This window comes from Mercenaria mercenaria, chromosome 19 (assembly GCF_021730395.1).
Source record: "Mercenaria mercenaria strain notata chromosome 19, MADL_Memer_1, whole genome shotgun sequence".
NCBI lineage: Eukaryota > Metazoa > Mollusca > Bivalvia > Venerida > Veneridae > Mercenaria > Mercenaria mercenaria.
Window position 1 is genome coordinate 11,857,436 of NC_069379.1, and position 288,358 is coordinate 12,145,793.

The 288,358-nt window shown below is 33.5% G+C and overlaps 7 protein-coding genes and 3 long non-coding RNA genes across 15 annotated transcripts; 6 read left to right on the top strand and 4 right to left on the bottom strand.

Annotated features, from left to right (window-relative positions):
* Positions 1 to 2,621: 2,621 nt before the first annotated feature.
* LOC123543084 (solute carrier family 22 member 21-like) lies at positions 2,622 to 25,857 on the top strand. 3 transcript variants are annotated; one of them, XM_053531581.1, is made up of 9 exons: positions 2,622 to 2,850; positions 6,103 to 6,405; positions 7,646 to 8,070; positions 10,076 to 10,294; positions 12,656 to 12,790; positions 13,175 to 13,257; positions 15,328 to 15,445; positions 17,163 to 17,235; positions 18,257 to 19,048. In XM_053531581.1, exons 2-9 carry the CDS (start codon positions 6,112 to 6,114, stop codon positions 18,347 to 18,349), a joined length of 1,440 nt encoding a protein of 479 aa, XP_053387556.1. In that variant the 5' UTR covers positions 2,622 to 2,850; positions 6,103 to 6,111; the 3' UTR covers positions 18,350 to 19,048. The 3 variants fall into 3 exon arrangements, with proteins under 3 accessions (XP_053387556.1, XP_053387557.1, XP_053387555.1); XM_053531582.1 differs by lacking the exon at positions 18,257 to 19,048 and adding an exon at positions 25,305 to 25,857 and having other exon boundaries at positions 2,627 to 2,850; XM_053531580.1 differs by having other exon boundaries at positions 2,631 to 2,850; positions 18,140 to 19,048.
* Positions 25,392 to 66,619, top strand: LOC123543173 (solute carrier family 22 member 6-like). The gene is made up of 5 exons (XM_053531583.1): positions 25,392 to 25,439; positions 28,491 to 28,573; positions 61,249 to 61,366; positions 62,226 to 62,298; positions 65,700 to 66,619. Exons 1-5 carry the CDS (start codon positions 25,399 to 25,401, stop codon positions 65,907 to 65,909), a joined length of 525 nt encoding a protein of 174 aa, XP_053387558.1. The 5' UTR covers positions 25,392 to 25,398; the 3' UTR covers positions 65,910 to 66,619.
* LOC128551132 (uncharacterized) lies at positions 41,443 to 49,540 on the bottom strand. Its single transcript, XR_008368642.1, has 3 exons — positions 49,403 to 49,540; positions 48,401 to 48,518; positions 41,443 to 41,658 (listed from the first exon to the last, which is right to left on the bottom strand). It is a non-coding gene; the product is annotated as an uncharacterized LOC128551132 (long non-coding RNA).
* LOC123524242 (uncharacterized) lies at positions 49,272 to 56,295 on the top strand. Its single transcript, XR_008368641.1, has 6 exons — positions 49,272 to 49,701; positions 52,410 to 52,502; positions 53,294 to 53,919; positions 54,269 to 54,347; positions 54,952 to 55,050; positions 55,914 to 56,295. It is a non-coding gene; the product is annotated as an uncharacterized LOC123524242 (long non-coding RNA).
* A 4,433-nt stretch (positions 66,620 to 71,052) lies between the features above and the next one.
* On the bottom strand, positions 71,053 to 72,126 carry LOC123541844 (uncharacterized). The gene has a single exon (XM_045327468.2). It carries the CDS (start codon positions 72,124 to 72,126, stop codon positions 71,053 to 71,055), a length of 1,074 nt encoding a protein of 357 aa, XP_045183403.2.
* A 3,516-nt stretch (positions 72,127 to 75,642) lies between these two features.
* Positions 75,643 to 125,497, bottom strand: LOC123541752 (uncharacterized). Of its 4 annotated transcripts, none has more exons than XM_053532007.1 (5): positions 124,813 to 125,497; positions 85,718 to 85,750; positions 84,775 to 84,794; positions 84,148 to 84,234; positions 75,643 to 81,250 (listed from the first exon to the last, which is right to left on the bottom strand). In XM_053532007.1, the coding sequence occupies exons 1-5, from the start codon at positions 125,150 to 125,152 to the stop codon at positions 81,188 to 81,190; spliced, it is 543 nt and encodes a 180-aa protein (XP_053387982.1). In that variant the 5' UTR covers positions 125,153 to 125,497; the 3' UTR covers positions 75,643 to 81,187. The 4 variants fall into 4 exon arrangements, with proteins under 4 accessions (XP_053387982.1, XP_053387984.1, XP_053387983.1 ...); XM_053532009.1 differs by lacking the exon at positions 124,813 to 125,497 and adding an exon at positions 117,253 to 117,583; XM_053532008.1 differs by lacking the exon at positions 124,813 to 125,497 and adding an exon at positions 112,727 to 114,203.
* Positions 125,498 to 181,698: 56,201 nt separating this feature from the next.
* On the top strand, positions 181,699 to 183,605 carry LOC123546448 (uncharacterized). The gene has a single exon (XM_045332717.2). It carries the CDS (start codon positions 181,972 to 181,974, stop codon positions 183,061 to 183,063), a length of 1,092 nt encoding a protein of 363 aa, XP_045188652.2. The 5' UTR covers positions 181,699 to 181,971; the 3' UTR covers positions 183,064 to 183,605.
* Positions 183,606 to 192,477: 8,872 nt separating this feature from the next.
* Positions 192,478 to 194,370, top strand: LOC128551258 (uncharacterized). The gene is made up of 3 exons (XR_008368744.1): positions 192,478 to 192,790; positions 193,583 to 193,639; positions 194,245 to 194,370. It is a non-coding gene; the product is annotated as an uncharacterized LOC128551258 (long non-coding RNA).
* A 615-nt stretch (positions 194,371 to 194,985) lies between these two features.
* Positions 194,986 to 201,922, top strand: LOC128550965 (uncharacterized). The gene is made up of 8 exons (XM_053531166.1): positions 194,986 to 195,092; positions 195,803 to 195,892; positions 198,007 to 198,316; positions 198,950 to 199,232; positions 200,143 to 200,379; positions 200,745 to 200,821; positions 201,019 to 201,125; positions 201,919 to 201,922. Exons 2-8 carry the CDS (start codon positions 195,840 to 195,842, stop codon positions 201,920 to 201,922), a joined length of 1,071 nt encoding a protein of 356 aa, XP_053387141.1. The 5' UTR covers positions 194,986 to 195,092; positions 195,803 to 195,839.
* Positions 201,923 to 257,795: 55,873 nt separating this feature from the next.
* LOC123541546 (uncharacterized) lies at positions 257,796 to 259,132 on the bottom strand. Its single transcript, XM_045327102.2, has 3 exons — positions 259,117 to 259,132; positions 258,563 to 258,821; positions 257,796 to 258,201 (listed from the first exon to the last, which is right to left on the bottom strand). Exons 1-3 carry the CDS (start codon positions 259,130 to 259,132, stop codon positions 257,796 to 257,798), a joined length of 681 nt encoding a protein of 226 aa, XP_045183037.2.
* Between the last annotated feature and the right edge of the window lie 29,226 nt (positions 259,133 to 288,358).

Sequence of the window (288,358 nt, forward strand, 5' to 3'; positions counted from 1 at the left end):
TGATTGACTAGGTAAAAAGAGATTGGTGTTTGTATAAAATTATTATTCATATGTAAGTAATTATAAAAGTCTTGAACATCACTCTTTCCATAACTTTTCCAAAACAACTAATAAGGGACACAGGCCTGTAATTTGAAGGAACGGACCTATCACCCTTTTTTGAAAAGTGGCATTACATTTCACTTTTTGGGTATATATTCTCGCGAAAGGATCGGTTAAATAGCATTTTTGCGGTCTACAGACATAATTACTTGTACATTTCAGCATTCGGTGACTAATTTCATCTGGTCCACTTGCTTTATTAGTAACTAAATTATTTAAAATATCGACAACGTCTTGGTGTGATACATTAATATCGCCAAATGTCTCGTTTGTTTTTAATGTAAAGTTAGGTAACTCTGAATGAGAATCGTCAATAGTTGATATAGACGCGAAGTAATCATTTAGTGTGTTGGCATTTTCTAAATCCGAAGTCGCATACAATCCATAGTTTGATGAGAGTGAGTTTTCCTTTACTAACAGCTTAACTAGTTTCCAGTATTGACGAGGATTCGAAGAGTTTACGTCATTTGTTGTAAATTCAATATTGTTAAAAAGATTTCTTTAGCACGTTTTTCATGTTGTTAACTTTATTCCTAAATATTTTGTAATAATTCCAATCAGAGATTTTCTTCGCAGTAAGAGATATACGTTTTCCCTATCGCGTCTAACGGGAGAGTGTTCTTATTTCTGAATTGTAACACGGTATATTGTTTGGTCTACTTGTTTCAAACCTGTTTGGAATACACGAGTTAGCAAGTTCTAAAAATTATCAGTGAACTCAATTGTTGCGGTATTAACATTATTTGATAACAACAAGGACCAGTCTGTTTCACAAATTTTCTCGTTAAATGCTTCAAAATCTGCTCGTTTGTATTATTATTATTATTATTATACCAGATTTATAGAGCGCCCTTTTCATGATCAATTTCACGTTCAAATGCGCTTTACATAGTTCAAATGCAGCCACACAGGGCGCATAATTCATCCTTTACTAGTACAGACGCAGCGATCTGACCAGAGGGACAGAGTGAGACAAAGCTCCTACGAAAGAGAGATCTGAAATCAGATACAGGCTTGTCCAGCTAACTTAGCCTAGCTCGTTGCGAATAGACAGCCTGGTTCATTAACGTGCCTAGTGTATAGCACTGATACACGCAAGGATTATAGGATATAGTACCATACTCGGCGCTTGAAAGAACTATTAAGATTCATGTTTACTTAAATGTATGAAAAATTACGAAATGATCGCTAATGTTTCTGTGTGTCCTCTATGTACCAGACTGATGACATGTAATATTATTCGTTTTTATAACAGCTATAGAATCTATTAATGTTTGATAGTTGTCAGTTACTCGTGTTGGTTCGGTTGTTACATTTGTCATATTATTCAAGAGCAGTAATTCTCGAAAATTATTATTAGTTATATTTATTGGATCTTCGTTAATATCTCCAACTTCGGCTATTTATTAGTAACTTCATGTACTTTATCAAGACAAATGTTAATCCTGTCCCAGAACTCAACGGTCGAAGGGGGTGCAACAAGATTCTGCTTGTTTATTTACTGCGTTGTCACATGAAAGGAAGAGAACTTTCTGCGTTTTAGATGCCAAGGAGGAGGTAATTCCCCGCGTGATCGGGCGTCGTGAGAATGATGTGATTTGAAAACAATAAACTAAATTACCGGTAACTGCTGTAAAGTAACTTTGCTTTTGATGAATACATTGTAAGATAAAATAAGATTTGAAATGAAAAAATATATAAGTCTAACAACAATTGTACAAACTACAACTCATTACTGCAAACTACGATATATTGTTATAACAGTTACACATGTATAAAGGTTACTGAGGTATAGTTCGGAAGATCTTCACAATGGATAAATAAGAACAACTCAGGTGAAATTAACTCAGGTTTTTATTCACAAAAAAAAACAACAACAAAAAACAACAACAACAAAAATATAAAAAAAACCTTCTCTGAGGGATTAACAGTTAGGACTTTGATTGACTATCACACCTAATTATAGCATTATCGGTTATTGTTAGATGACGACGATAATTTCCAATTATTGGACAATGCCATTGTGAACTTCGGATTACCTCAGCTCCATAGCGTGAAACGTTCCTAAACAAATGCAGATGTTTGTGTTTTAAATATTTGCTTGATGAATATTCTGCTGGAAATATTTTGTCGATTCTACCGAGAGACCGCAGAAACGCAGAAATATTTCCCCCGTAGAAATAACCTGCTATACGGTATAATAATTATCAGTCATTCAGATTTCTACGGATAACAATGAAATCAATAACACTCGTCTGGAAAGTGTTAAACTCCATATTTCCTTTTTTCAATATAAAATACTTTTGGAGAGTCACGAACTTTTAATCTTAAAAAGATACTTGAAGGACAAGGGATAAATGAAATTGAGACTTTTGCAGTAAAAACATTAAATTACATTAAATACCAAAACGAGCTACTAATCTGGTGACAAGGTGACCTTCCTTCTTAATATGGTATACGTGCTTAAGTGTAAGCAGTAAAGTTTCGTGTATTACTGAAAACACATGCAAGATCAGACTTAATGAGATAATAATGATTTTTTTAACGTAAGTTGCAAGATTAAAATGATTTCTACATATGAATGAGATGTTTTAAAATCTTTCAGTTCATATTTTGGTGTCCTTTCGTTAGGTCTAAAAAGATAAAAGATAAATGGCTAATTTCAAATAGTTGAGAATAACAGCGGCCAGGGGCGACATGATTGCATCTGGTGTCATATTTATCGTATGGATTTGAAACAAATATAATGTAAGTACTCAATATTTCAAATTCTAGCAGCTTAATGAAAAATAAAACAGAAAATAGAAAGTCAGACAGATGTGAAAAAATTCTTTGCGTTGAAGCTATTGAAAATTGAATATCCATATTGATAGACAGTCAACATATATCATTATTTTTAAAAGGAACATGAGCTTTCAATGAGGATCTTTGCAAGAAAATAATGACCCCTAAAATGTTATTCTCTGTGTTTTGATGACATGTGTTATATTCTACAAGTCTAGAGAAAATCATGTACTGAATGATACCATGTAACATTGAACAAGACTTTTCATTGTCAAAGATGTGTAAACTCTGCAAACGGGTTTATAATCTTAGCTTCGATAGAGACAAAACAATTCATCCCCTATATTTTCAATTGTTAGAATTAGGGGTCTACTTTTCAATCCTCCCGGATTTTTTTTTAGTGAAATTGGGTTTATTGTTCTATAAACCTTCTACTTCAAGTATCCTTCTCAAGTTTTCATGTCAATAATTTGGCGGCCACCATGAATTCAAAATGACGGCTATGTAATTCAATGATACAACTAATAATAACTATTTATTTTGGTCAAATCTTGGTAAATTTAAGAACTAAAATTGTATCCAAATGTTCCTAAAGCGTTGCCCTTTCCAATTCAGTTACTTTATGAAGTTAACTAATTTGCATATCTATGAATATCAATGAGTCTGTAAAAATCATCACAGAATTTTGCATATAAATGGACATACATTTAAGTTAAACAAATTATTTCTTGGCAAGTTTAAGTCAGTGAAGTAGTCAAATGGTACCAAATAAAAGGTAAGACACTAAGTACCAGTCTTGAGTTGAATAATTGGTGGGGTATGAAAGTGACTCCTGCACACAAAATCGCGGACCAAATAGAGTTTATCGATAAACAGTTTTACTATAGATTTGTATAGGAAAATATATTTCAAACATTAAAAACGTATTTTTATCGTTATTTAACAAATTTTATAACCTCGTGAAGTAATCTTCATTTTTTTGGCCCTTTATTTCAATATATTTTGTATCGATATGATTTTACAAAAACATATTAATTCCATTTTTGTTTGAAGTTGATGACAGTCACTATGGTTTCTATGTATTTCTATATAGAAATTTTGAAAACATTGATTAGGTCAGGTTTTAAAGGGCTATAAAAATATTTTCTATCAAAATTACATTACTTTATAACCTCGTGAAGTATTCTCCATTATCTAAAAATTGTCTGGGTATGTTTTATTTTAAAATTGAATAATAACAAATTGCTTCCATTTTAATTTGAAAATTAAGTAATCGCAATCTTGAGCACGCTTTTCACAAATATTTACTTGACGGTACGACGGCACAAGGCAATGCTTATCAATGTACTGCATATCTGTTCGAGTGTTTTATTTTATTTTTATTTATTTATTTAAATATATATTCTGATTAAAGGTAAAACCTTTTTTTTTATATTTTTGGTCCATGCATTCAGCGAAACATAACTTCACCCAGCATATACTCGTACATGACAGAAAACACACATTGTATACGCATGATGAACAAGTATTTTTACTGTAAAATCGTACATTTTACTTATTGTTTAATATATAATTATTTATAACTCATGGAACAATGTCGGTATCTAGCAAAGTCCATAAAATACAATTAATTACAGTAGCTTAAAGATGTGTTATATTTTGCTTTAATTTGCATACTTCAATAATTCTATCTAACCAAGATGCGTTGCTCAAAAATGTAGAGCCGAGTTTTCCTATATATGTCAAACAGAAGGTATATCGATATAAAAATGTCTGAAATGACATTTGTGTAGTTGAGGAATAACAACTTGAAGTTTGAATCAAATCCATTTAGAAGTAACTGAGATAGAGTCAAAATTCATAAAAATCAACACAAATGTGTAAGTAAAAAAAAAAGGGGGGGGGGGGGGGGGGGGCAAAATTCATGAAATATTTGTACAAGATTTATGATCCTTTTGTAATACGATGTGGGCGATAAGATGGAACAGCTATTTTAAGTTTAAATCAAATCCATTTTGAAATTATAACTGATATAGCGTGAAAGTGCATTCATGAAATATATTGATGCAAGAGTTATGCCCCTTGTGTCATATAATGTGAGTGATAATGTTGAATAACTATTTAGAGTTTGCATCAAATCTATTCAGTAATAAATTGAGATACGAAAAAGCATGAAAACCTTTAACCTTAAATTTTAAGTTAAAGGTGGATAATTCAAGAAATACTGGAGTGAGTGTTATGACCCTTGTACCATATGAGGTGGTTGATGGAAAGGAATAACGATTTTAAGTTTGAAACAAATTCATCGAGTAATTACAGAGATAAAGTGAAAGTGCATCCAGATTTTAACCAAAGTGCGGACCAGAAGGACGCCGACGCCGAGGCCGGGTCGAGTAGGACAACTCTCCATACTTCGTACGGTCGTTCTAAAAATAAAAGAAAAAGTAATCAGACAAGCTTTATCAAGTCTCTGACCTTATAAATCAAAATTCATCACATCCCTTGTATGTCTTTATTTTGCATAAAGGTAGAATAAATGCATGTAAGAGTATCAAGATGGTGCTGCATCTCTGCTATATGAGTTGTGACTAGCTCTCGTGAAACCCTTATTGGCATAAACTTGGTATGTACTACAAATATTTGGCAGTTGATAATTAACGATATATAGCTAATTAACGATATATAGCTGTAAAAGGAACTTTAAAATGTATCTGTTAAGGGGCCGAGTTGTAAAACATTTTGACTTCGAATTGCCTGTCTTTCACCGCTGCCGAGATTTCTGTCCGTGGTAGAATACTTTCTGTCTTCCTCCGCCGCAAAAAAAGCTGGAAAGTGGCCATATGACCTACGACCATCGGGTTTGTTTTTACATTTCCAGAAACTTTTCATTAACATTACTATGCTTTTAAATGTTGTTTTGAAACACGTTTTGATTGAATGTAGCTGTAACACATGGCTAAGAATACGTTAACAGAAGAACGTCAAAGCTGAAACGAACTGCCCATTACCTACAAACATACAACTGAAAACTGAAAAAAGAACACGAAGCCTTGATTCAGGCTTCATCTATTTTTTTTAGATTATATGAGTATGCTGAAACAGACTTGTTATTCTATAGTTAAGACCCAAGAAACAAAACTGTTGTGCAAGAAATGTTTCAGTTCTTTCTGTTTTGGTATAAAAGCTGCTGTTCACTTCTAAATAATATATTAACAGGAAACCGTAATGTCAACTGCTGTAGACAAAACAACGCCTGATGAAGTTATAAAAGACTTGGGAGGTTGTGGAAGGTACCAGGTGCGGCTGTGTGTCATTATCCACCTGGTGAAAACAGTGATCAGTTTCAGCTCCGCAAACCTGGTAATAATAACTTCAGTGCCAGAATGGAGGTGCAATGACAACGTTTATAACAATGGTACTTTTCTGGAACCATCCTGGAACCAAACTTGTTTAACAATGAATGGTACAGAATGCGATTCATTTTCATTTGAAGAAGAGACCAACACACTAGTAAGCGAGGTGAGAAGTTGTCTAATTATATACTAGTAATAAAAATAACGGAACTAAACTGTCGGATAATGGTGAAACACAACGCAATCTAGCTACCTAAGGGAAACTGCATTGATATTCAGATCGAGGAATATAACTGCTTGATAACTGGATATACCTATATAATTTCTGTAGAAATAAATTGGCTTGTATTTTACAAGTAAATATGAACACGCATAAAAATGTCCGTATGGTACATTTGGTATACGTTCATTAATATGCATGTCCTGACACAGTCCTGTAAATAGTACACAAAAATAATTCAGAGAGTGCCACGTTAACATTGAAACACATGGAAAATTTCATTCAATAGCAAAAAGGTTGAAGTATATAATTTATCACGGCAGTCTCCGATAACCAATAAAACGGCTACATTTTAGGTGTTACTCCAACGATATCTAAGAATGTTTTGACTCAAAAGCAAAAGTACAGTTGTTTAGACCTTTAATGCATAAATCAATCTTTTTTCTAGTGTTCATGATAGATATCAGCCAAACTCGGGTTATAATAATAGATAATTAGTTTTAAAACTAATTGTAAACGGCCTACCTTTTGACGGCACCATTATAACATCACTGCCGATTGAATATTTTATGAGAGACGAATATAGAATCTTGCATTCGTTAGTTTAATACATGCCGTATTTTGGAAATAAAATTTGTAGGTACATAGAATAAATGCATGTGATTTAAAGTTAAAGCTTTGCTACAGGTAAAAAGTACCAAGTCATACACAGTGGTAAAAGTTGCGGTCTATAAAAGCGCGTTAAAGTTATATATTAGTCTCGAACTTATGGCAAGCAGTTCAGCGCAATAAATAGTACATATTAATACCAAAAGTAAAAATATGCCCTTAAAAATACTTAATATTTATGTCATAGAGCGATATAAAACAAACATACGCATGCATACACACATATACGCCTACACGCACGACTGTACGTACGTATTCAGTATTTATTAATACGATAATAAAACAAGTGAATGAAACATGTAAATATTTTTGATATATAAACTATTTAGAAAATTTCAACTCAGAGATCGCTTAAAAAAGACGATCATTAACATTACAGATCAGTTTAGTTCGATCTCTAAAATTTGATTCATTAGTGCCCATACGCAGACCATAGGCCACATACCTTGCATACCAGAATCAGTTTTTCTTAACAGAATAAGTTATTGTGTAAAATCAAATTTCCTTGTTCTTTCAGTTCAAACTGATTTGCCGAAACGACTTTATTCCAAGTACAGTAAATTCCATTCAACTGGCAGGAGCTATGGCCAGCAATATCATTTTGGGACACATAGCAGACCGGTTAGGTCGGAAACCCATATTTCTGATATCAATACTATTTGTGTTATCATCCTGTTTAGTCGGATTTTTCTCAGTCTCTTTGGAAATGTTCGCAGTGTCAGCTTTCTTTACTGGATTTGGATATGGTGGCTTCTTTACTACACACTATAATTTAATGTCTGAATATACTCCAGCAAGGTGGAGAGGCTTCGTAATTGGATTCCCGTCATATCCGTTACATCAATGTTTGCTATCACTAATTGCTTGGCGGATTCGAGAATGGCGTTACCTCTTATTAATGACATCAATACTAGGAATGCCGTGTTTCCTTGCGGCTTACCTGTAAGTAGATATCTTATTTTTCTTCTCTATTAACAATCCATACACTCTTATAGTTAATTGTAGATTGCAAAGAAAGTTAATCGAAAATTGCCAGATGCTTCGATTACCTCTGGACTGACTCAATACAACCAGGTCTGTTATTACTATTCTAGGTTTCGGTAAGTGCTTCCAAATGATCTTCTCATAGATTGTATTGACTGTTAAAATTTCAATCTTTCACTGCAATTTGGTGGACGTAAAACACTTTTGTTGTTATATCGTATTGTTTTTTATATTGTCATCAGGAAATGTTGAGAAGTATCAGTATAAAATAGTTGCGCTAGTGCTAGGAAAGCGGGTTGCTCGAGGCTAGATAGTGCGAAAATATTTGTATCTCGCTTAAGGTTTAGGAGTATATCACCAAAACACAGAAATATTTTATAAATGAATAACATCGTTACCAATATTTTACTTAACCATTACATGTTCTGACGTACTGTCCCGTACTGAAAATATTCTGAAAAAGTTGTCCCCCTTTGAAAATGAATGCCATTTGTAAAGAAATAAAAATAAACAATTGCTGAAAACTGTGTTCCACTTAATTATGTAAAATTTCAACACTCGCATGCGATTGCAAATGAATCAAAACTAACATGTGTAACAGTTCTTTGAAAATGGTGAGTTTTTGAAGGCGTTTGACTGCCCGGAAGTGGGTCCCATTTAGGAAGTCTTTTTTTCGGAATTCAATGTTTATTTTAGTATACTGACACTTGTTGTGTTGTTTTTTGTAATGATAGCGTGTATATTACTTATATTACTCTACAAAACAAGTGTCAGTATACTGATATAAGCATTGAATTCCGAAAAAAGAACTGTTTAAACAGGCTCCACTTCTAGACAGTCAAGCGCTTTTAAAACGTCACCATTTTCAAGGAACTGTTACACATGTTTGTTTTGATGCATTTGTAATATCGTGCGAGTGTTGAAATTTCACATAACTAGGTGGAACACAGTTTTCAGCGATTGTTTATTTTTATTTCTTTACAAATGGCATTCATTTTCAAAGGGGGACAACTTTTTCAGAATATTTTCAGTACGGGACAGTACGGCAGAACATGAAATGGTCAGGTAAAATATTGGTAACGATGTTGTTCGTTTATAAAATATTTCTATGTTTTGGTGATACACTCCTAAACCTTAAAAAAACCTTTTTAAGGAGATTGACATCTCAAAATTGGCTTCCTTTAACAAGTAATCCGAAAACATTTGTAACTGCACATCTTGTGTTACATTTTTTTTTCATTTTAGAAATACGCAAATACGCAAAAAAAAGATACAGCAAGAATGTTGATTAAAATATTTTCCCGAACGACTTTGTATGTATTCTATGAAATATATCAAACATCTATCCATCACCTCTCATGCCCTCTAGGACTGGCGTCAGGTTAGGTCCCTTACATCGTAATGGAATAGGTTCAATGATCCGAAATGGCCAGAAAATTTAAATACACTGAATCCAAGTACAAGAAAGACATTTGAGCCGCGCCATAAGAAAACCGACATAGTGGCTTTGCACCCAGCATGGATACAGAACAGCCTGCGCATCCGCGCAGTCTGGTCAGGATCCATGCTGTTCGCTAACGGTTTTTATAAATGCAATAGGCTTTGAAAGCGAACAGCATGGTTACTGTGGTAGTGAACAGAATCTATCGAAACGGTCTTTGAAAGTATAAAATGAACCAAGCTACTTTGTATCAGACTAGGTTTGACTAAAAGTTCATTCTGCAAGAGAAACACCTGTATCTTAATCCCTTATCATACCTTTTAGGTAATTTCCTTTTGACAAGCGCATGATGGGCTGAGAAAATATTGTTGATTTAAGGCCAATGACGAACAGAGAGATGAAACATTACGTACATAGAATGTTATTTGACTTCAACATAATTTTACCTTTGAATTATGATGATAATGATAATAATAATAATAATAATAATAATATCTTATATAATGTTATTTGTTATTTAAGTATAGTTCCTGAAAGTTTCCGCTGGTATATAGCACATGAGAAATTTGACAAAGCAAAAGAGATCGTCAAATCAATTGCCAAGTTTAACCGCAATTATGATTTCAACACTGCAGTTGACCTGAGAAGGCTCGATAATCAAACCAAATTGCGATATTCGTTACTTAATCTGTTTCAAACACGGACACTGGTGAAAGTAACACTGTTTTCAGCCCTTAATTGGTAAGTTGTTACTTCTATTATTATATAATTTGTTTACTTTTTTACCTTTTAAACAAGTATTAGAAACACAACTCGTTGCATTGAATAACGTAATCGACAACACATTTCATACAGCAATCCTAAAGATACTTGATAGCCTCCTCTAAAGTCGCCAATTTCTACTTTTGAAATTGTGTTTCAGATGTACAAAAATAAATAGTCCTTCAACGACTGAACTTTTAAATGAACTTTGTTTTAAAACGAAATACAACAGAGAACACTGCAGGTCTGTAACAACAAGTTTCCCCCTAAATAGGTTAATAGGTCGAAAAATGAAGGTATCGTTTTTCAATGGAACTCGTTGAAAAATGAAGACAACAGGTGATTTGAAAACTTTATCTTAGTCTTACCCCCTATCAGAAATGATGAACAACAGTAAAATAAACATTAAAACATTTCCATGCAGAATATTTAACGACAGCTAAAAGCTCAGTCAAAACAAAAATTATTCGAAAGAAAGTTTCATATTTTTACGTACTGCTGCATTTTAACTTTCAATATGGTGTATATACAAGTATAAACAAACTCAACAACACAGTCATTTTTAGCGATTACTTCACAACAAAAACAATTGTTTAGAGCCTAATCAGTAACTGTTTATAAAGGATCAGACGATTTAAGAGCAAACAACGATTTAATTCGACTTGGTGATTATGGTATCATTTACATTGGATAAAGAACACCAGCTTTCAATTGAAAATGTTCATATCCTTTAAGTACATCAGATGTATATTTGGAATTTCGAAAAAAAACACGCACTTGGTGTAATACATGTGTTGTATCCATTATTAATGATGATGTTTAAATTTCATATACTTTTCTGGTGTTGTATAGTTTTTAACCATATTCCAAAAGGTATCATCCTAACTCAGTTACACATCCAGAAGCAGCACCTCACAACTGTGACATACATGTATCATGCTAAACTGTAATGCGTTATAAACCCATAAAAAAGACCCGCTGTACTTTTTCTACATCGAATTATAAGTGAATGCCAGACGGGGTTTTTTATCGATGCAAATTAGCATAAAACATAGTTGAAATATTTTTAAACCAATTTCTTTTTGATACCTTAATATCAAAACTTCGAATTCTGTCATTAAACGCTAGATAGACTTTAACATCTTTCGCATGTTTAGCCATATCTCAAATGACGTACATAACATTGATCTAGAAATATAATTTATATTTTTGCAAAAAAAAGAGGTAAATGTTTACAATTTATTTTGCAAACAAACCACCGTCAGCGATTATGATCTTTCAAATGCAGCTGTTACATTACTCTGGAAAACTGTATCATGATATCCTCAATAACAGAGTCTCGTGTAACATTTCCTCACCCGTAAAGATGGGCTATATATTTCGAAAGACTGTGACTCAATGCAGACTTGGAGCGCCGGTATAAATTACAGACTCCGGTACATACCGGATAAACTAAATTTGAACGAAAATATCTTAAATGTATATATTTTGTAACCATGGTGATACTAACCCTAACCTTTAGTTAGTATTTTGTGCATATTGTACACTAAATGCATGCGAACATGCAAAAGTATGCATATTTTTGCCGTGCGCTACAATTGATAATCACTTTCGGGCATGCGCAGAAGACCGCTCCAAGTCTGCAATGAGTTACATCGATTTCGGAATATTACGATGGGGCCTATTTTTTAAGTTAATACAGCTGCATTTTGTTCTGAGGCATATGAATAATAATATGTACCAAAAATTAAAGAGTACAACTGAATTTGGCCAGGCACTATATAGCAGCGTTAGCGAACAGTCTGTTCAACGCGAAGAATGTAAACAACGTGAAAGTATATAAGTCTGTAAGACATGGAAGTACATGAAAAATGTTTTGCAAAGTGTAATTGTTTAATATATGTGAACTTTGTTCGTAAGCAGTAATATCTTACAAATTCTCGAATCGTAAATGATAATGTTTTCGAAGTAATATTTGCTAATACGAATGCACACCTGTTATACAATCACAAGTCACGCTGTTCGTGGATATTTGCAAAACAACAATTTCAGATAACCAAAACGAGACTATAAAATTTAATTGTATTTTTATCTCGTAGACATTATTAATACAGTAAACAATTTTCCTACAATTTAAAACTTCTTGATTTTATTACAAGAATAACTATTCACACAAGAACTTTACTTCTTTGAAAATCGTTGGTTATTTATTAAATAAGTGAAAGTGTGCAATTCTATTCGTGTTAGTTGACTTTGTGTAATCATGTCATGAATGAAAATAATCAATTTTTGACATATATGTTTTCAAAAACATCAACTTATACATACATTGTATTTCAGGATAACACTGGGAGTCGTAGTATTCGGCTTACTATTTGGGATACAGAATCTCTCAGGAAACTTGTACTTGAATATTTTTTTATTTAGTTTAACCACGATTCCTTCGAAAGCAATTGCCACGTGGCTAAGTAACAGGTAAACGTTAAGATGTTGTGGTAGCGAAGAGATTTGGTGTTTATCTCTGATCAATACAGTTCAACTGTTGTCTTGTCATTATACAGTTTCAATTTAGTTTTCCTTTCTTTGAGATGATTGATCGTCCTTGAAAGTGATAACTGAAATCTCAAATTTATATTGATGTGACTATAGCAATCGCTCTATTGTAACTGAAGACACTTAAATTTCTGGAAATTGGTAGTTGCAATTTAAATGTTAATTTGCTGTAATATAAATTGCGTTACTGCTTCTTTAAGTTTGCAATAACAAATGAATATGTTTGTTATTTAATATGAGTATTTTATAAGCATGTACGTTTGATAAAGAATTAACATTCTGAAATGCAAAATTTACAATTTACAGAATTGGTCGAAAAAAGGCAACACACATTTGCTTCACCGTTGTTGGAATTGCAGGTCTTACAGGTGGCGTTTTGCAAACATTAGGTAATTCAACCTGGACATTGACCCTTTACTTTTGAGTAAAAGAATATGACGTAAATTTCAGTTTTTTTAAATCACCGTGATTACAGCTTCACTTGAAAACTGTCCTGGCAGAATTTTTCACGCACTTTTACCAAGAAAAAATTATTCTTCCGAAAAGCCTTTTCTTCCATCAGAAGTTCGTCAAAATCTTGAGACGAACCTCTGCATTATTCTACCGTTTATAACCGAGTAGTATTAGCAAATCATTGTTCGCCGCTATTTGGAATGCCGAATTGAAACTTCAAACAACACGAACGCGATGTTCTTGTTAACGACAGAAAAGCGATATTCTCGGATTGCGATTAATGACGAGTTAACGACAGAAAACCGATATTCTCTGATTGCGATTAATGACGATTTATTCCTGTAATAGAAATTTACCTTGAGAAATAATGATATTACTCGTAAGCCGCCATCGATATTGGAGATGAATCGGTCATGCTTTTCACGAAAGATTTTGATGGGCGTGCTACGATTTGTCACGAAACGATGCTGGTTGGCAGAAACGTTTTACCTGTAATGTAACAAGGCAAAGCATATCAGCAAAATGTGCCGGAGGATCCTCCGGTGAATTATGGTAGATCTATGGTATGCTAGAATGCCTTAAAATGTCTCTGCTCCACAATCTCAATGGATAATGCCAGAAGATGGTATTTTTGAGCTGTCACTTTTGATTAATTACTATTCCATGCAGATCTGTCACATCTGCATATGCCATGTTTATTTCCAACAATCTAAGCATCTTAGCCAAAATTTACATTATGTTCTTATATTGTATTTTCAGCAAAAACGTTCAAGTTTAAAAGTATTTCCAGTCTAAATATTACTATGTTTAAGGTATATAATTTATTGCTAAAATGCAGGAACTGATTTAATCCATGTGAAAGCAGCATTATTTGAGAAAAAACCTGAATACACTGTGTCAGACCGTAACTGTTCTTACACGACATGAAAATGTATGATTTGATGTTTACAGTGTTTTGGTTTTCATTCAGAGACAAATTGTATTTTATTTAACACAAGATTTTACATGCGTGTCCTTTCATATTGAAATCAGTAATTGAGCTGAATAAAATAATAAAATGCTAGTCGTGCATTTTGTCCTTTTTATTCAAAGTGTTCAATAAGTTAAATGTTGAAAGACAAAAATGTAATATTTTGTTTATCATATGTTTATTTTTTATAGCCGAAACTTCAAAACGTCTTGTTTATTTTCCCATTAAAGACTAAATCAATCTGATTAACGCCTTATACACTTAAAGAAACTGGCCTCCAGATCCTTTGAAAACCAAAAGAAAAATTTTGTTTTAGATACCTGGAAATTAATGCTGCATTTCTTTAGAATGCTTTGAAACTTAATTACTGACAGACTATATGTTAGTTTAAACATATTTTATTAGCGAAATGGTTTACAAAATACATATACAATCAACAAAATTCGCAAAAACGCTAAGGATAGGATCAAAAGCCTATCCTAAGCGTTTTTGCGAATTTTGTTGATCGTATATGTATTTTGTAAACCATTTCGCTAATAGACTATATTTTACGGAAACACACGAGAATTAGTTGCTTTTAATACCTTTTACGATAAAAATCGAAAAGCGTTTATAACGCTTTACGCAAGGTAAATAACCTCAGTTATAAATCTCTATATTTAACGCGCATTGAACACTAAATCCTGTAAAGCGTTACTGATAGGACAGCGGACAAAACTTCTTTATTGCCGCGACAGTCCGGGTTCGATTTCCGACGTGGTCATCTTTTTACTTGATTTGGCATTTTCAAAATAGTTTAGAAACAAAAACTCGTTTTCTAATGTTCATAATTTAACCAAACTTCAGTTGAAAGAAAGAACATTTTCAGCCAAACTCTGGAGGTCAGTGCCTTTAAGAAAGAATTTACATTCAGTGATAGAATATATCATGCATAATGCTATTACGTAATAATATAACTTAAAACTATAGGTTTGCTTCGATATAACGGTCATTATTTTCAGGCGTAAGACAAATTAATTGTTTTGTTTTTAAACAGATGTAAAATTCAAGGATCAACTTACCACCGTGCTAGCCATTATAGCAAACTCAAGTACATCAGCAGCGTGGGGAACAGTACAGACAATGACAGTAGAACTCTATCCAACTGTCATAAGGTAGTCAATTTGTGGGACGTGGTATGTAATGGAACATTTGCCATGTCGATCTTGGGTCTATTCCTAGATCCTGCTAAAAGGATTCAATTAATACGTAATTTATGCTATGTGGCGACCGAAAGAATTACCCCCGAGCTAAAACTTGTATGTGTAACATACATCGGTACGAATGCAATTTTGCCTCTCCTAAATTTTGCCCACTTGCAAAAGATATTCTGTGTACGTACATTAACATTTTGATTTAATTTTGGTCTCGCAAAACGGTGATATTTGAAATTTCATTTATGGGGAGGTACCACAGTGCGTAAGAGTAACAATTTAATTTCACTGAAAGATCCTCCGGCAACGTGTCTATCAACATACAATTTCATACATGCCGTCGTTTCCGTTGTAATTAACTATGTTGTTTAACGTCGCACCGACACATTTATAGGTCATTTGGCGACTTTCCAGCTTTGATTGCGGAAGAAGACCCAAGGTGCCCCTCTGTGCATTATTTCACCACTAGCGAGTACCTTGGTAGAGCGAACTTGATGGCTTCCTCACATGTGGAATTCAACGCCCTGTATGAGGCTTGGACTCGCATCTTGCGGGACAAGTAATTTCAGTGACCTTAACTTGAATTTACCAAACTCTTCAAAAGATAAATTGGTCGATTAAGAAGTGCCTATCAACCTACAAGTTAACACAAAATATACAATCACAGAGCAGTCAGATTTAAAATGAACAGTCGTCAATCTCGGTTTACATCATTAAACGTATAGTTGCATAATAAGTCACAATCATTATTTTCGAACGACGCGATATTTTGGTCGGATATATGTATATAACTTTTTCTGTTAAATAATTAAATATGGTAAAACTTATTATAAAAAAGTAGATTTGATTCTTACTATAAAATACACGAATACATCAGACATGTAAAATCGCAAATTCAAGAGTACAGTGAAACTGTAACGAATGGACAAAGTAGGAATGCTTATCTAGCTATTTCTGCGGAGGTGAAAAGTGTAATAGCAAATAGTCAACATATTTTGGTATATTTTGGTATATTTTTCTATATAATTCAGTCTAAGATCTACAAAAATCTTCTATTCTAACAGAAACGGAATTCGAATTTTGAGTTACATAAATTTATAATATTTACTATCATTTCTAGGATTTTACTTCGTTTGTGCCATGTATAAATTATAAAAGATACATAAGTATATATGTTTATATAGATTCTTTTGTTGAATATTTGTATATATTTTTTACATTGCAAACTAACATTGCTGCTGACGTTTTTGGTGTAAATATTCATGTAAGTTCATTTAGACGAGCTATATCGGCATACATATTCCAGCGTTCAGCTTTTAATCAGTTAACGAATTTGAACTGTTTTACATGGTGGATGATTTAGGACATTTTGTTATGACGAATTGACGTGCGCGCAGAGTTTGTAACACTTTTTGTTGTGTCCTCTTTGCGCGCGTCAAAGCGTCATAGCAAAATGTTGTAAGTTTTGTATTGAGTTTTGGCACGCGACAAGACGAAACTAACAACACGCGATAACGAAACACAGAACACGATTATTAAAACGAAAGTTTATATCCCGTTCTGGCGCGATCGCCATCGACACAAATTTCGTGTTGGTGTGTTAGTGTGCGCAACAAGACGAAATGAATTGTTTCATTGCTTCGTTGGATATCCGAATTGTTCTTCTTAACTTTTCTAGGAACATTGGATTTGGGATGCTAAGTTTCATCGGAGGAATCGGTTCAGTGATCGGGCCACAATTTGTATATCTTGTAAGTTGTTAAAATATTTCATTTAAGAACAAAGTCTACAAGTAACAAATAAAGCAAGATGTTTTAACAACGTATTATGCGACGGGTAATACATGTACATATGCATCTCTAATTTTAATATTAGACAACTTTTACTTGAAAATTAAAATAATCAAAAGTCATTCTGTCACTAAATTATTCCATACATGTATGTTGATATTGAGTGCAAATGTAGAAAAATCCCATTAAATGCATAAAGCTTCACTTTCTAGATAAACTTTGTAAATGTAAAGCTGAATTTATCAAATGTCGTACAATAACAGTTGTTTGTTACAAAAACTTTAATATCTTTAGCGAAAATTTCTGTTATACTACTTTGCACCGTGTAAAATCTAACGCATTTCAGAAACTTTTTTTTTTAATGTCGAACATTTTCTCTCTATTTATATACATTTTTTCTAAAAAGTATGTGCCTTCATGTATACATTGATATGTGGTTAATGTACTCTCTCTCTCACACACACACACGCACACGCACACACGCACACACATGAAATTAAAACAAACCAATTGTTGTAACCAAAAAGTAAAAAAGAGCTAATAAAATAAAGTACGACAAAAGAGGTGAGGTTAAGCAACCCAAGTCTTATGGAAAGATTGGTAAAGGCAAACATATTCTACTCCCTTTATTTACCTATATAATGTAATGGTCGAAAGCTCTGATGATCAGATTTGCCTTTTCTCTTTAGAAATTTAAAGAATTTTTCCTAATATGTACATTCTCAATAAATAGATTTACTTTCTAAATGTGATTCAAATAAAACAAACCTTTCGGCGCATACAATGATTTTAAGTTTTACGCCTCATCTTCGTACTGATGGAATGATTAATGTTTTAAAAAGTCCTTACAACTTTTTCGTTTTAGGATACATATATGCCAGGAATTCTGCTATATCTTTGTGGTGGACTTTCTGTTCTGTGTGTGATAGGTACATCGCTGCTCCCAGAAACTAAAGATAAATACCTTCTGGATATAATACAGGTTGATGCACCAGTAACTACAGCCTTAAATGAGGTTTCAGAGCTACCAGAAGGTATAGAAGAAGAGATAGCTGGTGTGAATGGCCACATCTAAATAAATTGACTTTTAATTCAACAATAATAGTTGTATCACAATGTGTTTTATCATACATCACATCTTAACAATATAAATGTGCGAATTTTAATAAGTTTCATGAATCTTATATCATTGTTACATATTTATATTTATTAAAACTTCCTTCCAGTTGTTTGAAGATTGCTACATATTCATTTAAACTTCCCTTTACTTGTTGGAAGATTGTTACATATTCATTAAAACGTCCATCAGTTGTTGTAAGATTTTTGAAAATATCTCAACTATGTCATCTTTGTGAAATATTAGTGCACTGGCTCTCAAATCATTTGATACATAAAAATGTCGAACTGATTCAGAGTCATTCACTGGCAAGTACTTCCTAAGAAATTCATTTTACGAAGTACACGAGTTATGTCTTCGCTATGTGTACTAATACACGGCAGTTGTTCTTTTATTTTAAGTATCTTGTAATATTTGGATCATTTGTTATGGAATTTGTATGAGGACGTCGGAAAGTGTTTTATATAATATAGAAAGAAATACATGTACAAAAATATTTAACACAAAAATATGTTTGACATACCTTAAAAAGTAACATTGACTTCCAGTTGAACTAATTTTAACCACTGCAGTGAGTTCATGATACTTTGAAATTACGAGACCAATTAGCACACCTTTTCGTTACATTTGAATGAAATAATGAAAGTTGAAAATTGGCATAGTTTGTTCAGTTGATTAAAATACCAAGCAGCATCAGCAAGTGACGGCTTAGTATCGAAATCAGTTTGTATTCGGCAAGCATTTACAAACATCTATAAGTATCCGCAATATGGCTTATCCCTTTTGGTACCACATTTACAAATCTCAGAGCGTCAGGAAGTGACGGCTTAATAAAGAAACCATTTTATGCTCGGCAAACATTTACAAACTTCTGTAAGCATTAGCAATATAGCTTCTCCCATATGGTACCACATTTACAGTTGTACAGCTCCAAGAAGTGATGCATAATAGAGAAAACATTTTATACTCAGCAATCATTAACAAGCTTCTGTAAGCATATGCAATATGTCTTATCCCATTTGGTACCACATTTATAAAGTCTCACAGCGCCAAGAAGTGACGGCTTCATAAAGAAATCATTTTATACACAACAAGCATTTACGAACTTCTGTAAGTATTCGCAATACGGCTTACCCCATTTTGTACCACATTTACAACAAATCTCTCAGCGTCAGGAAGAGACAGCTTAATAAAGAAATCATTTTATGCTCGGCAAGCATTTACAAACTTCTGTAAGCGTTCGTTATATCGCATATCCTTGCTTTATTTCACATTTCTCCTAGACCCGACCCATTCATCTACCCTTCACCCATTTGTTTCTACATTATAATCAAAATGTACTTGCTGTTGGATTTTTGAAGCAACCTTTTCACGAGAATTTTCTTCTTTTCGTTGTGGGCCTAATTCGTGATGCATTGCTCTACGGCTGTGTTTGGTGTGTTCTATGCTTTTGGGAAATCTGCGCTTTCATTTTATATTTTATCTAATTTGATACTTTAATTAAATGTACAAATCTCTCAGTATTGTACCTTGACATTTAAAAACATTACTCTGTATTTGCTCTCTTGTATCTATTTAGGTCAATGTATATATTTTTCTCACTATTCCTCATCTTTCGCATTTTTATTACAGTACTTTTCGAGATATGTACTGATTTATTTCAGAAGCGAATGTAGACTATACAATTAATCTTTATTATATTTTTGAAAGTCCATTTTTCAACAGTTATGACACTTTCCTGATTTTCGCCTTTATTTTAAACATGTCGGCTATTATCCATTAAAAATTATGTCAAAGTATGACAATTTGCACTCTGATACTGACTTTGTTTCGGAGATTCTGGAGTTTCATCTATAGCTTGCACTGATGACACTGATTGTATCATAATAATTTTATCAGACATGATATCACTGTTTTGAGGACCAAATGTACATAGTTTACAATTGAGCCGTGCCGTGAGAAAACCAACATAGTAGGTTTGCGAGCAGCATGGATCCAGACCAGCCTGCGCATTCGCGCAGTCTGGTCATGATCCATACTGTCCATAAACAGTTTCTCCAATTCCAGTAGGCTTTAAAAGCGAACAGCGGCGGATGCGCAGGCTGGTCTGGATCCTTGCTGGTCGCAAACCCACCCACTATGTTGGTTTTCTCATGGCACGGCTCAATTAATGAATGATTTGCCAATCAAAAGCCGTTTCGTAAGTGTTCTATTAGTTAAATAGCATCAGAAAACAATCTCAACATTCTGTTCAATGTTTGACTCTGTACTGAACTATAGGCGGCCGTTTAATGTCTCATTTCAAAACATCTTAGTGCTGGGCTGAAAAGTTGCAACAAGATACTATGCATTCGTATTTCTACCAATCGCTAGGCTGATGATTGCCACATGTGGCTAAATCAGTAATAATGACCACTTGTTGCTAGAGGGTATTTGGATGCTATTATTCTGTAATATCGCAAAGTAAGTGCTCACTCAACAAGAGTCATTCTGACGTTGATAACGTTGTGATACATTTCGTGTATATTTGTACAAATCAGATGGCCAGACATAGACAAATGCGAGAATAGTAAAACACAAACTGGGATAAAATTTAACCAATGTAAAATGACTGGAAGGGGTAAATTCGTCTGCTTGTCTTTTTTATCAAATCTTAAAGTAAGCAAGTGCGTTGTCATCTTGGCCAATCCGAATAAAACCATTATTTTCTACGAATGAATATATCTATTTAATACTTTTGAAATGTTCAGTTTCTTTTAAAACTATTTATATTCAATCTGTTAATCCGTTCTGTATCAAATTTCAAAGGCGGAGCTTTTTTTTGCAAATTGAACACTGTTAGGTACGATATGATACTGTACCAATCGAAAGGCATAATGATATTTCTTTACCTAGTAATCTTACTTAGGGTTTTTGTGGTTGGTGCCGAGTTTCAAAATGAAAACTATAGGTCCGAACCGTCACTAAGGAAGAAGAATATACTTCATTTAAAGATTCTTGCTCGTTGAGGTTCGTTAACTTTTGACTTCCTTACCTCGAATGTGAAAGCTATCAGCTTATTTGAACCACTCTCGAGTCCGCTTCCTGGAAAACGTTACTTGTGTCATATGAATAGTCATGGTCGTGACAATAGTTATTAGAACTCAATGTTCTTACAGCACTTTGCCATAAAGCTTTGATGGTGCGACTTAAATACAATGACTGGTAATATTTCAATAACTACGTTTGTCAACGAATTCAGAGGACATTAGGAAAAATATGTCTCTGGTGTTCGTCTGTTGTATGACTTTAGTTGCCAGCATATTAAATTTAATTTTAATTAAATTTAATATTGATTTCGTACAGTCCTACTCTCGACCGCGACACTATGACATCACGATGCTATAGTACGATACCAATGTGCATCATCGAACGCGACATCACGATAAGGTTATGTGACAGCACGGTAATACGATGCAAGAGCACAGCAACACAATCTGGCAACACGACAATACGATGCGATAACGTGATATTAACATTCTGGTGTCATACTGTTTAACCTCAATGTCACATCGTGTTCTCGTACTGAAACATCATGTTATTGCAGTTTCGTCCTTACCTCTGCAGGGGTCGACTGTACGACAGTTTATTGACCCTATCGGAATACCGTATATTAATGAATGCAAATTGGTAAGTACTATATTAATGATATAATTATAAAATGACGCCGCAAATGCTTTTTCGGCATTTCATGCAATTTAAGTTTAGCGCTAATGATAACAGCACCTGATCTTCTTCTTCTTGTCGTTCGCAATAACAGCACCTGGTGATTTATATTACAATTTCTATTTCAACAGGAAAAAAGTTCGTTTTTAGAAAGAATATTACGTTTATAGATTATGTATTTATGTAACATATATGTCTTTAACTCTAAGAATCAATATAATTTACAACATTGTAGTTAAAGAAAGGGAATAATAACTTTTCAGTATTTGCGTCTAACTACAGCATAATATTAAGCTTCTTGCAATTTCCGTATTTATAGAAATGGCAATACTATATTCTAACATTTGCCATTTAAACATTAGTAGAAAGCTACCATATACCGCGCAAGAAATACAAATATATCGTTTTGTTTTTACATGAAAATGGCCAAAATGTTATAACGAAACTGGTTGCAGAAGCTGTGCTATTACGTACGTAAATTAAATGATAAAAGAAATAAACGCTATGTACAAACATGCATCTTCATTCAAAATAACATTTACATATACGTTATGCTTCTCTCTCACTCAAAGAAAGAGGATTTCACCCAGTGATATGTTAAAATAGAAAAAGTGGAAACTCCACAGGTCGCTCAACACAACAAAAACGAAAATGTTGCAGGCTCGGTTTGATTGAACCTGTTCGTGGACGGTAGTGGAAATGCATGCTACCGTCCACGCCCTCTAGCCCCGGGTTGAGCAGAACTCAACATTTACACATGCTAAAAGTACAAAAAACAATTTAGAGACATCCGCAGACGTGTTCATACGGCGGTGCCCATGGAACCTTCAATGGTACACTAGTGTGTAAGTCCATGATGACTTAAATGTTATGTTATAAATAGACAAAGCTGCTGTATCAATCTCCCAATCTTCTATACAGATACACGATGAACTAGTGAGCATCTAGTTAGCATATCATAGAAACATGAAAAAAAATTCCAATACTAAAAAAGTTGTGTAAACGTGTTAAGGGTATCGGTGCCTAGTTGATAATGTGCCGGCCGCTCAATCCAGTGTTCGTGGATTCGAACCTACTGGGGTCCCGACCATGACTTCTCATTTGACACCAGTTCTGGCATTTAAAGGAAGTGAACATAAGAGTTCATGCATACATCATAATCAAAATGAACAGATTAGCATAAACTAAACTCGTGTAAGATGGAATCCCATCAGCATGCAATATATAGCTATCTACAACAAGGGGTAAATGAATTGATCATTTCAAAGTGGAGCAAGGAACTAACAGCTGTGTTGACAATACGTTTAAACCTGTTTCAAATTTCAAAGTATAGGTAAAAGGTAAAAGATTTGTTTATTATTTTGTCACCTCTATTGAAAGGGTCGGCCAATTTGGCTTATGAGACACCTTTATTGTGCGTACTAATTACCTCCAATCTCGTACTACTTTACCAGGCGCCAGGCGGATAGAAGTCAGTAATAATTCATTTAACTACCTCGCGGCTCACGAACAGGCCTTTTCGGAACTAGTCCCATGACAAACATCCCCCGGACGAACGCTCGCCATGGGGCTCGAAACTTTTATCTCCCGAACCTAGGCGGAGGCCTTAACTACTTTACCCCTTCCCCAATATTTGGAGTGAAACTAAGATTTGCTCTTGTCCTTACATCTGTTCCTCCGATTTTGTATCATGCATATCTCAGAAAGCATTTGCCCTGGAGGATTTAAGGTTATCTAGTACACTTATATCAAAACGTTTGACATATCCAATATCTTCTATAAACAAGATTGATCATTTACTTTAATACATTTAGTCAAACCAACAGAAATGCATTATGCTACGAAACTTAGTTCTAGTCTTTTCTGTTGCATTATTTACGATTGTAACTTTAATAGCAACACAGAATGCTTGCTACGAACTGTTGTTTCTGTGGTGTTATTTTACTGAATGGAGGTGTTTTGGTTATATGAGAAATAAAACTGTTCAATTTGTTCAGATCTTAAACAAGGTAGATGCGTACGTTCGTAGCCGCAATTGAACTGAAAAAGCATACCATAGTCACAGCGCCACCACTACTGTATTGCGCCATCACTGATGCGATAGCGCCACCACTTTTAAAAAATATTGGCATGTTTCTTTTAAGGGAAATTTCATTACTGCTAATGTTTGCCTGTGTAAGTATCGTACATATTTAGACCGTTTGCATGCGCGATAACGTTCTTATGATGTGTCTATGCATCAAATTACAGCTCAAATACAGACAGATATCAAAAGATCAGGAGAAAAGTTTTTGACACCACAATTTGTATAATAATTTAATGAAATTACAGTCATCCTGTAGTAAAAGTGTTCTTACACGGAACTACATTCTCCGATTTTTAAAATAAATTTCATCAATTAAAATATAGGACAGAATGTAAACATTTACAGTTTGAAACGGGTGATAGCTGCACCACGGAAATGTCGATAGCTCGTAGATGAATAATACATTTGAAACATTTACTTCTTGTCGCTGTGCTTCACTCTTTGAAAAGTGCGAAGATGTGCTATTTATTTCGAAATATTACGAGGGGCATATTAATAAGTTACCACAGCTGCATTTGTTTTAAGGCATATTAATAATAATATAAACAAAAGTGTAAAGAATGCAATTGAACTGGGCTAGGAGTTATAGCAGCGTTAGCGAACAACCCGTTCCACTCGAAGAATGTAAACAAAGTGAAAGTATATAAGTCTATGAATATATAATTATAATCATGAACTGAAGTTTATGAAAAATGTCTTGCAATGTGCAACGACTGTTTTAAATATGTGAACTTTATCGAGATTTACTTGTAAGCAGTAATATCTTACGAATTCGCGACTCGTATGTGATAATGTTTTCGGAAGTAATATTTGCTAATATGCACTCCTGTTTTAGTATCACGAGTCACGCAGTTGGTGGATATTCGCGAAAAAAATAGCAATTTCAGATAACCCAAATGAGATTATAAATTGTATTTTTACCTCGTAGACAATATTTTGTGGATCAGAAATCACAAGAACTTTGCTTCTTTGAAAATCTTTGGCTATTTTTGTGAAAGGGTGTAATTCCATTCGTTTTAATTAGTTTTGTGTAATTATGTCATGAATGCAAATAATTATTTTTTTGACACATATCATTTTACTAATTGTTGTTTTCGAAAAATCCACTTTTATATATTTCAGGATGACACTGGGCGTCGTGGGATTCGGCTTACTATTTGGGATACAGAATCTCTCAGGAAACTTATACTTAAATATTTGTTTGTTTAGTTTAACCATGATTCCTTCGAAAGCAATCGCCACGTGGCTAACTAACAGGTAAACGTTAAGATGTTGTCTTTGTGAAAAGATTTGGTATTTATCTCTGATCAAAACAGTTGAACTGTTGTCTATGGAGGGTATTATCCGCCACAATACAAACTGCTACATTACATATTTCAAATTAATAAATGCAAATTCCATGAACCTAGATGACACCTTCTAACTTCCTGTGAATGTAAACTGTTTTTTTGGTATTATCCGCCACAATACAAACTGCTACATTACATATTTCAAATTAGTAAATGCAAATTCCATGCACCTAGATGACAACTTCTAACGTCCTGTGAATGTAAATTGTTTTTTTTTTTTTTTTTGGTATTATCCGCCACAATACATACTGCTACATTACATATTTCAAATTAGTAAATGCAAAGTCCATGCACCTAGATGACAACTTCTAACGTCCTGTGAATCTAAATTGTTTTTTTTTTTGGTATTATCCGCCACAATACAAACTGCTACATTACATATTTCAAATTAGTAAATGCAAAGTCCATGCACCTAGATGACAACTTCTAACGTCCTGTGAATCTAAATTGTTTCTTGGTATTATCCACCACAATACATACTGCTACATTACATATTTCAAATTAGTAAATGCAAATTCCATGCATGACAACTTCTAACGTCCTGTGAATGTAAATTGTTTTTTTTTTTTTTGGTATTATCCGCCACAATACATACTGCTACATTACATATTTCAAATTAGTAAATGCAAACTCCATGCACCTAGATGACACCTTCTAACTTCCTGTGAATGTAAATTGTTTTTTTTTTTTGGTATTATCCGCCACAATACAAACTGCTACATTACATATTTCAAATTAGTAAATGCAAAGTCCATGCACCTAGATGACAACTTCTAACGTCCTGTGAATCTAAATTGTTTTTTGGTATTATCCACCACAATACATACTGCTACATTACATATTTCAAATTAGTAAATGCAAATTCCATGCATGACAACTTCTAACGTCCTGTGAATGTAAATTGTTTTTGGTATTATCCGCCACAATACATACTGCTACATTACATATTTCAAATTAGTAAATGCAAATTCTATGCACCTAGATGACAACTTCTAACGTCCTGTGAATGTAAATTGTTTTTTGGTATTATCCACCACAATACAAACTGCTATATTGCATTTTGCAAATTAGTAAATACAAATTCCATGCACCTAGATGACAACTTTTAACTTCCTGTGAATGTAAATTGTTTTTTTTTTTTTTGGTATAATCCATCACAATACAAACTGCTATATTGCATATTTCAAATTAGTAAATACAAATTCCATGCACCTAGATGGCAACTTCTGACTTCCTGTGAATGTAAATTGTTTTTTTTTTTGGTATTATCCGCCACAATACAAACTGCTACATTACATATTTCAAATTAGTAAATGCAAAGTCCATGCACCTAGATGACAACTTCTAACGTCCTGTGAATCTAAATTGTTTTTTGGTATTATCCACCACAATACATACTGCTACATTACATATTTCAAATTAGTAAATGCAAATTCCATGCATGACAACTTCTAACGTCCTGTGAATGTAAATTGTTTTTGGTATTATCCGCCACAATACATACTGCTACATTACATATTTCAAATTAGTAAATGCAAATTCTATGCACCTAGATGACAACTTCTAACGTCCTGTGAATGTAAATTGTTTTTTGGTATTATCCACCACAATACAAACTGCTATATTGCATTTTGCAAATTAGTAAATACAAATTCCATGCACCTAGATGACAACTTTTAACTTCCTGTGAATGTAAATTGTTTTTTTTTTTTTTTGGTATAATCCATCACAATACAAACTGCTATATTGCATATTTCAAATTAGTAAATACAAATTCCATGCACCTAGATGACAACTTCTAACTTCCTGTGAACATGGTGAATGTAAATGTTTTCTTGTTTTTTTTTTGCACCTTTCAAATTGATAATTACAAAATACATGCTCCAAGATGACAAAGTCTTACTTCCTTGTGCGTAGACTAAATGTTGCAAATGAGAAATCTGAGTTTACACTAATCCCAAATTCTTATTCCCATGTATGTACATTTAATGTTGCAACTTGGTAATTACCAAATTGTATTTCATTCAAGTGCGATTTTTTTTCTGCCACTAGACAACTGTTAATTTGTATGTTTGAAACTTCTAGATATAACGGTTCATCCTAAAAACAAATTTTGGTTCAATGATGATAATATTAGATCGTTACCCACTGTATTACTTTTCGTCATAATCTACAGAGCCACCTAGCGTAAATTTTTTGTAGTTTTCAACATTATGACGTTAAGCGGCGCTGTTCGTTTATTCCCAAATAATACTAACGACTGCTCCTTGGAAGGCGAAGTTGAAGGTCGCCGATGGTGTTGTTATTTTAGCTGTTCAAAGTGATAAACTTACTGAAACAAGTTTATAGTCAGTCCTACAGTTATTTTGTCTTTTAGCGTCGACACAAGCCGTAATGTAAGTTCAGACTTTATTAAATGGTGATAATGCAGTTTTTATACACTTCATAAACTTCTGTAAATTTCATCCACAGGCGCCTGAATTTTTTATCAATTACACACTGAATCAATCGGCATATATAGTTCCTATATGTACACAATAAGACTGGTATTTTTTTTAATATCTTAAATAAACATTAACATTGTCCTTAATAGACATTTCTATCGTAAACACAAGTGTAAAAGTAAATCGTAAATAGAGATATTTAAGATATTCAGACAAAAAAATACCAATCTTATTTTTGCGGTGATTGATCGCCCACGTGATAACTGAAATAAGTCTCACAAGTTTATATTAATGCAGACTAGCAACAGCTCTATTGTAAATGAAGGCACTTAATTGTCTTGAAATTAACAGTTATAATTATAATGTTTATTTGCTGTTATATAAATTACGTTACTGCTTCTTTAAATTTGCAATAACAAATGAGTATTTTTGGGTTTTTTTAATATAAGTATTTTATTAGCATGTACGTTTGATAAAGAATTAACATTCTGAAATGCAAAATTTACAATTTACAGAATTGGTCGAAGAAAGGCAACAAACATTTGCTTCACCGTTGTTGGAATTGCAGGTCTTACAGGTGGCGCTTTGCAAACATTAGGTAATTCAACCTGGACATTGACCCTTTACTTTTGAGTAAATGAATATCACGTACATTTCAGTTCTTTTAAAAATCGTGACGGTCGTGTTTACAGCTCCACTTTAATACTGTCCTGGCAGATTTTTTCCACGCACATTTACCCAGAAAAATGTTTTCGTCATAAAAGTGTCTCTGCTTCGCAATCGCAATAGTTAATTTCAGAAAATTAGTATTTTTTAAACTGGCAATTCTGATTAATTACTATTCCATGCAAATCTATCAAATCAATCTAAGTTTCTTAGCCAAAATTACCCTTATGTTCAAATATTTTATCTTTGGCAAAAACGTCAAATCTGAAAATGATTCCGGTCCAAATATTACCATGTTAAAGTGTAAAACTTTGAGGTTAAAAAGATCAAATATATCCAATAGTGCTAGTAAAGTCACGCGATTCAGTCACTTGACTGATTAGGTTTGAGGTTCGGTTCATTTATGTGATGCGAGCCAATAACGATTCCTTTTACATCATAACGCTGACTATTATCTTATAATTTCCACGTTTGAGTATATATTCAAATGCACGATTTTTTTGTAATCCATACGAAAGCAGAAATGTCTGAGTGAAGACCTGAAGACACAGTGAGTACTTAGTATTAGTTTGTTTCTGTGTCAGACTGAAATTGTCTACAGTGTTTTGTACACGCTATGAAAGTGTAAGATTTGGTTTTCATTCAGAGTCAAATTTTCTTTTATTTAACAGAATATATTACATGCGTGTCCTTTCATATTGAAATCAGTAATTGAGCTGAATAAAATAATAAAATGCTAGTCGTGCATTTTGACATTTTTGTTCGAAGTGTTTAATAAGTTAAATGTTGAAAGACTAAAATGTAATATTTTGTATATCATATGTTTATTTTTTACTGCCGAAACTTCAAAACGTCTTCTTTATTTTCCCATTAAAGAATAAATCAATCTGATTAATGCCTTCTACACTTAAAGAAACTTGCCTCCAGATCGTTCGAAAACCAAAAGAAAATTTTTGTTTCAGATACCTGGAAATTAATGCTGCATTTCTTAAGAATGCTTTGAAACTTAATTACTGACAGACTATATGTTACAGAAACACATGAGAATTAGTTGCTTTTAATACCTTTTACGATAAAAATCGAAAAGCGTTTATAACGCTTTACGCGAAGTAAATAGCCTCAATTATAAATATCTATATTTAACGCGCACTGAACACTAAATCGTCTAAAGCGTTATTGATAACGACAGTGGACAAATCTTCTTTATTGCCGCGGCAGTCCGGGTTCGATTTCCGACGTGGTCATCTTTTTACTTGATTTGGCATTTTTAAAATAGAATAGAAACAAAAACTCGTTTTCTAATAACTGGTTGTATTTTAAAAGAGGATTTTATATCGAGATTCCTCTTTTTCAACCAAAACCTTAAAAAAAAGCGCGCTTTTTTCCCAAATTCTGTTTGTCTTTCTTCGTAAATTTTTTAGCGAAGAAAAAATCAACACGCTTTTCTTCACACATTTAACCTCATCACCTAAAAATTTACGTGCTTTTTTCCCAATTTACAACATACTTTCTTCGTAAATTTTTCAACGGAAGTAAAAATCAACATAAAATGACATGTCATGATACATTTATTTCATATATATATAATACATATAATACATAATAAAAATGTTATTTGGAATTTTCAAATATAATAATTTCGTAAATTTACGAACAACCGTTTAATGGCATTTCATAAGAAACAAAACATACTTAAGTTTTAGCGCTAAGATATTATTAATTAATAACAAGTTCGTAAATTTACGAATGGAATAAGTCGTAAAAATTTCATAATACATAAATCGGATTTTAAAAGTCTTCAAAAGAAGTAGTTCGTAATTTACGAAGTTTGCCAAAGCGATGTTATTTGGAAATTTTCAAATATAATAAGTTCGTAAATTTACAACAAACCGTTAAACGGCATTTCATAAGAAATAAAAACATACTTAAGTTTTAGCACTAAGATATTATTAATTAAGACATGTTCGTAAATTTACGAATGGAATAAGTCGTAAAAAATTTCATATAACTAATACATAATTGGATTTTAAAAGTGTTCAAAAGAAGTAGTTCGTAAATTTACGAAGTTTGCCAAGGTTGGCACGAAATAAGGTAACAAATAAAAATGGAACAATCAGTTTGTATAAAAAAAAAATGTGCATTTGTCACTGTTCGTAAATTTACGAAGTAGCTTAAATGATTAAAATTTCTCTTTTTTTTGCAAACATTTGAGAAAGTTAAGCAGCTGGACTTGTAAATTACAAACAAGCCAAAAAAGTGAAAGATATAAGGAATGTAAATTTTGAAAAAATCGGAAAAACTTCAAAAGTTCAACTTCGTAAATTTACGAACAAGATGAAAAAGTGTGAAAAACTTAAAAATGCAAAGAAATGTAATTTACGCAGTAGCTTGAAGTGACTACAATTTCTATTTTGCAAAATATATGAGAAACTTCAAAGTTCCACTTCGTAAATTTACGACAAGATGAAAATTGTGGAAAATTTACAAATGTGAAGAATGTAAATCTGACATAATTTGTTATTTATGTACAATAACAGCTTCGTAAATTTACGAAGTAGCTTGAAGTGATTAAAAATTTTTTTTTTTTTCAAAAACCGAGAAACTTCAGAAGTTCCACTTCGTAAATTACTAAATAGATGAAAAAAAACAAAACACAGTTGCTTAAATGGGAAACTTTTACAGTAAAAATGCAAAGTAGAGTTATGGGACCTTCACAGTGCATGTTAGAGCATGACAGTGAACAAGTGTGTGAAGTTTCAATCCTTCCATTAGTGGATACTGGATTACATACAAGATTTAACAAAAAACTGCTAAGTTGAAAAGGGGCATAATTTTGAAAAAAAAAAAGAGTAGAGTTATGGGACTTGCTTTGAGTGCATGTCAGATCATGACAGTGAACAAGTATGTGAAGTTTCAATCCATTCCATTAGTAAGTACTGAGATAACAGCTTACAAACAAAACTTAACCAAAATTAAGTCGAAAAAGGGGTATAATTTTGTAAAAAAGCAAATAGAGTTATGGAACCTGTGCAATGCAAGTCAGTTTATCACAGTGAATAGTGTGTGAAGTTTCAATCCATTCCCACAAGTGGTTACTGAAATACCAGCTTACATACAAACCTTAACCAAATCGGGACGTGGACGCCATTGCGGACGCATGGGCGAGTCGACTATTCATAGAATAGTAGAGCTAAAAACACAGTGACTTGAATTGAAACAATGAAAAAACAGAAAATAAATCTACCAAAAAACCCGCAACCATCAGACATTTCAAGGCTTTGATTGAATAAAGTCAGGGGAGGTTACTTATATGAAATAAGAACATATACCTTTATGTCAGGAATTAAGTTTTAAAGCAATCACATTGGTAGACAAATAAAATCTGCTTATTACATAAAATTATCAGCAACTGTCAGTTACACAATCTTGATGCGAAACGAAATATCAAGAATGTGATATGAAGTTATTCAGGTGCTGAATAGATTAATGATTTCAGATTTAAAATACATTTTTAATTTACAAATAAAATGAACTTCATACATTTACAAACAACACTTATTTTCTATTAATGTATAAAAAAAATAATAAAATAGTGATTTGTATATATACAGGTACCATCCATGTTGTATCACAGAATAAGTGGTCTCAGTTTTTCCCTATGGCTATTAATTATAAAAGTTACTAAAATAAGCTATTTATAGCAACGTAAAAGGGAAGTAATTAAAAGAAAGTATTGTAAGTGAACAAAAGAAGGATCTGCCAAATAAATCTGTTGACATAAATGAAATTTCAGATCAGTATCTTCATTAGTTGTGGAGATATACCCATTTTAATTTGAAATAAGGGAGGTAATTTGACATAAAATAATCCATAGTTATCTACCCTAATTGGCTCAGTCCAACTAATGACAATAATGAAATTTCAAATAAGTCCTATAAGTACCTACTGATATAAATCCATTTTGATTACAATCAGGAGTAGGTATCAGATATAAATAACTCTGAACCTACGCTTGGATCTGATTTGTCATGGAATCCAAGAATTTTTGTTGTTGTGAAGTTATTTGCAGTTTGTATCAATTAAACCATAAATGAAGTCTCTACATGGCTGCAAAAGCCAAAATAGACCTTTAAGGGGCCATAACTCTGGAACCCATGATGAAATCTGGCCAGTTCAAGAAAGGAACCAAGATCTTGTGGTGATACAAGTTTTGAGCAAGTTTGATTAAATTCAAATCATAAATGAAGCTGCTATTGTGCAGACAAGGTCAAAATAGCTAATTTTGGCCCTTTTAGGGGCCATAACTCTGGAACCCATAACGGGATCTGGCCGGTTCAACTAAGGAATCAAGTTCTTATGGTGACACAAGTTTTGTGCAAGTTTGATTAAATTCAAATCATAATGAAGCTGCTATTGTGCAGACAAGGTCAAAATAGCTAATTCTGGCCCTTTCAGGGCCATAACTCTGGAACCCAAAATGGAATCTCGCCTGTTCAAGAAAGGAACCAAGATCTTTATAGTGATACAAGTTGTGTGCAAGTTTGGTTAAAATCAAATCATAAATGAAGCTGCTACTGTGCAGACAAGGTCAAAATAGCTAATTCTGGTCCTTTCAGGGGCCATAACTCTGGAACCCATAAAGGAATCTGGCCAGTTCAAGAAAGGATCCAAGATCTTATGGTGATACAAGTGTGTGCCAGTTTGGTTAAAATCAAATCATAAATAAAGCTGCTATTGTGCAGACAAGGTCAAAATAGCTAATATTGGCCCTTTCAGGGGCCATAACTCTGGAACCCATAATGGGATCTGGCCAGTTCAAGAAAGGAACTGAGATCTTATGGTGATACAAGTTGTGTGCAAGTTTGGTTAAAATAAAATTATAAATGAAACCACTATCGTGCAGACAAGAAATTGTTGACGGATGCACACACGGACGGACGGTCTGAGACGGACGAAGGGTGATCACAAAAGTTTAAAAAAAGGGTGGGGGATGTTGATGCATTATCGGGGTGCTGGACAAGACCTAGAGTTGAGGTTGGCGAACAGTACAACTTTGCATGCTAATAAATATTCATGGAACGTTTGAAAATAAAATAATAAAAAAAAATAATTTGAGGGTGGATGGGAGGGGCAGGGGGAGGGGATGTGATCAAGGTAAGGTGGTGGCCAGGTGTGGGTACAAAACTTCAGATGTTTATACTAAATGTTCATGGAAAGAATGAAGAAGTTTAATGAAATTCTACCAATGGGTTGGTTTGTTATGTACAAATCTGTAGATTTTTTAACATTCAATTAAAGGGCAATAACTCTATGGAAAATTGACCAATGAAAAAAAAAGACAGGCATCATCGAAGTATGTTTTATATTTATTTTAGTTTTATGAAATTCTACCAGCTTGTTACGAGAATGGCTTGCAGACGTGGATTTTTCATTAAATCAAGGGCAAAAACTCTAAGGGAAATTGACCAATCCGATAAAACCTTGATGGGCATCATCGCAGTATGTTGGTTCATGTTTAATTTAAGTTTCCTGAAATTCTACCTTCTAGTTTACTGAGAAATGGCTGCGGACGGACGGGACGACTGACTGACGGACAAACAATGCCATTTCAATACCCCTCTCCCAATTTCATCGGCGGGGATATTAAAACTTTCAGGGGCCACACGACTTAAACTGATCAGTTCAATAATTAAACAAGAGCATAATACCAATTATATCATATTTTTAATAAAATGACAATACATGACAGGATAATGCATACAATTTAAATCCTGTTCATCTTTATATTAAAAACCAAATCAAATGGATGAATTTCATGAACTGGATAAGTCATAAATGGTATTACAAAGTAGTTATGAAGCTAGGTCAGTAAACAAGAGGGCCATGCAATATATGCAATATAAAAATAAAGGGAGGTAATTTGTCAACGTTATCTTTCCTGATTGTCTGAGCCCATCTTTCATCATTAATGATTTCCACATCGTATCTTCATTAGCTACTGAGATATATCCATTTTAATTTGAAACAAAGGGAGGTAATCTGACAAAATTAGTCCATAGTTATGTACCCTGATTGTCCGAGTCCATCCCAGGGTATAAATCAAATTTCAAAACATCTTTTATTACTTACTGAAATAAACCTAATATTTTAATTTGAAACACAAAGGGAGGTAATGGACGCGACAGACTGCCCCGTCAATCTACCCAAAGTCACAACCAGTTCAAAATCAAATAAACTATGCCTCACAAAACTGGATGAAATTACAAAATGGTATTACAAAGTATAAAGATGCTAGCACAGAAAAAAACAAGATGGTCATGCATGCAAATATATATAAAACATATAAAAATAAAGTGAGGTTATTTGTAATTAGTTAATTTTCTCCCTGATAGTTTTCAATTCAGCATCTTCATTAGTTACTGGACATACCTATTTTAATTTGAAACAGGGAGTTAATTTGACATAAAATCAGTTCATAGGATTTTGTAATATGGAATCTGACTGGTTCTCGTAAGGATTGATACAAGTGCAAGTTTGATTAAGATCTAACATCTCTATTGGTTCATAAGATGAAAATTTCTGGTAATTCAGGTAATTCAACCATAAGTAACGAGTCCTTCACCATCCACATCATGGGACCACTCCATCTTGAATATACTTCACTTGTAGGCTGCAATGGAACATATTGATAACTATTAATATACTGCAAACAATTACTGGCAAAAAGTAACTTTTAATGCTATTGACATAATGATATATGTTAATTGATTGTTGGTGAATGATAAAATTAGGTCCCAAGTAACTGCATACTGGGAGGAATGTTTTAATTACTATTACCTTGCTTTTTATACTAAGTATCTTGAGCATGACTTCAGAAGTTTTAGTGGTATATGTTTGATACTTCACACAATGATAGCTGCAATTGCGAAGTAGGTCAGCCTATTACGTTTCTTTTTTAATTCTTACTTTTTTCATATAAAACAATAAAATGCTTGTCCAGAGAATAACTTGAAAAGTATTCAAGACCTTTAATGATAGAAGGTGAAAGTGTTGGGAATCATGACTCAGTTGTATTGATTTCTTTCTAAAAATTCTTCGCTTTAGTAATTGCAAGGGAGTTAGTGAGATGTTATGTAATTGTAAGTGTAGTCAACCTTGATCACAGTTTACTCTCAGTTACTTATTAAGTCAGTGCCACTAAAAATACATGTATAAACTAAATATACTTACAATTTTTGTTAATCCTTATAATCCTGGCCTTGTAGGAATGTCCATCCTTATACAATGCCCGAACTTTTTCACCAACAGAGAACTGAAAAGACAAACAAATATTCTCATTTATATCTATAGGAACTTGCACAATGTCAAAAGGTAACAGAAAAAGAAAATTTTGATAAACATGAAAATATTTGTTGTTTTTGTAAAGAGGGCTTTGAAATTATTACTTGACACATTAAATGCATTAAAACACTATTTTTTGTCTTTTCTCAATCAAATTTCTATTGTGTTTGTACTGAGACAGATATAACTAGAAGATGCTTTTGCAAAAAAACGCATGTCTCCCCCAATGCAAAGTGGTATAGGCAAGAAGTCAATAGGAGTCATGAGCGAAAGTCAAAGAGACACTGATGGTTGGCTGCAATAGGGATCATCTACTTGGCATGTCCAGTCATCCTGCTAAGTTTCACACTCTTGGCCTAGTGGTTCTCAAGTCACTGTTCAGGCTCCTGTGACCTTGACCTTTGATCAAGTGACCCCAAATAAATAGGGGTCATCTACTCTGCATGTCCAATCATCCTATTAAGTTTCAACATTCTAGGTCAAGTGGGTTATCAAGTTATTTCTGGAAATGATTTCACATGACCAGGCCCTGTGACCTTGACCTTTTTAAGACTGACCCAAAATCAATAGGGGTCATCTACTTTGCATGTTCAATTATCCTATGAAGTTTCAACATTCTGGATCAAGAGGTTCTCAGTTATTGATCAGAAATGGTTATCAATGTTCAGGCCCCTGTGACCTTGACCTTTAACGGAGTGACCCCAAAATCGTAGGGGTCATCTACTCTGCATGAGCAATCATCCTATGAAGTTTCAACTTCTGGGTTCAGTGGTTCTCAAGTTACTGACCGGAAATTGTTTTCCATGTTCAGGCCTGTGACCTTGACCTTTAATAGAGTGACCCAAATTATTGGGGTCATTTACTCTGTATGTCCAATTATCCTATAAAGTTTTACATTCTGGGTCAAGAGGTCTCAAGTTATTGATCAGAACGGTTTTTCCATGTTCAGGCCCCTGTGACCTTGACCTTTAACAGAGTGACCCCAAAAGCGATAGGGGTCCATCTACTCTGCATGACCAATCATCCTATTAAGTTTCAACATTCTGGGTCAAGTTGTTCTCAAGTTACTGACCGGAATGTTTTTCAATGTTCAGGCCCCTGTGACCTTGACTTTTAACAGAATGACCCCAAAATCGATAGGGGTCATCTACTTTGCACGTACAATCATCCTATGAAGTTTCAACATTCTGGGTCAAGTGGTACTCAAGTTATTGATTGGAAATGGTTTTCAATGTTTCAGGCCCTGTGACCTTAACCTTTAACAGAGTGACCCCAAAAACAATAGGGGTCTCTACCCATTTTTATGGGATTGCTGAAAATTATATTTTCACTACTCACTCAAAAGCTTTTTGTCTCACACAGATCATACTTTAATTTACACTGAAATTCTGAAAGTCTAATACACAAGAGCATGAATTACATGCAAAAACTTGTCAATGTAAATTATTATATCTATTACCTTTACTTTCTTGCTTGGTTGCTCATTTCATCACCAAGGGCTCCCTTTCATTCTCAAAGTGTCGCTGCAAAGGAAAACATACAAGTAAGAGTTTAATGTCAAATTTTGACTTTACATCTATGTGTGACCTTGAACCTGCATCTCTCCAGAGCACATCTACTCATCATAGACAAGAAACCACTACTGACCTTTGACCTTAAATTGTTACCTTGACCTTTAAGGTAGGGGACTGAGTTTTGCGCATGACAATGTCGTCTTATAATTGGAAACATTTGTTCCAAGTAATATTAAAATCCCTTCATGGATGACCGAGTTATGGACTAGACACAAAATTGCGGTACGGCCAGCTGGACAGAATGATGGGCGGACAAGTGCTTTCCTCTAGTTTCCCGGAACAGTAGGGGACTAATAAAGATCTACCTTATACGTCATCTTTGTTTGCATAGTTCTTTAATCCTTTTCAAATTTCTTAAACATTAAATTTTTTCTGCAAAATCTATATTTTATCATTGTGTGCAGGTAATTTTCTTCCTACATATCTGAAACTTGTTACCTCCTGAAATTCCTTGTATTTTACAAATTACTTCATAGTAATTTAATAAGTTGTTGAATAAATCTGATGAATTACCATGATTTTATTTAGTTATATCATCAGAAACCTATGTTCTGCCACTTGTGATTATAATTTCAGAAAACTACAATTAAACTCATTTTCTGGAAAGTTTAGACCTACAATTCCAATTCAAAATGTTTAGTGATTTGCCAATTTGACACTTTATTAATATTCTTTTTCACATTGAGAAGACACATTTTTGCATGGGAAGGCTTGATTCATAAGCAAACAGTTTTATAAATAATTTACTCTTAGCAGTCCTACTGGATTTTTTCTGCTGACTTTCGTTCTCACCAGAGTGAGCCTTATGATTAGCGGCCATTACTGCATACTGAAAAGTAATTGTACATGTTAACATGTGACAAATGTCATAAATTCATTATAACAACAATTAAGTCTTTCTTTCACAATACAATCATCAATCAAACATTCTGCAAATAATCTCTTTGAATTCATCAAACTCATATATAGTTGTCAAATTAGACAATATCATCTTTCAAATCGGAAAATGGATTTTACTTTTGAGTGAAATACTAGGTAATATCATGTCAGATGTGTAGTACAGTTAAACCAGTATTAAGCAGCCAACCCAGTGGAAAAAGGTGGCTTTATAATGCAGGTAATTTATACAATGAGTTTTGGGAAATGAGGCAACTACTTTAGATATGTTGGCTGATTAATAAAGATGACTGCTAAAGCAGGTTTTACAGTAAAGTAATCACAAAGGCCCAAGTGATTAATTACAATGCATTATTTGTAAATTGACTGGTACAACTATAAAAAAGATCTATTTCCATTCTAACGCGATCATTTAGATTAAATCTAACAAATGTGCTAAAATATTTGCTGTGCAATCCTAATCAATTGCTTTTTCAACATCTCATGCAAGCATGATATACTGGTTTTAGATCATGCTAAAATTCTTGTATCTGTATGAAAGGACAAGCAAACCATGTTCTTTGTGCCGTTACCTTGTTTCACTTTCTACAGGTATACTTTCAATGATACTGTTGCATGCAAAAATAACGTGGAAACAAAATGCTTATCATCAAAGATTAACAACGTTTTACATACCTTTTTTACTTCATCTCTTAGTTTTTCTATTGTTTTAAGGTGTCCTTATTGTCAATCTGCAAAAGAAATATTGTAAATCATTAAAACAATGAATCAGTAAAACCATAAGTACTTGCGGTTGTCAGAATGTGGACTAAATCAACAAGACCTTGGTAAAGGGAGATAATTAAATTAAATTGGCATTCAACGTTATGGTTCTTAAAATGAACTTGCTGAATTTGCATGCAGTTTGAAATAATAATTGTGATATTTTAGTTATGCCCAGAACAAACATTGAGTAAAGGGAATAATACAAGAGCTGTCACAGGAGACAGCGCGTTCGACTATTTCGATGGTGGATAGTGAAACTCGGCACATCTGAGGAAACTAGAGCTGTCACTGGAGTGTTTAATGACTCCAATTGTGGGATGAAGATATTACACAATAGCCTGAGTCTATGTCAAAAATGTCAACTTAAAGTAATAAGACAGGAAAAATAAAATCTATCAAAACACTATATAAGTATATCCTAAGCAAAAAGGGGCATAATTCATTAAATATTGGTGCCAGAGTTATGCACCTTGTGTGGGTGATGTTGTTGAACAAACTATTTTAAGTTTGAATCAAATCCATTCAGTAATAACAGAGACAGAGTGAAAGTGCATTAAAACTTTAACCTAAAATTCTAAGTACAAAGAGGGAGTAATTAATGAAAAATTGGTGCCAGAGTTATGCACCTTGCATCATATGGTGTGGGTGATGATGTTGAACAACTAATTTTAGTCTGAATCAAATCCATTCAGTAATAACAGATGTAGAGTAAAAGTGCACCAAACTTTAACCTAAAATTCTAAGTAAAAAGGGAAAATAATTCATGAAAGATTGGTCCCAGAGTTATGCAACTTGTGTCATATGATAAGGGTAATGATGTTGACAGTTGTTTAAGTTCGAATCAGATCCACTCGTAATAACAGAGATAGAGTGAAAGTGCATAAAACTTTAACCTGAAATTCTAAGTAAAAAGGGGAATAATTCATGAAAAATTGTGCCAGTGTTATGCATCTTGTGTCATATGATGTGGGTGATGATACTGACAAACTATTTTAAGTTTGAATCAAATCCATTCAGTAATAACAGAGATAGAGTGAAAGTGCATCAAAACTTTAACTTAAAATCTAAGTGCAAAGGGGGGATAATTCATAAAATATTGGTGCCAGAGTTATTGCCCTTACATCAGATGATGTGGATAATGATAAGGAATAGTATTTTAAGTTTGAATCAAATCCATCAGTAATTACAGAGATAAGTTGAAAAAAGAGGAAGTGCACCAAAACTTTACCAAGGTTGGGATGCGGAAAGACGCTGACCCCGGGGCGAGTAGGATAGCTCTTCGTATACTCGAACTAATAAAAAGTAGGCCATGTAGAGTTGTACTTCTTTGATATTGCATTTTCTATCGGTGGCTTCTTTCATACTGTGATTTTTCAATCAAAGCCTTTTACACTTCAAGTCATGTTCCGGACAAGCATTATTAAATACAGGGGGATACTTCAAAACTTAGTAAAGTAGACTAATGGTTCTTTAAAACTTCATTTCCTCTCATGGCCTAATGATAACAATTTAGACTAGCCAGATTTATTAGACCAGCATGTAAGACTATAAACTACAATATCTACACATTTATTACCTTTAATTGCTGATTTTCTTCTTGCAACTTTCTCACCATGATATCTTTATTCTTGTTTCTCTTCCTACATAGAAACAAATAGTTACATTATGTCTATGATAATGAGTAACATTCCAAACTTGTGTTAATGGCTACCTATGGTAGCCAGGTCACCTGTGAACAAAGGCCATACTCCAAGATACCTATATTGACACAAAGAATCTTATGACCCTCCATCAGGGACAGCTTTACAGACAACTGAATTCCCTTCCCCACAGACTCTTAGACACTCTGGGATGACCATTTGTCACCCCTTGGTTCACAAGGGTGACTATATACCTATATGTATGACATTTGTGTGCTTCTTTTACATAAAGGTTTTGTAGTGTACCCTTACATTTTTACAAAACTAGACTGGATCTTATAGCTTTCATTCTCGTGATTATATACATGTATATATAATATTGTCAGAGTGCACCATGTATGTTTGAGTCATACTGTATAGCAATGCAAAGCACTCTGGTAATGCTGCCCCTAAAATAACATAAATCATTTAAAGCTGCTACAGATGTCAGTGCTATGAACTATTTTTAATTTGTCCCAATTGTTATCATTTAATATAAGAGATAATCATCAAATTGCAAAACAAATTTGACAGTTGTTTGAAATTACAAGCTGCAAAAAGTAAACCATTCTTTTTGTGGATTACTTAATTTGATGATACAAAGATTTTTGCAATGGAATCTGTAGCCAAGTAGCTTTAAGCTGGCAAATTCTAATTATTCAAATTCCATCAAAAACGTAGAACCAAACCTTCAATCTGTCAAACTCCTCTTGAGTTAAGCTGTGGGTACGTTCATCTGAACCATTTGTAGCTGTATTGCACTAGAAATAAAAGAAATTAATTTATCAAAACCAGCAGTAACAATCTTACAGAATGTAGAAGTATATATAGATCTTTTAATGCTGATGCTGAAAAGCCTTAAGGATTTAATGGTTTTTTTTGAAGAATTTACGAACAAGATGAAAATTGTGGAAAATTTACAAATGTGAAGAAATGTAAATCTGACATAATTTGTTAATTTATGATGGAATCTATCGCCACGAGGGTATGAGAAGTGGCCAGTTTCCATTTTAATGCTGAGCGCCAAGCATGGGAGTTACTGGTACCATTTTTCACGTCTTTGGTATGACACGGCAGGGGATCGAACCCACGACCTCCCACACTCAAAGCGGACGCTCTACCACTAGGCTATCGAGGTGTATTACATTTGTGAAAGCATGTTCATTTATAAATACTACTTTAGCTTAATTCTATGTTTTTATCAGTAAATCTTTAAAATTCTGCTTCCTGGGAATAACCAGTACTGGTACATGAAAGCATGTTCGAACACATTGTAAGAAAATAAAAACTGGCTCCAATGTCATAGGAAAAGTAATAATAATGAAAGTAACTAAGGAATGTTTGATTATGACAGACTTAGTAAACACTAAATGCAGTCTTTGTAGGGTCTCGTTATATGATAAACATGTACAGAGAATGTTCATGACCCGCTTTTCCTGTTTACATAATTCAGTTTCTCATACACTGATAGACTGTGAAAAATTATCATCAACAATAAAAGCTATGTATTTACATCATCATTCTCATTGTCAGTATTGCCCGTTTTCTCATTTGTGTGTTTGGTGTTACTGCAGCTTTCATCTTTCTTGCCGTGAGTCTGTTCCTGCAATAATAATTTATGTACATATACCCAAATTATTTGACTTTCATCTGGTTCATATAGTTTACCAAATGGTCTATGAAAGAAATAAACCTGAAAATGAAACAACTATCTCTTTTTACAATTTCACAAAACTATGTTATCAGATCTAATGTATGATAGAATGTCTACAATATAAAAAAATAATTTGCACTACTTTTGGTTCGTTTACACTCTTTCTTTGTAATGCTACTGATGTCCTTGGTAGGACAGTCCCTGTCAGATGTAGGTGACTACATGAAGTTGAATTTTAAAACAGAGACACATCATGGGTTGTTGTGTCTCAGGTAGGGCTGGAATGAAACCTATAAGGCCCCTTTTTCCATTAGCATCCTCCATATGATAACCTTGGACCAGACACCATCGGGATAGGGAATTAATAACTGATACAATGTCATGGTGGATTTCAACCAGCAATAACCCATGTTATAAGGTTAACTGATAAATTCCCAATCTAAATCATGCTGGATTTAAAGTGTCATAATCTTCCGTCAAAACTACTTTGAGCTTCGTTTAGTTTAAAAGAGTTCCTAAACCAAACAATCATTCAAAACATTTCTAAAGAACAAACCATAACTTACAGCTCTTTCTGATAACTTTTGACTCCTAATTCCTCCATACTGTCAGCAACCTCCCTTATTGTTGTCATCCAAGGTAACGAAGTGTGTGAAGGCAGTCTGCTTCATCGGCTTCACGTCTGTCCACTGGCTGGCAAGTGCCTCTATTCATGCCCACATTACCTCATCGAGGTCAGCCACGACAGCCATAGTCCTTAGTTTAGCTCTTGCATCAGCATTTGACTGAAATATTAATTAGCATTCTAAACACTAAAAACCTCCATTCTGGAAGTAAATATAACACAAAAAATATACATATATAAACACATGTATAAAAAAAAAGTTAAATAGATATGTTGAGACCCAACTTTTCATTTCAAGGTTTAAACATGTAAATTGATTTATTCAGTCCTAAAAATGATGCATTTTTAGATGATGTATTTTTGAAAATTTTGATATATAGTTTGCCTTACAGTGTATGGAAAAAATCTTTGATCATTTCAATGAAATAGGAAAAACTGATTCTTGCGATAACAATTTTCTCATGATTTTTTTTTAAATATAGAAGGTTTACTCAGGAACACGGACATATATGTATTGAGAATTGGAATAAAGTCAAAGGGACTAATTAACTCTCAATTCAACTACAAATCTGACATGTGAATCAGAAAATTGATATTAAACAATTAAAAGAAATTTAAAAACAGTTTTAAGCACAGTGAATATTAAAAGAAATTCAAACATGACATATTCCTAAGCACTGTGGAGTTATTAGCTCTCTAGTGCTAAAGGTCACAGCGACCTTGACCTTTGACATAATTTCAACTATCTTAATAGAGGACCACTAGGCAATGCAACATACCAAATATCAAAGGCCTATTCTTTGTGGTTTCAGACGGAAAAAAGATTTTTTATTGTAAGTCTTTGTTAAACTTTCACCCCAGGAGTATAATTTGAAAAATCTTGGTACAGGACCAATAGGCAATTCTATACACCAATATCAGAAGCCTAGTGCTTGTGGTTTCAGCCAAAAGATTTTTGAATTTCTCAGCTAAAACATCTATTTTTAGCTTCCGTGACCTAGTTGTGCAATGGACCTGAACCATTCAAACACCTTTGAAAGAGGACTCCCGAAGGATTATTCCTGTGAAGTTTTATCAAAATCAATCCGTGGTTTAGGAGGAAATGTCCAGAGATGGTTGACAAATCACACACGGATGTACTGACAAATGCATCCACTTATAACAGACATTGACCGATCACAATAGCTAACCCTTATAAAAAAGTGCTCAGATGAGCTAAAGAGGAAAGTTTTTGACCTTGGAGGTCACCTTGAGGTAAAGGTCATATATCTATTATCAATGTGAAGGTACTGTGTCAATGAGTAATGTTTGTGAGCTTAAAAAAATCCTTATATTTAAAGCAATTATGTCCAAAATATGATGTTTGACCTTACATTGCTCACACTGAAGTACCAGTTTTTGTGTACGTATGTACGTACATAAGGATGGACAGACTGACATAAAATATGCCACCAATCCAAAGGATACAGGGGAATATACATAAAACAAACACCCTTTTTACAAATTATTACACGGCTACTAAACGCTAGCGCCACCACCAAATTGTGGTGATAAGGAAAAGAGCTATCAACATTTCCGTGGTGCAGCTATCGCCCGTTTCTATTTGTAAACATGTGAGTAAAATTTATATTTTATCTTATATTTTTATTGATAAAATTTTTTTCGAAAATCGGAGAATGTAGTTCCGTGTAACAACACTTTTACTACAGGTTGGCTGTTATTTCATTAAAATATTATGCAAATTGTGGTGCCAGGAGCTTTTCTCCCGAATCTGACAGTGGCATATTTTCATATCGGCCAGTAGTCGAACACCATTCCGATGAATAGACACACTATAAGAACATACCTGCGCATGCAAATGGTGTAGAAATGAATTACACGTATTCCCATACATCAAAGAATTACGAAAAACACAGTAAAAATGTTAAAACACGACTATTTTCGAAAGTGGTGGCGTTATCACTCAAGTGGTGGTGCTATACTGTAGTGGTGGCGCTTTTGTATATGATTAGTGGCCAATATATTCAATTTTAATATATGAAAATGTCTGTCTGCAAGCTGCGGAAATTTCTACAATAATCGATGATATCAACCTATCCCACACTATACTAAAATTACGTTACTCAACAAAATACATACATAAAATAATCTACATATATATGGATTCAGATTGTACAACTAAGCTCTATTGATTAATCATATTTAATCGATTGGAATTGAAAATGTACTGTATTCACTTTTCAGAAAGAATTGTGAAAGTAAGGTCTTTTGTTTACAAGGACATGCAAACGACGTATTAAAAACAAAGGGAAGTAACTTTCAGAATATTAATATAAAAATAAATTCTACACTATCTTCAAATTATTGCCTGGACACAAATCTTCGTTTGAAATAAAGGTATTGCTACTATTTTTCTTGACCCGAAATTAAAGTACACTTACGTTTGTATTTAAGTATAATATTTAAAGGTTTGAAATAATTCTACATTAACATTTTAAACAAAGGAAAATATTTACTTTGACTACACGAGTCCCAAGGGTCTGTGAGTATTTTGTTCTTTTTTGTTTTATGTTTCATAAAGGTAAATAAACTATGATCGTGTTTTTCTTTCTTTAATAACATAATTAATTGCTGGAAAATTATCAGTTAGAAAAAATATTGTATTTGTTTTGTTCCGGACGCGCCACCACTACTGTATAGCGCCATCACTAGAGTTATAGCGCCACCACTTTTAAAAATCCTGGTATATTTCTTCTAACCCAAGATTCTATTATTCATGGTGTGTGCGTATATAATTATTTATCATTTCTGCACCATTTGCATGCGCAGGTATGTTCTTATAGTGTGTATATTCATCGGAATGGTGTTCGAATACTGGCCGATATGAAAATGTGCCACAGTCAGATTCGGGAGAAAAGCTCCTGACACCACAATTTGCATAATATTTTAATGAAATAACAGCCAACCTGTAGTAAAAGTGTTGTTACACGGAACTACATTCTCCGATTTTCGAAAAAAGTTTTATCAATAAAAACATAAGATAAAATATAAATTTTACTCACGTGTTTACAAATAGAAACGGGCAATAGCTGCACCACGGAAATGTCGATAGCTCATTTCCTTATCACCACAATTTGGTGGTGGCGCTAGCGTTTAGTAGCCGTGTATTAAGTAAATCATAAAACCCTACCTTATATTATTAAGTAACTTTATTATTATTTGCCTTAGGGAAAAACCGAGATCATTACGTGACAGGTGAGCTAAAAAGAATATTACATTTGTGACTTTTCACATTGAATTTATTAAACCTGATGAATAAAATTGATAAAATGCTCGGCATAGCCTCGCATTTTATTATTATATTCAACTTGTTTGATAAATTCAATATGAAAAGACACATATGCAATATCCTCTATGTAAATAAGAAGTGCCTATGGTTTTGTTAGGGTGTATACTGTTTGGGTGTACACTGCTGTTTGTGAAAAGACTAAATGAAAGCAAGACAGCTATTTTCGGCAGAGCCTCGCATTTTATTATTATATTCAACTTGTTTGATAAATTCAATATGAAAAGACACATAAGCAATATCCTCTATGTAAATAAGAAGTGCCTATGGTTTTGTTAGGGTGTATACTGTTTGGGTGTACACTGCTGTTTGTGAACAGACTAAATGAAAGCAAGACAGCTATTTTCCTGTTGGCCGTCTGACTGACAAAATTTTAAAGCATGCCCTGTGCCTAATTATGATGAACACTTCAGTGGTTTGAAAAAAAAAACGCAGCACAAACTGTACAAGTAGTGTGCTCCAAAAGGAAACTAAAAACAAGAGGGCCATGATGGCCCTATATCGCTCACCTGTTATCATTGCACTTGAGGACAAGAAAGTCCTCAGAAAAAATATCTAAGGACAGGAACAACAAAGGGAAAAAATTTAACCAAAAAGAAAAAAAAATTGGAGGTACCATCCATACCAACCACAGAAAACTAGTCTCGTGTTTTCCCTACGGCCAATAATAAAAAGTTACTAAAATAAGCTATATATATAGTAACGTAAAAGGGAAGTAATTAAAAAAATAAATATTGTAATGGACAAAAGGATCTGCCAAATAAATCTGTTGACATAAATGAAATTTCAGATCAGTATCTTCATTAGTTATGGAGATATACCCATTTTAATTTGAAATAAAGGGAGGTAATTTGACATAAAATCAGTCCATAGTTATCTGTGACCCGGATTGTCTCAGTCCAACTAATAACAATAATGAAATTTCAAATAAGTCCTGTAAGTATATATGAGGGTACCCAGGCAGCTGACTTCAGTTTACTTGCATTTCACTGCATACTATTTAACATAAAATATCATACACATAAAATAATGATATTACATTCCTTTCATGAAGAAAAATGTGTACCTTCAAAACAATTAAACTCTGAAGACATTTGCTTGTTATATAATATTAATGATAGCTGAGATTAGCTAGTACATTCCAAACCCACTAGCTATTTTAAAAAATCAGGGTTTTTTCTAGCTAATTTGGGAACATAGCCTATACCCCCAGAATTGGGAATATTGACATGTAAATGTTCCAAATTGAGAAATATTTAGTCCCAGTCTTTAACATACTTCCATAACTTGGTCATTTTTTATGCAATTTTGATGAATTTTTTTTTCAGAAACTAGATCTAGATTGGAAATTTTTGCATTAATTTTTGGAAAAATACATACTTTTTGGCATTGGGAATATGCCGAATAACAGCTATATAAATGGCTAAAAAAAAAAACAACCTGAAAATCCACTAGCATTAGCTTGAATGCTTGTTTAAATTTGAACCCTTGCGATTTTAACCATTTTGTTGCCATTTTTACTTGATGATATTTTCACCAAATTGCATCACATCTCCAGTTTTCAGAAGCATGTATCTCAAAAACTAATGGGAATATTTTTAAGATCTATACCTCATTTCTTACCCGAGGATCTATGTACTTTCAAACTTATAAAATAAAATCAATTTGTGAAAGTTAAAAAACAGAATCCCCTAATATATATCCAAAGATCTATATTATGTTTTTGACAGTTTGAACTTTGTTTAAAAAAGGCAGAAGGCCTAGATCTACCTGCAAGATAAATAGATCTACACTTTTAACAATCTGCAGTACCCGAGATCGATATAAATATATAAATTCTAACATTTAAAGATCTGAAAAAGTGAAAACATGTCTTACCGTAAGCAAATGTTTGGCCGGTCCCTTCTTTAAACCAGTTACTATCATGGATTTCTCCCTGGACCCAAGATCAAACACTCGCAGGAAAGAATCTTCTTCACTGAAGCACCAAGCCATCCTTCTCGATATTAAATAATTAATAGCGAGCTCGAAGAGCAGGCCCGAAGGGCCTGCTCGAGAATCGAGCTTTACGGTAACGCAAGTATACTTGCACACTTGGTGATGGATTTGAAAAGTTTCGTCGGAAGTTTTTAAAAAGCGCACCCTAGCGGATAGGTGCTCACAGGAAGTACTTCTTTCCGGAGTGAATACAGAACTTCATTCAATTGCTAAAAAATATTCATCACTCAACAATAATGAAAGAATGATTTCAAGTTGTTTGAAAAAAATATTATTTTCATTTAAAAGATCAAGCATCGGCCAGAAAATGGAAAAAATGTCATTAATAAGCAAAAAGAAAAGGGAACGCGATAATGACGTCACCGTGACACCGGCTCCCCATTAATTTTGCAACGTATGACATTCACTGTTATAGGTATGGTGACACTAAATGTAGACTTTTTCAAGTGAATAGGTTCTCCTGAATTCTTGTGAGTAGTGAATAGTTTCTTTGTGACAATGATGCATATATTTTTTAGCTTAATCCGATTTCTTTGAGCTCGCTTTGAGGCTTTGCCTTATTTCATATTATTTAATGTTGTTGAAAATAATTTATAACGTAAGTTTGAAATATCTTAGATATAGACAATTCGCACTGCTGAAACAGATGGATCTCGAATGTTCAATGGCTGCCTTATTTACACTTAAGGCGAGTCCATTTTAAATTACTGCAAATCTGTTAATATTTGTTTGATTTAATTTTTATTTTAATAGATCTATAATCAATGTTAATGGTAACTGCATAATTAGTTTTACATCATTTTAATAATTTCATAATAAATATCATAAACTTTTTTGTATAAAAACGTTAGTAAATAAAATAAGTATTTAAACTTGATTTACCTATTTTTAAAATGGAATGAAACCGTCCATGATGCTGAATTTGCACGTCACAGCGGGTGGCACGCGCTGCTTATCGGCACGCGCTTGATGACAGGAAGTATCGCTGAAACATCAAAGGTGACCTTGATATTGTCCACCGACACGGGTGACGAATAGTATATCGAAGGACCAATTATTGGCAATTAGGCGCCGCTAATGAATTATTATCATTTAACTTAGAAATCATCATGGAGATCAGACGTGTGCTTGTTTTGCTGATTTGTTCGACCTTCTGTCTTGCTTATTTTCCACAGGAAGAGGTAAGTAAATTAATATATTTACGGCTACTTTTAAAGTTCTATAGATCTACAATCAATAATTGTAATTTTATTCAAAAATATTCATTTTTCATCATACTAGAGTATGAGAGTATAACTGTTTCATTACAGAACTACATTCAATTATTCAAAATATATATGAATTATAGATTCTTAAATGCATATGATACATGTTGGCAGCCTACTTCAAATACTTGATTACCTAGTAGAAAAAAGGAGTACCAGAGTGTTTTTGCTCTTATGCAATACTTGTCTTTTTTCTAATAATTTTCAGGTAGAAATTTGTTTCTGTTATTTCATGTAATCATATAATTACTACATGTCCTGGTTCATTATATTTTTGGATTATGGAGGCTGTACTTGTATACATAAGATTTCAGATTTTCACAAAACAAGCTGTTTAAAGTCATCTCTTGCTAAAAAAGAATTAAATTATCAGAAGTAAACTAACTTTTACGTCTAATTTGCAACATGTCAGTTTTAATAAGTATATACCCCTCACAGGAATTGGTATTATAAGTAACTTTCTCAGAAAATATCTTTGACCTGAGGGCATTTTAGCAACTTGAAAGCTACTATTTAATTCATACTTAAAATCCGGTTTGTCTGCAGAATAATGGTTTGCATGATAAGTATCATTTTTATGCCCCCACTTTGGGGGGTGGGGGAGCATATAGATTTGCTCTTGTCCGTCCGTCCGTCCGTCCTTCCGAAAATGTTGTGTCGCGCGTAGCTCTGAAAGTATTTGACGTAGAGTCACAAAACTTTACAGGAATGTTGGTCAGCATGTGTAGTTGTGCACCTGGGGTTTCGCGTCCGGATTCATTCAGTCATGTAGAAGTTATGGCCCCTGACTTTGTAAAAATTGGTCATTTTAATGTTGTGTCGTGCCTAGCTCCAAATGTATATGACCTAGAGTCACAAAACTTTACAGGCATGTTGGTCAGCATGTGTAGTTGTGCACCTGGGGTTTCGTGTCCGGATTCATCCAGACATGTAGGAGTTATGGCCCCTGACTTAGTAAAAATTGGTTATTTTAATGTTGTGTCGCGCATAGCTCCAAAAGTATTTGACCTAGAATCACCAAAGTTTACAGGAATGTTGGTCAGCATGTGTAGTTGTGCACCTGGGGTTTCGCGTCCGGATTCATGCAGTCATGTAGAAGTTATGGCCCCTGACTTTGTAAAAATTGGTCATTTTAATGTTGTGTCGTGCCTAGCTCCAAAAGTATATGACCTAGAGTCACAAAACTTTACAGGCATGTTGGTCAGCATGTGTAGTTGTGCACCTGGGGTTTCGCGTCCAGATTCATCCAGTCATGTAGGAGTTATGGCCCCTGACTTAAAGTAAAAAATTGGTCATTTTAATGTTGTGTCGCGCATAGCCCCAAAAGTTATAATTTGACCTAGAATCACCAAAGTTTACAGGAATGTTGGTCAGCATGTGTAGTTGTGCACTGGGGTTTCGCATCCGGATTCATTCAGTATTGTAGGAGTTCTGGCCCTGACTAATGTCATGTAGTGGGGGCTCTGTGTCCCATGGACACATTTCTAGTTTTCCATGTTTTCTATTGAAATATAGTGTTATACTTTCATGGGATGGAAAATTAAGAGATTTTGTATATTTTCTCATGATTTGCAGAGAAAAATCACATACAGCTGAAAATTGTCATTTATTGATAAAAACTGGGGGAAAAAACTGTGTTTTAATTTTTTTAGATTTCAGTAACTTAATTTAACCCTTAGCCTGCTGGCGGCAGATGATTCTGCCTTTGTGACCAGTGCAGACCAAGATCAGCCTGCACATCCGTGCAGTCTGATCATGGTCTGCACTGTTTGCTATTCAGTCAGTAAATTTTCAGTGCAAACCCCTTTGAATAATAAATGGTATGGTCCAAATTGAAAGATGGACCAGTCCATTATAGAAATACAGCAGGGTAAGGGTTATGCTGTGAATTTATATGTAACAACTGAAAGAATACACTGTACTATTTGGGAAACTCTTGCCGTTGTAATTGCCCTAACAAATATCATTGTACAAATTTTGAATTAATTTAATTTAATTTAACTGAATACCTTAAACAATTTCTGACAAATTCCCTCCCCATTTCAGAATAACATAATTCTAAATTTAATGTTTGAAATGTTCTCAAAGATGTTGAATACCTAAACATATCATTAGGCCTAAAAAAAATCTTTGTTTCCGGTAATATACTAAAAAAAATTAGGGTGGGTAGGTCGGAATTTTTTTTTTTTTTTTTTTTGATTTTTTTTAAGGGAGACTTTTTGGAAATTATTTTTTTTTTGTCAAAAAATGATTACAAATAAGGGGATTATGCCTTTAGAGCATGACAGTAAGTTGATTTCTAACAACACTGGGCATGTTTAAAGCATAAAAAGTATAGATTTGCATCTTTTTGTTAAAAAGTTGAAAAAAAATATTATCCTAGGCCATAAAAACATTTAGGGTCGGGCCAAAAATTTAGGGTAGGCCGGGATACCAGAAACAAACAATTTTTCTTTACGCCTTATTGAGCATTTATAATATAGATGACTCCAATTTTAGGATTTAATTATTTTGGCAAACTTCTGGAAGTGCAACAAGTACTAAAAGTCTTGTCTTATTTGGAGACAGATGCCCCCTCTCCACCCAACACATATTAGGCTAATACTTCTATTTACTTATTTCAGCATCCAAATGGTGATACTCTGTTGAGCTGTTTTCTTTCTGCAGAAGTTGTTACAACAGACCCTGTTGAAAGTTCTTTCACTGATTCAGATATGGTATGAAATGTACTTTAAATTTTTAAATGCCCACTGTAGTAAGGTAATAGCAATTGCTGGTCAGTTATCAATTAGAAACTTGGCCACCCATTCTTATAAAATGGATAGATAATTAGATTGAATTTATTTTTTGATACACAGGTATGTATTCATTAGTGCAGGTCAAGATTGAGTAGGCAGACTGGAGTATCCAGACAGAAGTCATTGGGGATGGAGTCCATGGAGCAAAGTCATTGGAGCTTGGGTCTCTGGATTGGGGTCTCCAGACTGGAGCCTTCATACTGGGGTCTTCTGACAGGTGCCTTCAGACTGGGGTCTCAAACGGGAGTCTTCAGACTGTGGTCTTCTGACAGGAGTCTCTGTACTGGGGTCTCCTGACTGGAAACTCTGGATTATGGCCCTATGTTTTCTTTTCCTCTAAATGATTATATAGAAATGCTTGTGATCTGAAGTCTTCATTCATTATTTTTATGATCTGGAATGAAGGCGTCTTATTTTTCATTTATCCATCCATCACTTCCCACCATTCATTTCTTGTCAGGTCTTTCAAACACTTTTCATCCAGTTGTCACCAAACTTAATAAAATATTTATGGGCATGTTATCTCAGACAAGTCCAGTGACAAGCTAAATCTCCTCCGGAGTACATACTTTACGTACATAGTACATTAAGTAGGTGGGTATTCTATAAGGATATTGGTAACAACCGGTCTAAATAGCATTCGTTCCAAAAATAACATCAAATATAGAAATAAATAGCTTTTTAAAGTAGAAACTGAAATTCTTTTTCAGGTCCACATGTCGTTTCTATATGTAGGACATACGCACGAAGACATTGATGCCTCATTCAGTAAGATCTCAGAAAAACTTAGAACGACAGATGCAGAAACAGTTCCCCAATTACTGAATCTAGTAAGAAACATTGAAGATTTAAGTACACTGAAACTATGGGATGTTAAGTCATGGCTAGAATCTTCTCTAACAAAAGTAAAAGGCGTCAGTGAACCGTTACATTTTAAAATTACGAAAACATCTGGAAAAATAAAGGTTGTTTATAAAGGGCAACAGCATCAGTTATGGACTGTGTTAGATGGCTGAGGTACTTTTCTCAGAAATCTACCAACTTCAAAAATAAAACAGTTAAAACCAAACTATAAAAACATTCTAGAAAAAATTGAGACAATTAAAAAACAAATCAGTGCAATTAGTTACATGTTTGAAAGCAGTGAAAATCATCTTTGGTGGAAAGCTTTTTTGGAGAAAATAAATACAGTGATGCCAATGAGAACAAAAGAGGACATTATATGGATTATCCAACTACCAAAACAGCAAAAAAAACAACAAAGAAACATTAAAGACAACCTGGATCCAATACTTAGAAAGATGTTGGAAAAGGAAACACTAAAAGTAGACCTGTGGTAATTATATAAATACTATGTATTATTTATAATTTATTATGTACCGGTATTTGTAATGTGTTAATTGGTGAGTTACGAGTGAAATATAATATATATTTTTATGCATCTGACTGACCAATGTAAGAGCCAATTTTACCAAATAATTTCACCTTGTTTAGAGCATATTGAATGGTTTGGACATATACATGGAAGGTCAAGGTCACATTTGAAGATCAAAGGTCCAGTCATGTATGAAATAGCTACAGTACTGTTAAAATTTAAGATTAAGACATCATATCAGAACATTTTATTAACATGATAAATGATATTTTCCAAACATTAATTTTAATTTCTCTGAACACATTTACAGTTATCCTGTGAAAAAAGACGAAATTTAAAAACTAGCCGAGGGAAGCAGAAGTCGAAAAAAACAGAGCGTATCCACAGAGGTATTTGTTCGGCTTTACATTTATTTTCAAAAATAATTCAGTTATATACCGTAGTTATATCGAACAGTTCACCTAACTATCCTTCCATGGCACCCCATAGTCTGTAAGCAACTGCCTACTTTTTCATGCAAAGAATCATTGTATATTATAAGTACTAGAAATAATATACTAGTACACTTGGGTTTGGAGTAACTCAAAAGAATCTTTTAACAATGATGGACTGGCAACAACCTAAAAATTAGTTTGTCATGTTTGTAGGAGGTGTTAAAATGTGAGTGTTTCTTCAGCCAAACTGTTTTAGCCTTAATTTAGTGCAGATAAAGAATTAAAGCTGACTTTCATGATGAGAAAATGGCTACTGCCATAGAATAGGCAATAACACAGATCTATATCATGAAAAAAAATCTGAAAAAATATTTGGTTCTGAAAAATAACACCAAGTTTACAAGGATATTTATAATGTACTGTGGTTGTGTTGTTTCAAGCATTTTAGAGCATAGTGCCAATTTAAAAATAATTTCCTTTCCTTTTCAATTGAATCTTAAAAAAATATAAATATATTTGTTGCTTCGTTTTGTTTATGTTCCTGTATTGTGTATTTCAGGAAGAAGTGGTGTTAACCGTCAAAGCACTGTAGTACAGGTCAATAGAAAAAAAACTAAATCAACAACACCAGCAGTGCCAAAGAGAAACAGACAAACAGGTAAAGGAAAAACAGTGTGCATTTTATATCAATGTTTTTAGAATAATAAAGGTATTAATTTGTTTCTGTTTAAATGATTAATTGGGTGAACCAAAAGTGTGAGCCTTTAATTGCGACCATTTAATAACATCAAAACTGACCAAAAAGCAAACATTATTCAGAGTTAGCCATAACATTCAGTGATCAATAACTTACTAGAAGAATGTCTCTATAACTTGGCACACATGTATATTAATATAAATGAGCGGCGCCATGAGAAAACCAACATAGTGGGTTTGCAACCAGCACGGATTTAGACCAGCCTGCGCCTCCGTACAGTCAGGTCAGGATCCATGCTGTTCGCTAACAGTTTCTCTAATTCCAATAGGCTTTAAAAGCGAACAGCATGAATCCTGACCAGACTGCGGATGCGCAGGCTGGTCTGGATTGATGCTGTTTGAAAACCCACTATGTTGGTTTTCTCATGGCATGGCTCAAATGTCTTCCAAAATACTGGACCTGTAACATTAGTTTAATTGTTTATTCATAATGATAATTAACTCTTCCTGATTTAATCTGCCTCCCTGTTCTGTTAAAATTCAAAACTGTACTGCTCCATCTTTCAGACAGTACCATGTATAAGTTTGTAGAGGAGTTAATAGAAAAAATACTTACATAAAAGTGAACAGTGCAGATTGTGATAAGACTGCACAGATGTGCAGGCTGATCTTGATAAGACTGCACAGATGTGCAGGCTGATCTTGATCTGCTCTGGTGGCAAAGGCATAAACCTTTGCCACCAGTAGCCACAAAGTTGAGACATTCAGGGGTTGTTACTTAATTTTTCTTTTAATTATAACATGGTAACTGTTATTTGTCTTCAGGAAGGCGAATCATGAGATGGAATAGCTCAAGATGGATCACCATACTCACCGATGATGAGAGGAAAAGACACATATGGTTGATAATCATCTTCGAACTTCTGGGACATTTACTACTGTACATTATCTATGTTTTAATAATGACCAGATGTATCAAAGAACTTTTTGTTATGATGGACAGAGTTTGGAAAGCTATTTTGTTAGCACACTTGGGTCAATTTCTGTGTGTTCTTACAGTAAACACATACTTGGAACACTTTTGTTTTGTGTTTTGTAATGTTAAAAAGTCATTTCCGTGCAGTTTATTGGTTTCGTATCCTTCCAGGCATTCACTTAGTATTACGCAATAAACAGATCAGCACATTTTTAATATCACTGGAAGACAAAGCACTCAAAGGTATCATTGTGATCTCCTTTTTGTTCGTTGTCAATCTGTACGTCTGTTCACATTTAGTTATATAAGGCTTGGTCAGACTGTTTGTCTTCATAAAATCTCGGCCAAGTTCGACAGTGGATCATGTAGGTTTAAAAAGTAGTTCACTAGATCAAATTACAGATAAACCTTGTGAACACTCTAGAAATTTTTAAATGTTATGGTATTGGATCACTAGTAGAGAACCTCCTTTTTTGAAGAAAATTCCTAGTACCATCAACCTACTTTTACAGCAATTTTTAGGGGGGTGTAGGTTCAAGCCCTACTGGGACCATTTTTTTTTTTCATTTTTTACTAGTAAGTTTTTATTTCTTTCAATACTTATTATTGATGTTTTGTACAAAATGCTGATGTCCGTACATCCGATAGAATTTTCGTGTCTGCTGTGTAACTCTTGAAGCCTTGAAGGATTTCAACGACACTTGGCACAAATGTTCACCACATTAAGATGATGTGCAGAGTGCATGTTTCGAATGGCTCCCTTCAGTGTCACACAGGGGTCAAACGCCATATGTCTTTGTTTCATGTATATATTGCTCTGCATTGCGGTGCTTTTGTTTTTATTTGGCAGATACCATATTTGTTCGCTTACTATAATTTTCATAGAATTACTTCCCTTTGATGTTGCTAAAAATAGTTTATTTTGTAATTATGTTATTTGCCTTGGGTAAAAGCCAAGTATATTTTTCTGCGGTACAACATTAATGATACATTCAATTTTTTGGTGAATTTTGACATATCTGATTTTGTACACTTATTTTTTCTGTTGACTTAGATTTTTTTTAGTTATTTCTTCGCTTTGTCTTCCTGTTGGGCTTCAACAGTCAGGTTCTTTGATAGGAATTGATATGCCAAAGAACTAAACTCTGACTTGCCTAATTTTCGAGTAATCTCCCTTTATCATATGTTGCTTGTCTGGTGTATAACTGGAAAAGTATTAGAGAATTTGATTGAATATTAATTTAGTGAGAGGCCATTGAAAGTAGGTGCAGTGTCAAAGAACAATAACTCTTCCTTGCCTAGTTTTTCAATCACCCCTTATACAAAATAATGCTTGTCAAGAGTACAAACAGCATTTGACTGAAACATAATATAATGATAGAAGTTATTGAGCAGAAGTGCAGTCAGGAATAACCATATTTCAACCATATTTTAGTCAAGCCCGCTCAAGGAATCGAAGACATAGTTGTCCAAATGGCTGTTCGGTACCGTCCAAGTTGGTTTGTCCGGACCATAACTTTGACTTGCATGGAGCAATCACATTTATATTTGGATTGCCATGAATGTTAACCTCAGTTAGACAGAGTGTCATGCCCAAACCGCAGGTTCCTATCTCAAAGGTCAAGGTCACTCTTGGAAGTCAAAGGTTAAATTCAATAATGACTTTGCCTTGAGCATTTTGTCTTCGTGCATAGAGGGATTTTGATGAAACTTGGCACAACTGTTCACAACCATGTGATGAAGTGTTATGCGGAAGAATAAGGATCCTAGATCTAAGGTCAAGGTCACACTTGGAGGTCAGAGGACAGATACAAGAATGACTTTGTCCGTAGCATTTCTTTTTCATACATGGAGGGATTTTGATGTAACTTGGCACAATTGTTCACCATCATACAACAGTAGTGTCATGTGCAAGAAACAAGGATTACTTCCCTTTGTTGTTACTATAAATAGCTTATATTATATTTTATAACTGGTTGTAGGGAAAAATCAAGACCACTTTTCTGAGGTACAATATGCATGACACATCCAGTTTTGAGGTGTATTTCAACCTGTCTCTACTGCTAAGGATTTTTGTGTGGACTTAGAATTTTTTTAAAAATTTACTTCCCTATGTTGTCACCATAAGTAACTTATTTTGTAACTTGCAATGATTTTTATTTGGCATACATGTTTGCCTCAATTAGACATGGTGTCATGTGCAACTCCTAGTCCTTTTGACAGCTGGCGTGCGAGACATGTTGCCTGTGGGCATCTAATTTATTATCTCCCTTTATTACACAAAATAATGCTTGTCTGGAGTATAACTTGAAATGTATTAATGGCATTTGATTGAAACTTGACATAATGATAAATAATTTAAGGGTGGAAGTGAAATGTCCAAGAACTATAACTCTACCTTACCTAAATTTATAATAATCTCCCTTTATAATTCTTCTTCAGAGCATACTATGAAAATGTTAAAGGTACCTAATTGAAACTTCACAGAATGATTAAAGCAATTGAGTGGAAGTGCAGTGTCAAGCACTTGCTGCAGAGAGTATCATTCAGTTTAACTGATTCCTTGTTTGTATTTGAATTAGAAATATATGTTATATATACACATACATATGAATGTATGAATTCTATTCATTAATTAATTTTTCAAAAGATAATTTTACTTCTTATTAGACTGACGTATTGATCTATTCAGCACCTGAGTAATTTCATGTAACATTCTTGATATTTCGTTTCGCATCAAGATTGTGTAACTGATTATTGATGGAGCTAAATTGCTTGGTCAGTATGTACATGTCTCAGTATTTCAAACTTTTTGTTCTTAAGTTTGATTCAGTTTTCACTAACATACAAATGGTTGTAGTATACCTTCATTAAATTTCTTGTTTCATACCATTACTTTTTTGTACATTAATAAGGTTGTCAATAATGAATCTCTTTGTCAGTGGAAGAACATGTATAAGTAGATATACTTGTATTTTGTCTACCAATGTGATTGGTTTAAAACTTAATTTCTGATATCAGGGTATATTTTTATAATTGAAATATTAAGTGTTGTACATTGTAACAGTTCGTAAATTTAGAAAATTCATAAACAAATACACAAAGCCTATTTTTTCATTTTAATTGTAATCAGTTTAAGCTACTTTGTAAATTCATGTTGTTACTTAAATTGTTTGTAAATTTACATTTCTTAAAATTTGAAAGTTAGAAGTTGACATTTAAGTTCTTCAGAGTTATGCAATAATGGCCAATTTTATGATCAGTTTAAGCTACGTCATAATTTAATAACCAAGTTATTACTTGTTCGTAAATTTACGAACTGTGCCAAAATACATTTCTTCCATTTGTTAATTTTCACAGTTTTCATCTTGTATATGAATTTACAGACAAGTAACAACTTTTTGCTTTGTTAGATTTACATTTCTTACAATTTGTTAATTTTTCACCTTTTCATCTTGTTTGTAAATTTATTAAGTTTCTCAAATTTTTAAGAACGATAAACAAGTAAAATCACTTTCAGCTACTTCGTAAATTTACGAATTATGTCAGATTTACAATTCTTCGCATTTGTAAATTTTTCACAGTTTTCATCTCTCTCGTAAATTTTCAAAGTGGAACTTTTAAGTTTCTCAGTATTTGCAAAATAGAAATTTTAATCACTTCAAGCAACTACGTAAATTTACGAAGCTGTTACTTGTACATAAATTAAGAAATTATGTCAGATTTACATTTTTTCACTTTTATAATTTTTTCACAATTTTCCTCTTGTTCGTAAATTTACGAAGTGGAACTTTTGAAAGTTTCTCAGACATTGGCGAAATAGAAATTTTAGTAACTTCCAGCTACTTCGTAAATTTACGAAGCTGTTACTTGTACATAAAATAATGAATTATGTCAGATTTACATTTCTTCGCATTTGTAAATTTTTCACAGTTTTCATCTTGTTCGTAAATTTACGAAGTGGAAGTGTCTCAGGTTTTTGCAAAAAAAGAAATTAATATTACTTTAAGCTACTTCCTAAATTTACGAAGCTGATACTTGTACATAAATTAACAAATTATGTCAGATTTACATTTCTTCGCATTTGTATTTTTTTTTTCAATGCACATTTCTTTTTTATACATATGCAAAGCTGATTGTTCCATTTTTATTTGTTACCTTATTTTCATGCCAAGCCTTGGCAAACTTCGTAAATTTACGAACTACTTCTTTTGAAGACTTTTAAAATCCAATTAATGTATTAGTTTATATGAAATTTTTTACGACTTATTCCATTCGTAAATTTCGAACATGTCTTAATTAATAATATCTTAGTGCTAAAACTTAAGTATGTTTTTATTTCTTATGAAATGCCATTTAATGGTTGTTTGTAAATTTACGAACTATTTTATTTGAAAATTTCCAAATAACATCGCTTTTGGCAAACTTCGTAAATTTTCGAACTACTTCTTTGAAGACTTTTAAAATCCAGTTTATGTATTATGAAATTTTTACGACTTATTCCATTCGTAAATTTACGAACTTGTCTTAATTAATAATATCTTAGCGCTAAAACTTAAGTATGTTTTTGTTTCTTATGAAATGCCATTAAACGGTTGTTCGTAAATTTACGAACTTTATTATATTTGAAAATTTCCAAATAACATTTTTATTATGTATTATATGTATTATAATATATATATGAAATAAATGTATCATGACATGTCATTTTATGTGTTGATTTTTACTTCCGTTGAAAAATTTACGAAGAAAGTATGTTGTAAATTGGGAAAAAAGCACGTAAATTTTTAGGTGATGAGGTTAAATGTGTGAAGAAAAGCGTGTTGATTTTTTCTTCGCTAAAAAATTTACGAAGAAAGACAAACAGAATTTGGAAAAAAAGCGTGCTTTTTTTTAAGGTTTTGGCTGAAAAAGAGGAATCTCGATATAAAATCCTCTTTTAAAATACAACCAGTTTAATGTTCATAATATGACCAAACTTCAGTTGAAAGAGAGAACATTTTTAGCCAAACTCTGGAAGCCAGTGCCTTTAAGAAAGAATTTACACTCAGTTTTCCTCTTCAGTGATAGAATATGTCATAATGCTATAACGTGAGAATATAACTTAAAACTATAGGTTTGCTTCGATATAACGGTCATTATTTTGCAGGCATCAGACAAATTAATTGTTTTGTTTTTAAACAGATGTAAAATACAAGGACCAACTTACCACAGTGCTAGCTATCGTGGCAAACTCAAGTATTTCGGCAGCATGGGGAACAGTGCAGACAATGACAGTAGAACTTTATCCAACTGTCATAAGGTAGTCAATTTGTAGGATGTGGTATGTAATGGAACATTTGCCATGTCAATCTTTGGTCTCTTCCTAGTTCCTGCTTAAAAGATTCTATTAAAAGAATTAATACATCAGACATGTAACATAGTCAATTCAAGAATGCAGTGAAACTGTAACGATTGGACAAAATAGGAATGCTTATCTAGCTACCTCTGCGGAGGTGAAAAGTGTAACAGATAATAATCAACATATTTTCGTATATTTTGGATTTCAAGTGATATTTGTCTATGTTTTTCAGTGTAAGATCTGCATAAAGTTCAAATTCTTACAAAAAGGGAATTCACCTTTTGAGTTGCATTTACCACATTCACTATCATTTCTTGTATTTTACTTCGCTTATATTTTCTTATATTGCAAATTATACATGCTGTTGGTGTTTTTTTGTGTTAAGATTCATGTAAGTACATTTAGTCGAGCTATATTGGCATAAATATTCCACCGTTCAACTGCTATTCAGTTAACGAATTTGAACTATTTCACATGATGGTTGATTTAGGACAATCCGTTTTGTCGCATTGGCGTGCGTGCAGTTTTTGTAACATTTTTTATTGTGTCCTCTTTGCGCGCGCTAAAGCATCATGATAGCAAAATGTTGAAAGGTTTGTGTGGCGTTTTGGAACGTGCACAAACACGACGAGACGAAACTGACAACACACCAGAACGAAACACAGAACGCGATTATAAAATTAAACTTTCATATTCCGTGGTGGCGCTCTCGCCATCACACAAATTTCGTTTTGGTGTGTTAGCGTGCATAAGATGAAATGAACTGTTTCACTGCTTTGTTGCATATTCTATTCGAATATTTCTTCTTAACTTGTTCTAGGAGCATTGGATTTGGAATGCTAAGTTTCATCGGAGGAATCGGTTCTGTGATCGGGCCACAGTTTGTATATCTTGTAAGTTCTTTAAATATTTTATTCAAGAACGGAGTCTATAAGTAACAAATAAAGCAAGATGTTTCAACAAAACAAACGCGATGGGTAATACATGTGTATCTGTAATTTTAATTTTAGACAAGTTCTACTTAAAAATGAATCTGTGGGCACTAAAGTTATTCCATACATGTATGTTGAAATTTGCTGCGGATAGAGAAAAAAATCTCTATCGTATGCATAAAACTTCACTTCAAACTAAACGTAAATGTAAAGCTGAATTTATCAAATGTCGTACGATAAAAGTTGTTTGTTTAAGAAAATCTAATAATCTAACTTTTAGCCTGCTGATGGCAAGTGAGTCTGCCTTTACGACCAGTGCAGGCTGATACTTGTCCGCACTGTTCGCTATTCAGTTAGTACATTTTCCTCTGAATACCACTCCGAATAACAGATAGTACTACCCAGATTTAATGTTGAACCAATTCATTCTACACTCAACAAAATTCCTAATCGGTCAGTTTTTATTATGTTACTATTTTGTTAATAATGCAAGTATTTACACGAAATTTCACATACCGACATTTAAATAGGTACTACAGCTAATTATTGATTTATTTTTGACCGACTCGCCGCCAAAGTAACCGCTTTAGGCGTTTTGGCCAATTTAACATATACTGACAAGATAAAGAAACGCCTCATTGAAATTTGGCGTTATTTTTTTCCTAACGCTTTTAATTGTTGTGAAATGTAGTAAATCTACATATACTCTGACCGACAAACACAGTGAACAAAAACTCGCGCGATTTCATTCAGCCATTTGTTCACTTCATGTACCTGGTCATGATTTCCTCGTGCAGTCCGTGCATGTAAACCATGTGGTTTGATTGAACGATTTTTGCACATGTACATGTGTAATACGACACACAACCATATTTTCAGCTATTCTCTGAAAAAAAACATTAGTTTTCGTAATGCCGAGGCTGAATTCTGAAGAGAGGGCTCAGGTTTTGGCTATGCTTGAATGCGGGCGAACGCAGGAACACGTTGCTAGACGTTTTAACGTCTCTCGTTCGACAATTGTGCGTCTTATTCGATGTGTTAGAGACACGGGAACGTCTATCGATAGACCACGTTCAGGTAGACCGCGTGTAACGTCAATACGACAGGATAATTATATACGTCAACGTCATTTACGTGACAGATTTGTGACGGCGCAATCTACGTCACGTATAGTTGTAGGTAACCGTAGACGTCCAATTAGTCGACATACAGTGAGAAATCGACTCAGAGAACGCGGAATTACCTGTCGTAGACCCTACCGCGGTCTAATTCTAACGTTACGCCACCGTCAACAACGTCTTATTTGGGCCCGCAACCATCGCGGCCAGCGTTGGCAAAACGTAATGTTCAGTGACGAGTCGCGTTTCAACTTGTGGAACGCCGACGGACGTATCCGTGTCTATAGACGACGCCATGAACGCTACGCAAACAATTGCGTTTTGGAGCACAATCGTTACGGTGGAGGTGGAGTAATGGTGTGGGCAGCAATCAACCATAGGTTTAAGTCCCAACTCGTCGTTTGCCAAGGTAATCTCACAGCCAGGCGTTACATCGACCAGATATTACGTCATGTAGTTGTCCCTTTATTCCGTCAACGTCAAGGATTAGTCTATCAGCACGACAACGCGCGACCTCACGTTGCACGCGTCACCTCGGACTTTCTACAGGCTAGAAACATTAATGTTTTACCTTGGCCGGCGTGTTCACCGGACTGCAATCCGATTGAACACGCGTGGGATTATCTCGGACGGCGGTTACGCCAACGTCAACCCCAGCCAGCAAACGTCCGGGAACTGGTAGCAGCGCTGCACCAAGAGTGGGCCAGAATCCCACGGTATCTGTTACGCAACTGGTGCGGCTCTATGAGGCGTCGCCTTGCTGCTGTGGTTGCTAGCAGAGGTGGCCACACGCGCTACTGATTTTTCTAATGCAATTTCTCCGACCGGGCTATTAAAATTCAAGATTTAAGCATAATGCGACAATGAAATGATTTCTTATTGACCATAAATTCTTGTAAAGCATCTAATTTGCGAATGGAATTGTTCTTTTCTAATTTTGAATCACGGTTAACGAAAAATTGTATACCGAGTTTGAATGAGGCGTTTCTTTATCTCGTCAGTGTATTTTGCACGTACATAGCATGTGCACCAATATGCTCATGTTAATGAACACTTTGGCATTACTGACGAAAGTCCTACTAGAAAAACACATAGGATCGTTAAATTGACACAAGAGCAACGTGTCCCTGCTGTCGGAATTATACAACAAAATTCAAAATCTATCATTTCAATGAATTGTACCTTGGTTAAATTTCGAAAAAAAGAGCGCGGATGGCAGATAACCAACAAGTGAAGATTTTTGTAAACGGAAATAAGGTTACAAATGGAAATAACCATCAAAGTACAGTTACAAACAAATAACATCAAAATTCTATTTAAATTATAAAAACAATAACACACGTGTCGTAAATGTGTCCCAGCTAGCAACATTCCGACAGCTTGATCCCATTGCTCTTGTGTCAATTTCACCATAATATGTATTTTTCTAGTTGGACTTTCATCAGTAATGCCAATATTGTAAACGGACACATGCATGTTGGTGCACATGCACTGCACGTGCAAAATATCCAATATTAGGCAAAACGCCTAATGCGGTTACTTTGGCCACGAGTCACCAAAAATAAATCAATAATTAGCTGCAGTACCTTTTCAAAAGTCGGCACGTGAAATTTCGTGTAAATACCTGCATTATTGACAAAATAGTAATACAAATATAAACTGACCGATTAGGAATTTTGTTGGGTGTAGAAATGTAGCAGGGAAAGTTTAAGAGATGGTTACTTTTATACTGTAGTGTACTGTCTTGAATCTAATGCATTTGAGAAACATTTTTTCTTAAATGTCGAACGTTTTCTTTGTATTCATATACATTTTATGAAAATGTTTTGTCTTCATTTATACATTGACATGTAGTTACATTCTATCAACCACAAAAATACACAAAAAACGTACTAGATCTAATAAAACAAAACTTATAATTAGGAAAGAGAAATATATGATAAAGTACGGCAAAGGAGAATACTCATAGCTACAAGTCTTCTGCAGAGATTGGTGAAGGGAAAATATCTTACTCCCTTTATATACCTATATCATTTTATGGTCAAAAACTCTTCTGATCAGATTTGCCTTTTCTGTTTAGAAATTCAAAGAACCTTTCCTTATATGTTCATTTTCAAATACTTTTCAAATGATACAAACCTTTCAGCACATATAATTTTTAAAAAAGTTTGATGCGTCATTATAGTACTGATGGAACGATTAATGCTTTAAAGAGTCCTTATGACTATCCGTGTTTCTTTTCAGGATACACATGTGCCAGGACTACTGCTGTATCTTTGTGGTGGACTTTCTGTTCTGTGTGCGATAGGTACTTCACTGCTCCCAGAAACTAAAGATAAATACCTTCTGGATAAAATACACGTTGATGCACCAGTAACTACTGTCTCAAATGATATTTCAGAGCTACCAGAAGTTATAGAATTAGAGATAGCCGGTGTGAATGGCAACATCTAAACAGATTGATTTTGTAAGCAACAATAACAGTAGTATTATAATGTTATACATTATACATTTCATCTTTACAATAAAAATGGGCAACTTTAAAAGGCAAAAAAAAATAAGTTTCATCAGTCCTATATTATTGTTACATATCCTTGCGTGTATCAGTGCTATACACTGGGCACGTTAAAGAACCTGGCTGTCTATTCGCAACGAGCTAGGCTAAGTTAGCCGGACAAGCCTGTATCTGATTTCTGATCTCTCTGTCGTGGGGGCTTTGTCTCACTCTGTCCCTCTGGTCAGATCGCTCTGTGTCTGTACTATTAGAGGATGAATTATGCGCCCTGTGTGGCTGCATTTGAACTATGTAAAGCGCCTTTGAACGTGAAATTGATCATGAAAAGGGCGCTATATAAATCTGGTATAATAATAATAATAATAATAATAATAATAATAATTCCTTTGAACTTTGACGAGCTGTCGGAAGATTGTAACATAATCACTTAAACTTCCTTCCAGTTGTTGGAAGAGTTTCGAAAACATTTCAGCTATTTTATCTTTGTGAAGTATCAATGCAGTGGCTCTTACATCATTTTAAAAATACATGACTCAGAGCCGTCCACTTGCAAACATGATATTATGAACGGGACGAGGAATATTAGTGCAAATAATACGTGTTAATCACATCCTAAGAAATTCATTTTATAAAAATGGTTTGTAACATATAGATAGAAATGCAGAAATGTTTGCAACAAATACACACATTCATGAGAAAACAAATTCGTCATACCTTAAAAAAGTAATATTTACGATCAATAGAGCTCATTTTATCCACTGCGATGAGTTCAGCATATTGTCAAATTACGAGGCCGATTAACACATTCCGTTTTATTTAATTTAAATAATGAAAACGGAACGGTAACATAGTTTTTTCATTGATTAAAAGATTTATTATTTTTGTAATGAACAAGCAGTTATATAAGTCGTGGAGTATTCATAATATGGCTTATCCAGTTTCGTAACATATCTACAAATCTCACAGCGTCAGGAAGTGATGGCTTAGTAACAAAATCATTTTCTCCTTGGCAAGTATTCGAAATACGGTTAATCAGGGCTGTTATATTTCGATCTTCTCAGATCATTCAGCACGACTTTTATGTCGTGTTACTGGTACTGTTTAGTTTCTCAGCATGACCATTTCGGCCCGGTGGTTCCAATACTCCCACTTTCATAGACTTGGGTATTGTATAATCACCCCTTGAATGCATCCGCGCAGTCTTGTCAGGATCCATACTGTTCGCTAACAGTTTCTTCAATTCCAATAGGCTTTAAAAACGAACAGCATGGATGCACAGGCTTGTCTTGATCCATGCTGGTCGCAAACCCACTATGTTGGTTTTCCCATGGCATGGCTCAATTAATGAATGATTTGCCAATCAAAAGCCGTTCCGTAAGTGTTCTATTAATTAAATAGCATCAGAAAACAATTTCAACATTCTGTTCAATGTTTGACTCTGTACTCAAGTATAGGCCGTGTAATGTCTCATATCAAAACAACTTAGTGCTGGGCTGAAAAGTTGCAACAAGATACCCTGCATTTTTATTTCTACAAATCGCTAGGCTGATGATTGCCACAGGTGGCTAAAGCAATGATAATGACCACTTGTTGATAGAGGGTATTTGGATGTTATTATTCTGTAATGGGGGCCTCCGTGGCCGAGTGGTTAAGGTCGCTGACTTCAAATCACTTGCCCCTCATCGATGTGGGTTCGAGCCTCACTCGGGGCGTTGAATTCTTCATGTGAGGAAGCCATCCAGCTGGCTTACGGAAGGTCGGTGGCTCTACCCAGGTGCCCGCTCGTGATGAAATAATGCACGGAGGGGCACCTGGGGTCTTCCTCCACCATTAAAGCTGGAAAGTCGCCATATGACCTATCATGTGTCGGTGCGACGTAAAATCCAAAAAAAAAAAAAAATATTCTGTAATATCGTAAAGTAAGTGCTCACTCAACAAGAGTCATTCTGACGTTGATAATGTTGTGATACATTTCGTGTATATTTGTACAAATCAGATGGCCAGACATAGCCAAATACGAGAATAGTAAAATACAAACTGGGATGAAATTTAACCAATGTAAAATGACTGGAAGAGGGAAAGCCGTCTGCTTGTCTTTTAAGCTCACATGTCACAAAGTGACAATGTGAGCTTTTGTGATCACGCAGCGTCCGTCGTCCGTCGTCCGTCCGTGCGTCCGTGCGTCCGTGCGTGCGTAAACTTTTGCTTGTGACCACTCTAGAGGTCACATTTTTCATGGGATCTTTATGAAAGTTGGTCAGAATGTTTATCTTGATGATATCTAGGTCAAGTTCGAAACTGGGTCAACTGCGATCAAAAACTAGGTCAGTAGGTCAAATAATAAAAAAACCTTGTGACCTCTCTAGATGCGATATTTTTAATGGGATCTTCATGAAAATAAGTCAGAATGTTCACCTTGATGATATCTAGGTCTTGTTCGAAACTTGGTCACGTGTTTTTAATAACTAGGTCAGTAGGTCAAATAACAAAAAACGCCTTGTGACCTCTCTAGAGGCCATATTTTTCATGGGATCTTCATGAAAGTTATTTAGAATGTTCATCTTGATGATATCTAGGTCAAGTTCGAAACTGGGTCACGTTCCTTCAAAAACTAGGTCAGTAGGTCAAATAATAAAAAAACATTGTGACCTCTCTAGAGGCCATATTTTTCATGGGATCTGTATGAAAGTTAGTCAGAATGTTCATCTTGATGATATCTAGGTCAAGTTCGAAACTGGGTCACGTGCGATCAAAAACTAGGTCAGTAGGTCTAAAAATAGAAAAACCTTGTGACCTCTCTAGAGGCCATACTTCTGAATGGATCTTCATGAAAATTGGTCAGAATGTTCACCTTGATGATATCTAGGTCAAATTTGAAACTGGGTCACATGCCATTAATAACTAGGTCAGTAGGTCAAATAACAAAAAAACCTTGTGACCTCTCTAGAGGCCATATTTTTCATGGGATCTGTATGAAAATTGGTCAAAATTTTTATCTTGATGATATCTAGGTCAAGTTCGAAACTTGTTTAACTGCGTTCAAAAACTAGGTCAGTAGGTCTAAAAAAAGAAAAACCTTGTGACCTCTCTAGAGGCCATACTTTTCAATGGATCTTCATGAAAATAAGTCAGAATGTTCACCTTGATGATATCTAGGTCTTGTTCGAAACTTGGTCACGTGTTTTTAATAACTAGGTCAGTAGGTCAAATAACAAAAAACGCCTTGTGACCTCTCTAGAGGCCATATTTTTCATGGGAACTATATGAAAATTGGTCTGAATGTTCATCTTGATGATATCTAGGTCAGGTTTGAAACTGGGTCAACTACAGTCAAAAACTAGGTCAGTAGGTCTAAAAATAGAAAAACCTTGTGACCTCTCTAGAGGCCATACTTTAGAATGGATCTTCATGAAAATTGGTCAGAATGTTAACCTTGATGATATCTAGGTCAGTTTCGAAACTGGGTCACGTGCCTTTAATAACTAGGTCAGTAGGTCAAATAATAAAAAATCTTGTGACCTCTCTAGAGGCCATATTATTCAGTGGATCTTCATGGAAATTGGTTAGAATTTTTATCTTGATGATATCTAGATCAGATTCAACACTGGGTCACATGAGCTCAAAAACTAGGTCACAATGTCAAATAATAGAAAAAAACGACATCATACTCGGTTTAAAACTGGGTCATGTGGGGACAGGTGAGCGATTCAGGACCATCATGGTCCTCTTGTTTATCATATCTTAAAGTAAGCAAGTGCGTTGTCATCTTGGCCAATCCGAATAACACCATTACTTTTTACGAATGAATATATCTATTTAATTCTTTTGAAATGTTTCTTTTAAAACTACATGTTTGTATTTATATTCTGTATATCCGTTCTGTCTTACATTTCAAAGGCTTAGATTTTTTTTTACAAATTAAACACGATTAGTTACGATATGATATAATATTGTGCCGATCGAAAGGCATAAGCTTTATCAGATTTTTCTTTACGTAGTAATCTTACTTAGGGTGTTTGTGGTTGGTGCCGAGTTTCAAAATGAAAAATGTAGGTCCGAAACGTCACTAAGGAAGAAGAATGTACTTCATTTAAGGATCCTTGCTCGTGGAGGTTTGTTAACTTCTGACTTCCTTACCTCGATTGTGATGAAAGCAACCAGCTTATTTGAACAACTCTCGAGTCCGCTTCCTGGAGAAACAGTACTGGTGTCATATGAGTAGTCATGGTCATGACAATAGTTATTAGAACCCAATGTTCATACAGACACTCTGCAAAAAAGCTTTGACAGTGCGACTTAAATACAATGACCAGTAAAATATTGCAATAACTACGTTTGTCAACGAATTCAGAGAACATTAGGAAAAATATGTCTCTGGTGTTCGTCTGTTGTATGACTTTAGTTCATAGTTGCAAGCATATTAAATCCCTTTAATTAAGGTCGTAATTTGCGTAACGGAATATAAGAGTTCCTCTTTGATTGATTTGTCTAAGTAGCATGTGTACAGTAGTAAGCATTAGTTAGCACTGCATGTAGACAGAAGGTAAACAGTAATTGATTTGTAATCAAACGTATTTGCAATGCTCTGATAAAAATTTCCCCAACAAGAATAATTGTCAACTGAAAATTTAATAACCGTACATGGAATAGGATTTTGCGACCTTGTACTTCTCTGGTAAACCTAAATAAAATAAGCGTGGTGGCTTTGTTCTTTTGGAAATTATAGACCATTTCCCTTTAAACTGCTGGAACCAATATCATTTACATAGCCATTCATTTCAGCTAAACAACGTTGTTTTGCATGTTATTAGCATTTCGTAAGTCACTGCAAGACTAGAATGTCACACCCCATTGACTGCAAGTTATTTTATTTTCAAAAATACCATGCAAAGTTTCTAAAGTTTCTTCTTAATCCTAAAGATTTCTTTCCGTCTCAAACAATACAGTCCTCTGTATTTCCACCTGACGGTCCAGATTTGTACCTTTAAAATCTTTTATAAAAAAAAAACAACTCATATTCGTGATCTGATAATCTATTTACTCTAAAGGTACGAGTGAATAATAATGGCACAATTTTTGTCTCTATTTAGCTAGTAAAGGTTTATTCATGGTTTCATTAATAGCTTTGTTCAATACATTGAGCTCTTTGAATTTTATCAAAAACATTGGACCTTCTTCAAGCATTTCATCGAGCAAGCGTACCATTTCCGCCTTTTCATTTTCGGTTATCTTTCCTGCAAAGAGATTTCTTTCAGGAATCATGTAACTCCCAAACAACCTTAAGTTAACTTTATTTCGGAGTGATCGAAGTCCAAGCATGACCAAACTTGTAAGATTTTCTGGCGTAAATATTTCGTTCGCATTCCTTTCAACGATCCAAAGTACTAAATTTTTAATCACGTATGATGTTATGTCTTTACAAACTGGTTTTAGGATAGCTTTTGCAACCATTTTCAGAAGAACACACATTTTAATCTGTGTTTCATTCAAAGAGTGAATGAGATTGATCTCAATTCCAGTATAGCAAATCCTCCATTCCAATTCGAAATTCCTACTTCCTTTGAAACCTACAGGCACAACATAGCCAATTTCATTCTTTAATTTAGAGGTGAGTTTTTTGTCTGGCCATCCGTAGTGTCTAGTGCGATGTGTCCAGTTTTGAATATGACTTAAACAAAAACATGGAATCGCAGTGACATAATCAAAGTTAAGTTTAAGTTTTGACTTTGAGGTTTCGCAGTTGACGTTAAAGGCTGGTCCGGACGAATGCATCTCAAAATTTTCGTGATCTCCATTTCTTCTTCTTTTCGTTTGACTGTATGTTTGTGAATTGCGGAGATCTGTAAAATTATGAACATCGCAACAATGTCGAAGAAAATAACAGCCGTCTTTTTCAAATAGTTTAATGTTTTTAAGTTTTGCTATTTGACTGATGTAAGGCATATTTCGGCTTTTCATACCTATACACTTAATCATTGTATATCCTGGAACAACTTTGTCACGTTCCATCTGAAGCACATAACCACCTTTTTTAAAGGATTTTGTATCAGGAAAATTCTCATAGATTATCATGTTTGTTAATACGGTCATAATGTCTATGTCACTGTCCCGAGAATAAGGTTGACTTATTCCCTCTGCCGTACTTCCAGCTACCATGCCGCGAGCAAAGTTATTCACAAAAGGAAAAAGATATGATAAATCCGACGTTTGTCTTTGCTTAACAGTTTCATATTTATATCCAATAGAATCTAGCGCCAGTGATATTAAACTTGAAAATTCTTGTCGATCCATATTTGTTATGATATTTAAACTTGTACAAATCAATACTGTAAAGGTTTACATGTTTATTTCGCTTACCTTATGTAGGTTATCTGGTGTAAACTATACCATTGATTATTTTTTTACTTGATTCACAAGACCATAATTATCTATTGTGGAAGATTGGTTTGAAATACAGTTGTGTCGTTATTTGATTTAACATTCAAGATATGTAATCTATTAGACACTCTCGTGATATAAAGTGTTGTATTTACAATCATTCAATATCTAATACCAGCTAGTGACTGTTTTTGCCATCCACCACATAGATAAACTATTAAAAGATTAGAGCTATCAGTAATCGTGATGATCCATACCTCAACTAAAGATGATTCATACCTCCTTTTAAAGCCTTGTTGAAAATCGTATAATGAAGATATATAGATTTCTAATTATACTCCTTTAATTTTTTTTTGAAAAGAACCTTTGGAAGCATAGAATGCAGCCAAACAACATAATAACAGACTCGATAAAGTATGTTAATGAGAGGTAATATAATATGCAACACTCCTCACATCCCCAGCCTCGGCTTAGGCGGAAATATCCCCCAGCCTCGGCTTAGGCGGAAATATATCATAGTAAAACGAATGTACTCCAAGATCTCAAAGTACCAGAAAATATATCAACACCGAGTCCAAGTAAGGGGAGACATTTCACAGCCGCCACACGGCACTTCAAGAACGCAACCAAACAACATTATAGCAGACTCTGTTTGATAAGATTCTGTTCATGAGAGGTAGAGGTAATGAAATATGCAACACCCCTCACGCCCTCTAGCACCGGCAGAATTCTATCATAGTAAAATGAATGTACTCTAAGATCCCAAAGGACCAGAAAAATAACACTGAGTGCAAATACGGGAAGACTTTTACAGCCGCCACACGGCACTTCAAGACTGCTGTTGTTATAGTTATTAAAATCTGTGAAAAGATATTTTGGGAGCATAAAACGCAACCAAACAACATAATAGCAGACTCGGTTTGATAAAAGCCTGTTCATGAGAGGTAATGAAATATGCAACACCCTTCGAAATAGGACTTTTAGTAGCTTTAATTTTTAATCTAACATATCATGTTAAATGAAATTCCGTTTTAGGCATTTAAACGTATTATTCTAAAAGAAAACATGTTAAAATGTGTGAAATGACTTTAAGTATAATGATGGCTAAAAAGATACGTATACAAATAGTAATGATAAATATGCTGTTCTTTTTCCTCATGCCGATTAATTATCGTGTGTCATTGTTTAAAGTTACATTAAATTCAATTCAGCGGGGTCACATATATTACCTAAAATGTTGGTTATTGAAGAAAAATAATTAAAAGAAAAAAGAGTTCATCAGGGCAAAAGTATTTCTACTGAGCTTTAAGTACCTCTTATTAGCAGTTAACATCATATCAAATTATATTGACTACTCACTTTACCTTTAATTTTCAATCAAGGCATTAATATAGGATTAAAAACCCTTGACTTAACTCATAAAATGAGCCGCGCCATGAGAAAACCAACATAGTGGGTTTGCGACCAGCATGGATCCAGACTAGCCTGCGCATCCGCGCAGTCTGGTCAGGATCCATACTGTTCGCTAAAGGTTTCTCTAATTGCAGTAGGCTTTAAAAGCGAACAGCATGGATCCTGACCAGACTGCGCGGATGCGTAGGCTGGTCTGGATCCAAGCTGGTCGCAAAACCACTATGTCGGTTTTCTCATGGCACGGCTCAAATATTAATTAAATGTGAAACCTTAAATACAAAGAGGGAGTACAAAAAAGGAGTTTATGCAATAGAAATTAAAGATAAATTTAGGGTTCGTCTGCTCGTTCATATATTACTATCTCTCACTGCGTAAACTTACGATTAACTTCTTTCAATGGAGACAAAACTATCGCATTATATGTCACAAATGATCACATAATATGTACTTAAAAGAGATAATTTCATCATTATTCAGGGTAGAATTACGGTAAGTTCGTTTTTGAAATATAAATATGTGTTATAAGAGTGCAAAACGTTAAAAGGTAAAATTACATCAAATTCCCTTTAATGGATTTCAAGTTATCAAAATGGAAAAAAGTTAAATACAGTAAGAACGAGGGCCTTTTATTTTATAGGAAAAAAAGTAAGATTTATAAGTGTAATTTATGAGCAAAGAGGTTGATGTCAAGATTTAGTGCAATGCCTCTATGCATTATAATGGCATTTAAACAACAACAAAAAACAATGTTTTTATAATTCTTTACTCATAGAATAGATTTTTTTTGGTCAAAATTAAAAAAACTTAATGGACCGGGTAACTATGTTGATTTTCTTTGTATTCATAAAATGTCTTAGGATTTAGTTTGAAATGAAAACTGTTTGGGTCAAAACGTATTCAAGGAAACCAAGCTTGACGGAACAGACAGTGGCGGATGCAACAGGACAAATTCATTCCAATAATATAGTCCATTATCTCACATAGCCATGTATCCCTGTTTTCTTTGAATTTCTGTTGTAAGCTTTCCAACAAACACTACGTTCATTTCTCGATATCATCTAAGGAAATCGTTTTTGATAACCGATGTAACTCATTGCAGAGTTGGAGCGGTCTTCTGCGCATGCCCGAAAGTGATTATCAGTGGTAGCGCACGGCAAAAATATGCATATATTTGCATGTCCGCACGCATTTAGTGTACAATATGCATAAAATACTGACTAAAGGTTAGGGTTAGTATCACCATGGTTACAAAATATATACATATAAGATATTTTTCGTTCAATTTAGTTAATCCGGTATGTACCCGAGTCTGTAATTTATACCGGCGCTCCAAGTCGGCATTGAGTCACAGTCTTTGATAACTGCCGTTATAGGAATGATTTGTAAATTGAGGGATTTATATTGCATTTTTGCATAATAGATGTGATATTTATATGAACTCCTACGACGATGTACAGGTAATTCAAACTGCTCTTCCTATTCATAGAGTGGACGAGTTGAAAAAGATTTCTTAAAACCAGTCGAAGTATCCTGCATCTAATTGTTTGATAAAGTAATAACAGGCATGTACTCTTAGACAGTCTTCAGCTCAGAGTTATAGCCTTGGACACAGGTGTACAGAATGAGTTGTTGTGGTCCTTATGATAGTCAAAATACATTTGACATTGAACGTTAGAGTGAGTCGGATATGCAGGCTGATCATGATTTATACTGGTCGCAAAGGCAGAGTCAATCATGTCCAGCGTGATGAGGATTAAGTCTTTCAAATTTATGTAATCAATAAAGTATTGCATTACTGAACAGCTGTTTAATCCGCTAAGCATTGTTCAATGAGCAAAAAAAAAAGTAAATAAATAAATAAATGAATAAATAAATAAAACAGTTTGTTAAACGTTTTTATTATAAATCTTTCAACATTATGTCTTTAACGTATTTTTTTATAAAACATACAAAAAATAAAATTAATCAAACAGTCAACAAATTTTAAGTCTATATATTATGCAAATAAAAACTGTTCTATAATATATCATATAGATGTATTACTTTGTATCAAATTAATTAAGTCAGATGGTATGTTCATATGCAAGTATATATCATTATTTTTGTGTAATCCAAACACGTTTTTTTTTGCATTCAGAGAGGCAAAGATATTAAACATTTCACATGCCTGTTATTCCATTAACATTACTACTTTCTTGGTATGTTCGCAGTTTATTTAAAATATTAATTTGAATAGCTTAAAACAACACATTACTTTGAATTTCACAGAATGATATAAGTGTCATAATAATGAAAGAAAAAACTTATTTCCTTATTTTTGAATACACAACATGCTTTGGAAGACAAGATGCGTACATAATATATACCCAAAAATTATGATGTACATGTACCTAAAAAGGCAATGTAACCAGTGCCGTATGATTAAATACCTAAATATTGTAAATTAATGATAAATAATGATCAGAATTCAGCTGATTATTTTCTTTTATGCGTTTACATGAAAATTGCAACATTATTTCATAATACGGTTTGTCCTTAAAACGTTTACTGGCTCAACATAATAACAAACTACCAAAAAAAGAGTGCTTCATTCATATTAAAAAAAAAATAAAATAAAAAAATAGATAAATAAATAACTGACAATCAGGGGCCATTTTTACAAAACTTTAACCGGCTGTTAAACTAACCGCTAGTTAAAGTTTGATTCAAAACACTAGTCTTGGTGGGAAACACTAGTATGATATTTTGATTTTATTGTAAAGAATTTTCAAATGTCATCATTCCTAAGTCAAACGTTTGTTTTTCTAAGTCTTCTAAAATGTCGAAAAAATAATTATTTAGTTTAATCCCCTGTTAAAGTTTCGAACAACTAGCTTCTGAGGTAATTATCTCCATTATCTGAGAAAATTACAAAAAATCTTGACAATCTGAAGAAAAATATCTTGACAATATCTTGACAATACGAAGAAACAAATCTTGACAACCTGAAGAAAAATACCTTGACAATCTGAAGAAAATATCTTTACAATCTGAAAACAAAAAAACACTTGACAATCTAAAGAAAAATATTTTGATAATCTGAAGAACAAATTTTGACAATACGACAAAATACTCTTAACAAGCCGCGGAAAAAAAGATAACTCAGTTTCAAACTAATTTCTTACCTGTATTTGTTTTTACGTTTTTTTATGTAAATTGCAACTGTTTTTATATCAGAGTTATTCATTTTAGCATCAACACTATCAGAACAATATTAAATGTAGAAATATATAAAAATATTCAAATTCTATTGATATAACAAATGGAATATAGATCTTACAACATGCCATGTATCGTGATGAAAGACAACAAAAACATGAACCAATTAGATACTATACAACTGATACTTCAACTTAAATCAGATCAATTTGAAACGACAGCTTATCGCATGGCGTGTGTAGATCAACTTTATGCATCGTGGTGTGTCTGTACTTTTAGGTCATAACAAAACTGAGGTAAACGCCGAGGACAGTGGATAAGACACGCGTCACTAATTGTCGTTGAATTATACCAATACAAATGGTTAAAAGTGAACACCAGGCGCGTAGGAAGTCCTAAATAAAGTGGATTAACCAAATAGGCGAGGGGTATGGAGACCGGTCAGGTCCCAATCGGGTCCAGGGCAGAGCCTTGGTAGGGGACCCGCGGGGTTGGGGGTGGGGGTGGCAAAAAATGGTTTACAGAAAATTATATAATATTTCAAGCTCTTATTGTTGATATTGCTGATTGAATTTTTTAATTTACGGTAATTGAAGAAACCTTTTAAGCGTATACAAATTCTATAATTCATAATTATATAGGTCATTTTTTTTAGTTCAACAAAACACCGCGAAATTTAAGCGTTACTTTCACAAAAACGCCGTGTAGTGCGTTCATTATTTAAGAAATAATAAATCTGTTCCTATATTTTGTCAGTTAATACCATGTTTTATTAATTGATAAAATTATTGGAACAGGTTTATTATTTCGATTCTAACAACGCAAATAATTCGCATTTTACAGTACTACATTTTCAGCGTAATACGTCATTCGGGTCATATGCTGTTACAATTTACCCCCTATGGTTAGAAAGAGTTGCATAGCCAATGAAACGTATAGATATTTGTTTCTTTTTATCAGAATTTTGAGAAGTATTCATAATTTAGTAATCTAACAGCTCGCAAACTAATTATGAAGAGAATCATCAAATAAGGCGAGTTGACCCTGTGTTACAAGTTACGAGCTTAACTTTATATGACGTCATATCATTATGACGTCATACTTCATGTCATACATTTATGACGTCACCGCTGAATCTTAATTAAGCTAATTGAATTCGCTCATAGAGATCGAAACGTGTGTTACGGTCAGTCACATAAGTCAGTATGACTTTTTATCATATTTATGTTTTTAAAATTCTGTTTTCAACCGTTTGGCCCTGAAATAATTTGTATCTAATGGAACTGAAGAAGAATCTCTTATGCCACAATCATAGGGGGTGAAATGTAACAGCCAACCATATTTTATTGTAGATTCATATATAGGCGATTTCGCTATATGTTTATATAGCAATTGCTGCAGAACGTGTTAGAATTAATATTTTCACCTGAAACTTTCATCACAGCTAGAAAATAAACATAGCTCGAATTCTATGGCAATTTTGATAAGATAATGGCAGATTGTTAAGGACAAATATATAGAAACAACCAAATTTTATAAAATATACCTGTAAGCGAGATCGCTTCTATTTTCTATTCCTTTATATTTCGTTTTTATCATAAATAAATGCAAAATACTACGTGCATAAAATTCAGAGTTTCGGTGAAGATATCAAAAACAGAATGGAAAAATCTTTAATAACTAAAAAGCGGCAGGATTTTAAAAATGTGTTGTCAAATATTGTCAAATAAAATTCTGTTAAATTATATAAAGCTGCATTGTACTTATTGAACGGAGCGTGTTAAGTTTATAAATTTTAAATAAATCTTTGTTCTTAATTTTATTATGTTGCTTTTTAGTTACTGTAATACAAAGAAGATAGACAAATAGGAGAGAATAGACAGTTAATAGCCGTGGCAATTGTCCCCTAGGAAGTTTTGTAGAAACCGCGTGTATCCTTGTGGATGAATTCGTAAATAAGTAACTTGCAGTAAACAATATTAAAACATTTTTGTAATTGGAACTTTCGACATTTGATCGGAAAGTAACACCTAAAGCTTACAAAAACAAAACAATCATACCACCATCAATACCTAGACATGTTCTAAAACTAACACCCGGGCTTTGAATTAAGGTCCCTTTTATCGTATATAGTACACTAATTACAATTTGGAACACATCCAGTCTAGATCTAGGACATGTATACACCGTGTAGGATAAAGATGTAAAAAATGATGGCAAAATTATGTGGATTCACGGGCGTACTGGCGTATAGGTAGCTACGCGCCTGAACACAAACAAACAATAGTTTAACCAATCGGATATTGTAAAAACTCTTAACGATATTGATTTCAATCAGATCTATGTAGAACACTTATACCATGCATAAAATGCCTTTCAATGTACAGTTAAACGACAAGAGATTATGCAAGAGTTTCTGTTAATTTCTGTTAGATCAAAGTACCATCAACATATTTCACTAGCAAGTAAGAAAATGTTATTTATCAGTATAAATTGATAAACATTAACACAATCAAATTAAATATTATTTAAAATTGAGCTTTATTCTCACCTGCCAATCCAGGAAGAATAACTTTACCTGCCAAATAGTAGTGATTTACATATTCTAAGAAGACTTATCTCCCTTACATATGCATTTACTGACTATTCTAAAATGTTATACATTTACCTAATACTAAAATAGATGGAAAATGTACAACTGACAATGTTTGATTGTTCACACAGGCTTGCAGGGAATCAGACTGAATCAATAGTGTAGAATACTCGAATAGTAACAGATTCTTAGGATATAAAAAGAAGGTTACTGGTAACAGGAGGTTACTTGGTATTGACTTCTCTATTTTAAATATTAAATATTAATTTACTTCTTAATTTTCAAATATGTAATATACAAAAATATTAACTAGAATGTAAAAAGAAGTTTACTGGTAACATGGCGGTATTTGTTACCGACATTTTTTAATTATATATTAAAAACTACTTATTTTATACTCGCATTTGTAAGCACAAGTTATGCAATGTATTTTAAAACGTAACTAGTTCATACCCTAAGAATATCATCGCAGATTTTCTCTAAAACAATAGTGAATTCTATATAAACAACCGCGGGAAAAAAATTCAGTATTCTAAATTTCTTTGTCAAATTCCCGTTGCGACCTATATTTTGAATTTAGACTGCATCTTTCCTCCTGTAACCTGTAGCTGTCACTTGGAAAATTGTTATGATCTTCGTAAATGATAATACAATTTCAATATTCTATATCGTTAACGGTAAAATATCCCAAATAGGCAGAACCAATCGTGTCTATGATCATTATTAAGGAATAAGCAGTGGTGGCTCACATAGCAGGAATAACTCAGGGAAATAACAATTATTGCAGATGTTCTATATAATAGAAATACATACTGAATTGTCAATACTGCTCAACATAATAGTAACACTTATTAAACAATGACATGCGTCAGGATACAGTAAAAACTACATCAGTGCATTAACAAGAACAGTAACTTTTGCCTTTCTGCTTTTAAAGGCTTCAGACATATATTTCTACCTCTATATTTCATACACTGATTTCATCAAAATAGTAACAAATCTATGTTAATATTACACAAATGCAATTTAACTTTTCAAGAGATAAGGGCATTGTCGATGTGCCTATAAACTGTTATTTGCAAACTTGCATTCTCTGACGGAATGTCCGTGTAGACCAGAACGGTGCAATCATCTAACAACATATTGCAATAGCCCTTAAACGGCTGAAGCATTATATTGGGACAAAATAACAAATCTGGTTGCAAAAATTAAGAGTTTGTAGTTTTACGCTTGGTGTGTCATTCTGGCTAGAAAACACGCTCTGGCTAAGCAGAACGTTATATGGCCTAGCTCGGTTGTACTATGTGAAGGTAAAACTTGCATTATTTTCGTTAAAGGGATATTACAATTATCTCTTTCTTATTGGGCATTTTCATAAACAGCTCCTGTGATTAATGCTGGTGACTAACTTCAGTATCAATATAAATGTATATAATTTACACTACAATGTCATGAGTGAACATATTTTTACCCAAACTGTCCTTTGTATTAACGTGACCTGCAGCTAAAATCGCACGTGTCAAACTGGCGTAAATGCCTATAGTTTTCCATTTGAAAACATCACACTTACATTGTAAATATTGCACAAAATGCTCGGCACCTGTCATAGTAAACTATTTCGAATCAAAAACGAATTCAACAAATGCTATCTCCATCTTTGTTGAGCAACTGGCTTGTATCTTCGTGCTGTGTAGGTTCCTGAAATAGGTAAATATACTCGTATGATATCTTCAGTTAACTAAACAAGGGCTTCTTGTATTCTTACAAGTAATGGCAGGCTTTTCCAAGCGGATCTGATACACTGGGGACTATTGTATTACACGCTTTTTCTTCTACAACGTCGTTTAGGAAGGTAATTTCTTTCAACACCTTGCTATTTACAAAATTGTATCTGTCTACTAGGCAGACCGGGCCAATTCCACCAAAGTTTGTAGAGTTAAGTTTAGAAAGGAAATTGAGTAAGAATACAACAAATTATTGAAAAAGCCTAAATCTGTTAACACTTGTAGATTATGTGTTAACAAATATATGCAAGAGGGGTTATACGGATGTATAAATACATGTAATTGCTTTTGCGATCCCAAAATGTAAGAAATTTGAGAGAAAGCTGATACTTTGCTTTGTCGAACATTTTTCTTAATCTGAACGCTATAAAATTGCAAACCAATCAAATGGGTGGTAATATTACAGTTTCGATGTACTAAAGCCAGCTTGGAATGAAATGATTTTAACACTTTGATTCGACAAAGGATATAACTTGGACTTTCTTAACATTTTGTTTCGATAACGGACACATAACATAGCCTTAATTTTAACATTTTGATTCGACAACGGATATATAACATAGCCTTAATTTTAACATTTTGATTCGACAACGGATATATAACATAGCCTTAATTTTAACATTTTGATTCGACAACGGATATATAACATAGCTTTAATTTCAACATTTTAACATTTTGATTCGACAACGGATACATAACATAGCCTTAATTTTAACATTTTGATTCGACAACGGATACATAACATATCCTTAATTTTAACAATTATGATTCGACAACGTATATATAACATAGCCTTAATTCTAACATTTTGATTCGACAACGGATACATAACATATCCTTAATTTTAACATTTTGATTCGACAACGGATACATAACATAGCCTTAATTTTAACATTTTGATTCGACAACGGATATATAACATAGCCTTAATTTTAACATTTTGATTCGACAACGGATATATAACATAGCCTTAATTTTAACATTTTGATTCGACAACGGATATATAACATAGCTTTAATTTCAACATTTTAACATTTTGATTCGACAACGGATACATAACATAGCCTTAATTTTAACATTTTGATTCGACAACGGATACATAACATAGCCTTAATTTTAACATTTTGATTCGACAACGGATACATAACATAGCCTTAATTTTAACATTTTGATTCGACAACGGATACATAACATAGCCTTAATTTTAACATTTTGATTCGACAACGGATACATAACATAGCCTTAATTTTCACATTGTGATTCGACAACGGATACATAACATAGCCTTAATTTTAACATTTTGATTCGACAACGGATAGATAACATAGCCTTAATTTTAACATTTTGATTCGACAACGGACACATAACATATCCTTAATTTTAACATTTTGATTCGACAACGGATACATAACAGCCTTAATTTTAACATTTTGATTCGACAACGGATACATAACATAGCCTTAATTTTAACATTTTGATTCGACAACGGATACATAACATAGCCTTAATTTTCACATTGTGATTCGACAACGGATACATAACATAGCCTTAATTTTAACATTTTGATTCGACAACGGATAATAACATAGCCTTAATTTTAACATTTTGATTCGACAACGGATAATAACATAGCCTTAATTTTAACATTTTGATTCGACAACGGATAATAACATAGCCTTAATTCAACATTTAACATTTTGATTCGACAACGGATACATAACATAGCCTTAATTTTAACATTTTGATTCGACAACGGATACATAACATATCCTTAATTTTAACAATTTGATTCGACAACGTATAATAACATAGCCTTAATTCTAACATTTTGATTCGACAACGGATACATAACATATCCTTAATTTTAACATTTTGATTCGACAACGGATACATAACATAGCCTTAATTTTAACATTTTGATTCGACAACGGATACATAACATAGCCTTAATTTTAACATTTTGATTCGACAACGGATACATAACATAGCTTTAATTTTAACATTTTGATTCGACAACGGATACATAACATAGCCTTAATTTTAACATTGTGATTCGACAACGGATACATAACATAGCCTTAATTTTAACATTTTATCGACAACGGATACATAACATAGCCTTAATTTTAACATTGATTCGACAACGAATACATAACATAGCTTTAATTTTAATTGATCGACACGATACATAACATAGCTTATTAATATTGTGATTCGACAACGGATAGATACATAGCTTTAATTTAACATTTGATCGACAACGATATATACATAGCTTATTAACATTTGTTCGACATTTTGCTAACGATTATGAATTGGTATGATATTTTCCAAGATATAGGGTTGGTAAATGTGTTTCATACGTCATTCAACAAAATCGATATATTTTATTCAGATTATCACTGAATACTTTCTAATTGAAATTGGAGTAAAAAAAATATACTAGTATGAGCCACACCACGGGAAAACCAATATAGAGACTTTGGCGATCAGCATGGATCCTGACTAGCCTGCGCATCTGCGCAGTCTGGTCAGGATCCATGCTTTTCTAACAGTTTCTCCAATTACAATAGGCTTTGAAAGCGAACATCATGGATCAAGACCAAACGCCCAGGCTGGGTCTGGATCCATGCTGTTCGCAAATGCACTGTATTGGTTTTATCATGGCGCGGTTCATATAACATTGTGCAATACGTTTCTAGTCGATTGAAATAATGAAATTTGTTTTTAAGACCGACAGTGATCGTGTCCCAAACAGGACTAACGTCTAAAAAACAAAAACAAAAAAGATCAAACAGCGAATGAAAGTACCGTGTGAACTGAATTTACTGCTCGACTTGTTGAAGAATTGTCCTCCTCTAGGTCGGCATCACTGGGCTGAGTTACGAGAATTGACCCCTTTTTAAAAATACAAAATGTTTAAACAACAACAAAATCAAACGTGAACAAAATACGAAATAGAACAGACAGATAAATAAAATTAAGAAAACCTATATAAAAGAATAAAAATTAAAAAAACAAAAAAAACAAAAAAACAAATACAAATGAACAGCAAAATTAAGGTAACTGATATTTCATATATACTTTAATCACTTCAAACGTTAAGATTCTTCCGTGACTTGCTTTTAAACATCAATACCAGAGAAAACTTCAATTGTAACTCGAAAAGAAAATCTCCCGCTTGAAACATTATCAAACTATAGAGATAATTTGAGTCGTGCCATGAGAAAACCAACATAGTGGGTATGCGACCAGTCTGGTCAGGATCCATGCTGTTTTTCTAATTGCAATAGGATATGAAAGCGAACAGCATGGATCCTGACCAGACTGCGCGGATGCAAAGCCACTATGTTGGTTTTCTCATGGCACGGCTCATTTCAGTTATGTAACGGCGGGAACAGCAGAGACAAATAGATAAACTCTTATGTTAATACTTACAGATGACAACACCCTTGAATCTGAAAGAAATAAAAAACACTTAACGATACGAATATACATTTTTATCATGCTAATCTACTACCATAGCTGCTACTGCTGCTGCTGCTGCTTCTGTGAATACTACTCATATCATCAACACTACTATTACTGCTACTGCTACTGCATCTGTTGTAACGGCAGTTGCATCTGCTATTACAACTATACTACTGCTGCAATCACAGCTGGTATTCATACTGCTTCTTATGCTGCTACGTACCAGTTACTATTGCTATAATTACTACTAGCACTTTTACTACTGTTTCTGCTATAACACTTACTATTACTACAGCTAATGCCTCTAGATCTACTACTACCTCTGCTTCTGACAAAATTACTAATACCTCATACACAACTTCTACTGTTATTTCTATTTCTGTTACTACTACTGCAGCTGCTATAACAACTACTATTGCTGCCATGACAACTGGTACTGATACTTCTACGCTTCTACTACTGTCAGTATTACTGTTTCTACTGCTATTAATGCTACTTTTTCTAACTACTACTACTACTGCTACTGCTTTTACTGCTGCTGTTTCTAATGACACCGGTTCTACTGAGACCGCTGTTGTATTGTTACAAATACCACTACTGTTACTGCTGCCGGGCTACTAAAACTACTTCTTACATTAATATTGATGTAGAACGTTTAAAAATACAATATAGATACTGTGCCTATTATATTATAAATTCCTATAAATACGTACATGTTCATTAAGGAATTAATTCATTTCCCTTACGGTTTCAATATTAGTTCCTTAAGATTCAGGCCGGAAGAAACATTACAGCTATTTTTCAGCAAAATATATTCAGGCAGGTGCAATGTGAGTAAGAGATGATTTTGCAGTCACGCTAATTCATAGATAGTATTTTGCAGAATTTCAGTACTCTTTGAAATACTCACCAGCTGAGAAGCAACCGCTGTCATTTCTTAGACCTGAAAGAAAAAAATGACAGCAACAGTTTATCATTGTGTTAAGGGAAAGTCTAAATGTGTGTGTCTGAAGCTTATTTGTTTGTTTTAATGTATATTCATAATGTGTTCCGTTAATATATCGTGCTTATTGTTACTATTTCGTGCGTCAGTGACTCATCCGAAAAGTTTCAGATATATTCATAGTGCCCATATGCTGAGTCTTAAGAATACGTTTTAATGCACAGTTAATCGGTTTAGACTTTTGAGATGTGTTGTTACCACTGACTGTTCTAAAAATATTGTTTAATGTCCTCTATATGCTGCCCTAAGTGTCTAGTCAATTAAATGTCCTTATTCATTTTGGTTACATATTTTGTTAAATACATATTCATGCATAGATACACTAATATAGAGTTTGTTTGAAGTAAAGCGGGGATATTCCTGTTTGTTTTTGTCTTTGCTGAAATAAATTGCATTTCAAATTATGGGGATTCAGAAATAGATGTTTATAGACGCTTTTGTTTTGACATATATTTATTGCTTGCACGTAATAAAGATCGTTTTGAGGTATAGGCACCATTTGCGAACCACATTATTTTTTACTATATAATAAAATATAATTGTAATAGGCAGGTGTCCTACCATATTTGTTGGTTCAAAGTGCTTCATGCAGGCCCCGTGCCCAGTTTGGGGATTCTATGCGAGTTTTAACGTCATTAAATATCAGACGGAAAATGAGCGGCAACAGACAAGCGAAATGTCGCACCCTCTTAGAAATCTTGGATTAAACATGTAAGATTCGACACGACTTTAAAACACCAACAGCCCTCTTTTGATCGGTTAGATTTGTGAAGATCGCTCCCACCATGTGTTAATTACGAATAAATGATCCCAGTCTGACACTTTTCGCTAACCTTGTTAGATATCATTGGGACTCATGTAGATCAGTCTTATGCTTGCATTCAGAATACATAGAACCTAACTTATTTGGTTGTTATCACACTGCCAAACTCGTGTATCAAAACTTTTTTTTCAAAGGATTTTCAAACGAGAAATTGATAGAGCTACGTTAGCTGAAGAGCTGTTATCCCCTGTGAACATTCCCCAAGTCGTAGCAATACTGTTATAAGAGACAGATAATAAGTTATAGATTTGATACGTAGGCTGAAGTGCCATAATCAGTTGGGAACCTACTCCATGCCGTAACTGTATCTTTACTTTTGAGAAAAGTATTCGCGTCATTTAAAAAGCTGTAACAAACTTGAAATTTAACCCGGGTCGTGAAACATACTTACAATCAACTGTGGCAGGACCGCCGCAACCCCAGAGTGACAGGTGCAATTAAAACTAATATTTACATGTTGTAATCCTAACTGCTAAACTTTGTTAAGTACATGATACGTTTGACATTGAGATAAGTGTAAAGTCATTTAATGGACAGGTGCAAATGAAACGGAATTCTGACATGATGTAAATCTGACATAATTTTGTATAAAATATTCGTTTCGCGTTAATTCATACCTAAACCTATCGGTAAAGGTTAAGTTTTATATTACAGAGAAACCTTCTCTTATTTTATTTGTGATAAGATATGTAAAGGTTATCAAGGTTTCATATACTATAGTAACTTTGGAACACCTTTTCGTGACAGATAAGTATCTAAATCAAATACTATCCGAACACTTTTAACGACGTAATAACAAAATTGACAAGCTACATTACCTTCCTTGTAGAATTTTTTAGACAATTTTTTTTTTCACTCATTTTCAAACTTTGAAAGAATTTGATCAACATGTTTTATGTCATCGCATATTGCAAATTTGCTATCAAGTGTATGAAAAGATTACTCCGGTACATGGTAAAAATTTTGTACTTCCTTTTTACCAATTAACAACCTATATCAAGGAAAACATGTCTTTAATAAGCGAACTCAATTTAGGACATTTAGTTGAAAATACATTTGAACATTTAATTACTATATTCATTATTTAAACAGATAACATTAAATGTAAGCTCATTTTGACTCAACAGTCATTTATTACTCGTACTGTAATATATTTTCGTTTTGGAAAAGATCAATTGAATCAATAAAAAGAAAAAATACTGTTAATTTACAACATTTAAAAGTAAGCTACCTGTCTTCCGTTACACAGATTAACAATGTTTTCTCCTAACATTGTACAAATAAATGTACGCACGAAAGTGCAAGTTTTCAAAAACTTCTTCTTTAGAAGTTTTGACATAAAAACTAAACTAACATAAAAAAACGCAGAAACAAAATGGAAAATGCCCTGATTTTGTATTACACTGGGTTTTGATAATTAGCGGCTCGCTATATATCTGGTATGTATGTTTTAATACATTTTATGATATTAATCTGAATGTTTTTTGGTTTTTTTTTTTTTTTTTTTTTTTGGGGGGGGGGGGGGGGTATTATGGATTATTCATACAACCCCATTACCTGTGCTTGATACATGTCATTTTGTGAGTATGACAGAAATTGTTTATACTGAATTATGCTTGTCATGGTGACAGTCAAAATCGAATAAGGAAGAAAGTTTCCATTCAGTGCGACCACAAACCCGAATGAATGAGTTTATCATCATCATATTTATTAAATTTGGATTGAAATGTACATTTCCATTAATAATGCTGTGAGACAACTCATTTTGTTTTTAAAACCTGTATCTCATTGCATCCAATAGAGGCTGCATGAATGTCATGAAAATAATTTTGTTTTTAAATTATAATGGAGAGTCACATGCAAACTACGTGACATGATCTTCCTGTTTGAAGCTTTTTCTAACTACAGTTGCCATTGCAAGATGAGTTTAAGTCAACACTGAAACAGAAATGACTTTTGAAAAGAAAATTTATGAGATGATCCTTTGGAAGCATAGAATGCAACCAAGTATGATAATATGTATTCAGCAAACTCCTGTTTATCAGAGATAAAATAAAGTACTTAACCACTTGATAGGCCCATTTGCAGCAACCTTATTGAGGTCTTTTGCAACGAAAACACTTATTTTTCGTACGTAAAGCGTTGAAACATGTGGTAACGTTTGATGTGTTTATTCAGAAGTTACCTCTTGTTTTATTGTAATTGTAGGTTAGTGTTTTAGCAGACAACACGTTATGATGATGCTTAAACGAATCGTAACATTCTTTAGTCGAACTAGGAATATTTGTTAGATTTGTTATCAATTTATTGATTGGCTGAACTCTCGATGAAAACGAAAAGGATTTCATTAGTGCATTGCTTTTCCATATTTTGCTCCCGATAGGACATTATATTTGAACAAATGAGTAATGATGACGAGCCATATGATCAATGAAACCCATTAATACAATATCTATGTGTACTGATAGTACGTATAGTTAGCATAGCGCTAGTCAAGGTGTTAAACCGACGGATATATTTTGTAAACTAGCTTTAAAACGTACTTTTTTGTTTTGTATATGTTCAAATGTCATTTGATACGCTCTTTCTAATTTGTTTTGTTGATTTTTTTTCGCACATTATATTCAAGTGTCTAAAATATAATTATCATTTCGCAATGAAACGAAAACCTTAAATAATTTTGAATAACTTATGTAATCATGTCTCACCAAGCCGACAAGCGATTATGCCTTTGTGACCAGTGCAGACCAAGATCAGCCTGCACATCTGCTATTCGGTCAGAAAATTTTCAGTAAACACCCCTTCGAATAATAAATAAAATTGCACAAAATAAATAATGGGCCGGCTGATTCTAGATTTTTACCAGACAAAAGGTTTATAGTAAACACTGCAGAAAGTAATATTTCTAGACTATCAATTTATCCGGTTTTTTTTTTCAGTACTAATTATTTTAGTGCTACTTTATACTTAAACTGGTACATGTTTATGAACGGGAAGAAAGTATTTCTGTCGCTTCATGATGTGCCAAATCTTACAGCATTGTAATTTATCCTACGTAGCCGTGACAAATCATATATTAATGGTGAGCATTGTGCAAAATTCTATGAACACAAAAGTTATAGACGGAATCATTTGATCTTGTATTTTGTTTTTATCACAATACGTCGTCTTCTTAAATGTAAACTGTTGTTGCAATGTAGTTGTAAAGCTGACAAGAGAAAAAAGACCTTATACATTTGAATTCTACGTGACATGAACTTTAACGTAGGAAATATAATTTGCACGTAACGCAGTTTCATTTTACCGAGAACAAACATACTTACATTTATCTAAAAAAATAACGTTTCACCAATAGTTATTAAAAACTCCGTCTTTGATGGTGGAGGAAAACCACAAATGCCGATCCGTGCATTATCTTAGCACGGTGGTCACCTGGGGAGAACACCCGACCTTCCATAATCCAACTGGATAGCTTCCTTACTTGAAGAAAAGCAAAAAAGCACCGAGCGGGACTCGAACTCACATCGGCGAGGGGCAAGTAATTTGAAGTCAGAGGCCTTAACTACTCGGCAACCGTGTCCCTTAAAAAGGGCTAAACAGATGGTATTCTAATTTTATTAATGGAAACTGTACGTTACTTTCAATGGTGCATCGTAAATAAGGTATGACTAGTCTCTAAGCTTCGCTTCGAAATTTGTGAAATATTGTTCTTGTTTTTGTATTGTGTAAATGTCAATATTTTTTTTCTTGGCGAGCCTGCATTTTTGTAACCGAGTACTTTGTTATGTATATTTGCCCTTGTTCATTTCTTTCTGTCATTCTTTCCTGTTAAGTCAAAAAAATGTCTGTCATTTATTTTCTTTCCAGCATTTGATGGTGGACAAAACTTCAGGTGTCTCTCCCAGCATTGTTTCTGGGATGGGAGGGCACCTGTGTGGAGCAACCGAACGCCAGTAATCCAGCTGGATTTCCTGCTCTCATGAAGTTTCCTACTACTATGATTTCTAAAAGAATGTATATTATTTTTCAGCAAAAGGTTATATCTATTGAATTCATCAAAAGCTTCCACACAAATCTGTGACATTACAGCACATTTCGTATAGTTTTTTTTTCCATATTCGTAACTTTCTATATCTAGAATTATGGAATTTTTTTAACTGATTATGTCAACATTAATAGGGAAAATTTCTTATCCGATTTTTATTGTCAAGAAGCCAAACGTATAACTTACTTTTCAGTCAAATAAAACAGCAAAGAACTTCTTTTTAACTGTCACATATTTTAATATAAATCTGATTACCAGTTTGTTCTGTAAGAGATCACTTGTAAACTTCAGTAATGGTTTTATACTGGTTACAACATTTTATTTTGACAACGAATTTAAAGACGAATTATATATGTATGCCAGCCATTGAACTGAACAGATATAGTGATACCCATTCTTGCTTGTGTGTGTATGCGTACGTCCATGTGTGTAAAATTGTGTGAACAAAATCGTGTTAAGTCAAAAACTGTGTTGTGCATTGCAGGATTTTGATATATTTGGTACATATAAACACCATAAAATATGGTGGCTGATTTCTGCCATCTCGTTCTGGCGTGTTGGCGCGTTTGCAGGGCGCCAGAACGCCAGGACGCCAGGACGACAATTATACGCGCCAAGACGACAAACAAGGCATTTGTCGTTCTGGCGGGGGCGCCGACACGCTAAATTTGGAAGTTATCGTCCTGGCGTTCTGGCGTCTTGGCGCGTTTGCAGGGCGCCAAGACGCCAACACGCCAGGACGACAATTATACGCGCCAAGACGACAAAATCCATATTTGTCGTTTTGGCGCGTTCACTTGTCGTCTTGGCGTGTTGGCGTCTAAGACGCCAGAACGCCAGGACGATGACTTCCCAATTTATCGTGTTGGCGCCCCCGCCAGAACGACAAATGCCTTGTTTGTCGTCTTGGCGCGTATAATTGTCGTCCTGGCGTTCTGGCGCCCTGCAAACGCGCCAACACGCCAGAACGAGATGGCAGAAATCAGTCACCATAAAACAGTGCCATTTATAAATATATTGTAATACCCAATCAAAGGGTGTCTGCTATAGCTGATTCCGCTCTGTTCATCACAAGACTGTTTCTAAATATTTGATTATATTATAATCTAGATTTTGGAAGGCGTACCTATTACGTTTAATTATAGCAAAATAAGTAAATAAATAAATAAATAAATAAATAAAAACAAGACAAGAGTGTCAATCTGTCACAATATATGCCCGTCACAGTAAATCAATCTTTAATATTTTAATACTAATATTGAGTAGACAAGATAAATTTCCAAGAACGTGGTTATTCAGGGTCGTAGTATCCGAGGGTGCGACAATGTGACTATACTTTGATGAATTCAAGGGACATATCCTACAGATTACGTCCTATTCCTTGCTTATTGAAATTGACCTAGATTTAATATGAATAATTGGCAACAGATTCTTAACAAACGTCAGATTTGGCGTTTAACAAGATTCTTTCTAAGAGGTGTTTCAAATGTTACCTTTCACAATTTAATTTGAATTATTTTTTTGTCGAAACTTAGGATTGGAAAACATGAAACATGAAACGTTTCATCAAAGTATCTATGTACTAAGTAAAAAATAAAACATATTTTATGTTTTTCAAATTTTTATTTTCAATTTGTTATGATTCTATTTCTTAAATTTTTGGAGTGTTTTTGCAATTTTCGATACGTTGCCAGATTTTGTTCAAATTCTCGGTACGTAAACAGCTCTTTTTTTAAATTTGTAAACATTACAGCTTTTAAAAGCCAGTTGAATATAAAATAATCTGATACCTCATACATTCACTGCTGGTCATCTATGTGAGAAGTAACTATTCTTTTAATTTTTTCACTAATCTACGTAACATTCTTTATTGATGATAAATCAAAATCTTGCCCCTACCTGTTAAATACTAAAAGATGACTTCCCAGTTTATCTTTCATATGGCCTAGATATAACAAATTGATTTTTGTCGAATATAAACTTTAACTTGAGGTTAAATACTTAATCTTCCTGGTTTGTGTAGCTAATTGTACAGTATAAATGTAGTCGATCTTAATTTCCGTCGAATAATTCAAATATTTTTATCGGATGCAAAATTCAATTTTAAGATAGTTTATTTTAAATCAAGGGGAGGTTTTTCGTTTCAAATGATTTTATATCAAACTGTTATTTATAATTTAAAGACTTTAAATATTAATTACAAACTATCTTTAATTCTTATACATTTTGTTTAAATAATAAAACTATTTCCCAAAATATTCAGAAAAATAAGAAGAACAAACAATGCTGGTATCTTCATTGAAATAAAAAGCAATATTTTAGGATAGTCTACATCGTCATTTTGTCTGTTTGTTATTTTCAGTACAAATACATATTATTTCTAAAAAAATAATAAATAAATAATAATTATCCGACAATAAACGTTTTCTGTCCTTACAACACAAATATTGAATGTTAATATAGTAAGAGTTGTATATTGTTTAAAAATAAATTCGATATTTTATCCAGATAAAAGCAGGTACAATACCTCTAAAAATAACAATGATTGTCTTTAAAAATGACCTCACATGAACAGATTCAATCGAACCAATGCGGTTGTGTTCAACAATGCCATATACCTTGTTACTTTTTGAATTTGCCCATCTGCCGTACTCTTCGTTATTTTTGTTTTTTTGTTCATCTCTGTTTCAAAGTCATATCATTTTCTTACCGTCTGTCTGTAACAGTATTACGTACATAAAACATTTAGTTTGATATGCAACAGAGACATAATATGTTACAAAAAATGATGAAAATATCTTTTATGCCAGGTGCTATGAAATATAATAATTAAGTGTTACAGAAGTGATTCATCTGTACGACTTTAAGTACGAGACTACTTTTCAACATTTGTTAATAGCCACAACCTACTATTCGGATGCATTAAATTCCTTTTCCTATTTTATAAAAATTAACATTTGATACTGAATCATAAATATTTCTCAGTCAGGAAAACAAATGTTATAAATCTTTATTTCTGTTTTTATATTAAAATTATAAAACTATTTGGTAGTACAGATATCATTTCAAATAATACATACTTAATACCATCATAGAGGCTGATATAACTCTCGGGATAGGTTCAGTTGTAAGTGTTATATTACAGAAAATCTTTCTCATATTTCGTTTGTTATAAGCTATGTTATTGTGATTAAGGATTCATTTGGTGCATAAAAACACTTGATCATATCAGTTAGCTATATAGATAATAAAAACAAATAATACCCTAACACTTTTGATGAATCATTAAAAATTGAAAAGACGCTTGATCTTCCATGTAGAAGATGATGCTTTTACACTTATTTACAAACCTTACAATAATTTGATCAAGACGCTTAATGGTTTAAATATCAAATTTACATATTCTCGCATGTTGCAATCAAAGTGCACGAAACAATACTTTGATAATTACGCAATTCTCTTTTACCCATTAACAACCTATGCCAAGGAATTCACGTCTTCACCAAACGAACTCAGTTCGAGACATTCAACTGAATAAATATTTAAACATATCAGTACCAGGTTAATTAATTCAATATTTAAATAACTAAAAGAAACCCATAGCATACTGTCAACTCATTGTGACTCATCAGCTATTAATTATTCATAACCACTGGACAACTGCGTATTGCAGTTGAGCTTTTTTATTTTGAATAGATGTCAGTTGAAGTAATTACAAAACAAACAAAAAACAAAACAAAAAACGTTGAAAAAGTAAGCTTTGATGATATGTTAACGGTACGTCAATACAAACAGAAATATAAATAAAGCAGCAGAATGTTTAGCTTTTATATATTCCTGTTCGTCTGACATGACGTGTAAGTATGGTATACATGCTGAGATACAGAAAAAAAATGGTACCATTCTGTATTTACACATTCGTTTATACTATACGTTTCCTCTAACATGACTTGTACTTACGTCTAAAATATACCATTTCCAATTTGATAATCTCAGTTTGTATTGCGTACGTTTAAGGTTTACTCGTGGTTGATATATAAAAACGGACTGAATCTATTTCAGAAAATAAAACATAAACATTACTGGTATCTGAGTATTATGTTTGATTATTTAAAATCATGCAGATTCTCAGTAGACTAAATTTGCTGCGGCACTTCAAAGTGCTATTTCATTCAGAAAAAACGAAGGTTGCCTGAAGATAATCCTATCCTGCCCGAATGCTCTTCTCCATATAGCAGATAATTTATGGCTACCTATCTACAATTACACAGTTTTATCAATGTTTTTACGTATTATTGTACGGATCAAAGTACACAGAAAAATGCAGGTAATCATAATTATATTCTTCTTTAAATTTTTCACATAAAAACTAATAACATAAAAATACACTGAGTTTGTATTGTACTATGTTTTTAGGATTAGTGGCTCACTATATATCTGATGTAATACCTTTTAAGATATTAAATTAGATATTTTAAGGATGTTTTAATTGTGGAATTATTTATGCAACCCCATCACCTGCGCTTGTTACATATTACTTTGCGTATATGATAGAAGATGTTATGTTTGTCATGGTGACTGCCAAAATCAAATAAGAAAGTTAAGTTTCCATTCAGTGCGATCACTAACCCAAATGAATGATTTTATCTTCTACTAAAAACCATATCTATTCAATTTGGTTGAAAAAATTAAAATTGAAATTTACATTTCCATTGCAAGCGCAATGAAACGAGAAAACTGATTTCTTTCTAAGGCTGTATCTCATTGCATCCAATATAGGCTGTATAAATGTCATGAAAAAGAAATCTTGTATTTGCAAGTTAATAGAGTGCCACATTCAAACTACGTGACATGAACATCCTGTTTAAACCCTTTTCTTACTACCATTGCCATTGCAAGATACGTTTATGTCAACACTTCCTAATGAATTGTGAAAAAAAGACTTTTGTACATAAAATCTATGAGATGCTCCTTTGAAAGCATATAATGCAACCAAGTATTATGATATATACTTAGCAGACTCATGTTTATCAGAGATAATAGAAAGTGAAAAACCACTTGATAGGCTCATAGAAGCGGCCCGTCTGGGGTCTATTACGACAAAACAACCCACTTATTTTACATACGTAAAGCGTTAAACCATGTGATAACGCTTGATGTGTTTATTCAGAAGTTGTCATTTGTTCTATTGTGATTTTAGAACAGTGTCTCAAAACCAATTTCACTAGGGTATCTTAACCACTTATGAAAGAACATAGGAGAAAAATAAATTCACTTATAAGATTCCTTGTATGCCACTTATCTATTAAAAATTGAACAAAATGCTCCAGATTTAATCAAAATATATGAAAAACAAAGAGTAATTAATTATAATTAATTAAATTTAATTAATCAAAAGTGTCAGCAGGCAGCATATTTATATAATAACACTTGCATTGCCAGTAAAATACCTCGAACATATAAAGAAATTGCCAGTCCTGAGTTAAATACATTGCTACTCTCAAGTATAAATATGTAGATAACAGTTGTGTTTCTCTGTTAACAAGTCAGAGCTTTTCTACCTCTCTTAGCGGACAACACGTTATGTTACTTAACCGAATTATAACCATTCTTAAGTCGAACTAGAAAGATTTGATAATATTTGTTAGATGTGGTATCAATGCATTGATTGGCTGAAATCCAGATTAAAACGAAAAGGGCTTTCATCATTGAATTACCTTTCTTAATTTTGTTCCCGATAGGACATAATATTTGAATAAATAAGTAGTGATTATGTTCTAAATTGTGTCATATGATCAGTCAAACCTTTTGATACAGTATCTATGTGCAACTGATGTACGTTAAGTCGTAATACCGATTCAATTTATATTTTGTAAACTAGCTTTAAAACGCTTTCAATTTTTTGTTTGTTTTGTACCTGTTTAAATGTCATAAGATACGCTCTTTCTAATTTGTATGTTTGATTTTATTTGCACATTATATATCAATTGTCTAAAATGTAATTATAATTTCGTAATGAAACGAAAACTTTAATAAATAATTTTGAATATCTGATGTAATCATGTCTCATCAAGCCGACAAGTGATTATGCTTTGCGAGCGACCAGTGCAGACCAAGTTTAGTCAGCACATCTGCTGTTGGGTCAGTAAATTTTAAGTTAATACCTCTTTGAATAATAAATAAAATTGCCCAAAATAAATGTCCGGTCCAATATAGATATTAAGCAGGCTAAATGTTAAAAGTAAATACTGCAGGAAATAACATTTTAGATTATCAATTTTAAATTACTCGTTTTATTTTTCTGCGCTACATATTTTAGAGTTGCTATTTTGTACTTGAGCTGGTATGTGAACAGGAAGAATTTCTGTCGCTTCATTGTGCGACAAATATAAGAACATTGCAATTTATCCTACTTAGACATGACAAATCATATATTAACGGTGAGCATCGTGCAAACATTTATGAACACAAAACTAATAGACGAAATCATTTGATCTTGTATTTTGTCTTGAGTACAATACGTCGTCTTCTTAAATGTTGTTGCAATGTATTTGTAGAGCTGACAAGACAAAGAAGACCTTATACATTTGATCTCTAAGTGACATGGACCTTAATATAATTTTATATTATGGTGTTTTTATGTATCAAGTATATTAAAATCCTGCAATGCACAACAAAGTTTTTGACACGATTTTGTTCACAAAATTTTACACACATGAACATACGCATGCACACGCAAACAAGAATGGGTGGTATCACTATGTCCGCCCAGTTCATATTCGTTGTCAAAAATAATGTTGTAACCAGAAAAAAACTATTACTGAAGTTTACAAGTGATCTCTTACAGAACAAACTTTTAATCAGATTTACATAAAGATATGTGACAATTAAGTAGAAGTTATTTGCTGTAGTATTTGATTGAAAAGTAAGTTATACGTTTGTTTGGCTTCTTGACAAATAAATCAGATAGAAAAAAACTTCCCTATTTATGCTGACATAATCAGTTAAAATCCCATAGATCTAAATTTAGACAATTACGAAATTGTAAAAACCAAACTATATTAAATGTGCCGCAATGTCACAAATTTGTGTGGAAGTATTTTTTTATTAATTCAAGGGACATCACCCTTTGCTGAACCTCAAGAAGAATAATATACATTTTTAAGAAATCATGGTAGTAGGACACTTCATGAGAGAAGGAAATCCAGCTGGCTTATGGGCGTTTGGTTGCTCCACAAAGGTGACCGCCCATCTCTTAAACAATGTCAGGAGAGACACCTGAAGTTTTATCCACCATCAAATGCTGGAAAGTAAATAAATGACCGACATTTTTGACACAAAAGGAAAGAATGACAGAAAGAAGTGAACAAGGGCTAATATACAAAAGAAAGTACTCGGTTTCTAAAATGCAGGTTCTCCAAGAAAATTACTAACATTTACACATGAATACATAATACTTCACAAATTTTGAGCCTAAAAGACTGTGCATACCTTATTCACAATGCACCAGTGAAAGAAACGTACAGTATGTATTAAAAAACTGGATTACCGTCTGTTTAGCCCTTTTTAAGGGACACCGTGGCCGAGTGGTTAAGACCGCTGACTTAAAATCACTTACCCCTCGCCGATGTGAGTTCAAAAAAATCTGTAAAAAGATCCCTTGGAAGCAAAGAATACAACCAAGAAGAATAATAGCAGACTCGGTTTGATTGTGTCTGTTCATGAGAGGTAATGAAATGTGCAACACCTCTCACGCCCCCTAGCACCGGCTTAAGCGGAACTCTATTACAAATATGTTGAATAGACTCCATGATCCCAAAGGACCAGAAAATATAACAACACTGAATCCAAGTACGGGGAGAATGTTACAGCCGCCTCACGGCACTTAAAGATTGCTGTTGTTATAGTTAATAAAATCTGTAAAAAGATCCTTTGGAAGCAAAGAATACAACCAAGAAGAATAATAGCAGACTCGGTTTGATTGAGTCTGTTCATTAGAGGTAATGAAATGTGCAACACCTCTCACACCCCCTAGCACCGACTTAAGCGGAACTCTATTACACATATGCATATGTTGAATAGACTCCATGATCCAAAAGGACCAGAAAATATAATAACACTGAATCCAAGCACGGGGAGACTTTTTACAGCCGTCACACGGCATATAAAGATTGCTATTGTGATAGTTAATAAAATCTGTAAAAAGATCAAGTCTCACTCGGCGCTGTTTTGCTTTTCTTGAAGTAAAGAGGCTGTCAGCTGGCTTATGGAATGTCAGGTGTTCTCCCAAGGTACCCGCTGTTGTAAAATAATGCACGGATCGGCATCTCTGGTCTTCCTACGCCATCAAAGACGGAGTTTTTTTTTAATTACTATTGGTAAAATATGTTTCAAATAAATGTGAGTTTTTAATAACTATTGGTAAAACATGTTTCAAATAAATGTATGTATGTTTGTTCTTGGTTCCCACTAAAATTCGTGAACATTTTTCTCGCCTCCGATACATAGAAGATCCTTCACGTATGCCCACATTTGCTTTTACATCGGTTTTTGGCATGTAAGGGCGGAAATCATGAGTGCGTAGCCAATCCAATATTCATCACAACAAGCTCTTAACAAAATTCAAAAATCTAGGCAGTGCCATTAATGAACTATCATACATAAATATCTTGTTATACCGAATAAAGGACGCTTACTATAGCTCATTTTTGATTTCTTTTTGTTCATCACAAGACTGTTTCTAAATGTTTGGTTATACTATAATCTAAATTTTGGAAGGCGTACATATTAGGTTTAATTATAGCAAAAAGCAAATTAAAATAAAATAAAATAAAATAAAACAAGACAAGAGTGTCAATTTGTCACAATATATGCCCGTCATAGTAAATTGTTATGAGTTCATTGTTTAAATTTTTGGAATGTTTTTGCAATTTTCGACACGTTGCCAGTTTTTGTTCAAATTCTCGGTACGTTGCCAGCTCTTTTTCAAATTTGTAAACATTACAGATTTTACAAGCCAGCTGAATATAAAATAATCTGATAAATCAAACATTCACTACTAGTTAGAATTTGTGTACCTACATCCTCATCTATGAGAGGAGTATTTTCTCTACTCTACATCACATTCGTTATTGATATTAATCAAAGTGGTGTCGCTACCGTACTAAAATGACTTCCCGGTTTATCTTTTATACGGCCTAGATATAATAAATTGAATTTTTGTCGAAATGTAAACTTTACGTTAAGGTTAGATACTTAATGGGGATTTCCTGGTTTATCTTTTATACAGAATAAATATTACAAATCGAAATTTCTGTTGAATAATTCAATCATTTTTATCAGATGCAAAATTAAATTTTTAGATAGTTTGTTTTAAATTAGGAGGAGGTTTTCCGTTTCAAATAATTTTATATCAATTTGTAATTTATAATTTAAAGACTGTGAAAATTAATTACAAACTATCTTTAATTCTTATACATTTTGTTTAAATATTTTTTTTCAAAATTATGTATATAATTCGCCACCCTACGAAAACTATTCTTGAAATATTCAGAAAAATAAAAATAAAAAGAACAAACAATGCTGGTATCTTCATTGAAATAAAATAAGCAATATTTTAGGATAGTCTACATCGTCATTTTGTCTGTTTATTATTTTCAGCACAAATACATATTATTTCTCAAACAACAACAACAACAACAAAAACCCAACTAATTATTCAACAATCATCGTTTTCTTTCCTTACAACATAAATATCGGATGTTATTATAGTATGAGTTGTATATTGTTTACAAATACATTCGATATTTTATCCAAATAAAAACAGGTATATCACCTCTAAAAATAATAATGATTGTCCTTAAATATGACCTCACATGAACAGATTCAATCGAACCAATGCGGTTGTGTTCAACAATGCCATATAACTTGTTGTAACTTTTTGAATTTGCCCATTCGTTATTTTTGTTTTTTGTTCATCTCTGTTTCAAAGTCATATCATTTTCTTACCGTCTGTCTGTGACAGTATTACAGACATAAAACGTTCAGTTTGATATGCAACAGAGACAATAATATCGTATTATGTTACAAAAAAATGATGAAAATATCTCTTATGCCAGGTGCTATGAAATATAAGAATTAAGTGTTACAGTAGTTCATCTGTACGACTTTAAGTACGAGCCTACTTTTCAACATTTGTTAATAGCCACAACCTACTATTCGGATGCATTAAATTCCTTTTCCTACTTTATAAAAATTAACATTTTGATACTGAATCATAAATATTACAAACTCTCAGTCAGGAAAACAAATGTTACAAAATTTAACATTTATTTCTGTTTTATATTAAAATTATAAAGCTTCTTGGTAGTACAGATATCATTTCAAATAATACATACTTCATACCATCATAGAGGCTGATACAATTATCAGGAGACATTCAGTTGTAAGTGTTATATTACGGAAACTCTTTCTCATATTTCATTTGTTATAAGCTATGTTACTGTGATTAAGGATTCATTTGGTGCATAAAAACACTTTATAATCAGTTAGATAATAAAATCAAATAATACCCTAACACTTTTAATGACGCATTAAAAATTGAAAAGACACTTGATCTTCCGTGTAGAAGATGACGTTTTTACACCCATTTACAAACCTTACAAGAATTTAACAAGATGCTTAATGGTTTAAATATCAAATTTACATATCCCCGCATATTGCAATCAAAGTGCATGAAAAGAATACTCCGGTACATATTGATGATAACGTAGTTCCCTTTTACCCATTAACAACCTATGCCAAGGAAATCACGTCTTCACCAACCAAACTCAATTCAAGACATCTAACTGAATATACGTTTGAACATATAAATACTAGGTTCGTGAGTTAAACACTTAAAAAACTGTAGAAGAACAATAACATATTGTGAGCTCATTGTGACTCATTATCCATTAATTACTCATAATCGATGGACGTTGACGTATTGCATTTTTTTTTTCATCTTGGATAGAATGTCAGTTGAATTAACAATACAAAAAAGAAACTTTGAAGAAATAAGCTGGAATGATTTGAGCCGCGCCATAGGAAAACCAACTTAGTGGCTTTGCGACCAGCATGGATCCAGACCAGCCTGCGCATCCGCGCAGTCTGGTCAGGATCCATGTTGTTCGCTAACAGTTTCTCAAATTGCAATAGACTTTGAAAGCCACTATGATGGTTTTCTCGTGGCGCGGCTCATTTTTTATGGTCCCTGAATACAAATAGAAATATAGATAAAGCAGCAGAATGTTAAGCTTTGATATATTCCTGTTCGTCTGACGTCTGATGTGACATGTACGTTTGGTATACCAATACGTATGTCCTCCGTGACTATTTGATAAACGACATTGTGTCTGAAATCATTAGTCCTCCACCTATGATTCATATGGGGAAGTTGGCAGTTACTTACGGACAACAGGTTTGTACTGAATCCAGGAACACTGGTTAGGTTGACTGCCCGTGCCCGCCGTTACATGACAAAAATACTGTTGAAAAACGGCGTTAAACCTAAAACAAACAAACAAACAAACATACTGAGGTACAGATAAAGGGGTACCTTTTTATCTTTACGAATCCGTTTATATAACTCTAACCCTCTGTCATGGCTTGTACTTACAGGTAAAATATACCTTTTCCAACTTGATAATCTCAGTCTGTATTGGGTACGTTTAAGGTTTACTCCTTGTTGATTACGTTCTAAATTGTGTGCCATATGATCAGTGAAACCCTGTGATACAGTATCTATTTGATACAGTATCTATTTGCAACTGATGGTACGTATATATATAACCAATCAAAAACGCTCTATTTTTATAAAACCGCTATTTTTATTTATCACTCATTCTGTTGATCGATATGTTCATTGAGCATTTATATATCGAACTATACAGGCGGTATTTACGCCGTTGCTGTGTTGTTTTGATTTATGCTACCCTTGAAAAAGGCTTTTTTAAAAAGCCGAAAGCGCTCGGGTTTATAATTAAACTTTTGACACTGTTGGAACATATATTTTTTCTCATACTCTATAATTTTATCTTTATGTTCTTGTATCCTTCCGGGATCCAGTGTGTTTGAAAGGCATTTCGTTGATGTTTTTTCTTTAATATTTCACTTCTATATATATATATATATATATATATATATATATATATATATATATATATATATATATATATATATATATATATATATATATATATAGTTGTAATAGCGATACAATGTGTGAAACCGACTCAAATATTTTGTAAACTAGCTTTAAAACGCTTTTCATTTTTTGTACCTGTTCAAATGTCATCAGACACGCTCTTACTAATTTATTGGGTTGATTTAAGTTTTCGCAAATTATACTAGTATATCAATTGTAATTATCATTATCATTTTCGCCATGAAACGAAAACCCTAAATAATTTTGAATTACTTATGTAAAAATCATGTCTCATCAATGCAAGTACGCAGTAAATAGCATAGCCATTCAATCTAAACGTAACCAGTACAACATTTTTTCTTCAACAAACAACGTGTCAACTTATTTTCATATTAAATCTAGAAAGAAGCTGCTAATCCATATAAAAAACTACTTAAAATTTAGAAAACAATTTCAAAGGCAAAATACTAGTAATAGTATATTTGGACAAAACGCTTACGGGATTAAAGAGTACTGATTAACCCTTAGTATGCTGGACACGACTGATTCTGCCTTTGCGACCAGTGTAGATCATGATCAGCCTGCACATCCGTGAAGTCTGATCATGATCTGCACTGTTCGCCATTCAGTCAGTATCGTTTTGGTAAGCACTCCTTTCAAAAGTTAATGGTACTGTCCAAATTGGAAGATGGACAAGTTCATTATAGAAATTTAGCAGGGTAAGGTATAACAGTAAACAATACAGGAAGTTTATCAATTTTAAATTTTTATGTTACATATTTTAAAGTTGCGAGCTGGTAAATGAACGGGAAGGATTTCTTTCGCTTTCTGATGTGCCAAAATCAAGAGGATTGCAATTTGTCCAATTTAGACGTGACATATCATATATCATATGGTGAACGTTTGTGCAAAACTATATGAGCCTTGCTATGGGAAAAGTAACATTGTTCGCTTTCAAAGCCTATTGCAGTTAGAGAAACTGGTAGCGAACAGCATGGATCCTGACCAGACTGCGCGGATGCGCAGGCTGGTCTGGATCCATGCTGGTCGCAAACCCACTATGTTGGTTTTCTCATAGCGCGGCTCATATGAACATTCGTCCATCCAAACAAAAGTTATAGACACAAATATTTGTTCTTATATTTTGTCTTGAACGCGATACCTCGTCTTGTTATGATAAACGGTTGTGACAATGTATTTGAAGAGATGACATGAGAAAAAGACCTTATACATTTGATCTCTAAGTGTGACAGGGACATTAATATAGGATCTAGAATTTGCACGTAACACAGTTTGATGTTATGGTGTTATTTATTAAGTATATTAAAATCCTGCAATGCACAACAAAGTTATCGGCTTAACACGATTTTGTGCTAACACAATTATACACATGGACATACGCATGCACACGCAAACAAGAATGGGTATCATTATATCCGCCACAGTTTAATGGCGGGCATACATATATAAATTTTCTTCAAATTCGTTGTCACGATACTGTAAAAATTGTAACCAGTATAAACTTAATGAAGTTTAAAAGTGATCTCTTGCAGACCAAACTCGTAATTGACTTGGATGTCACTGATCATGCATTGATATAATAATATGTGACAATTTCTTTGCTGTAATATTTGATTGAAAAGTAAGTTATACTTTTTGCTACTTGACAAGAAAATCAGATAAAAAAACTTCCCTGTTAATCGAATGTTGACATAATCAGTTAAAAAATCCCATAATTCTAAATTTAGACAATTACGAATATGGTAAAAACCAAACTATAACAAATGTGTCGCAATGTCACAAATTTGTGTGGAAGTGTTTGATGAATTCAAGGGACATAACCCTTTGTTGAACCTTAAGAAGATAAATAAACAATTAGAAAGCATAGTCGTAGGACACTTCATGAGAGAAGGAAATCCAGCTAGCTTATGGGCGTTCGGTTGTTCTACACAGGTGCCCGCCCATCCCTGAAACAATGCTCGGATAGACACCTGAGGTTTCATCCACCATCAAAAGCTGGAAACTTAGCATATGACCGACATTTTGTGACAAAAACAGAAAAGAATGAAAGAAAGAAAAGAGCAAGGGCAAATATACAAAAGGAAGTGTCTGGCCTCTCCAAGACGAATTACTGACATTTACACATAAATACACACAAAAAAACAACACATAATACTTGACAAATTGTGAGCCTTATAGACTGTGCATACCTTACTTTACAATGCACCATTGAAAGAAATGTACAGTATGCATTAATAATAATGCATCTGGAATACCGTTGATTTAGCCCTTATTAAACTTTATGTTTAGTTGCAAAGAAGTTCTTTCTCCGGTCATACTTTTCAAAGTTTTCTTATTCGAACAACTCTACCTTAAGACGATAGTAAACTAATTATTCAAACTTAAATTTGCACAAATTTAGTTAAGACGGAAATTTTTTATTGCTATTGGTAAATCCTGATTCAAGTAAATACATGTTCATGTTTGTTCTCGGTTCCCACTTAAATTCGTGACAATTTTACCGTCTCCGATACATTGACTAGAAGATCCTACACGTACATCCACGTCTGTTTTGACATCGGTTTTTGGTCCAGTTTGGCTGACTGTAAGGGCAGAAATCATGAGTGGGTACGTAGCTAATCCACTATTTATCAAGCTCTTAACAAAATACAAAAAATTGGCAGTGCAACAATGTTAACTATTCGACAATAAACGTGTTCGTTTTCTTTCTTTACAACACAAATAATGAATATAAATATAGTAAGAATTGTATAATACCTCTTAAAATGACAATGATTTGTCCTTAAGTATCACGTAGAATATAAACTTGTCATCAGCTATAAGAAACATAACAGATGGACTTATTCAGATCATCACAATATTTCATAGATTTTTACCTAAATCAATTTGGATCAAGAGTTGTTATACATTTCGGTTCTTTGGGACCATTGAGTCCATGTTTATGTATCTGTCTAAAAGAATCCCAATTAAGCCGATGCTTCGCTTGGGGTTTGAAGGATATTGCTTACTTCATTACCTCTTATGAACAGACTCAATCGAACAAATACGGTTGTGTTAAATGCTTACAAGGATGGATCTCTAAATGACTTGTTCTTCAGTTTATGAAATTAACTTAAGTGTAAATGTGCCTTCTGTTGGACAATTTCTTATTTTTATTTTTTTTTTCAACTCTGTATTAAAGTAATATCATATGTTTATCGTCTGACTGTAATCAACTTTTCAACAGTATTACTGCCACAAAACATTCCCACTTTGCGACAGAGACAATGATATATCAAGTTACAAAGTTTATAAAAATATACCTTATGCCAGGTGTAATGAAATATTAAACTTCACCTATATGACGTTTAGTACGAGCTTATAGACACTTAAGAACCACTACCTACTATCGGATGTGAGGGTGATAAATGCAGTAAATTCCCTTTTTGTTCTTTTTATAAAACTGAAAATTTTGATTTTGTAACAAACTCTCAATTAAGAAAACAAAAATTTCAAGTCATATATTTTCTTTATCCTAGGTTCTTATATCAAAAATATAAATATAAAGCTATTCTGTGTTGTTATATTTTCTTCTCAGTGTTATAGTTCTGGTTCTTCGGGATCACTGATTTCAACTAATTTAGATTTGAAGATTGAATACTGCTTGAACCGGTGCTAGGGGGCGTGACCAGTGTTCCATTTTACATTACTGATAATGAACAGACTCAATTGAGTCTGCAATTTTAGCTTACACAAGCAACCTTTAAGTAGGAAGAAAACATACATGTGGTAACAGTAGGGATTATGTTGATGTAAGCACATACAGGAAGCCCCTGCATGAAATAATAAACCAACGATAAAATTTCAGAAAACATCAGCTTCTGACATATTATACTGTTTTAAAACGCATGTGACTTCCTTCCTAGTTTATTTATTTTTACACCAACAAACGAAGTTTGAGACGGGTATATTGGATTGAGCTTGTTGGTTGGTATGTTGGTTTGTCGGTCTTTTGGTCCGTTGGTTTTGTTTTCATGGTTTCCGGACAATAATTCATGAAAGGCTTGACAGATTCAAAAACATTTTGGTACATGGGTGTTAACATAAAAAAATACAGGTCAAGGTTAACTTTGAGATCAGTAAATCAAAGGCCAAGAATGAATGGGCCAAGGATCATAAATTTTGGTACAAAGGTAGAACATCATAACATACAGGTAAAGTTCGACTTGAGGCCAGTAGGTCAAAGGTCAATATCTCAATGACCCGGAAAAGCTAAACGGTTTGCGGATGATAACTTGAAAATGCTTAGACCAAGGATCATAAATTTTGGTACACAGGTGTAACATCATAAAATACAGGTCAAGTTCGATTTTGAGGCTAGTAAGTCATAGGTCAAGGTTACAATGACCTGGAACAGTTAAACGGTTTCTGGATGGTAACTTGTGAACGCTTGGGCATAGAACCATAAATTATGGTACACAGGTATTACATCATAAAATACAGGTCACTTTAGACTTTGAGGTCAATAGGTCAAGGGTCAAGGTCACAATAACCCGGAACAGTTAAACGGTTTCAAAATGATAACTTGTGATCGCTTGGGCCAAGGATCATGAAAATTGATAGGGATTGTCATGACAAGCAGATGATCCTTATCGATTTTAAAGTCAGTAGGTCAAAGGTCAAGGTCACAGTGACCCGGAACAGTTACACCATTGCCTAACAATAACTTGAGATCGCTTTGACCCAGGATCATGAGAGTTGATAAGAAGTTTGGTCATGACCAGCAGAGCTCACTAATGATTACGAGGTTAAATGTCATGATTACAATGACCCGGAACAATTAAACCATTTCCGGACGACAACTTAAGGACGCTTGGGAATATGATCATGACATTTAATAAGGTGATTAATCATGACCAGCAGATGACGCCTATCTATTTTAAGGTTCGGCTTTGACATTGGCTTCTGTGACAAGACCGTATTGTGGGGGGTATAATTCGTCACTCCTGTGACAGCACTAGTTTTGATCGATATATAAATTTTATTTTGTTTCTACTTGGTTTAACGTCACACCGGGCATTATTTCAGAACCAAGCAGGCATCTGAGTAGAAACCTCAACCCTCCGTAAGCCAGCTAGTTGACTTCCTCACATGAATGATGCAATGTTTTGAACATAAAACGGTGAGGGAAAAGTGTGGTTCGATGTCAATGGCTTGAACCACTTCTTCGACCGGCCCCCTTTTAATACCATTGTTATTCACTTTTAGAACTTCAGTTTGATTCAAGTCTTATTGTTGCAGGTTGTGTAAGTGAGTAAGGTACAATTTCAACTGTTTACAAATAGCACACAATAATGTAATGTAAGGTAAAATTCCAAATGTTTACAAATAGCGCACAGTAAGGTAAAGTAAGGTAATATTCCAAATGTTTACAAATAGCACTCAATACGGTAAAGTAAGGTAAAATTCCAAATGTTTACAAATAGTACACAATAAAAGCGATGCATTACTTGATGAGGGCGTGTTCCTTCTACGATTTATATTAAAGGAACTAATTGATCTTTGTCAGTTATACGGTTCTTGTACTTAGTGTTAAAGAATATACTTTTGAAGAATAGGAAGCCAAAAAATGAAATTATAGCAGATTGGGCTTGACTGAGTCTGTTCATAGGAGATAATTTATCATGCAACACCACTCGCGCCTCAAAGAACCAGCTTAATCGGAACCTTATTTTGAATAAAGATTAAAAATCTTATTGATCTTAATGAACTGTAACGTGAACATATGTATGAGACGCAAATTTGATATTCCAAACACCGAATCCAACTTTATAAGCAACACATTTGTACTGTTGCACGTATTTTTATTGCAGCCAAATATATTCTGAAACAATTTTGACCGAATAACTATTTGGACAACATAATATCGCGTACAACGTTGTTATCAACGACTAAAGTTTGACAAATTAAGTTTAATGCATATCTAAATTTCAAAACCCACGCAATGTAAAATAAGAAAAAGCTATTTTTCGCGTCAGCTGACAATTTCTCGTCAATATTGGGTTTTGAACATAAGATTTGTTTTGTTTTTGCCATCAAGCACATTGAAAGACTTACGTTTAATGCTTAAGCAATGTAAATTAATTAATGGTTATTACATTGAGAAAAATGCACAATTTCTGTGGCGGAAATTTTGCGCTAATATAGGGCCCCGATATTATTCCGCTAAACAACTAGTGTAATAAAAACTTTTGCTTAATATGCATGTACTCCTATAATTACATGTATAAATATATGAATGAGATACATATGCTCTAAATTGAAATAGCGCCGTATGAGAACGTTTTAAAGTGATGAAACATTAAAATGGCGTCATAAATGTGGTCACGCTCACTATCTCACTATAAAATGTCCACGTCAAAACAAAACAGACCTCTATGATTTTATCACACCTAAAAAAGTATCGTGTGTTTTTTTTTTATTTGTTTTTTACAGGATGTGTGTGTGTGTGTGTGGTGGGGGAGGGGGTCTGTTGAAAGCTGCTCGTCACGAATAGATTAAATTATTATTTTGCATGTAATTATTAAATAATAAATGGTCCATGAAATCAGCATTATGCTATGAAAAGCCCTTTTGAGATTAATTCAGTGTAGTAGTTCGTTTCTTTCCATGAGAACCATTTAATTAAACTTTGCCAGTACACCGTCAAACGCATTGATACGCAAATTTTTGATATGCTTAATACATGTATACACTAACATTACCCATTGAACGTCCAGGTTGATCACGCACTTGTGCCTTCTGAAGTTGTTTTTCTAAAACCTGTATTTTGGCGTCTTGGAAGTCTTCTTTTATTTTGTGAAGAGATTTTGAAATATCATTTAAACTATCCAAAACTTCTTCCATAGATCGAATTCCCTCATCCAATTGCTGAACAGTGTAATTTGTGAACTTGCTTTCTGATAAAACAGGGCTAACTTCAACAGTAAATTCCTTATCAATGTCATATTTAGTATTGCGTAACACTTTAGCGAACCCTCGTATCTTATCGAATTCTGACAATGCTTTTGCCATCTCTATTCTTGTATTTAAATTTTGTCAAAGTCCGTTATTCAATGATCTCTACCACATTTGTTATCTTTTTACGATTTAATCTCATCGTCTTTGTACTATTATATCAATATATTACACACTGATATTTAACATACTTCAGGCTATCTATATCTTCACTTTCACCATTCCTATTACTTTGAAAAGTCAGCAATATTTAACTTTTGGTCTCTGAATAAACAAACCCATCTATTAAAAACACATCTATTCATTTCACTCTCCTTTCAATGAATGACTTTACACTATTAAATCTAAATCATCCTTGATATTTCTTATATTCACTTCCTGGTGTTTTTGTCGTTTAATGTAAGTTTTGATAAGTAAACAACGGGATACTTTACCGTTTTAAAGGCATCTACTTGAATATAGGGGTATATCAAATTTGTTTCTTTTTTTTTTCAGAACATTACTGTTTTGTCACAGTGAACAAATATATATTTATTACTAAGCAAGAAACTATAATAAAATTTGAAAACTATTGCTTTAGAAGAAACTTGAATTAAAAGCTTTATATTTACTGAGATTAAGTTTCGTCAGTCATGAAAATATTGCGGAGAAATATATTTTTATCAAAACACCGAAACAACCTTATAGTTTTTGCGTGATTTATATTTGTATTTTAAATATGTAAGATATAAAATCATATATGGATAAGATAACACAACAAACAGCTATGCCTTTCATTATATAGACGATGCTTGCGCCATCTGAGACAGAATAAATCAGAATAAAAGCGGTCTGCGAGAGATCTATTTTTATTCCTGTCACGGACTAATATATTTAGATATTAACTGAAAGCTATTTATTTGGCGGGTGAACAGTTTTTGACATGGAAAACATAAGGGAATTGTAGAACTTAACGATAAGAAAATAAATCTACCACGCCCATTACGTTGGGGCTTATATATAATTAGGAAATCCCTCCTTCGTTAGAACATCGTTTTACGAAAAATCTCAACTAAGTGTATGACTTCCTTATCCGCAACTCATGAGTTTATTTTATACATAAGCTTCAAGTCAATAGATGGTACACTTGGTCAAATTTTCTTAAACCGCAATTTTGTTTCTCTCCATGCTAAGTGTTTGTGTCTGTAAACAATAGTATGCGTGCGAGGTAGTTCAATATAGAGAAGTGTTCTACTTCAGTTTCTAAAATTAAACTGTTTAGTAGAAGTTACAGAAACGAAAAATCTTTTTTTTCTTTCCAGGCCCTTTGTAATATAATTGAAAAGAACTTGCCCTATTTACATATGAGTCGTGCTATGAGAAAACCAACATACTGGCTTTGCGACCAGCATAGATCCAGACCAGCCTGAGCATCTGTGCAATCTGGTCAGGATCCATGTTGTTCGCTTTCAACGCCTACTGGAATTAGAGAAACTGTTAGCGAACAGCATGGATCCTGACCTGCGGATGCACAGGCTGGTCTGGATCCATGCTGGTTGCAAACCCACTATGTTGGGTTTCTCATGGCGCGGTTAAATTATGTCTTTAAGGGTAAACTATAATTGGAAGCGTTTTATTAATTCTTCCGACTCAAATCTTTAAAATTAGAAGAAAATCATATGTTACAATATAATGACTGGAAAACCACAGGTTGCCCAACACTAGATGAACAAAAATGTTGTTGGCTCTGTTTGATTGAGCCTATTCACGGACGGTAGTGGAAATGCAAGCAACCGACCACGACCACTAACCCCCTCAACATTTACACATGTTATAAGTACAAGAATTAAGAAAAAATTATAGCAAAAGAGGGTTTAAACACTATTTATGCACGACGGGCTGTTATACGTCGGGCTCAATAAGCTCACGAGGGAATAAATAGTGTTAAAACACTCTTTTTTCAAGTTTCCTGGTACAACATTTACAAAAAGCATTATAGGTATCAGGTTCTGAGAACAATCTTTTTTATTCTGCATGTTTTTTTTTATTTTAATACATCAATACTACAAATATCTTCGCTTCCGTTATTTCCAGTGCACTGTTGCTTTAGAAGATGTATATTCGTAAAGTCATCTAGGCTATTTTCAGATATGACTGATTAATTAAGTATCTTCGCTTCCGTTATATCCAGAGCACTATTACATTAAAAGATGTATATTCGTAAAGTCATGTAGACTATTTTAAGATTTGACTGATTAATTAGATGTGAACTTAAATTAGAAAATTATCTTTTCATGAATTTAACGACATTCATCATAGAACGAAGTAACATTCTAAAATTGTTTTGTAAGAAAAATGTACACGCCCAAAATCATGACATTTGATAACCCCCGTAACAGTTAAACGAACCATGCAATGATACAATGAGCTTAGTCGAATATAGCATTATCTAATTTAACACGGCAGTTTAACCAGACTTGTAAAATCACAGTGTCGTAGCCTGGTGTACCTTGAGGAAATCAATACATCACATGATTTATTTCTTTCATCAAAAATTTAATATCGGTTAAGTACACGAAACCTCTATGCATTTATGATACATTTTTTTTAACTTCCTGAGTTACAAAATGTCACTCTAAATAAATAAAACAGACTAATTTTAGAATAAAATACCTGGAAAAAAGCGATACGTGAAATAACAATACGTAATGAGCTTCGTGATTTCACACGTATCTGTGACTATCTAAATATAGTAACGGACCCTACCTAATGAACGTCCAGATTGCTCACGTGTCTGTGACTGTCTAAAAATAGTAACGAACCTAACGAACGTATTTGTGACTTTCTGAATATAGAAACGAACTTTACCTAATGAACGGCCTGACTTCTCGCGTATCTGTGCCGTTCTTAGTTGCAATTGTAAAGCATGGATTTTTGCTTCTTGAAATTCATCTTTAACTTTCACAACAGTTTTTGAAATTTCTTGCAAACTTTTCAAAACATCTTCCATACATTCAATTCCGTCGTCAAGTTCCTCAGCACTATGATGTTTATACTTTATTTCTGATAATATAGGGCTGATCGCCACAGTAAATTCTTTCTCAATGTTACATCTGAATTTACGCACACATTTGGCAAAAGCTAAAATTTTATTAAATTCTGTTACTGCCTCAACTTCTGCCATTTTTTTACTTTAAACTGAAATAACCTAGGTCTTCATATATAACCATTTATTTATTTTCCTGATTGATTGTTCTGACTTTTTCTTCCTGATTGAATCATTATCTCGTTTAGAAAGTTTACATATATTTAACCCAACATCTTGACCTCCACTCTATCAATGAAGCGTTACATTTTTATGGTCAACTTGTCATGGATTTCATTAGTGCACGTTGCGATAAAAGTACATCAACAAAGGTGAGTGCAATCATATTTTTTTTTGGCATTTTTAGAAGCAGTGTATCGGATGGTAGGCGATGTAGATATGATTTAACTTTATAGAGAACTTTAACTTTGCTAATTCATTCTACATCGCCTACATTTCCCCGATTTTTGATATTCGATATACTCTCGGAAGTTGCGACAGAGCAGTTTACCGTATACCTGTTAAAGAGGTAGTTCTGTCGTTTACCAGGCGTGTAATATATCGGTACAGTACACACACGAAACTCTATACATTTATGTCACATTTTTAACTTCCTATGAAAATCCCAACGATCTAATTTTAGTTTAGCTAAAATAAGAATACTTGTGGGAAAAAGTAACGATATCTAATTTTAGATTTAGAACTTGGGGAAAAAATAGGGGTTTTACCGCAGCTGAAGTAGCATTCCGATTTTTTATGTCATAAGCATTAGAATGTCCGGACTTCCTGCTATACAACGATTAATATTGTAGGGTTAAAATCACATGACCTGATTATAGATATAAATAACATAAGTACACATATCTTAAGAACATATATTTAAAAGTAAAGTTTCGATATATCATAAACGAAATTAATTCAGGTTATACCTATACAGAAATTTAAACAATAATCTAAAAGAAAGAAAATGTCAAGAATGTTATTCTTCATCGATAGTATGGTCGATACATATTTCGTTCTAAAAAAGGACATTTATCTGTCCCTATAAGATTTAGTAACGCACATTACCTTATGAGCGTCCAAATTACAATCGTATTTTAACCCTCTTAATATTGTAAAAAAAAATACTTACCTGATGAATTTCAGGAATGCACACGTATCTGTGAATGTCTAAATATAGTAATGATCCTTTCTTATGAGCGTCCAGATTGCACACGTATCTTCAACCGTCGCAATATAGTAAAAATAACACTTACCTAATGAACTAATGAACCCGTTTGTACACGTTTCTGTGTCTCTCTAAACTTAGTAATGAACCCTACCTTATGAACGTCGACATTGTACACGTATCTGTGACCGTTTAAATATAGTAATGATCCTTCCTAATGAATGTACAGATTGTACAAGTATCTGTGACTATCTAAATATAGTAACGAAACTTAACTAATGGACGTTTTGAATTAAAACGTTGCAGTGACTTTCTAAATATAGAAACGAACTTCACCGAATGAAAGTCCTGACTTCTCGCGTATCTGTGACTTTCTTAGCTGTAATTGTTATGCATAAATTGTTGCTTTCTGAAATTCATCTTTAATTTTCTCAACAGTCAAAGATATCAAAGAATCTTACAGGGATAAAATGTCATGGTTTAAAAAACGGCATGATTTTATGGATTACAACTCTTAAAGATAAAACAAATGAGAGTTTTATTTTTTCGTTGGAATTTAATTTAGATGACTGATTCAACCATCAAATTCGCAAATAAATGGGAATGATTTCATAGCATATTGTGAAGAAATTCCTGATTCACAATTTGATAAAACTGCATAAATTCAAAATCTACAGTTGCAATTTAGTTTAGGACCATATGATTAGAATAAAAAAAAAGAATTTCCATTGTATACTGTAAGTGTACTTATATTAGCCCAGCTAAATTTAAGCGCAAACGCCTTAAATTGAGACGTTTCGACTTATTAGCGCAAACTTGTATTAGCGCAGTATTAGCAGCGCTAAAATAACAAATTGGCGGTATCTGAAATGAAACACGGAATGGCCCGAAACTTTCAAAAATGAAGCCTATTCACATAAACTGGCTTTAAATTACTGACCATCAGAGTGTGAAACAGTCTGCAATACTAAATGGCTTGCGGCTGACTAGTATTCGTAATTCAATCGACCAGGCACGCATATAAACATGCATAGGTCTACAGTATAACATAATATCTACATTCGTTTAGATAAGTTAATATGTATACTTTCTGCAGATTATTAGTTAGGTATGCGGTTATTGTCAAATTTACACGATAAATATGTATTTCTCTGTGTTCTATTGCATTGTAATTACGGTATTTTCAATACGATTCATGTTAACTTTCTATTAGGAAAGCATTTCATTTCAGTAAAATATAAGCGCTATACATGAATTAGCGCATGCCCGATCCTGCTAATAGCGCCAAAATTAGTACTGTGCTAATTTCAATACACTAACAGTATTATAGGTCTCAGATTCTAAGAAATGTCTTTTTTATTCTCCATTTGTTCTCGTAACCAAGTGCTGATACAAAAAAAATGCACTTCCATTATTTCAATTCACTGTTACTTTAACATGTGCATATCCGTGACGCCATGTAGGCTATTTTTGGATATGACTGGCGGGTTTGATGTCAACGTATAACATTAAAACAAAGTTCTCATTACTTTTACGACAGTCATTATAGTAATAAGTAAAGTTCTAAAATAATGTGAACTATGTACATTTCGCATGTACTCGCCCGAAAGTATGACAATTGAAAACACCCGTTACTTTTTCAGAAACCATGTACATTGTAATGGTACATTTGACCTGATTATCAGAGCTTACTCGACTGGAACATTATCTAATTCATATCCAGCATTTAACTTGATTTGTAAAATCACAGTGTCGTAGCCTTTACATTTTGAGGAGATCAATAAATCATATGATTGTTTACTTTTATTTCGTTCCTTTATCTAAAGTTTGACATGTCGGTTATAAATAGACGAAACCTCTATACATCTATGTTACATTTTAACTTCCTAACTGAACGTTTTAAAAAATCCCAACGATCTATCTTTAGATTTAGTACTTGAAAAAATTTAAATAGCTGCAGTAGCGTTCCGTGTTTATATGTCATAAGCAGTAGAATGTCCGAACTTCCTGTTATACAATAATTTACACTGCAGGTTAAAAAATCCCTGTTACCTAATTACAAATATAGAAAAGATAATTGCGTATATCATAACAACATATATGTGTAATGTCAAGTTTCTATATTTTATAAACGTGACAAGGTTAGCGCATACTTATAGAACATGTTTATTCTTACGAGAAATGTAATCAAATATGTTTTAAGGTGATTAATCAGATTTTGATCAAATAATAGATGTGTTTGAATCTTCACCAACTAATCATTTACACTCAGTGTGTTCACCGAGTTCTTGACGACGTCCGATTTTAACTGACAGTATTTTTAAACTTCCTATCCTTGTTCGTTATTTTAGCACTACTATAAATTTAATAAACACATATTGCCTAAGGAATGATATTATGAATATAAGCACTATTGTATTACAGTTGTCAATTATTTGAATTTAATAGTACATATTTTGCCAAAGTTCATTAGAAATACAATTTTATAAAATGATTTTTACCTCCCTTTGTCTGTCTTGGTTGCGTAACCAAGATATGTTGAAAAAAAATTGATTGCAAAGCTACACGTTGTTTTAAAACATGCCTTTTATGTCAGGTAGGAAATTGAAATATCCCAGTATGTATCAAATGCAAAATTTAATGTAAAAACAGAGCATTATATTGAAATTAAAATAAATAATGCACTTTAATAAATACTTTTGTATAAACGGAGATAACTTTTAAAAAAATTCAAAAAGTAATAGATTATACATTTTTAATATGAATCCAAATCTATGTAATGGGTAATTTTGTTCCTTAAATAAATTTCTCAAAAAATGAATGTTATTGACCACATTTAAGTCACAAATATCAAGAAAGTCATACCTTATCGATTGCTTTTTGTCTCTCTAAAAATAGACATGGCAATGTTCAGACCGCTCATCTGTCTGTGACTTTTAGATATGTAACGAACCCTATCTAATGAACGTCCAGTTTGCGCACGTATTTGTGACCGTCTAGATATAGTACCTAACCTTACCTAGTGAGCGTCCTGAACTCTCACTTACCTGTGACTTTCTAAATATAATAACGAAATTTACATACTGAACGTCCTAATTTAAAACGTATCTGTGACTTTCTAAATATAAAAACGAACTTTACCTAATAAACGGCCTGACCTCTCGCGTATCTGTGCCGTTCTTAGCTGCAATTGTAATGCATGGATTTTTGCTTCTTGAAATTCATCTTTAACTTTCACAACAGTTTTTGAAATTTCTTGCAAACTTTTCAAAACATCTTCTATAGATTCAATTCCGTCGTCAAGTTCCGCAGTACTAAGATGTTTGTACTTAATTTCTGTTAATATAGGGTTTATCACCACAGTAAATTCTTTCTCAATGTTACATTTGAATTTACGCACACATTTTGCAAAAGCTAAAATTTGATCAAATTCTGTTACTGCTTCACCTTCTGCCATTTTTGTTTACTTTAAACTGAAATTACTTAGGTCTTCATATAGAAGTATATATCTATTTTTGATCGACTGTTCCGTATTTTTCTTCCTGACTGAATCATCTATTTTGAAATGATTTATAAGTAATGTATTAAAATCAAAGAGGAAAATAAACTGTATATTACGACTTTCCATAAAATTTAATCAAAATTATAAAAAGAACAAAGAAAACGTGACTCGTTGAAAATCAGTTAAGGGTAGAATACATAATCTCTGATGCAACTTTTATTTAGCTCGTTTATATCCTACTCAAGAGATTTTCATGTAAATTAGAAATATCAATGATCTGTAAAATTACCTATTTGTTGTACGCAAATTATCAGCGGTGTACATGGTTATTTTCAGTCCCTCAGAATTAGTCTACCTAAACAAATTTCTCCTCCCCTTGTAAATTAATCAATTGAAATATCCAAATAGAAATAAATTCATCATGTTATATTTATTCATCTGAATGATCACTGAATAAAATAAGTCGACAATGATCTGTATAACAAGAATAAAATAAGTCGACGGTGTTCTGTATAATCACTAAATTAGGTAAGTCGACACTGATCTGTATAATCACTGAATTAAATAAGTTCAATACGTATTCCAAATTATAAAAAAATAGTACCATTTTGTACCAGCATCCATTCATATCTACCCCTAATTCGTGAATATGTTAAGACATTTACAGTTTCCTTCCTGATTGAAACCGCTAAGTAGTTCTAACTGCTACATCTATAATAAAGTACCATAAGATAAGTAGTTCCAACTGCTACAAGTATAATAAAGTACCATAACTAACATATTTTTATCTATGTGTTTTTAAATAAAGTGACACTACTTTAAACAATATTGTTAACTCTAATTTGAATTAAAACATTTAGTTTCCATGCTTTGCAAAATTGATAATGAATAAATAATAAGGTACATCGCAACGTTTGAAATGATAGCTTTATATATTCCATTTGTATCTTTAAAAGCGAACCTTACAACTCTTGTAATGGTGGCTCTAACTATTTGATTTATTTATGCAACATTATATGAGCCGCGCCATGAGAAAACCAACATAGTGGCTTGCGACCAGTATGGATCCAGACCCGCCTGCGCATCCGCGCAGTCTGGTCAGGAGTCATGCTGTTCGCTAACAGTGTCTCTAATAGCAATAGGCTTTGAAAGCGAACAGCATGGATCCTGACCAGACTGCGCAGATGCGCAGGCTGGTCTGGATCCATGCTGGTCGCAAAGCCACTATGTTGGTTTTCTCATGGCACAGCTCATATTTTTTTGCACTCGTAATCGCTTTCGGTCAGTTTACATTTACAGACAGATGAACCTCGGAACCTAAAATTCTAAGGATTGACCGTTTAACTTCGAGATATCAGAGATTCGACTTAAACTGATATTTTGCGCAGCGTTTTCTGGAGACGGGACTTGAAAACGTCTTTTAGATAGCCGGAATTTGAGATAAACTAGTTCGAAATATCGAGTTCCAGATGTATTACCTTAGCAATGTCGACTTTCTCCGTTTGTGGAGTAAAAGCATGTGACTCAGGAATGTCGAAATAACATATAAGTAATCGTGCGAAAATGGTCGAATTCTTTCTTACCGGGAATTCCTTACACTTTTCAGTATTGTCAATCACATTTATTCCCATAATCGTAGGTACATGTATTCATTTTGAAATCATACGTTACCATGATGGTTGCATTGTATTATATCATATTATATCACACAGGGTCGAATCGTATTTTAACATATCGTACCAAACTGCATTGTTCTGTATCATATTGTATCATACCGCATAGTATTCCATCGTATTCCTTCGTATCGATTCAATTGTATTGAACTGGATTGCATTGCATTGTTTTGTATCGTATCATATAACATTGCATTGTTTTGTACTTTTATCGTGTCGTACCATATCACATTGCATTATTTTGTATCGTATCATATAACATTGCATTGTTTTGTACTTTTATCGTGTCGTATCATATAACATTGCATTGATTTGTACTTTTATCGTGTCGTATCATGTAACATTGCATTGATTTGTACTTTTATCGTGTCGTGTCATATAACATTGCATTGATTTGTACTTTTATCGTGTCGTATCATATAACATTGCATTGTTTTGTACTTCTTAATATTGTCGTTATCTGCGTATCATATAACTTGCATTTGTTTTTGTTCGTATCATATCACATTGCATTGTTTTGTACTTTTATCGTGTCGTATCATATAACATTGCATTGTTTTGTACTTTTATCGTGTCGTACCATATCACATTGCATTGTTTTGTATCGTATCATATAACATTGCATTGTTTTGTACTTTTATCGTGTCGTATCATATAACATTGCATTGATTTGTACTTTTATCGTGTCGTATCATATAACATTGCATTGTTTTGTACTTTTATCGTGTCGTATCATATAACATTGCATTGATTTGTACTTTTATCGTGTCGTATATTATCATATACTATCATCTTTTTTTATAAAAGTATTTGTATTCTATAAGTTTACAATGAATAGTGTCGAATAAAATTGTCTCAAAGGTCTCCGGATCAAACGCACACATATACTTCCTAGCCTGACTACAATAATTTGGTGATTACTCTGCTACATACTATCCATTTAGGATATCTGTTTCCTAGCTGGAATATCATAGCATTGTTTATCATCACCGGTTATATACGCGTCTTGAATGTGATGGTAGTAAGAGGGTAAATAAAATTCTCTATTGACATAATGTGTAGATGCATCACAGGTTTTTTTAATCTGCTACTAAACGTGTTTTGAATAATAAGTATGTAATTCAGTAAGCAGTATGAGGCAAATACAAGAACACTTGGAAATGTGTTTTATTATAATATAATTAAATGTAGATTGTATACATTTATGTGTCACAGTTTCAGGTGTGATTCAATTTCATGACTGTTTTGATTTGAATCACTGTATTTATATATGTACAGTGTCCCCGTTGCTGTATTGAGGAAGGTAAATTGATACTTTTCAAAGCTATGAGTTAGACGATAAACAAGATCTTTTGGGGCTTTTTTTATCATATTTTGAAATATTATTTTCAGTGAGCATAAATTTGACCTACAAAGAGTGCAGATTTAATAGTGTAATTGAATATATACGGCAATATGCGTATTGAAATATTGCTGATAAGTATACAACGCATGAATGTTATTTTCATTCAAATTAATACATAAACACATATACGGCTTAAATATCAGAAAGTAAAAAGTAATCGTGGTCAGTGCTGGCTGTTCTCTTTCCATGCTTTATCGATGGCTAATAAGTGTTTATCACATGTCATCGGGGGGACTCTGTGACCGAGTGGTTAAGGTCGCTTACTTCAAATCACTTGCCCCTCATCGATGTGGGTTCGAGCCTCATTCGGGAGGTTGAATTCTTCATGTGAGGAAGTCATCCAGCTGGCTTACGGAAAGTCGATGGTTCTACCCGGGTGCCCGTTCGTGATGAAATAATGCACGGAGGGGCACCATACCCCTGTACCATATCTTACTAATCTTAAAGTAGGAATGCGGCATTTTATATTTTATTTAGTACATTATGCGTGTTTTATTAGAATAGTGCGTCGGAAATGACAGTCGAGTCACTATTTTGATCATGCATTCACACGTTCATTTGTGTATTCAGCATATACAAAGTCGGTCTTAGAAATACATTCCTTTCTATGAGTTACAACCGAATAATGTAGAGGCAGCAGACGACATTAAATAATCGCAAAATTGTCGAAGTTTTAGTATAAGTCTAGTCAACTATATTAAACTTTGTAAAGATATAGAGATACAAACATTATTTCGTATTTAACCTATTATGATGATGTGCAAATACGCAATGCTTGATCACGTAAAACGCTGGTCTCATAGTGTTGTATCTTTTAGCTTTAAGTGCTATTTACCTCTATCTTGTTGCATTGTTTATCCCATATCATATCGTATTATATAGTATCGCATTGTTTTATATTGTAATTATTTTGCATTGTTATGTATCATACCGTATCACATGTGAGTGTTTTGGATAATATCACAAAAAGATCGCATAGGCTATAGTTAAATTTTGAACATCCTCCAAGGTTAGATTACTATGCTTTGCCGCATCTGAACTATAAGTGAATATTTCTTATAGTTAGAATACCTAGAATGTGCATACTCCAAACGCAGTTTGTATACTTATCGCAGATGTATTGGTTTGTAGGTTATATAAATTTGATGCAAAATTAGCTCGACTATTCGAAGAATTGTCCGAGCTAATGTGCACACCCTGGCGCGGTGTCGGTGTCATACCTTTGTTAAAGTTTTTCATGCAGGTATATATATCTGTCATTTAAAAGCTAATATATCTTTTACAAGGTCAATTACCAATCTCACCTGACCCAGTCCATAAGTCTAACATGATTTTTGGCAAAATTATGTCCCATTTTGGACTTACAAAATCTTGGTTAAAAGTTTTGCATGCAAGTTGATTTCTCAAAAACTAACGCAAATATTGAATGGAAACTTCGCACGTTTATTTTGGGTTTATAAAACAAAATAATAAGTAAAGTCTTCTGGCTAAAGTTTTGCATGCAATTTACTATCTCCAAAACTAATGCAGTTACTGGACTGAAACTCAATATTTTATAATTATTCTTTTTATAAATTTAGAGTAATATTTCTGCTTCAGGAACAACAATTTTAATCGTCGAGCATTGGCTATCTTACGGGCAGCTCTTATAACTTTATTGTCATAATGTTCTGGACTAATTATGTACAACTTACTTTATTTATATGAGGCAAATTACCATAAAAAATATGCAAATTGATTTAATGCTACAAGTACCTTAACTAAACTAAACATTCCAAAGAAAAATGTTCTATTGACAATAAATATATATTTGTCACAGGGAAATGATTCAATTTCATGAAAAAGTATTATTCTAATTGTTTCATTTTGTTTCACTGCATTTTCATTCCGTTATCTTATTATTGATATGAAAACAATGTTTATCGAGGAAGGTAAATAGTTTCTTAAGAAAGAAATCTCAAACAAACACATGACATATACAATGATAAATATCTTAAAGGGAAATTTGTTGGGGGATTTTGGAATATCATTTTCAAAAAAAAAAAAAAGCGTGAAATATATCTACAAAAACCACAATGATAATGTAACTGATCTTTTTAATGTTTTTACGACTTTAAAAGTGTGCATTTGTGATAAGAAGGTATACTTTGACATTATCATAATACCGAAGACCCAGATATGAGTTTTATACATTTTTTTTTCTACATAGTTATCGTGATGCCATATTTGCTGTTCTATCTCAATACATGTATCACAATTATTTTATTTTTCATAATACACATTTATGAGAGCCGTGCCAGTCATTAGGCAGCCTGAGGACTAGTTTTCTGGGGTTCGAGTGACCTTGGGCAATTAAGTTTGGTTACTGACCTGCAAGCCATTCAAAAATTGTTTCATATTCTTTTAAAAGTAAGCAACAGCAGACTGGGGTAAATTACAAATATTCTTTCTCTAATTTTGGCTCTAGCAAAGCAAACCTTTGTTTGGACTAAAGACCGATCAATAACATAAACTGTTGATGACCGATTTATATGAGGAATGGTGTAATAGTAGTTAATATTGTACAAAAATATTAGATTTTGTTCCTTGTAGTGACTGACTGTCCCAAGGCTGTAACCCATATTTTGATGTCCCTTCTTGCCCAATTGTCCTATTTAAAATAGTAAATAGTCTTTACTATTTGTGTTTATTTGTTATATAATTAAGGCAGCTGATATACTTGAGTCGTTGAATGCCATATAACCTGAATATTTTCCATGACGAGATACAAATAAAATACCGACAATATAACAAAAAAATGTATCTGTATAATCGCAGTAGAAATGAAATATAAACTGGCATTATCAGTTTATATAAAGGTAGTGGACGGGTAAAATCGGTAAATGACACGTTTTCAGCGCTCTCTAGATTTAACGGAAATTTGTGTGCGCATTGAGCTATATGTACGTCCGAAGAATTCCGAATTACCTGAGAGATTATGGAATTGCATAAAAATTTGCTGAGTGTCCTCAAGTGTCAATTACCCCAAAATTATTTTGCAGATATACAAAATTCAAAATCTTTGTGATTATCAGAAAACCATGTATAAAATAATAATAAATGGTAGCTTGATCTGAGTAGCTAGGTCGGAAAACACGAGGCGCACAAACTCCAGCCGAATGCATTTCCAGAGCTAGCTAGCTACTGTTATAATGACCCTTTTGTTATACGACGTTTTTGTTTGTTTGCCGCTTAGTTTATCGATCTTAAGATAGCACTGAGTGTATTTTTGTGCACAATTTAAAGAAATGTGTCAGGTCAAGCATATTAAATGAAAGTAGTCCGGCAACATACAATACAAAAGATATATTTTTTTTCTGCCTGTTCACATTTACTTGTAAAATACAAGCCGTATTTTTGAGAGACTATACATAGGTACAATGAATAAAATAAAGGTACATTATCAATACATTGTAAACTCTTCCATATGTGACTTGCTCAGTTACCTTCCGGCTTATTTTCTTATCTTTTTGTTTTTAATTTATCAATCATTTCCATTTCTTTTTTTAAATATCTCAATCATTTCTATTCCTGTTTTTTTTTCTTTTAATTTCTCAATCATTTCCATTTCTGTTCTTTTTTAAATTCCTTAATCATTTCCATTCCTGTTCTGTAAACAGTATTAACAATCTTAATATCTCTACAGTTGTAATGATGATCCTTAATATATACAAATAATATATTTCAGATCTGTTTTATCTATCGATTGTAATCATATTAATAATGTTAAGATATCAGATTTGAACAGTGAAGAAAAAATAACTTCCTGGCATTTTATAGAGAAACATAAAATGTAAAGGTCTAGACTGAATTGGTATAATGTAAACATGACATGCCTGGACTACTATGATAAACATAAGCAAGGGCAGATAAAAATTGTCTGAGTTCAGTAAAACTAAAAGAATATCTCAGCATTACCACCCTCAAACAAGAACCTTACTTTTGTTTAATTTATGATACAGTTTCAGAATGTAATATATAAATTTTAAAGAATCAATTTAGAAATTATTAAAACAACTTGTGATTATCACTAAGAACACACATATTTGAGAAAGGATTTGAATCGAACAGAAATGATTTACCTTCTCCAAGTCTTCTACCGGACTCCTCTCGCAACATAGACTTTCTAACTTCACTCTTGGGTTTTAGCGCATCACACTTTGCCCTTTCTAGTTCAACCAATGCTTTTTGTAAATCACTTTCAACATTTCCTACCGATCCTTTAATTTCTAAGCTTTCAAGTACATTATTAATGGAGATAACTAGTTCATGGAGCTCTTCAAATGTATATTTCTCATATCTTATTTCAGATATTAAAGGCTTGATATGTGTTACATATTCCGCATCTATCTTATGTTTTTCATCACGAAGAAATTTTCCAAAGGTTCGCAAAATGTCAGCGTGAGAAAGAGATTCAGCCATTGTCCTGAAGGATTTCCTTTCGTAAATAAATTCAAATATAAAATATTTTATCAAAATAAGTCATGACCAAATGAAATAACGATCACGTGAAAAAAGATTCAGTTGATTTCACCACAAACATTTTCTCCGTTTGTCAAATACGTTATAAAATTAGAATTCATTAAACTAGTGCTTGATAGAACGTTCGCTAGATAACAGAAGTAAACCGAATGTCAATCGCATTGGGTAAACAGAAAATATAAGCGTTTGATAAAAAACTTCCTACTTCCTTGTCAAAAGTCTACTTTATCTGTAGTTATGCATTAAAGTTTATTTTGTCGTCATGAGATACCTGTATAAATCGCTCTACTCCCACGAGCTTTTGAGTCGAATCAGGTTATGTGAGGATAGTTGCAGACTTGCTTATATTCAACAGCTTTCCTGTCTGTTTTATTTAATACGTTAATTCATTACAGTTTGTTTCTGTTGCACTTGTTGTTTATCTTTATATCTCTCATGCGCTCAAAACGAGAAGATTTCATCTATTTTCATATAGATTCTATGATTTCACAATCCTTGACGGTAAAAACAAATATAGGTTAAAGTAGCATTTAGAAAATCAACTGTCTGTTATTTTTCTTACGTTTGGATAAATCTTACACGAAAAGAAATTCTATAGAGCGAGTAAATGTGTGACGCTCGTAATACGTCGGTTGAAAATAAAAAAAAATAATAACTGGATGAAATGCCTCCTCCCTCTCATTGTCCCTTCAAGTTACGTCCCCTCTCCTTTTACACAAGTGAGGTTAGGCGCCCATCATATTTTTGGCCGCCTACTGTCTCTGGGCGATGCCCACTGTGTTGCTTATTTCGGCTTGTCTATTGCTCTGTGCGTGTCTCTGTGTGAGTGCGCGCGTGTGTGTATGTGTGTGTGTCTTGGGCGGCGCCAAACTAAGTTGTTTTTTCATGCTAGTATATTTGTTTGCTCTGTGTGTATGTGTGCGTCTTTGTCCCTTAGTGTGGCTGTCTTTGTTTTGTTTACGTGCGTACTTCTGATGCTCTGTTTTACGGTGTAGGGAGACAGACTTTTTTGGAGCGTGCATTTCCCAGTTGAATATTCATCCTTGCTTTTTTACGACTTTCTCCAACACCCTTTATCTACCCCATACCTATTTTCGTATTTTACATATAATTAGAATGTACTTGTTGAATTTTTAATCATCCCGTTAGCTTTATTTTACCGTTACAGTTTCTTTTTGTTGCAGGTGTACCTTACGATGCATAACTCTATATCTTTGTTTTAGGTAATCTGCTTCCGGGAAATCTACCTGTACCTTTCATTTTTCATTAGTTTGTTATTTCAACAATTGTATCAATTGTTTTTTCTATATTGCATATTGCCTTATAAGTTGCTGTGATCTTTATTAGTGGATAGTTACATTGAAGCATAGGACAACTTCAATGTGATGACACGGTTGCTTGTTGACTAGTTAAAAAGTGTTTGCGATGTTTTGCAGTATATTAGGAAGACTATACTTTTTAGAGACTGGTTGTCATGAAATTCTCCACTGAAAAAGTTAAATTTATTTTGAAAGTAGTAAATATTTGTGAAAAACTTAACTAGATCTAGGACGCCACAAAATCGTAGAAGGTGAAGGGCACATACGTAATACACGTATTCGTTTTAATCGGTAGGATGTCAAGGACACATCATTTCCCACGTTTTCATTGGTATTAAATGTGGCAAAAGATGTAATTCAAACTTATAAATATCTTTTCCCAAATTAGATATTTTTAGAAATTGTAAATACTCAGTGCTACATATGATTCTGAATTGTAGAAAAGCAATATGGCAATATTTCTATTTACTTAATCTGCATGTCACAATGGAATGAAAATATTAAGTTACTGTGAGGAAAATCTATTCTAATTGACTTGTCATCTAAAATGTGAAATAACAAAATAGATTTTAGGAATTATGTATTATGCTGATTTAACGATAACTAAGATATTCGGAAATTTTATAAAAAATCTACCAACAGCGTTGGAAAGACATGTAAATTTTAAACCCCAATGATAACTCTATTTTTTACCATCTTTAGAAAAGTGCGTTATTTCAATGGTATTGTTGTCTCCTTATTAATCAGTTCAGAATACAGCCATGTAATAAAGGAATCAAAAAAAGCAAATAAAGGATATATGTCTTTCCCACGCTGTTGGTAGATTTTTTATAAAATTTCAAAATATCTTAGTTATCGTTTTATTAGCATATACATTAATCCTAAAATTTGCTTTATTAATTAAAACATTATAGTATACAAATGTTCAGTATTCGAAACGTGGTTTTAATGTATTTCACACGACTTTTTTCCTTCTTCACAAAAGAGTCACGAATAAACTATCAACTTCATTTTGAGAATTTCACCTAAACCCTTTCATGTATTAAGCGTTTCAAATATACAAATATTGTCTTCGTCGAAGAAGTCATATCAAATAGAAAAAGTCATTTTTAAAGACGTCTGTCTCTCATATCAATCTCCCTTTACTTTGTTTATACAGATATACAAAAATATATCAAATTAAGGTCATAAACTTGACGTTGTCAAACCGTTTAGTTGAAATCAGGAAGTGTCAAGGTACTGGGATACCAAACATTTGATCACACTAAAATGAGTAATCGGTTTCTAAAATACCCAAATGATTTTGCAACGGTTAATTCGGTCAATAAACAGGACGTTATCGTACTTTCTACGTAAGCAACCAGGTAACATGTTTAGCAAAGATTCACACCTGATTTCTAGCATTTACTTAAATAATTTCCACTACCTTCATAACCTAAAATGTTTTAACTTCTTCTGGGGAAACCACTTGTGAAGGCAACATGTCCTTAAGGGAAGGTGTGGTCTAGTGGCCGCTTAACCTTGGGGTCGTGGGTTCGAGCCTCACTGGGATGACGGCCATGACTTCTTTTATGACACCAGTACTTAATTTTCCATGAAGCAGACTCGGGAGTGGTTCAAATAAGCTTTAAGCCTTCATCATAATCGAGCTAAAACAAATTAGTACCGGGTATAAACTGACATGTCCTAACAGGCATCTGGCATAGTCTGTTAAGTTATCAACATTTTACAATACTATCGTCCTTTTCAATGTGTAGTCACCAATATAGACAACGTGCAGCTACAATGAAATTTGATACTTTGGTTTTATTTACAAACAATACCTGCCAACATTATGTTAATGACAAAAGGTCGTACCAGTGAAATTGATCTTACCTTTATATTTTAACCCTTACCCTGATAAATTTCTAAAATAAACTTGTACATCATTCGATCTGGGCAGCATCACTTATTATTTAATGGGGTGTTCACTGAAAATTACCTGACTGAGTAGCAAACTGTGCAAACCATGATTAGCCTGCACTAGTTGCTAAAGCTAAGGGTTAAGCAATAGTTAAACCAAACTGTTGAAATGATTTTTTTGTTGGATTTAACGTCGCACCGACACACGAAAGGTCATATGGCGTGGAGGAAGGCCCCAGGTGCCCTCCGTGCATTGTTGAAATGATTTTATCATAAATGTGCACCCACTGTTACTAAAATAAAATTATTGTATTTCATGTATGCTACAGATAGGAAGATTGTGAAACAGACGCAAGAAAACAAAACAATGAAACGTAAACGAAGATGCTGACCTCGTGTTTGTTCTTTCATTTCGCAATTGATTTTTTTAATGCAAAGATTAATTCCAATGCATTGGTGTTAATTTTAACCCCAGTACGTACAGTATTGATTTACTCATTTTGAGTCCAGTGCTTTAAGTAAAACATTTTAACATTTTTTATCAATAGAAAAACCTTCATTATTTATTCTGTATAGGCAACAAACTGTGACTAGATTTATAGATTTATAACTTGAAGAACTCATAAATCAAGATTTTATTCCGATTTATTATATATAATTATATATATATAATTATTATTATAACTCGTAAATTTCTTTTCTCTCATTGGGCGCTACCTGGTCACACGGAAGTGTGAACAGCAGAAAAAAAAACATGGATGAATATCCGACAGGTCATATCTTACTTCTAATAACGCGTAATCCATTTAGCATCTCGTTATATTTCGATAAAATTGTGTATTGACTGTCTGTAAAGAGGTTTTCCACTTCTCTTACACCCCCACTTCCTTTTCTACTCCATATACCCCCTTTTTTCTTTATTTTGCATAAAATTAATATGTACTTGTTGGATTTATTAAGCAACCCGCCTATAATGTTATTCCGTTACAGATTCTTTTTGTTGTGGGCCTACTTTGCAAATGCGTGGCTCTGGGGCTGTGTTTGTGGTGCTCCGTGCTTCCTAGAAATCTATCCTTACCTAGATCTTTTTTAAGTGTAGTCATATAATAAAACGCTTACCGCATGATAAGTATAATAGCGAAATTGTTGAATAGGATTAGAGCAATATATTAAAAGCTATATACGAAATTAAATCACCAAAAATATAAAGAATACCTTTGCAGAATTAGGTTCAGTATAATTATTTTGTTATTGTATTTATGGCCTGTTCTGTATAATTGGAAAGCTAAAATTTACTTATTTGCTCTTTTGTTAAATTTATTACATACGATTATTTATCTAGCATTCCCTATCCGGAAAACAAACACGATTTATCCGTTCATCATTGTTCTTAATTTCTATTTTATTTTAACCTGTTTTACATGATAATAAAAACCACGTTCGGTCAAACCACAAATACCAACTTCTTTAACGCATAAACATGTTATATTGTAACTAACTATAAAATTAGGCACAGGTCATTTTAAGACAATCTATCAATTCGGCCAAGAGCCGGAAGTATAAATTCGACAATATGACCTACTAATATATTGCTCTCGACGGATCTAAAATCTCTCTCTCTCTTGAGGCCGAGTTAACATTACATGTATTCTCTTTTAAGTACTATCCAGTCAATAACAAGTATTATCTATTATTTGTATAGTACCATTTACAGACCATAAAAGGCACAGGGCCAGCAAAATCATCTAACAGATAACGGTTAACAGGTGTCGGACTAGGAACAGAAATTTTCAACTTTTAAGTTATCTTATTTTAGATGTGCGATGACTTAACCCTTAGCCTGCTTGTGAGACCAGTTCAGGTCAAGATCAGCCTGCACATCCGTGCTGTCTGATAAAGGTCTGCACTGTTTGCCATTCAGTCAGTATCGTTTAGTCGGCACTCCTTGTAACAGTTAATAGTACTGTCCAAGTTGAATGATGGACAAGGTCATTATAGAAATTTAGCAGGGTAAGGGCGATTCTATTCTTCTGTTGAGCAACTCAAAAAAAAAAACTATATAGGCACATTCAATGTACTTTTCTTCAGATCATTGGAACGAATTTTAGAGAACACTGCAGTGATATTACACATCATGCTGACCTGCTGCATATAAAACAGTACACCTCTTGAGTTTCCGTCATTGTCAACAGTATTCATGTACCTTTAAACCATCAGTTATGGCAATATAAAAATTGGAAAGATTTGCCACGAAAAAGCCTGCTTCAAATAATTGCCCTTAATATAAAGGTAAAATGATATTTTGACTCATACATGCTAAACAAAGTACCAATGATGTGCCCAGAAAAATATAGGTCGGCTTATATTTTTCTACTTTAGTGGCAAAAATATACAAAATAAAAGCAGTTAAATGGTCTTTAATATTCTAAACAGATTTTTTCTTCATTTGTCTATCTTTGTTCTGTTAATCATCTATTAAATATTTTATCTGTGGCGCTAACACTGAATACGCAAATACACACTTGATCTTAAGTCTGATTTATATATCGAGTTATCTATAGTGCTTAGTAAGAAAATTCTATTTAAGTACAAAAATAAGAGTTAAAAAGGAATTTCATGTTGAAATATTTTGTCAGTGGTGGTTCTTTAAAGTGTTTGATAACAGTATGGCGTTATTTGTATATAAGATACTATAGTAAAAACTATGTTAGAAATATGGATGCTTTTAAGACTGTAATGACTTAACCTTCTTGAGTTCAACGATGCATGAGAACTATAACAATCAAACAATAATATAAACATGTTGTCGTTTAAATAACATTATAATTATTATCATTAAATTATATGTCGTTTTTGCACTTGTATTGGTAAATATCCAAACTGAGCGTTCTTTAAAAAAATACTTTATTTCCATACACGGGACGTACTGTTATGAGATATTAGATTTTGGTTAATGTTCCCAGCTACGTGATAACCGACTAAAGAAGTTCATAAAGACCTTCAAAAATAGGTAAGAATGACATCATTTGTTTCGAGGATGGTAATTATTGGGTTTTTACAACTGCGTTACATGAAACCCAAAACTGAATTATGTATGTTAGATAAATTCAAAACCGGTTAAGAAGTAAATGACATCATATTAACTATTTCATCGAATTTATTTAAACCTATATGTTTGATTACACAGATTTGTTGTTGGCAGCATCATTCTTTATCCATTCTTTTTTCCTCAATGTTTTAAGTCTAAAGTAGATATAATAAAAACATTCTATAACCGCCCGCAAGTTATAACAATTTTAAACCATTTTAAACAAACAGCAATTATAATTATTTCAATGCAGAAAAGTATAACGTTAGGATTAAGTTAAGGACTGTTTTCTGTCGTAACCGACGAACAGTAACACAAACTTTACCGATGTAGATATTTTGATGTGTTACATCAGATTAATAACGTATCTTGATGATATCAGGGGTTATATTTCGATATTATGATGAGTTTTAAGTTTCATTACGCCAGTTGCAGATTTTATCATAAAATTCTAATGTCATGCTTGAAAAGCACCTCATTCAGTCATTCGAACTATAGACACTACACTAAACTTCGACTTCGTCTATGTCTATGTATTTTGGTAATTTGCTTTCCTAACAATATTTTACCATTTTAAGAATGCCACCACAACCAGTGAAAATGGGAAAATGCTCTTAATTGGGAACATTTGCAAACTACCATAATCTATATAAAGATGTTCAACAGTATAAGTGTTGTTTTTATAATCAAAATATACATTCAAGATAGCGAAACTATTTTAAAACAGCAAAAAACGTAAAAGGTAATAATCATTTTGGGAATTTTATATTCAGAATTGGGACAAAACATGCTCTTTTTTGCTTCGGGTTACCTCCTTTTACCGGAGGTAGACTTATAGTAGAAAAGCTGAAACATCTTACATATTACACAAATATCGTGCAAAGAATATCATTGTTCAACAATATTGAAAAACATGAAATAATATTATTTCATTCTTTTTACTACCTCTGCCCATTTGTACACAGATGAATGTTTTGTTTTAATGTTACAAATAAAGTTCATTTGTAAGATATAAAGACGTAGATATTGCAATTCAACAGATATTAGGTTAAATATCAATAAAATATGATCCTTTGGAAGAATAGACGTTCACCAAGCAACACAACGAATAGCAGACTCGATTCGGTAGTGTCTGTGCATGAAAGGTAGTTGCATTTGCATCACCCCTGATACCCCTAGCGCCGGCTTAAGCGGAACTCTGTTACAAGTTACAGTAAATATAAATGCTTTCTATGATCCAAAGAAACTAGAAAATTAAATTCCTAACGAATTTAAATTTGTTTCCAAGATACGGCAGAATAAAGAAGCTAATTTTGTTTGTCATGAATTTTCTGCCTCATAATAAAGTACCATTCTTTGTAAATTCTGGGAATATATATATTTTGTGATCTTTAAGAATTTGGCCAAGGTCATAAAATAGATACAATTATATGATATCATAGCATTACACGATTTCAGGGAAATTGCAATACGTTATCAAAACATTTGTGAGAAAATTTTAAATGTACTATCAGTGATATGAAATATATTGCCAAGATATTTCGACAATAACTCGACCCTGTATTGATTTTACTATGTGAACTTACAAATGTTCAGTTAATTCAATTAAAACTCACGTTTTGATGATTTGTCCGCTATCGACCGTAAACTTACATTAATTTAAAACATTGAGACATTTTCTCATATTGTCTTATAAATATTCGGTTTCGAGGATCTAGCTTTTCTAAAAAAAAGTCCAGTTTCCCGCAGTACATATTCTGTGGTACCAAGTCTACATACATGTAAATGAAAGATTCACTTTTGGTCACATTTTGATATTTAGTAAAGAAATAATGACCGATAAAGTTTACAAGTACATGCTTAATCAGACAGAATAAAACACTTAATGTATAAGTAAAACTTTGAAAAAATCGAACTTATTGGAAGTCCTTATACATTTGGTTAAACAAAATGTCCTTGTTTATAACAATACCCATAGAATAGAAATTCACATTTTGGTGTACCAGTAACGCAGGATTGGTATATTCAATTGCAGCTTGCCAATAAAGGCATGATATATAGGTAATTTAAAGATTTTTTAGAATATAAGAGATAATTTAACATCTTCCAAAATTGGAACTATTAACAGCGGCTGAAGCCACCGACTAATTTTGTGTAACTACTTTTTGGAGACCTAAATAACGCATGATGTAGACTATGTGTATAATTCGCGGCAAGAAAGTATTACTACGAGTATAAAAACAAGAACCAGGCCAATTTCGGTGGCTGCCATAAGTGAACGGCACCTTGTGTTGTTGTTGTTAGGAAGTAAAATTACATAATGATATCGAAAACAATTCACAGCAGCATACAAACTATAAGGGCTGGGCGTAGGTATGTATGATAAGGGACTTCAAAATATTCTAAAACAAACAGTAAATACATTAAATGAGATAGAAATGTAATGCTCCTATCAAACATAATACATGTATACTGAATTCCGGTTTGCCACGTTTGGAAAAATCTCATCATTGCTCAGTGGTATTTTTTTTGTATAAATTCTGAAGAGCGGCGGTTCAGATCTAAGTTATCGTAGTGATTTTTTATCGCATTAAAAATGAGTAACATCTGATTAATGACAAGGTTGTGTGGCATTGTTTTGCATTTGGTACGTCCCTGTTAAAATGTAATTTAGGTCCAGTTTTCTTTACCACTAGAACATCATTACCACGAAATTATTGATGTACATCTCTCTATTTATGACAAGGGAGATGATTGTAAATCCCCCCCCCCCCACCCCACCCCTCCCTCTTTGATGTAACTCAGGCTACATTTTAATGGATTTATATTTCTCAGTTATTCAGTTTGCCAGAGCGTGTAGTCGTGTTCAGGATTTCAATGAACGTAATCAATATAATCACAAATATACTTCTTATTATAAGCATTATGACAAATTGCGTACATATGCTCAGAACATCTAAAACACAACGATTGTACCATCTATTCTTTCATACATTCCTTTATAATTTCCTTGTACATGTATATTTGAATTATATCAAGGGTCCAAATTCGTTTGTCAACAAACACCTTCCAGGCATTACATACTTACACATATGTAGTATACTGTAGTTGTTAAATCAAACATACACTTCTGTTTATACAGACACTGCGAAAAAAGGGTTAATATACGGGAGTGTACGGTCCCGTATATTTCGAAAATACGGGAGTATACGGGATGTATATTACCAATATACGGACCTAGTATACGATCCCGTATTCGGAACATCTAGTATACGGGAAGTCCGTATATTTATCATGCAAATACGGGATCCCGTATATGTCGAATATACATTTCCGTATATTTACCGTATATATGAAATATACGATTTTTCAAAAAAATTTGCATAGAAATGGTGTTTATTTTTGTCCTGCTTCAACATTAACTTTTATTTTCATGTATTCGAAGGGTCTATGACTTTTTCCACGTATACATACCGTATTTTAGAATATACGGAACAAATATACGGGCCTGTATATTCGGGGTATTCGTAATGTACGGATCCCGTATTTTTGTCATATACGGACTTTGAATGCATTTAATATACAGGGGATATACGGACCTGTATTTTCTAATATACGGTTTTCGTATTTTTCCTGTATACGCATAATAATCTTAATATACGGATCCCGTACTTTTGTAATATACGGGGAATATACGGAACTGTATTTTTTGATATACGGGCTATAGACTAGCCCCGTAATCCCAAGGTTACGCAATATAGGGGACCCCGTACTTGTGTCATTTGGGGAGTTTTTTTTAAATATACGGGCGGGTTTTTTTTCCCGAACGCAGGGATAATTTAGCATACGGACCCCGTTTTTTTGCATAAAGGGAAACCTGTTTTTTTTAAATAAAGGGGGCTATGGATTTTGTCCGTATTCCCTGGTATACTAATTTTCGGACCTTATTTTTAATTAGGGCGAGTTTTTTTCCCGAAATACGCTTTTAAATTTTTTAGAATACGGACCCCGTACTTTTGTCAATACGGACCGGTTTTTTTTAATATAGGGGAATCCCGAAATTGTCATATACGGACCGTTTTTTTAATTTTTAGGGCGAAAATTTTTTCCCAAAAACGCTTTGAAAACTTAAAATTAGGGCCCCCGTACTTTTGTCATAAACAAACCCCTGTTTTTTTTTAATAACGGACCCCGTACTTGTGTCATATACGGACCTGTTTTTTTTTAATATAGGGGCGAAAATTTTTTTCCCCTTATAGGGCAGGATATATTTTAGAATACGGCCCCCGTATTTTTGGTCTTTAAACGGCCTTTTTTTTTTAATATAGGGGTTTAGGGATTGTCCGTATTTTGCATGGAAATACGAAATATACGGATCCCGTACTTGGTCATATACGGCCCGATTTGCATCTAATATAGGGAGTGAAACACATTTTCAGCAAAGGGGATTTTAAAAAAAAAGGCAAGACAAAAGACAGGGTAGGGGAAAAATTAAAAAAGTATAAAGACAAGCCCAGTTTTCCCAATAACATTGTTTTAAAATTTTTTTTATCATAAAATTTTTATTTAAAAAAAAATAAATAAATAAATACACTAAAAATTACACTGTACATTCAAAAATTCGCAAAGTAAGAAAAGAGTAAAAAAGTGCCCTAGCTGTCCTTTACTTTTAGGGAGAAATAGTCTGCGTTCTGGGCCCGTCCTTTTTATGCCAACCAAAAATTAAAAAATGTCGACTTTTTTTTTTTTTGCCCGAAGTAAAAAAAAATAATGATATCAATAATTTGCTAATAATCATTAAAATTTTTAAAAACCCCGAAGCCACGGGGAATTTTAAAATTTTCAATATCTGCATTTTTTTGGCCGAAAAAAACATGCATGAAAAATTTTAAATTCGGGTTTTTTTAAAAACCCAAAAGGGGACCAAAATTTTCCCTTAAACAAAAAAGTCAATTTAAAGGGAACTTGGCCCAGTGGGGTTCGTAACTGATTATAAAAACCCTCATTCCCAAAACTTTTCAAAAAAATTCTTTAAAATTTTTGGGAACAAAATATTGAAATAAAATTTTTTTTCAAGTAAAATTTTTTTTATTCCAAATTTAAAAAAAATTACTATATGAAAAAGTCTTGTATTTCCAGGGTTTTCCTTGTCCTTTTCATTTTTTTTTAAAAAATTTGGTATTTTTAAATTTTGAAAATGGTTTTATGAAACATCTTGTTAACTTCTGTTTAATATTTTACAAAAATTTTAAAATTTCCCAAATTTAATAAACAACAAAATAAATAATTTTCATTTTATATGGAATGGTTATGGTAAGAAATTCCCAACCAGAAATGGTTTTAAACCATCAAGTTCTAACGAAAGTCCAAACAACAACAAAAGCATTTTTTAATTTTTAAAAACCAAATTTCTTTTTTAATCAGTGACAAGCAGTAATCTTTTCAAAAATTTTTTAAAAATAATTTTAAAAAATTTTTTTGCAGAAAATACAAAAAATTTTAAATTTTATTTATTTTTTTTTGTTGGGAAAAAAAGGGGGGATAATCAGTTTTTGGCCATGTAACGGATTTGTTCGAAACAAAAGCATTGGCATTTAAAATCATTTATTTCCCCTTAAACTTAATAAAAATTAATTTTCACGGGAGGTTTTTTTTAAAAAATTTTATTTTCCTATCCTGGTTCCCCAACCGGGATAAAATTTTTATCATAAGTAAAAAAGTTAAAAAACATATTTTCCCCAAAGGGAAATGTATAAAAAATTAAAACATATTGTAATATTTTTTGTAAAATATTTGCATTAAAAATTATGTATTTAATGGAATTATAGAAACCCCAATTTTTGGAAAAATTTTTATTACCCCCCTTTGCCTATCTTGGTTGCGCAAAAAGTTAGTTGGAAATAAATGAATTCAGAAGCTCCACCCAGTTTTTAAACTTCCCTTTTTGGTTCAGATTTTTTCCAATAGTTGATATGTCTTCAAAGAAAAAGTAAAACTGACTTGAAACGAAAAAAAAAAGAAATACCCAGCTTTTTATAACTTTCATATTAAAGGGGAAAATTAAAAAATTTTAAAAAAAATAATAAATTTTAACCTTTAAAAAGGGAAAATCTAACTCTATGAAAATCAGCCTTTTTTTTCCCTTTAAAATTTAATTCTCTACCAGAAATACAAAAAGTTAAAAAAAAGGGCATTAAAAAGTTGTTTTTAAAAGTGACTGACCACCTTTAAAAGTGCACCGACACAATTTTTTGGGCATTGGAGACTTTCCAGCTTTTAAAGGTGGAGGAAAACCCCCAGGGTGGCCCCCCCCGTTTACAATTTTTATCACGAGCGGGCTCCGGGGTAGAACCACCGACCTTCCGTAAAACCGTCTGATGGCATCCTCATGTGAAGAATTATATACGCCCCCAAATGATGTTTTCGAACCCACATCGATGAGGTGCAAATGGATTGAAGTCAACGACACTAACCACTTCGCCACGGAGGCCCTAATGATATACTTAAGTAAATAACAGGTTCAAATAAATTAAAGTCAGTAGTTTTCCCTGTAAAATCTATTACTGACAACAAGAAAACCCACAGACTATGACAGCCATCAAGTAACCAATAGCTAGACTGCAGACCTAGGAGTCCGATTACCGGATAGCTAGACAATTCCTTTTTATTTGACAAAGACAATACACATTTGATAAAAAAGTAATGCAAGATCAACCACATGGAATTATTTAAGTGTTTGTTATGTTATATGTACTGTGCAGTTAGTAATTGGTCCTTGTCGAAAACGAAATGCAAGACGCACTTTCACTCCATCCTAAATTCCTGATTCCTGTTACTAATTATTTTACCTGAGTCATACCCATAAAATTTGAGCAATTACTGCCTGGTCTTGTCGAAAATGAATACAGACCAGCTTTTTTAACTCAAACAACCTAAAAACCGTTCGTTTCTTGACATAATGCACATGAATGTGCTGAAAGTCTCTATATAATTTGGTAAACATTTTAAATTTATGTTTTCTGACTTAACTGGCCTGTAAGCGCAAGAGTTTTATTCCATATTGCGGAAGGTATAGTATTCTTTGAACTATCTATTAACATTTTTATTTTTTGAAAGAGGTAGATTTATTATTTATTTTCCAAATTAAGAACAGAACCATGGGCCCCAGAACCCCCTAATAAAAAATTGGGCCCTTTTAAATTTGAAATATCAATTTCATCAACTCTAGAAAATTGTATCTTGCTAGTAAGTGAGTCAAAATTCGTTTTAAAAATCTAGTGGAGTTTGTGTATAAAAATTTAGCAACCTAACCAGCTATCATGTAACCTACTAACTGCACTTGGATTCAAAAAAATCACAAGTGAAAATTATTAGAGCAAACAAACAAATCAAGAGCTGTCACAGTAGACAGTGCGCTCGACGATTTTTCCATGTCCGGGAAAGTGAAACTGGTCATACCTGATTTAGGCACGCTGTACTGTCACTGGAGATAGCCATTAGAAAAAAGCTTAGGTCTGTGTCATAGCGATTAAGTAATAACAGAGATAGAAGAAGAGTCCCAAATTAAACAAGTATAAAGTACATAATTCAATAGAAAATGTTTGGCAAAATAAGGCCATTAATGACGTTGTGTCATGTCTCTAAGAATGTGAAGGCAACTCTTAGAAGTTTGCATCAAATAAATGAGATGGAGCAAAAGTGAAGTCATAACTGGAACCTGAAATTCTAATAAAAATCATTCCGATACCAGCAAATACATATTATGTGGCGATCATGTAAAAAAAACGTTTGATACAATCCATTAAGTAGCAATCAAAGAAATAGTGATAAAGCATTGAATTTAACTGAAATTCATGTCATAGAGGACTTCAGCCATTAAAATATTTGAGCCAAAATAATTGACTTTTGTGTCATATGAGAGAACAAAAAAATGCAGAAGTAGTTTTAAATTTAAATCAAATTCGAATAAGTAATAACAAAAACCTAGAAAAGTGTCCCATCGGACACAGATCCGCCACTACATACTTAAAATGACAATTTTTCTACGGCAGGGGCAATAACTATAACTCCTACAATCTGAATGAAATCCGGATGCAAAAACCCAGTGTCACAACTGCACATGCTGACCAACTTGGTGACTCTAGGTCAAATAACTTAAGCGCTACATGCCATTCACAACCTTAAAATAACCGAATTTGTAACTAAGTCAGCTATAACACCTACACTACTGATGAATCTGGACACCAAACCCCACATGCACAACTGCACATGCTGACCAACATTCCTGTAAACTTTGGTGACTCTAGGTCAAATACTTCTGGAGCTACGCACGACACAACATTAAAATGACAAATTATATTTGGTGAGTAACATTAGAATGACAAATTTTATTTATGTCAGGGACCATAACTCCTACATGACTGAATGACCCTAGATGTGAAACTCCAGGTGCACAACTGCACATGCTGACCAACATTCCTGTAAACTTTGGTGACTTAAGGTCAAATACTTCTGGAGCTATGCGCGACAACATTAAAATGACCAATTTTTTTTACTAAATTAGAGCCATAATTCCTACACCACTGGATGAATCCAGTCGTGAAACCCCAGGTGCACAACTTTCACATGCTGACCAACATTCCTGTAAAGTTTTGTGACTCTACCTCAAATACTTGTTGGCGCTAGGGCGCACACAACACTAAAATAACCCAATTTTTGCAAATCAGGAGCCATACCTCTACATGACTGAATTGATTCCGGAAGCGAATACCAGGTCACAACTACACATGCAGACCAACATATTGTTTCCCCCCCTGTAAAGTTTTGTGACTCTACGTCAAATACATTGAAGCAAGGCGAGACACAACATTCTCGGAAGACAGACGGACAAGGGCAAATCCTATCCCCCAAGTTGGGGCATAATAAAGTAAAAGAAGTGCACCAACATTTACCATAAAATTCTAAAGGGGCATAATACTTCAAACATTGGTGTAAAATTATGGTCCTTATGTCCATTATGATGTGGATGATGATATGATGTACAACAACTATTTAAAGTTTGAAGTCAATCAGTATGCAATTAACAGATAATAAGTGGACAAGTGCATAAGAAATTAACTATATACTTGAAACATTTAATGTAAATGGGACAAATTTATTTGAATTTGGGATAATGACCCTGTGTCATTAAGTCTGTGTGATGTTGTCAATTAATTGATATATGTTTAATTGAATCCCTTTTATGATAACAACATATTTCATGAAAATCCATCAAGATAAACCTAATACTTTAAAGATAACGGGGACCATAATTCATGAAAAATGGTGTGAGAGTTACCTGAACCTTCCATCCATCTGTGTGGAGCAATATTTCAGTTTTGAATCATTTCATTTATACAACTAATTTTAAGAGTGAAATTACACCATAATCTAAAGTAAAACGGGGAATAATTCTTATAATATTAAAATATGCTAAAAAAAGTTATGGCCATTGTGCTAGGATGACACGGTTAAAGATAATCAATAACTATTTTAAGGTCAAAGCAAAATCCATCAAGAGAAAAGCAAAAGTGCATCAAAACTTTAACCAAGGTGTGGGCACAGAATGATGCCTGTACGTGTGCAGAAGATAGCTCTCCATATACTTTGTATAGATGAGCTATTCTTATGGTCATTATGCAGCCTTGTTAAAAGAAACTAAAATTTTTTTAATAAAGATACAATCTTATCTAACGTCTGTTCTGCATAACCTAACTAATGAAATCAAAATACATTCCAGTGTATATATGATTGTTTTCAGAAAAAATATAAAAACCTAGGTCACACAATCATGTTTGCTACAGCTTTGCCTCCACAAATTTCTTAGAATTAGATATCGTCAGGAATGAATGATTACATGAAATATACTGTCAAAATGGCTCCTTAGCAAGACGCCATTAAAGCGCTCGCCTATGTTACAATGCTTCAAGTGTGTTTGTACAATAACAGGAGTGTACTTCTAATGGTTAGCCTATATTATATACATGTCACACACACATTTGAACCTAGGGTAATAATTTTAACATTTATGGTAGACATAACAAATCTGGTATCACATGCCTAATAGCATAGGCTCATAGCTATAACTATGAATTCAGAAAAGAAAAGTGACCACTTCCTCTGAATCAAGCATTTTGACAAATCAAATTCATTGGATAGTTGGAACAGTGTAACACAAGGACCATTGTGTATTGTTTTTCCTAAAAATGGGCTAGCAGATTCACACAATTTTTGTTTTTTTAAAAGTTACCACTATCACATATGGGAAAAGTGAACACGCCCCCTGGCCGCCATGTTTTTTTATTTTTTTTTTTTTAAACTAAATCCAAATAAGTTGAAAAAACTTTGGTAGAGGGTCACACAAGAAACCACTTTGTAAAAATATTTTCCAAAATCAACCATCCCTTTTTAGATTCCCTAGGTGCACCAGTGGAACCATTTGTACAACTTTTGTGGAGACCTCAAAGAACATCCCATGATAAGTTCATCAAAATTCATTCAGTGGTAAGGGAGGAGATGTTTTTAAACACTAATAGTGATGACCAATTGACACAGGCATGACAGACACAGCAAGATCACAATAAGCTTTACCATGAGTCATTGCACAGTGAGCATTAAAAAAACAAGAAATAATTACAAGACTCTATATACAATAACTGAATGAAAACATTATAGCTGCTTGCCTACATAATTTTCAGTAAACTGTATAAAAAATTGTCTCTGTGTACTGCTGATAATGACTGTTTTGTGTTGAATTAATTATCAGTAGCCACCAAAAGAACATTAATCTTTAAAAATTCCTTGTTGATGTCCTCTACACAGTTCCAAATAATTTCACATACAATGTAACTATGAATTACAATTATAAACGTTTTTTATTCTAATTACTTCAAAAGATATTTTCTTACTCTAAAGTGTGGGCAATCAGCTATTAATACAAAATTGTAAGTCAAATCAAACAGAAAAAGATACAAATGAGAAAACTGAAAACAATTTATGTGCTATAGTTAAGGCAACAAATATACAGGACTTCAAACTCTATCAATAAATGTAAATAATGTATAATTACGACAGCAATGTTTTCTTTTTAAGTCATCCTTCTCCTTCATTCCTAAGTGTAAGATCACTAGCAAAAATTTTTGAATAGCTTTGCTTAAAAAACTTTTAATTACCCTGATCAATTTTATAACAAGTACTAATTATATTCTGCCAAACAATTTAAAAATTTTCGGACTAAGTTTAGTTAAATAGAAAATATAAAAAACACTATCTTATTGTCAAGTTTACTTAGTTTTAGAATCCCAAGAAGCACCGAAATATGTTAACAATGAACAGAATCATCGGATCTTGTTGATCCTTTTCCTTCTCACTTTTCAGCTTTATAAGCTGCCTTCCTCCTCTTGTCCCATTCAAAACACACCTGCAATTTATTCTCATTTTCCATCATCATTCTCGCTCTCACGCGCACTCTCTACCGATTCCTCCTGCTGTCCTCCATTCTCACAAACATACTCATTTCTCCCCAGTCAACACCTCGCTCTCTCAACCACCACCCCTCACACTTTCACACACAAACTCCTGTCCCGTGCACTGGTCTAACTCTCATCGGAATCTCTCCTCTTCTCCTTTCCGCTTGCCGTAGAAGACTATCCCTTTTCTTTTGCCTCTCATCTTGATTCTTGTATCTATGCCAGGCAAAAGGCTTGTAAAGATGGTTCCTTCCAGGCAGGGACCTAAACCACTAACTCCTGCCCCTGAGCCTTTCTTCGTCCACTCTTAGTCAGCATGTACAACGTCTCATTACCTCAACTCAGCCTCTTTGCGTGGTTTCTCCTCAATGTGTACAAAAGTAAATAATATAAATCTAATAAAACAATGAAAGATGGTCAAACCCCCAAACAAATACACATAGAACCAATTCAAAAGCAAATGGGCAATAGGGCACAGTAACCCACTTTCACATTTTTTAAACAAGAGTGGCAACTGTCACAAAATTTGCCCGTCACCTGAGGTGATTTGGCTGTTATTGACTGGCTTGAGATAGTTTTGCTCACAAACATTGTCATGCCAGTTTGGTAAAGATCGATGAAACTGTTTGACTTTGAGGGAGACAAGCTTTAATTCACAGATCAAGGACCATAATACAATTCTGCTGTTATATGGATCTCGTTTGTTCGTTTTGTTTTCGGTTAAACGCCATTTATTCCACAGTATTTCAGTCATGTAATGGCAGCAGTTAACATAACCAGTTCTCTTCCGGATTTTGTACCAGAACAAACCTATTCACCGCAGTACTGCCAACTTCCCAACATTAATCAGAAGTGAGGACTAATGAATTTAGACACAATGTCGTTTATCAAATATGGATATGACTGAGATATTATGCTCACAAACATTGTCACTAAGTTTGGTGAAGATTGGATGAAAAACTGTTAGACTTAGCAGTGGACAAGGCTAAATTATGCAGAGGTTTTGGAGTAATTCAGCGCCATAATTCCAGAGTAACAGGAATTTTGCTGATTATCAAAGCGGCCGAGATTTCATGCCCCAAAATTTGTCATCAAGCTTGTGAAGATCAGAGTGAAAACTTGTTTGAGGCTGAACAAGGCTAAATTTGCATATTTAGATTTTGAATAATTTTTAAAAAACGGGCCCTAAGCCCACAAACATTGTTACTTGGATTGGGGAAGAACTTCCGACTTAAGAGCAGACATTCTTTGAAAGCCTATCGCCTGTCCTGCTGGTCCAGTGTTCACATACTACGCCCCGCCGTTCAAGATTTGGCTAATAAAAATTATAATTATTAACTATGGCAGTACAAAACAAACTTTGGTCCATAATCAATGGTTAAAACAGCCATAGCCTAAATTCCTGTTTTTACACTTCATTCATGACTAACTTCATTTTGATTACTCTGTTCTTAATTAACTATCCATTTTTTAACAATATGATGTACATAACTAAATAAACCTAGTTTTTCAGATCATCAATGACAAATAAATGTTTTTAGCTTATCTTCTATAAATATTAAAGTCTCTTTAATTATGGACACTCAACCAATAGAATTGACAAATATACATGAAGTCAGGATTCCAATGACAATCCAAAGAGCAAGACAGTTTGAACATACTAGACCAAAAATAACTAGAGATTGCTTTTTAAGAAAAGCACATGTCCTCCCAAACTGCCCCTTCTTTAATTGTTTTTAGACGAGTGGATCCAATAGATGTCTGGATGAGTGGATCCAATCAGTAATTCGGGCCATAAAAAAAGGGCCCCGGGGGCAAATTTGGCTATTATCGAACTTGGGAAGGTCTTACCTTTTTTTTAAAATTTTTGGTGAAGATGGGTGAGATTTGTTCGATTAGAGAGGGGGCCATGAGTAAACAGCGGATTTTTTTCGGTAAACAGGGGGAAAACTTAAAATGCCTTCCCAATTTGGTAGTTATCAAACTGGCCCGAGGTCTCATGGGTCAAAAAATTTTGTTCAAGTTTGGGAAGATCGGTGAAAAGTTCACAACCCCCAAGATAAAAAGGGCCGTTTTTCGAAAAAACCCAACCCAAAAAATTTCCTCCTTTCTTTTATAAAATTCATAGGTCCCCCGGGTTTCAAAAATTTTTTTAAATTTTGGGTTTGAAAATCGGATGGGAAAATTTATAAGGCCCCAGGGAGTAAAAAAACCCCATTTTTTAATTTTAAAGGGGGCCATAACCCCCAAAGCCCTGACTTTTTGGCTTTCGCTTGCTAGACGGGCCAAAACTTTTTTAAAGTTTTTAAAATCGAGGGAAAAGTTCAAAGCAATATCTAAAAAGGGTTTGGAAAAAATTTTTGGGGGGGGACGCAAAGTTTTAACATTTTGTGACACTCACGCTAACGCCGAGGCGAAAAGATTTACCCCTTATTCTTTGAAAAGTCGAGCTAAAAATATGTTTTTTTAGCGTTCCCCCCCAAATACCCAGTTAAAATGTTTCATCCCAAAAATTTTTTTTTTAACAATTTCTGGTCATGTATTTCAAGTTTAAAAAAACAGTAAGAAAATTAAATGTGAAATAATATACATGTATTTAATTTTATCAAATTTCATTTTTTAAAAACATAACAAATTTGTCTTATTTTTACAGAAAATGGAAAGTTATGTTGTCTGCACGCACTTCCTGTCAATGGCCCTTTTTTTATTTTTTGAAATTTTAATAATGATGTTAATATTTTTCAAGCCTTATTTTAAAAAAAGGAAAATAATTCAAAAAAAGGTAAAGAAGAGTTATGGTTTTCGACATTTACTTTAGGGAAAAGTTATCATATTGAAGTTTTAATGAAATGCCTAAATACTTTTTTAAAATTTAAAAATTATCTAAAAAAAGAAAGAAAAAAAAGCGAAAAATTTTTCAATTTAAAAAATAAAATCTCATTTCTTCTACAAATCATACAAAATCCCTACAACGACTATTTAAGGTTGTTTTGGTGCCTCGTGACATAGTGTTGGTTTCCAAAAATTTTGGATGAATCGAACCTGTAATAATGTAAAGACAAATGACGTGGTTTAAATGCAGAGGATTTTGATTATCTTAAATTGGAAATCGTCTGATTTTCCCTTGGTGGCGATCTCATGGACAGTCTCCTTGTAAACGCGCGAGCCAATGGTCAGCTTTATAGGACCTACCACCTTTCCCGTCATCTTCATATTTTTGCCCGCTGCATTTAATGTCACCCTTTTCATTATTTTCGGTCGCATTTTCAGGGAGTTGAAAACTTTCTTTTGAAATTATAGTGACATCAGCCACCGTGTCAACCACCACGTCCACGGGTTTATCATTCACTTTTATTGATAGTTTGTATTTAGACACCGATGACAACTGGTCCACTATAACCGTCTCTTCTCCCTCTTTGACGTCACTCGGTGGCAGTGTAACTTCAGCAGTTCCACCATTGAAACAAATTGACATACGGGCCTTATTTTATCTGTATTGTAAATGCAGGTATTGCATCATCTTTTTGTAAATTTTTGAGTTATTGAGGTAAATGTTAGATTTCACGCATGAAATACCTCTAAGGTTTTTCTGTATTTCATAACTTAAATATCCATGTAAATTTCATTAAATTCTGTTCAGTAATAAGAAAGTTGATATTTTATAAACTTCAGTAATTCATGTTCTTATCCCCAAAACCACTATAATGGGCCTCAAATTGTCAATTTCAATCCGCGCCAAAGTAGTTAGATTCCCCGGCTATATCGTGAATCCCGTGGAAATACAAATAGTCAAGAGTTTACGCATAGGCCGTGAATCCCATGAAATTTAGTATTTGGCGGGACATTACCCTTTAAATAGACTGGACTAGATATGCCTTGCGCACACCACCTTCCGACATTATAGACGAATCTATGTCTGAATTATTTTCTTGCAAGAAATTTATGCTCGATCGAGGTAAGAAATTTATTTGTTAGATTTTTGTATGATTTTTGCATTACGATTTTTATTTGGTAAATTTTTGTTCATTCTACAGAATTCTGTAACATTTACTTTTCGGCATGTGATTTTGGCTAGTTTTGGTATGTCAGGATAATTTATTAAATTTTTCAGACTTTTGTAAATTATTTAGAAAGAGGAGTCTGAACGTTTCGTTTATATAAGATGTTAGATTTATACTGAAATTTGTATCGTGATAATTGTAAAGCACTGTTTCAAAAACTTATGTCAAACATTTTGTTAATTATGGAACGCCATTACTGCATTGTATTGTTATGTATAAATCTATATGGCAAGTTTAGTCCCTTGTATGTAATTTATTATTGAAATATGAAATTGTGTGCCAGTTTTTTTGGGATAAAACTTAAAATTTGTCCGTTTTTAGTGAATGGCTTTAAAGATATTTTTTGGTTCCCAATTATGATAAAAACTTTTGATTTATTTTGGGAATTTTTTTAATTTGTAGTTGAAAAATTTTAGTTGAGTTTTTTATGTCCGAAATCATAAGGTTTATCAATACTTTTCTATTTTTTTCATACTTTAATTTTAGTTTTTTAAGAAAAGTAATTTTTGTAATAAGGGAAAATAATTGTGACGTTTTTTAAATCATGTGACGTCTGAACTTAGTGCTTTATATTTTGTTTTAAGAAAGCACGTATTTTTTTTGGGGAGCCTACGGAGGTTTTGGTGTACCAAAGGAGCAGTTTTATCCCCTGACTTTTTTGGGGTTTTGTATGGGGCTTACCATGGGGTTATTTTTTTTTAGCTTCTTCCCCCCAGCGTTTTTTTCCTGGTGAGGTCAAAAACCCGGGGAAAGTAAAATCCCCGGGGGTTCATTTGTCTTCACTCGCCTGGATTTTTGGATTTTTCCTTTGCGCAGAGTTTAAAGCCCCAGGGTTTGTGCCTTTAAACCCCAAAAAACGCTGATTTTTTGTTTACCCTTGAAGTCGTTTCAGGGAGGAAATTCCCTACCATTTTTTTTTTGGGGGGGCCCAAATTAGGGAATCAATTTATACAGGGTTTTTAAAGGGGACTTTTTTTTCAAGATACGTTTTGATATTGTATGTGCAATTTAAAAGTTCGAAAATTTAAATTAAAAAAACTGTGCCCACGTACTTTGAATGGAATGTAAGATTTTTTGGGGACCCGGAAAGTATAAAAACTTTTTTTTTTTTTCTTTTTTTATAATCGTTTTTTTTTTCTTTTCATATACATCTATTCTTTGTTAAAAATTTTCTTTTTTTAAAATAAATTTTTTAAATATTGAAAAGGGGTTTTGTTAAATTTGTTTGAGGGTTTTACTGTCGCCGGTACCCCTTTTCCCTGTCCCCAAACCAAATATGTGCCAACTTAAACCCAAAATTGTGGTCACCTTGGTGTTTTTGGGCTTTTTATCCCACTGTTAAAAAAACTTTCTTTCAGTTTGTGTTTCAACTTTTAAAAGACGGATTTGCCGGGGGAATCCCCGGGTTTGTCATCTATATCTCTTTGAGGTACCGGCTCAACTGATTTTTCCCTTAGTGGCGATCTCTTACTTTCCACGCTTTCCGTCCCCTCTTTTTTATTATTATTGTTGATCTCGAGGTTCTTATTTATACCACCTACTATATTAACCCCCCCCCAACCCCCATTGGTTCGGACTTGAGGGGTTTTCTTCTTTCACTTTCTTCCGTTGATTCTTACACGTCTTTCCGGGGACAGAATCCAAATTTTTTATTGTGAATTTCATAAATTTTTATTTATTTTTTTTTATTTTTTTGGGGTTTATTGTCGCACCGAAAAATTTTAGGTCATATGGCAAACTTTCCTTTTTTAAATGGTGGGGGAAGCCCCCGGGTTTCCCCTCCTTTGCACAATTTCATCCGGCGGGAAACCTGGGTAAAAACCCGCCCTTTTGAAAGCCAGCTGGAGGGCTTCCTCACGTGAAGAATTTACCCCAAAATGGGGTTTTTTTTTTCAAAAACCCACTCGAACATGAATTTTTATTTGAAAGTTTTAAATGTGTTCCCCTTTGAAATATAGAATATCACATATCATATAAAAATAAACTTGACACAGTGTATACAGATTACAATTGACAAAATCTTAAAAAAAAGAAAAAAAAAAAATAAAAACAATGAAAAAAAAAAAAATCAGCAACTAAAAACGTTTAAAAGATAGCTCTTTTTCGAAAAGCAAAAAATGTCTGTAATAGAAAATTTTTGAAATGAAAACCGTTAAAGCCATCTACTATCTTGAAGTCGTTCTCAAAATCTTAAAAGGCATAAAAGCGCAAAAAAGGGCTGATTTAAAACTGCTTAGGTGGGTTTTTATTTATAAATAAAATTTGTTATTTGGGTTTTTTCTTTTAAAAAAATTATGTAGAGATGAATTAAAATTTTTGGGAAAATTTTCGGGGGCCGTGGTTTCCAGGGGTAAAAAAAAAAAAACCCCTTTTTAAAGGAAAAAAAAAGGTTGCAAGCCCATCCCTGGCGCGGAGTTTGTGACAATTTGAGAACAAATACTTTTTATTAAAACATTTGACATAGATTTTGCCGTTTCGGCAGTAAAAATTTTTTTAAAAAATTTTAAATATATTTTCAGAAAAAAGGTTTTACTCGGTGTTTCACTAGTATTTTGGGATCTGTTTTTCAACCCAAAATGGAACTACTACTTCTCTGGACTGTGTAAAATCAACTGCGCAAAAAAAAAAATGAAAGCAGCAAAAACAAATGCGAACAAAAATTTGGAGACCCACTCAACCCCCGCGACAGTATTTACAAATAGAAAAACAAGCTTATTTATAAAAACGACCGTTCAATTCGGGTTTTAAGGGAAAGGGGGCATGAAGGGAAAATTAAATTTTCGACAATGAAAAAGACTGCGGAAAAGGCCAAATTTTTTAAATTTTTAAATGTAACAAGAGTCGTTGTGGGGGATGGGGGGGACAGAGAGAAAGGGGATAGTTTCTTCCTTTCTCCTAGCCCTTGCTCACGAATAGAAAAATTTTGCATTTATATGAATAAGGCCCTGTGACATTTTTAAAATTTCATAGAACCCTTTATCTATGAAATGGACAAAATGTAAAGATTTTGCACAATTTCTAATTTCGATGTATTTTTAAGAGAAAAAAATGTAATGGTGGAAGAAAATTTTTTTCTTGAAAATACCCGAAATAGGGCTTCGAAAAACGGTTTGGACTGGGAAAACGTCTTTATGTACATTGGGTGCCCTTTCCAACCCGTGTGAACAAAAAAAAAAACGGCATAAAAATGCTAAAAAAGCAAATTGGGTGGATTTTTAACAAGACAAACTCAGAAATTGTACATTTGGTTTTACACACACTATTCAAACCTAAACAAAGACTTAAGGAGCATCTGTCATATTTTATCAAAGATATTACTCATGGAAAAAAAGCAGCTTGTGTTTTGGCCACATTCGAAAAAAGGGGTTAATCCTTTATTCCCGGGGATAAACTCCCAAAAAGGGGGCTCTCTTTTCCCAAAAATAAAAAAAATAAATTTTCTTTCCTAAAAACCCCTTTGGGAAAACAGCGCTTATTAAAGTGATTACATGCAAAAAGTTTGGATGATTTTCCAAAAAAAGAAGCGTGTCTAAATTTAGAAATTTTAGTCAAAAATAAATGTCAATAGTTCATGTCGACCGTCTTAAGGGATCTGAAAAAACAACTGACGTCTGTGAGGGGTTATACACTGTGTTGTTTGAACAATACATTCTTTCTTTGTGTGACAAGCTCTTAGTTACAAGAAGTAATTTTGGGACAATAGCAGCATATATGAGGGGCACATCAAAAGACCTGTTTCTGTATCAAACAGAGTCGGATAAGGTACTTCAAACGAACCTGACAAACATTCAAACTGTGTATGGTTTCGTCTGAATTATTTCACACACTATACACACAGAACATAGGACTGGATAAAAACTCGAACTACGCATTGATTTGTCTATGAATTGTTTTACACAATGTTTATTTTCATACAATCCTTCCACATAACATCAACAAGTGATAATTACGAGTCGGACTACATCATCTTGTGTAAAAGCCGAAAACTTGATTAGACTTCTTTCTTCAGTTCAGCTTTTTCCTTCAATACTGACACGCTATGGCCAAGTGTGATACAAGCAGTTGCCTGGGTGAAATTTGAAGAAATATATGTGTATTAAATTTGTGTATTTTGGTGATTTTTTGAACATTTTTGTTGACATGCAAAGCGCGTACAACGTTTTAATTACTATAACTACGCATAACCGGCGTAGACACTTTCAACCCGTCATTATTCGAATTCGACCTCTAATGCTCGCACATACAGTTTGTCATAACGGCGTTAAACAGGGAGATTGTTGGTCGACTTCATGTTGCAGCAATTAACTGCCTTGGTATTGGAGTTTAGTTTGTGCCAATAGTGAAGCGCTTGCTATGGGAGCCGACCGTGCTTTAGGCGTTCTTATACCAAAAGTGCATAAAATTAATCACATTGGATTCAAATCGTTTCAGAAATTGTATTATTCGTGTGTGGTTTCCGTATTGGATAACTGCTCCTTTTGACTGGGGTTACATTTTTTGAAGTAAAGTTCGATGACCAGGACATGCTTTTATCTAAAAATAAGAAGAGCATCTGATGCCATGAGCTACGTTTTGTAACAGTCCGTCATGACAGACTATGTCCAAATATTTGGGGAAATCAATGATGGCAGCGTCAACATGGTTTCGCGGTATAGACCTAGCTAAGTCGTAAAAACACCTAGCTGGGTTTAGCAAGACTGTCGTTATAAAAGTCATGATGACTGTCCACGTGGATATCAAATTTATTAATATAATTCAAAATATTGCTAACTAGCATATGCAATAACTTTATATATACAGGTTAAGGAAACTTACCTATAATTTGAAACTTGAGTATTGTTAACCTTTCTTAAAAATGAAGGTACCAAAACAGTATTAAGGAATGCATTGAATAGTAAAACATTGATGCTATCTTATTTGCAAATTCTTGGTATAGATTTAAATTTCTTAAGAATCTTTCTCGAACAATATATTTTGATACATTTACTTTAGACAAGCTGTAAAATCGGGTCCCAATTTTGGCAAATCATGATTATTAGTGAAAACAGGAAACAACTGACAGTTTTGGCTGATCAGACTTATACTTGGTGCTTGATTTAAAATCGCATTTTCTCTTAATAGAACCATGCCGCAAGTATCATTGTAGTCAGGTGGTTTTAGTGACAAGAGTGCTCTAGAAATCATTTTATGAAGGCCGGCATGTTTATGCCAGAAGACAACAAATTTATGGAAGCTTGAACCTTACTGGTTACTTTGATAGCTGTCTCCAAAATAATATAACAATGTTTTATGTAAATTAGAGGGATCAAAAGGTCATTCTATGAAATTCTGATTTTGCGATATTTTTGTGTAGCTTTTATTTCAATGGTTATGTACTGGCAATTTTTCTAGAATATTGTACCCTTAATGTATTATGAAACTATTTTTTAGTCATTAAGAATTGATGCAAGCCTAAAACAGAACATGAAAAATAGAAACAATGTCTGAAATTATGGTCAAAGGTTATGCAGTTTATCTATTTACCTTGAGACGTTTGTCATTTATAGATACTATTACTTTATTATACAAAAGTAATGAATGGAATTTATTCAAACTTCATACAAAGATTAAGGACATTACGAAAAAGTGCTTTGTACAAGTACAATAAATTTATCTAGCTTACTTTTTGAATTATCTCCCTTTATTAAACTGACATATAACATTTCTTTTCCAAAGAATGACGCTAAATTTAACAGATCATTTTGTTAAAATTTCACACAGACCAATAAAAGAAACTGAGGTATATAAATTCATGAGTTTATCTCGCTCATTTTTTAAAATTATCTCTCTTTATAGAATTTAGTTGTCTGAAAAATATCGTTAAACACTAAATGACAATACTTTCTATTCTGTGGTCTAAATAGTACTTACGTTACTAGCATCAGTTGATTGTTACAAAGCTTTTGTCAAAAGGTGTGTGGTACCCTACTTGCTTAAAAGTGGATAATCATATTTTTTCATTGTCACAATTGTTGGAAAGTAAATATAACATCTAAAAAGGAAGTAATTTTAAGGTAAATGATGCATTAATCCCCGAAACAAACCCTTCTGAAAACGTTGTTTTATCCTGTTACTTATGGGGTTTCCTAACTCGGTTGCGCAACCAAGATAGCTATTTTAAATTTCGCGGGAAAATTTTCTGCAACGTCCGGGCAACTTTTGCGATGCATTCTGGGTACCGTGTATTTCAAAACAAAATGCCAGGTCCAGCTAGAGGTAGAAGCGAATCGGCAAGAAAAAGGTATCTTGCTGCCTATAGAAAGTCAAGAAGATCTCAGACTATCAACATTGGCACGCAAATAGATAGATGGAAAGAACTGCAGGAGGAATTGAGAGCCAAAAACACGAGGATGTGGCGATAGCGCTTATCGACAGGTATGATAGGGGTCGGCTCAAAATGGTAAATTTGTGATTCTTCGCTTGTTTTCGGAGAGAACATGTCACAAATACATTTACTTGTGGTAAATGTTCGGCCCTGATGTTAATATTATCTATATTGTGGTAATTGTGAAGTACTGTTTGATTTTTTTCTTTTCAAGAATCGTTTACGATTTGTACTCATTATTTTACGAACGAATGTGTCACTTTATGTACCAGACACTTTATGTACCAGCACTTTATGTGGCACAAGACCACAATTATTTGCCCTTGGTTGACCACAATACGGAAGTGGTTACGCGGAAACTGTTCCTCTGTTTGATGGTGAATATTGGTGAATTTTTGAGTGAAAGACCTGCAATAAATGGCATGATTTCATAGAGGAGATATCCTTTCGGCTACCATAGCAGACTAATACGTACCATAAAAACGGGGGTCGCTATTACCGCTATCATACATCGACTGACTACCGCAGACGCCTAAAACGTACCATCAAAACGAGGGTCCAGATTACCGACATCGTACAGCGTAGGACTACCGGAATTTTTTAAGTTTTCTTTGTATCTGGGGGGAATATGAATGCTTTTTATTTATTGCAGAATTTGATCTGAATTTTTAAACTTTCATTTATGTTATTAACAAAACGGTATAAAATCAGTTAAACTAATAAGTTAAATCATTCTTTATGAACATACTAAATAATATTACGCAACAAATTACAGGTCTCCATAAAATTTTAAAAACAAAACATTTACGTCTCGTGCGCAATAATGTTCTAAAATCATTTTTATCGAAATTTTGTTGATAAGAAAATCCTTTTCAGACAATTAAGGGATCATTACTCTCCAAAAATACCATTAGTTTTGATGGTTGCTCGTCGCGGTAATTACCGAACTCAGTTTTTTAAAACTAATTAATTACTCATTTCTACGCTACGGTATTTAAAGCTATTTTACTATGTCTGCATTATGCGGCTCCGGCATTCTAGAAGTCTGAAAACCACGGGTCTGCCACTGATGCGTTTTGTAGACTTTTCACCAGTTACTTTCACTATGGCATTACGGTAGTTCTGACCTTTTTTCCATGAAATACAAAATTTCACTGTGGTAATCAGAAATAGTGTACATTTATACACTGCGGCAGTAATATTTTAAATTGTTATTGCACTTGAAACATACATATATACACTGTGGTAATTCTCTACAGAACGCCGCAACGGTAATACATATGCACACATCGCTTCTTCCAATTGCATACTAGTAGTGTGTACATTTATCCACTATGGAAGTATTTACTTTTCAAATTTAAAACTCAAACTTTAGGTAAGAATGCATTTAAATTATCCCAAAGTACACAATGATAATTTTGACTTTGAGCTCCATGCTTTTATGCATTATAATGCATGGATACTCTGGAATGCTTTATATAGGGTTTACAGTATTCAGTATTTCACATGTGCCTTTGTATACTCATTATATTAATTTTTAGTCCGGGTCCGTAATGTAGGAGATAATTCGTGCACTTGTAATCTACTGAATCCTCTCACTGACGGAGGGTCGCAGGTTCGAGCTGTGCTACCGACTAGGATTTTTTATGTGAGAAAGTAGGTAGTTGCTTACGGACTTTGGCGTCTGATACTGGTCTTTCCCAGGAACGATGGTTAGTTGAACTGGCTGCTTGATATAACAAAAATAATGTTGAAAATTACCGTAAATTCAAACAAAAACAGACTCTAAAATGATCTGTTTCCAAAACCGTACATGAATGTGCTTTCGGTGAAATGAGATCTTGCAATTCTTCATTATATGATTAAACAATTGATACCTTAATTGGGACTTTAAAGAAAAGTATCAAAGTATCAACGGAATACAGCTCGCAACTGGGATACGCTCTAATTTAGATATAGTGCTATTAATAAATTCAGTTATTTTAAAATCTGTTTGAAAGTCAGTAAGGCATAACAAACTAAGGAAAAGACACTTTTAGCTACTATTATAAGTTTTACCACGAAGTGTCATTCGACATTTTTGAGTTTTGTTTTGACACTTGCATCGTGTACACCATAAAAACAGATTATGAATATGAATAAATTTAAATTAACCTTAATAACGTATATTTGACGCGTTTACATGGTCCGCTGACATAACTGGTAGGTGACTAAAAGTAAAATGCAAAAAAAGAACATTTTTATAACAGATAATAATAAGATAAAACAATAAAATTAACAACTGAATGAAATCACTACAGTACAGACAATCTCCTATGAACGGGTATGAGTAAGAAGAATCATATATCAAATGCTACACAACCTGAACAACGTATTTTGGACTAAATGTCATGATAGACAGTCTACTTATAGTCCGATTCGGAGAAACAGGTAGGAGACTAAAAGTAAAACATTAAAAGCAAACAAAAACATTTGACAGAAAATAATAAAATTTATATATATATTTAAACGAAAGCAAGTTGTGAAAGCTATAACAGATGAAGATCATTCATTACTTACAAATCATCGCAAAAGGTAACATAGAGCATATGTAATGTTACACAAAATGTTCACTGAAAGTCATGAAATAATTCCTGTTTTTTTGTTGAATTTGTACTGTAGTCCGTTTAAACTGAGTAAGAATGTAACAATTTTGTCAACAACTTACGACAATAACCATTCATCTATATATACATGTACTTTTTAATAGCCGTCTAAATGCAAGGGGTGGGGGTAGGGTAATTAGCATTGTTAATGACGCATAGAAAGATATAATGTCCAAAATTCACTGTGATAAACATGTCATCGGTAGAACTGTTTAATAAGTTAGTTATGTGTCTATATTTAATGTGCCCGATTGTATGATTATTATTTCTATACCATATTACAATGTATCAAAATTCACAAGAAGCCAAACTTTATGAAACATGTTTTTCTTGAATTTCAAAACTTTAACTCTAAACACATTTTCACTTTAGACAGCTCATATTAGAAAAGTATATTGCTGTGAAAATTAATTATCAAAAGATGAATCAATCAAACTTTCTCATTCGTACTAAAAACATAACGTACATATACACACGACACATATCTTAGACACTGTCTGTTTCCTTCTCCAGTTTGTGCTTAGTGTCCGCTAGTCAGACAGTCATTTCTTCTTCGTCGATTTTCAAGATAATTTTGTTGGCATTTTACGGGGTGTTTCTATTTCAATATGTACCTTCCTGGGTGAGTTTTTGCAACCGTTATTTAGCTAAATTGAAGTAAGGGATTTCTTATTAAAATGTAGTAATAATGAGCAATAATAAAACGTATCAAATTATAACATTTAGTGATTTGCAATGGTTATATATACTAAAATCGATATTCTGGAGTTTCTAGTTTTGCTCTTGTTGCCATAAGTTTTACGGACGTTTTCGGATTGGAGGTCTGTATGGACTTGTTCTTTAGTTAGCCAATTCCAGTTTTGGACGCATGGTACGAAAGAAAGCATTCCCTGAAAGTATTATTTAAAAGATCACGGGGATTAACCCTGAAAATAGATGACAAATATTTTTATGTAAGCAAGACATTTTGATTTTCAACTGCAATTATTGCACAGCTTCTCTGGAACTGGCTTTTGTACTTAAGGGCTAGATTTCTCGAAACATTTTATCCTGTACTAAGAAGATTAACCTGTTAAAAGCAGTCGAATATATAATGCAATTACAGACTTTTCCTCTTCTGACATGCTTAAATATTTCGAGAAATTTGACCAAGAGCGATAATTTGAGTACATTTTTGGATTTGAGCGACTTGTTGACTCAGACCCAATTTATATACATGGAGTAAAAAAAAGTACGTTCACGTAACATAGCAATGACTCACTAATACCATGAAATCTTTAAAACTACTCATTAGATCAATATAACTTTTTAATAAGAAGAGTATTGTTATACCTGTGTAAATTGTCTTTACACTCCTTAGAACCAAATGATGACGTTGGTGTTCGAAGACCACCGGCGGTCTTTAGTTTCATACTGCAAAACTGACAAGCACTTGTTCGCCCTGACATCGAGATAATTTCATGTGAGTCTTGAAACTCTCGGTCAATGGTATTAACTACCTACGTTTGTTTGGGTTTCCTAATTCGTGAACGGTAACCTTCCATACTCTAGCTACCATGTTTCCATCTTTGATTTGATGCGTCATATGCTGTCCTTTGTTCATTGTACTAACCGAAACCAGGAATTATAATGTATTACATGTATTGCATTATTCCTGCCGAAACATCCTTCTGTCGGACTAATTTCTGTGGTTTCAAATCATATGGCAAGAATTTTCGCCCTTATTAAAAGAACCACAAAGATGGGTTGAGCTGGCAAGGAACGCCTGTGCCAAAGGAATGTGTCTAGAAGCACTATACGGTTCAAACAGATGTTCAACAACCTTCCTCGTTAGCTCTACTTCTTTTTTTCCTCTAATATAAACTTTAAACTTCCAAAGATATGCAGAAACTGCATCTGCTAAAACGAATATTTTAAAGCCTCTCTTTAATACATACTATTAATTAAACGTTTATCTATTTATCTTTTTATACTGCATCACTCCTCTTTATGAGTATTAAGTGCAGCTGCGAGCCTGTACAAGAATTTCAAAAGTAGAATGGCCAGGAGAATAAAAGTAATACACGATGTGTATTGCAAGCATGAATACAGTTGACAGTGTTAAAAACAAGAAGGACTCACAGATAAAAGCAGTTTAAAGAAACAGGTCTATCATGTTAAGCATTGTGTGCAAGTTTGGTTAAACCCTGCCTAAACTGGTTCAGGGTTGGGGCTTGCACAAGTTGCACTTGAAGGGAATTCCAAAGCACTATGGTGCCTGAAAAAAGTACTTATAGTAATTACAGGGAGTGGGGAACTAGGTATAGGTGTGGGGATGCATATGTCTTGTTAGACGGGATTGGGGAGGGGGAGGGGCTGACATAGGGAGAAGTGGTACAGCAACCAAACCACTCTGCAAATAATTACCACAGTAGACGTTTGCAGGAAGAACGAATTTCAGTGTAGTACCGCAGTGTAGTTTTACTCGTCCCGTTACTAAGAACTATAGTGACTTTTGTGAGAAACTTGAATTTTAAGGCAGTGCTATAGTGTAGTTATACATATTAAATGAAATTAAATGCACTTCCACAGTGTTTAGAAGTTACCCTGCGAAAGGATTTTTACTAGTAATCAAAACTTACCTGTAGGCATTATTTATTCCCCGACTACCACAGTAGTTTAATGCAGGGCATGCGAAACCAAAGAGAGTGCCGCAGCGTATTAATACATATTCACACAAAATAGCATGTACTGCCGCAGTGATACAGTGGCCGTTTAAATATGTGGCTTTTAATAAATAACATTAACTGTTTGTTTTATCTGCATATTAATACCATTGTAGACTATTGCAGGAAACAAGAAACTAAAAGTTGTGCCACAGTGTAGTTATACCAATAACCACACAATGGACATAACTACCATAGTGTAGCAACCGTTTTACATAAAAATTACCGCAGCATAAAAATGTAGCATATTTTTGTTAATTCCTTCTATTTTCAATTGCGAAAATATACAATTTTTACCCAAATACTGCATTATACGCTATGGAAATGAGCACCCCCATTTTTCTGGTACGTATTAGTCGTCTGCGGTAGCCCGTCTGCAAAACAGTAGCGGTAATGGAGAACCCCAAAAATATAGTCTGCATTTGGCGTCTCAGGTAGTGCGTCGGTGTACGATAGCGGTAGTCGAAAGGATATGAAATAGTAGGTACATGTACAATTTGACAGAATGAAAATGTCAGAATATGCATAACCACTGCGAAAAAAGGGTTGATATACGGGAGTGTACGGTCCCGTATATTTCGAAAATACGGGAGTATACGGGATGTATATTACCAATATACGGACCTAGTATACGATCCCGTATTCGGAACATCTAGTATACGGGAAGTCCGTATATTTATCATGCAAATATGCCGAATATACATTTCCGTATATTTACCGTATATATGAAATATACGATTTTTGAAAAAAATTTCCATAGAAATGGTGTTTATTTTTGTCCTGCTTCAACATTAACTTTTATTTTCATGTATTCGAAAGGTCTATGACTTTTTCCACGTATACGTACCGTATTTTAGAATATACGGAACAAATATACGGGCCTGTATATTCGGGATATTCGTAATGTACGGATCCCGTATTTTTGTCATATACGGACTTTGAATGCATTTAATATACAGGGGATATACGGACCTGTATTTTCTAATATACGGTTTTCGTATTTTTCCTGTATACGCATAATAATCTTAATATACGGATCCCGTACTTTTGTAATATACGGGGAATATACGGAACTGTATTTTTTGATATACGGGCTATAGACTAGTCCCGTATATGCATGGTATACGCAATATACGGATCCCGTACTTGTGTCATATACGGACCTGTATTTTTTAATATACGGGCGAGGTTTTTTCCCGTATACGCATGATATACTTAGAATACGGACCCCGTACTTTTGTCATATACGGACCTGTATTTTTTAATATACGGGCTATGGACTTGTCCGTATATGCATGGTATACGTAATATACGGACCTGTATTTTTTAATATACGGGCGAGATTTTTTCCCGTATACGCATGATATACTTAGAATACGGACCCCGTACTTTTGTCATATACGGACCTGTATTTTTTAATATACGGATCCCGTACTTGTGTCATATACGGACCTGTATTTTTTAATATACGGGCGAGATTTTTTCCCGTATACGCATGATATACTTAGAATACGGACCCCGTACTTTGGTCATATACGGACCTGTATTTTTTAATATACGGGCTATGGACTTGTCCGTATATGCATGGTATACGTAATATACGGATCCCGTACTTGTGTCATATACGGACTGTATTTGCATCTAATATATGGAGTGAAACACATTTTCAGCAAATACGGGATGTTAGAAAAAAGCAAGACAAAAGACAGGGTACGGGAAATTATAAAAGTATGAAGACAAGTCAGATTTCAATTAACATTGTATTCAATTTATATATCATAGAATTTTATTTAAATAAATAAATAAATAAATACACTATACTATACACTGTACATTCACAATTCTGCAAAGTAAGTTAAGAGTAAAGAGAGTGTCTAGCTGTCCTTTACTTATACGGACGCATAGTCTGCGTTCTAGCCGTCCATTTACTGCCAACAAAATCAAAATGCTCGACTATTTTTTTTTTGACCGAAGTAAAATGAATAATGATATCAATAATTTGCTAATAATCATCTACTAGTTTTATAACTCCGAAGACACGTGAAGTTTCAATTCAATATCTGCATTAGTTTTGGCGATAGAAACATGCATGTAAAACTTTAATCAGGATTTTTTAAATCCAAAAGGGACCATAATTTGCTTAAACAAACATGTCAGAGTTAATGGAACTTGGCCCAGTGAGGTTCGTAACTGACTTATAAGATCCCTCATTGCCAAACTTCTTCAAATAAATTCAATTATATTGACAAAATATTGAAATAAAATATTTTTCAAGTACAATGATTTTATTCCAAAGTTACAAATGAATTACTATATGTAAAAGTCTTGTATTTCACACTGGTTTCTTGATCAATTTCATATTCTTTTAAAACTTGCTAGTTTTAATGTTTGAAAATGGTTTTATGAAACTATCTTGTTAACTTCTGCTAATATTTTTACATAATATTGAATTCTCAATAATAACAACAATATAAATAAGTTCATATATATGGAATAGGTATGGTAAGAAATATACAACAGATATGGATTATAAACCATCAAGTTCTAACGAAAGATCTCTAACAACAACATAAGCATCTTTTAATTGTTCAACCAAATTTCGTTTTATCAGCTGACAATGCAGTAATCTATTCAAGATGTTTAAAAATATACTTTCAAAACTTTTTTGCAGATAATACAGATATATTATTTTATTTATTTATTTTGTTGGGTTTAAAGTCGCACCGACACAATTTTAGGTCATATGGCGACTTTCCAGCTTTAATGGTGGAGGAAGACCCCAGGTGCCCCTCCGTTCACAATTTCATCACGAGCGGGCACCTGGGTAGAACCACCGACCTTCCGTAAGCCAGCTGGATGGCTTCCTCACGTGAAGAATTCTACGCCCCAAATGAGGTTTCGAACCCACATCGATGAGGGGCAAATGGTTTGAAGTCAACGACTCTAACCACTCGGCCACGGAGGCCCCTACAGATATATTAAGTAAATAACAGGTTCAATTAAATTAAATCAGTAGTTTTCCATGTAAAAATCTATTACTGGACAACAAGAAAATCCCCATAGACTATGACAGCCATCAAGTAACCAGATAGCTAGACTGCAGACTAGGAGTCCGGTTACCGGATAGCTAGACAATTCCTTTTATTTTGACAAGACAATACACATTTGATAAAAAAGTAATGCAAGATCAACCACATGGAATTATTTAAGTGTTTGTTATGTTATATGTACTGTGCAGTTAGTAATTGGTCTTGTCGAAAACGAAATGCAAGACCAGCTTTCAACTCCATCCTAAATTTCCTGATCCTGTTACTAAATTATTACCTGAGCTTACCAATAAAATTTGAGCAATTACTGCCTGGTCTTGTCGAAAATGAAATACAAGACCAGCTTTTAACTCAAACAACCTAAAACGTTTCTTGACATAAATGCACATGAATGTGCTGAAAGTCTCTATATAAATTGTAAACATTTTTAAATTTATGTTTTCTGTCTTAAATGCTGTATGAGCAAGATTTTTATTCCATATTGCGGAAGGTATATTATGTCTTTGAACTATCTAGTTAACATTTTTATTTTTTGAAAGAGGTAGATTTTATTTATTTATTTTCCAAATGAAGAACCATGGGCCCCAGAACTATGCTTGAATATCAATTTCATCAACTCTAGAAAATTGTATCTTGCTGTTCAGTGAGCAAAATTCGTTTTAAAATCTAGTGAGTTTGTGTAAAAATTTAGCAACCTAACCAGCTATTCATGTAACCACTAACTGCACTTGGATTCAAATAAATCACAAGTGAAAATTATTAGAGGCAAACAAACAAACAAGAGCTGTCACAGGAGACAGTGCGCTCGACTATTTCCATGTCGGAAAGTGAAACTGGTCATACCTGATGAGGCAGCTGTAGCTGTCACTGGAGATAGCCATTAGAAAATAGCTTAGGTCTGTGTCATACGGATTTAGTAATAACAGAGATAGATAAGTGTCTCAAATTAAACAAGTATAAAGTGACATAATTCATGGAAAATGTCTGCAAAAGTAATGCATTATGACGTTGTGTCATGTCTCTAATAATGTGAAGCAACTCTTAGAAGTTTGCATCAAATAAATGAGATGGAGCAAAAGTGAAATCATAACTGGAACCTGAAATTCTAATAAAAATGGAGCAAACCTCATATCATTCCGATACCAGCATATGACATATGATGTGGGCGATCATGTGGAAAAAACGTTTGAATACAATCCATTAAGTAGCAACAAAGAAATAGTGATAAAGCATTGAAATTTAACTGAAATTCTATGTAATAAGAGGACATCAGCCATTAAATATTTGAGCCAAAATAATGGACTTTGTGTCATATGACGAGAACAAAAATGCAGAAGTAGTTTAAATTTGAATCAAATTCATTAAGTAATAACAAAAACTAGAAATGTGTCCATCGGACACAGATGCCGCCACTACATGACATTAAAATGACAATTTTTTTCTACGGCAGGGGCAATAACTCCTACAATACTGAATGAATCCGGATGCAAAACCCCAGTGCACAACTGCACATGCTGACCAACTTTGGTGACTCTAGGTCAAATACTTTAGGAGCTACATGCAATTCACAACCTTAAAATAACCAATTTTTAACTAAGTCAGGGGCTATAACACCTACACTACTGGATGAATCTGGACACCAAACCCCACATGCACAACTGCACATGCTGACCAACATTCCTGTAAACTTTGGTGACTCTAGGTCAAATACTTCTGGAGCTACGCACGACACAACATTAAAATGACAAACTTTGACAAATTTTATTTATGTCAGGGACCATAACTCCTACATGACTGAATGACCCTAGATGTGAAACTCCAGGTGCACAACTGCACATGCTGACCAACATTCCTGTAAACTTTGGTGACTTAAGGTCAAATACTTCTGGAGCTATGCGCGACAACATTAAAATGACCAATTTTTTTTACTAAATTAGAGCCATAATTCCTACACCACTGGATGAATCCAGTCGTGAAACCCCAGGTGCACAACTTCACATGCTGACCAACATTCCTGTAAAGTTTTGTGACTCTACATCAAATACTTTTGGAGCTAGGCGCGACACAACACTAAAATGACCAATTTTTGCAAAATCAGGAGCCATAACTCATACATGACTGAATGATTCCGGAAGCGAATACCCAGGTGCACAACTACACATGCAGACCAACATTCCTGTAAAGTTTTGTGACTCTACGTCAAATACTTTTGAAGCAAGGCGAGACACAACATTCTCGGAAGACAGACGGACAAGGGCAAATCTCTATCCCCCAAGTTGGGGCATAATAAAGTGAAAGTGCACCAACATTTACCAGAAATTCTAAATGGGGCATAATTCTTCAAACATTGGTGTAAGAATTATGGTCCTTATGTCATATGATGTGGATGATGATGATGTACTACAACTATTTAAAGTTTGAATCAAATCAGTATGGCAATAACAGATATAGAGTGAAAGTGCATAAGAAATAACTTTTACTTGAAATTTAATGTAAATGGGGACAAAATTTATGAAATATTGGAATAATGACCCTTGTGTCATTAAGATGTGGGTGATGTTGTCAATTAATTGATATATGTTTAAATTGAATCCCTTTTATGATAACAACATATTTCATGAAAATACATCAAGATAAACCTAATACTTTTAAAGATAAAGGGGACATAATTCATGAAAAATGGTGTGAGAGTTACTGACCTTCCATCATATGTTGTGGAGCAATTATTTCAGTTTGAATCAATTCAATTTATAACAACTATTAAAGAGTGAAAGTACACCATAATTCTAAGTAAAAAGGGGAGATAATTCTTATAATTTATTAAAATATTGCTAAAAAAGGTTATGGCCCATGTGCTAGATGACACGGGTTAAGATAATCAATAACTATTTTAAGTCAAAAGCAAATCCATCAAGAGAAAAGCAAAAGTGCATCAAAACTTTAACCAAGGTGTGGGCACAGAATGATGCCTGTACGTGTGAGTAGGATAGCTCTCCATATACTTTGTATAGATGAGCTAGTTCTTTGGTCATATGGCTGCCTTGTAAAAGAAACTTAAAATTTAATAAAGATACAACTTATCTAAACGTCTGTTCTGCATAATCTAACTATTGAAATCAAAATACATTCAGTGGATATATGATGTTTCATAAAAAATATAAAACCTAGGTCACACAATCATGTTTTCTACAGCTTTCCTCAAATTCTTAGTAGTAGATATGCTTCAGTAATGGAATGATTACATGAATTATACTGTCAAAATGCTCCTTAGCAAGACGGCCATTGACCCTAAAGCGCTCGCCTATGTACAATGCTTCAAGTGTGTTTGTACAAGTACAGAGTTACTTCTATGTTAGCCTATATAATATACATGTCACACACACATTTGAACCTAGGGTAATAATTTTAACAATTATGGTAGACATAACAAATCTGGTATCACATGCCTAATAGCAAGGCTCTAGCTATAACTATTGATTCAGAAAAGAAAAGTGACCACGTCCTCTGAAGTTCATGCTTTTTTTGACAAATCAAATTCATTGGAATAGTTGGAACAGGGTAACACAAGGACCATTTGTGTATTTTTTTTTCTAAAAATGGGCTAGCAGTTTCACACAATTTTTGTTTTTTTAAAGTTACCACTATATACATATGGGGAAAAGTGAACACGCCCCCTGGCCGCCATGTTTTTAAACAAATCCAAATAATTTGAAAAAACTTGGTAGAGGGTCACACAAGGACCACTTGTGTAAAAATATTTCAAAATCAGACCATCCGTTTAGATTCCCTATGTGCAGCCAAGTGGAACCATTTGTATAACTTTTGTGGAGGACCTTCAAAGGAACATCCATGATAAGTTTCATCAAAATTCATTCAGTGGTAATGGAGGAGATGTTGTTTAAACACTAATATTGATGACAATGGACACAGGCATGACAGACACAGCATGATCACAATAGCTTTTACCATGAGCATTGCTCAGGTGAGCTATTAAAAAAACAAGAAAATACAAGACTTCTATATACAAGTAACTGAATGAAAACATTATAGCTGCTTGCCTACATAATTTTCAGTAAACTGTATAAAAAATTGTCTCTGTGTAACTGCTGATAATGACTGTTTTGTTTGAATTAATTATAAGTAGCCACAAAATGAACATTAATCTTTAAAAATTCCTGTGTTGATGTCCCTCTACACAGTCAACAGTTTTTTTTTCAAATATTTTCACATACAATGTATCTATGAATTACAATTTATAACGTTTTTTATTCTAATTACTTCAAAAGATATTTTCTTACTCTAAATTGTGGGCAAGCAGCTATTAATACAAAATTGGTAAGCAAAATCAAACAGAAAAATATACAAATGTGAAAACTGAAAAACAATTTATGTGCTATAGTTAAGGCAACAAATATACAGACTTTCAAAACTCTATCTAATAAATGTAAATAAATGTATAATAAGACAGCAATGTTTTTTTTAAGTCATCCTTCCTGCAATTCTAAGTGTAAGATCAATAGCAAAATTTTTGAATAGACTTTTCTTTAAAATACTTTTATTACCCTGATCATTTTATAACAATTACTAATTATATTTCTGCCAAACATTTTTAAAAATTTTGCGGACTTAGTTTAGTTAAATAGAAAATATAAAAACACTATCTTATTGTCAAGTTTACTTATTTTTAGAAGTCCCAAGAAGCACCGAAATATTTTAAAGGTGGTCAATCACATTTAAACAACATTTAATGACATTTTTTACTTTTTGTATATTCTGGTAGAAAATTATTTAAGGAACAAAAAAAAAACCGATTACATAGAGTTAGATTCCTATTTGAAATGTATATTTTATTATTTTTTATAAAATTTTGTAATTACTCCCCTTTAATATGAAAGTATATAAAAAGCTGGGTATTTCTTTTTATTTTGATACAATGTCTAGTTTTACATTTGCATTTGATAGACATATCAACTATTGAACAATCTGAACCAAAATGCAAGTTTAAAAGCTGTGTGTAGCTTCTGAAATTATTTATTTCCAATCTATCTTGGTTGCGCAACCAAGATAGGCAAAGGGAGGTAAAAATAATTTTTCAAACTTGCGTTTCTAATGAATTCCATCTAAATACATAATTTTTAATGCAAATATTTTACAAATATATTACAATATTTCTAATATTTATACATTTCCTTAGGCAAAGTATGTTTATCAAATTTATACTTATGATAAAATAACTCTATCTTGGTTGGGCAACCAGGATAGGAAAATGAAATTTTAAAAATACCTCCAGTGAAAATCTAATTTGTATTAAGTGTTAAGTGAACATAAATGAGTGTAAATGATCAGATGCTAAAGTTTCGAACAAATCCGTTACATGGCCAAAATCTGATTATGCACCTTTAACAAAGAACAGAATCATCGAATCTTGTTGAGTCTTTTCCTTCTCAGCTCTTTCAGCTTTATAAGCTGCCTCCTCCTCTTGTCCATCAAAACACACCTCAATTTATTCTCATTTTCATCATCATTCTCGCTCTCACGCTCACTCTCTTCCGATTCACTCTGCTGTCCTCCATTCTCACAAACATACTCATTTCTCCCAGTCAACACCTCTCTCTCAACCACCACCTCCTCATCACTTTCACACACAAACTCCCTGTCCACTGTCACTGGTCTAGCTCTCTCGGAATCTTCTCCTCTTCTCCTTTTCCGGCTTGCGTAGAAGGACAACCCTTTCTTTTGCCTCTCATCTTTGATTCTTGTATCTATGCCATGCAAAATGGCTGTAAGAGATGGTTCCCTCCAGGCAGGGGACCTAACCACTAACTCCTCCCCTTCACTTTCTTCGTCACTCATTAGGTCAGCATGTACACGTCTCATTACCTCAATCTCAGCATCTTTGGCGTGTTTTCTCCTCAATGTGTACAACTGTAAATAATATAAATCTAATATAAACAATGAAAGATGGTCAACCCCAAAACAAATACAAATAGAACCTATTCAATAGCAAATGTGGCAATAGGGCACAGTAAGCTCCACTTTCACATTTTTTAAACAAGAGTGGCAGACTGTCACAAAATTTGCCCGTCACCTGAGGTGATTTGGCTGGTTATTGAACTTGGCTGAGATATTTTGCTCACAAACATTGTCAGCCAGTTTGGTAAAGATCGGATGAAACTGTTTGACTTTGAGGGAGGACAAGCTAAATTCACAGATCAAGGACCATAATACAAGAGTGCCTAAGGGGATTCTGCTGGTTATGGATCTAGTTTGTTCGTTTGTTTTGGGTTTAACGCCATTTTTCCACAGTATTTCAGTCATGTAATGGCAGGCAGTTAACATAACCAGTCTTCCTGGATTTTGTACCAGTACAAACCTGTTCTCCGCAAGTAACTGCCAACTTCCCAACATTAATCAGAGGTGGAGGACTAATGAATTTAGACACAATGTCGTTTATCAAATATGGATATGACTGAGATATTATGCTCACAAACATTGTCACTAAGTTTGGTGAAGATTGGATGAAAACTGTTTGACTTAGCAGGTGGACAAGGCTAAATTTGCATATTTTGGAGTAATTCAGGGGCCATAATTCCAGAGTGCCAGGATTTTGCTGATTATCAAAGCTGGCCGAGATATCATGCCCACAAAAATTGTCATCAAGCTTGGTGAAGATCAGATGAAAACTGTTTGAGGGCTGAACAAGGCTAAATTTGCAGATTTTGAATAATTAAAGGCCCTAAGCCCACAAACATTGTTACTGGGTTTGGGGAAGAACTGTCTGACTTAGAGAGCAGACATTCTTTTTGAAGCCTATCGCCTGTCTGCTGTCCAGGTGTTCACATACTACGCCCCGCCTTTCCAGAGATGGGCGTATAAAAATTATATTATTAACTATGCAGTACAAAAACAAACTTTGGTCCATAATCATGGTTAAAACAGCCATAGCCTAAATTCCTGTTTTTACCTTCATTCATGACTAACTTCATTTTGATTACTCTGTTCTTATTACTATCTTTTTTAACAATATGATGTAAATAACTAAATAAACCTAGGTTTCTGATCATCATGACAATTAAATGTTTTTAGCTTATCTTCTATAAATATTAAAGTCTCTTTAATTATGACACTCAAACCAATAGAATTGACAAATATACATGAAGTCAGGATTCCAAATGACAATCCAAAGAGCAAGACAGTTTGAAACTTACTAAGACCAAAAATAACTAGAGATGCTTTTAAGAAAAGCACATGTCTCCCACAACTGCCCCTTCTTTAATTGTTTTAGACGAGTGGATCCAATTAGATGGTCTGGATGAGTGGATCCAATCAGTAATTCAAGGGCCATAAATCAAGTGCCTGGGCAGATTTGGCTAGTTATCGAACTTGGGTAAGGTCTTACACATTTTGTTCAAGTTTGGTGAAGATCGGATGAGACTTGTTCGACTTAGAGAGCGGACATGAGTAAACAGACGGATTTTTTTCGGTAAACAGGGGGAAACTCTAAAATGCCTTGACCGATTTGGCTAGTTATCGAACTTGGCCAAGGTCTCATGGTCAAACACATTTTGTTTAAGTTTGGTGAAGATCGGATGAGAAATGTTCGACTTAGAGAGTGCGGACAAGAGTAAAAAGGCATATTTTTCGATAATTCAAGGGCCGTAACTCCAAAATGCCTGGACCGATTTGGCTAGTTATCGAACTTGGCCGAGGTCTCATGGTCAAACAAATTTTGTTCAAGTTTGGTGAAGATCGGATGAGAAATGTTCGAATTAGAGTGCGGACAAGAGTAAAAAGACCGATGTTTGGTAATTCAAGGGTTATAACTCCAAGACGTCTAGACCGATTTGGCTAGTTATCGAACTTGGCCGAGGGCTTATGATCAAACACATTTTGTTCAAGTTTGATGAAAATCGGATGAGAAATGTTCAACTTAGAGTGCGGACAAGCTTTGTGACAGACAGACAGACACACACACACACACACACACACACACAGACTGGAGTAAATCAATATGTCTCCCACACCACTGTGTGGTGGGAGACATACTAAGAGCTGTCAGTTGACAGCGCTCTTGACTATTCTCAGTGCTAGATAATATAATATAAGGTATGAGTAAAACTTTAACATTACAATAAGCATATTCTAAGTCAAAAAGGGGCCATAATTCAGTCGAAATGATTTATAGATTTGTCTGCTCCTGTTTACAGAATGGGGTCATGATGATAAACAAGTATGCAAAATATCAAAGCAATATCTCAATGGACTTTGGAAACATTTGGGGTGGTACGCAAAGTTTAACATTTGTGTGACACTCACGCTAACGCCGAGGCGAAAAAGATAGCTCCCTTATTCTTTGAAAAGTCGAGCTAAAAATATGTTTGTTAGCTGTTCCCCTACCTACCAGCTTAAAATGTTGCATCCCAAAAGCTTTTTTTGTTAACAATGCTGGTCATGTATTTCAAGTAAAATATCAAGTAAGAAAGTTTAAATTGTGAAATAATATACATGTATTTAATTTCATCCAATTATCATTTTTATACAGCATATACAAATTTGTCTTATTTTTACAGAAGAAATGGAAAAGTTATTGTTGTCTGACACTGCACTTCCTGTCAATGGCCTTTATCATTTTGTGAAATTTCAATGAAATGATGTTAATATTTTTCAAGCCTTATTTTGTATAAAAAAGGAAGATAATTCAAAAACAAGGTAAAGAAGAGTTATGGTTCTTCGACATTTCACTTTATGTCAATGGTCTATCATATTGAAGTTTTAATGAAATGCCATAAGTACTTTTTAATAATTTAAAGATTATACTAAAACAAGAAAAGAAATAAAGCTGAAAGATTTTTCAATTTAAGATAAATCATCATTTTCTTGCTACAAACTCATACAAACATCCCATACAAAAAACTGATAATAATTTATGTTCTTACTGCTAAAATGAGCAAGAAACAATAGAACATTTTTTATTCATGTCCAATTATTTATAATGTTTAGTAAATATTAAACAGTGGATGAGAAGTGAGTGTGGAATGGATTTGAACAAAAAAAATTTCTTTCTTCATTTGTTAACGATAACTCTAATGGACAAATGAAGTTTATTTCTTTATTGCTTAAGAATTGTATCTATAAATCAAAATTTTAAGAAAACTGTGTACAACTTCTAAATACATGTACTCTGTAGTTTGTTTTATACAAAAATTCATAACAATGTATTTTGCAAAGATAAACAATGATCTTTATAACTTTCAAGAAAACTGGTCAGTTTTATTACAAAATCTTAATAAATGATTAAGAGAGAAATCACAATATCTGTTTTTAAAAAAATGTTTGATGTATCCAGTGATAGTAGAAGGGTAGCACATGTGGTACTGCGTATGTATGTAATAACTTTATCATCTACTGAAATGTTTAAATGGTCTTGGATATTTTAAGGTTAATAGGCAGATGGCTCTACGCCCCCTATTACAGTAGTTACGAGGATAATAAACACGGTTACCCTACACGGACATACAGATGGATAAACAAAGTAGCAACTACAAGCTCGCCCTTCTGGGAGCATAATGGCTGCCATTTCATAAAATTGACCAAACTCCAATGCAGTGATCATCCTTAGCCGCTTCACTGATTCATCACAGCAAACACAATGTTTTTAGCTAAAACTCAGCTAAGTGGACTTCTTTTAATTATGTAATTACTTAGTTAATTTTACCCCAATTTTTTTCGAGGTTTACACTTCTTTAACACAGACGGATGTTCCAAAAAAATAACGATAGTGAATGAAAATGTGTAATTATTTACAAGACCTCTAAATATCCTGAAACGAAACTGAAAGTAAACAAATGAGTATGTCGGCGTTAATCTTTGATGCCGTTCAAGATAATTATGCTGTCATTGACCCCAAACCGAAACAGATAGAGGCTTTACAATATTTTCCTGCTGGCCAAGTTAAGTGATTGTCAAAAGTTTAGTAGATTTCTGTATTATTTCGACATATAAGTGTATTTTAAAACCGATCATCACGTGATGAACAATGGTCACATGAATGTTGTGTTGGCAGTGATCAATGAGCGAAGCGGCAAGGGAGATCACTGCGTTGGAGTTTGAAAATTGACAAAACTTAAACTGCCACATATTTATTTTGGCTGAATTTTCGCCAGTTTATATTTTTCGTTCTTTCTAAATATATACATTGTCAAAAGCTGAATATTCCCTTTAAGTGTGACATCTTATATTTCACAATCAAGGGGAACAACTATGTTTTAAGCGGATTAAGGAGATTATACACTAATTAATGCCCTAGTAAAGGTCTGATGTAGCAATTATCTATAATAACAGGTTTAATGATCACTATAACCTAAAATAATAAAAAAAAACTTTTCCATGTATTGTGATCTTTGTTTTCAGTTTTATAAAGATCTATTATTATATTCAATAGATAAGTCAGAAACTCTTTTTTAATTAATGGGAAAATCACTGCTTTATACAAAGTCAAAGTCGATAATAAAGTATCTTAGCAAAGGTTTTATGGCAACTAATAATCAAGGTTTTATGATTTTTCTACCAAAGGTTTTTGTCTTAATTAAAGCTTTTTTTGCTTTGATATTTTGCATACTGAATGTTTATCATCATGACCTCATTTTTTGTGTAATTCTGGCTGTAGGTGAAAGTCTGGTGTGTTTTCTTTTCAAGTTTTTGAGGTTGGTGATGCTAGAAAATACTTTCTGAATTATAAAAATGTTCATCTTTTTTTTTATTCAATTAACTTCATTTAATTAAGTGCAATAACTTTGCTTTTCATTTGGTCAAGAGTGATAAAACTGAATGGAAGAAGAGGCAATGTGCTAATTAACACAAACACATGAGGTTTGGTGATTCTAGCTATAAAACTTTCTTAATCTTAAATATTATGCCTTTTCAGAATTTTGTTTACAAAACAAGGGAAAATAACCTAGCTTAAAAGGGAGATAATACAAAACTGGAGGAAAGCCCATGTGCTAATAAATATTCATGTGAGGTTTGATGATTCTAGGAAAAATTATACTTTTTAGTTAAGCATTTACAATTCTGTATGGCTGGACAGGAGAACATCTGGTCAGACAAGAGCTGTCCGAAAGACAGCCAAGCTCGACTATTCGAAATATTGGCTCAGAAGCAGGAAAATATTACCCCCAAAAAAAACTTAACCAAGATTTCTAAGTCAAAAGGGGCCATAATTCAGCCAAAATCCTTGATGGAGTTATGTACTCTTGCCTAAAACTGGACATGGTGATGGTAAACAGGTGTTGAAAGTTTCAAAGCTTTATCTCAAAAGACTTTGTCAAAATATGAACGGGTACGGAATATTAACCCAGATTTCTAAGTCAAAAAGGGCCATAATTCAGCGAAAATCCTTGATGGAGTTATGTGCTCTTGCCTATAACTGGACATGGTGATGGTAAACAAGTGTTGAAAGTTTCAAAGCTTTATCTCAAAAGTCTTTGTTTAAATATGAACTGGTACGAAAAACTTAACCAAGATTTCTAAGTCGAAAGGGGCCATAATTCAGCCAAAATCCCTGATGGAGTTATATACTCTTGCCTATAACTGGCCATGGTGATGGTAAACAAGTGTTGAAAGTTTGAAAGCTTTATCTTAAAAGACTTTGTCAAAATATGAACTGGTACGAAAAACTTAACCATGATTTCTTTGTCAAAAGGGGCCATAATTCAGCCAAAATCCTTGATGGAGTTATGTGTTCTTGCCTACAACTGGCCATGATGATGGTAAACAAGTGTTGAAAGTTTCAAAGCTTTATCTCGAAAGACTTTGTCAAAAAGATGCAAAACTGCACTTTTTGTTCTTTAAACATGGCCAGTGATGTTAGAAATCAACTTACTGATGCTCTAAAGGCTTAACCCCCTTATTTGTAATCATTTTTTTCGTCCCGGTATTCTGATAGAAATATTTTCACGAGAGAGAGAAGAGACAGACACACACACACAGACAGACAGCAGATACTTTTATTTTCTATCAGGTTAAACACATGAAAATTTCATTGTATAACTACATGATATACAAATACATGATATAATAAATACAAACTAGAAATGTAGATGGTTTGAAAATTAAATATTATACATAATTAAAAAATAAAGAACAATTAAGTTTACATATATAACTTTTTTTGTTATATACAGTTTCTGTACGGGGGTAACTCAAAACTAGTCTCTAGTATTTAAACAACGATAGTTTTTCCTTTTTTGAAAGAAAAAGAAGATCCAGTTCTGTATCAAGTATCACCAAGATTATAAAAATAAAAAAAAAGTAATTTTAATTTATGGCAAATACAGTATTTTAATGATATGTTTTATGAAACAAAAACGGAGACAATAATGTTAATGTTAATTAAGGTTATTTCACAGTACTTGTACTAGTACTGTACAAACATAATCGTGAGACTGCTGACATTGGCAATGTACACCTGTAGCAGTGACTTTACCTGTAATAATAAAGATATTAAAGAAATACCATTGAACTCGTGCGAATATCACTTCATTTTGACATCAAAATGTACTTTTTAAACCGTCATTGTTAAGATTTTTAGGATTGCGGAAGTCAGAAAATATTACCATGCTTATTAGACTATATAGCCAGATATATTGACAATAAAAAAAAAGAAAAATTGTGTAATATTTTATCCTCTTAATATTCAGATATCGAATTACTCAGTTTCTGTGATAAGTTATCCCTGATTGAGCTTTATTTACAATTAAACCTGTGTAAAAAAAATCGTTATTGTTAATTAGGAATACGTGGCTATATGTGTGTGTTATATTTTCTTTTCTAATGACAATGTATGTACGCACAAGTCATAGATAAAATATATGTTCTGTTATAAATGTCCTTCTAATTTGAAGCCCTTCTTTAGAAAGAACTGGCTTTTATATGATACAATTCGAAGCAAATAAAAGAAATGATGTGTATGAAAGAAATATATTTTCATCCTAAATGTTAAAAAATCTTAATTTATTTTATTTGTTCACCAACATTAATATACAATTCCTTACCCATGACAATACAGTCACTGTAATATTTCAAAGAGAAAAGTAACCCAAAACATTTTTTTTTTTTGTTATACCGCTTAATCAGAATTGTATTACTGCTGTTTTCAATCATGTAATAGGATAATCGTGGTTCCGATATTGCTATATCTGTAAGGTCTTGTCAAATTTTGATTTAATTTCCTTTATGGCTGTATATGGTAAAATTTGTTTTTTTTTTATTGATGAAATAGTAATTAAGAACAGTCTACTTGAAAATTATTTACTTTTCTCTGATTTTTTTTCTGGTATGGTGCATCGAGAGCGATAGATGTAAGTCGAAAGAAATTGTTTTGGGGGTTTTACAGTGCAGTTGAAGGATAGGAGTCAATATATTTGTACACATAGAAAACGCAGCTAATGTTTTATGTATTTTCCCATATATTTGTTTTAGGATGAGGAGCGTAAGTTCAAGTCTAAAAAAATAAAAGATTTGTTCTGTTCTGTTTATTACCCTTTTACATGTCCCAAAGTTGTCGGCAACGTCTAATTAAAGATTATTTCCGGTTTAAAACAATGTGCGGTACGGCTTAAAACAACATCGCACATAGTAATTACGAGCTATTACGCAATCTTACGAAGAGTGGAGTCTTCAAAAGAAACCTAAACCCTGTAATGCTGCCGTAAAGGGTTATAAACAATTAGAAAATTAGAAGCTTTCACCTTTTTTGTTAATTTTATAGCGCAGATATTTATTAAAAATGCCTGTTGTCCTCTGATCATGTGACTTTCTTATTTCTTTAATATTTCTGTGCAATTTGTTTTTGAACACTGACGTTTGTGTTGTTTGCATATTGAGAATTTTGAAACACACATTGAATTTTGAAATGTATGACATTTGACTGTTCAATAAAAGAAGAAATGGCTGAAAGTACAACTAAAAGGAAATATGCTGAACGTTGGTGTCCGCACTGTGATCGATATGTTTCTAAAACTACGTTTTTCACACACAGAGATATATTCTTCGTCGCAGGAGTTTGGCAGAAAGATTCCGAGGTAATGTATAGAATCTATCACCTAACATTAGAATGAATGTATGTATCCAAATTTGGAACACACATTAAGTAACATTCTGTACTGATTTTATACCCAACGAAAACAGCGCAGAAAATAACATATCCGTTAAAATGCACGTGGAACTCAAGGTTAGCTTGTAAGTTATGAACATAATATAAAGTATTACTAAATAATTCGTAAAGTAGTTCACATATACTTATTACACATCTGTCCTGTTCTTTTCTGAGGAATAGTAACCATAATGAATGCATACATATCATACCTGCGCACGTACACAGGTATCATAGCATACCTGAGCACATGAAAAAAAAAATTGATGATCTATCTATGTTAAATCATTTAATGTGAATGTGAACTTCAGAATGTGAAATACTGAAGTGATGCGTAGTTTGTTTTTCTGTAAATCAAACAAAAAAGTATCAGCTAACAAAAAATGTATTTACATTGGCGTATCAAGCAGGACTTCCACAAACTTTATAAAAATCATTTTACGTGCTGATGATAAAGAAATTCACACAACCATTTTTTTCTGGACTGGGGGGAGGAAAAACTTATAAATAGATAAATGAATAAAAATAACAAACTCGGTGTTCCTCGCGATCGTGCGGTCACGTCTGACAGAGCAGAATGTATTTATGAATTGAAAATACCCACGCTCGTGCGAATCATTTTAAATTGAAGGTTTTAAATTGTACAGGCGCGCTGCACATAATACTCTGTACTCGCAGAGAGGAGTGCTGCAGTATAAATAGATAGACAGATAAATGATGGTTTCAAAAGATGGAGGTAAATTTGCATAGATCTACATTAATTTGAAACCAGTTCAGAAAACTTATTGATTGCTGTCGAGTTAATGGTAAATTAAAGAAGGGAAAATCGCGAAAATGAAACGGTGCACGTGATCACGTGCACAATATAGTAGTGCATTCAGTTAGAAGCATTTTCACAATTTCTACTGTTCTTATTGTATAAGCATAAATAGATTCTTTTACATTTTCTTTAAGCAAAATTAAAAAGCGTGTAATCCCGTCAGGTAGTAATCTTTACAATAAAGAGTTTTAACAACGCAATCGTGACGTCAGAATAGTTGGAAATGCACAGGCTCCAATTTAAATAGATGTATGAGCATTTTACCGAAAGTTTAATTTAATTTTATTACTGACACTGGGCCGTAGGCCCGTTCGATGTTGGCAATGGTGCAATTACCAGATTAGCTAAGGTTAAGGTTCATGTATTATTCAATGTTCAGTGTACTGTTAGGGTCCTCGAGATGATGATAGATTTGTTTTTCATATTGTCACCGTCTATTTGAAGTTCACAAACATTTTCCGTCCAAATCAATGAATCTGGTGATTTGTACATAATTTCTACAGGTTGAAAGAATACCATAGCACCTTGTCTCCCAATTAAAGTTATGCATCCCTTAATTCAATTGATGCCTCATTGATCATATATGCGCCACGCCGTGAGAAAACCAGCATACTGTAGTGCATTTGCAATTAGCATGGTTCCAAACCAGCCTGTCAGTCAGGGGTCAAATTTAATTCAACATTTTCTACCAGCTAAAAGTAGCCAGTGTTCTTCTTGTTCACTAGCTAAAATGAAAAAGATATTGGCAAATGTTAAACAATAATGTTTAATTACTCTGACCAAAACCTAGACTAGTCCAACTACTTGTACGTGATCCACGATATTGTGATATTTTTTTGGCATAGGTCAATATCTAAAGAGAGGGATTATGACCTATCACGAAAATATCTCGGAATCACTTTTGACGTCAGATTTGGACAAACCAAAACCTACTGATTAATCACTGTTTAAGTAGTCAGTCACAAAAAATTCTATAAAGCTTAAAAATAGCCAGTGCCATTTTTATCCACTTGGCTAAAGTCATAGCCTTCCACGTTAACTTAATGCAAGCTGCAGTCATGCATTACATCAGAGTTTTGTTGAATAATGAAATATCATTAATAAACATAAATGATAACATTCCTTTCGTGCTGAAAAATGTATACTATACCTACAGAACAAATTTTATTAAACCTTTGAAGACATTTACTTGGTATATTATTGACTAACTGAAATTAGCTAGTACATTCCAAGCCCACTAGCTATTCTCAAATTCTACTAGCATAAAATTTTAGCTTGTATGCTTGTCTAAATTTGAACCCTGCTCGGAATCTGCACAGTCTGGTCAGGATCCATGCTGTTCATTTTCAAAGCCTATTGCAATTAGAGAAACTGTTAGCAGAGAGTATAGATCCTATCTGTGCAGTCTGGTCTAGATCCATACTGGTCGAAAAGCTTTGTTGGTTTTCTCATGGTGCGACTCGTGAATATTTCATTTAAGTGTAAGTGACAATATTGGAGGAAATCAAACAGCTTGTACAGTGCAACCTTAGGGAGACTGTTATCATAATAGAAGTTGTTGTCCTGGAGAGGTCAAGGTCACCAAGTTGTTATACTTAGGCTATTTTAAGGTTAAAGTTCTTCAGAAACCTTTGTTTTCCTGTCATAACTTTGTTACTACTGCTTATATCTAACTTTAAGTTCACATAAACATTGTCCAGCATACAAAGTATGTGTAGGGGCTGGGCCCATTATACCCAAGGTCAAGGTCAGAAAGTTGTTATACTTGGAATTATTTTCATGTTATTTTTATTTATTTATTTTTTTTTTAAAGCTTCGTTTATAGACAAATCTTTGGTACTTTAAAAGATAATAACTTGAAATTAAAAATATTTCTTCATAATCATCATCTGCATATTTCGTTTGTACTCTAATTCACAGGGATCCGTCACGTGCTATGATAGAGGGGTAAAATTTCTTTTAAATGTTTTTAAATGAAATTCAAGAAAAAAAAAATACATAATAAACCATATACATAGTCTATGTATATGTTTTATATGTATTTTTTTTTCTTGAATTTCATTTAAAAACATTTAAAAGAAATGTTACCCCTCTATCATAGCACGTGACGGATCCCTGTGCTCTAATTGTATTTTTGACAGAATTATTTTTGCATTTCTTAAAAGTTAAATAAAAGTTTACATAGATGTGTAAATTTCATTGTCGGTTTTTATCCTTTATTCTAATATGCTTGTCTCTGTTAAAAAACACTTACTGAGACTAGAATGACGTAACATTAACGTGTGGTGACGTCAGTGTTTTTGTTGCGACCAAGAAAGAGCTCTACTATATTTTATTTACTGTTTTAGATTGAGGGCATATTAGAATCAAAATAATTTATAGTACAAGCATGTTTTAACACTATTTATACACTCGGGTGGTATTGTCCAATTTAATTGACCTGTCAAAACATGTTCCCGGCTTTCATGTTAATCTTCATATAGGCTCAAACATAATATAATGAAAGCCGGGTCCATCTTTTGACAGGTCAAATAAATTGGACAATAATACGCCGTGCCATGAAAAACCAACATAGTGGGTTTGCGACCAGCATGGATCCAGATCAGCCTGCGCATCTGCGCAGTTTGGTCAGGATCCATGCTGTTCGCTTTTAAAAAGCTATACCCTAACCTACGCTCCGTAACGTAGATTTATAGGGCACTTTTTGTAATTGTCTTATCTCGCAGACAAGAGACATTTTGTGAGTAATTCTTTTATGATAAACAGCAGAGGGTTCGAAGTTCAAAAAAACATGTACTAGTAAACCATAACATTACCATGAACTTCAAATCTCGACTATATTCGCATGCTGCAAATGAGTCTATTTTGAGAGAATGGCTGAATAAGTAGATACCATAATAGCCGGTTAATTCTAAGGTTTTGCGAACAGACAAAAACATTTGTGAGATAAGGAAAACAGGTCACTATATTAATTTAAGTGAAATATTAAAGTTTATTTCTGTGTCAGAAAGTTCTGCTGATAGTTTAAATATGTTGAATTTATTTCTGCGGACATCCTCGACCCGCAGAATTAGCAGAAATTAAGTCATTCACATCATATTTATTGTGGTTAATTGATTTTGTTATTCAATATCAATCTATTGTGCACAAATGTATGGTTACCATTTCAGGCATGTAATCTTACAAGTGTATAACACTGAACATGCTAGGTTTTTATATGAAAAGTTTGACAAATGTTAAATAGATATTTCCACCAAGACATAACTGACAAGAACAATATGCATTTGAGTCTTATTTTATAATTATGGTGTAGTATTAAATGTGGCGGCTATTTGCTGTGCGCAGAATTTACTTCTGGTTTATACAAATTGCAAAAAATAATTTCCTGCTTTTCTTAAACAGTGTGCCCAATCACGTGTTCGCGTTACGTCATTTTGAGCTCGAAAGTGAAAGTAGAAAGGTAAACAAATATTATAAAACAGGGCGTAAGTTTTTTAATCTATATATTGTGTATATATCATGCACATGATTTCGAAATCTATTTGAAAGCGCTATTCCCCGGGTACAACGATTTCCACACCGAATGTTTTTCGTTTTAATGCTATTCCTGTTCAATGGACTTGCACAATGAGCGCACAATGTCGAAAGCGGTTGAACAGGAATAGCGTTAAAACGAGAAGGTTTTGGCGAGGAAATCGTAATACCGGAGGTAGCACTTACAAATATGTCTCCAATCATGTGCATGATACAAACACAATATAAAGATTAAAAATCATACGCCCCGAGTTTTAATTGTTGTTTACCTTTTTACTTTCACTTTCGAGCTCAAAATGACGTAGCACGATCACGTGATTGGGCACACTGTTAAAGGCTGTAGAAATAAATAACATAGAAATGAACTAGGCCCATTTTCGGACAAAACCACAGAATTTTGTTCCCGCAGAATTAACAGCTATATGGTAACACTTACAGACCAGATAAATGTATATCTGTGTCTACTAGTAAATTCAAAAGTGATAACATATTGATAAAAAAGGTTAATATGAAAGAGTTCCTTGATTTTGAAATAAATATCCTTTGTTGTTGAGCACACTAAAATGCAGTTCGGTGTGTGCATAGTGTTAGCCTGACCTTGTTTGGACAGTAACCTTATCGTCCGTTGGAGGATTTTCAAATAACCTAGCACAAATGTTCACCGCGTGGAGAGTACATAGCTCAAAAGTCAAGGTCACACTTGTGACTTAGAGGTAAAAGGTCAATTATGGGCTTTTAAACGTTCATTGGGGATTTTAAAATAACTTGGCACAAATTTTCACCATGTTGAGAAGGCGTGCATATCATATGCAATACTGGTGTCCCTAGCTCAAAGGTCAAGGTCACACTTAGAGGTCAAAGGTCAAATAAAGGCTTCTTTGGACCTTAATTTCAATGGTTTTTAGGGGAGTTTAAAATAACTTGGCACAAATGTAGAGATGGCATGTCATGTGCTAGACCCGTGTCTCTAACTCAGAGGTCAAGGTCACATTTAGAGGTCAAAGGTCATGATCAAATATTGGCATAATACAGCTGTTCTGGACCACACAAACTTTTATGTGGCTGGGTTTTGAAATGGCTTAGCACAAATGTTCATAAAGGTAAGATGGTATGATGCATGAAAGACCCAATTATTGACATAATTGTCAAGGTCAAGGGTCAGATATTGGCATAATAGATTGTTTTGACAGTAACATGGGTACCAAACTTCTTGTCTGTTCTCTCACTAACTCACAGATACAATAGCGGGCTCAACATGCTGCCATTTGGTATTTAGTGTATACAAGTCCTAATTTTTCTTTCTTTTAATTCAGGCAATGGTCTCTCCAGTTGCAGATGTAGAGCCCCAATCAAAAGAACTGTATTTGTCGGATCAAGAATGTAGTGATCTCGAGGATAGAGAAGATCCTGGATCTGTGGAAGAATACGTTGAAGATGCTGATTCCCTTGATCCAGCAGAAAACATTCAAGTAGATCAAGAAAGAAGTGAATTAACGCTAGATAATGAGGAAAGTGGTAGTGCTTTAAGTGATGGGGAGAATGCCGATGTAGAAGAGAGTACAGATATGGACGCCAAACCAGGAGAACAGATTCTGAAAGAGTTTGTCTTAAACTGATGTATATTCAACTACTTTATAATGTCTCGTCTAAAGTTTTTGCTCTTATTGTCAGTCTGGTGTTTGGCCTATTGAATATAATTGCAGAAACATTCTGTGTGAAGGAACTGGCAGATTTGCTTAGAGATTGTTCATTCAGTGTATATAAGATAAAAAAAATGCTTGGATTGAACAAAGATTTGTTTGAAGTTTTTGTTGTATGCCCATCATGCAATACTTCATACAAACAGCAGGATGCAGTGAAAAAGTCATCAGCCGGTGTGCTTCAGTCCCGAATATGTACCTATAAGCCATACCCATGGCATCCCCAAAGGACAAAACGTGGAATATGTGGAACTGTTCTAATGAAAAGAGTGAAAACTAAAGACAAGCGGGAATATCTTTCACCCAAAAAGTGCTATCCATATGCAAGTATAATAACTTCTTTGAAGGATTTCTTATCTAGACAAGGTTTCTTAGAAAAATGCAATTTGTGGAAAAAAAGGAAGATTGTTGAAGGACAATATGAAGATGTATATGATGGTAAGGTTTGGAAAGATTTTCAGACATTAGATGGGAAACCATTCCTTGAAGATGGAAAGACATTTGGACTAATGTTAAATGTTGATTGGTTTCAGCCCTATGAGCATGTAGTTCATTCAGTTGGAGTTATATATTTGTCAATAATGAACCTGCCAAGAGAAGAGAGGTTTAGGGAAGAAAACCTTATGGTTGTTGGATTGATACCAGGTCCCAATGAGCCAGCAGGAAATATAAATACTTTCTTAACCCCACTAGTGAATGAGCTTAAGAAGCTTGAAAAAGGAGTGAACTTATCAGGAAATATTTATCGTGCTGCTTTACTTTGTGTTGCTGCTGATTTACCAGCTGTCAGAAAGACGTGTGGTTTTCTGTCCTGTGCTGCTAAACAGGGCTGCTCAAAATGCCTTAAAACATTCAAGTGTGGTGGTTTTACAGAAAAAATGGACTATTCAGGATATGAACAACATCCCTTGCGAAATGGGGAGGTGCACAAAAAAAAGAGCAAATGTGACTCAAAGACAAGTAACACCCTCGTCAAGGAAGCAGAAAGAAATTATATTATCCGCTAGGTACTCAGTTTTGAATGAACTGCAGTACTTTGACCCAGTTCGTTTCCACATTATTGATCCAATGCATAATTTGTTACTTGGTACAGCAAAACATATGGTAACTGTTTGGAAAGATAATAATCTGTTAACAAATGAATGCTTTGAGGCAATTAATGAGATTCTCAATGACATTGTGGTTCCCCGAGACATAGGCAGAATACCAAACCAGATTGCTACTAAACTTACATCTCTTACTGCAGACCAATGGAAACACTGGACGTGTATTTATTCATTATTTGCTTTGAAAGACAAACTAGGAGTTGAACATTATAATTGTTGGAGTTGTTTTGTATCTGTCTGCAGATTACTTTGTAAACGTTCAGTTTCTCAACAGGAAATTAATGATGCTCAAAGATGCTTGTATGTTTTTTTGAATTCTTTTGAGAAACTGTATGATAAATCAAAATACTGTACACCAAATATGCACATGCACACCCACTTGAAAACATGTATTGAAGACTTTGGCTCAGTTTATAGTTTCTGGTGTTTCTCTTTTGAGAGAATGAATGGTGTATTAGGACAATTCAACATTAACAATCATAAAATAAATCTGACATTAATGAGACATTTTCTGCAAAAATTCAGACTAAAAAACCTTGTTTCTGTATGTGAAAATCAGGTCAATGTAGATGGGCTTTCGGCCAATGATGTCGACACAAGAGGGACAGTCATGTCTACACAACCTTATGGAATTTATTTGATATCTCCGCTTAAAGTTAAGTACTTCTTACCAGAGATGAAAATGAAATGTGAAAATGTTGTTAGAACCTTAGAAAATACAATATTCCGACTAAAACATCATTATCACATTGCAAAATCTGTTATGCTGAATCATCGATATGTTACTACATCTTCTATAAAAAACTCTGTTGTTTTCGTGCAAATAAATGGCAATGAAATGAAACCAGGTGTTGTCAGAGAAATTATACAAGTATTTTATTTGATAAAGGAAAATGGAAAATTAGTAGAGAGGGAAGTTAAGGTAGCTCGGGTAGACTTTTATTGTAATCATCCAAACAGATACTTCTTTGGCCAGAATTCATCTGTACAAGTTTGGAGTGTTAACTTTGATGATGACAGCCAGATAGTGGAAATTCAAAAGATTACACGTCGAGCTGGTTGGTTGCAGCATCCAATCAGAATAAGTAAACATTTCTGTGAGCGTGTTACTGTAGCAATTCCTTTGCTCCATTAAGTTACACACACTCAATACATACCCATTTGATTATATTGTAGATGCTACATTAAATTTTATTGACATGCAGTCTGTATGTTGTTACCACTTTATACTGTAAGTGTATTTCCTAATCTCTGAAAAATTCTTGTTTTTATTTAGCCAGCAAAGTTTAAAGCTTGGCATTGTACAGTGCAGCAGGGGTCATGTTTTCATTATGTTACATCAGAGGCCTATAAGTGTCCTAGTCTGTCAATCAAGGGATGTTGTAACAGCTAGAATATTATTTTTAATTGTACACAATTTAGAAAAATTACAGAACCACATACTGAAGCTATTGAAAATACTTTATGACTAAAATTTATTTAACCTTTAGACTGCTGGCGGCAATATATTCTGCCTTTGCGATCAAAGCAGGCTTGCACATCTGTGCAGGCTGATCATGGTCTGCACTGTTCGCTATTTAGTCTGTAAACTTTTAGTTAAAGCCATAATGATAATGATACAGACCAAATTGAATGATGGATCAGTCCATTTTAGAAATTTAGCAGGCTAAAGGTTAAATCTTTACTTTGGAACAGAATCCCATTTATGTAAACAATAATAGATATGTTGACCACTTTTAATAGTATCTGTATGAAACCGTCTCTGCGGTTGACTAATTTTTCATATACCCTGGACCAATCCAGTTTGAGAATGTCTCAACATACCACTGAAGGAAAATTGTAAATATTTAAGGTCGACTGTAAAGAAGAAGAAAAGGAAAATTTTTATTTGTCAATAATTGTACAGTGCTCAAGGATAGTTTTTTTCATAAAATTTTGATTGCTTTTGACATTAATTCAAAAGGCACAGGACTCTTTTTCTACTGGTTCATTAAAACTGTTTCTTGAGGTATGCAAACAAAATCATGCTATTTCTTACTGTTGTTGTTTACTATCCAAAAATGTTTAAACACATAAGAAAAATCTTTATTTAATATGTCACTTAAGACACTATGTGTATTAAACAGATCAGAAGAGCACAATATGTAAATTAACTGAGTGTCATAGTGTTTTGGACTTGCTCAATTGTTTAAGGTGAAATAAAATTTGACTGCAGATTGTTTTGTTTTTTTTTCATTTTAACACATATTTAGTACAGTACAATCTCTCCATCTATTAAGCAAAAGCCTCTTTATAAAGAACAACATCATCAAAATTTCCCAAAGTTGAAATATACTATCAAATTTACCTCTCAAGAACAACAAACACTACATAACAGTTAATATTTATATCTCCAGAAGGGTGTTGCTCTACAGAGGTTGCACTGTACTTGTAAATTTATTCTTATTCACAGAGGACACTGTTAGTACAAACTTCTACAGCTTTATGTTAAAATTTGTGAATTATGAAATTTCTTATACTAGTACCAACAATGTAAATTTGCATGATCCTTATACAGTTTTGAAATTGTTAATTTGTCTTGAATGAAACCATTCTTCTTCACTTTCACATTCTTCTTGTTTCATTTTTGTAAGAAACATGTTATATTTAACAAATAATCAAGGCCATCTATTCATCTAATTTACCACGTTTCAGAGTTCAGATTTGTAGGCATTAAACCACGAGGGCCTTAGCGTGAGTGGTTAAATACCGAAGCATCTGAACGATGAACCATGGTAAATTAGACGATAAATAACAAGAAGGTCATGATTGTTTTCATTCTGACATGCTCATTGACATTATTTAATGCGGCAATTTGACATCATAATTGCTCTCTTACCAGTCCTTGCGTCGACCATTGTTTATCGCAGAATATACAGAGCTTGAATTCCTTCTTTGTTTAACTGGAAATCAAATCGAGTCATGTTAGAATTGTAGTTATATGTGTATATAACTGTATAATTATTATGCTTCCTGAAGGAAAAGTATATTATAAGTCACCAGTTTGTCATGGTAATATAAATATATTTGGGGAACGTTTAGATGAAATGCTCTTTGTTATGGTTACAATTGTGTGATGATAATTTAAATGTATATGTTGCTTCATAATTGTATGTTGATAATTTAAATGTATATTTTGCTTCATATGTATATTTCTAGACTGGTTCAATGTGTGTGAGTTGTATTGTCATCATGTTTGTAAATATATGTTCAAAATGTACAAATAAGCATTTCTAAATCTTCACACTATTAATCACATTTAATCACATGCTGTGATTTGATTGTGACAGAAAATACCTAAAATATCTTAGCGTTTTCCACGCAAACGTAAATGTTTATTTTTCAGCTTTAGTTTTGGACTTTTAAAAAAAAAAATGCTACAGCTATTGTCATGGCCTGTATCACAAAAGTCATTGAAACTTAAAATCTGTATCATCCTCTGCATGTGTGTAGCTATCCCAATTACTCTGATTTGTTTTTAACCAAACACGTTCTCGAACATCATCAAATCATAGGAAGAAAGTTTTTTTTACATGAAAATTTAACAGCATATAAAATATTTATATTATTCTACAAAACCATTATCAATTTACTCAATATGCATTGAATTCCAGAAAGGGACTGCATGAATGTGCCACATTTCTAGACAGTACATGCAGCGCCTTTAAAAACTCACCATTTTTAAAAAGCTGTTACATGTTTTTGTTTTGATACATTTGGAACATCATGTGAGCCGTGCCAGGAGAAAACCAATATAGTATTCCCGCAGTCCGGTCAGGCTTCATGCTGTTAGCTTTTAAAGCCTATTGGAATTAGAGAAACTGTTAGCGAACAGCATGGATCCTGACCAGACTGCACGGATGTGCGGGCTGGTCTGGATCCATGCTGATCGCAAACCCACTATGTTGGTTTTCCCATGGCAGGCTCATGTGAGTATTTAAACTTTACATAACTAGGTAAAACATAGTTTTTTACAATTATTTACATTTATTTCTTTACAAATGGCATTTTTATTTAAAGGGGGACAACCCATTTAGAATATTTTAAAATATATATTCAACTCTGTGGGACAGAACAGTAAAACATGTATTTGACAGAAAAGTTGTGTCTCACGATGCTGTTCATTTTCTAAAAAAATCTTTTGTTTTGTGATATACTGCTAAACCTTAATTATAGTTTTACAATTAAGCAGGTTTCATTTCACATGTGTATCGTGATAAACATCCATTGACAAGTTACGTAACCCTTTAGTCTATATAAAAGTGATCAAATTAACTTTTTTCCCTTTATTTATTTTCTAATCAGTATTAGAGATTGGCCTTGGCATTTTGTGCATAAAGATAAGAAGATATTGCTGAGCCCTAGGCAAACATTAATCCAAATTCATGTTTTTATGCTTTTAGGATTGTAAGCAAGAAAAATGTGTTTTATATACTATTAATTAACATATCAATGCAGGTTTTATACATGTTAACAAATATCGCAGTTATGTTTATATATATGTATATATAATTATTTTACCAAACATTTATACATAGAAATAAATATATATAAAAAGTATTTGTCTTCAGTTCCTTAGTGCAGATCGGTATGTTTGAATTATGTGGTCTGAACAAAAGGCGGAACTGCTTATCCAATGATGATAATTATAAGAGAATGTCACTGACATATTGTTGCCATGACTTAGACATACATCTTAATGAAAGTTGAAATCCCATGTGTCCAGTTTAAGTTGCTGAACTAACTTTATTCAGGTTGAAGACATTTATTTCTTGCCTAATTAGCGGGAAAAGTAACATTTATGCGAGCTAACGCTCGGTTTTCCATTCCACACTGTCTCTCGCGTAGGGAAAACCCGTCTTACACAGGCAGGCATGTAAGATCCTTATATTCTCCTTAATTGATAAAATGGATGGAGGATATTGCATCTAGTCATACCTGTATATATGAGCCGTGCCATGAGAAAACCAACATAGTGAGTTTGCGACCAGCATGGATCCAGAACAGCCCGCGCATCCGCGCAGTTTGGTCAAGATCCATGCTGTTCGCTAACAGTTTCTTCAGTTTCAATAGGCATTAAAAGCGAACAGCATGGATCCTGACCAGACTGAGAGGATGCGCAGGCTGGTCTGGATCCATGCTGGTCACAAACCCACTATGTTGGTTTTCTCATGGCACGGCTCAATTTTATAACAGTAAAATCAATTCTACAAATCACTGTTCTGACATCACAACTATTACGTCATGGCGGCATAGCGGAGCGCTGGAAAAGAAACCGATTGAAAACGGGCAAATATGTAATGCATGCCATCAAGGATGTACTTTAAAATCCTTTATAACGTGTTAGAATCGAAACAAATGTAATATATCTCATTTATTGATTTGCTCTTGAATAAATCATTGCTTGTCGTTCAGATGCGTATTATTATATCACTCGGGCTACGCCCTCGTGATATAATTCCTTCGCATCTGAACTCCAAGCAATGATTTATTCAACGACAAATCACTGGATGGGATATATTATTTCTTAATTCTTATATGGCTACCAATGCTTTAACCATCACAACGATGTTATGTTGACGTCACGTCAACGTGATATTTAGCACCATGTACGCATCAAGAAATAGCGCTTTCAAATTTCATGAAATATTTAACTTAATAACGTTTTTTTAAACGAAATGTCACTTTGCATAAATGTTTTATTTCACAAATGTGAAATTATTACGCCCGACGTATAACCGCCCATCGTGTATAAATAGTGATAATGCACTGTTTTGCTATACATTATTTCTTAAATAAGACTAAAATTAAAAAAAATATACACATGAGTTGTTATTATGTTTGCGGGTTTCCCTTAAATCATCTATGAAAATACTCAAATTTGCGTCGTTAATGAAGTCCTGTTCTTTCGTTCAAAGAACGTATATTATGTATCATGATGGCTGCCATGGGTGTGCCTTTCTGACTGCGCTAAGATAAAATCTACTCCGTAATATCACGATCACTTTAACTGGAGCAAAGCGCTAGAAAAGATGTCAGTCGACGGCCTGGAAAGCTCAGTCAGAAGTGGGTCGATTCCCGGGATTGATAAACTAAAATTACTAACAGTCTTTTGGATGAGATCGAGGCCCCATGCATGGGTACTAAACGCGCAAAAAAGCGTGACCTTAAAATGGTCAGCACATCCACATTTCGATACTCTATACACATTGATTTTTTACGGTCTTCTGTACTGATTATAGAGGCACCACAAATTAAAATAGGCTAACTATATTATATTATTTTGTATTTCCATGATGGTAATTTTACATGATTTGCATGAAAAAAAAATGAGATATACAAGAATTCAGTTTCAAATTGACAGTCAAGACAATGTGTTTGAATTTATGTCTTAACATTTTATTGAATTAATGTAGTAATATATACGCACATGAGTGTATTTAGTTAAATTTCAATTTCAATCACACTACGTCTCTACAGTGATAGACAATTTTTCATCTACATTCTTAAACTGAGAAGAGATTGACTGAATAACTTTGCAGATGAAGTTGTGAAACCGCATTTGGGCCAAAAATTTAGGGTAGGTCGGGATACCGGAAAGAAACAATTTTTTTTACGCCTACATTACCTGTTTTATAAGAATGATTTTCATTAAGTTTTCGTGGGCGAAAAACTAGACCACTAGGTGTTAATGGGTCATTAAAATTGAACACAATAGGTAGAGTATCGACATGTGTATGTGTTGAACATTTCAAGGTGATGCTGAAATAAAAATATATTCCCACATATAGGTCTCGCCAGTGTATGTAGAGGATATTTGTTTGTTTTGAGTGAATATGGAATAAAATCTAGATCTATATCTCACCGAGATGTGAAAAAATATCAAATATTTTCACGCGCTACGCGCCCGTGAAAATATGAAAATTTTCTTATTCAAGGTGAGATATATTGCATATTCACGAGAAAACAAACAAATTTTCTTTTTATGTAATGCTTAATTACGTTGAGATGTGTATAGATTTTGCAACAATTTTTAATAGTCTGGTGGGATATAAAAATATTTAACTGACAATACAGGATTTCATTAGTTAGCATAAATAAAAGTCTCATACTTTCGAAATACATGTATAATATACAGAGTTGTACACGAAGAATATACGGGAAATATACGACCCGTATTTTCGAAATATACAAATTATTTAAATCCCGTATTTCTGGCATATACGGATAATATACGGAGTTGTATATGAAGCATATACAGGAAATATACATCCCGTATTTTTGAAATATACAAATTATCTACATCCCGTATTTCTGGCATATACGGAAAATATACGGAGTTGTATACGAAGCATATACGGGAAATATACGTCCCGTATTTTTGAAATATACAAATTATCTACATACCGTATATCCGGCATATACATGAAATATACGGAGTTGTATACGAAGCATATACAGGAAATATATGTCCCGTATTTTTGAAATATACAAACTATCTACATCCCGTATATTCGGCATATACGTGAAATATACGGAGTTGTATACGAAGCATATACGGGAAATATACATCCCGTATTTTTGAAATATACAAATTATCTACATCCCGTATATTCGGCATATACGTGAAATATCCGGAGTTGTATACGAAGCATATACGGGGAATTTACGTCCCGTATTTTTGAAATATACCAATTATCTACATCCCGTATATCCGGCATGTACGTGAAATATACGGAGTTGTATACGAAGCATATACGGAAAATATACGTCCCGTATTTTTGAAATATACAGATTATCTACATCCCGTATATCCGACATATACGTGAAATATACGGAGTTGTATACGAAGAATGTACGGGAAATATACGTCCCGTATTTTCGAAATATACATATTGTTTCAATCCCGTATTTCCAGAATATACAGAAAATATACGGGGTTGTATACGAAACATATACGGGAAATATACGTCCCGTAATTTCCAAATATACAAATTATTTATATCCCGTATTTCCGGAATATACTGGAAATATAAGGGGTTTGTATACGAAACATATACGGGAAATATTCATCCCGTATTTTCTAAATATACGACTTAATTTTCTCCGTACACCAGACATATACGGGAAATATACGCTGCTGTATACGAACAGAATTACCCTTTTTTAAATTCCCGTATTTCAGTAATATACGGAATACCGTATATCAAGAATTCCGTATTTCATAGTATACGGAAATCCGTATTTTATTAGTATACGGACTTTCAAATATACGAGCCCCGTACACGTCCGTATTTTAGGTTTCCCGTAATTCTTCCCGTATACGGGTAATATACGGAATCCCGTACACTCCCGTATATTAACCCTTTTTTCGCAGTGAACATGACTTTTTGATAGGGCCTGTTTTGCCTGTTGCGGCCATCTAGAGAGTATTCTTCATACGCATGTGATTTGGTTCAAAATGGTGGAAAAAAGAGCCCGTCAACCCAATGTTTACTGTGGCTGAAATTTTTTCTCTCGGATAGTTCTGTTGAGTTCAGGTATTTTTATAGGGGTTGGAATGCATGCAAAATTGCTATAGTGTCCAGTGCCTATATAGAACATATAGTAAAAATAACTGTGGTCTTAGGCCTGATATGTACCACTTTGGACACCTTATGTACCACATTTATGATACATAGTGATGATCATTTTTGTATTAATTTGATGAAAATGTTACATCTTATTTTACTTGAAATGTTTTTTACTAAATTTAAAAGTTAATTTTCATAAATAATAAGGTAAATGGTATTAACATTTAACTCTTTCCCATAAAAATGTGAACAACATTCTATGGACTTTAGCTGATTAAATCAAGGTTGTTTTCACAGGTAATTATCACATATTCACAGTGCTACACAATGAGATACAATTACTATATAATATATAGGTGGTACACTAAGTGTCAAAGTGGTACATAAAGTGACTGGTACATAAGGTGTCGCACCCTTACGAACACTGTCGGTCTAGAAATAGAGATATATTTACCCAAACACCCCAAAAGCTTGGTTTGTGGGCTGTTTGTAAATTTAATTAAAAAAAATCATTTATGATGTTGCATATTGTGAATACTAGTACTTGGGTTTGAGTTTCTCAAATGAACCCACTTTAAACAATAGACAAGCCTTTTGTCGCTGAGTGCCTGCTTTTTATTTTGTACTGACATGTGCAGTCACCGCAGTTTGACCTGTCACAATAATAAAACAAACTGTGTATGTCGGATAAGTTTGACTATTTGAACATATACATTGGTTTACAGGCAACAAGATATAATTATTACAGATGTTTGGCATCTTTATTTATCAATCATGCCTTTTTTAGATTGACTTTCCCTTCCCAGATATTCAAACTGAAAAAAGTGTTTATCTACTGCTTCAGTTGAAATGGTTAAAAATATATTACATATATTCTAGCATGTCAATGTTGTTTACAGATGTATGAACGGTTATTATTTCTTTCATAGGTACAGAGAGTTAACAACAGTCAAGAGAAAAAAGCTGACGATTCCAGAAAGAATAGCTGACTCATCTGCATCTGATTCCAATCATGGGTAATCTATTATTCTCATAAAAATGTGCACGTTCAAACTTTATAATGCCTGCTAGTAATGACCGCGACATTCAAAAGTTATCACGCTGTCCCAAAACATGCAATTATTTGGACTAAATGCCTACAGCCAACCTAGAAATATATTTTCACCCCTCCATTGACACATGAAAACAAAGGCAGTGTAGGTGGTGATTTTTAGGATTCAATTCTTATACATTTCCACTAAACTGACATGCACAATATAAATATTTGATATACAATAAATCTGTGCTGAAGTTACATATTTATAAAAAAAATCAGCAGCAGGCATAAATTTTGCTTATAATCCATTTGGTTTGAAATTAACAAAACTGAAGTGATTAGTTTCTTTAGAATTACAACATGCATCTTAAAAAGACAGTATTGCTTTCATATTTGTAAAAAAAGGTTTCTGGTAGGGGTATTTTTGTTGTTTGGTAGGGGGAAACAAACAGTACTTTTGTGCCATAAAATTGTGAAGATGAACACTCAATACCAGTATGATCTTTGAATTAATTTCAGCTAGAGCATTAGTTAGGTTTAATTTATTTTTTGCAAAGTTGTGAAGAAAGGTTGAAGCTTATGAGTCACTTTTCAAGTCTGCATACTGGAAAAGCCAGTACTAGTGTCCTTGAGAAGTTACGGTCGCTACGCCAGTTGGATTTGAACATGCAACCTCCTTATTGAGTGACCAACACTAACCTCTACACTACTGCTACATTACATTGCATGCTTGAGGTTATTTAGAAATGAAACTGTGTGTTTTCATTTTCAGTGAAGTAGTTATGTCTGGTGTAGAACTGCTACCTACCACATCTGATTCAGAAATAAGGTATGTTGTATTCAAGGAAAAGGATTTTCAATACTTGATTTTAGGCTTCTGAAAATGTGTGCTTAGAGTACACATGGATGTGTTGGGCACTTCTTGGCTGTGCACCCACCCTCCTGGTCAATTAATTTTCTGAATATTCCAAAAATTGATATCTATTACTCTGATCTCTGTCTCAATATTTGAAGCATATACCATACAGTAGAAGTAGCAGCAAATAGCAGTTATGCCTTTGTTAACAGTGACATCGCCAGGTTTTTAAGATGTTGTTTTTTCGAATAAGCACATTTATCTCACACATATATGAATTATCTAGGGTACTTTTAGCCTAAACAAGGCAATCCACTTATAAAGGATTTAATTTGATCATTGAGTAAAATGAGATTATGGCGCACAGGTGTTTTATTCATAATACTCTGTTCCATAGGAGAGAAAAGTAAGCCTAATGGCCTCTTTATAATAGCATAAAATCCAGATTAAAAGATCCATTGAAATAACCTTCATTTTGCTATTTTACATAATGAAAGAAAGCTTTCAAAGAACGATACACATTTGAATTGCACTTCTAACATGATCTGTGATTATAGTGTGTTTTTCTTTTCTTTCAGTTTGCAAGGGCTTTCTTAAAGAAGAGCAAAAGGACCTGTGTCCACATCAACACCAATTTCTGCACATCCTCGTATAAGTGACAGTGAGTTGTCAGCGGTATCTTCGGTGGAAGCTGAGAGAAAAAGGTTAACAATTAGTTTGAAATTTAGTTTTATTAGCTTGCTTAATCAAAAAAAAAAACAAAGAGAACTCATCAGGATGTTGTATGCATTAGCCTTGGTTAAGGTTTTGTGTGCGATTTGGTACACGTCTCTGTAATCATTGTATGTTTTGTATTGAAAAATTAAATAATGCTTCCTACTTGTCAGTCATGTATAAAGTTATAACCAGGTAAGTGGTTTATAGTCTACAAATAGTCCATCATTCAGATGCTTGAAGTAATCAAGTTCACTGTCTAATTAAGTATCTGAATCTCTTTTTAAAAGAAGCCAGTCTATTAATTTCTATGAAAACTGAGCATTTATCATTATAAGATAAAATGTCTTCTGCTTTTTACTATAAATGGGTATATTTTTGCTTGAAATACAGTTGATGAAATCAAATATCTTGTAAAATCCTGGCATACATATTGAAATTAATATGGTCTATTTGTAACATGCAAATTTCCTTGAACAATTTCTGAATCAGATGTTACAGAAGTAATAGTTTTTCATTCAAGCTTATGCCTGACTTTATGCATTTGTATTGATAATCTCTTTCGTCATGTTGCTCTTATTCACTCAGCAGAATATACTTTATTACAATAATATTTTAATTAAAATCTTTTTCTTTGTAGTAAAAAAACTAGTGTTGATCAGAGAAAAGAAAATCAAGGGAACACAGTACAAAACCGTTCCTTCTCAATAAGGTATATTTATTTGTTTCAAAGAAGAATGGTTTATTGTTTTTATAAAGTCTGTCTGAAGAGTGCTTTCCTGCTTGTCCGCACAAAATTTGTTATTTAAATTTAAGGGCCAACCATTTGATATTTGGGGGTGGGTGGGGAGGGGTGGGGGGTGGGGGTCTGGAAAATTCTGAAGGGATTTGCTAAAGAAAGATTGTCTGGCTTCTGCATATTGAAAAAGATATGGCTCCAAATCACTAAAAAAATTAGGCTCTAGGTCAGATTGTTATAAAGAAAACAGTCCATTCATTACTCTAACAGCGATTTTTTTTTTGTTTGTGTTCTGAAGTGAATAAATATGTCAGATCTTGGACTAAAGGTGTTGTAGCTCAACTGTTGGATATTGATGTTATTTTTTCACTTTTGCTGATTGTCACCCTTTTACCCGAATTGATAATTTCTAACCAGGAAGTAATAAAGTTAAGCCTGTGTTAGTTGCATGTTCTCTAGAGGGTAACTAGGTTCACTTGCACTTTACATGTTATGGCTAGCGCTAGTAGGTTGCCAGATCACCATAGGGTATAAAACTCAGATCTGGCTGATAAAATTTCCAAGATAGAAGAACTTAATTATGCTGCAGTTTTGACCAGTTATCTCGCTGAAGAACGGATTGGTGAAGTCGCAGTAAAATTTTGTTTCCCTATCTTGTAAGCATATCTCAATATTTTTATTAGGTTTTATAATACAGAGGATGAAGAGACTGGATTAACCATGGTGGATGATCCAGATGATGTTACATTTGACCCGGAAATGTCCATAAATTTGTAAGTAAAAGATATGTTGTAAGATCAGAACTTTGATTCTTTGTCTCTGGTTTAGTTTCTGTAACTGCTTAGGCTGTGTACTGTATTTTTGCTCCGCCTTCATCTGTCTGTCCATAAGTCTGTCACCAAAGGTGGATTCTGCCATGACTTACAAGATGTTATAATCATCTTCAACCGAGAGAATTAAAATTATGTGCAGGTCATAACATTTTGTCCATTTGTTAATATTTTACAGCATAAACATCAATGATCCATTTATGCTTTTTATGCCCTCCTTCGAAGAAGGTGGTGTATATTGTTTTGCAGATGTCGGTCGGTCGGTCGGTCGGAATGTAGACCAATCCGTTTCCGGATGATAACTCAAGAACGCTTGGGCCTAAGATCATGAAAGTTGATAGGGAGGTTGGTCATCACTAGCAGATGACTCCTATTGATTTTGAGGTCTGTATGTCAAAGGTCAAGGTCACAGTGACCCTGAATAGTAAAACGGTTTCCGGATGATAACTCAAGAACGCTTGGGCCTAGGATCATGAAAGTTGATAGGGAGCTTGGTCATGACCAGCAGATGACCCCTATTATTTTCAGGTCTGTATGTCAAAGGTCAAGGTCACAGTGACCCTGAATAGTAAAACGGTTTCCGGATGATAACTCAAGAACGCTTAAGCCTAGGATCATGAAAGTTGATAAGGAGGTTTGTCATGACCAGCAGATGACCCCTATTGATTTTGAGGTCAATATTTTAAAGGTCAAGGTCACAGTGACCCTGAACAGTTAAACAGTTTCTGGATGATAACTCAAGAATGCATAGGCCTAGGGTCACAAAAGTTGACAGAAAGGTTTGACATGACCAGCAGATGACCCCTATTGATTTTGAGGTCAGTATGTCAAAGGTCAAGGTCACATTGACCAGGAACAGTAAAATGGTTTCCGGGCAGTAACTCAAGAACGCTTAGGCCTAGTTTCAGAAAAATTGACAGTTAGGTTGGTCATGACCAGCAGATGACCCCTATTGATTTTGAGGTCATTAGGTCAAAGGTCAAGGTCACATTAGCCAGGAACAGTTAAGCAGTTTCTGATTATCTTGTCTAAAACCACAGAGCCTAGGGCTTTGAAATTTAGTATGAATTATCATCTAGTGGTCCTCTACCAAGATGATTCAAATTATTGCCCTGGGATCTGATATGGCCCCGCCCCGGGGGTCACATGGTTTATATAGACTTATATAGGGAAAAGCTTTTAAAATCTTCTTGACAATAACCTACAACATTTAAATTTTGACCATATGTATGGTTTTGAGTGGCAAGATGAACCTTGACATGAGTTGACCTTGACCTTGACCTAGTGACCTACTTTCACATGTCTCAATCTACAGCCTTCAAATTTGGACCACATGCATAGTTTTGTGTACCGAAAAAAACTTTGACATTGACCTAGTGACCTATTTTCACATTTTTGAAGGTACAGGCTTCAAATTTGGACCACATGCATACTTTTGTGCACCGAAATGAACTTTGATCTTGAGATTGACCAAGTGACCTACTTTCACATTTATGATTGTACATACTTCAGATTTGGACTGCCTGCATATTTTTGTGTTCTGAATTGAAAGTTGACATTGATTTTTACCTACTACCTACTTTCACATTTCTCAAGCTACAGCCTCCAAAATTTGAAGCACTTGCATATTTCTTTCTACCGAAATGAACTTTGACTTTGATATTGGTCTAGTGACCTTCTTTAACATTTCTCAAGCCACAGCTTTCAAATTTGGACCACATACACATTATATTGTACCGAAATGAAATTTGACCTTGATTTTGACCTTGAGTAAGTCTTGAAATTTGAAACATTAAAAAATGGCTCAGTGGATGGCACCAATATCACTTTCTAATCTCTTGTTATGTTAAAGGTCAAAGTCAGATTAAAACAGAATGGTAGAACTTTAATTTACAGTGAGCATATAATTTCTGTTCCTTGTGCAATTACTAAATGCATCCGCGGGTGGAGGGGGGAGGCATTTCGTGTTCGACGAGCTCTTGTTCTATCATATTATTATTTTATCATACTGTTTCATACATAAAGTTTTTGAGGATAAATGGCAATTGTTATTATAGGCCAAGACCTGTTGACATGAAGGATGATGAATGTGTTCAGGATGTGAATGTGGAGCAAGAAGTAATTGACATCATTGAAGAAGATACAGAAGACACAGAAAATAGTGAAATAGAATACAGTAGCACAGGAAAAAATAAACTTCTGACATATAGTAATTCAGAGGAAGAAGATGGACTGATATTAGTATCAGAAGCATCTCTGAGAGCTCTAGCTAAAAAGATACCAATAACAGAATGTGAAAATAAAAGTTGTAAAGAAACAGTTTCACTGTCCAGTAGAAAAAATGCATCTGGAATAACTCTCAACTGGGTAATTTTTTTATTGTATAAATTGAAATAATTTTGAGGAGGGCATGAAAGCAGCATTCGTCAAATTATAGATTTCCTATAAAAATGGCATCAGTTTTTTACCTCATCAAGATGAAATGCACAACCCATGTCACTAGGGTCAAGGTCACGTTGCAGGTCAAAGGTCAGGTAGTTTACATTTGTGTATGCTCCATATCTTATTAGTGATGGGCCAAGTACCTGAATTATTTACCTTATCAAGAATGAGTATAGAGTGTATAATCTGTCAAGCTCAACTGAAGGTCAAAGGTCATGATCACAACAATTTACTTTCCCTGTATCAAAACGACATCTGGGGTATTAATTTCCTTTATTGATTGTCTTAGTTGAGTGTGAAAGTGATTAGCAGTGAGTTAGTATGTATAACATACAAAAGTATACATAGAATGTAGTTTTTGTCTTTATGCAATTTGTTAGAAAAAGATATGTGTAGATAGTTTTGAAAGGCGTTCAGATAGCATGCCTTGAAAAAACTCTTTGGAGAACCCTTGTGAGTAGTATGTATTTAGGTTTGATAGTAATGTGTTCAAATGCAGGTACATGGCTGATGTAAAATTTTAAGATGTAGCTTAAAGATGACATTTTAATTTTTCAGATGTGCCCAAAAAGCCACAACAGTTTAACATGGACAAGCCAACCTGTCCTACCAAACGGAGTAATGGTTGGAAATTTCAAAATCTGTGCAGCAATAGTCATGTCTGGAAATAACTATTCCAAAGTTGCCCTTATGGCTAAGTTCATGAGGTTGGGATTTCCTTCCGCCTCCATGTTCGATAGAATTCAGGGCCAGTATATTATACCAGAAGTTGACAGGTACTGGTTGACTATAAAACAATCGACCCAAGAAGAATTGCGTGCCACAAGCATTGTAGTTGCAGGTAAAAAAAGGCTTTTTAAATTGAATATAGTTTATATTATTAAGCTTCTAATAATTGACGTAATGAGTAGAGAAGAAAACTGATTTACATTGAACTCCACCTATCATTTCCTAGTTTCATGATTAGCCAATGGGGCTTTATCCTTTCAAAATTGTATTATTACTATGCTCCCAGATACAAAGTATATAGAAGCTATACTTGAGTGGACCCCGCCTTTCTCTTTGTCTGTCTGCTTATCATATCCTTTCCATAACTTCTAAACAGCAGTAAAGGTTTTTGTGAAACAAGCGTCAGTTATAATCTCATCAAGACGATGTACATAGTCAAAAATTCAGGTCACATGGTCCAAGGTCAAGGTCACACTTAGATAATGGACAAAAAGTTTTACTTTGTTTGCTCTTATTGTCTAAACCAATTGTAAGATTGCTATGAAACTACCTCAGTGCATACAACCTGGGTCACTAAGTCCAAGGTCACACTCATAAGTCAAATATAAATTACATTAATTTGTGTTCTTTTTATTTCCTCTATACAACTATAATCAATTACGTAAAATTCCCATCAACTGTTTGCCACATGAACATGACATGGAGAGTGCACTATCCAGGTCACACTTGAATGTCAAAGCTCATGTTTACAACATAACAAAGGGGCAACTATGCACATCAAATGCCTTCAGTAACAATTCTACTAATCATTCTTTTCAGTAGCTGGTACAGGAAAACATTAAAGGGGATATGGATTTGTTATTTTCTTCTAAAAGTTGTACCAAAAGTGTTGCTTTAGGCTTAGAAATTTTATGGTGAAGTACATGTATATTCAATTTTCAACTACAAGCTATAATATTTTATTATTTATGTTGGGATGTATGTCGGAAATGGTGTTTATGAAACTGCCTTTGTTTATGCAGGGGATGGAAGAATGGACTGTCCTGGCCATTCTGCCAAATACTGCACCTACACTGTCATGAATCAGACAGACAAGAAAATAGTTTCAATGGAAGTAATTGATAAAAGAGAAGTTCAGCTTAAATCCGGACAGTTGGAAGTACGTGGCTTTAGAAAGACTATGGATGATATTAAAGATGCTGGCATAGAGGTGAAGGAGATTGTGACTGATGCACATCCTCAGATCTCATCAATTATGCGTTAGTGTACTTACACATTATTTAGTACCTGTTTGGAATTTACATTAATTAAGGACAAATATGGGTCCCACATTATTTAACTTCATTAATTCATTTTATCCCTAAATGTGTTCGACAGCAAACATGCCTTCTTCCTCCAAGACTGACATCTGTGGGACCATGCTACAGTTCTGACTAAAAATTATCTAATATTTATGTAAAATCCTTGTATTGTAATCTCTGTTACTATCAGTTCTGAAAACCAAAATCCTGTCTCTGATGTTTAGTAAACTTCACAAGAGAAACAATCTAGAGGTGTACAATAATCTCATTTTCTCTGCTCTTTATTTGTTTCACATGATTGCAAGTGTGATTTATTGTTACAGGCAAAGACTTTCCTGATATACGACACAGCTGGGATATGTGGCACGGAGCAAAGAATCTGGGGAAAAAGTTACATGCTGTAAGATATTTTTCAACAACAGTTTTAGCTCATTATAAGTTATACGCATTTTTTACACTAAATTAAGGGTCTTTATAACAAATTCAGTTGCATCTCATAAAATTTCATTCAATTTGATCATATCTTTTTTTTTCATTTGCTCTGTGAAGATATTGCACTACCTGATAATTTAAGGTTAGCTTTTTTCTGTTTTGTAGGCAGCATTGGAAAAGGGAAATAGTCATCTGAAGCCATGGGTTTCAGGACAACAAACCATTTCTTTTACAGCGCTGAAACTTGCAATGGTGACAGAGATGTTTTACAGGTACTATATTTTAACTTTTAGATTTACCCCCATATCAGAAATGCTATTTATAACATCAGGCAATTTTTCTAATGTATGAATAGGGCATAAGGCCACTTCCCTATTAAATTTCTTGAAATCTTGCAGTTTTTCCCAAATTGACTACTGTGAAATCATAAATTTTTTGCATAGCTTTGCTAAATCGGCAAAATTAAATTCCAGTGCAGTAACAGATAACGGCAAATATTTTTACTTCTGAAGTTGAAATTGTTAAATTTATATGCTCATGAAATGGGTGTTTTTGCTGAAACGTCAAAATATACAATATCAGACCCTTGCTGTTGATTAAAATCCCTAAAGATAACATTAGCTGTGCATTTTTAAAAGGAAAAAATAACTTTTCACTGAATCTGTATGTGTCTAACATATTATTTAGCTCTATGTTAGCTTTTTTGATCGTCCCGTGTCCATAGTCGACAACTGTACTGTAACACTTAGAGGTCAAAATTTTGGCCAAATCTTATCAAACTTGGTCACAATTTTGCCCTTATAAAATCTCAGATTATTTTGAAACTGGGTCAAAAACTAGGTCAATAGGGCAGTTGTTAGGAAAACCATGTTAACACTTTAGACCGCATTTTCTTCCTTTCTTCCTCATTTTCATTAAACTGTCATCATATCTGTAAGAAATCTAGGACAAATTAAATACTAGGTTATATTGGTTAGAACTATGTCAGATGTGCGATTCAGGGCCTTCAGGGCCCTCTTTTTACTTTTCAGTCTTCTCATGATTTATTTCAATTCTCATTTATAGATGAAGTTTGTGTCAGTCATGAACCAATCCTTAAATGTACATCGATTGGCATTAGGGGGATGTGAAATAGTCTCGCCAGTCAGAGCCCTTAAATGTTCCCCAAGTATCATTGAATGGTGCTAGTGGGCGTGATAGTTGTTGCGCATTCAATAACCTTTCGTGTACAGGCGCAATAAAACCGAGTCTGCTATTATTTTGCTCGGTTGTATTCCATGCTTTTAAAGGATCGCCATAAAAATTTTAGTTCGCATTGTTCGTCTTTTTAGTTGAAAAAAAAAACATTGCAATTTAACAAGATTTGAAACTATTTAGCCATGCAAAACACTGATATATCTAATAAAAAATCTGACTTTAAAAAGTACTTCCGTTCCTTGCAAATTTGAAATATAGATAAAATATCAGTCATCAGAATTCAATCGAGTTGCAAACTGAGGTTAAAATTTATGCACATAGACTTTAAAGGAAACGGTTATTTTTTAAATAAAAATCGCAAAAAGGCACAACAAAGCAACAACATATATTTTTAATATTGGGATCGAAGGTATAAAATACCGTCAAAGTTTTCTTTTTTTTTTCTTTTTACTATTTTGCTATTATGTTCGCCGCGTAGGTTGCCATGTTAACTTAATCCTTAAATCTTAGAAGGAGTTTTTCCCTTAATAACTGTATACAAAGACTCTTTGTGAACTAAGTATTGCTATACTTGTATATAATTACTTCAGTTAATCATTTTAATTTTGCCCGCGAGCATAATGTTTCTGTCATAATAGGTGGCTTTGCTTTATGCACATCCGTTCTTCTATTACAACCCTGTTTGTCTCCTTGCTGCCATATTTTCTACACATTTACCACGTCTATATCATGTTTTTCTCTTAGTGTCACGATTGATTTTAGTCGGCTGGGTTAAAACACGTATGTACTGCAGTAACTGTGATTTTTAAAACGACATTTTACGTGAATACTCACTGCGAAAAAAGAGTTAATATACGGGAGTGTACGGGATTCCGTATATTACCAATATACGGGAAGAAATACGGGAAAACTAAAATACGGGCGTGTACGGACTTGTATATTTAAAAGTCCGTATACCAATAAAATACGGATTTCCGTATACTATGAAATACGGAATTCTTGATATATGATACCCCGTATATTATTGAAATACGGAAATTTTTAAAATGGGTTATTCTGATCGTATACAACACACACTTTATATTTCCAGTATATGTCTGGTGTACGGGCATAAATTAACCCGTATATTACGGAAATACGGGCCTTATATTTCCCGTATATGTTTCGTATACAACCTCGTATATTTCCCGTATATTCTGGAAATACGGGATATGAATAATTTGTATATTTCGAAAATACGTGACTTATATTTCCCGTATATTGTTCGTATACAACAACGTATATTGCCCGTATATGCCTGAAAATACGGGATTTATATGATTTGTATATTTCGAAAATACGGGACTGATATTTTCCGTATATTCTTTGTATACAACCCCGTATATTTCCCGTATATTCTGGAAATACGGGATATGAATATTTTGTATATTTCAATAATACGGGACTTATATTTCCCGTATATTCTTGGTATACAACACCGTACATTTCCCGTATATTCTGGAAATACGGGATATGAATAATTTGTATATTTCAGAAATACGGGACTTATATTTTTCATATATTCTTCGTATACAACTCCGTATATTTCTCGTATATGCCGGAAATGCGGGATTTAAATAATTTGTATATTTCAAAAAATACGTGACGTATATTTCATGTACATGCTTGGCATACAACTCCGTATATTTGCCGTATGTGTCGGAAATACGAGATTCAGAAATGTGTATATAATCATACTCAGAAATGTTTGGCAAAAATATAAATAATAATAATCTGGTCATTAAAAGGCTAGAACAATAATTAAAAGGAAATTCTGTTCACCAAGTTTTTGCTAGTGGTATATGACACTCTTATGTTAAAATTGCAGCAAAGATTCATGGGTTAAAGTTACATTGCTGTTTTTACATACATTATGATAGAGTTTTTGAAAATCTATATATACTTTGAAATGAAATGTGCATGTTAATTACCTTTATTAAATCACAAGTGTGACCTTAATCTTGAAGCGAGCAACCCGAAACATGTGCTCTGCACGTCGTCTTGATGTTGTTGACATTTATGCCAAGTTTCTTCAAATCTTTCAAGCAGTTCAAGAGTAGTTACAGAGCGGACGCGAAACAATATCATATAACTTTTGACCTCTATGTTTGACCTTGATATTGTTGTTGAGCCATTAAACCGTTGTCTCGATATGGTGAACATTTGTGTCAAGATTTTTTCGAAATCCTTGAAGGGTTCAAGAGTTACAGAGCGGTTACAGACAAGCTAACGGACAGACGGACACCGTTGTCATATCATTATACGCACCCTTCAGGCGTATAAAAATCAACGACATTGATTAATTCATCTTTTCTTCCACGTTTCGAACTTTCTACAATGTACAATATATATTCATTCGTGTTTTCATAATTTCTATATTCAGCATGTTCAGTGTATACAGACAAAGAACCCAGTCCCGATATTTACTAAATTTTTCATTCATAATCTATATTAGACTGAAGGAATAACTTGTTCTAATGTTCATAATATGACCAATTTTCTTTTTAAAGAAAGATTATATTAGCTAAAATCTGGAGTCAAAGCCCTTTAATATTGATAAAATAGGATGGATTTCTTGTAGTAAACACATTCATGCGGAAAATCAAGGCATGGAATAATTCATTCTTTGTTCTTGCGCGTCCAAAATTGAAAAAATAAACATTCGCGGACCATCGCAAATATAAAATCAAAGATCTCAAGTAATTCATCCTTTCTACTTGTATCTTGCATGTTTGTTGTTTTTCTTCTTTTTCAATACAAGCAATTAAGATTGATTAAGCAATCAATTTCTTTCCTTGTCGATACTAATGACAAATCATAATGAATGATAATCCATGCAATCAATATAATTATGTATGTTGTGAAAATTATATTATCCGGCCATTTCAAAGGCCAAATGTTGTGCATGTTCTTGAACGTGTACATGTATGCAAAATGAATGCTAATATTGAAAGAAATATATGTATAACACTAATATTTCATGGACTGATAAAAACATTCGCGGATTAAAACAGGTATAAAATCAAAGACATGAATACATCCGTCATTTCTTCTTGCACGGTTCCGAATTATTTTTACATTCAATCTAAATATCCGATTGAGAGAAAAAATAATTCATTCATCCTTATTTATTTATAGTTATTTATAGTGATAAACACGTTCATGTATCATCGCCATTGTAAAAATCAAATGCATGCATTGATTACTCTTTCTGCTGCACATTTCCAACGCTCGTGTATACAATGCAAATGATTATAGAAAAAGAAATCAACTAAACCATCCCTGTTTTATACAGTAAAAATATATAAGACCTTCCGTAGAATATAACACCAAAGACGTGTGTTGATCCTTTACTTATGAAATCGATACTAAAAACTTTACAGACGCACAAAAGATGATATAATAAATCAGTTATAACATAGGAGTTTTTTTAAGAGAAAAGGACATTTTGAGCGAATTTCTCGATTTTTGAGCGTGATCGCCAAAGTATTCTAGTGCAATGACTTCCTGCTGTATTCGCATTTTTTATTCTTACTCGAATTTCTTGAGATCCTGGTCTGCTACCATCCGGGTAGGTCGTTTTTGTGTTTTTGTTGGATTTAGTGTAACATCGATACAATGATTGATCCTATAGTGACTTGCCAGCTTTGTTGGTGGGGGAATACACCAGGTGCCCCTCCGTGCAATATTTCATCACGAGCTGGCACCTGGGTAGTCCCACCAACCTTCCGTAAGCCAGCTTGTAGCTTCCTCACATGGAGAATTCAACACCCCGAGTGAGACTCAGACCCACATCGGTGAGGGGCAAGTTGTTTGAAGTCAGCGATCTAAACCACTCGGCCACTGAGGCCCCATCCTGGTAGGTCGGACCTTTAAACCAATGTGTAGATCGCATTTTGATTATTAAGAAAGCATATAAATAACCATAGTCGTTCAGTTTAGTTCAATTCAGAGAGCTATAAAATGTATTTATACTTCTTTGTTTAATTCTAGCTGTAACTTATGAATTATTAAGTGAAATATGTGTTCGCATTTTCAAAATAATTCCGCAGATGCTTCTATGTATACTACGGTTGCATAGCGGGGACATATGAAACATTTTATTTATCACGTGCGCACGTGTTAGCTACCACATGCGAACGTGTTAGCTGACACAAGCGAACGTGATAGCTAACAAGTGCGAACATGTCCCCTCTATGCTACCGTGGTACACACTGTTTCAAGTTATTTCTCGTGGTTGTAGTTTCCGTTGGTAGCGACCTGGCACTTATGAATATTTCGTATATTTCCGTATATTGATTTTCAGTGTCTGATCACAAATAGCGATATAAATATAACATATATAACTCTTAATTGATATACTGTTGCATGTGCAGGTAGCTGAGTGTACAAGCGGTATTGTTCCAATATCAGGGTAGTGGATTCGAGTCCTACCTCTGACCATACCTTTTCCCCAAAATTTTATATGCAAACTTACCAATACCACTTAATTCATCAAACGTATCGTGATATTTATGGTCTATTAATTAAAAGTTATCATATTTACACATTGTAACAAAGTGGAATAATTTGTTTAAAGTATCTTAGATAAAAAAGCATGTTACCCGTCATAAGCTTACCAGAATATAAATACTACAAGATAAAATAATTAAAATCTAAAAAAAAAATATGAAACATAAATTAATGTAAAAAAAATCAGGTATCGTTAACATTACATTACATTACGTTAAAAAAATTGATACCCGTGGTAATTTTAACGTGTGTTGAAGTCAGACCCACAGTGACATTGGTTAGCTGTATAATATAGATATTTTCAGGATACAAATATCAGGTAAATTAACGAAAACGCCCAAAAATATTTGCAAAGATTAATGTGTGCCAGGTCAAAACTTACGGACTATATATATACGATTATTATGAAAATAAACACAATCGTCTAACATAGACTTTTCACCAAATGCTTTATAAGTATTTGCACTGATTCATCCATCTCTTCGTAAATAAAATGTACATATAGGTTCTGCGGCACAGTTTTACTGCAACATTAATTGATAATAATTTGTATGCATATTAACAAAATTTATGAGATAATCGGAATGGCCTAATTTAACCCTCTGCCGTTTAATGGAATCGACCAATCAGCGCGCGTTCATCTAGCCCGAGGCGATAACATCTGGTCGAAGTGACCGCACGCACTAATCTGTAAATTGCAAAAATGTATTGACATTAGCGTTATTCTGCAGAGGAAGATGAAGGCTCGGGTAAGTACTTATTTGATTTAATTTTTGATAGACTGAATTAGACAGATTTTTTTCTCAATATGAATTCTTATTTAACAAGGCAGATCATGAATTACATTTCAATTAATCGGAAACACGAGTTGCTGCGATATAAAGGAAATATTTTATGTAGATCATAAAAATGTCAATTTACTAAATTATATAATTATAATATGAAAAAGGAAATTCAGAATAGCCGTTAAGTAGTGTCATTCATTCGTGAAATCTTTCATTCATTCAAGCACAATTAATTTAATAAGTATTTTATTCATTCTTCCATTCATTAGTAGACAAGAGTTCCAGTCACCAAAAGTTGATGTTGCAAGTGTATGAAATAAAAGAAAATATCGTGCAAAAATATTTCATGAATACCATTGTGGTTAAACGAGAATAAAAGTTGTAAAGACAAAATAAAAATATTTCGCAGAAGCAAAGTAGCCAAGGCTAACTTCTTTACGAATGAATTAGGCGGCAGTTACATTCTTTCATTCGATCAAAACTGGAATCTCATGAAAGCATTCATGAAGTTAGTATTTACGATCGTTTATCTTTAGCAAATGGATAATCTAACTGACAAAATAACGCATTTCTAGACTAAAATGTAAGCGGTTGTGATGCGTATTATTGTGTAATAGTATCATATCAAAAAATGTTGGTTATAATAAAATTTCAGAATTTTTTTAAAGTTTGATTCTCTTTCTATATGGAAAAAAATACACACCTACTCTAGATCTTTTGTTTGCCTAGGGTTTATATATTTTGAAAACAACTGTAAGAACATTAAACAATCTCGCGGGAAGGTCGACCTGTGCATGTAAACGTGTTTTTACTCTAGCCTGACCTGTTCACGTGCACATATAGACCTGCGCACGTGCATATTCGATCATACTGAAAACAAAGAGGTCATTTGTTAGAAAAGAAATCGAGTATGTCTGTAATTTTGATCTTAAAACATATTATGAAATATTTAGAAATCGTTAGATATTATACATCTAACACATAAGTTTACTTTCTTGTAAATATATGAAACATGATATTAAACATATGAGCCGCGCTATGAGAAAACCAACATAGCGGCTTTGCGACCTGCATGGATTCAGACCAGCATGCGCATCCGCGCAGTCTGATCAGGATCCATGCTGTTCGCTATGGGTTTCTCTAATTGCAATAAGGTTTGAAGGCGAACAGCATAGATCCTGATCAGACTGCGCGGATGCGCATGCTGGTCTGAATCCATGCAGGTCGCAAAGCCGCTATGTTGGTTTTCTCATAGCGCAAACGCATTATGTTGTTTTTTTTTTTAAACCATGGCGCGGCTCATATTATTATATCTACAAAATATAAGTATTTGCTTAGCTCAGTCTTTTATTTCAAATATACCACCTACCGATTTTCAATGGACTATTACGAAATTTTCACAAATTAAATTGATAATATTTCCAAAAGACTGGTATATTTTCAGTTTTCTGTTATCATCCATTTTGCAGCCAGGACCACAAACGTCTTTTGTTCCAGCAGAGCGCAATATGACGTATTTTACAGGTTTTCTAAGTAGCGTTTTTACAACAAAAATACAGCATAAAATATTTATTTTCTACTTTGTGTTAAAATTATCCCTCCAATGATAAAAAAATTGTCAAGTTTGTACTGATTCTTCCTACTGTCATAAGATTAATGAAATAAGTGTAAAAATCATAAAAACTAACTTCCCGAGAAAAAAAGAAGAAAAAAAGACAAAGGCAGAAGAAGGCGATACATAATTACAACGTACGAACCATAAAAATACCTATCAGTAAGTGTACTAACATATTTTTATGACCCAGCTTGAAACAACACTGGTCGGATATTGCTTATCCCTAGGCAATATTGTAATACACAATTAAATTTAAAGTGTGATTAAATATTTGGCACAGTTAGATTATTTTATTTAAAATGTAGCTGCGTACAGTCTTGGGACTAAAATGAAAAAGAAAAAAGATAACGCAATTTTCAAACGAAACATTAAAAGAATACGGCATTAAAGGCATTCGCCTCCAGATCGTTCGACATTTTTTTTTAAATCTCTGGAAATCAATGCTATATTTCTTAAAAATGCTTTGAAACTTAATTACTGACAGACTATATGTTACAGAAACACATGAGAATTAGTTGTTTTAACTACTTTTTATGATGAAAATTGAAACGCGTTTGTATATTTAACGCGCATTGAACATCAAACCCTCCTCAGCATTATTGGTAACGACAGCGGAAAACTTCTTTATTGCTGCGGCAGCCCGTGTTTGATTCCTGACTCTGTCATCTTTTATTTTCCTTGATATGGTATTTTTAAACAGTTGAGAAACAAAAATTCCTACTCTGATGTTCGTAATATGACCAAACGTCAATTTGAAAGATAGCCTTTATGATCTGATAGTATCGAATATTCGGTAACACTTATACGAAATAATGTAAATTATATTAATACTCTGATATTTTTTAATATTAGATACAGGTTAATCAATAAGATTTGGATACGTGCTTCTAACAATTATACTTGTTTTCTATTTCATACTTGAATACAGGACTGTTGAATTAAAAGCATTTTAACATGAAGAGATAAAACGTTTTTGGTGAATATTTTACTTGTCTAAAATAAATCTTAGCGAGAATATTATACTGACCGCGAGACTGGAAATTCTGGAAACTCTTCAGATCATTTAATAAAAAAAATTAGTGGCAAATATACCGTACAGAATTTGTTCAGTCACAAAGTTTTAAGAAATGTTTGAAATAAAATATAAAATATATCCTAGCAACGCGACTCATTATGTCGCTTTCATATATTTAATAAAAATGTACAAAAGAATTATTGTGCATCTAACAATATAAGAAAACCACGGGGAATCGCGTAATGGCGGACAGGTTATAGAACACTAATATAGCATAATTAGGACGGACAGGTAATGGGACTATTTTATGGCTACGAATGTTTTTGTTAAAGCTAGCTTTCGTGTAAATTGTGGATGTATTTTTGACATTTTGGTAGAAATAAAATTGGAAAGTGTTATTTAGATCACATCACTGCACTTTATACGTTTTAAAGTAAACAGTTGTTGCAGGTAAAATATCTCTTGAAAATATCTTCCCTACTTTTGTCATTACTTTATGTCAGTTTGAAGACAATTCGTTAAAATGAGGTAAGGATTGGACTGGTTACGTGTGTCGACACTATGAACACCATGCATTTTATATAAAATATAATGTTGGGGATAGATTTTAACGTAATATAACCATTAAACGAAAATGAAACGCTTTAAATAACTTGACTGTATATGTAGTTTCTTTTCGCGACGAAATGAGTACATTTAAATGATGTCATCCCTGCCCACACGTCATTTCATTCGTCATATGTTCACATCATTTATAGCGTTAAAAGATATAATTATCTATATCTGTTAACTGCAAGAGTCCCTTTATATAACCTTTAATGCTTGCAAATTTTACTTCAGGTTGACACAAGAGATTTTTCAATTAAGACCAAATGGATGAGGATTTGTTTTCACGATAGAGAATACGCGTACCTTATGTGAGAAGTTTGGTCAACAGATGCTGACAGAAAGTCCGGATGAGCTGTTCGTTCTCTGTGACATTCATACCTCAACAGATAAAAGCTAACATTTATTGAGATCATGAAATTGAATATTTCCATGGGGTGCATCATTTGTAACCTGCTTACATATTGTATTCCAACACAGAATGCAACATGCATCTTTTCAAAGAGCTAAATGTGAATACATCTTCAGACATTAGAAGGGATGTACTGCTCTTCTTGGCAGTCGGCAAATCGAAAAGCCTATAGTGGAAATCAACATTCACTGGAATAACGAAACATTTACAAACAGTAATAAAAGAAGTGGTACTATACTGATTTGTTGCGTTAACGGTGCGGCGCATATTTAAATGTGCGAATTGTTAGTTTTTCAGTTAGAAACGAACATTTAGAAATGCATAATGTTATTGATTACTATAAGATTCTTTCACTGGTTGAAACTTGAAGGTGCAGATGGGAATTTCCGGCCTCGAGGGTAACTGTTTAGCAGTAGCGAGGCTCCAGTTATCCAAGAGCAGGATATTCCCATCTGCACCTATAACCGGTGACAGAATCTTTTTCTTGCATACCGATATCAAGAAATAATAATAAAAATAAAATCAATCGAACGGCTTTATTTATAGAACTATTTCTTATAGCAGCGTATTTAAACAAAGCGCGGGAAGCAACGTCCGTAAACAGGAAAGATATCATGACGTTTCATAGACAAATAACAATGTTTAGTTCCGATTTTGTTTTATCAGTTGCAGCGTAACGTTATGAATTTTTGATAAAATAACGTGCTTTGAATCGAGAAATATACTATCAGGAACAAAGAGGATCTGTCAAGGTATTGGATTTTTATTTCGTTTTTGAAATAAAAATATAAATAACTACATGAATCATCTACATATATATAGTTCGTAATACGTCATTTAAAGCACGATAGTCATCTTACACCCCGGGGTGTAAGATGGATTTTCCCAGCACCGGTAAAAATACCGGAAATCCCCGTCTGGTATGCAAGAATTACATTTTCTGCTTATTTCGTTTGGACAAGAAATAAAAATAACTCATAATCGTACGAAAAAAAAAATGTTTTGTAAAATGTATTTATGTTATATACAATGTTAATTTAATCTAACTTGTCTTCATTGGTGATAATGTTTTTCTCATACCCTGTCTTTGTCTTGGTTTTTCCTAACATACCATATTCTGCTATAGGTTTGTTTAACCTTCATTCTATGTCATCTTCCGTGTGTGCCCCATATACCAAATCAGTTCTGATACAATTAAAATACGGGATAGTGCATATACGGAAAAATCCGTATATTTTAACAATACTGCTAAGTGTATTTCGTGTATACGATTCATTCTGTATGTGACACAAATACGGGATCTGTATCCTATGTATATCTTGCATATAGGGAAAAAACCCTGGCCCGTATATCAACAAAATACAGTTCCATATATTCCCGTATTTCAGATGCAAATAAATTCCGTATATGCCACATGTACGGGATCCGTATATTACGTATACCATGCGTATACGGGGCAAGTCCGTAGTCCGTATATCAAAAAAATACAGTTCCGTATATTCCCCTTATATGTCAAAAGTACGGGATCCGTATACTAAGTATATCATGCATATACGAAAAAAATCCGATGCCCGTATATTAGAAAATACAGGTCCGTATATGCCCCGTATATTAGATGCAATTGCAGTCCGTATATGTCAAAATTCGGGATCCGTATACTATGTATATTCGGCGTATACGGGATCCCGTATATGCATGACAAATATACGGACTTCCCGTATAGTAGATGTTTCGAATACGGGATTGTATACTAGGTCCGTATATCTGTAATATACACCCCGTATACTCCCGTATTTTCGAAATATACGGGACCGTACACTCCCGTATATTGACCCTTTTTTCGCAGTGACTTTCTAAAGTAAACCAAAGAGTTATAAAAATAAATAGATCGGCAACTTGAAAGGCAGATAGAGCAAATCTCGCCAACATCAAACGAGTTCTCTTTACCGGAAGTTCTCCACGCGCCAGTTTGTATGCGAAAGATATGACACTCTCAATTATTAATTATCACCGTATGACCGCGCTTTTTTGAAAGTAAGAAACGTGTATTTTGTGCTTAAGACTTTTTCATATTAAACAAATGTCGTTTTAGAAGCTAACATGTATTTTACATGTATTCTAAAGGTACAAATTGCAACTCCATGCTCGCTTCACTAAGATAACGCCGAATTACGCTCGGACGCGAGATCACGCGAGATTACAGCCAGTTGCCATTCTGTGTATTTTATACTTCTTTGAGTAAACCTTGTTAATAATCGATGAATATTTGTGAAATTGAAATCATGCTTTTTTTCAGTTGGTAACAACTGAAAAGTAAAGTTCAGATTATGTTTAGAAAAAATAAAAGGAGTATGTCATCAATGCAAATTTACTTAGAATGTAAGCCTCACAAGTCAACAAAAACATTTATTGCCAAAAAATGAATTGAAATAATTCTATTTTATTATGCTCTCTACCAAAACCACAGCGTCTGCTTAATTATCCGTGTCCGCTATTAGAGTTACAAATGCCTTGGCACTCGTCGGTTACACCACTTATTTTACGGACGCCTGTTAGACGTAGTATACTAACAGTAGATCAGTCATATACTAGTACCAAGCAATAGTGAACATTGTTGTTTACGTTACAATATTAAAATATTTTGTTATTGAATAAGATATTTTATATTACTTTTTGCTATTTGGTCAAAGACTGTCGTATATATGAAGTTCTCCAATGTGATTTCTCCTGTACTAGCAGGTTTTCAAAAATATATCCCGCAAATTTGGTTACATTACTTTAAGGGTTTTCTTTGTGACCGACACTAGTAATAATCCGAATTTATTTAAAAGTGTTTTGAAAAAAAATCCGTCTCTCGTATGTACTTTACCTCTAACAGGTTTGGTTTTAAGTAAGCTTTCAAGCAAGATTCGAAGTCATTGTAATGCCTTTTACATCTATATGTATAAAACATTTTGATGTAACCATTTATAAGGCATAAAATAATGAAATAAACCTTTACAGTTGAACATTCTAAGGTTTATTTACAAAACTTATAATTACTGTCAGACATGAATAGCCCTGCATATTCTTTGTAGAGCTTCTTTGCAAAGTGAACACATATAGATATCTAAACCTCATTCATCTTGATTTTGGCCGCATTATTAACATCCCCGCAAACTGACTACACCAACATTCATTTGTCAATATTAAGAATTTCGCCATATAATACACACTATGTATGCCCACATCTTGTAATATGCTCTTGTGTGCATCATGATCAATTAAGATCTAAATTTATTAGCTTTTGTTTCACATTTAAATGAGACATTTGCTTTTTTCAAATTGATGTTATATGTAGGGATTTTTTTGTAGTTAAAAGTAGGTATATGCTTGTACATTATAAAATTTAAAGTAATTCCAAAGTGTGACAATAACACAAACATTTGCGACAATATAACGACAGAATTAGACAATTAATGTTTTATGTCAGGAAATTATTAGCTTCCTATATCAGAAATGAAATACAAATATTAGCAACTGTACTTCATATGAATATGGATCCATCAGTCTTATTGTTTGCTAAAATCAATATAACAAAGTGTGAAGCCAATAACTAGTCATAACTAGTCAACGATCACCAATTTCACTATTCTAAGATACACATACATTTTTTTTCCAACATTTATTTATTTTAAAAGCTATTAGACATTTTATACACATTGTTTTACAAATTAAAAGTAGCGAGTTCGCTAATACTTCCCACCTAATGACATAAAGCAACAGTAATGCGGTCGGGAATATGTTACTGGATTTCTGTATGCAAGTTTCAATTAAGTCTGACTAAATTGTTTTCTTTGCATTGGTAAGAGTTCACTTATACATAATTCATTTACTGTATATATTCAATTTTAATTTCGCATCAATAAACTTTCTAGATTACACATTATAAGTTCTTATATTATTGAATTAGTTGAAACATATCTTATTGCTCATAATGTTATTTAATGATTAAAAAAGGTCCATCCGCCTGAAAGGTTTTGTGAAAATACACACGAAATGAAAATATTCAATAAAGTAAAGGCAGATTCATAGGAAATGCAAACTCGATACGCTGTATTTGAATTAAGAAGAAGAATATTTGCATGCACTGTTGAGTTTGTACTATATTCTAAATAAACCGACATGAAGCGACCACGATTCTTTTTCGAGTCATATTTTAACCTTTAAATGTTTTGCGAAAGACAATATTCAAGCTTTTCGGTCTTGTTCTTTAAATAATGACAGCTGCTAAAAACAAGAATTTCCAGACGTTCAGTTCTGTTCTTCAATATCTAATTTCAGAACGAGCATTTATGTGCAAGATATGTACGAAACTGGTTTTATCAAAACTCATAAAAGACTAAATGTCCATATATGTCTTGTTATTTTCTTTTTCTCTTTTTTATCTATGTGTTAAATTGATCATATCTTAAGAAGAACCTCTGGAGGCACTTACGGATGAAGCGAACTTTTAGTAGCAGACTAGATATTATTGAGTATGTCCATACGGGATCATTCAAAGTGCAACTAGCAAAGGAAACAATCAGATGTACCGGATCTTATTTAATGCTTACATGTGAAATACTGAATATTATCAGGGATATATTTCCCTATCTCACTCACAGAGTATAGTAACAATTTATAAGCATGCAACCAACAAAACAGTTGATCTTCACAAATAAGCAGAAAGTAAAATGACTTTTTATTTCAGTAAGAGTCCGCCTTCGTGAAAATAATGAACTATTTTCCTTATAGATGACGATATATTTCTACATCACACTGAAACAAACACAAATCCTTTATAAAGTTGTGTATTATTCATAACTAAAAGAAATTAAAGGACATACAGACAGATGATCACATTTTGGTCTTACTTAAATGTTGATAAAAACTTACCACCTTTAAATTGTATGTTTAGACATCTCGCATTAAAACCAGCTTTTAATGTGGCCTATATTTCTGATGAATTGAACTGTTAATTTTGCAGAAATAATGAGATATACATTGAATCTTATGAAGACTAGATTCCTAGAAATCCGGAAAGTTGTAACTGTGACATGTGAATCAGAAAATTGTGTATGAAATGAGGTGTTTTCCTTTTAAATAAAAAGTAGACAAATTTTGATGTAATTATGTATTTTGAAAAGCACTTTAAAATATTCGAATTATTTCAAGGAATTGATAAAAATTGAAAGATAGTAGTGCATTGTTGCCATTGTAACGGGTCATCGATCAGTATAGTATTCTGAAAGTTTAACAAAGTCACAGTTTATATTATTTCTAATAATTGTATATTCTTGCCTGATTGTCTTTTTAACAGTTACGAAAACTTCTGGCAAAGAATTGGGTGTTTTAACAACATATTGATATTGATCCTAGTTGTGTCATGTTATCTAACTCGATATCAAATTAAGTCCTTATTTTTGTACAATAGAATAATAAAATATTTCGTGCACAAAACAGTTGTCTTTGAACACAGTTTGTACGCTATCAAAAGTTGACTGTATATTTATTGCACATTCTATATCGACTGTCAATATTGCACATTGGTGAAACTGTTGAGGCAAATACAGAGGCTGAAACATGTTCTAATTGTTTTTTAAAAAGATGATTAAAGGTATTAAATTTGATGAATCCTTGTCGCTCCAAAATGAAAAATGGCCCCTAAACAGTGAAAAAGGCCCGTTCTGAAAGTTTCAAAGCAGTCTAAAAAAAAAAAAACAAAAAAAAAAAAAACAAAAAAAACGGAAACTGATCTAATTGTTTTTATTTTGATTCTGAAGTCAATATACACCAACAAATTAAACTATTGTTATTTGGCATGCTTTTTGTATTCTGGAGTATGAACTTAAAAATGATCGACATTGCAGGACAGTACAACACCTGAAATACCTCAAATACCCAGTTCTACCCAGGTGCACGTCGATTTCCAAAATAATGCCATAGGGCACCAGGTCTTTTTCTTCAGCATTAAAAGCTGGAAAGGTCACAATAAGACATTATGTGTCAGTGTGACTCCAAACAAAACTTTAAAAAAGAAAAAAAATGAAGGCCTTCCTTTTTGGCTTTTTTCTAAAGGATATTGAACAGTAAATGCATACAGAATTCATAATTTAATTTAAAGCTTGAGCTTTTTAAGAGGGCACCAAATATTAATTCATATGTGCATGTCATTGAATGGAAAAAAAAGAGAAGACGTAAATGGTGGTCGTTTAAAATTTTGAAGATTTAAACCTTGCAGCAAGTGAAAATTATAATTACATCAAGGCCTTCTTTAAGTCAAATAGGTGTTCAATTGGTACTGCAGAATGCTACTTATTTTTTTTTAAATGAGGATACTAAAAGTTTAATTCAGTTTTCTTACAAAGGAAAATCTTCAAAGAGCTTATAACTGGTTGGAAACTTTCTCTCTAATGCTTTCTTGATTTTGAGAGCTTAAAACTGCACACAAGGGAAATTACTTTCACTTATTACAATGCTATGAAAGCAGGTAGTCTCTCACACAAATTCAATATACCAAAGGCAGTATTAAGAGTACAAGTGCAATTGCAAACTTTGTGTGTACTGTTCAGGATTGTCTATGTTATTTGATTTACTACACTACTGGTATGTGCTTATAATGTTGACGTCGAACACTATACTAAATATGGAATACTTACAAAGATTTATAACACCCTATCTAGTCGATAGTCGACCTTCCTGAACATGAATTATCTCCATATTTCTGAACAATAAACATAATGTGTAGCATACCAAGATGATGATGGAAGATTGAACAAATCCATGGTACAATTTTAAGTATATTTTTATGTAGATTATATTATATCTCTTTCGACATAGCATTCTTGATGGAAATTATCGCCATGGGGTAATGAGGGAAGAGAAGCCAGTTTCTCATTAAATACCGAACGCCGAGGATAGGACCTACTCGTACCATTTTTCACGTCTTTAACACTAGGCTATTCTATTCTACTCTATTTAACAGCTTGAAGTCGTCATTATTTAGATGTATTTACGTATTGCTTAATCTTGTAGTGGCTCTCTGTATTACAGAAGAACCATGGACTACTATTAGTTTAAATATTTGCAATGTTTATCAAACAATATGTATTTTAACATATTTATGTAACATTTTTTCAATTCCATAATAATTATTGCAGGTTTAACACCTGCAACAGCATGAATGCGTTATATGTTTACATAGTTTTAAATTAAGAATTGTTACAATTTTACGAATTAGAAAATATTTACTGTGTTGGAAAAAAAATCTCTTAAGAAGAACGGTGTTTTCTGTTATATTTTTCGTCTTTTAAAATATAATTATATCTCGAACAAAGATGATAATGTAATATTTGTAAATTAACTTAAAAAGGAAAATCATGCTTTCTAGTACATAACTAGTACGCCTACAAAATGTGCGCATTTGTGTACTCGTACATTTAGTCGCATGTGCATACCAAAAACATTTGTTATATTTCTTGTCCCTTTCTCTAAAGGATTTGTGTCCTTAAAATTAACTGTGTGTGAATTTGAGGATATTCAATATGCCACAAATGTCTTTAATACATAAAAAATATATGTGTGTTCAAATAATATTCTCATTGAATTCTTTTATAGATAATCAAGTATCAAGTTGTGTATTTTTGTTCAATGTTCATACATTTACAATGATACTAGGATAACCAAGTTGTCAAGGATTATTGCTTTTGTTGAACTAATTGTATAAAATAAAATACTGAACGAGTTGCGTATCTACGAATGAAATATAATTTAATGATGCTTGAATATTGCCTACGACCCACAGTCCGACTACATGTACGACATGATTTTTGTTGTACTTATGTCATGATCTGTACTTTTGGCGTGAAATGGTAGAGCAGCGACCTTTATCATGCGACTCTAAAATTTGGTATGTCGTCATTTACATACTGGAGAAAAATAACCATTTGCTAATAGTGGTATAATTTTATATTTTGTTTTCAAATAAATGCTTTTTGTTGTTCTGAATTATTTTTGTCATTATACGGAAATAAAGTCGCTGCCAAAGTATGCAACTCTAGTTATTGAAATGCAGTGAAAATACACAACTTATGTATGTTCAACTGCATTGAAAGATGTATTCTTATGTCATGAAATTACATACAAGGAAAATACTAAACTCCTTTTTAAATAAATCGTCAGAAAGGATATGATAAAAATCCGCATAAATATTGTTATCACAAATATTGAATATCATACATTTATAGCATATTTTCGAAGAGAAAAAAGTATTGTAGAACAAGTATTTGAATTGAGTGAAATCAAAGAAATCTAATTTAATTTAGGTTCATCATGATTACTTTAATATTCATTACAATGTGTCAATGAAATATACAAATATATTTTAGATTATCTGCACAAACGTAGAAAATGTACAGCGGTATGTATTTTATATCTTTTATCCTATGAAACTGTGTTTACTTATCTGCGGAATGAGTTGACATTATCATCAAATAAACGATTCTGTGGAAAATAGAATCCCCGTTTATGGACTTTAGATTCAAATTAACATCAGTTTAAATTCTTCATTTATATTTTTATATTTTAGGAATGTATATCGTAGTTTAAATTTTCCGATGCAAATGAAACGTATTACATACATCTTTAAAAGAGCGTTCCTATTATTTCTCTTGTGACAAGAAAACGTCATTCATATGTCAGATTAAAACAGAACAATTATTATTTTAGCAATGCAAATGTCGATTTATTGTGAGACCATCAGTAGCACAGAATTGCTGTTAAACAGAGGACACAAAATAAAACCATAGGATTTCATTACAAATCAATTATATTTTAATTCAGTTTTAAAAGTATTCATTATCGGAGTACACAATCTTTACCTGAAGCTGTTTCATTTTTTTGTCTGCTATTCTTTGCACAATAATGACTGCAAAACGCTTGTAAATTTGCAAAGGTCAGATGTGCATAGATCATGAAATCAAAGATCAATTACCCCAATATATTCCAATGAATTACTCTACCGGTACTTGTCATGCCCTTTGGGTTCCGAAATATTTACATACGAATGATCTACATCTCTGGACAGTATAACACTTGAAATACATCATCATCCTGCTGCGCGTCTTCTATTTATACATTTGCAAATGTTCGAGTGTTGAAATTGCACAAAACAAAGTTAATCATAAATGCCGATACATTATGTATAGGACTTTACATATAAATTCATAGAAGTCTTACTACAGTGTCATTGCAACATTTTTGTATTGATTAACCATATATAGACAGACTTATTAAGCTTTCGTGGATGAAGACCTAAATACTTGAAATGTTATTCTACTAAATACGTTTCTTTAAGAAAAGGACAGGCATTTTAATGAGGAAAGCTTATCTAATTAACGTACGTCACATCATTTGTACTCCGCAACTCCACATTATCTGTTTGAAGTTGTCAGTAGTATCAATACACTTTACAAATACAAGAGACAAGAGAACGCCACAAGGTACTGCCGATATGTTGTTGATCAGATGAATTTTTGTTTACCTTAGATGATTTGTCACATTTTATTATAGGAATCAATGAAATAAATGGGGAAAATAAAGGGTGTTATTAAAGAAAGAGCGTCCTTTTATGAAACCTGTACTCGAATTACAGTCTGTTTCCACCATAACTATATTTTTAATCAAGAATAAAGTGTCGTTAAAATAGTGATAAAATGAATATTACTAAGGTCTGTTCACAAGTCTAAATGCAACGAATCTCCATTCGGAATAATACCTTTCGACTCAAATATCGTTTTTGATGTTAATAATATACACTGTGGCAGACTGTTGCATAATTCATACGTGTGACGTATTCTGCTACACTATCTAGTGAAATTGTATTTCGTCAGAACTTTGAAATAGTCCCATTCTTCAAACATGAACACCTATTGGTACCAGTTTCTAAGATTATCCGCATGTACGTGAAATATACGGAGTTGTATACGAAGCATATACGGGAAATATACGTCCCGTATTTTTGAAATATACAGGTTATCTACATCCCGTATATCCGGCATATACGTGAAATATACGGAGTTGTATACGAAGAATGTACGGGAAATATACGTCCCGTATTTTCGAAATATACATATTGTTTCAATCCCGTATTTCCAGAATATACAGAAAATATACGGGGTTGTATACGAAACATATACGGGAAATATACGTCCCGTAATTTCCAAATATACAAATTATTTATATCCCGTATTTCCGGAATATACTGGAAATATACGGGGTTTGTATACGAAACATATACGGGAAATATTCATCCCGTATTTTCTAAATATACGACTTAATTTTCCCCGTACACCAGACATATACGGGAAATATACGCTGCTGTATACGAACAGAATTACCCTTTTTAAAATTCCCGTATTTTAGTAATATACGGAGTACCGTATATCAAGAATTCCGTATTTCATAGTATACGGAACTCCGTATTTTATTAGTATACGGACTTTCAAATATACGAGCCCCGTACACGCCCGTATTTTAGGTTTCCCGTATTTCTTCCCGTATATGGGTAATATACGGAATCCCGTACACTCCCGTATATTAACCCTTTTTTCGCAGTGAGACAACGTGCCAATTTTTGTTCGCATAGATACTGTACAGCACATATGAATTGTGAGCATATCATTGCTTTAATAGTTTAAATACTATGTATATATGTATTCATTAAATTCAGTAGAACTCATCTAACTAAACATTATGTGGCCTAGAGAAACGGTTACGTTTAAGTGTTCCGTTACTATCAATAGTTAGAATTTGGTATATAAAAAGGCATTTGTCCGGCTCGGTCCGCGCCAAGCAATTGTCTAGTTCGGTTCTCACCTAAGCATTTGTTCACTTTAATTGAGAGGATTATATAAAATTTTGTTTGCAAACCTTGCGATGAACGGCCAGTTTTGCGTCTGCTTTCTATACCCATTGCTTCGTACATGCAAACCTCTGCATCAGTTACTTTTGTCCTCGTCTCTTCTAAAAACTTGATCATGTCGTCTAGTGGACCTTTTAACTGCAATAAATCAACATTATCAAGTCATGAAATCTTCGATTTCAAGCAGATTTCGACAAAACGACAAAAACGCACTCCATGCAAAATATTGTTAGGTTTACTATACATTCTGTTATAATCTGGTAGAACTATTTAAAGATATATAAGATCCAAATCCATATTTGAAAATAAAGATATTTACCATATAGTATATAACCCTTACCCTGCTATATTTCTATAATGAACTTGTCCATCTTTCAATTCGGACAGTACCATTAACTGTTAAATGGGATGCTCCAAACCAAAAAGGCAGAATCAGCATGATGAGAGTTAAGTTTAAAATATCACACGTCTTATATATCTATATCTAGGCACTCTTATATGATGTATACTGCCACTTAAACCACTGCATTTTCTTTAACAAATGACTGTTGGACATGACATCTAATTGTGAATGTATCTCTTCAAATACGATTCATTCATCTATAGAATCAAGCTAGACTTATTTGATCGAGATTTTCTACATTTAACGTAAGAATCCAAAAACAAACTTATCGGCGAAGGCGTCGCATTTGGATATTTTTGATTTTAACGAAATTTCAAACGGATAGTGTTAAGTTTTACTTTTATGATTACATCGGATGGGAATCACTGGGAAGTGCCTATGTTATTATCACAGCGAGAAACAAAATTGACAAGTTGTTGCTTATTCTAAAATGTATTTGTTTAAACAATATTGAGTAAAACCATTTTCTGTTTGCTTTTAAAGGGTAATAGTTCTATTGAAAATGCAAAATAATACTATCTTGCCAATGTCAAGAATGTTAATCGAGCAAGGGTTGTACACGTGATAAGCCCTGTTTTTAGTTTAACCACAAATCAGTTGTTTTAAAACTATATATACATATATTCACCTTGTTACGATTAGAGCATCTCTACCAGAATAAAACAAATAAAAAATAATCACACAAAAAATAAAATTGCTGTCACATTGCTTCAACGTATTCGGTTGTCCTGGTGAAGAGAACTTGGAGTTAAAGCGTGTTTATAACTAGCAAACTTGTCTTTACCCTAAATTGAAACTGTTAATAATGTGAATACAATAATTATATAGTGACTTTAGATCTTATATCAGTCTTGAAATATTGTAACACAATATTACCTATTTTTTTCAGGTACATAACGGTAAATTCATTTTAATTCGTAATTGCTTTTAGCAGAAATACAAATGAATCTAACAGGAAGAAACATATATACGTACAAGAAGATTAACATAATACAATGTAACAAAATACAAAAAGCTGTATTCTAACACGACCAGCAAATAACCTACATACATGTAGAGCAAAATCTATCTCGTGTTATTCTGCAATAAACCACTCGCGTGCAATGACGTCATCCGATCCAAGTGCGTAGGGCGGTCGTAAAAAGTAGTTACCATTTTTTCTAACACTGTTGATACTAGTATGTCGTGTTAGAATCGAAATAATAAGTTCCCAAGTGTGATTTATCGTAAAATAACCCAAGTTTTTCGTTCTACGTGATATATTCTTACGCATAAGAACTCAAAACTCGGGTTATTCTATGATAAACCACGTTTGGGAACTTATTATTTCTTAAATATAGATATGCCGAAAATTGATAATCTTTTTACATCATATGTAGTGCGACCGCAACGAAGAGGTAAAAATAATTCATCAACATTCACCCTGCTAAGTTTCTAAAATAGACTTGTCCACCATCTCAGTTAGGGCAGTACCATTTATTAATCTAATGGATGTTCATTGAACATTTACTGACTGAATAGCGGACGGTGCGGACCAAGAATGCAGGCTGAACTTGGTCTGCACTGGTCCCAAGGCAGAATCACTTGCCGCCAGCAGGACAAAGTATAATTTAGTACACTCCTAACGTATGTATAGCCAGGCACTTTTATATATGTGCGCTACCACTAAACAACTGGGTTACTCTAACAAACAATGGTTTGACATCACATTAATTATGAAAGTATCTCTTCAGATATAGTTTTGTCATGTATTTAATTTTTATATATATATATATTTGATGAAGACCAATGTTATAACGAATGAGGCAATATGAATATGTCCAGAATTGATATCATAATAATTATACTTATTATAATTATTAGTTAGTCACTGTTGTTGAAGTACATTTGTTGAGACGTTAAAAGAGATGATTTACCTGTTTCAACTCCTGAAGTTGTTGAAAAACTTGATCATGATCAACATCTTTCTGTGTTTGTTTCATTTCCCTTAGTGTTGATTTCAATGCTGCGCCGTTCCTTTCTAAACATTCGTGAGACTCCTTGATTTGTTTTACAAACAAATTGACAGAACTCATTTCTAACTTGTCTGCGCACATATTCCTAAACTATATAATTCAACATAGATTTTTCATATCAATTGTCATAAACGATAACCACGTCTAGTTCATTTAATATATCTGAAGGTATAATAGTATGATATCAGCCGTAAAATTACCTATGCCGGTCTATAAAAGTGCACACCTTCTAAAATATCAATATTTAAAAATATATGGTACATATCATATTATACTTTTTTAAATAACACGATATTATACCGTAGCTACGAGAATTCAAGCGTTTAGTTTTAAATATTCAATGTGTTAAATTGAACACATTTATTCCTAAATTGTTCGTATTATATCGCACATAGCTAATCTGAAAAATACGCTTGCAGTATATTAGATTATTTATAAACAAGTGTAAACATTTGCATGAGAAGGAAAATTTCTGTTTCTTTGATGTCTTTTCCATATCAAAAACAGTATAATTCAAATTTGAAAGTCACCCTCTTTATGTTACAACACTGCACAATTAAGAAAGCTAAATTTTTAAATATACTACTATTTTGAAATAATATGTAGATAAAACCCGGATACATTGATATGATATTAAAAAAAAACACTCTTCTATGGTTTCAATTCCACAGGTAAACACAATATAAATTACATAAAAATAGTTCACATTCTTTTATGACTTCTAAGTGCAAAAGATAAAATATCCTCTCTAAACTTATTTCATATATCCATGTACAAACACATCATAGCCTTTGTCACGATGTAAAGTCATGTATTGAGGTAAAACGATTAAATAGTCTATTGCGTTTTGTGAAAAGATAAACGAGGGCGTTATTTCTCTTCCTTGTTAGGGTCACAGCCACATAAACTACTATTGACATAAATTTAATCCTGTCAAATATTTGAAAAAGAATGAATGAATAAATACTAGATAAAAATGGATAGATCTGAATAGCTAATTAAATAAATATTAAGTGCAAAATACAAATAAAATTAAATGAAATGAGTTGGGTTTTACGGCGGAACGACACAAAAGGTCATATATCGCCGAGGAAATAAAAATAAAATTAAATAGGTCATAAAATCTTCTATCTTTGTACTTTTATATTATAGCAAGAGAAAACAAAATATAAATAAATAGATAAATGAATAAATAGGAAGAATTATCAATTCCCGTTTCTTATTTACGTTATTTATAAACTAAGCACTTCTTAAGTTGTATTATCGGCAACATAGTTTTAATTAGCTTGTTGTATTTGATAGAGTTAATAGCTAACAATTAAACAAACCAGAGACTGGACTTTGAAAAATGCATTATTCTAGCTTATCATCCGAGAGAGATCCAAAGACACAAAATCATTGAAACCAAAATAGATAAATAACAAACAAAAATGGAATAACGATCAATAACATACTTTCATATTGCGTTTAGATTAAATTTTGTAGTTGAAATCATATTTTTCCGTAGTATCTGAATTTTTCCACTTAAAGAATATATTCCATAAGGACAAGAACCTCATATGTTGTAAAAAAGAAATTGTTTCACTAAAGTGCTTAATTGTACTACTGTTACGGAAATAAAAACGAGGAAGTATATCCAACAGGGAAAGCCACGTTCTAAAAACGCAGCCCCCCCAAACGCGCACACGATCAACACACGCACATATGTACACACACACACACACACACACACACACACACACACACAAAGCAAACACACAAGGACAAAACAGACAAATAAAGGAACATAGTGGGGCACCGCCTTGGAACGGTCAGTGGCAAAACCACAACTGGGGAGATTAAACCGGCTTATGGTGCACCTAATCTCACTCTTACCCCCACAATGTTCCAAAGTCACAGGACAGTGTAAATAAAAGTTATCCCCGCCAGGTGAAACCCTAACATACGCAAAGGAAACAGAAGGCATGTAATTTAAAACACATGTATGCTCTTGTATATATATATAAATGCAATCCTTAAGAACCTAAAACGCATATATTCAGTGCCTTTGCAGAAGACAGAACAACAAGGGAAACGCCCTTAAGGGCACGACGAAACAGGCCAGAAGACGGAAATCAAAACAGCTCAGTCCTGGTTGGATTTAAAACTCGTTATTATAGAGTCACCCACCTGTTCCGTCAGACACAATCAAAGAGGAAAGTGTAGCGTCCAACTGTAAAACGGCTTAACACCAAACATGCGGTGTGTCTCAAAACAGTTGGGTCACAACCTCTTTTAATAAAACGTTTAATGACTTTACTAAATACATTTGGAAAATTGCCATGACCCAAAATTTTACGAAGTTTGTAAACCACATCCCCATAAAAAATAAGTTTCGATATACCTACTCGCAGATGTGTCTTTAAATTGCTCTTGTATTACAAAACCAAATCTGAAATACGATAGTAAAATTAAGCAAAGTATTTACGTAACTTATAATAACGGTAGCCCTGTTGAAGAAGCTCATTTGTAATATATTGGTAACAATCATTGAAATCCTTACCATGACTACACGCTCTTACAAACCGAGTTAACTGAGAAATATATATCCCGTAAGATGGGGTACATCCCCATCCAAATGGGGGAAATTTACAATACTAAAATTAAAATCATCTCTCTTATCATAAATTTTGGTATGTATAAAATTTTCGTAAAACGTGAGATGTAAATCTAGAATTGAAGCAGTAGTACCCGAGATGTTAGTTTTATTTAACTGCAGCTCCCGCGGACAGATATCATTATAAGTCACGAATGATTCGCAGCCAGCAGAGACCTGATAAAATGATCAACATTTTACAGTGTCAGGGCAAAGCTGGATATGTATGTCAACACTATCCAAACTACTGTAAAAGCAGAATTTTCTCAGGGGTTTAATTTTCGCTACATTCGCGAGGCCCTACATCTCACGAAAATTAATCCTCCTTTAAATATTCACAATTACATTATAATTCAAATTCAAGCAGGGTACCATTTTTACAAATTTATACCTAGCGAACATACTCAAAATTTCCAATTCGCGAAATGTTTCCCCCAGCGAAAATATGGGATTTTACAGTACTGCTAGCATATTTGAGTATTACAGTGAGACTTTCTCAAACTATTTTCAACTATGGTTGAACGTTGGTAATAATAAATACTACCTATAACAATACAGTCAAGACATAGATGAACATACTTATAAACATACCCATATAACTTTAAAATGAAAATGTGTCCAATAAATTTCATTGAGCAGGTCAATATTTTTCAAACTTATCATTATTCACGGCGGTTGGACGATTTCTACACGACTTTGCAGGTGATGCGAGTACAATTTGAATAATATGATCCTAACCATTGGAATTATATGGCATCAGAGCATTTGTTGTTCATGTTAAATCAATATAGTTTTCTCTGTTGACCACCAGATGTTAACATTTAGCGTGAGAATGTACTACATGTGAAAATGTTACATCAGACAATCCAATGCCTAGGCCAGTGTAATAGACTTTTTTCCCCAGTCAGTATTTTTTACTCCGGATGTAAATACTGGTTGATTCTTTTCCCGGTGAAAAATCAACAGATTAGACAGGATCCAAAAAAGTCCTAGATCTTGTCAGGTAACCACCCTACACTCTGTGCTACAATTACTTCACGACGTCCAGTGGGACCAGCTTCAATTGTCAATAGTGATAAACATACACAAGTTTTGCGGCGACTTTTATAAAAAAAACTTGGATCGGCGTATTTAGATAAATACCTGGACCAAAGATCCAAATTGAACAGTCACTTTCCCGACAATTCAACTTCTGCATATCCGGATAAAGCTTATCCAGATACTATTAGTCAAGCTTGATGTACAAAACAATCATTTTCCATGAATGAATATATCTCTGAATGACCTTACGTTAGGCTCCAGTACAATATCTGTAAGTTGGCCGATCTTATTGTAAAAGCACACATTTTCGCTGGGTCAAAAATTCGCGAGGTTTAATATTCGCGAAATTGTAAAATTGGTATCCTACTTGAACTCGAATTATACTAATGGTGAATATTTACGCGAGGATTAATTTTCGCGAGATACTGGGCCTCGCAAATATAGCGAAAATTGAATTCTCGCGAAACTTTCTGCTAAGTCTGAAATACTAAATATAGTGACAGTGTTCTCACGGGAGCTGTCAGGCACGAAATAAAAGTAAGACAATCCAAACAGCATTCAGCATGTCATAAAGGTTCAGGTCGTTTATTTTTAGTATTATACCTCTATTAAATGTGTAACAGAACCTTGAGAAGATCATTTGGAAACATAAAACGCAACCATGCAAAATAAAAGCAGTCTGGGTTCAACTGAGTCTGTTCATGAAAGGTGCTAAAATGTTCAACACCCCTCACGCCATCAGCATCGGCTTAAGGAGGTAGGTTATCTTAATATTTGTATGTGCGCATGCCCAACCGGAAGCTAACGTGACGCTTTACGGCGACATTTACGACAAACTAAATGTGTTTGTACATCCATTCTTCTTAAAATCAATCTTGAACCTGTCTCCGACCTGATGCTTAATGGTTTAATAAGGCATTACGATAATATTACCCAAATATTCCATGTTGGACATTAACAGAATGGCACTTAAGCCGTCGAAAACCCTGTTTTCATATATAGTTGTTTTTGAAAAGGAGTGAAAATGCGTTACCATGGAAACACGAGCCCCGCGACATATACATTTTAAGCTTATATTAGAAAGCTAACGCGCATACTCGTAAAATTATCAATTATGCAGACTTCTACGGTTAACAATGAAACCAAAAATACTCTGAGAAGTGTTAAATATCCGTATTTTCCTTCTTCATTCAATAACAAATACCTTTGGAGGGTCATGTACTTCAAACCTGGATAAAAAATATACTTGAAGAGACAGAGATAAACGAAATTGAAATTGTAGCAGTTTAAAAAAAAACAAAAAAAACATTAAATTACACGAAATACAAAAATGCTATGGTTCAACTAATTTGAATTTACCCTGGTAACAAGGTAACCAACCTCCTTAAGCAGAATCATACTATTATCAATCTTAAGGTTCTGCATCATCTCAAAGGACCAGACAACCTGCATGATATCCGGGCTGTCAGTCAGTTCAACTGACAAAAGTTATTAAAAATTGAAATTTCGACTTACTTAAAATAGAAAAAGTGGAAACTTCACAGGTCGCTCAACACGACAAAAACGAAAATGCTGCAGGCTCGGTTTGATTGAGCCTGTTCATGGACGGTAGTGGAAAAGCATGCTACCGTCCACGCACTAGGGTTAGGGTTAGGGTTAGGGTCGAGATTTCTAGCTTCGGGTTATGTTTAATTAGTGTCGTGCTAATAAACAACATTTTACACCTTAGTGCCAGGCTCTTACCCTAATTTTACCAAATCTGGAAGTTAATCTAAGACTTAGAATTTTGTATTTGCTTTTACACGTTTACTTAAAATTCTATGATTACATAATACACTTCTTCTGCTAAGTAAAGAACAATTTGACTTGTTAATATTGTTTACAAACTTCGTATGGTTCAGTGAGATAACATGATCCTTTAGCAATTTGTTAAACCTTTGAATATATGTTAAAACATATTCTTAGCCGACAGTTTTAGCGACACACAGCATGAGGGTATTTGTTCTTTTAATCTAGACTCTTTGATTATATCTTTGACTGCATCAGAGGGACAGGTAACGAACTACATGATAGAAAGTTTCCAGATCATACAATTACTCATTCTACTTTCTGATTTTAACTCGAGAAATAATATTTGAAACTAATGAAGATACCATTTGATTTCACCCCTTACAATTAAAACAATGAAGTATTTATCTCGTAAATTTCAGTTCAGTAACGGTATAAATGCGCGGTATACAGAAAAGACTACAAAAGCGTTATGATTTTAAGTCACAATAAACATAATTAATAAAACTTGAATGTAAAAGAACAGTCATCAGCTAGTAACATGCAAGAATTGAGCATACAATAGCAAGCTGTAGTTGGTCTAAGACCGCAGTTATATTACTATATGTTGTATATAGACTGGATGCTATTGCAATTTCGCATGCATCCCGAATTCCCTAAAATACATGCACTGAACAGAACTTTTCAAGAAAAAAAATCCCGCCACAATATACACGGGGTTGACTGCCTCGTTTTCCTGCCATTCCGAACCCAATCACATGCGTATAAAGAAAACTCTCTTGATGGCCGCAAACAGGTTAAACTGACCCTAACAAAAAGTCACGATATGCATATTCTGACATTTTCAATCTGTCAAATTGTACATGTACCTACTATTTTATATTTGTCTATTCAGTTATGCCATTTATTGCAGTCTTTCACTCAAAAAATCATCAATATTCACCATCAAACAGATGAACTATTATCCGCAATACCACTTCTTTAATGAGGTCAACCAAGGACAAATAACTGAGATCTTGTTTTAGTTAATCCGCATACTGGCGCTTCAGCTGCTACAGCCGTTCCAATGTTTCGTTGTAAGAGTATTTTGGTGGTCATTACCGATGAAACGTCTTTATGTCGCCAACACTGTGGACAAATGTAGAGTCTACAAAGCAGATCATTTGGACGATGTTCAAAATATAATCCAGACTCGTCATGTATTCATATATGATATATGTAGCCATTTTGAAAGAATTATGTACATCCCTTCCCATGTCACCTTTTATATTTTTGTGGATTCCGCATCGTGACATTTGTTCAAGGTAAACTCCCCGGTGGTGCTTTTGCCGAATAGCTTCCCAGCCTGTACACTGTGTGCCTTTTCGTGTTTGTTTTATCTTCATTGTATAAATATTTTACTTTGGATGCAATTTGTGGGAAAATATGTATATTATAAAAAACATTTATACTTAAACTATTTAATTGAGTAAAGGTGGCATAACTTCAGATCCCCTTTCTAAATTCCAGTTTGTTTAGTTCTGCTCATTGTTTTCTCGTTTAGGGCAAACCCATTATTTTAACTTGGGACCATACGCCGCTTTTCATGGAATTACACACTAGTGTAGCATTGAAGGTTCCATGTGCGCCGCCGTATAAACACATCTGTGGATGTCTCTAAATTGTTTTTTGTACTTTTAGCATGACTGTGTAAATGTTGAGTTCTGCTCAACCCGGGGCTAGAGGGCGTGGACGGTAGCATGCATTTCCACTACCGTTCATGAACAGGCTCAATCAAACCGAGCCTGCAACATTTTCGTTTTTGTTGTGTTGAGCGACCTGTGGAGTTTCCACTTTTTCTATTTTGTCATACTGGACATTAAATTTTATCCTTATGTTTAGAACAGTTAACACCTTGAATCATTATATTGTGTTCTACGATATCAAACATTTACTACACGTATCTGCATCATATCGTTTCGTAGCAATAATAAATGTACCGTGTATTAAGATATCTCTCACAGGAGCCTGATTGTGTGAAAATAATATAACTGCATAAGCAAACATATCTACAAACAAAGTGGTTATTTCTGTTATCTTATTCTTTCCTGCATTAACTTATAAGACTTTTTCCTTTCAATGGTAAGATCACTGTGCATTTTCTTGAAACCCTGAAGTAAGGGACGTAACTATATATTTATGGTGTGTATTTCTGCTAGAATTATTTACCTTGCATACGAATACATTATTACAGTAAATGTTACTTCTAGATTTTCGCAAACTCTAAAACTAAAGGATACAGTTCGAAGACTTCGTGATACTACGTGTCCGTATTTTGTTGAAACACAACAGTGTAACTTCATGTGAAGCGATAAGATACCATGATCAGATGGCGAAGCACGAATGAAATGACAAGTTAGCAATTTAGTACTTTTGTAACCTATTAGCGTATTTATCATGTTTGAAATGAAATGACTTGCAACCCTTTCAAGCGTGTATTTTTTATCATCATTCACTTACAACATATTAATGTAAAAACATGTTATCAAACTGTTTACTGGTATACGCAAATGAATTACTATTGGTACGATGTAGATCACATATGCAACTAACAGACACAGACATACATGCATAAGGGACACAGCAGGACAAGTCTTAACTGTTAGCCTGTTGGCGGGAGGTGATTCGGCCTTTGCGACCAGTACAGATTAAAATCAGCCTGCACATCCATGCAGTCTGATCATGGTCTGCACAATTCGCCATTCAGTCAGTATCTTTCTGACAAGCACCCCTTTTAACAATTAATGGTACCGTCAAAATTGAAAGATTGAATAGTTCATTATAGCAATTTAGCAGGATAAGGGTTAAAATAGCCAGTGACAGAACTATCATAAGTATAAACCGGCCTCTTGTAACCAAAACACTCTGGTGAATCTTTTTTTTCTTCGTAAAAGAGGGTAAATATAACTATATTACAAAAAGTTTACATTTAATATTTATCTAGTCCGCTTAATAACCATGACAAATGTAGGTTAACAAAGAACTATGAATCCAGACACCGCTAGTTTGACTTACGAACAGAATGACTATTTTATGTATCTGTTTCAAAACATGGGCTAACGGAAATTTAGACGCAGTATTTTACTTATCATACTTAGTAGTTATTATCGCATTTTTTGGAATATTGATTAAACAAAAAGTATATCTCCCTGTCTTGAATATTTGATAAACACTTCCCTTTGTTGCCATTTTACCTCTGAATGAATTATTTAAAAACACGTTTGTTTTGCTTTGGAATCCACTTTGTCAAACATATTACATATCAAATGGTCGTTAAAGCAAACTACTTGAGTAGTATCTATCTTGAATGTTTTGAGACAAGTTAAATTGTAGACAAACGTCCTAGAAAGGGAAAATAAAATCAACAAAATGTATGAATAACAATTTTGATTAACTGCAACATGTACATACAATTTCTTAACCATATTTTTGCAGTTGATTCTCTATCGATCTAATATATGTTGATACCTGCAGAACTTGTGCACAATATTTAATAGGAACACTTACTAAAATGTACCTGTGATGTTTTATAATAATTTGCGTCAATCATCGATAAAATGTCTTATCATGCAATCATCTTAGCTAGAGTAGAAAAGGATCACATTCTTGTATTGCATCTGCTTCATGCCGACTTTAGAGTTAATGTATAGATAATGCATTCTTCTTTCAGAGAAAACGGCAGCTTTAGTTATTTATATATTAATTTCAGCCTGTGTCAATGTCTACAAACGCTGTAAATGCGTTGATACATTCTATCACAAATTTCTAGGAAATCCGTTATGGATCAAATTCTTATATGTATATTTCATATGGGTTATGATAGATATATTAGCCGGTAAACATGACAGAACACAAATCCTACTTGTATTACATGTAAACATGCAGCTCTTTCTGCTAAACCTCGAAAACATACGAAAAGGTTGTATATGGTAAGTTTCATATTCATTGCTATTGAATACGGATATGTTTAATTACCACTTTAAATGTTGTAAAACGAATTATGTTTTCGTTTGATTTGTATCAAATATCCGAGGCATTGTCTTATTTGCCAATTTTCCAAAATTAGAAGCGTTAGAATTAGATCAAGCATCAGACAATTATGTGTTACTTCAGTATTAAATCAGACTATATTCGAAAGGACGATATATATATTGTCTAAAAAAGATAATAGGTAATGGCAGATTTCTCGGAAACACAGAGCACCAAAAACACAGCCCCAGAGCCACGCATTTACATAGTAAGCACACAACCAAAAGAAGCTGTAATGGAAAAATATTTCAGACGGGTTGCTTCAAACATTCAACAAGTACATATTAAATTATGCTGAATATTGATGGAGAGGAAGGAAACGGCAAGGGGCGAAATGGAGTCGGGGGTGGGGGAGGAATCCGAAGGGGAAAGTTGAACAAGGACGAATATACAAGGGAATGCCATGTTCTTTAAAAACAGTCGCACTACAACGTAAACCACAATAGCGCAGACACTCATGTACCAAAGATAAACACACAACCACGATCAACTAAATAACATAGAAAAACGAAGCCATATTCATGAATTACCTCAAAGATCAGTGTAAAGTAATAGATCAATTTACTAAATTGACAAACAAAAGCTAGCAAACCTGTACAAATTCAACCAACTATCGGTCTGAATATAAATTATTGAACATCTGACTGTGTCCATGGATATTTGACGTCTTGTATTGATTTAACATATCGTGAAGATTGTAAACCTATCAAATATTTACTAAGTATAGGTATGCATGTCTAGTTGGTATTTGTTTCACGTCAGATGTCTAATGCCTTAGCTATAATGTTTAATAGTAATATAGATACATATATATACACTGGTCGCAAAGGCATAATCACTTGCCGCCAGCAGGCTAAGGGTCAACCCTTTGTTTTGTTTAAGTTTGCTTTTAAATTACACATGCAGTACAGCTCAGGACATGGTGGCTTTCCATAGAAGAGGAGGTCCCTAAGGGCCTCATTTCATGCACGAATTTTGGTACTTGGGTATAACTAAAATATCAAACACCTTCAATAATAACTGAGTTATATACAAATAAGTTTTTGTCTTAAGGACATTGAGTACCCTTGCGTACGGATACAAATGTATATCCATATGCATTGGAAGGTATCAATTCATAGTAGTTCGTGTAATTGAATATTCAAGGTTCAAAATCTTTAAAGGTTTTTTTTTTTTTATTTTCCTTTAAGTAGCAATTTCATTCAGGTTTGGAATACATAAGCCTATAAAATGTCTTGTTTGAAAATGTGAAAGTTATTTGAGCCGCGCCATGAGAAAATCAACAAAGTGCATTTGCAACCAGCATGTATCCAGACCAGCCTGTGCATCAGCGCATTCTGGTCAGGATCCATGCTGTCGCTAACTGTTTCTGTAATTGCAATAGGCTTTGAAAGCGGACAGCATGGATCCTGGCCAGACTGCGTGGATGCCGGCTCACTCAGTATTTGAATCAACCGTTGAAGTCTGAGTCGTTGATACCTTTGTTAATGTATGCTCGAAGAAAGGACATTGTAGGACTCGTGTTTCCATGATAATTAATGCATTTACCCTATTTTAATGTTTAAATGCAAATGTGTTTTGGTAGACTTCAGTGCCATTATGTTTGTTTAGATATTATGTGTCAATATTACCTATTAATCTGTTTAGCTCAATTATGCACATATCTGACTATATCAAAGGAATGTCGTCTGACCTTTGTAAAATCAAAAACAATAAAATTAATTCAAAATATTTATCAGTAAACGTGTCAATACAGATACTTCACGCATGCGCACAGGCATCTGTCTACTTAATTTACAATGTGATAATTCTAAGAGTATTCAATTTCATGATAAAAGCGACTATTTGCAGTTTTCTTTTTGAACATGTAGTATGATGTTTTACGATAATTGTGCTCGGTTTTCTTTGGTTTATGGTATGATCCTGCTTACGCAGTCCCCTGTATTAAGCAGCCACTTGTCAGATAACTTCCAAAATTTCATTTTTGTTTAAAGTTCGACTTCATCTAAGCAGCAATTTTTTACTAAAAACTATCTAAAGAGGAGATCTATCTGGGAAATTTTAAGATGAATTGAAACTTATAGATTTAAAAAAACAAAACAACAACAAACAACAGAACAGGTATGTTCTTGTTATAAATCATATTACAAATATTATTTCTTGCACACCAGACGGGGATTTCAGGTATTTTACCGGTGCTGGAGAACTCCATCTTAAATCTGGGGTGTAAGGTGACTTTCGTGCTGTATATGACGTATTACGAACTACATATATGTAGATTTATGCAGCAATTTATATTTTATTTAAAGAAAAAAACGGAATAAAAATACTATACCTTGACATTTCTTCTTTGTTCCTGATAGTATATTTTTCGACTCAAAAAATGTTCTTTTATCAAAAGTTCATAATGTTACGCTGCAGCTGATAAAACAAAACTGGAACTAAACATTGTTATTCGTCTTTGAAATGTCATGACGCCTTTACTGTTTACGGATATTGGTTTCCCGCGCTTTGTTTTAATACGCTGCTATAAGAAAGTTCTAGAAAGGAAGCCGTTTAATTGATTTTATTCAGCTTTCTTTAAAATAGTACATGTATGCAAGAAAAAGTTTCTATCACCAGTTGTAGATGCGAATTGGAATAAACGGCTCTCGGGTAACTGTTTAAGCGATAACTTGGCAAGAGCCAAAATACCGCCTTAACAATTACTCTCGAGGCCGGACATTTCCATCTGCTACTACAACTAATGAAATAATCTTATTATATTTATGAAAATATCAATCATCAGTAGAAGCATGAAAACTATGTCTACACACTTTAAAGTTAATTATCAGATCAATAGAAAAAAGAAGGTACATCTTTTAAGTAATTTGAAATTATAAAGTGAACTTACAAGTGTACTTCATATCAATTACTCAATTTAATTAAGATAATGCTCTTAATTTTTTCTCTCTCAAAACAGGTCTAATATACTTATAGTATACTATAATGTTCGAAATGTGCGATGCCATGTCATATAAAAGTACTTTACTGACTATATCTGTTCACGACCTATCGGAAAAATAGCGATTCTTAAACTGACGTATATTACAACGGTTACATATATGACGTAATGATGAACGTCTGATTTGTTTGATGATTCAAGTGTAATAATTTGTGGAATGCAAATTTATGCCCGTGTCTCCCCCATGTTCATTCTATCGCAAGGGTTTATTTCTGTCCATTGCATATGATTTGTTGGTCTTTTTCCTATTAACATTTATAACACCCGACCCCAATCAATACCCCGTCTTTTCGTGATTAAATGCATTGAAAGACACCCCTTTGCTGTCACAGGTCGACGGCAAAAATAAAACAGCTTTCAGAGTATTCATTCTAAGAGAATGTTTCGCTAACTAACCATATCCAGTTGCCTTTTATCTTACGAGGCTAATAACATCAACATCTTACGAGGTCAATAACACCAACGGAATATGATATAGTGAAACATAAAGTCACGTGATTCAGCGTTTCAAGTTTGAAGCGCAATACACAATTACCTGGTTCAACAAGAAGACAGACAGAAATGAAAGGAGTAAAAGGCTTGCGGTATTTCATTGGTAAGTTTCTTTTTTTTCTTTTGTATAAAAATGATATTAGTTCTTAAACTACAACGTTACAGTAAGGCAATTTTGTTATTAAATTGATTTTTCAAAATGTATTTTTAAGGTATAATTACAAATATAACGGCAAATGTCTGATGAGCATGTTATTAAAGTTACAGCTTTTTACCAGACTGGTGAAAAAATACTAATTATTCATTTAGCAAAGACACGAGAATAGCTACTAGTTTCTCCGAAAAAAAGGAAGTTTAGTGACAACATAATAGAACCTACAAGAAAATTCTTTTAAAACAAAATGTAACCAAAACTTCATCGAAGCTTCATTGAATATTTCTTATGAGCGGTGATGAAATTATCACCAACACTCAGACTTTAATACGAGCCTGACTGGAACTGTTTTATGAGAAATATTAAAACAACCAAAAAAAAAATAACAACAAAAAACAACAGAAAACAGAAAATGTAACAACACTAATACAAAGCATGGAAAGATTTTCTATGGTCCTTAGATGACACTTAAAAGTTGTTAATTTTATACTTAATCTAATAAAAAACTTTACAAACTAATCTTAGTGTATTATAGTGTGAAACTATTGATGAAAAATAAACGTTACCTCAGTTCCTTTGAAAAATATTCATGAAAAAATATTTATGAAAAATCTGAAATTTAGTCTGTGTTTTTATTCAATCAAACTTTTCCTAAAGCTGTTATTAGGATTGACACTTTCAATTGCAAAAGTACAATTGTTAGCAGCTGCTGTTGCTGTGTGGCCGTATTGAAAACGTTTTAAATCTGGTGTGTTTCTTTTTTAATCGAGATTTTCCTAAAGCGTTTATTATGATTGACACTTTCAATTAAAAAGTATTATTGTCAGTATTATTGTCAGCAACTGCTGTATGGCCGTATTGATCAATAATGCTAATGATAACATATATATTTCTTGTGATTATCTGAACCATGCATTGGTCATCAAATGAAACAAGGACAAAGATACTACAGGATACGTCGTTACGTCCAAAGAACACAGACTCCTTTCCTCAAACCAGCCCAACCATATTTAGTCTGCATGTATACGGTTACAATTATATGGAATAGCAAAACGTTAAAGATGCTTGAATACTTTGTCTCCTGCAGAAAAGAGCCAAAATATATTTAATTGTTACAACAGCGCATGTAACGTGTTTTGCAAACATATTATAAATCAATATGACCACTGACAGTATGTGCTGCAATCATGGGTTTTCTTAATATAAGTGACCAGCAAAGTAATTTTGCCAAACCCGCAATTAAATGTACTTTCAAGTATGATTACTTTGAAATGTGACAGGCAGTTGTTTGTTAAACGAATGAAAACTGTAAATATTTTCATCACCTCTTCTACATATATAGCTTAATTCTATCTAAATCATTGGTGTGTATCAACTACTGTAAATTTCAATAAGGTGTACGTATTTTGTTACCAAAGACGTAAAAAAAGGTACTAGTAGCTTCCTCGCTTGGCGCTCAGCATTAAGAGGATAGTGCTAGGACTGGTCAGCCCGGTGTCAGTATAATGTGACTGGGTGGGGTATCATGCCACGTGTCTACGGCGTGATATTCCAGTGAAGCAGCACTATAAAGTTGGGCCTTGTGCTCACTGCTACAAGTAGACACCGTCGTTTATATGACTGAAAAATTGTTGAAAAAGACGTTAAACCCGAACACACACACACGTATTTTGTACATCGCTCTATACTATACATATTGCTTAATTCAACATCTTATTCTCTAAATGTCTTATAGTTGTCGTGAAATAGTATTTTGTGTTGTATACATCAGTATATTTGTGGTATTGCATAAATGTAAAACATGTATGGTATCGTTTACCAAAAGCATTATTCTGTTATTTGAATTATATTTTATAATTTAATATTTTACATATGTCCAACAAAAACTATTTATATTGCACAATGAAACATGTTCGTAGTCACCAGTATTACATAGATTTAATTCTTGAAATCTGTAGTAATTTAAATAAAGGGATAGTACACTCAGTTGTTACAGGGCAGGTCATTGGCTGTCAAGGACTGGCGTGGTTGCGTCCTTGAATTATTCTCAACCCAACTTTTACTTCTTCCATTTTCTTTTTTTTTTTCTTTTTTTTTTGTGCTCGGAGTAATTTGTGTTTAATCTGGTTGACGAAGTGTTGAGAGTATTAGCACATGAACCCTACTCTTTCCAGATTTCTAGGCATTTTACTTCCCAGCCCTTTGAAGAACCCTTTTACTTTTTTCATAATGCACTTACTAGGCATAACATCGTATTAAGGAGTGTGTTAGAGACATACCTGCACAGACAGTGATAACATGATTAAAGGCAACTGACACCGATTTACATTTTGCCTCCAGCAATGGCTAGCTGACAAATATCTTCAATTTTTTCGCTTATGGGAAAAAACAAGCACATAACCTATAGATTTCTTGTTCCTCTTTTTACAATTGTTTTTACATAATGGTTTTACGTTTTTGCAGTCGTGGGAAATGGCTTGTTGTGTGGCGGCCGTAAAAAGTCGCCCCGACTTCATCTCAGTGTTGTTATATTTTCTGGTCTGCAATTTTCACTGTTTGCCTTGTTCTCGATGCTTCCGAGGGATCTAATTTCCAGATTTTATTTACTTCACAACAGCGGGTGTTAAGTGTTGTGTGGCGGCCGTAAAAAGTCGCCCCGACTTCATCTCAGTGTTGTTATATTTTCTGGTCCTTCGGGATCATTGATTTCAACTCATTTAGATTTGAAGATTGAATACTGCTTAAGCCGGTGCAAGGGGGCGTGGGTAGTGTTGCATTTTCCATTACTGCCTATGAACAGACTCAATCAAACCGAGTCTGCAATTTTCACTGTTTGCCTTGTTCTCGATGCTTCCGAGGGATCTAATTTCCAGATTTTATTTACTTCACAACAGCGGGTGTTAAGTGCTGTCTGGCGGCCGTAAAAAGTCGCCCCGACTTCATCTCAGCGTTGTTATATTTTCTGGTCCTTCGGGATCATTGATTTCAACTCATTTAGATTTGAAGATTGAATACTGCTTAAGCCGGTGCTAGGGGGCGTGGGTAGTGTTGCATTTTCCATTACTGCCCATGAACAGACTCAATCAAACCGAGTCTGCAATTTTCACTGTTTGCCTTGTTTTCGATGCTTCCGAGGGATCTAATTTCCAGATTTTATTTAAAACGTCTACTTCAAATACTCACTCGGGTCGTTGAATTCTTCATTTATGGAAGCCATCCTGCTGGTTTACGGAATGTGTGTATATATAGTTCTACCCAGGTGTCCGCCCGTGATGAAATGATGCACGGATTGGGCACCTGGGATCTTCCTCCATCAAAACTGCACAGAGCCAAAGTACCTATCATTGTGTCGGTGAGACGTCAGATCAAACAAAACAAAATACATAACGCTTCACAGATTTGTTTTTTTTTCTCTCATTAGCCGTGCATATAAACGATATAACTCGAAATCTTTCTCATCCTGCTCGTATTGAAACACACACATATATTTTGGTGTTTTTGTTGTGTTTGTAGTCATGAAGACTACTGCTGTTTTACAGACATCACACGTCTTACAAATACGTTTTCTTTTGTTTTAACAATATCTCATCACTTAACAGTTCAGAATGCATATCAATTATTCAGAGACTAAACTGACAAATCAATACCATTAACAACGAAATATCAACTTACACATTGTCAGGCAAATTTGTTTGTTTGTTGGTTTGATTGCACTTATTTTCTGTATTTTTCTATCTTTATTTTTTAAAATTTATTTTGATTGTTGTCGATGGATTGTTCCATGTTTGTGTGTTAAAGAGTAACATTTTTTCTCATCAAATTTTCAGTCATATAGATAATGGTATCCCTTTGAATCAGTGAGCACTCCGCCTAATTTATCGTGCTACTCATTGGAATATCACGCCATAGTCAATTGAAATGATTTCCCACCCAGTCACATTAAACTTACACCAGACTTACCAGTCATAAAACCTTCTTCCTCTTCATTACAAAATGTTATACAATTACTGCCTTTTGGTGAGGTCGATATTGACTGAATTTATAAGGCAACAATTGTTTCTTTTTTTAAATCTAGCCTACTCAAAATTATAAATATTATATACAAATATCCGCAGCCTTTAGTCATTTTTCGTCAATTGTGTACAACGTCGCATTTTTTTGACGTCATACCGTGATGACGTCACAGCTGGCGGTCACTTATGTTTTGGCTCCAATTTCGAGACATTATGACCTTTTTATCATTGATACTGTGACTATATCTAGACTAGAAGAAATGACTATAAATATAGATTTGATAATAATTAGGAATGTCTTAAACAATATCTTCATATTTTGTAAAGAAATAGTTCATTATCCAGAATTTGATATAAGGTAATCAAATAAATTATAGCATCAAAATTGGCTTTTCGAAATATATTCTAATGTTCTTAAAGATAACATTCTACGAGATGTTTATAATGATGCATGACTTACATCTGGATCCTGGCAAATGAATTTATGAAGTCGCAATTTTCGAAAAATGTTTATACTTTTATTTAGACATGTTATATCACACAGTAGGAAAATCTCCTACTTCGATATTCCGTCTAAAGATACCAGGTTGATGTATCAATTATATTCTTAAGTGAAGCAAGGTTATGCCGAGACAGTTGCGTTGATAACCTATAGTATGTTACATGTTGCCTCTAAGAAAATATCATTAGTTAATGCGACTGGTGTACAATGAAATATAAATTATCATTTGCTCAATAGCATAATACCAATATCTGGAACAGCGCGTTTTAATTAAGAAATATACGAATGATTAGAACTGGCATATGTCCCCGTTCCTACAATATGGTTTAATAGTATGCCCCATGGTTACGATTGGTTTATTCAAATACATATAAGACCTATCTATGACGGATGTTTCTGTTATAAAAAATAAATACATTTTTGTGTCAATATCATACAGAATAAAGGATATCTTTGATTTATTGTTTCATTTTAGTGTACATACTCACACTTACAAACTTGCATGTATATGTCTAAGTATTTTTGATCACCCTATCCTTTTTAACAGTTATAGCACAATGCAATTATTGTTGTGTTAATTTGTTGCCTAGGTAACATACTATAGAAAAGAGATGACACTTTTTGAGAGATAAAATAATGTATACATCATGACTCTCTTCGTCGCCGTAATATGTGGCAAACTATGACTATTCTTATTTAGCTGGTAAACAAAAATATACTTCCTATCATTATAAATGGTGATGAATAAGCTGTGTGGCATCTTTGGAGAGACAAACATATTAAGTGGGGCGTTCCATGAGAAAACCTGCATTAGTGACAAAAATTTCAAAATTGAAATAACAAAATATTCATGAAGAACATTCTTTTACCTTTCAAATCTAAAAATGTAAAGTGGTTATCTTCACTATTTCAAGAGCTACAATGCTTTTAAGTAAGTCACCGAAGGCATTTATAGACGTGACGTAAAGAACGCCATGAAAGCAGTACGACTTTATAATATACTTTTAAGACATCGTAACACTACATTGTGCATAGTTTAAAGTCCTGTCGTAGTGGAATTATTGCAATCATAGTATCAGCTGGCAAAAAGTATCAAAATTGAAGTAAGATTAATTCTTAATATTAAGGTTAATTAAATATGCTAGGATATTCACAAGATTGATTTTTTATTGAAACCATTTCAGTTTAACCAAGATCTTCAATTAAACAGCTGACATTCAAACTAAGTTTTCTACAATATAAGGAATCAACAGACCTTAGGAATATATCTAAACTCGATTCGACACATTTAAAAACATACCTACATTGTTGGTCCTTTGTGAAGAAAGATATTTTCGAATAGAAGAGGGTGTTTTTCGTCCGCACCAGATATAGAAGTATATCGTTTAATACCTTCCGTTCGGCTTATTTCAGGAAGAAGCACTTTAGTCAGAAATGTAACAAACCTTTCTACGACCACCATCATGGGTAAATCACTGGGCCGAGTGTTTCTTACAATTGTCGTTTCAATCAGTTTGATATGTGCAGCGTCCGGCCAGGACACAAAGCAAGGACACTTTCAAGTGTTACAGAATCATCCAGATATAAAAGTGTGCGCAAATGATGTCTTGAAAGAGGTTAACTTTTTATTCATTTAGTAACTTTTAGTTTCTTTTATTTATTTCTTCACTTTTGTGTTTTAATGAGCGTTATTCACAAACCAAAACTTATTCGCAAATAAACTAGACGCGTACAAACTAGAAGAATATGTCCAACTAGTATAAACTGGGTATTTTTCCGTTATAATGTAATTAAATTATTTTTAAATAGATATTGCTCTAAAGATAGAATTTCATTTAAGAAATGAAATGATATTTTTCGCTGTTCATGCAAAATGAACGACAGAATAGGATCGGCAAATCCATGGATCGCGCTAGCGATGCATGTTTAGTTAGCCGATCCTATTCTGTCGTTCATTTCGCATGAACACCGAAATAATAGTTTGATTTCTTATATTTACATAATATTTCCTTTCAATTTGTTAACTATATAATATAAGGAATTTCATATAATTTGCAGCATTTACCATTAAAGTCAATTTCCCGGCCATTCTGTCCGCCAGACGGAAAAACTGCGACGTCATCTTAACAACGTTCTCCGTGCCTATACGCGGACGTCGTCAAAGCAGTGGTCGGTTATCACTTAGCAGCGATGACGTAATCTTTCCTTTCTTTACCTTTTGCTGTTCATACAAAATGAACGTCAAAAGTTCCAATGGAAATTAATAGGGCGAATGTAAATATTACATCGTATTTCAAAGCGTCATTTTATACAAAGGAAATTCAGCAAATAAAAAGATAGGGTTGTAAACTTGATATTTACTAAAAAGTATACCGATCTGAAAATAATGCTCCTCCGTGGGCCTCTATAGGGAACTGGCACTTTGACGACATTTGTGTATTTAAAAGAAGAACGTTAAGTATAATTAATGAACATTTTCATAGTCGTAGACCTATTGCCAATTATCTGTTTATCTGTTATTTGTATGGTTCCATGTTCTTATTTATTTTTCAAATTTCGCCATCCTCACAATGCTGTGGATTATATGTTTCTATTTGATTTATCCTACATCAAAACCAAATCGTTGTCAAATGTTACATAAACCTTTAGCCTGCTGGCGGAAAATGATTTCGTCTTTTCGACCAGTGCAGACCAAGCACGGCTGATCATGGTCTGCATTGCTCGCTATTAAAATGATTCATTTCTAAGCACTATCATATTTTCGTCCTTTCATAGAATGCGTATGTTGGTGGACGTGTATCTGAGCTTACAGGCAAGTGTTATGGGTTACCACATTCATGGGGATTGAATCCAAAAATAGAGAGTGGATATGCATATGTGAAGAAGACGTTCGTGCAGGAAAACTTCCAACCACCGGTATTGCTTCTAATTGTCTATTTTGCTCAGCAATATAACATACTTGTGCCGATTATAACATACTTGACGACACGACTGTGCATATATATATATTTTTAATTTAACACATGTCTGCTGGGTTTAACATAGTAAATCACATATTCAAATAACTAATAAGACAATTTGTCACTTGTTTATGGTTACTATCATAGCAATAACTAATTTGATTAAACAAACGCTTTCTGTTTACTTCAACTGCCTGGGTTTTCTATATAAAAGGTATAAATCTTTTGAAAATTAATAGGAAAACCACATTTGCTACGAACTGTCTTTAGTAGTAAATTAACTATGAAGATAATTTGGAAGAAAATGACAAGCAAGCAAATTCCTATCAAACTTTGTGGGTTTGGAATTGCATCGAGAATCTGTCCTCATAACGTAGTTTGTATATAGCCTTCGTTTGACTCTTACATATCTTACAGTATTGCAACCATGTATTTACCCTTTCTTTGACATTGATGTACCTTACAGTATTGCAATAATGTAAATACCCTTTATTTGACTTTTATTTATCTTACTTTTTCGCAATGTATATACGATTTCTTTGACATTTACATATTTTCGTTATTGCAATTATGTATATGCCATTCCTTTGGCTTTTCAATGAATATACACTTTGTTTGACTTTTACAGATCTTACAATATTGCAAACATGCAAACATGTATATACCCTTTCTTTGACTTTTATTTATCGTCAATATTCAATGTATATACGCTTTCTTTGACATAAATACATATCTTACAGTATTGCAATCATATATATGAGCCGCGCCATGAGAAAACCAACATAGTGGGTTTGCGACCAGCATGGATCCAGACCAGCCTGCGCATCCGCGCAGTCTGGTCAGGATCCATGCTGTTCGCTTTCAAAGCCTATTGCAATTGAAGAAACTGATAGCGAACAGCATGAATCCTGACCAGACTGCGCTGATGCGCAGGCTGGTCTATATCCATGCTGGTCGCAAACCCACTATGTTGGTTTTCTCATGGCGCGGCTCATATATAAACATTCTTTGACATTAACATACTTTACAGTATCGCAATCATGTATGTACCTTTTTAAACTTTTATTTATCTAACAGTATCGCAAGTATGTACCCTTTCTTTGACTTTTATACATCTTAAGTATTAATATTGAAATATGTTCAGATTAAATTAATCATCAGTATTTCAATCAGAATTTTGTTATTCATATCGAAGGAAGATCGTCTCTTCTTACTATTTCAGTCTGTTTCACTCCCTGGTGATATGACTTTGTTTTACTGTTTAAGGCAGTAAGGAGGAAAAAAACTATTATCGAAAATATTACCCATGGTATTTCAGCACTTTGGAATAAGTCTATTACATAGATCTTTTAGTGTCAATTGTTGAGTAAAAGTTTCAGTTCAACTTACGATTAACTAACTAACTATAGAAGCATCACTCAAGTAGCCAATATAAGCGTTAGAAACTGCGTTTTAAAGGAACTAAATATTGCAAAATTAACCTTTAGTCTGCTAGCGGCAAGTGATTATACTTTTGCGTCAAGTGCAGACCAAGATCTGCACTGTTCGCTTTTCAGCCAGTACATGTTCAATAAACACCTTCGAATGATAAATGGTACGGTACGAATTGAATGATGGACCATTCAATTCTACAAATTTAGAAATGTTAAATATATTCCCTTTAGTTGGATTTCAGGATCAAATAAAATTTGAAACATTTTTTGTAACAATACAAGATTTTAGTTATGATTAAAGAGATCAAACGTCATAGAATTATTTGGGGGAAAATACGAGGTAACATTAATGGCAATTTAGTTAGAATTTGTGTGAAGCACATGCACATAGTCACTAAAAATGATACACTTTAAGCTTTGACGAAAATGAAACATAAATAATCGGAAATCAATATCTGTTCAGTCAAAGGTTGGAAACGAACAAGCGGTATCATTGATGATTCCTGGTGTATTTCATCCTGGAGCGAAATTGCATTTATTTATCTCGATGCAAGTTAAAGAAAATAATCTAGACAGGTAAGATTTATGCTTGACTAATTACTTTTGTATATTTGTATATAATGTGCACATACAATATGAAAAGCTTTGTTTTCTTTATATATTTACATAGATATTGAATTAAAAAAGTTTAAAGTGTTATCCATACTGATCATTGCTGTTTTATCTGCTAAACTGGTAAAAAGGCGAAATGTCTAAGGGTGTGTCACCATGATTCGTTTTTAATTTTGCAGTGTATGGGTAATACTAAGTGATACGCTTGGGATCTGCGATGCCGTATCCAACTCACTGTTCCTGCAGTAAGTCAAACTGTAGTTTTGGGTCAGCAGTTGAACAATACATGTCAATTAAAAGTATTGAATTGTTAAGTTGGAACCTCAGTACGCAAACAAAATTGCACTTGAATCCGGTCATTATAGCATGTATAACAATAAAGAATCACTTTTGTTAAAGAACGAGTCAACATTTTTTCCGAAGCTTTGCACAGTAAAATAATATAGCAGATGTATTACCTTAAATTCCTAGGACAAAAAGTCGCTAATTTATTCCAAGTCCTTCAAACTAGTAAGAACGTAAGACATTTAGAAGCTTGCAGTAGGTGTACATGCATTTCTGTATGCAAAAAGAAATCAATTCATGTAATTCTTTTAAATTAGGACAGTATAGTTTACCATTTAATGATATTAATATCTGATGAAATATTTTCCATTTTTTTACGGGTTCTAAAGTATGTTTCAGTGTTAGTTTTGTTTTGTAGTGTTTTACGTTTCACCGACACAATTAAACGTCATTTGGCGCGTTTCCAGCTTTAATGATGGAGGAAGACACTGGAGCGCCCCTCCGTGCATTATTTCATCACAAGTGGGTACCTAGGTAGAACCACTGACCTTCTGTAAGCCAGCTGGATGGCTTCATCACGTGAAGAACTCAATGCCCCAAGTGAGGTGCGAGACCAAATCAATGAAGGGCAAGTAATTTGAAGTCAGCGACATTAACCACTCGGTCATGGAGGCCCAACGTTTTAGTGAGAAATATCCAACGCTGACATTTAAAAATATTTTTGCGCGATGAGAAATTATCGTTTACATCAGTGCAATAAACACGTCTATGTAAACATAATACTAATTGTTTGAATGTTAGTTTGATCATTAGTTATAGATTTTTTCTGCATCATATGATTACTCGTGAAAATGTTCATTTGATGTAAATCAATGACTTTGGCCTCATATGTACCAGCAATATAATGTTAATAATTTATTATTAACAAAAGTGAGCCGTTTAAGTCTGTGATAGGAATCAATGATAGGAAAGAATGTGTTTGTCTGCAAGTGTGTGTGTTTCACGACCGCTTGCAATGTTTTATATTAAATATTTGTCAATGTAATAGTTGCATTTGCCGAAAAACAGATCTTCAATAACATGAATTACCTATCGGTTTCTTTGTACCGTTGAGGTCTATAAACACCTTACAGACCACTTAAGAGGTCTATAACAATTTCTAGAGGTGTGCTATCTCTACTGTTTACGCAAAAATGACGTAAAAACCTCAAGTGCGTGTAGTGGGAATCGAACCTGAGTCGCTCGGATGATAGTCCAATGCTCTAACCACTAAGCCAAATTGTCGACACGCACATTGGTCAGAGATTAAATTTAAAGTTATGCTTAAGCGACCGAAACAATGTAGTAGAATCATGAGATATCCGTGCCTGCCATTTAAAGTGAACGCGTGACTTTCTCCGTAAATATAGCATCACTTGTTTCAAAAAAGTACGTTTTAAGTGAGAAATTTCCGACCAGTTTTACATATCTTGAAAATTGATCTAAACATGATTTTACTGTAAAGATTTAACATTAAATTCTAAACAGATCTTCATATTTGTCTGAAGTGTAATACGGTAAAACTCGTCCGACTAGGAGGAGAATGCTTCATGAAACAGGACATTTTATTTTAAAAAGAAAAATAATGACAATGATATGATGGCAAAAATAAATATACAAACAATACAAATTTCCTCCAGGTTAATCAGTAATCTGCTGCTGTAAATTGTGACGATTTTGTGTACAATTAACATGGAACATGAATTTAGAAAAAAACCCAGTTTAATGATCGTGGTACATTTCAAACATGTCTGAAATAAGATTGACAGTTTAAACATATTTAAAGGCAGTTTTCAGGTAGTGGTAATTAGTGGGAAACTGGTAAAAGTACATTTCTTGTTTTCTGAAAAATGTTCTTATTTTGCTGAATGTCGTTAATTCATATCAAATTAACAGTTGCCATTTTATGCCTTTAAATATCGTAAAATATTTTGCATTGTACAAAGTTTTGTAGACCTGACAGTCTTTCATTCGTATAAAACTGTCAGTTTCCTAGATTCTATACTTGTATTTACATCCACATGTATCTGACAACTTCTTCACGTGAATCAAATGCGGAGGACCAGAACGACTTAAAACTATATAATATTTATTCAAATCGTTGCCATGTCAATTAAAACAGAGGCCTCGAACTACAAGCCTCTTAATCAGTTGTACTCATTACTTTCATTGTCAAGAAGACTTAAGGTTTTAATATCTTCTCGATGGTGTGAGCGCAGTTTTTTAGCACATTTCGTTGTGTCTTCTTGGCATGTGCCTGATCACGGTATATTATGATAGCATTTCTTGTGATAATGTAAAGATAAATCTATATCCATACCTTTTTATATGGCAATGTATATTTAGGTAGCAAATTAAAGAACTAAATAAAAAATAAACATAAAGTTTCTTATAATAATTATGGAAAACAAGAGCTGTCACTATTGGTGACAAATGCCCCCCCCCCCCCAACCCCCACCCCCAAAGTAGGCCTAAGAATGCCACAGCTGTATGCGCAAAAAATCACATATCATTTTGTGACCTTGACCTTGCCCTAAGAGGCCTCAGTCATAAACGTGACACATCTCAATATGGTTAACATTTGTGTCAAATAATGTAAGGTAGTTCTGCACGTTTCGATCGAAATTTTTCTACAATGTAGAATTTAATTAAACTCTGATTTTTCAAAACTTCATAATATACCTAGAAAATTCAGCAAATAAAAAAGATAGGGTCGTGTGCTTGATTTTTTTTGCTAGACTGATTTGAAAAATTTGGACCTCATGCAATATTTCATAATGGGAGTCTATGGGAAAATCATAACTTTCATAACATTTTCAAAAATAGATTTTTTTTCTACAATGCAGATTTTGATGAAACTTCTCAAGGTTGTTGATAAACATATGGCCTATAATTTGGTGAAATAAAATATATAGGTCCGTATGCTTATTTTTGAGATATATTATCATGATTAAAGAGAACCGTACATTTCACGCTAATCTTAAGACATTATTTTGACTTTTTAACGTGTCATATGTTTTAATATCATATTTTGCCTTTAGAAATATAGCAACAGTGCCATTGTAATAAATTTACTCACAAGTTTCGATTAATTCATAAACTGATTTTCATTCCCGTACGCCGAATCCAGACTTTATTCTACGTTTTCCGGATAAATGACGTTACGCCATCACTTCCGGTTTTTCAAACGTGCAGAACTTCCTTAAAATCCCTTGATAAAATGGTCCAGACAAGAAACACACTTCAAAGTGTGACATTGACCTTGGAGCTAGGGGGTCTGGGTTCCGCGTATGACAACTCATCTCATTATGTGGAGCATTATTGCCATGTAATTTCAAAATCCCTTCATCAATGGCAGAGTTATGGACCGGACCTGAAACAAACAATGTTAACCTTTGACTTATAATTGTTACCTTGACTTTGGAGCTGGGGATCTGGGTTTTGCTCATGACACATTGTCTTAATATGAGGAAAATTTATGCCATTGCAAGTAATTTCAAAATCCCTTAATGAATGAAAGAGTTATGAACCGGACTCGAAACATACTATATTTACCTTTCACGTATACGTGTGACCTTGACTTTGGAGCTAGGGGTCGGGATCTTGCGCATGAAACGTCGTCTCATTATGGTGAACATCTATGCCAAGTTATTTCAAAATCCCTTTATGAATGGAAGACAAACATCCCGGACAAGAATTTACCGGACGCACAAACGCACGGACGGACAGTGCAATTTTTATATGTCAATTCTGAGGGCATAAAATCTTATAAAATACCATTCACGTCAAATTCTGGCTACTTGACAAGACACGCGTTGATGATCTCAGAAATATTTCCCAAATGTGCACGGATTTTTTATGCAAAACAAAATGTCATGTCCTAGTTGCTGGCAAATATATTTACAGGTGCGTAGGAAGTTGGGCCTTTTGTTATATTAATAGTATCCGATAAATTGTAGCACATATTGTCTTGTTCCTTCTTCTTATTACTTGTTTTTAATCATACATACACGTTACAAATGTTCTTCAAATCCGAAACCTATCTGGATTATTTAAAACAAAGATGTATGTAGGCAAGTCAGTTATCATTATCGGAATAGGTCTTTATGGTGTTTATAGACCTGTAAGGTGATTTGAAAATCAAAAATCCTTCGCAGGTCTATAAACACAATGCAGACCTATTCCTTTAACAATAACTGTTACTTATATACCGTATTTTTGTAATAAAGATTGATGACTGACTATGACGACAGCATTTAAATACTCTTCAAGCAACCGAATTCAAAAATGTTTGCATCTGTACTTTTCCCAGTGATGGTTGTAGGATGTTTTTTTGGGGGTTGAGAGGGGGAGTTAAAACACATGTTTTATGACAGAATTTTTGATATGTAGAGGCGGTTAGTTTACCTAATCAGTGTTCCTAGATTCTGAACCAGTACAGACCTGTTCCCCGAAAGTAACTGCTAACTTCCCCAACATCAATTGTATCCGCCCGGGAATCGAACGCACGACGACCCCACAATCTGTAGATCTGCGCTCGGGCCGTAAGCTTAGTTAGTAGGATCTTATTCAATTTTCAAGGTACTCTTAATAACGTTGATTTTATGGCTAACGCTTTTAATATTTTTCTGTCTGGAAAAATTATATTTCAAGAAATTTGTTTTTCTAATTTTTGTACAATTGAAGAGACTGATTGTTACAATATCTTGAAAGTTTTAAAACAATACAAGAACAAAAAAATCAAAAATAAAATAAAAAATTTTGATATCCAAAATGATTGAAATTCACAATGGAAAGTTACCTACCAAAATCAATTTATAATTTTAAACCCGAAATTAATCTAGACATTTTGAATACGTACAAAAATTCTATTATCACATGTAAGGCCAGATAAACGATGCACTTTTTGAGTGTTCGACATTAACTTTAGAGTCGACGTCAAGGACAAATCTCGTTATGGAAAAATGGTTCAAACAATAGTTATTTTTAAAGGTATAATTGTTCCATATTTCATAAATAGAAACAGGAACAGTTACTTAACGAGTTTATGTGTACAAACAGTACTATTTATAAAGTTTGAAATAGTATTACACCGTATACATCAAAAGATAAACATAGTAATATAGATATCTACTACCACTAAAACAGCTAATTATCAGTTAATTATGAATACATTCAGACTTCAGACGTAAAGTTATATATATATAATAATGTTAAATACTTTCATCAAAATTATAAACATCTGAAATAAATATCTAAAGTTATAATATATAAGTATAAGATGGCCATTGGATATCTTTGAAGACATGTTGTGTTTTTTTTTTGTTTTTTCTTTTTTTTTCTGTAGCTTCCATGGTTCAAAAGGCGTTACATACGTCGATATTACTGAAAAAACCAACGACAAGATTTCTCTGAGAGATATAAACGTACATTTGTCTGCATCAGAACTTTCAAAGGAAATGTTGAAAATCTCATTCCTTGCCCACTCTGGCTCAGCATCAGTAAGTTTTAGAAACGAAGTAGCTTATTGATATAAACATATATACAATGAAAGAAAAAAATAAATAAATAATTTGTCACGTAATATTGGCACTTTGAACACTTTTTTATCCAGAAACACTTTTAAGTGTATCATTTTCACACAATGTTATTATCTGTTATGCTTCCTGCAAGATGCCAAGAAAATAGAGCCTTACGTCTGGCAATTATCATCAGTACTTCAAAGGTGATGTATCCATCTGTACATCACAGAAGTATTTTAGATAAAACTAAAATAATGTAAAAAGAAAAGCTTGTAAATCGTTGTTATCACTGCAAATGATATATGAGTATGATTAAACAGTAAAACTGCTTCATTCCTTCTAAATTTGTATACGACTTTTTAGACTTATAATACATGTTATGCAGCATGGAGCTTTTCTATAAAAAGCACGAGCATGACAATACTAGTGATATATATTGTATATATAATGTCTACTTCTTTTTGTGTTTGTGTATGTGTATATTTCAGATTCTAATTAATGACAAAAAGCTGAAAACGTTTCAAACTCAAGGTATGATTGGAAAAAGGCAGATATGCGTTAAGAAGTGGTACACTAATCCAACTCCTATCTCAGTTCACCGCATCGAGTTCGCTGCAAAATGACTTCTAAAGCATAATATTGTGAAAACTACATCGAAATAAGTGAATATTTGACGGCTAATTGTTTACATTGTGTCGGTTTTATAGTCTGGCAGATTTATATCATATTGTGTATTATCTATTGAAATATAATTAAAAGACTTTTTGTTCATATTTACTTAGAAAAAGAACAGTTTCTAACAGATTTAGCATAATTCATATTCACATAGAAGGTAAATTTACGTTCATGACAATTGGTCAACCGATTGTCTTCCAGCCAACGCTTTTCGTTTTATATATATTTCTTATATATTCATACACTTACTATATAATGAGAACATATAAAAGCAAATTATCAACAAAAAAAAAAGAAATTAATGTCGATGATGCTATGTGGGGGGATGATCATACGACAATTCAAATAGCAGTAGATAAATTTAATTTTGACCAGTTAAATTGGATCCGAGTGATGCTCCCTGATAACGTGTTGTATAAAGAAGTGCACGTCTAGTTTGCACAGCGTACTCAAATGAGAGTTTATAGAGACATGTCTCCAAATGAACCTCAAGTTTGCATTTTAAGAAGAAAAATTAACAGACAGATTTTGGTGTCAGAGATCGGAAAAGATAAACAAGTAATAGTTTTGTTTTATTTGACTTTTAAAGTTTATGATATAAAGCACCGCTAAATTTCTTCTATTTTATATGACATTTTGATATCAGTGTTTCTCAGAGTACATGTATTTATGACGAAATATATGGAGAAAATACAATATAACAAGGGATCCTTATTATAACTATTTTATTCACTTCAAGGAGATTTTACACTCTCATTTTTGTCTAGTTTCATTGTAGTTATACATTTATTTTTTAATATTTGAAACACATCATTTGTTATATATTTCTATTACGATGTCGGCATTTTTTGTGTTTATAGTGAATACATTTAGAGCCCTGGAAAGGATTTCTGATAAGAATCTGAGTTAGCATTTTTTATTTAAAAAAAGGATTTTTTTTGTATTGGAATGCTTTGAGTGCATTAGATGGCATTAACCGAATTTTTAAGCTCTTAATAGCAGGATAACTTATGCTTTGCACGTTTATTTGAGATCTTCATAGGATAAGGTATCATTAACCTGTGTATTTTTACTAGGTATATCTGCGACGTATACTAGTATTCGCTCTGCATTGTGATGTAAGATTCTATTTTAAACAAATTCTTTTTTTAAATGTTGTTTTGGTTTTATATTATTTTAGATTTTGGTAAAGACAGTGTCCCTACTTTGCTTATAAGAGTGATTATAATATTCTTCTACGTGCTTTTGTGACTATTTTCAGATTTCAGTAAGAATGCTAAGGTATATTGTGAGAGAACATAAGTAGAGCTATACTATGTTGAACTTGGCCCTTTGGTATCATAAAATATGTCGTAATTAAATAATCCAGCCATAAAGACATTTTGAAGAATTGCATACCTAACATCTATTTGCTGTAAGTACTTTACACAAATAATATTGAGAAAAACTGTGTCATAGATTACATGTGCAAAATAAGCTGTTTCACATATGTCCGCGCAGTTACCGATATTGGTATCCCGAATCATGTTTATCTCATACCGTGCGGATTTGTGATCCTAAAAAGAAGACTGTCACCCAGAGTGTTTGATTCTTTGTGCTCAAATGTTTGCCATCATGTTACCACTATGCCCTTTGAACAGACCAACATTGACCAACGATTTAACGATTTATCACAAATCATAGCAAGTTAATTGGACAAAGGTCGTTTAATTTCATTAGAAGTAATGACAGGCTAATCCAACGTTTAGTTATGTGTATTATATGTACTGTTTGTACTGTTTTACTTTAGTTAATCATTGTGTGAGAATGTATTGAGGTGTGAAAGTCTTAAGCAATGAAATTCATACATAGCAAATATTTTCAAATCAGTACGCGAGATTATTATAGGATTAGTTTAAATACATCGTGTCAGTTGTCTGAATAAAATGTTCATGAGTGTATATCTTAATATGTTTGTGGTCTGTTTGAGAAAGATCATGAGTGTATATCTTTAAATGTTAGTGGTTTGGTTGAGAAAGTTCATGTGTATAGTGTATATCTTAAAATGAGTGTGGTCTGGTGGGAGAGGTTCATGAGTGTGTATCTTTAAATGCTAGTGTTCTGGTTTTAAATTTTCATGAAGTATATTTTAATACTATTTTTACTATTTTGAAGAAATGCTTTCAAAGAAGTACTACAAGTTCTACAAACAATCTACGGTAAAGGGAGATTCGCGAAGTTGTTGATGAAATAGCACCATTGGGAAATGTTTTCCTTTGTACTGGTTTATTTAAAAGAAAAATGAAGTTATTTTAAGCAAAGTCATACTGTTGAATTTAATAACCTGTGACAAGCAGAAAAAAAATGAAAGTATGTGACTAATCGGACAATTACACATGATATTAAAAGTTTTATTATGTCATAAAGTACGTGCTAAAACCCAATCATATTCAGAGAGAAAACATGTAAAAAGCATTTAATTTCAATTCTTAGATAAAATTCTAGAGGTTGTGGAGAATATTTAAAGACAAATATTTAAAATGTTTAACTTGCTTCAGTCATAAAACATGAAAAATGTATCTCTACGAAAGTAGATTGGTTTTAATTTCTGATAATGTCTACTTCTCGACTCTCCCTTAAAAGAAGGTTTCTGCAACTGTTACACTTATGTAACATTTAAAGCAGCTCGCCCTCAGTTTGGTCGAAAATATTCAATTTCACAAAAGCAACATTTTTATAACAAGAATGTAAAATGAAAAGGCATGATCAACAAAATAAGCGAAAATCTATGTAACGTTCTGAGAACATGGCTTATGAAAACAGGTTTACGGATTCACCGCTCTATATGGCTATATTGGAAAAATAATAAACCGTTTGCAACGCTTTACTTTTTCTTACATAACCATATAGTGCTGTGAATCCGTAAACCTTTCTGCGGGCGAGCAGCTTTAAACATGAGTAGATATGTACTTAAGTAGCAAAATCATTTTCTTTTTATGTTTTGTATTATGTGTCCGTGTTAACTTTGTAAACAATAAAAGTTTTTAAAAACGAAATGTTAAACTTGTTTTATGACATCGGAGACGTTAACAATTTGGTAACGCCATTATTACAATCGAATACATATAACCTTGAAAAATCCATACTGGTAAACGCAAGATATAATATCTATGCTGCTAGGTAACCAATAAAGAGAACAATATCAATATTTTTTTTGAGTTTTGAGAAATGTGTACCTTTTGGAAATTTAGATATTCAGGCATTTTTTCATACCATTTATATGATCATGCCCATTCTAAGAGGACGAAGGTAAAACACTTTTATTAGTTTTACTGACGAGTGTACATCAAATATTGATCACAGATTGTTTTAAAGTTTTAAGGTCAGTATAACCATCACATATTACCTATAAACCATAATATGTGTAGGGTCTTCTATTAACCATAGTCAAACAACTTTAAATTTCTAGTTTGACCGTTATCATTATGGAAACAACTTTTGTTCTACCAATTTCTCCGGCACAATCTACAACCACACCCTCGAACCTGCCCCCAAAATGCAATGTCATCTCGAAGATCACAGTTGTTTAGTTTATAAGATAGTAAAAAGGTTTAGACCAGGTGTGATATTTAACCTTCTTGACATTTTCTATCATTTCTAATAGAGATGTACACACGTAGACCGATGTGGAGATTTACAGCGGATTAGCGACAAAAAGCGGGCACTTTGTCAAAATTATCAAAATTATTGTTTTACCAATTTAGGCCATTCCAACTTAAACATTTGGTTTCGTTTGTTACATTGTTACTTATTTTATTTCATTGTTTTTTATCTCATTTTTTTTTTTTGCCCCAAATGTTAAAAGATCCCGGCGAGATGTGTAGTGTCTGAGCTGTCTGTTCGTCTGCCATTCTGACAATCTGCTGATGTTCATGATTGATTATTTTATGGAGTTAGGTCCTTTTTTTTTGACTTAATAACAAGCTTTTGTATGGGATATATGCTATAAACTATTAAAATCATTCTTTTTCATTAATCATTATTATACGTTACAAATTTTAAATACTAGTAGTGCAAAAATGTTCTAACCTTTAAATCAATATGCATAATATGTAACAGTGATCCTTACGGGCAAAGAAATAAGATCTACTAAAAAAACACTTTACTATTTTTATTTCTAAATACATGAAATAAACATGTCACTCGTCATCAGAAGACGAAGAAAAAGATGATGAGATACCCAACTCCCGCTGGATCTTTGGCAGTTTCTTCTTCATCCAACGTCTATAAATAACTTGATTTTCTCTAACCAAATCAGCAAGAGATCGCTTCCGCTTCCTCCTACGCCTCCGCTCCCCTCTCGCAGGTGGTTGGGGGTCTGCTGCTGCCCCTTCAGTGTCAGATGATGAAGGTGGCATCCCCGCTACAATGCCGTCTCGCATGTCTACCTGAGCACGTGCAGGAACGGCAGGTTCAGGAACGGGAGCTTGGTCGGCTGGTGGAGCCTGTGCGGGTGCTGCAGGTGCCGCTGCAGGCTGATGCAACGGTGGTATGGGATCAGCTACAAGGCGTCGTTCTGTATCACGAATGGACTGTAGAAGATCTCTGAAAATATTAATATAGATATTACCTGTATGATCTTGAATCCTGTCATAAATGTTACCTATTAACTTTTTTTTTAAATTATATATTATAAAAATATTATTTTTTTTAATTTATTTTTGTTGGATTTAACGTCGCACCGACACATGATAGGTCATATGGCGACTTCCAGCTTTAATGATGGAGGAAGACCCTAGGTGCCCCTCCGTGCAGTTTTCATCACGAGCGGGCACCTGCGTAGAACCACCGACTTTCCGTAAATAAAAATATTAATATATAAATGAGAGTATATCAGTATATTCTGGCATTAAATTATGAATATTCATTAATGTGAATTAGTGAAACGTAAGTACAACACTGTTACCTGATTTGCACGTTCTGTATGCTGTCTTGGTTTATAGCTATAAGTGAACTCAACTTCGAAGACATGCGGTCCCGTTGCTGTTTGTTTGTGGCTGTAGCATACAATTGGTGCGCTGACGCTTGTAAGCGGTCGATGTTCCCTTTCACATCGTCAATAACGTCAGCCCAGGAGGTTGGATGGGCAATAAATGCCCGAAGGATGGTGATCACTTCTTCGTCTGAAAATTTGACCTTTTGTTTTCTCCGTGCGCGAAGTGTTCCTGGAAAATAAATAATTTTGAAATTATTTTATCAACAGCAGAGAAGTTGACAGACACAAAGTTTAGTATGCCTTGGCCTAACATGTTATAACTACATATAGTCCATAAACACACACACACACACACACACACACACACACACACACCCACACACACAAAACGATTGACTCATGCTGGATAATGCATAGATTATTTCTGTAATAAGTAAGTTTGCATATGTTCTATAATTCATTTCATTTTCCTTTCAGTACATATAGATTATGTTCAACTTATCCATGCATAAAAACGAACATACCTTGGTTATTATCCATGTTTATTTTTTCGCCACAAAATAAAACGTACGCATACAATGTATTTGCACTATTTGTATCGCTCGTGAAAATCGTGACAGTTCATGTGATGGCTATTGTACAAATATAAGAAATTAAGAACAAAACCTTTTATTGAATGCTTATTGTCATTCTATCTGTCCGTCTGTTTTGTACATCGGTAGACCATTTGGTTTCAGGTCAATAATTAGGGACAGTTTGTTCTCAAAGGAATATTTCCTAAGATGACAGTCTGTGGTCAGTTAATTACTCCTATAGTAGGTCATGGTGAAGGTATGCTGAATAACAAAAGAAGGTGTTGGCCTTTAGTCATTAAACTTCATAGAAGTTTGCAGGCGGTCAGTATAACATACCTATTGGTAGGTCAAAGCTCAAAGTCACAATGACAATGAGACTAAAACGGGTTTTCTACAATAACTTAAGAACGTTTTGGCTTATTATAGTAAATTTCATAATTGTCTATCGTAAATAAATGAATCAGATACATTTTGACCGTGGAGCCAGTAGCTAAAAAATCAAGGTCACGGTGACCTAGATACTGATAAACTTTCAGCTCAATAACTTAACAACGCGTTAGTCTCAATTCTCAGTGATGTTTGCATAGAAAATGGTAACAGTTAAATGTGTAACAACTATTATTGTTTTAAATATATTCTTTTATGTAGACAGATAGTTATTACATGCTTGAGATCTTACATAAACCGTCCGTCCGTAGTTTGCGCTACATGGTTGGTTTATATTCAACACTAAAATTTGCATGGCTAAAAATTAAATCTTGAAGAAAATAAGTATGATAATTTATTTCAGATATGATATTATAAAACATCTGTTGAATGGCCTGACGGTCAATAGTCTCAACTATTTCCACTTTCACTTATCCTTCAGACCTAGGGCAATAGTTTTGGCTATTGACCGACGTGTATACTACATATAATTGTACCTTATATTGGTATACATTGCACATATATAAATCTCACTTTTTCACATATAAACACTCTCTTTTGTTCTTACTTTACCTTCATGTTTTTTCGCGTAGTACCAAAATGTGAGATAAATTTTGTTCAGCGTATAATGGATCCTCGGCGTAGGCGGCATCTCCTTGGATTATTGTTAATTCAAACCAGACCTCCACCTGACATTTCCGATTATCAAAGATATGTATTGGCTACCATTGTTCAACTTTGTCAACCTCCACCGGACCCTCTGCTCGATGTCCGAAGCAGACTTCTTGGAGACCTGGAAATGAATTATACTGGAAGGAACCTTTTCCAGTTGTTTTCTAGTCATCGGTACGAATTTTTTGAAATTACTGGTGAGAGTCCTGAAACGTTCCTTCAATTTGTGAATTTGATTGTACTGACTGAGTCACAGGATAATGTATTGTCTAAAAGGAACAGAATATTGTTAGTTTTAATGTGGTTGAGGACATATCCAACCTACCGGATGTTATCAAGCATGTTTGGTGTTAGTGTGTCGTACATTCAGTCTGAAATAAAACGTTCTATTCCCGCATTTGATGATGCACTTTCCGCGTATATACAATGGCCAAGTATTCAGAACTGGCATCAGTTGCGGGAACGATGGCCTAAACTACAAGTCGCTGTTGGAGCAATAGATGGCATTAGCCATGAAATATATAGGCCTACTGATAACCAACGTCAGTTTTACTCAGGACATAGAATGTTCCACTGTCTTCATACACAGGTTGTGGTTGATAACAGTGGTAAAATATGTTATATTGAATCTGGTTTTCTTGGTCACCAGAACGACGCACAAACATACAGGCTAATGCGTCAAATTGGTACAGCAGATTTGCCATTTCCTGACAACTGTACACTGTTAGCGGACAAAATTTATCCAAACAGACACCCCGTTGTAACACCTTACAGCGCAGCTCAATTACGCAGAAAACACGGTCAAGAAAGGCAAATGTGTATAAGAGTGTCTGTTGAGCACGCAATAGGCCAAATAAAGACATATAAATGTGTAAGCTCCGTATGGCGCAATCCAAGGAGATTGCTGTCTGTTACTGTGAGGATATGTGCAGCTTTGGTGTGCCGGAGGAGATCAATTGGACTGATTTTTTAAATTGTGAATAAATGTATACATAATTCAAGCTATCGCTCCTTACTTATTTATTACGGTAATAACTTTGAGAAACTCCCCGCTTTTTGTCGCTAATCCGTTGTCCATCTTCACATCGGTCTACGCGTGTACATCTCTATTACCTTAAATATGAATATTTATACAATAGGGAGCAATCGCATGCAGTGGCAATCTGATGTTTACAATATAATAGTACTATATAGTATTCATTTTTTGCAAATAGAACTTAAAAAGTGTTTTCACTCCATCAGTTTACACTACGTATTGAAACCGGAACAGTCAAACTAAGAAAAACGCGTCCTGTAATTGCAAAATTTGAATTCTGACCCGATAATAAAGCCGAAAGCGCGATCAGAAAAATAAATATAAGTTAATATAAAACATCCATCATAAATGCAAACTCAAATATATATTTACGAGTCTGAAAAAGGGCGTCCAGCAGTTAAAAATTTTGCATTCTATCCCCATAGAAAGACCGAAATCGCAATCCGAAATATATAATATATCTGAAACATCGCTATAAGATAATCTAAAGCATACATTACAATGAACACAAAGACGGACATAAAACTACGAGTCAGAAAAGGCGCGCCCAAAAGCTACAAAGTTTTCGTTATTTCACGATGGGAAAACGCTAATATGCGATCGGAAAATTCAACTTGTTTCCTGTCTGATAAAGGCAAGACATTATCGGTAAAACTTACGTCTGATCCCCGAAGTTACATCAGTACATATTAAATGAACAAAAGTTGAATTCGCTAACTGGTCACATATAGTTTGCTAATGCTAGATAATCAAAGAGCAATATCTCGATGAAAAAACACATCCCACCAGAACATGAAGATAGCATGCGCATCTCCTTTTGGAAGTGAAGTTAGCTTGCTAAGAAATACTCAGGACAAAAATGGTACTACCGGTATGTTGTTGAATACTAAAAGGGCAATGACTCATTCGACCGGAACATAAAGACAATATGCGCATCGTCTCTTATTAGTAAAGCTTCCTATGACGTTTTGATGAATTCAAACCAGTGATTGCTGAGGAAAACGCGAAGCAAAAACTGGTACTATAGTATATGTTAGATAGTCAAAGGGCAGAAACTCAGTGAAAAATCATCTTATCAGAACATGAAGATTACGTGCGCATTCCCTCTTAAGAGTGAAGTTCTATGATAGTTCAGTGATTTTCAGCCTCTGGTTGCTGGTGAATATTCAGGACAAGAAATGGTACTGCAGTTTACCAAATTCAGTGAATGTAAAAATCAATCGACCTTTTAATAGTGTAACTTCCTATAAAGTTTCGCTAAATTCCAACCAGTGATTGCTTGAAAATACTCCGGACAAGAATTGCAGGAAGGACGGAAGGATAACTCGAAGTGTCCCACCTTTTCCCGCTCAGCTCCCAAAATATTGGGGCATGGGGAATTAAATTGTCAACTGGTTCCTGAATAAAAGGTTTTCATTTATTACTAGGCTTCTTGGTTTTAGTTTAAGACTAAAGTCAATGAACAAGACCTCCTTCCAACAACATTGAGAAAACACACTCCCCTTACAAACTCTTTTTTATAGAACCTCCAAATGAAATAAAGTCTGAGTACCCGCCCGCTTAGCTCAGTAGGTAGAGCATTGGGCTACGGATCGCGGGGTCGTGAAGTTGATTCTCGGGCGGGGCGTATGTTCTTCGTGACTATTTGATAAACGACATTGTGTCTGAAATCATTAGTCCTCAACCTCTGATTTAATTGGGGTTATTTGCGGAGAACAGGTTTGTACTGGTACAGAATCCAGGAACACTGGTTAGGTTAACTGCCCGCCGTTACATAACTGAAATACTGTTGAAAAACGGCGATAAACCCGAAACAAACAAAACAAAATCTTTCAAAGCATATAGATCGCAATCCAAGAAAATAATAGCTGTCTCGACTTATGTGGAATTCTACTATATTTAACATGGATAGTTTCCGTGATAACATCGTCAAACATATTAAAGTAAGGCTTACTTTGAAATTTGTGACGTATAACTTTTATGATAATTAAAACGAACTGTTCAATCGGAAGATTTTTTTATATACATATTTCTACTTGTGTTGTATGTGGTACTGTAACTAAATATCTGGCTATATATCACATTTGGTGTTATCAAAACAAACTTTGTTAGTGTTATATAGCTAATGTAAAACAACAGTACAACATACTTTTTACATCATATATATATTCTAATTAAAAAAACATATAATAAAACAAAATATCTAGAAAATATAATGCATTATGATTGTACAAACAAATAAACCATTATAAAGCTTTCATACCCACAATTAAATCATTTTTACTTAATATATGACCGTACAATTATACAATACTGAAACACAACGTTGAACCTACGTGGTCGCATAGTAACATAATGGCATCAAAGTAAAGAAGTATACCATAACAATAAATAAACATGGAATTTTTTATAATCTTAACATAAAACCGAACAAAAATGTCAAACAGTTTAACTGACAAATGTAAGTAATTAAAACTCGAAATTTCGAGTTACGCAAATTCAGATTTCTGTATTTGTCGAAATATCGAGTTGCGTGAATTTAATGTCGTGTTAATAAACTCTTAACACCTTAGTGCCAGGTGCATCATACTTTTTCAGAGCAACAATACATGTACCAGGTATGACGATATCCCTTACAGGAGTCTGATTTTGTGGAAGTAATATACACTTGAATATCGTTACCTCGATATCGGTTAGCCCGATACTCCGGTTAGCACGATGTGTTTGAGTCGGTCCCGATTTTTCCCTATTTATCTTAAAGTAATTATTTATCAGTACCTCGATATAATTAGCTCGATATTTTGTTTAGCTCGATGAGATTTTTCAGTCCCGTCAACTTACCTGTACTGTTTTTACACCTGGTTTCGTCGATATCACAGCTTGTCAAAAATATCCATGTTATTTGTAAGGTGTGAAAATCAACCTGTCCGGCGATGTATTAATCATATTCAAGTAAGTTTGTGTGTTTGTTTTGTTTGTTATTTAATCTTTAATCCAATGTAAATGTCATGCATTTCATTTCATTCCCAGTAATTAGTGTTATAAAACACCGTGCAAGGAAGAAAGCTGTTTTCAAATATAACAACTAATTTGGACGAAACATTTTCTGATTGTCGGAGTAAAAATCTGCCATTTCGGATTGAGTAACAATATGCGTATTTAACTGGCAATTTGCGTGATTGAAGCCCAGTCAAAATGACTACTCAACTAGGAACGTTACCGCTTCATTCAGACTTGTTTAGAGAATGAATAAAATGCTAATGTTTAAATGTATTTTTTTGAAAAATTAAAAAGTTGTGCGTATGTATTTAATTAAGATGTTCTATTTGTCAATAAAATTAAAATCGTATTTACGTTTTATATTATTTCTTTCCCCTTTCAAGCCCTCTGAAAAAAAGCATTGGATATAATGACAATATAGACGTCCGACACAAGTACAAAGTAGTCCCAGACAGTCGATATCGTTACATCGAACTTCGGATACGTCGATGTAATTTTGACAGTCCCTTGAATATCGAGGTAACTGTATTCGACTGTAACTGCATAATCAAAGAAAAGCACAAGAAATATGGTTATTTCTTTTATCTACTCCTTTGCTGATAAAACAACAATTTATGAGACTTTTTCCTTTCAAAAGTTAAATCAATGTGCATTTTACAACCTTAAGGAAGGGACGTAACTGTATATGTTTGGTGTGCATTACTGTAAGAGTTATTTACCATTGCATACAAATTCTTTTTTGTGTCTCCATGTTACTTAGAGGCTTTCATAAACTTGAAGACTATAAAAAACAGTTCAAAGACATCTGGAAATTACATGTCCGGTTCTCACTTAAACACAGTGTAACTTCAAGTGAAGTGCGAAGGTATGATGGTAAGATGGTGAAGCTCGAATGTAATGTCAGGTTAGCAGTTCAGTACTTGTATAACATATTAACGAAATTATCATGTTTGAAATAAAATGAGGTGCAGCCTTTTTAAGCGAGTAATATTTTATCATCATCCACTTATAAAATGTTATTGTAAAAACATTTATTCAGACTGTTTACTAAATTAAATATATACAATATAGATCACAGATGCAACTAACAGACACAGACATACATGCATAAGGGACACAGCAGGGCATGTTTTTACTCTTATCCTGCTTGCAGCAAGTTATTCTGCCTTTGCAACCAGTGCAAACCAAGATCAGCCTACACATCCGTATAGTCTGATCATGGTCTGCACTGATCACCATCAGACAGTATCTTTTTGGTAAGCACCCCTTAAAACAGTTAATGGTACTGTCCATATTGAAAGATGGACAAGTTCATTATAGAAATTTAGCAGGGTAAGGGTTACAATAACCAGTGACAGATTTATCATATAAACCGGCCACTTGGCACCAAAGCTCTCCCGTAAATCTACATCATTTTTCTTCATAAGAGAGTAAATATAACTGCTTTGTTTTAGGTTATTTTCAAATGCTTTCTATAACACATAAAAGTTTACATGAAATGTGTATCTAGTCTGCTTAATTACAATGACAAATGTAGGATAACATAAAGCCAGACAGCGCCAGTTTTGCTTACGAAAAGAATGAATAGTTTATGTATTTCTTTCAAGACATTGGCTAACGTAAATTAATACGCAGTATTTTGCTTGTTTTTCGTTGTAGATATTATCATACCTTTTGGAATATTGATTTCCCTGACAGTTTACCTCCCTGTCTTAAATATTTGATAAAGGAAAGATTTCTTACAAACCTTGAGTATCATGTGTCGTCTAAACATATTTCCTTATAGCATTCCAACGACGTACGTATTTTACGTTGATAAAATCCAAATTGGTGAGAATGTTGTTCATGAGTTTGTAATCGACTTCAAAATGTAATAACGTTTAATTTTTATCAATTAGCCCTGTATTTTTTCACAATTGAATTACAACACGAGCTTCATGTGCATAAGTGAGCAACGATCACGCTTCAAATATCACGAAAGAAACAACCTCAGCGGATTAGATTTAATGTACATCCGCAAATTGAAATTAGAAATTCATATGAAAAATCAGAATCCTCGAAACAGCTTTCGAAATGCAAGGACATAACAAATATATGATAAAAGTGGAAAAGATATACTTGCAGGTAAACATGCGAGCTTGAAAGCTACACTGACCCTATCTCCACAGTGCTTTGGAAGACAAAGAGTGAACATTTTTTGTGCTAAATTTTGGTATTGTATGTAACCTTTATTGCTATAAAATATTTAATTTCAAATCAAAGAAATGCCGAAATAGTGCACACGGGCGTTACTTTTTCAAGAAAATGTCATTAAACATAGTGCGCAAAATACGTGCACAGTTTTTCTTAAATGTTTCGCCGCCATGTTTATTTCAAGGAATTAAATATATGATTGTTCTATTACCTTAGTTTTCCTTACTGAACTATATATGCCTCCATATTCGTGGTTAGAGATATCCATTTATTATAGTTTTGCACTGTCCGATCTTATTTACTAGTCTACTTTTATTAACGACGATAGAAAACAAGTGTGCACTCGGCAAATAGCAAGTCTATTATTTTCAGTTGTATACAGAACACTGATCCCAATGTTCGTAATTTTCAGATGAAGAATTCGTTTCGTAGTCTTAATACTGGACCGCTGCTTCCGCTGTCAACACCGCAGTAATGTAAAGTCAGTGTCCATTTCTATGCCGGAATTTCAAAACACATTTGTTATCAGCTCGTGATGAAATAATACACGGAGGCGCATATGGGGTCTTTCTCCACCATCAAAGCTGACCTATAATTGTGTCGGTGCGAAGTTAAACCCAACCAGAAAAAAGAAAGAAAAGAGACTTGGCTTACAATTTTAGGCAGTTTGGTACACTACACAGAAAAATCATTGTCCGCACATTGCACTACTTTTATGTATGCTTAAAATAGCTATATGTACGAATGTATTTTCGTTTCACATGAAGTGGTCAGATTTAAAAATAGATTTTGTAATAAGTTTAGTTCTATTCAGTAAGACAATTCTCCTATGCACTAAATGAAACTTTTAACTAAATTTTGCCATTCATGAATATTTAGTAAAGTATTTTGAAAGGATTTATAAACCTAATAAAAAAAATGGAAAAACAGGGGTAAAATATCTGCTTTGTTTATTTCCACATTTTAGTATAACTTTTTATACAGCTACTTGTAGTTCAGGTCTTGCAAACTGAGCTGTTTTGTGCTATGGAACATCTGCATTTAAAAGCTTTTGTTCGCTATATTTTCACTGCTCAAATGAAGGTCACTCTAAATTCAAGATGGCGGAAGTACCTTAACAAAAAAAAAAGATAAGTGAATATAAAAGTACTTCAAAATATGTTGCACGAATGAAATGATTGCCTTTTATGTGTGAGGGCTAAATTCACTTGTGTGTGTGATCATTTATAATCGAGTTGTTTGTCGCTAATATTCAGAGAACACTTATCATAGAAATAAATATTAAGTTAACTTTAAAATGCATTTTTGTTCTGGAAAAAACGTATTTGGAGGAAATTCAAAACTGGCACCAAGATATAACTTTGCAAATATATTTGAGTTGTTTGTTATTCTAAACAAAAGTTGGAAATCACAATATTTGCACAATTTCCTTTGTTGCCATGTTACCCCTGAATGAAATGTTTAAAAGCACATTTATTTTGCTTTTGGATCCACTTTGTAGAACATATTACATATCAAATGATCGTAAAAGCAAGCTAAATGCGCAGTATCTATCTTGAATATTTTGAGACAAATAAAATTGTAGACAAACGTCCCGGAAAGGGAAAATAGAAACAACAAAATGTATGAATAACAATTTTGTTTAACTGATACATGTAAATTCTTTTTTTTTTTTCACCATATTTTTGCAGTTAATTCTCTATCGATCTCATATATGTTGATACCTGCAAAGCATGTGCACAATGTTTAATAGGAACACTTACTAAGATGTGCCTGTGCTATTTTATGATAATTTGCGTCAATCATCGAATAATATATCTTATCATGCAATCATTTTAGCTAGAGTAAAAAAAGAATCACATTCTTGTATTGTCTCTACATCATGTAGACTGTAGAGTTAATGTATAGATCATGCATTCTTCTTTCGGAGAAAGCGGCAGCTTATGTTACAGTTTTTATTGATTTCAGTCTGTCAATGTCTACAAACGCTGTAAGCAAATGCGTTGATACATTTTATCCATTATTGATCAAATTCTTATATTTATATTTCATATAGGTTATGGTAGATATATTAGCAGGTAAACATGACAGAACCCAAATCCTACTTGTATTACATGTAACCATGCAGCTCTTTCTGCTAAACCTCTAAAACATACGAAAAGGTTGTATACCTTAAGTTTCCAATTCATTGCTATTGAATATGGATATGTTTAATTATCACTTTAAATATTGTAAAATGAATATGTTTTCGTTTCATTTTCATCAAATATCCGAGGCATTGTCTGATTTACAAATTTTTCAAAATTAGAAGCGTTAAAATTAGATCAAACATCAGAAAATTATAATTATATATATCGTCTTAGACATATTAATCAACTACCTCAAAAATCAATGTGAAGTAATAGATAGTTCTTATGAGTTTACTAAATTGGCAAACAAATGCTAGCAAACCTGAACAGACTAAAGCAACTATCGGTTTGATAATTAATAATAGAAAATCTGACTGTGTCCAAGGATATTTGACGTTTTGTATTGATTTAACATTTAGTGAAGATTGTAAATGTATCAAATATTTATAGGTAAGTATATCTAGTTGGTATTTGCTTCACATCAGGTGTGTAATATCTATACCTATATCGATACATATGTACAAACTGGTCGCAAAGGCATTATCATTGTTGCCAGCAGGCTTAGGATTAAACATTTGTTTTGTTTCAGTTTGTTTTTAGATTACACAAGCGGTAGAGCTGAGGACACGGTGGCTTTCCATAGCAGAGGAGGTCCCTCATGGCCTCATTCCATGCACGAATTTTGGTACCTGAGTATAACTATAATGGCAAATACCTCCAGTATATAGTATTTAATTTAATCAATAATAACTGAGTTATATACAAATAAGTTTATGTTTTAACGATATCGATATTGGGTACCTTTTCATACGGATACAAATTATATTCATATATACATTTGGAAGGTATCAATTCACAGCAATTTGTGTAATTGAATCTTCAAGCTTCAAAACTTTAAAAGTTTTTTTAATTTATTTTCCATTCAGTTTCAGGTTGGAAATGCATAAACCTATAAAATGTCTTACATGAAAATGAGAAATGTATTTGAGCCCCGCCATGAGAAAACAATTGCATTTGCGACCAGCATGTATCCAGACCAGCCTGCGCCCTAACAGTTTCTCTTATTGCAATAGGCTTTGAAAGACTGCGCGGATGCACTAAGTTGCTCTTCTCATGGCGCGGCCCATTTTAGTATTTGACTCAACTGTTTAAGTATGAGCCGTTGATACTTTTGTTAAGGCCTAAAAAATTCTTTGTTTTCGGTAACATGCTAAAAAATTAGGGTACTAGGTAGGTCGGCATTTAAAAAAAATACAGAATTAAGTGAGACTTCTCGGGAATTATTTTTATGTCAAAAAATGAATACAAATAAGGGGGTTATGCCTTTAGAACATCAGTTAGTTAATTTCTAACATCACTGAACATGTTCAAAGCATAAAAAGTGCAGTTTTACAACTTGGTTAAAAGGTTGAAAAAATATTCTCCAAGGCCATAAAAATATTTAGGGTCTGGCCAAAAATTTAGGGTAGGTCGGAATACCGGAAACAAACATTTTTACGCCTAATGTATGCTCTAAGAAAGAACATTGCATGACTCGTGTTTCCATGATAATTCTCTGACCTTCTATTAATGTTTAAATGCAAATGTGTTTTTGGACGATTCCAGTGCCATTATTTTTCATGATGATACTATGTATCAATATTACCTATTCATGTGTTTAGCCCAATTATGCACATATCTGACTAAGAATATGTCGTCTGGCCTTTGTGAAATCAAAAACAATAACATCAATTCAAAGTATTTATCAGTAAACGTATCATTACATACACTTTACGCATGCGCACACGTATCTATCTACTAATTTTACAATATGATAACTCTAAGAGTATTCGATTTCATGATAAAAGCGACTATTTGCAGTTTTCTTTTAGAACATGTAGTATGATATTTTACAATAACTGTGCTCGGATTTCTTTGTTTTATGGTATGATCCTGCCTAAGCAGTCCCCTGTATTAAGCAACCACTTGTCAGATAACTTCCTATTCTTTTCTGTTCAGAGTTCGAATTCATCTAAGCAGCAACTTATAACTTAAACCTATTTAAAGGGCAGATCTATCTGGTGATTTTTTAGATGAATTGAAAGTTATAGATGTAACAAACAAACAGATCAGGTATCTTCTTGTTATAAATCATAATAAAAGTACTATTTCTTGCATACCAGACGGGGATTTCAGGTATATTTACCAGTGCCGGGGGTGTAAGATCACTGTCGTGCTGTATCTGTTGCTCTCTTGGCAACGGCCTCGTTACCAACTAAACAGTTACTCAATTTCCATCTGCACCTACAAGTAGTGAAATAATCTGATAATAATTATCAAATTATCACCTATCAGTAGAAGTATGAAAACTATGTGTACTCACTTTTAAATTAATTATCAGAGCAATAGAAAAAAAGAAGATACATCCTTTCAGTTATTAGAAAGGTGTACTTTATATATCTACTCTGTTATTATTTTTTGCTCTATTAAAGCAGGTCTAGTACACTATTCTATAATGTTCGAAATAGGCGTTGCCAAGTCATATAATATTAACTCACTGACTGCATGTGTTCATGATCTATTCTTAAACTGAAGTATATTACAACGGTTAGAGAATGACGTAACAAACAACGTCCGATTAGTTTGATGATTCAAGTGTAACAATTTGTCCGGTGCTAAATTATGCCCCTATCTCCCCCATGTTCATTCTACCGCTGGGGTTTATTTCTGTCCAGTGCATATGGTCTTTCTGACTCTTTCCTATTTAGAATTTTGATACCCGACCCCAATCAATGCCCCGTCTTTCCACATGATAAATGAATGCATTTAAAGACACTCCACTGCTGAAGCTGGTCGCTTTGTAACAACTCAGCTATCAGATTATTCATTCTAAGTGAAATTTTTGTTAAATATTAATATCCATTTGCCTTTCATCTAAAGAGGTTTATAACCGCACCGAAATATGATATAGTGAAACATAAGTCACGTGAAGAAGCTACTTCGGGAAGAAAACTGACAAAATAGAAAAAGGAGTAGAAGGCTTACAATATTTTCTAGGTAAGTTTATTTTATCTTGTATAAAAAAGATATTAGAATTTCTTAAACTACTGCGTTGCAATAAGGCAGTTTTATTATTAAATTGTTTCTATAAAATGTATACTTTTTGAGGCGTAATTACAAATAAAACGACAAGGTCATTTAAGCATGTAATTAAACTAGCATAAGTAAAATGCAGTTGTTTCCAAAACAGGTTTTCACTTTTTTCTCTCAATACGAAGAAATCAAGTCAGTTGAGAAAAATATTACTTATCATTCATTTAACAAATACTTTGAGAATAGCTATAAATTTCACCGAAAATAGGAAGTTTAGTGGCAACATAAAAAGAACCTACAAGAAAAACATTTTTGAACAAAATGTAACCAAAATTTCATTGAAGCTTCATTGATTTTTTTTTCATCAGCGATGACACCAGCCTAACTGGAACTGTCTAATAAGAAACATTGAATGCCGAATACACCAACAAACAAACAAACAGAAAATGTAACAACACTAAGTCCAAACATGGAAAAGACTTGTGACACTTAAATGTTGTTATTGTGATACTAAATCTAAAATCTAAAAACCTTTGCTTTCTTAAAGTATTATGGTGTAAAACTGTTGGTGCTACTGGCGGCAAGTGGTTCAGCCTTTGCGACAAGTGTAAACCAAGATCAGCCTGTACATGGTCTGCACATTTCGCTATTCAGTCAGTAAACTTTTAGCGAACACTCCTTCGAATAACAAATGGCATTGCCTAAATTGAATGAAGGACCAGTCCATTATAGAACTTTAGCAGGGTAAGGGTTAAACGAAAAATATACATGAAACAAAAAATGAAAAAGTCTTAAATCTAGTACGTTTCTTTTTTTAATATCAAACTTTTCCTAAAGCGTTTATTAGGATTGACATTTTCAGTAACAATATTATTATTGTCAGCAACTGATATGTGGCCGTAGTTTCTATGATGATTAAAATCACATTCAAATTTCTTGTGATTATCTGAAACATACATTGGTCATTAAATGAAACAAGGTCAAAGATACAACTGGATACGCTTCGTCCAAAGAACAGACTCTGTTCCTCAAAACCATACATATTTAGTCTGCATGTATACGGTTACAATTACGTGGAATAGTACAACGTAAAAGTAGCTTGAATACTTTGTCTCCTGCAGAATAGAGCTAAAATATATCTAATTGTTACAACAGCGCATGTAACGTGTTGTGCAATCATATTGTAAATCAATATGACTACTGACAGTATGTGCTGCTATCATGGGTTTTCTTAATACAAGTGACCAGCAAAATATTGTTACAAAAGCGCATGTGGCTTGTTTTGCAAACATATTATAAATCAATATGCCCACTGACAGTATGTGCTGCAAAAATGTTTTTTTAATGTAAGTAAAAGATTGAAAACTTTAAATATGTTCATTTCCTCTTCAATATACGAGGTACATAGATTTATTATGTTTTAATCCTTGGTGTTTGTCAATTGTTGTAAATTTTAATAAGGTGTACGTATTTTGTAAAAAGCTCTCTGCTGTATGTATAAGATAATGCAACATTTAATTCTATAAATGTCTAATAGTTGTCCTGAAATAGTCTTTCATTTCTGTTGTATACATCAGTATATTTGTGGTATTGCGTAAATGTAAAATATGCATGCTATCTTTTACCTTTTATATTTTTTTATAAAACACTTACTATTAGGAAGGCATGACATCGTATTAAGGAGTGTGTTAGAGACATATCTGCACAGACATTTTGCCTCTAGCAATGGCTAACTGACAAATATCTTTTTTTTTTTCGTTTTTGGAAAAACAAGCATTTAACGTATAGATGATTGCTTATTCCTCTTTTTACAATTGTTTTCACATAAAGGTTGTACGTTTTAGCAGTCGCGAGAAATGGCTTTAAAACGTCTTATTCAAATACTCACTCGGGTCGTTGAATTATTCATGTATGGAAGCCATCTTGCTGGCTTACGGAATGTTGATAGTTCTACCCAGGTGCACGCCCGTGATGAAATGAGGTACGGATATGGTGCCTGGGATCTTCCCCCATCAAAGCTGCACAGGGCCAAATGATGTATGATTGTGTCGGTGCGACGTTAGATCAACAAAACAAAATAAAGAACGCTTCACAGATTTGCTTTTCTCATTAGCCGTGCATATAAACGATATTACCCAATGACCGTTCTCATCCTGCTCGTATTGAAACACACACATATATTTTGGTGTTTTTGTTGTTGTGTTTGTAGTCAGGAAGACTAATGCTGTTTGGCAGACATCAAACGTCTTACAAATACTTTTGGTTTTGTTTTAACAACATCTCATATCTAAACAGAAAACATATCAATTATTAAGAACTTAAAGATAGACAAATCAATACCTTCAACAACGAAATATCAACTTACAAATTGTCAGGCAAATTTGTTTGTTTGTTTGATTGTATTTATTTTTTTTTTTTGGTATTTTTTATCTTTATTTTTCTTTATTTATTTTGATTATTGTCGATGGATTGTTCCAAGTTTGTGTGTTCCTTATTTTGTTTTGTATTATTTATCTATATTTTTCTTTATTTATTTTGATTGTTGTCGATGGATCGTTCCAAGTGTGTGTATTAAAGAGTAAAATGTTTCTCATCAAATTTTCAGTCATATAGACAATGGTGTACCTTTGATTCAGTGAGCACTCCGCCAAATGTATCGTGCTACCTCATTGGAATATCACGCCCTAGTCAATTAAAATGATATCCCACCCAGTCACATTAAACTTACACCCGACTTTCCAGTCATAAAACCGTCCTCTTCATTATAAAATGATATACAATTATTGCCTTTTGGTGAGGTCGATATTGACTGAACTTATAAGGCAACAATTGTTTCTTTTTTTTAAATCTAGCCTACTCATAATTATAAATGTTATATACAAATATCCGAAACCTTTAGTCATTTTTCGTAGTAAATTGTTTACGACGTCGCATTGTTTTGACGTCACCATGATGACGTCACAGCTGGCGATTAATTACGTTTTGGCTCCGTCTTCGAGCCAATACGACCTTCTTATCATTGATAATGTTACTACCTCAAGATAAATAGAAATGACTATTAATATAGATTTAATAATAATACGGAGTATCTTAAATAACATTTTTATAATTTAATTTTGTTCATTATTCAAAAATTTATTCAAGGTAAACAAATTTTAGCATCTAAGTTGACTTTTCGAAATATATTCTAATATTGTGAAAGATCACATTCAGGGAAATGTTTATAATGATGCCTGACTTACACCTGGATCCTGACAAATGAAGTTGCAATTTTCGAGAAAATGTTTGTGTGTTTATATAGACATGTTGCATCACAAAGGAGGAATAACATCTACTTCGATTTTCCATTTTAAGATACCAGGTTGATCGATAAATTATACTATTTACCGAAGTAAGGTTATGCAGAGACAGTTACGTTGATAACCTACAGAAGGTTGCGTGTTGCCTCTAAGATAAGAACATTGAGTAAAGCGACTGGTATACAAATACAAGAAAAAATATCATTTGCTCAATATGCATAGCACCGGTTTTTTGAATATAATAATAATAATTAAAAAATACGCGAATGATCAGAGCTGGTATATAGCCCCGTTGCAAACAATATTGTTTAATAGTATGCCCCTTTGGTTGCGATTGATTCACCCATACAAATAAATGCTTCTATGTGTCAATATTATGCAAAATGAAGTATAGTTTTGATGTATTATTTCATTTTAGTGTAAATATTCCCTCTTAAAACTATTTTGGATCAACACATCCTTATTAACAGTAATAGCACAAGGCAATTATTGTTGTGTTATTTTGTTGCCTAGGTAATAAAGTATAGAAAAGAGATAATAATGTAATATCTGTATTATGATTCTCTCCGTCGCCGTTTATGTATGACAAACAATGACTCTGCATTCTTAGCTGGTAAACTAAAATCCATTTTCTATCATTATAAATAGTGATAAATATGTTGTGTGGGAAATAATATACTAAATGGGGCGTTTCAATGAGAAAAACCTGTATTAGTGACAAAAAAGTCAAAATTAACATACCAAAATATTCAAGAAGTTTTCTTTTACTTTTCAAATCTAAAAATTTGAAGTGATTATCTTCACTATTTCAAGAGCTACAATGCTACAATGCTTTTAAGTATGTCACCGAAGTACTTTGAGACGTGACGTTAAGAACGTTATGGAAGCATTATTACGTTCTAATATATTTGGGGACATCGTAACAGTATAATGTGAATCGTTTAGAGCCTTGTCGTAGTGGCAGAGAATTATCAAAATTATAGTATCAGCGGCAAAGAGTATTAGAACTGAAGTAAGATTTATTCTTGATATAAAGTTAGTTAAAATATGCACGAATATTCATAAGATCGACATTTTATTGAAATCATTTCAGTTCCAGCAAGAGCTTCAAGAAAACTGCTGACATTCAAACGAAATTTTCAACAATATATTAAGGGAACAACAGACCTTATATTTAATAATTATATTAGTAATACATATTTCTTTTCAAGCTGTAAAGGCCGATAACAATATATTTAAACACAATTTGACACATTAAAATATACCAAAACTTCCGGTTTTTTGTGAAGAAAGACAATTTCGAATAGTTCTAAGATGGTATTTTTCGTCATTATTCTACTTTTACCAAGAGATTTGAATGGTCATCAACTAGCTTAATGCACCAGATATACGAGTTTATCGTTTAATACATTTCGGTCGGCTAATTTCAGGGAGAAACACTTGGATCAAAAATATAACAAACTATTCTACGATAACCGCCATGGGTAAAGCACTGGATGGAGTGTTTCTTACAATTGTCGTTTCAAGCAGTATGATATTTGCAGTTTGCGGCAAGGACACAAAGCAGGGACACTTTCAAGTATTACAGAATCATCCAGACATAAAAGTGTGCGCAAACGATGTTTTGAAGGAGGTAAACATTTTTTTTCATTCAGTAAGGTTTAGTTACTTTTATTCCTTTCTTCACTTTTGTGTTTTAATGAGCGAGATTTACAAACTGAAACTTATTCGGTTATACGACTAGAGGAATACGTCCAATTAGTAAAATCAGGTTATTTTTCCGTTGTTATGCAATCAAAATGTTTTGAAATAAATATTGTTCTGAATATAGAATTTCATTTAAGAAACGGATTTTTTTTCGGTGTTCATGCGAAAAGACAGACAGAATAGGATCGACAAATCCATGAATCACGCTAGCGATTTCATGTTTAATTTGCCGATCCTAATTTGTCGTTCATTTCGCATGAACACCGAGAAAATATACTCATTTCTTACATTTACATTATATTTATTTCCTTTCCATTTGTAAAGTATATAATATAATTAATTGCATCTAATTTGAGGCATTCAGAATTTAAATTAGATTAGCTCTTGCCCATTCAGTTCACCAGACAGAACAACTTCGGCATCATCTAAAGAACGTTTTCTCTGACTTTACGTCGTAGTTGGTTATCTCTAAGTAGCGATGACGTAACTTTCTCGCTTTTCTTTTGCTGTTCATACAAAATGAATGTCAAAAGTTTCAATGGAAAATAATAGGACGAATGTAAATATTACATCGTATTTCAAAGCGTCATTTTATACAAAGGAAATTAAGCAAATAAAAAGATAGGGCTGTAAACTTGATTTTTACTTTACCGATTTGAAAATAGTGGTCCTCCGCGGGCCTCTATGGGGACCTGGCACTTTGACGACATTTGTGTATTCAAAACAAGAACGTTAAGTAGAATTAATGAAAATTTTCGAAGTCGTAGACCTATTGCCAATTTTCTGTTTATCTTTTATTTTTATGGTTCCGTGTTCTTTTTTTTTTTTTCAAAGTTCGCCATCCTCACAATGCTGTGGATTTTATGTTACAATTTGATTTATCCTACATCAAAACCTAATTGTTGCCAAATGTGACATAAACCTTTAGCCTGCTGGCGGACAATGATTCTGCCTTTGCGACCAGTGCAGACCAAGATCGGCCTGAACATCCGTGCAGGCTGATCATGGTCTGCTTTGTTCGCTATTCAGTCAGAAAAAATTTCATTGAACACCCCTCGAAATGGTGTTGCCCATATTAGATGATTGACTAGTTCATTGTAGGAATTTAGCAGGCTAAGAGTTAATAAAGATAGTAGCTCCGACTTTTCTACAGTTAATACACGGAATCATATAATTTCACCGTAGCATCTATTCCAAAAATAAAAAACGGAAAACAGGTATCTTTCTAGATTTTTCGGATAAATGACGCTATGCAATCACTTCCAGTTAATTTGACACATACTTTTCATGAAAGTTCTGTTATTAACTGGCGAAAACAATAGAAGAAAATACAGAGTTGAATTTTTTCAGCGTTGGAGTAAAACCATTAAAATCATTTTCATATTGATGTAGGATCAATTCAAGCAGACAAAAATGCCATTAGAACGTCCGTTCTTCATGAAAACAAAATAAAAAAGGAGCTATTTACAGTCCTCTAAAGACTGAGTGAGCCGACGACCTCTCACTATCGAAGTAAGCACTCAAACACAATGCTACCGAATTGGTTATTAAAATGTTTCGTTTCTATACATTATCATATTTTCATCTTTTCATAGAACGCGTATGTTGGTGGACGTGTATCCGAGCTCACAGGCAAGTGTTATGGGCTACCACATTCATGGGGATTGAAACCAACAATACAGAATGGATATGCATATGTGAAGAAGACGTTCGTGCAGGAAAACTTCCAACCCCCGGTATTGCTTCTAATTATCTATTTTGCTCAGCAATATAACATACTTACGCGATTATAACATAAGTGACCACGTGCCTGTGCATTTTTTTATATTTAACACGTATCTGCTGGGTTTAACTGAGTAAATTACATATTCAAATAACTAATAAGACAATTTGTAACTTGTTTATGGTTACTATCATAGCAATAACTAATTTGCTTTAACAAACGCTTTCTGTTTTCTTCAACTGCCTGGGTTGTCTATATAAAAGTTATACCATAGATAAATCTTTTGAAAATTAATAGTAAAACCATATTTGTTACGAACCATAGAAATGTCTTTAGTAGTAAATTAACTATGAAGATAATTTGGAAGAAAATGACAAGCAAGCAAATTCATATCAAACTTTGTGGGTTTGGAATTGTATCGAGATTCTGTCCTCATAACGTAATTTTTATATAGCTTTCGTTTGACTCTTATATATCTTACAGTATTGCAACCATGTATTTATCTTTTCTTTGACATTTATGTACCTTACAGTAATGCAATAATGTATATACCCTTTCTTTGAATTTTATTTATCTACCTTTTGACAATATATATATATCCTTTCTTTGCCATTTACATATTTTCGGTATTGCATTTATGTATATGCCATTCGTTTGACTTTTCAATGAATATACCCTTTGTTTGACTTTTACAGATCTTACAGTATTGCAATCATGTATATACTCTTTCTTTGATATTTACATACTTTACACGGGTTGTGGCGTGTTATTCATGAACAGCGGCGTTTGGTCCCCAGATAAAGTAATGGGTTTGCCTGAGACGAGAAAACAATAGGCAGAACTAAACAACTTAAATTTAGAAGGGGGATCTGAGGTTATGGAGCCTGCATATCACAGGAACTGTCAAAAGACCAAAATTAAAAATCAGGCACCATGTCCAAAGGGTGATTATACAATACCCAAGAAAGCGGGAGTATTGGAACCACCCAGGCCGAAATGGTCATGCTGAGAAACTGAACGGTACCAATAACACGACATAAAAGTCGTCCTGAACGATCTGAGAAGATCAAAATATAACAGCCCTGATTGAATGTACGGGGAGACAATTTACGGTTGTTACACGGCACAAACAAGGTTGCTGTGATAATAAAATAGAAAATATGGAAACTTCAGAGGTCGCTCAACACGACAAAAACGAAAATGTTGCAGGCTCGGTTTGATTGAGGCTGTTCATGGACGGTAGTGAAAATGCATGCTACCGTCTACGCCTTCTAGCCCGGGTTGAGCAGAACTCAACATTTACACATGTTAAAAGTACAGAAAGCTATTAGCAACTGTCAAAAGACAAAATTAAAAAGCAGGCACCATGTCCATGGGGTGATTATACTATACACAAGGCTCTGAAAGCGGGAGTATTGGAACCACCCAGGCCGAAATGGTCATGCTGAGAAACTAAACAGTACCAATAACACGACATAAAAGTCGTGCTGAACGATCTGAGAAGATCGAAATATAACAGCCCTGACTGAATGAACGGGGAGACATTTTACGGCCGCCACACGGCACCAACAACGCTGCTGTGATAATAAAATAGAAAATTAAGTATTAATATTGAAATATGTTCAGATTAAATTAACATTCAGTATTTCAATCAGAATTTTGTTACTCATATCGAAGGAAATTCGTCACTTCTCACTGTTTCAATAAAAACAAATTTGATATGTTTGATTTTTTTCTTTATTCTAAAACGTTTCTGCTGTCGGAAATCAGCAATAACATTTTTTTCATTACCTGGTGATATGCCCTTGTTTTACTTTTTCATGCAGTAAGGAGGCAAAAACATATTTTCTAAAATATTACACATTGTATTTCTGCTCTTTGGAATATGTCTATTACATACACTTTTTATTGTCAATTCTTGAGTAAAGTTTCAATTAATTTTATGGCAAGCTAACTATAAAAGCATCACTCAAATAGCCAATATAAGCGTTAGAAACTGCGTTCTGAAGGAAGCAAATATTGCAAAATTAACTTTTAGCCTGCTAGCGACAACTGATTATGCTTTTGCGTCCAGTGCAGGCCAAGATCTGCACTGTTCGCTTTTTATCCAGTACATGTTCAATAAACACCTTCGAATGATAAATGGTACGGTCGAAATTGAATGATGGACCATTCCATTTTAACAATTTAGAAATGTTCGTGTTACATATATTCTCTTTAGATGGCTTTTCAGGTTCAAAAAAGTTGAAATATCTTTTTAAACAATACAAGATTTTAGTTATCATTAAAATGATCAAACTTCATAGAATTACGAGATAACATTAATGGCAATCTATTTAGAATTTGTGAGAAGGACCTGTACATAGTCACTAAAAACGATGCACTTAAATTTTGACGAATATGAACTATAAATAATCAGAAATCAATATCTGTTCAGTTAAAGGTTAACAGTGAACCAGGCACCATGTCCAAAGGGTGATTATACAATACCCAAGAAAGCGGGAGTATTGGAACCACCCAGGCCGAAATGGTCATGCTGAGAAACTGAACGGTACCAATAACACGACATAAAAGTCGTCCTGAACGATCTGAGAAGATCAAAATATAACAGCCCTGATTGAATGTACGGGGAGACAATTTACGGTTGTTACACGGCACAAACAAGGTTGCTGTGATAATAAAATAGAAAATATGGAAACTTCAGAGGTCGCTCAACACGACAAAAACGAAAATGTTGCAGGCTCGGTTTGATTGAGGCTGTTCATGGACGGTAGTGAAAATGCATGCTACCGTCTACGCCTTCTAGCCCGGGGTTGAGCAGAACTCAACATTTACACATGTTAAAAGTACAGAAAGCTATTAGCAACTGTCAAAAGACAAAATTAAAAAGCAGGCACCATGTCCATGGGGTGATTATACTATACACAAGGCTCTGAAAGCGGGAGTATTGGAACCACCCAGGCCGAAATGGTCATGCTGAGAAACTAAACAGTACCAATAACACGACATAAAAGTCGTGCTGAACGATCTGAGAAGATCGAAATATAACAGCCCTGACTGAATGAACTGGGAGACATTTTACGGCCGCCACACGGCACCAACAACGCTGCTGTGATAATAAAATAGAAAATTAAGTATTAATATTGAAATATGTTCAGATTAAATTAACATTCAGTATTTCAATCAGAATTTTATTACTCATATCGAAGGAAATTCGTCACTTCTCACTGTTTCAATAAAAACAAATTTGATATGTTTGATTTTTTTTCTTTATTCTAAAACGTTTCTGCTGTACATAGTCACTAAAAATGATGCACTTAAATTTTGACGAATATGAACTATAAATAATCAGAAATCAATATCTGTTCAGTTAAAGGTTAACAGTGAACATGCAGTATGGATGATTCCTGGTGTATTTCATCCTGGAGCGAAACTGGATTTATTTATCTCGTTGCAAGTTAAAGGAAAGGCTCAACGAAGGTATGTTGTATGCTTGACTAATTACATTAATTTTGTATATTTGTATATGATGTGTACATACAATGTGAAAAGTTTTGTTTTCGCAATATTTTTACATAGATATTGAATTAAAAAGTTTAAAGTGTTATCCATACTTATCACTGCTGTTTTATCTGCTCAGCTGTTAAAAAGGCGAAATGTCTAAGAGTGTGTCACCATGATTCGTTTTTAATTTTGCAGTGTAAAGGTACAACTAAGTGATATGTCTAGGAACTGCCACACTGACAACCAACTGGCCCTGAAGTAAGTCAAACTGTGGCTTTGGGCCACCAGTCGGACAACATTATACCGATTAAAAGTATTTGACTATTAATTTGGAAGTTCAGTATGATTTTTTTTTATTTTCATGAATCATATTTTATTGTTAATCTAATACGATGGTAAAATTCAACAACAACACGTGATTATATATCTTTTATCAACGTTTCGGCGCTTACATCTTCATCAGGATTAATACATAATAAAACAATAGACGTGACGTCATGAAGTAAACGCTACGCTGAATGGCGGTAAAAAAACATATACATAAATTAATGTGAATAACAGATAGCAAGTTTGGTACGTTACGGATATAAGAATACAGAATTTCCTATAGCTGTATATATATAAAAAACATAAATAGGAAAAAACGTAATATATATAGTACTAAACAAACACATTCACATGTAAAATTCATTACACACTTAACAATGTTTTTGAATTAAGTCCATCAGGTTTTAGTGTTTTTAACTTATGAATCCAGAATGTTTCCTTGCATAACCGGTTAATTTGATTATTTACCACATCATCTGGCATAAATGTGAAATCGTCAATCTTGATTAAAATGACCAGCAACCAACGTGAAATATGCAGGATCTGTAAAGTTAGATATGTCAAATGTATGGCTATTCATACGCCGGGAAACCGATTGCATAGTCCTCCTTTTTTATTGTTAATCTAAAACATGCAAAACATAATACATATAACACATTAAAAATTAAATACACGTATGATTAAGATGATTTAGGTAAAAAGCAAATGGGTTGGGCAACAAGATTTACCAACATTAAGGACGGCCCTCCTCTGAAACAAGTAATGTAAGAAAATGATCAGAATTCTGTTCAAGATAAATACATACTTAGTAAATGTTTTATATGCCATTTTCCATATTTATTTTGGGAAAAAGTAGCAAAGAAAACGAAGATGAGCTATGAAATGAAATATCAAATTTTATTAAAAGAAGAAAATGTATGTTATGTTCGCTATCCACGCCCTCAATGCAACAATGTTGATATGTAATATAGATATATTTATTTGTTATTCCCTTAACACTTTTAAACGACAGCTACTTATGATTTAAATGTTAGTCATTGCTAAGTCGTCTCATTTGTTTCATATAGTTATGTACTTTACAAAAAAGTATAGTATTGACTCCATCTGGAAAATTATCCCAGCCAAAAAAGTAATCCTTTGGTACTTATGGGATGATACTGTCGCGTGTTAATAAACAATTCTGGACATTGAAACCCAAAATTTGGACATTTAATCAGCATCAGCATCTCCCGTAATAAATCCGCATTCACAGACTGAATTATCTCGTAAGTTTGTTTGTTTGTTTTGGGTTTAACGCCATTTTCAACAGTATTTCAGTCATGTAACGGCGGACAGTTAACCTAACCAGTGTTCCTGGATTCTGTTCCAGTACAAATCTGTTCTCCGCAAGTAACTGCCAACTTCCCCACATGAATTATCAGAGGTGGAGGACTAATGATTTCAGACTCAATGTCGTTTATCAAATAGTCACGGAGAACATATATTTCGTAAGTAGTTTGTGAATACGTCTGCATTAAGATTGCTGCTCTCTCTCCAGAAATCAGAAAAAGAAGGTACTAAATCTGGTTTTAATTTTTCTTCAATTTTCTTTGGCTAGTGAAAGATACGCAGCTTTAATTTTTGCTGGATTGAACTTAATTAGCTATTGTTTGGCCCAACGTGATATAATATTCAAATCTGTATTTATCGTTGTCTCGATGTTTTTAATATCATTAGAACTAACTGCTAAAGAGCTATAGTCGGCAACAAACAATCGTGTTATACTAGAAAAAGATTCAGCAATATAGATTACGTATACGTAAAAAACCAGAGGCCCAAGCAGTGAACCCTGGGACACGCCGGCGTTAATAACTCTTTCATCAGAAAAGTGTGATCCCATGAACACTTTTTGCTTTCTACTTTCTAAATAACTAGAAATGCAATTTATTATGTTGCCAGTCACACCATATTGTTTAAGTTTGTAAATAAGGCCCTTATGCCAAACACGATCAAAACTTATACTTATATCGCAAAAAAACCCCGATACTTGTAGCTTTTCTGTCATCTAAAGCTTTAAAAATTTGATTATAAATATCAATTAGCTGATAAACTGTAGAATGTCCCGGGATAAATCCTGACTGATTTCTAAATATAAAATTATTTTCATGACAATAATTATATAAATAGCTTGATATAATGCGTTCCATTACCTTTCAAAAAGAGCTAATGAGTGACACATGTCTGTAGTTAGACGGAGTAGCTTTATCTCTATTTTAGAATAATAGTAAAATGTTTGTAGTTTTCCAACTTTCAGGATACATATTCAATTCGAAAGATTTGTTCAATAAAACTGTCAATGGTTTGCAAATAGTTATACGTGTTTCCTTCACCTTTCAGTGACTTATTTAATCAAGCCCACTTGTTCTGTTACCATGTGTAGCATTTAGGAATACTTTTTGTTAAAGTATAGCAGAGGTATTACCTTAAAGTTGTAAGACAAACAACTCTTAAATTGATTCTAAGTCATTCAAACTAAACATGAAGACTTTTAGAAGCTTGTAGTAGGTGTACATTCATAACGATTCATGTAATTATTTTAAATTAAGAACATATAGTTTACTATTAAATGATAGTAATTTCTGTTGTTATTTTTTCCATTTTATGAGATGTGGATGACATTTCTGTGTTTGTTTTGTTGTGTTGTGTTCAACGTCGCGCCGGCACAATAAAGGTTATATTGTGACTTTCGTGCTAAAATGGTGGGAAAAAACCCTAGTGCGCCCCTTTGTGCATCATTTTATCACGAGCGGTCACCTGGGTAGAACCACCGACCGTCTGTAAGCAAACTGGACGGATTCATCACGGGTAAATTCAATGCCCCGGATGGGGTTCGAGCCCACATCGGTGAGGGGCAAGTAATTTGAAGTCAGCAACCTTAACCACTCGGCTAGAGGCCCCACGTTTAAGTGAAAAATATCCACCGGCGACATTTATAAATATTTTTGCGCGATGACAAATTATCATTTGCATTAGTGCAATAAATACATGTATGAAACATGTTGTTAATTATTTGAATTTCAGTTTGTTATAGATTTTTTCTGCATCATATGAATCGATGACTTAGGCCTCATATACTGTTGAAAAACGGCGTTAAACTCAAAACAAAACAAACAAAAGCTTTGGCCTCATATGTACCCGAAATTCCACAATTCCCTTGTATTAGATCAAAATTGATTCGTTGGAGTATGAGATTACAATGACAGGAAAGAGTGTGTGTGTGTGTGTGTGTGTGTGTGTGTGTGTGTGTGTGTGTGTGTCACGACCGCTTGTCTTGTCAATGTTTTATATTTAATATTTTTTCAATGAAATAGTTGCTTTTGCCGTATAACATGTCTTTTTTGTATTCTTACTTGCTTGGCGCGGTTTCACTGAACATACACATCGTGTTTAATAACAGTTGCTATTACCTGGAGTAAAACAAGTACCTCTGTTTGATATCTTATAGTTCGGTCAATACAAACCTTCAAATAATGTGCAGGCTGGCATGATAATGCAGGAGATGAAAGTAACATGTACTAAATTATATATCGTAAGTTTGTAATAAAAATTGATGATTGATTATGATAGCATATACCCTAATAAACCAAATCCATAATAGTTTGCATCTGCATCTGCCCAGTGATGGTTGTAGGATCTTTGTTTGTGGGGGTGAGTGAGGAGGGAGATAAAACACCGTTTTTATGACATAATTTTACCTAAACAATGTTCCTAGATTCCGAACCAGTACAAAACTTTTCTCTGCAAGTAACAGCCAACTGCACCACATGAATTGTGCTTCGCCAGGGGATCGAACCTACAATCCCACAATCTGTAAATCTGCGCTCGGGCCACAGGCTTAGATAATAGGATCTTAATCAGTTTTCAAGGTATTTCTATGACGTTGATTTTATGGCATATACTTTTTTCCTGTCTGGTAAAAATATATTTCAAGAAAGGTTACAAAATTGACGAAACTGACTGTAATAATATCTTGTAGGTCTTCCTCCACCATTAGATCTGAAAAGTCGCCATATGACCTATCATGTGTCGGTGCGACTTAAATCCAAACCAAACAAAAAAAATTAATAACACAACAAGAATAAAAGTATCTAAAATGAAATAAAATCTTTTTAATTTTTGATGTTTAAAAAATTGATATTCACAATGGAAAATAACTTGCAAAAATCAATTTATATTTTCAAACCAAAAATTAATCAAGACAATTTGTATACTTACAAACCACCTATAAATCTAATTAAACGATGCAGTTTTTGAATGGTAGGACATTAAATTCAAAGACGTCAAGGACAAATCCAAACTCCAACACAGTGATCTCCCTTGCCGCTTCGCTCATTGATCACTGCCACTACAATATTCACGAGACCATGGTTCATCACGTGATGATTGGTTTAAGAATTAACTTATATATTCATATACCAAACTTTTGACAATATTTTGTCCAGCAGAAAAAATATTCAAAAGCTTCCATCTGTTTTCGCTTGGGTCAAATGGCAGTATTTTAATAGTGAACGGCGTCAAAGAATAACATGGACATACTCGTTTGTTTCGTTTCAGGATATTTATCAGTTGTGTAAATAAATACCTATTTTCATTCAGAAGCATTTTTTATTATTATGGAACATTAGCCTGTGCTAAAAGAAGTGTAAACTTCGAAAACATTGGGGGGAAAACAACTAATTAATCATATAACTGAAAGAAGTCCACTTAGCTGAATTTTAGCTAAAAACATTGTGTTGGCAGTGATCAATGAGCGGAGCGGCAAGGGAGATCACTGCGTTGGAGTTTTGGACAAATCTTGTTATGGAAAAATGGATCAAACAATAATTGCTTTTAAAGGTATAATTGTTTTACATATAATTGGAAACCGGAACAATTACATAATTTAGTTTATGTAAACATAACGAGTTTATGTATATAAACAGTAACACTCTCGCACGGTATTTATAACAATAACATATTAAATGTTACTATTAAGAAAAGGGGAAATTGGGTAGTAAAACTTTTATCCATGACAAAATAGTTGTACTACTTTTGAATCCTATTGACTATAAAGAAAACCTTGATTTACCATGAAGTAAATCTCAAATCACCAATAAAAACATAATCAACTTTTTCGTAATGGTTTTGTTATCGTTCTCTACTAATACTATGTATAATGTTTGAAATTGTATATACTGTATACATAAAAAAATAAATAAACATGGTATGGATAATTACTATCCCTAAAGTCTGGCTGTTCTTTAAATAACTGTTAGTGCAGCTAATTATCAGTTAATTTTGAAATACAGTTCAGCCTGCAAACGTAGTTTATGTATATAATAAAGTTAAATACATTCATCAGGATTAAAAACATTTGAAATAAATATCTAAAGATAAAACATTTTAGTGAAAGATGACCATTCGATATCTTTGAAGATAACATATATTTTTTCTGTAGTGTCAAAGGTCCAAATGCCGTTATTTCTGATTGGGTCCTCGGCGTACCTCCTACACATGAGACAGTAGTTTGGCCTACACCAGAGACTTCAAAGGAAATATATAAAATCACATTCCTTGCCAACTCTGGCTCAGCAACAGTAAGTTTTAGAAACGAAGTAGCTTATTGATATAAACATATACACAATGAAAAAAATATAAATATAATTTGTCACGTAATATTGGCACTTTAAACACTTTTTTATCCAGTAACACTATTAAGTGTATCATTTTCTCACCATGTTATTATCTGTTATGTTTCCTGCAAGATGCCAAGAAAATAGAACCCTAAGTCTGGCAATTATCATCAGTACATCAAAGGAGAAATAATGTAAAAAGAAAAGGTTGTAAATCTTTATTGTCACTGCAAATGTTATATGCGTATGATTTAACAATAAAACAGCTTATTCCTATGGAAGAGTATACTGGGCCCCCAATGTACATTCATAGTAGATGAATTCGCATACACTTAAGTATAATATTTATGTACTTCTATAATTTTGAGAGTTTATATATATATTATTTTTATTATATGACTGTATTTCTTTGTAGTTAAATATAATATTTAAAAAAACTGTCAGTTTTTTAG

What these genes read in the sequence shown, in the direction of transcription:
- LOC123541844 (XM_045327468.2), bottom strand. Translation starts at nt 72,126, where the DNA reads ATGGTAGCTGGAAGTACGGCAGAGGGAATAAGTCAACCTTATTCTCGG.
- LOC123541546 (XM_045327102.2), bottom strand. An exon ending in ATACAGAACGTGCAAATCAG is followed by an intron (nt 258,202 to 258,562) that starts GTAACAGTGTTG and finishes TAATATTTTCAG; the next exon opens with AGATCTTCTACAGTCCATTC.
- LOC128550965 (XM_053531166.1), top strand. Translation starts at nt 195,840, where the DNA reads ATGGTGGATGATCCAGATGATGTTACATTTGACCCGGAAATGTCCATA. An exon ending in CCGGAAATGTCCATAAATTT is followed by an intron (nt 195,893 to 198,006) that starts GTAAGTAAAAGA and finishes TTGTTATTATAG; the next exon opens with GCCAAGACCTGTTGACATGA. An exon ending in TCAGATCTCATCAATTATGC is followed by an intron (nt 200,380 to 200,744) that starts GTTAGTGTACTT and finishes TTATTGTTACAG; the next exon opens with GCAAAGACTTTCCTGATATA.
- LOC123543084 (XM_053531580.1), top strand. Translation starts at nt 6,112, where the DNA reads ATGTCAACTGCTGTAGACAAAACAACGCCTGATGAAGTTATAAAAGAC. An exon ending in CTGTTTTCAGCCCTTAATTG is followed by an intron (nt 10,295 to 12,655) that starts GTAAGTTGTTAC and finishes ATTGTATTTCAG; the next exon opens with GATAACACTGGGAGTCGTAG. An exon ending in GGCCACAATTTGTATATCTT is followed by an intron (nt 17,236 to 18,139) that starts GTAAGTTGTTAA and finishes TTTTCGTTTTAG; the next exon opens with GATACATATATGCCAGGAAT.
- LOC123541752 (XM_053532007.1), bottom strand. Translation starts at nt 125,152, where the DNA reads ATGGCTGAATCTCTTTCTCACGCTGACATTTTGCGAACCTTTGGAAAA. An exon ending in CGGTAGAAGACTTGGAGAAG is followed by an intron (nt 85,751 to 124,812) that starts GTAAATCATTTC and finishes TTTTTCTTTCAG; the next exon opens with GTCTAAGAAATGACAGCGGT. An exon ending in ATTCAAGGGTGTTGTCATCT is followed by an intron (nt 84,235 to 84,774) that starts GTAAGTATTAAC and finishes ATTTTTAAAAAG; the next exon opens with GGGTCAATTCTCGTAACTCA.
- LOC123543173 (XM_053531583.1), top strand. Translation starts at nt 25,399, where the DNA reads ATGATTCCTTCGAAAGCAATCGCCACGTGGCTAACTAACAG. An exon ending in GCCACGTGGCTAACTAACAG is followed by an intron (nt 25,440 to 28,490) that starts GTAAACGTTAAG and finishes TACAATTTACAG; the next exon opens with AATTGGTCGAAGAAAGGCAA. An exon ending in GGCCACAGTTTGTATATCTT is followed by an intron (nt 62,299 to 65,699) that starts GTAAGTTCTTTA and finishes GTTTCTTTTCAG; the next exon opens with GATACACATGTGCCAGGACT.
- LOC123546448 (XM_045332717.2), top strand. Translation starts at nt 181,972, where the DNA reads ATGTATATTCAACTACTTTATAATGTCTCGTCTAAAGTTTTTGCTCTT.